At 43.2% G+C, this 288,358-nt stretch overlaps 4 protein-coding genes, 3 long non-coding RNA genes and 1 pseudogene across 11 annotated transcripts; 5 read left to right on the top strand and 3 right to left on the bottom strand.

Annotated features, from left to right (window-relative positions):
• The first annotated feature begins 48,663 nt into the window (after nt 1-48,663).
• On the top strand, nt 48,664-58,252 carry LOC106561571 (tripartite motif-containing protein 16-like; annotated as a pseudogene).
• Nucleotides 58,253-70,471: 12,219 nt separating this feature from the next.
• Nucleotides 70,472-98,391, top strand: LOC106561578 (E3 ubiquitin/ISG15 ligase TRIM25). 3 transcript variants are annotated; one of them, XR_006763180.1, is made up of 4 exons: nt 70,476-73,431; nt 75,469-75,564; nt 96,826-96,968; nt 98,150-98,391. XR_006763180.1 is itself a non-coding variant. In XM_045711718.1 (3 exons), exons 1-3 carry the CDS (start codon nt 72,850-72,852, stop codon nt 96,847-96,849), a joined length of 702 nt encoding a protein of 233 aa, XP_045567674.1. In that variant the 5' UTR covers nt 70,476-72,849; the 3' UTR covers nt 96,850-97,053. The 3 variants fall into 3 exon arrangements, 2 of the variants coding, with proteins under 2 accessions (XP_045567673.1, XP_045567674.1); XM_045711718.1 differs by lacking the exon at nt 98,150-98,391 and having other exon boundaries at nt 96,826-97,053; XM_045711717.1 differs by lacking the exons at nt 96,826-96,968; nt 98,150-98,391 and having other exon boundaries at nt 70,472-73,431; nt 75,469-76,017.
• Nucleotides 98,392-100,674: 2,283 nt separating this feature from the next.
• Nucleotides 100,675-114,572, bottom strand: LOC123732509 (E3 ubiquitin/ISG15 ligase TRIM25-like; the record flags this gene model as incomplete). The annotated part of the gene is made up of 5 exons (XM_045711719.1): nt 113,916-114,572; nt 109,626-109,721; nt 102,061-102,294; nt 100,854-101,013; nt 100,675-100,727 (listed from the first exon to the last, which is right to left on the bottom strand). Coding segments are annotated over exons 1-5 (1,140 nt in total), but the record flags the coding sequence as incomplete, so codon positions are not given.
• Nucleotides 114,573-116,606: 2,034 nt separating this feature from the next.
• Nucleotides 116,607-117,483, bottom strand: LOC123732510 (uncharacterized). The gene is made up of 3 exons (XR_006763181.1): nt 117,356-117,483; nt 116,857-116,977; nt 116,607-116,746 (listed from the first exon to the last, which is right to left on the bottom strand). It is a non-coding gene; the product is annotated as an uncharacterized lncRNA (long non-coding RNA).
• A 29,337-nt stretch (nt 117,484-146,820) lies between these two features.
• Nucleotides 146,821-197,890, top strand: LOC106596868 (uncharacterized). 3 transcript variants are annotated; one of them, XR_006763183.1, is made up of 4 exons: nt 146,821-146,991; nt 147,267-149,161; nt 197,638-197,758; nt 197,869-197,890. It is a non-coding gene; the product is annotated as an uncharacterized lncRNA (long non-coding RNA). The 3 variants fall into 3 exon arrangements; XR_006763182.1 differs by lacking the exons at nt 197,638-197,758; nt 197,869-197,890 and adding exons at nt 149,540-149,661; nt 149,772-150,035; XR_006763184.1 differs by lacking the exons at nt 197,638-197,758; nt 197,869-197,890 and adding exons at nt 149,573-149,661; nt 149,772-150,035.
• On the bottom strand, nt 157,135-158,842 carry LOC123732511 (uncharacterized). Its single transcript, XR_006763185.1, has 3 exons — nt 158,744-158,842; nt 157,695-157,740; nt 157,135-157,253 (listed from the first exon to the last, which is right to left on the bottom strand). It is a non-coding gene; the product is annotated as an uncharacterized lncRNA (long non-coding RNA).
• A 2,146-nt stretch (nt 197,891-200,036) lies between the features above and the next one.
• On the top strand, nt 200,037-213,016 carry LOC106591184 (tripartite motif-containing protein 16). Its single transcript, XM_045711720.1, has 6 exons — nt 200,037-200,696; nt 203,268-203,363; nt 207,987-208,220; nt 211,863-212,022; nt 212,148-212,207; nt 212,439-213,016. Exons 1-6 carry the CDS (start codon nt 200,100-200,102, stop codon nt 212,948-212,950), a joined length of 1,659 nt encoding a protein of 552 aa, XP_045567676.1. The 5' UTR covers nt 200,037-200,099; the 3' UTR covers nt 212,951-213,016.
• A 14,501-nt stretch (nt 213,017-227,517) lies between these two features.
• LOC123732512 (tripartite motif-containing protein 16) lies at nt 227,518-240,883 on the top strand. The gene is made up of 6 exons (XM_045711721.1): nt 227,518-228,670; nt 230,353-230,448; nt 234,724-234,957; nt 239,708-239,867; nt 239,993-240,052; nt 240,289-240,883. Exons 1-6 carry the CDS (start codon nt 228,074-228,076, stop codon nt 240,795-240,797), a joined length of 1,656 nt encoding a protein of 551 aa, XP_045567677.1. The 5' UTR covers nt 227,518-228,073; the 3' UTR covers nt 240,798-240,883.
• Nucleotides 240,884-288,358: the final 47,475 nt, after the last annotated feature.

Here is a 288,358-nt window from a genome sequence, read left to right on the forward strand (position 1 = left end):
CCAGTATGATTTATGTGAGGGGTGTTGGTGCTGATTTCGATAATATTAGTGGTGTCTAATCTGCCTCCATTTATTACGACCGAACAGATCCGTAAAGAGTTGGTTCGTTTTGGTCAATGTACAAGTTGTTTTCGTTTCGTGGCTCTCGGCTGGGTGTCTCTTTTCGTAGACGAGTGTTTGTTTCTCAACTAAATTCAAGGTTAAACAGGGGAGGGGTGGTACACAGGGTTTGTTTAAGGCAGACAAGCGTGACCAGCCAGCAGCGGGGGCTAGGACTAGGCTGGACACTACATTTTTAACCACATTTACTGATAAAACTCGTTCATTGCATCCGCCAAGGAGCCCAGTTATATAATATTACCATATGTCCCAGCTGTTTGGCGTAGTTTTGAAGTAAACGCGAAAAAAGCGGGGCGTATTTTAGTTCATGTTTCACCCTCCAGCTCCTATTAGTTGTATTGAAAAAACAGGTCTTATTATAGGTCATGTTTCACCCTTCCAGTTCCTATTAGTTGTATTGAACACTGTCACAAGTACTGTACAGAAACTCTAACTGTACGTATAACCTATTTTAGCCTGAACCCTAATTCTAGGGTAGGGTGGCCTACAACTATTTTAGTAATAATATTATTTTAGTAAATACCATTTTAGTACTAAATAGCATTTATTATTTTTTAAATAAAACCTATGTAAGCATTTGCCTTTTATTAGTTATTTTATTATATTTATTATTGCAAGGCAGAACACTTGATAAACAAGACTCATTTGTTTTATATGTTAAATGTGGTTTGAACTGGGTGACATAGTAACCTCTATGTGAAAGTCCAGCAATTGGCGTGGGACAGGTGGGGCAGGTTTGAGACTGATCTCTCGAATTAAATACACTTTATTTCTCAGCTGCCTCACCAATGTCTTTACGTGAATTAATAACTTTTAATTGGTAAATATTTCCAATAGATGGCAGCATAAGACCACGAAGCATCAGCTATAGGCTACAAGCAGCAATAAGATTGACATAAAATAGCATGCAACCAAAGACTACAGTGAGGGAAAAAAGAATTTGATCCCCTGCTGATTTTGTACGTTTGCCCACTGACAAAGAAATGATCCATCTATAATTTTAATGGTAGGTTTATTTGAATAGTGAGAGACAGAATAACAACAAAACAATCCAGAAAAACTCATGTCAAAAATGTTATAAATTAATTAGAATTTTAATGAGTGAATAAGTATTTGACCCCCTCTCAATCAGAAAGATTTCTGGCTCCCAGGTGTCTTTTATACAGGTAAAGAGCTGAGATTAGGAGCACACTCTTAAAGGGAGTGCTCCTAACCGCAGCTTGTTACCTGTAAAAATGACACCTGTCCACAGAAGCAATCAATCAATCACATTCCAAACTCTCCACCATGGCCAAGACCAAAGAGCTCTCCAAGGATGTCAGGGACAAGATTGTAGACCTACACAAGGCTGGAATGGGCTACAAGACCATCGCCAAGCAGCTTGCTGAGAAGGTGACAACAGTTGGTGCGATTATTCGCAAATGGAAGAAACACAAAAGAACTGTCAATCTCCCTCGGCCTGGGGCTCCATGCAAGATCACACCTCGTGGAGTTGCAATGATCATGAGAATGGTGAGGAATCAGCCCAGAACTACACGGGAGGATCTTGTCAATGATCTCAAGGCAGCTGGGACCATAGTCACCAAGAAAACAATTGGTAACACACTACGCCGTGAAGGACTGAAATCCTGCAGCGCCCGCAAGGTCCCCCCTGCTCAATTTAGCACATATACATGCCGGTCTGAAGTTTGCCAATGAACATCTGAATGATTCAGAGGACAACTGGGTGAAAGTGTTGTGGTCAGATGAGACCAAAATTGAGCTCTTTGGCATCAACTCAACTCGCCGTGTTTGGAGGAGGAGGAATGCTGCCTATGACCCCAAGAACACCATCCCCACCATCAAACATGGAGGTGGAAACATTATGCTTTGGGGGTGTTTTTCTGCTAAGGGGACAGGACAACTTCACTGCATCAAAGGGACGATGGACGGTGCCATGTACCGTCAAATCTTGGGTGAGAACCTCCTTCCCTCAGCCAGGGCAATGAAAATGGGTCGTGGATGGGTATTCCTGCATGACAATGACCAAAAACATATGGCCAAGGCAACAAAGGAGTGGCTCAAGAAGAAGCACATTAAGGTCCTGGAGTGACCTAGCCAGTCTCCAGACCTTAATCCCATAGAAAATCAATGGAGGGAGCTGAAGGTTCGAGTTGCCAAACGTCAGCCTCGAAACCTTAATGACTTGGAGAAGATCTGCAAAGAGGAGTGGGACAAAATCCCTCCTGAGATGTGTGCAAACCTGGTGGCCAACTACAAGAAACATCTGACCTCTGTGATTGCCAACAAGGGTTTTGCCAACAAGTACTAAGTCATGTTTTGCAGAGGGGTCAAATACTTATTTCCCTCATTAAAATGCAAATCATTTTATAACATTTTTGACATGCGTTTTTCTGGATTTTTTTGTTGTTATTCTGTCTCTCACTGTTCAAATAAACCTACCATTACAATTATAGACTGATCATTTCTTTGTCAGTGGGCAAACGTACAAAATCAGCAGGGGATCAAATACTTTTTTCCCTCACTGTATATGTCCCATGATTTTCTAAAATGGTCAATCATTACTTTAGTTAGCTATATACAGTATCTCTTGTTAGTCCTGTGTTGCTTTTGGGAGATCAAAACAATATTAACTATAGCAGGTATTGAACCCTGGTCAAATAACCACTAGTCAGATGTGCTGACCTCAACCCTAGGAAACATGCATTATAACATCATGTTAATATGTCATGTTGGGAGTAAACAGCCTCGGAATAGAAAAGACGATGCATCTTCCAGCCCGACAATAAATTACATCATGCAGCCCTCACGGTTAGTAAATGTACCTCAACATGCCCCTCTCTTGTGGGAGAAGGCAGAGTGCTCGCTGCTCGCAGACGGAACAAGCTTTTGGAGGGGCTTGTTGAGTTGGATACTTGTACTTGACCTAAACTAATCTGAACTGTCTTATGCTGACATCTATTGGAATTATTCAGCATTATCAGCAGTACTGAATACAGTGGATATCCTTACTAAAGTAGTAATTACTCAGAATTGCAAAATATAAAGTGTTATAGTTCATTTTATCACTAACAACCATAAAATATCCATCTATAGCATAATAAAACTGACATAAACCAAAAACATCATACATTTAGTTAATTTATATATATATATATATATATATATATATATATTTAAATGGGTGACATTATCTGCCAAAGTAAAACCCCCTTAACATATAAACACAGACACTGGACACAGACACTGAAAATGAGCTTTTTTAATATAATCTGGTAGATCTCAAAAGAGCCTTTGCTTTGCTGAGCAGTTTTCAGGAGTGTGCTGCCTGCCTGCCTTCAGAGGAGTCTGTCTGTGAATAATGAAAAGTTAATGCCACGCTTTTTATTTTTATATTTTAAATGTAACCTTTATTTAACTAGGCAAGTCAGTTAAGAACAAATTCTTATTTACAATGATGGCCTACCAGGGAACAGTAGGTTAACTGCCTTGTTCAGGGGCAGAACGACATATTTTTACCTTGTCAGCTCGGGGATTCAATCCAGCAACCTTTCGGTAACTGGCCAAACACTCTAACCACTAGACTACCTGCTGCCCTTTCTAAAGCTCTTACCACTAGACTACCTGCTGCCCGGCCCAATGCTCTAACCACTAGGCTTCCTGCTGCCTGGCCAAACACTCTAACCACTAGGCTACATGTTGCCCTTTCACAGAGGTCTAGTTCACGTTTACATGTGAGTCATTTAGCAGACACTCTTATCCAGAGCCACTAGGGTTAAGAGCCCAAATCTGCCTAAAAAAAAGCGATTTACAGATTTTTCACCTAGTCTGCTCGGGGATTGGAACCAGCCACCTTTCAGTTACTGCCCAACGTTCTTAACCACTAGATTACAAACCACTAAATGTTAAACACAAAGTCAAATGGTCATAGATAAATGGTAAGCTGGTTAATTAAAAGACTGCTGTTATAACTTTCAGACTGCCATTGTTTTGGGGAAATAGGGACATGTCTATTTCTCCAATTATCTGTAATAGATGTATTTATTTTAATGGTTTGAAGTTCTAAACCATTTTAATCAGGATAACCTATTATTTCTAATGATGTAAGTTTGAGCAGCTTAGTTATGGTATGTCTGTTTATTTCACAAAAAATCTCACAATGTGTAAATTTAGATGTTTTCATGTCGGGCACCATTTTAATCAGGAGAATCTCCTCTTTCTAATGACATAAGGTTGGGCAGCGTCCTCTGCTGTCATCGATCACTAGACCAGAAATAGTCAGAAGTTGCCCGTTTTTTCCTACTTCCTGGTAATGCAGACATAAACACACTTGGCACCATCGAGGTGTGGATGTTTACTTTCTACACCAGTTGTTATTTTTCAGTTTGGTCCTAAGAACAGGTTTTAGTGGTCAAATAAAAAGGTAGACATTTTTTGTTGCCATTTAGGGGAAATTGAATTCTAAGGATCATTCCAGTCAGAAGAGGCTCTGTGAAGGTTAGTTTCAATTCATTTGCTATGGCCTCGCTAGTGTTCCAGCTCAGACAACGTTCTTTGGCCGTTTTGACTCGTTCTATTGTCCAGCCTACTAGGACTCAGGGGACAGAGGCTGGGTCTAGCTCTGCTACGGGGCAGGCTACTGGAGGGGGGACCAGGAGGGAGGAGAGTAGAGCAGGGCCAAGCGGTGTTCTGTACCTGCCTGTCCAGGAGGGGGGACAAGGCCTGGTGGACCTGGAGATCAGGGTGGCAGCATTCTGACTCAATGACGTGCAGAGGCTACTGTACCTACTGTCTCTCTCTCTCTGTCTCTGTCTCTCTCTGTCTCTCTCTTTATCTCTCTCTCTCTCTCTGGCTCTCTCTCTCTCTCTCTCTCTCTGTCTCTGTCTCTCTTTCTCTCTCTTAACAGCGCTCTGCACAGGCAGCAGTGGAGGACAGTGATCAGATCTTTACTGAGCTGATCCGCTCCATTGAGAGAAGGAGCTCTGAGGTGAAGGAGCTGATCAGAGCCCAAGAGAAGGCTCAAGTGAGTCAAGCTGAAGGACTCCTGGAGCAACTGAAGCAGGAGATAGCTGAGCTGAGGAAGAGAAGCACTGAGCTGGAGCAGCTCTCACACACAGAGGATCACATCCATTTCCTCCAGGTAACTAAACTGTCTTGTTACATGTGATATGAAATTAACTTAATGTGAAACTATTCATCTGAATCATTATGTTGTCCTGTCTGTCTCCCTTTGTCCCTCTCTCTCTCTGTCCCTCTCTCTCTCTGTCCCTCTCTCTCTCTGTCCCTCTTTGTCCCTCTCTCTCTCTGTCCCTCTTTGTCCCTCTCTCTCTGTCCATCTGTCCCTCTCTCTCTGTCCATCTGTCCCTCTCTCTCTCTGTCCCCCTCTCAATCTCTCTGTCCCCCTCTCAATCTCTCTGTCCCCCTCTCTCTCTGTCCCCCTCTCTCTCTGTCCCCATCTCTCTCTGTCCCCCTCTCTTTCTGTCCCCCTCTCTCTGTGTCCCGCTCTCTCTGTGTCCCTCTCTCTCTGTGTCCCTCTCTCTCTCTCTCTCTCTCTGTGTCCCTCTCTCTCTCTCTGTATCCCTCTCTCTCTCTCTGTGTCCCTCTCTCTCTCTGTGTCCCTCTCTCTCTCTCTGTGTCCCTCTCTCTATCTGTGTCCCTCTCTCTCCCTCTCTCTCTGTCTCTCTCTCTCTCTCTCTCTCTCTGTGTCCCTCTCTCTCTCTCTCTCTGTGTCCCTCTCTCTCTCTCTCTCTCTGTGTCCCTCTCTCTCTCTCTGTGTCCCTCTCTCTCTCTTTCTGTGTCCCTCTCTCTCTCTTTCTGTGTCCCCCTCTCTCTTTGTCCCTCTCTCTGTGTCCCTCTCTCTCTTTGTCCCTCTCTGTCTCTCTCTCTCTCTGTGTACCTCTCTGTGTCCCTCTGTGTCTCTCTCTCTCTCTTTCTCTGTCCCTCTTTGTCCCTCTCTCTCATTGTCCCTCTCTCTCGTTGTCCCTCTCTCTGTGTCCCTCTCTCTGTGTCCCTCTCTCTGTGTCCCTCTCTCTGTGTCCCTCTCTCTGTGTCCCTCTCTTTCTCTCTGTCCCTCTTTGTCCCTCCCTCTCTTTGTCTCTCTCTCTCTCTCTGTCCCTCTCTTTCTGTCTCTCTTTCTCTTTGTCCCTCTCTCTCTTTGTTCCTCTTTTTCCTCTCTCTCTGTCCCTCTCTTTCTGTCTCTCTTTCTCTTTGTCCCTCTCTCTCTTTGTCACTCTTTTTCCCTCTCTCTCTGTCCCTCTTTCTCTCTTTGTTCTTCTTTGTCCCTCTCTCTCTTTTTCTCTCTCTCTTTGTCCCTCTCTCTTTTGTCCCTCTCTCTCTTTGTCTCTCTCTCTTTGTCCCTCTCTCTCTTTGTCCCTCTCTCTCTGTGTCCCTCTCTCTCTGTGTCTCTCTCTGTGTCCCCGTCTCTCTCTGTGACGCCGTCTCTCTCTGTGTCCCCCTCTCTCTGTGTCCCTCTCTCTGTGTCCCTCTCTCTGTGTCCCTCTCTCTGTGTCCCTCTCTCTGTGTCCCTCTCTCTGTGTCCCTTTCTTTCTCTCTGTGTCTCTCTCTCTCTCTGTCCCTCTTTGTCCCTCCCTCTCTTTGTCTCTCTCTCTCTCTCTCTCTCTGTCCCTCTCTCTCTGTCCCTCTCTTTCTGTCTCTCTTTCTCTTTGTCCCTCTCTCTCTTTGTCACTCTTTTTCCCTCTCTCTCTGTCCCTCTCTCTCTCTCTGTGTCCCTCTCTCTATCTGTGTCCCTCTCTCTCCCTCTCTCTCTGTGTCCCTCTCTCTCTCTCTCTCTCTCTCTCTCTGTGTCCCTCTCTCTCTCTCTCTCTGTGTCCCTCTCTCTCTCTCTCTCTGTGTCCCTCTCTCTCTCTTTCTGTGTCTCTTTCTCTCTTTGTCCTTCTTTGTCCCTCTCTCTCTTTGTCCCTCTCTCTCTTTGTCCCTCTCTCTCTGTGTCCCCGTCTCTCTCTGTGTCCCCCTCTCTCTCTTTCCCTCTCTCTCTGTCCCTCTGTCTCTTTGTCCTTCTTTGTCCCTCTCTCTCTGTCCCTCTGTGTCCCTCTCTCTATGTGTCCCTCTCTCTCTGTGTCCCTCTCTCTCTGTGTCCCTCTCTCTCTGTGTCCCTCTCTCTCTGTGTCTCTCTCTCTCTGTCCCTCTTTGTCCCTCTCTCTTTGTCCCTTTCTCTCTGTGTGTCTCTCTCTCTGTCCCTCTTTGTCCTTCCCTCTCTCTCTCTCTCTCTCTCTCTGTGTCCCTCTCTCTCTCGGTGTCTCTCTCTCTCTGTCTCTCTCTCTCTCTCTCTCTCTCTCTCTCTCTCTCTCTGTGTCTCTCTCTCTCTCTCTGTGTCTCTCTCTCTCTCTGTGTCCCTCTCTCTCTCTCTCTCTGTGTCCCTCTCTCTCTCTCTCTCTCTCTCTCTGTGTCCCTCTCTCTCTCTGTGTCCCTCTCTCTCTCTTTCTGTGTCCCTCTCTCTCTCTCTCTCTCTCTGTGTCCCTCTCTCTCTCTGGGTCCCTCTCTCTCTCTGGGTCCCTCTCTCTCTGTGTGTGTCCTTCTCTCTCTCTCTGTCCCTCTTTGTCCCTCTCTCTTTGTCCCTCTCTCTTTGTCCCTCTCTCTCTGTGTGTCTCTCTCTCTCTGTCCCTCTTTGTCCTTCCCTCTCTCTTTCTCTTTTCCCTCTCTCTTTGTCCTTCTTTGTCCCTCTCTGTCTTTGTCCCTCTGTGTCCCTCTCTCTCTGTGTCCCTCTCTCTGTCTGTGTCCCTCTCTCTGTCTGTGTCCCTCTCTCTCTCTGTGTCTCCCTCTCTCTCTGTGTCTCCCTCTCTCTCTGTGTCCCCCTCTCTCTCTGTGTCCCCCTCTCTCTCTGTGTCCCCCTCTCTCTCTGTGTCCCCCCTCTCTCTCTGTGTCCCCCCTCTCTCTCTGTGTCCCCCCTCTCTCTCTGGGTCCCTCTCTCTCTGGGTCCCTCTCTCTCTTTGTCCCTCTCTCTGTTTCCCTCTCTCTCTGTGTGTGTCTCTCTCTCTCTCTCTGTCCCTCTCTCTTTGTGTGTCTCTCTCTCTCTCTCTCTGTCCCTCTTTGTCCCTCTCTTTGTGTGTCTCTCTCTCTCTGTCCCACTTTGTCCTTCCCTCTCTCTTTCTCTTTGTCCCTCTCTCTTTTTCCCTCTGTCTCTGTCCCACTCTGTCTCTGTCCCTCTGTCTCTTTGTCCTTCTTTGTCCCTCTCTCTCTTTGTCCCTCTGTGTCCCTCTCTCTCTGTGTCCCTCTCTCTCTCTTTGTGTCCCCCCCTCTCTCTCTGTGTCTCTCCCTCTCTGTCCCTCTCTCCCTCTCTGTCCCTCTCTCCCTCTCTGTCCCTCTCTCTGTCCCCATCTCTCTCTCTTTGTCACTCTCTCTCTTTGTCCCTCTGTGTCCCTCTCTCTCTGTGTCCCTCTCTGTCTCTCTCTCTGTCCCCCTCTCTCTCTCTCTGTCTCTCTGTCTCTCTCTCTCTCTCTCTCTCCAGGGTTATCAGTCTCTCTCCAGTATATCTTCAGACTTACCCAGCATCGTTGTCCGTCCTCTTCAGTACTTTGGAGATGTGAGTAAGACTGTGTCTGAACTGAGAGAGAAACTAGAAGACTTCCTTAAAGGAGAATGGACCAAGATCTCCACTACAGGTGTGTTGAAGACAATAAGAACATCAACTTTAGACCATTGAAAGTTCCCTACTAGTCATATACATGTGGAATATGGTATGATGATAACATTCCCTCTCTCTGTCAATGTGTTTGTGTGTCTGTAGTGAATATAGTGGATGTTTTACTGCCTCCAGAGCCCAAGACCAGAGAACTGTTGTTACAATGTGAGTCTCTTTATTGTGAAGTAACTAACAGTCTCTTTTTACTGACACTCCTAACAATCCCTCTAGAAATATATAGCAATAGTAGATCTAATCAAAGACTGGGTATCTATCTGACTCCTCATATTTCTCTGATTTGATCTCTGCTGTGCTCTAATCAAAGACAGGGTAGATACAGTATCTGACTTAACTTATTGTTCTGACTCCCTTCATTGGTCTCTGCTCTGCTCTTCTCCCAGATTCCTGTCAGCTCACACTGGACCCAAACACAGCAGACACACTCCTCTCTCTGTCTGAAGGGAACAGAAAGGTGACCAATACAGGCAAAGTCCAACCATATCCTGACCATCCAGACAGATTCACTAACCAGTGGCAGGTTCTGTGTAGAGAGGGTCTGTCTGGACGCTGTTACTGGGAGGTGGAGAGGAGTGGTAATGTTGATACAGCAGTCTCATACAAAGACATCAGCAGAACAGAGGGAGGTAATATATTTGGATACAATAACAAGTCCTGGAGTTTAGAGTACGATAGAGGTAGTTATTGTTTCAGACACAATAATGTTGTGACTGAAGTATCAGGCCCTCAGTCCTCCAGAGTAGGAGTGTACCTGGATCACAAGGCAGGTACTCTGTCCTTCTACAGCGTCTCTGACACAATGACCCTCCTCCACAGAGTCCAGACCACATTCACTCAGCCCCTCTATCCTGGGTTTAGTCTCTCTGGTACTGCTGAGCTGGTTAAACTGTAGTAGGGTCCACATAGATACTAGTCATGCTGGTGTAGTCTATAGCTGAGCTGGTTAAACTGTAGTAGGGTCCACATAGATACTAGTCATGCTGGTGTAGTCTATAGCTGAGCTGGTTAAACTGTAGTAGGGTCCACATAGATACTAGTCATGCTGGTGTAGTCTATAGCTGAGCTGGTTAAACTGTAGTAGGGTCCACATAGATACTAGTCATGCTGGTGTAGTCTATAGCTGAGCTGGTTAAACTGTAGTAGGGTCCACATAGATACTAGTCATGCTGGTGTAGTCTATAGCTGAGCTGGTTAAACTGTAGTAGGGTCCACATAGATACTAGTCATGCTGGTGTAGTCTATAGCTGAGCTGGTTAAACTGTAGTAGGGTCCACATAGATACTAGTCATGCTGGTGTAGTCTATAACTGAGCTGGTTAAACTGTAGTAGGGTCCACATAGATACTAGTCATGCTGGTGTAGTCTATAGCTGAGCTGGTTAAACTGTAGTAGGGTCCACATAGATACTAGTCATGCTGGTGTAGTCTATAGCTGAGCTGGTTAAACTGTAGTAGGGTCAACATAGATACTAGTCATGCTGGTGTAGTCTATAGCTGAGCTGGTTAAACTGTAGTAGGGTCCACATAGATACTAGTCATGCTGGTGTAGTCTATAACTGAGCTGGTTAAACTGTAGTAGGGTCCACATAGATACTAGTCATGCTGGTGTAGTCTATAGCTGAGCTGGTTAAACTGTAGTAGGGTCCACATAGATACTAGTCATGCTGGTGTAGTCTATAGCTGAGCTGGTTAAACTGTAGTAGGGTCCACATAGATACTAGTCATGCTGGTGTAGTCTATAGCTGATCTGGTTAAACTGTAGTAGGGTCCACATAGATACTAGTCATGCTGGTGTAGTCTATAGCTGAGCTGGTTAAACTGTAGTAGGGTCCACATAGATACTAGTCATGCTGGTGTAGTCTATAGCTGAGCTGGTTAAACTGTAGTAGGGTCCACATAGATACTAGTCATGCTGGTGTAGTCTATAGCTGAGCTGGTTAAACTGTAGTAGGGTCCACATAGATACTAGTCATGCTGGTGTAGTCTATAGCTGAGCTGGTTAAACTGTAGTAGGGTCCACATAGATACTAGTCATGCTGGTGTAGTCTATAGCTGAGCTGGTTAAACTGTAGTAGGGTCCACATAGATACTAGTCATGCTGGTGTAGTGTATAGCTGAGCTGGTTAAACTGTAGTAGGGTCCACATAGATACTAGTCATGCTGGTGTAGTCTATAGCTGAGCTGGTTAAACTGTAGTAGGGTCCACATAGATACTAGTCATGCTGGTGTAGTCTATAGCTGAGCTGGTTAAACTGTAGTAGGGTCCACATAGATACTAGTCATGCTGGTGTAGTCTATAGCTGAGCTGGTTAAACTGTAGTAGGGTCCACATAGATACTAGTCATGCTGGTGTAGTCTATAGCTGAGCTGGTTAAACTGTAGTAGGGTCCACATAGATACTAGTCATGCTGGTGTAGTCTATAGCTGAGCTGGTTAAACTGTAGTAGGGTCCACATAGATACTAGTCATGCTGGTGTAGTCTATAACTGAGCTGGTTAAACTGTAGTAGGGTCCACATAGATACTAGTCATGCTGGTGTAGTCTATAGCTGAGCTGGTTAAACTGTAGTAGGGTCCACATAGATACTAGTCATGCTGGTGTAGTCTATAGCTGAGCTGGTTAAACTGTAGTAGGGTCAACATAGATACTAGTCATGCTGGTGTAGTCTATAGCTGAGCTGGTTAAACTGTAGTAGGGTCCACATAGATACTAGTCATGCTGGTGTAGTCTATAACTGAGCTGGTTAAACTGTAGTAGGGTCCACATAGATACTAGTCATGCTGGTGTAGTCTATAGCTGAGCTGGTTAAACTGTAGTAGGGTCCACATAGATACTAGTCATGCTGGTGTAGTCTATAGCTGAGCTGGTTAAACTGTAGTAGGGTCCACATAGATACTAGTCATGCTGGTGTAGTCTATAGCTGATCTGGTTAAACTGTAGTAGGGTCCACATAGATACTAGTCATGCTGGTGTAGTCTATAGCTGAGCTGGTTAAACTGTAGTAGGGTCCACATAGATACTAGTCATGCTGGTGTAGTCTATAGCTGAGCTGGTTAAACTGTAGTAGGGTCCACATAGATACTAGTCATGCTGGTGTAGTCTATAGCTGAGCTGGTTAAACTGTAGTAGGGTCCACATAGATACTAGTCATGCTGGTGTAGTCTATAGCTGAGCTGGTTAAACTGTAGTAGGGTCCACATAGATACTAGTCATGCTGGTGTAGTCTATAGCTGAGCTGGTTAAACTGTAGTAGGGTCCACATAGATACTAGTCATGCTGGTGTAGTGTATAGCTGAGCTGGTTAAACTGTAGTAGGGTCCACATAGATACTAGTCATGCTGGTGTAGTCTATAGCTGAGCTGGTTAAACTGTAGTAGGGTCCACATAGATACTAGTCATGCTGGTGTAGTCTATAGCTGAGCTGGTTAAACTGTAGTAGGGTCCACATAGATACTAGTCATGCTGGTGTAGTCTATAGCTGAGCTGGTTAAACTGTAGTAGGGTCCACATAGATACTAGTCATGCTGGTGTAGTCTATAGCTGAGCTGGTTAAACTGTAGTAGGGTCCACATAGATACTAGTCATGCTGGTGTAGTCTATAGCTGAGCTGGTTAAACTGTAGTAGGGTCCACATAGATACTAGTCATGCTGGTGTAGTCTATAGCTGAGCTGGTTAAACTGTAGTAGGGTCCACATAGATACTAGTCATGCTGGTGTAGTCTATAGCTGAGCTGGTTAAACTGTAGTAGGGTCCACATAGATACTAGTCATGCTGGTGTAGTCTATAGCTGAGCTGGTTAAACTGTAGTAGGGTCCACATAGATACTAGTCATGCTGGTGTAGTCTATAGCTGAGCTGGTTAAACTGTAGTAGGGTCCACATAGATACTAGTCATGCTCGTGTAGTCTATAGCTGAGCTGGTTAAACTGTAGTAGGGTCCACATAGATACTAGTCATGCTGGTGTAGTCTATAGCTGAGCTGGTTAAACTGTAGTAGGGTCCACATAGATACTAGTCATGCTGGTGTAGTCTATAGCTGAGCTGGTTAAACTGTAGTAGGGTCCACATAGATACTAGTCATGCTGGTGTAGTCTATAGCTGAGCTGGTTAAACTGTAGTAGGGTCCACATAGATACTAGTCATGCTGGTGTAGTCTATAGCTGAGCTGGTTAAACTGTAGTAGGGTCCACATAGATACTAGTCATGCTGGTGTAGTCTATAGCTGAGCTGGTTAAACTGTAGTAGGGTCCACATAGATACTAGTCATGCTGGTGTAGTCTATAGCTGAGCTGGTTAAACTGTAGTAGGGTCCACATAGATACTAGTCATGCTGGTGTAGTCTATAGCTGAGCTGGTTAAACTGTAGTAGGGTCCACATAGATACTAGTCATGCTGGTGTAGTCTATAGCTGAGCTGGTTAAACTGTAGTAGGGTCCACATAGATACTAGTCATGCTGGTGTAGACTATAGCTGAGCTGGTTAAACTGTAGTAGGGTCCACATAGATACTAGTCATGCTGGTGTAGTCTATAGCTGAGCTGGTTAAACTGTAGTAGGGTCCACATAGATACTAGTCATGCTGGTGTAGTCTATAGCTGAGCTGGTTAAACTGTAGTAGGGTCCACATAGATACTAGTCATGCTGGTGTAGTCTATAGCTGAGCTGGTTAAACTGTAGTAGGGTCCACATAGATACTAGTCATGCTGGTGTAGTCTATAGCTGAGCTGGTTAAACTGTAGTAGGGTCCACATAGATACTAGTCATGCTGGTGTAGTCTATAGCTGAGCTGGTTAAACTGTAGTAGGGTCCACATAGATACTAGTCATGCTGGTGTAGTCTATAGCTGAGCTGGTTAAACTGTAGTAGGGTCCACATAGATACTAGTCATGCTGGTGTAGACTATAGCTGAGCTGGTTAAACTGTAGTAGGGTCCACATAGATACTAGTCATGCTGGTGTAGTCTATAGCTGAGCTGGTTAAACTGTAGTAGGGTCCACATAGATACTAGTCATGCTGGTGTAGTCTATAGCTGAGCTGGTTAAACTGTAGTAGGGTCCACATAGATACTAGTCATGCTGGTGTAGTCTATAGCTGAGCTGGTTAAACTGTAGTAGGGTCCACATAGATACTAGTCATGCTGGTGTAGTCTATAGCTGAGCTGGTTAAACTGTAGTAGGGTCCACATAGATACTAGTCATGCTGGTGTAGTCTATAGCTGAGCTAGTTAAACTGTAGTAGGGTCCACATAGATACTAGTCATGCTGGTGTAGTCTATAGCTGAGCTGGTTAAACTGTAGTAGGGTCCACATAGAGACTAGTCATGCTGGTGTAGTCTATAGCTGAGCTGGTTAAACTGCAGTAGGGTCCACATAGATACTAGTCATGCTGGTGTAGTCTATAGCTGAGCTGGTTAAACTGTAGTAGGGTCCACATAGATACTAGTCATGCTGGTGTAGTCTATAGCTGAGCTGGTTAAACTGTAGTAGGGTCCACATAGATACTAGTCATGCTGGTGTAGTCTATAGCTGAGCTGGTTAAACTGTAGTAGGGTCCACATAGATACTAGTCATGCTGGTGTAGTCTATAGCTGAGCTGGTTAAACTGTAGTAGGGTCCACATAGATACTAGTCATGCTGGTGTAGTCTATAGCTGAGCTGGTTAAACTGTAGTAGGGTCCACATAGATACTAGTCATGCTGGTGTAGTCTATAGCTGAGCTGGTTAAACTGTAGTAGGGTCCACATAGACACTTGTCATGCTGGTGGTGATGGTCCCCAGATAAAATGGTCTGTTTTTCTGTACAATAATTTGTCTGACTGTACAGTTGAATCAAAATGTAATATACTTATTTTTATCAAATACAATGTTTTAATCTTGTACATGTCCATGAATCATGATGTATGGTGTTGATGTATATTGGTTGTCATTCAGAACCATTGATATGTTTTCTCAGTTGGTTCTCTGTCTCTATGTAATTCTCCTCAGTGGCGTTGAACAGGTAGTATCACTTACTAACTAACTAACTAACTAAACTATATGGGACGGACACAGATTAATCCTAGTCCTGGACTAAAATGCATGTTAATTGGAGATGTCCAGGAAACCGTCCCTAAATGTGTCATTTTCATCCTCCCATATTGCTCAGTCCAGCAACATTAAACCTGTCCAGCAGGTGGTGCTATTGACCAAACAATAAAACCAGCAGATATCTTTACTTGCCACTCAGTATATCAGTAATGTTCAGAATATTACTTTAACCTGTTAGGGCTAGGGGGCAGTATTGACACAGCTGGATAAAAAACGTTCCCGATTCAATCTGGTTACTACTCCTGCCCAGTAACTAGAATATGCATATAATTATTGGCTTTGGATAGAAAACACCCTAAAGTTTCTAAAACTGTTTGAATGGTGTCTGTGAGTATAACAGAACTCATATGGCAGGCAAAAACCTGAGAAGATTTCATGCAGGAAGTGGCCTGTCTGACAAGGTGTTGTTCTTCTTGTCTCTGTTTATTGAAGAGTGTGGATCTTAGCTGTCCCATGACACTTCCTACGGCTGCCATAGGTTCTCAGAAGGCGGCAAAACGCTGAATCGTGGCTTTGCAGGCTCTGGCTGAAACAAAGTACCGCGTTTGGGTAGTGGCTGGTTACAGTACTGTGAGACTCGGCTCGTGCCCGTGTCAACCGAAAGCTTTGTTTTCTTTCCTCTGTTTAGCTAAATGGACATTCCCGGTCGGAATATTATCGCTTTTTTACGAGAAAAATGGCATAAAAATGGATTTTAAACAGCGGTTGACATGCTTCGAAGTACGGTAATGCAATATTTAGATTTTTTTTGTCACGAATTGCGCCATGCGCGCGACCCTGATTTACCATTTCGGATAGTGTCTGGATCGCACGAACAAAACGCCGCTATTCGGATATAACGATGGATTATTTTGGCCCAAACCAACATTTGTTATTGAAGTAGCAGTCCTGGGAGTGCATTCTGACGAAGACAACAAAAGGTAATCAAACTTTTATAATAGTAAATCTGATATTGGTGAGTGCTAAACTTGCCGGGTGTCTAAATAGCTAGCCCGTGATGGCTGGGCTATGTATTTAGAATATTGCAAAATGTGCTTTCACCAAAAAGCTATTTTAAAATCGGACATATCGAGTGCATAGAGGAGTTCTGTATCTATAATTCTTAAAATAATTGTTATGCTTTTTGTGAACGTTTATCGTGAGTAATTTAGTAAATTGTTAGTGAATTCGCCGGAAGTTTGCGGGGGGTATGCTAGTTCTGAACGTCACATGCTAATGTAAAAAGCTGTTTTTTGATATAAATATGAACTTGATTGAACAAAACATGCATGTATTGTATAACATAATGTCCTAGGGTTGTCATCTGATGAAGATCATCAAAGGTTAGTGCTGCATTTAGCTGTCTTCTGGGTTTTTGTGACATTATATGAAAGCTTGAAAAATGGGTGTCTGATTATTTCTGGCTTGGTACTCTGCTGACATAATCTAATGTTTTGCTTTCGTTGTAAAGCATTTTTGAAATCAGACAGTGTGGTTAGATTAACGAGAGTCTTGTCTTTAAATAGCTGTAAAATAGTCATATGTTTGAGAAATTGAAGTAATAGCATTTCAAAGGTTTTGAAAATCGCGCCACAGGATTCAACTGGCTGTTACGTAGGTGGGACGAATTCGTCCCGCCTGCCCCAGAGAGGTTAATATCATTGGAGATTGATGGTCTTTTTAATCCACTATCCAGAGTCAGGAACAGATGAAGTTAGGTCTGCTACTGTTCAGTGATTAACTTCTTTAGGTATAGGGGGCAGTATTTTCACTTTTGGATGAAAAGCGTGCCAAGAGTAAACTGCCTAATACTCGGGCCCAGAGTCAAATGTTTGCATATTATTAGTAGATTTGGATAGAAAACACTCTAAAGTTTCTAAAAGTGTATGAATGATGTCTGAGTATAACAGAACTCATATGGCAGGCAAAAACCTGAGAGGTGTCCAACCAGGAAGTGGGAACTCTGAGGGTGTCTGTGGGGTCATTTTGCACTTCCTAAGGCGTCCACTAGATGTCAACAGTCATTAGAACCTTTATTTGAGGCTTCTACTATGCAATTTGATTGAATAACACCCGGAACAGTAAGTGGTCTGGCTGGGGTCACTTACCTCATGCGCGGGGACGCATGGCTAGCCATTTTTCTTTTTCTTCTGTAATGAATCTGCTATTGTCCAGTTGGAATATTATCAGAGTTTTACGTTAAAAACACCCTAAAGATTGATTGTGAACATCGTTTGACGTGTTTCTACAAATGCTGAGGGAACTTTATAACTTTTCATCGACGGTGGACAGACGCGCTTCATGCATTTTGGAATGGTGATCTGGACGCGCCAACAAACTGATTTATTTTGACATAAATGATGGACTTTATCAAACAAATGAACATTTCTTGTGGGAGTCCTTCCGAGTGCATTCAGCCAAAGATCAGCAAAGGTACGAAAATATTTCTAACATATTTTAGAGTTTTGTCGATGCCGTGGCTGGACGGCTAACTGTATAGCTTGCATTGACGGTGGGGCTCAGTATACAGAATATTGAACAATGTGCTTTCTCCGTAAAGTTATTTTGAAATCTGACAAAGCGGTTGCATAAAGGAGTAGTTTATCTATAATTCTTTAATTGTTCTATATTTTGTCAATGTTTATGATGAGTGTTTCTGTAAATTGATGTGCCCATTCATCGGAAGTTTTGGGGTGACTACATTTTCTGAACATCATGTGCCAAAGTAAAAATGGGATTTTTGGATATAAATATGAACTTGATAGAACAAAAAATGCATGTATTGTCTAACATGATGTCCTAGGAGTGTCATCTGATGAAGATCGTCAAAGGTTAGTGCATAATTTTAGCTGGTTTTCTGCTTTTGTTGATGCCTGTCCTTGCATTGAAAATGGCTGTGTGTTTTTTTTTGTTGTTTAGGTGGTGTCCTAACATAATCTAATGTTTTGCTTTCGCTGTAAAGCCTTTTTGAAATCGGACAATGTGGTTCGATTAAGGAGAAGTGTATCTTTCAAATGATGTAAAATAGTCATATGTTTGAAAAATTTGAATTATGGTATTTTTGATGTTTTGTATTTCGCGCCATGCTATTTCACTGGCTGTTGGGAGTGTGTCCCGCAGGTTGGACGCTAGCGTTCCACATAGCCCATACTAGTTAAATATGATTTATGGTGATGGGAAGAAAAAAAAATCCAACACTAAACTTCATCTAGTAATAGTTTTCCTTTGTTATTTATTCCTTAATAACCTCTTACATCTAGACGTTCCACTAGCGGAACACCTGCTCCAATATCCAATGATAGGCGCGAAATACAAACTCCTCGAAAATCCGAAAACTTCAATTTTTCAAACATATGACTATTTTACAGCATTTTAAAGACAAGACTCTCCTTTATCTAACCACACTGTCCGATTTCAAAAAGGCTTTACAACGAAAACAAAACATTAGATTACGTCAGCAGAGTACCCAGCCAGAAATAATCAGACACCCATTTTTCAAGCCAGCATATAATGTCACAAAAACAAAACCACAGCTAAATGCAGCACTAACCTTTGATCTTCATCAGATGACACTCCTAGGACATTATGTTATACAATACATGCATGTTTTGTTCAATCAAGTTCATATTTATATCAAAAAACAGCTTTTTACATTAGCATGTGACGTTCAGAACTAGCATTCCCACCGAACACTTACGGTGAATTTACTAAATTACTCACGATTAACGTTCACAAAAAACATAACAATTATTTTAAGAATTATAGATACAGAACTCCTTTATGCAATCGCGGTGTCCGATTTTAAAATTGCTTTTCGGTGAAAGCACATTTTGCAATATTCTGAGTAGATAGCTCGCCATCACGGGCTAGCTATTTTGACACCCACCAAGTTTGGTACTCACCAAACTCAGATTTACTTTAAGAAAAATTGGATTACCTTTGCTGTTCTTCGTCAGAATGCACTCCCAGGACTTCTACTTCAACAACAAATGTTGGTTTGGTTCCAAATAATCCATCGTTATATCCAAATAGCGGGGTTTTGTTCGTGCGTTCAAGACACTATCCGAAGGTGACGCGCGGACGCGTATCGTGACAAAAAAATTCAAAATATTCCATTACCGTACTTCGAAGCATGTCAAACGCTGTTTAAAATACATTTTTACGCGATTTTTCTCGTAAAATAGCGATAATATTCCGACCGGGAGTCGTTGTTTTCGTTCAAAGACTGATAATCTAAAATGGCCTCTTCACGTGCATGCGCGCACCCGTCTCATTGTTCTCAGATCGACCACTTACCAAATGCGCTACTGTTTTTCAGCCATGGGCTGCAAAGTCATCATTCAATGTTCTGGCGCCTTCTGAGAGCCTATGGGAGCCTTAGAAAATGTCACGTTACAGCAGAGATCCTTTGTTTTTGATAGAGATGACAAAGAAGGCCAAGAAATGGTCAGACAGGGTAATTCCTGTACAGAATCTTCTCAGGTTTTGGCCTGCCATTTGAGTTCTGTTATACTCACAGACACCATTCAAACAGTTTTAGAAACTTTAAAGTGTTTTCTATCCAAAGCTACTAATTATATGCAGATTCTAGATTCTGGGCAGGATTAATAACCAGATGAAATCGGGTACGTTTTTTATCCGGCAGTGAAAATACTGCCCCCTATCCATAACAAGTTAACTTCTAAATGGATTGTGTGGAGGTGAGCTAGTGGCGTGGGTGAATATTCCAGTTGTGTTTAGGCATCTTCATGTCTGACATCCCCCAGTTCTGTTCAAACCCATTGATCTGAGGTTCTGCTCGCGGTCGGTGAACAGGTAGGAGCTTAATTTATACATTCTTCTTCTAGAATGACCAAAGCTGTGGTTGTGTTCATGAAAAGAGCAAATTTGGTTGGTAGGCTAATTGCTAGTGGAATATTTGTAAGGGATGTGTTGGTGGCAGTTTCACCTCTCTCTACCCCTTCAACAAGACTGGTTGTTGCAAATTTGCCTCCGTTTATTACGGATGATCAAATCGGGAAAGAGCTGAGTCATTTTGGTAAGTTTGCTAGCGGTTTTCGTGTACTGTTGGCAGGTTTTCAGGCAGATGCCGTTAACCTGTTAGGGCTAGGGGGCAGTATTTGCACGGCTGGATAAAAAAAATTTACCCGATTTAATCTGGTTACTAATCCTACCCAGTAACTAGAATATGCATATACTTATTATATATGGATAGAAAACACTCTAAAGTTTCTACAACTGTTTGAATGGTGTCTGTGAGTATAACAGAACTCATTTGGCAGGAAAAACCCTGAGACATTTTCTGACAGGAAGTGGATACCTGATGTGTTTTATTACCTTTAAACCTATCCCATTGAAAAACACAGGGGCTGAGGAATATTTTGGCACTTCCTATTGCTTCCACTAGATGTCACCAGCCTTTACAAAGTGTTTTGAGTCTTCTGGAGGGAGATCTGACCGAACAAGAGCCATGGAACGATGATGGCCCATTAGACACCTGGCGCGCGAGTTCATGTTGGGTACCCTCGTTCCAATACGTTATAAAAGAGTATGCATTCGTCCACCTTGAATATTATTCATTTTCTGGTTAAAAAGGCCCTAATGATTTATGCTATACAACGTTTGACATGTTTGAACGAACGTAAATATATTTTTTCCCCTCGTTCATGACGAGAAGTCCGGCTGGCTTAGATCATGTGCTAACAAGACGGAGATTTTTGGACATAAATGATGAGCTTTTTTGAACAAAACTACATTCGTTATGGACCTGTGATACCTGGAAGTGACATCTGATGAAGAGAATCAAAGGTAATGGATTATTTACATAGTATTTTCGATTTTAGATCTCCCCAACATGACGTCTAGTCTGTATCGCAACGCGTATTTTTCTGGGCGCAGTGCTCAGATTATTGCAAAGTGTGATTTCCCAGTAAGGTTATTTTTAAATCTGGCAAGTTGATTGCGTTCAAGAGATGTAAATCTATAATTCTTTAAATGACAATATAATATTTTACCAATGTTTTCTAATTTTAATTATTTAATTTGTGGTGTTGACTTGACTGCCGGTTATTGGAGGGAAACGATTTCCTCAACATCAATGCCATAGTAAAACGCTGTTTTTGGATATAAATATGAACTTGATAGAACTAAAAATGCATGCATTGTCTAACATAATGTCCTAGGAGTGTCATCTGATGGAGATTGTAAAAGGTTAGTGCATCATTTTAGCTGGTTTTATGGTTTTGGTGACCCTGTCTTTGAATTGACAAAACATTACACACAACTCTTGTAAATGTACTGTCCTAACATACTCTAAATTTATGCTTTCGCCGTAAAACCTTTTTGAAATCGTAAAACGTGGTTAGATTAAGGAGATGTTTATCTTTCAAAGGGTGTAAAATAGTTGTATGTTTGAAAAATTTGAATTTTGACATTTATTTGGATTCAAATTTGCCGCTCTTGAAATGCACCTGCTGTTGATGGAGTGCACCACGGGGGGGACGCTAGCGTCCCACCTAGCCCATAGAGGTTAAGCACGTTGTTTTGTTCCAGAGGCAAGTGTTTATGTTCCTGAACAACAATGAGCAACAGCTAAATGTGCATTTTAAAGTGAGGCATGGGGAGGGGCTCTATGCAAGGTTTGCCAGCACAGATAGTCTACGGTGTTTTGAGTGTGGGATTTGGGGCATAAGAGCTTTGCGTGCCCTCATAAAGGCCGTAGACAAGGTGAGGGTACAAGCGCCAGTGGGGGAAATCGAGGTCAAAGTGCAGGGGGTAATGAGATGCAGACAGCAGAGGCTGGGCCTAGTCATGCCAGAGATGGTGGTGTAGATGAGGCTGGGCCTAGTCAGGCTAGAGATGGTGGGGTAGCGGAGGCTGGGTCTAGTCAGGCTAGAGATGGTTGGGTAGCTGAGGCTGGGCCTAGTTATGCTAAGGACGGTGGTGTAGATGAGGCTGGGTCTAGTCAGGTTATGCTAGTGGATGAGGAGAGTACAGTGGGGAAGTGTAAGAGACTAGGGGGGAGGAGGAGGGTGGTGTAGATGAGGCTGGGTCTAGTCAGGCTATGGAGGGTGGTGTAGATGAGGCTGGGTCTAGTCAGGTTATGCTAGTGGATGAGGAGAGTATAGTGGGGAAGTGTAAGAGACTAGGGGGGAGGAGGAGGGTGGTGTAGATGATGCTGGGTCTAGTCAGGTTATGGTGGGGGGTGTAGATGATGCTGGGTCTAGTCAGGTTATGCTAGTGGATGAGGAGAGTATAGTGGGGAAGTGTAAGAGACTAGGGGGGAGGAGGAGGGTGTCAAGCGGAAAAGGAAAAAGGGTGTGGTCAAAGGCACCATGGAAACTTTGCTTGTTGCTGTGGGGGGACGCCCTGACCAGAGAAGAAGGGCAGGTGGTCAGGGTGGGAGATAGAGATGAGGAGGAAAGTGAGTCTGAGGAAGAGGAGTTATTTTTTCAGACTCCTCTTCAATGGGCCCGGAGCTGACAGCCAGTCAAGCAGAGGGGTCTAAGTACACATTGAGAGAACTGATAAGGTTCCTGAATGAGACCAAGGAGTAAAAAGTTTATCTTGAGGCTTTTTTTCTGATCCAAGAAAGTTTGTAAGATCAGTACAACATGCTATGAAAAATGAGGGGCATGGTGTCCTCTCACCCAGGAAACGGTTTAGGTTGAGGAAGTGGGTCACAACAGTGCGTAAAGGTTTACCTTCAGACACTGTTTAGATGTATATTTTATTTCTGACACTGGGGCTTTTTGAGCTTTGCTATTCGTCTATTACTCTGCTGGCTTTTCTCCAACTTCTTATGGAGACTCTACGGGTAGGCTCGCTCAATATAAATGGCACCAGAGATGCGGGAAAGAGGAGTGTGTTGGGTGAATATGTAAAACAAAAAAAGTACAGGTGTTGTTTCTGCAGGAGACACATAGCGATGTGTTAAATGAAGTCGATTGGGGGCTCTGGTGGAAAGGGGCAAGTGTGTTGAGCCATGGGACAAATGTTAGTGCAGGGGTGGCAGACCTTTTTGCACCGGGTCTGTCTGTAAAAATGTGCTCCTCAAAGGAGGTGTGTAGGGGTAGGCTGCTTGTTGTTCAAGCAGAAATTAACAACATGGGTTTTGTCTTTAAAAATGTGTATGCGCCTAATACAGGGAGAGAGAGAGAGGGGTTCTATTTGGGATTCTGAGACAGGAGCTCTCACAGGTAACGCCTGAGGAGACGCTGGTGGTCGGAGGGGACTGGAACTGTACAATGGATTTTACAAAAGACAGAAATGGGGAAGAGCCTCATTCAGTGTCAGTGGGAGTATTAACCAGAACATGAATAATATTCAAGGTGGACGAATGCATTCTCTTTTATAACGTATTGGAACGAGGGTACCCAACATGAACTCGCGCGCCAGAGTCTAATCGGTCATCACCGTTCCATGGCTCTTGTTCGGTCAGATCTCACAGTAAAAGACTCAAAACACTTTGTAAAGGCTGGTGACATCTAGTGGAAGCAATAGGAAGTGCCAAAATATTCCTCAGCCCCTGTGTTTTTCAATGGCATAGGTTTAAAGGTAATACAACACATCAGATATCCACTTCCTGTCAGAATCTGTCTCAGGGTTTTGCCTGCCAAATGAGTTCTGTTATACTCACAGACACCATTCAAACAGTTTTAGAAACTTTAGGGTGTTTTCTATCCATATATAATAAGTATATGCATATTCTAGTTACTGGGTAGGATTAGTAACCAGATTAAATCGGGTACGTTTTTTTATCCAGCCGTGAAAATACTGCCCCCTAGCCCCAACAGGTTAACTTCTCAGGGCTACGTGGGACGCTACCGTCCCCCCCACGGTTCACAGTATTCAACAGCCAGTGAAAAATCAGAGCGCCAAATTCAAAAACAACAAAATGGCATAATTCAAAGTTCTCAAACATACGACTATTTTACACCATTTGAAAGATAAACATCTCCTTAATCCAACCACATTGTCCGATTTCAAAAAGGCTTTACGGCGAAAGCATACAGTTAGATTATGTTAGAACAGTACATAGACAAAAAATTACACACAGCCATTTTCAATGCAAGGACAGGCGTCACCAAAAACTGAAAACCAGCTAAAATTATACACTAACCTTTGACAATCTTCATCAGATGACACTCCTAGGACATTATGTTAGACAATACATGCATTTTTTGTTCTATCAAGTTCATATTTATATCCAAAAACCCAATTTTACATTGGCGCATGACGTTCAGAAAATGTATTTCCCCAAAACTCCCGGTGAAAGGGCACATCAATTTACAAAAATACTCATTATAAACGTTGATAAAATATTAAACTGTTATTCAAAGAATTATAGATTAACTGCTTTGACAGATTTCAAAATAACTTTACGGGGAAAGCACACTTTGCAATAATCTGAGTACTGCGCTCAGAAAAAAACATCAGGCAATACAGATACCCGCCATTTTGGAGTCATCTGAAATCATAAATAGCATTAGAAATATTCACTTAGCTTTAATAATCTTCATCAGTAGGCACTTCCAGGAATCCCAGGTCCACAATAAATGTTGTTTTATTCGATAAAGTCCATAATTTGTCGAAATACCCTCTTGTTGTTTGCGCGTTCAGTAAACTACTCCAAGTGTAAGAAGCGCGCGGAAAATGTCACAACGAAAAGTCAAAAAAAGTTATATTTACGTTCGTTCAAACATGTCAAACGTTGTATAGCATCAATCTTTAGATTATTTTTTATCTTAGAACTTCAATAATATTCCAACCAGAAGATTGCAATGTCTTGAAAAACGTTTTGGAACACAGCTACCTCCTCACGTGAACGAGAGTCAGAAACCCATGTCATTTTCTGAGTCACCTACTTCCATGTCCTCTTGTTCGCTCTGTGTTTACCGCAAAAGCCTCAAACAACTTTCTAAAGACTGTTGACATCTAGTGGAAGCCTTAGGAAGTTTAAAATGAACCCTAAGTCACTGTGTGTTAGAAAGGCAAATACTTGAAAAGACTACAGGCATCAGATTTCCATTTCCTGGTTGTATTTTTCTCAGGTTTTTGCCTGCCATATGAGTTCTGTTGTACTCACAGACATCATTCAAACAGTTTTGGAAACTTTAGAGTGTTTTCTATCCAAATGTACTAATAATTTGCAAATATTTGACTCTGGGCCCGAGTATTAGGCCATTTACTCTGGGCACGCTTTTCATCCAAAAGTGAAAATACTGCCCCCTAGCCCAAACAGGACATCATTAATCAGTTCAACCTAGTGGATGTTTGGAGAACTAAACATCCAAACACAAGACAGTATACATGGGTGAAGGTTTTTGGGGCTAGGGTGAGTGCAGTCCGACTTGATCGATTTTACATGTCTAGGAGTCGGAGCAATAGGCTGTTGGGCGCTACCATTCTCCCGGTGGGGTTTTCGGATCATCACATAACCATGGCTCAGCTGTCTATTTCACCAGGGCCCCGGCAGGCATCCTATTTGAAGTTCAATGTAAAGCTCTTACAAGATGCCACTTTTTGCTCAGGTTTCCAGACCTTTGGGAAAGGTGGGGGCAGCGAAGAGAGGATTATGAGTCTCTGAGTAAATGGTGGGATGTGGGGAAAGTCCAAATTTGTCTTTTCTGTCAACAGTACACAGCTCTCTCATCCTCAGAGGCTAGGAGAGTAGTGGGGGAACTAGAGCGATGTATTAGTGAGATGGAGGTAGAGATGGTGGGGCAAGGCAATGTAGGCCTCCAGGCTAATTTAGCTGAATTACGTAGGGACCTGAGCAGTTTTTCCATGTTAAAGCAAAAGGAGCACTTGTAAGAGCTAGGTTCTCCATGCTCAAGAAGATGGATGCTCCCTGCTCCTTCTTCTTTGGTTTGGAAAGACAGAGCAGTGAAGCCAAGGGTATGCATTGTCTACGGCTGTCTGATGGGCGGGTGACCTCTGTGGTGGGTGAGATGCGGGAGCGGACTGTGGAGTTTTATACTGAATTGTATAGGGCAGAAGTGTGTGATCCTGTGTGTGCTCAGGTCTTGTTCGCAGGACTCCCTAAGCTCTCTCTGGCACAGAGGGATGAAATGGACATTCCTCTGTTGTCCCATGAACTGGCAGAGGCTGTAACCCAGATGTCCCCGAGTCGTGCACCATTGGTCGATGGACTCCCAATGGAGTTTTATAAAAGATTCTGGGGAATAATTGGACAGGACTTCTTTTGTGTGTTGCATGAATGCATCGGGGTAGGAGAGTTGCCGATGAGCTGCCGTCGAGCGGCTCTGACTCTCCTGCCCAACAAAGGGGACTTGTGTGAACTTAAGAACTGGAGGCCTGTGGCATTACTCTGTGCGCACTACAAGATATTTGCCAAGGTCATCTCTAACAGACTGAAGTCCCATTTGGTCTCGATAGTACATCAGGACCAAACATATTGTGTACCAGGATGCTCAATCACGGACAACTTGTTCTTAATCAGGGACATGTTGGACTTGTCGAGAGGTTCTAATGTGAACTTTGGACTGGTCTCTTTAGATCAAGAGAAGGCTTTTGATAGAGTGGACCATGAGTATCTGTTTAATGTGATGTCTGTGTTTGGGTTTGGGAAGAGTTTTTTGACCTGTGTGAAGCTGTTGTATGCTGGGGAGTCATGTATGGTTAAGGTGGGAGGGGGGCTCAGTAGGCCAGTCTGGGTGAGACGGGGCATTAGACAAGGATGCCCTCTATCTGGACAGTTATATACACTGGCCATTGAGCCTTTTCTGGGCCTGCTACGCAGGAGACTGCAGGGAGTGTGCTGGGCAGGCATGGGTGTGGTGACAGGCATAGGAGTGTCAGCATATGCAGATGACATTTCTGTGATGGTTAGGGGCGGTCAGGATATGCAGGCACTAGAGACTAGTCTGGAGGCGTACGAGGAAGCTTCGTCAGCTAAGGTTAACTGGGGCAAGAGCAAAGCTCCGTTATGTGGGGCATGGGGGGATAGGGCTCCTCCTCTGCTTTCAGGGGGTTTGCAGTGGAGTTGGGAAGTGCTTAAAGTGTTGGGGGTGTACCTGGGCTCAGGAGGGGTGGGTCAAGAAGAACTGGAAAGGGCTGTCACAGGCAGTGGTGTCAAGACTGGCCAGGTGGAGGTGGCTCCTGTCCCAAGTGTCATATGGAGGGAGGGTGCTGATAATAAACAACCTGGTGGCATCTTCCCTGTGGTGGATTTTTTCTGGTCGGGCCATCACTGGCTGATGGCGGCAGTGTTGTACATGACCGTCCACGAAGGAGGACAGGGTCTGATGGAACTGGAGAGCAGGATGGCTGCCTTACGAATAAAGGCGGTGCAGAGACTGCTGTACCATACTGATGTTTGCTGGAGGGAACCAGCACGCACACTGCTGAGGAGAGCTGGCGGATTAGGGTTGGACTGGCAGCTGTTCCTCATGAAGCTGGAGAGGCTGAGTACAGCAGGTCTCTCAGATTTTTACTCTGCAGTGCTGAGGGCCTGGCAGCTGCTAAGGCCCACACAAAAAGGGGGTGTGGAGCCTGGGCTGTGGGTGTGGAAGGAGCCTATCTTCCACAACCCAGCCATCCCTTTGAGATTGGTTCAGTCAGCCACCCTGCAGAGGCAACTGATGACAGCGGGTTTACAAAGGCTGGGTGACCTGCGACTGCTGGGAGAGGAGGGGTGGAAAACCCCGGTAGTCCTGGCACAACAAACAGGAATAACGTCTCTTAGGCTGCTGGAGAGATTCCTGGAGGAGGTCCAGGAGGCACTGTCTGTGCAGGTAAGGGGGGGTGTTTGAGTGGCCAAAGGGGCAGCGGCCACCAATGTTTCCAGCATTGCAGGTGGCGGCAGAGACTGGAGACTGGCAAGGGGGTCTGGAGGACTTTCTAGATTTTAACCTCTTGCATCTACACGTTCCGCTAGGGACACCTAGCCAAACCAATGGGATCGCATGGCGCGAAATACAAAAACTACTAAAATACCACAATTCAATTTTCTCAAACAATCAGAAATTTTACACCATTTTAAAGATAAGACTCTCGTTAATCTAACCACATTGTCCGATTTCAAAAAGGCTTTACAGAGAAAGCAAAACATTAGATTATGTTAGGAGAGTACATAGACACAAATAATCACACAGCCATTTTCCAAGCAGGGAAATATGTCACAGAAACCGAAAACACAGCTAAATTATGCACTGACCTTTGACAATCTTCACCAGATGACACTCCTAGGACATTATGTTACACTATACATGTATGTTTTGTTTGATAAAGTTCATATTTATATCCAAAAACAGCATTTTACATTGGCGCTTGATGTTCAGAAAATGTATTTCCCACCAAAAACTTCCGGTGAATTTACAAAACTACTCATCATAAACGTTGACAAAATACATAACAATTATTTTAAGAATTATAGATAGACTACTCCTTTATGCAACCGCTGTGTCAGTATTTAACCTCTATGGGCTAGGTGGGACGCAAGCGTCCCACCCGTGGTGCACTCCATCAACAGCAGGTGCATTTCAAGAGCGGCAAATTTGAATCCAAATAAATGTCAAAATTCTAATTTTTCAAACATACAACTATTTTACACCCTTTGAAAGATAAACATCTCCTTAACCTGTTAGGGCTAGGGGGCAGCATTGACACGGCTGGATAAAAAACATACCCGATTTAATCTGGTTACCACTCCTACTCAGTAACTAGAATATGCATATACTTATTACATATGGATAGAAAACACCCTACATTTTCTAAAACTGTTTGAATGGTGTCTGTGAGTATAACAGAACTCAAATGGCAGGTCAAAACCTGAGAGATTCCTTTACAGGAAGTGGCCTGTCTGACCATTTCTGGAACTTCTTTGCCATCTCTATCATTTACTAAGGATCTCTGCTCTAACGTGACACTTCCCACGTCGTCCATAGGCTCTCAGAGCCCGGGAAAAAAGAGAATGTCGTCATTCCAGCCCCAGGCTGAAACACATTATCGCCTTTCTCAAGTGGCCCATCAAGAGACACTAGCTTATGCGCGTGACCCCGACCGCCCCGCCTTTGGGATTTTTTCCTCTGTTTGCCGAAAAGGAGATTCCCTGTCGGAATTTTATCGCTTTTCACGAGAAAAATGACGTAAAAATTGATTTTAAACAGCGGTTGACATGCTTCGACGCACGGCAATGGAATACTTTGAATTTTATTGTCAGGAATTGCGCCAAGCGCGCGACACTTCTTTACTATTTCGGATAGTGTCTGGAACGCACGAACAAAACGCCGCTATTCGGATATAACGATGGATTATTTTGGACCAAACCAACATTTGTTATTGAAGTAGACGTCCTGGGTGTGCATTCTGACGAAGACAACAAAAGGTAATGACATTTTTATAATAGTAAATATGATTATGGTGAGTGCTAAACTTGCCGGGTGTCTAAATACCGAGCCCGTGATGCCTGGGCTATGTACTTAGAATATTGCAAAATGTGCTTTCACCAAAAAGCTATTTTAAAATCGGACATATCGAGTGCATAGAGGAGGTCTGTATCTATAATTCTTAACCTGTTGGGTCTAGGGGGCAGCATTTGCACGTCTGGATAAAAAAAATGTACCCGATTTAATCTGGTTACTAATCCTACCCAGTAACTAGAATATGCATATACTTATTATATATGGATAGAAAACACTCTAAAGTTTCCAAAACTGTTTGAATGGTGTCTGTGAGTATAACAGAACTCATTTGGCAGGCAAAACCCTGAGACATTTTCTGACAGGAAGTGGATACCTGATGTGTTGTATTGACTTTAAAGCTATCCCATTGAAAGACACAGGGGTTTAGGAATATTTTGGCACTTCCTATTGCTTCCACTAGATGTCACCAGCCTTTACAAAGTGTTTTGAGTCTTCTGGAGGGAGATCTGACCGAACAAGAGCCATGGAACGGTGATGTCCCATTAGACACCTGGCGCGCTACTTCATGTTGGGTACCCTCGTTCCAATACGTTATAAAAGGCTATGCATTCGTCCACCTTGAATATTATTCATGTTCTGGTTAAAAAGGCCCTAATGATTTATGCTATACAACGTTTGACATGTTTGAACGAACGGAAATATATTTTTTCCCCTCGTTCATGACGGAAGTCCGGCTGGCTTACATCATGTGCTAACGAGACGGAGATTTTTGGACATAAATGATGAGCTTTTTTGAACAAAACTACATTCGTTATGGACCTGTGATACCTGGAAGTGACATCTGATGAAGAGAATCAAAGGTAATGGATTATTTACATAGTATTTTCGATTTTAGATCTCCCCAACATGACGTCTAGTCTGTATCGCAACGCCGTATTTTTCTGGGCACAGTGCTCAGATTATTGCAAAGTGTGATTTCCCAGTAAGGTTATTTTTAAATCTGGCAAGTTGATTGCGTTCAAAAGATGTAAATCTATAATTCTTTAAATGACAATATAATATTTTAACAATGTTTTCTAATTTTAATTATTTAATTTCTGACGCTGACTTGACTGCCGGTTATTGGAGGGAAACGATTTCCTCAACATCAATGCCATAGTAAAACGCTGTTTTTGTATATAAATATGAACTTGATAGAACTAAAAATGCATGCATTGTCTAACATAATGTCCTAGGAGTGTCATCTGATGGAGATTGTAAAAGGTTAGTGTATCATTTTAGCTGGTTTTATGGTTTTGGTGACCCTGTCTTTGACTTGACAAAACATTACACACAACTCTTGTAAATGTACTGTCCTAACATACTCTAAATTTATGCTTTCGCCGTAAAACCTTTTTGAAATCGTAAAACGTGGTTAGATTAAGGAGATGTTTATCTTTCAAATGGTGTAACATAGTTGTATTTTTGAAAAATTTGAATTTTGACATTTATTTGGATTCAAATTTGCCGCTCTTGAAATGCACCTGCTGTTGATGGAGTGCACCACAGGTGGCACGCTAGCGTCCCACCTAGCCCCAAGAGGTTAAAATAATTGTTATGCTTTTTGTGAACGTTTATCGTGAGTAATTTAGTAAAATGTTAGCGAATTCCCCGTAAGTTTGCGGGGGGTATGCTAGTTCTGAACGTCACATGCTAATGTAAAAAGCTGGTTTTTGATATAAATATGAACTTGATTGAACAAAACATGCATGTATTGTATAACATAATGTCCTAGGGTTGTCATCTGATGAAGATCATCAAAGGTGAGTGCTGCATTTAGCTGTCTTCTGGGTTTTGGTGACATTATATGCTGGCTTGAAAAATGGGTGTCTGATTATTTCTGGCTTGGTACTCTGCTGACATAATCTAATGTTTTGCTTTCGTTGTAAAGCCTTTTTGAAATCGGACAGTGTGGTTAGATTAACGAGAGTCTTATCTTTAAATGGCTGTAAAATAGTCATGTTTGAGAAATTGAAGTAATATGATTTTGAAGATTTTGAAAATCGCGCCACAGGATGGCAGTGGCTGTTACGTAGGTGGGACGAATTCGTCCCGCCGGTCCCATAGAGGTTAATCTAACCACGTTTTACGATTTCAAAAAGGTTTTACGGCGAAAGCATAAATTTAGAGTATGTTAGGACAGTACATTTACAAGAGTTGTGTGTAATGTTTTGTCAATTCAAAGACAGGGTCACCAAAACCATAAAACCAGCTAAAATGATGCACTAACCTTTTACAATCTCCATCAGATGATACTCCTAGGACATTATGTTAGACAATGCATGCATTTTTAGTTCTATCAAGTTCATATTTATATCCAAAAACAGCGTTTTACTATGGCATTGATGTTGAGGAAATCGTTTCCCTCCAATAACCGGCAGTCAAGTCAGCACCACAAATTAAATAATTAAAATTAGAAAACATTGGTAAAATATTATATTGTCATTTAAAGAATTATAGATTTACATCTCTTGAACGCAATCAACTTGCCAGATTTAAAAATAACCTTACTGTGAAATCACACTTTGCAATAATCTGAGCACTGCGCCCAGAAAAATACGCGTTGCGATACAGACTAGCCGCCATGTTGGGGAGATCTAAAATCGAAAATACTATGTAAATAATCCATTACCTTTGATTCTCTTCATCAGATGTCACTTCCAGGTATCACAGGTCCATAACGAATGTAGTTTTGTTCAAAAAAGCTCATCATTTATGTCCAAAAATCTCCGTCTTGTTAGCACATGATCTAAGCCCGCCGGACTTCACTTCATGAACGAGGGGAAAAAATATATTTACGTTTGTTCAAACATGTCAAACGTTGTATAGCATAAATCATTAGGGCCTTTTTAACCAGAACATGAATAATATTCAAGGTGGACGAATGCATTCTCTTTTATAACGTATTGGAACGAGGGTACCCAACATGAACTCGCGCGCCAGGTGTCTAATGGGCCATCATCGTTCCATGGCTCTTGTTCGGTCAGATCTCCCCTCCAGAAGACTCAAAACACTTTGTAAAGGCTGGTGACATCTAGTGGAAGCAATAGGAAGTGCCAAAATATTCCTCAGCCCCTGTGTTTTTCAATGGCATAGGTTTAAAGGTAATACAACACATCAGGTATCCACTTCCTGTCAGAAAATGTCTCAGGGTTTTGCCTGCCAAATGAGTTCTGTTATACTCACAGACACCATTCAAACAGTTTTAGAAACTTTAGGCTGTTTTCTATCCATATATAATAAGTATATGCATATTCTAGTTACTGGGTAGGATTAGTAACCAGATTAAATCGGGTACATTTTTTTATCCAGCCGTGCAAATACTGCCCCCTAGCCCTAACAGGTTAAAATAGCTTTACGGAGAAAGCACATTTTTCAATATTCTGAGTACATAGCTCAGCCATCACGGCGAGCTATTCAGACACCTGCCAACTTCGGGGTCACCTAAACTCAGAATTAGTATTAGAAATATTGTATTACCTTTGCTGATCTTCATCAGAATGCACTCCCAGGACTTCTACTTCACACGAAATGTTGTTTTTATTCGAAATAATCCATAGTTATGTCCAAATACCTCCGTTTTGTTCATGAGCTCAGGTCACTATCCAAAGGGTAACGCGCGAGCGCAATTCGAGACACAAAAAGTCAAAATGTTCCATTACCGTACTTAGAAGCATGTCAAACGCTGTTTAAAATCAATTTTTATGGTATTTTTTACGTAACATTGCGATAATATTCCAACCGGACAATAGCGTATTCATTCAAGGAGGAAAATAAAAAACAGCGTGCTCGCGGGAACGCGCATATCCAATCTCTTTGTCCTCAGGCAGACCACTCAGTAACTGAGCTCCTATACTCTGCCCAGAGACAGGAGACTGCTCAATCCACTTTCTGAAGGCTTTAGACAGCCAATGGAAGCCTTAGAAAGTGCAACGTAACAGCACAGATACTGTAGTTTCGAAAGGGACTAGAAAGAAGAACTACATTTCTCGAACCCTTCACTTCCTGGTTGACTTTTTTTTCAGGTTTTTGCCTGCCAGACGAGTGATGTTATACTCACAGACACCATGTTTTGGATATACGGTTGTAGGATGTTTTGGATATACGGTTGTAGGAGTGGGTATTGTGATGTTGGTTTGTATCATGTGGTCGATGGAAAGGTGAGTATGGTACATGTATGTAGCACAGGATATATTTGGGGTTTTATTTTTTAGGGGGTGAGTTTTAAATGATATGAGAATGTTTCAGTAAAGAAAGACATAAAGTCTCTCTCTCGCTCTCTCTCTCTCTCTCAGATAGCAGACAACCTCAATATGGTTTAATTCCTGTAGTTATCAGTACACATGGGGTGTGTCCCAATTATCTCCTTTCTCTCTAAGTGTGAACTTGTCCACTTCCCTTCATGTATTTAAAAGGAAACGACTGGTATATGTAAACTCCCTCTACTCCATGTCAACACCAATCCAATGCTTTTTCATTTGTGAGGAGTAGTGAAGGAAAGCTACACTTCAGGAGGAAGGAGACATTATTGGGACGCCCCCATGGAGAGATGATAGAGGGATGTGAAAGAGGAGAGAGGTAATGGTTGTACTCCCCCATGGAGAGATCATAGAGGGATGTGAAATAGGAGAGACGTAATGGTTGTACTCCCCCATGGAGAGATGATAGAGGGATGTGAAAGAGGAGAGAGGTAATGGTTGTACTCTCCCATGGAGAGATGATAGAGGGATGTGAAAGAGGAGAGACGTAATGGTTGTACTCCCCCATGGAGAGATGATAGAGGGATGTGAAAGAGGAGAGAGGTAATGGTTGTACTCCCCCATGGAGAGATGATAGAGGGATGTGAAAGAGGAGAGAGGTAATGGTTGTTCTCCTCCATGGAGAGATGATAGAGGGATGTGAAAGAGGAGAGAGGTAATGGTTGTTCTCCCCCATGGAGAGATGATAGAGGGATGTGAAAGAGGAGAGAGGTAATGGTTGTACTCCCCCATGGAGAGATGATAGAGGGATGTGAAAGAGGAGAGAGGTAATGGTTGTTCTCCCCATGGAAAGATGATAGAGGGATGTGAAAGAGGAGAGAGGTAATGGTTGTGCTCCCCCATGGAGAGATGATAGAGGGATGTGAAAGAGGAGAGAGGTAATGGTTGTGCTCCCCCATGGAGAGATGATAGAGGGATGTGAAAGAGGAGAGAGGTAATGGTTGTACTCCCCCATGGAGAGATGATAGAGGGATGTGAAAGAGGAGAGAGGTAATGGTTGTACTCCCCCATGGAGAGAACATAGAGGGATGTGAAAAGAAGAGAGGTAATTGTTGGACTGGACTTATTTATTCTCTTATTTCTGACTTATTCTGTTTCAATAACATAATTACAATACACAAACTAATTACATTCAAGGAATTATTGTATTAAAGTAAATCTGTATTAAAATTCACCATAAAATGTACAGTTCATTCCATAGCTTAACATTGGAAATGCTCCCTCCCTCCTATAAAAGTCATTGACGTGTTGGATGAGATAGGACCCTGCCTTCACCTGGGGATATTTGTTGGACCCATCACAACAGGTGATGAGGACCTCATCCTTCAGCTGCACAAAGCCAGGGACTGCAGTGTGCTCCAGTCTCCAGCAGGGGGCAGTAAAACCCTATGGACCTGAAAGGGAAAGTGAGGAGTAAAAATCAAAGGTGAATTTACATTGATGTTTCCACAGAGACCTGAGTCATATTCACTAGGCACCAAACTGAAGAAAATTTACTGAAATTAGGAGGTGACTAATGAACGTAAGAAAATGAACTAAATATTTTGCTACAGTGTTCCCTATCTAATACGACCCTGGATTCAAATACCATTTGAAATCATGCAAATATATATATGTATGCAGGGGCTGAGTTATTTGAATTAACAAATGACAATGGGGTTTCCGTTCTTGTATTGAAGTGATTGGATTACGAGATGAAAGGGCGGGTAAAGTTCAATGATGTTTTGGTGAGATGGGCTGAAGACACTGTAGAGAGAAGGTCGACTGGAATGTGTTCAGGAGAACATTAAATAAATCTGTTACGTTTATTATAAGCACAGAAGGATAATGACCATTAAAAACAACACAAATACAGAGATGAAAACAAGCAGACCATTTTTAAAAAGCCAGAGTACATACACTGTATAAACTCTATCCCACTCCCACAATAATATGACCCAGGAATACACTGTCTAAGCTCTGTCCCACTACCACAATAATATGACCCAGGAATACTGTCTAAACTCTGTCCCACTACCACAATAATATGACCCAGGAATACACTGTCTAAACTCTGTCCCACTACCACAATAATATGACCCAGGAATACACTGTCTAAACTCTGTCCCACTCCCACAATAATATGACCCAGGAATACACTGTCTAAACTCTGTCCCACTACCACAATAATATGACCCAGGAATACACTGTCTAAACTCTGTCCCACTACCACAATAATATGACCCAGGAATACACTGTCTAAGCTCTGTCCCACTACCACAATAATATGACCCAGGAATACACTGTCTAAGCTCTGTCCCACTACCACAATAATATGACCCAGGAATACTGTCTAAACTCTGTCCCACTCCCTCAATAATATGACCCAGTCTCTTCTACAGGGCTGGGCAGGGTGGTCTGGCTGGGAGCCTCTTCTACAGGGCTGGGCAGGGTGGTCTGGCTGGGAGCCCCTCTTCTACAGGGCTGGGCAGGGTGGTCTGGCTGTGAGCCTCTTCTACAGGGCTGGGCAGGGTGGTCTGGCTGGGAGTCTCTTCTACAGGGGCTGGGCAGGGTGGTCTGGCTGGGAGCCTCTTCTACAGGGGCTGGGCAGGGTGGTCTGGCTGGGAGCCTCTTCTACAGGGGCTGGGCAGGGTGGTCTGGCTGGGAGCCTCTTCTACAGGGGCTGGGCAGGGTGGTCTGGCTGGGAGTCTCTTCTACAGGGGCAGGGTGGTCTGGCTGGGAGCCTCTTCTACAGGGCTGGGCAGGGTGGTCTGGCTGGGAGCCTCTTCTACAGGGGCTGGGCAGGGTGGTCTGGCTGGGAGCCTCTTCTACAGGGCTGGGCAGGGTGGTCTGGCTGGGAGTCTCTTCTACAGGGGCAGGGTGGTCTGGCTGGGAGCCTCTTCTACAGGGGCTGGGCAGGGTGGTCTGGCTGGGAGTCTCTTCTACAGGGCTGGGCAGGGTGGTCTGGCTGTGGAGCCTCTTCTACAGGGCTGGGCATTAAACAGGGCCTCTTGCTGCAGGACCAAAACACATTTCCATCAGAGACTTACGCATTTATAAATGATTCATTCACCATTAATAAACTAATTATAAACCTTTTATAACCCACTTGTAAAGAGACCCTTGTTGTAAAATGCCATTTTGCACCATAAAGCTGCCAAAATGTTCCATGAAGGTATAACAGTTGATAGCAGGAGAGGACAGTAAGAGTTGCCCACCCTCCGTTTGCTCTTGGTGAAGTTCTTGTTGATCTGGGCGCTGACAGACTCATGGATGTTCTGATCCAGGGCTGTGTCTCCATCAATCCTGAGGGAGTGAGAGAGACATGAGGGCCAGGCTGGAGGACAACAATATGTACCAGAAGGTGTGTGTGTTCACTCTACCAGGGCTGCTGAAGAGCCTGGTCACATGTGTAGCGTAACCTTGGGTCATTCTCTACCAGGTGGACTAGAAAGTCTTTATCTAAAAAACACCACAGGGACACACAACCATTTCTGTCTCTCTCATCTGAGAGACAAGATGTAAAAGACTGAAGACTGGACATACTTGATGTCTATGTGGGAACAGTAGCACTTACAGGACCAGAGGAGGACTGGACTGCTACCTACAAGACTAATGTAACTTACATTGTGTTTAAACGTGACCCTGGATCACAGGTCAACATCATTCCAGAGACTGAATTGTTACAGTTTCAGGTAAAACCAGTGGGAAACACAAAACAAAGGAGAAGATTGAAAGATTACAGTGGTGAAGCAATTGTCACTTCAGGGACATGAACATTGGTGCTGGAGGGAGATGATACATCTCACAAGGTTCAGTTTGTCATAGTAACATGAGAAAAAACAGCCATCATTGGGTTAAAGTCATGTAACTTACTGGGTCTAGTGAAACGAGTTCATATGGTAAATGACTCATGTTGAGGATGCAGATGCTGATGTTTTTCAGGGAAGATGGGAAGCTGCAGCACAACATGGAGTTAGAACAGCCAGATAGACCAGTGATCCATGTACCTACAAAGTTCTCATTATCACTAAGAGACCAGCTAAAAGCAGAGATACTGTAGACCAGTGATCCATGTACCTAGAAAGATCCCATTATCACTAAGAGACCAGCTAAAAGCAGAGATACTGTAGACCAGTGATCCTTGTACCTAGAAAGGTCTCATTATCACTAAGAGACCAGCTAAAAGCAGAGTTACTGAGGCTAGAGGCCTTAGATATCCTAGACAAAGTAGAAGAGCCTTCTGAATGGGTCCACTCACCGGTAATAGTGGAGAAGAAAGACGGCTCTCTCAGACTGTGTATGGATCCAACAGAGATAAACAAGTATGTAAAAAGGGAACACTTTCAGCTGCCTTCCAGAGGGGAGATATTCAGGGACATAACAGGGGATAAACACTACTCAAAGCTAGACGCCTCATCAGGGTTTTGGTAGATCAGTCTAGACAAGGAGAGTACAAGGCTTTCTACTTTCAATACTCCTTCTGGTAGGTTCTCATTTAAAAGGCTCCCGTTTGGTCTCACTTCAGCACCAGAAGTCTTTCATAGGACAGTCCAACAGATATTTGAGAGTGTGCCAGGCACCACAGTGTCCATTGATGATGTGTTAATATGGAGTCAGACTTTTGAAGAACACAACGCCAGGTTGAAAGCAGCACTTGATCTAACCAGAGATAACGGACTAAACATAAACACAGACAAATGGCAATTCAAAAAGACACAAATAACCTTCTTGGGTGAAAAACTAACATGTGAAGGTGTTCAGATAGACCAGAGCAAAGTGACGGCCATCAAGAACATGCCACCCCCTACCGATCAAGAGGGTGTACAAAGGGAGAAGTGTACTGTGTAAAACTACAGAGTGGTGTTGGAACAGTAATCAGCAGAAAGAGTTGGAGCAGCTCAAGGCATTGATCATGCATGCTCCAGTACTGAGGTTCTGTGATGAAAAGCTCAACACCAACATCTCAGCAGATGCCTTTAAAGCAGGTTTAGGTGCAGTGTTGTTACAGCAGTATGCCACTAGATGGCGCCCAGTCACATATGACTCCAGGGCTCTGACAACTTCTGAGTGGAACTATGATCAGATTGACAAAGAGGCATTGGCACTGTCATATGCATGTGATAAATTCCATGTGTTTATCTATGGTAAAACAGTGTGGACAGAAACAGATCAGAAACCTTTGGTTACTATTGTAAAGAAGGGTCTAACATACACACCACCAAGGCTACAGAGACTGTTTCTAAAACTCCACAAATATGACTTGCAACTGGAGTACAGACCAGGGAAAGAATTGTTAGTGGCAGACACATTGTCCAGAGCTTTTGACAGCTCACAACCAAACCAGATATACGAGCAGGACGACACCATACATGTAAACCTTATCAGAAAGAGTTGCCCTGTCTCAGATGAAATGTGGACCGTTATTTCACATGCTGCTGCAGAAGATGAGTGTTTGTTAAAGGTGATTGAAGCCATAACATGCAGGTGGTCTGTACAAGCTCTATCCTTATGGTCAATACAGGGATGAGATATCTGTACTGGAGGGAGTTGACCTATACCCTACCATTATAGTCAATACAGGGATGAGATATCTGTACTGGAGGGAGTTGACCTATACCCTACCCTTATGGTCAATACAGGGATGAGATATCTGTACTGGAGGGAGTTGACCTATAGCCTACCATTATGGTCAATACAGGGATGAGATATCTGTACTGGAGGGAGTTGACCTATACCCTACCATTATGGTCAATACAGGGATGAGATATCTGTACTGGAGGGAATTGACCTATACCCTACCATTATGGTCAATACAGGGATGAGATATCTGTACTGGATGGAGTTGACCTATACCCTACCATTAAGGTCAATACAGGGATGAGATATCTGTACTGGAGGGAGTTGACCTATACCCTACCATTATGGTCAATACAGGGATGAGATATCTGTACTGGAGGGAGTTGACCTATACCCTACCATTATGGTCAATACAGGGATGAGATATCTGTACTGGATGGAATTCTGTTTAAGGGTTCATGAATTACAGAAAAACATGCTGATCAAAATACACCAGGACCATCCAGGGATGGAAAAGTCAAAACGACGTACAGAAGCACTGTTATTCTGACCCAAGATGAATGCTGATAAAGTCAGAGCCTGTGGAACATGCAAGAAATGCAGGTCAAAACAGAGCAAAGAGCCAATGAGGGTTGAGGAAGAAGAGGTACAGAGGATCTCTGTTCTCTGGAGGGAGAGAACGATGTTCTACTGATGGACTATTACTCTCATTACTCAGAGAGCTTTGCTGCAGGACACCACTGCTAGTCAGCTGGTAACTCACATTGAGTCATTCTTTGCTCGTCATGGGGTCTCAGAGGTAGTCTGTATGGACAACACCTCACAGTTCAGCTGTTCATCTTTCAGTGATTTTGATCAGCTGTAGGGTTTCAAGCATGTCCCCTCCAGCCCACTGTACCCACAATTTAAGTGGGTTAGTGGAGAACGGTGTCAGACTGTACCCACAATCTAAATGGGTCTAATTGAAGCTTATCCTCAATACTGACAAAACTATACTAATGGTGTTTTCTAAAGCAGGAAATTGACGTCTGAACCTTTCACCTATTACTACCTGTCAGGGCAATGAGATTGAGACTGTAACCTCATATAAATATCTTGTAATTGTAATTGATGATGGCCTCTCTTTTAAATTGCATATTCAACAACTTACAAAAAAATGTAAGCTGAAGTTGGGATTTTATTTTAGGAATAAGGCCTGTTTTTATTTTTTTTTATTTCACCTTTATTTAACCAGGTAGGCCAGTTGGGAACTAGGAGGAGGCTAGAAGGAGGGTAGTATCAGATACATTTATGCCTTTACTAGACTATGGGGATATTTTATATATGAATGCTTCTGCTCAGTGTTTGAGATCAATTGACACCGTTTACCATGGAGCATTGAGATTTATTTTAAACTGCAAAACCCTTACGCACCACTGCACTTTATATACCAGGGTTAGCTGGCCTTCTCTAGTCACTCGTAGGCTCAGTCACTGGTATACTTTTATTTACAAAGCCATTTTGGGTTTACTACTATTTTATTTGGGCCTTTTTATTGTTCAGAAATGTGGTCGGTACTCTCTTCATTCGCAGGACTTTATCCTGCTAACTGTTCCAAATGTCCAAACTGAATTTGGTAAAAGGGCTTTAATGTACTCTGCACCATCGGTTTGGAACGCCTTACAAAATACTTTTAAACTGGAAGAACTTGTCCCGATTGGTGTTTTTAAATCACTGATGAAGGATTTTGAAGCTGATTCCCTGACCTGTTTTTAATTAGCTGTTTTATGATTTTATAATACTCTTTTGAATGCTATGTTTTTTACTAGATTACTTGTAGTGTTTAATGTTGTCTGTGTGTAATTGTGTAATGACTTGGTGCTGCCTATCTTGGCCAGGTCACTCATGAAAAAGAGATTTCAAATCTCAATTAGCCCTTCCTGGTTAAATAAATGTTCAATTAAAATAAAAATAAAAAATGCACAAAGAAATATGTGTTATAGATCTGTCATTCTCATTGAAAGCAAGTCTAAGAAGCGGTAGACCTGTACTATGTGCCTATTTCTATGCTTCCCGTTCTTAAGTTTAGTTTTTGCATCTTTTACTTTCGGTTTGGTACATCAGCTTCAAACAGCTGAAAAACCTATATTTTGATTATGAAAAATATATTTCACAGCAGTTTAGATTATACAATGATGGGAGGCATTGAAACCATCATGCAATCAGAGTTATACGTTCAGAAAAGCGAAATGGTGGCAAAATCTCAACTTTGAATCCTCGTCTGGGTCACTCTGGGGACTCTATGGCTTCAGAATCTCTTAGATGGTGAGTTATCAGACTAATTTATAGTTAGTGTTATTGTCTTTAGATATTTTAAATATTCTGTGTCTTGAATGCCATGCCTTGAGTAGTTTGAAAAGGGTGAATATCCAGATGTACAGTACGTAATTAGTACGTGATAGAATGCAGTTGAGGCTCCTCAGAGGATCGGGGAGGACCATCCTACCTGAATTTCAGATATTATTTTAGAGTGAAATATTTTTTCAAGTTAAACTTTTTAGAAAAAAACTATACAAAAATATTAACGTCACCAAATAACTGATTTAAACATACTGGTTTGCAGTGAAGGTCTACAGTAGCCTCAACAGCACTCTGTCGGGTAGCATCATGGTCTAACCGGAGGACAGCTAGCTTCCGTCCTCCTCTGGGTATATTGACTTCAATTACAAACCTAGGAGACTCCTTCCATAGACTTACACAGTAATTATGACAACTTCCGGACGGATCGTCCTTCAACATATCAGAGCTATTGCAGCACGAACTGACATGTTGTCCACCCAATCAAAGGATCAGAGAATGAATCTATTCCTGAAAGCATAAGCTACAGCTAGCTAGCACTGCAGTGTATAAAATGTGGTGATAGTTGATTCAAAGAGAGAGAAAGGCAATTGTTGAATAGATTTTAACAAATTAATTGAAATTAATGTTCATTTACATGCACTGTAATATAACTTTAGTTAACTGAAGAGGAAACGTTTATATTAACTTGAATTATTATTCTAATAGTCTGTTGATCAAAACATCATGAACATCCTCTGTTGTCTGTCTAGAAATGGTGCTGTTAAAGATACTGCTTTGTGTTTTGTCATCAGAGAAAAGTTCAAACCAGGTTCATTCAGCCCACTGGATGCTGCATCTGCATAGCTTGTAAATAACCAATAAGCATTTATACAGTACCAGTCAAACGCTTGGACACAAGGAAATTCTAATCAAGTAAGGGAGAAGAGACTTTCAATTTCCTCAAACAATCAACCTTTAATATTGATTCATTATTGCAATAATGGAGCTGGTCAACGACCTCCCGTAGGTGATCATTGAGAGCCCAATAATACAGAAAATACAAAACAGCTTAGTCGTTGTTGGTTCCACCCTCCCCGGCAGATCGGAGCATCATGAGCTACCTTGTTTTCTTCTTGTGGTTATGTGTATCAGGTCTGTGAGGTCATAGTGCAAAAACAAGTGATAATGTCAGATCCGTTAGTTCTTTCTCTACCAAGCTAGCCTCTGTTCTCTTCATATCTCCACACAGATGTGCCACCTGTAAAATACGATAATAACAGGATGGGCTGAAGAACTGTGGTCACTCTCAGAGGCTCTTTGTCTTATGCAGTGTGACCAAGTTACTCAGAAGCAAACATGATTGAAAACAATACAGGTCTATTCTGTTCCTCAAGTTTATCTCTATTCGATGTACTTGACCACACGCCTAGACCAGCTCCGGGGAGTGAACGTGGAAGAGAGGAACCAACCCCAGTCGGGGGAAGTGGTTAAACTATAGTTTCACTCCTCCATATGTGCACAGCAATATGCCTTATTTATTCCTATAAGCAGAGATTTCTTTACCATCTCTAAGCCCCTATACTAAAGTCCTATTATCAAACTACACATAGTCTATAGCATCTAATAGATCAAGGCGTAGGGTGGCTACTTTGAAGAATCTAAAAGAAAGTTTGATTTGTTTAACACTTTTTTGGTTACTACATGATTCCATATGTGTTATTTCATTGTTTTGATGTCTTCACTATTATTCTACAATGTGGAAAACAGTTTTTTTTAAACTTGAATGAGTATGTGTTCAAACTTTTCACGGGTAGTGTACACTACTATCGTACACTACACTACCGTTCAAACGTTTGGGGTCACGTAGAAATGTCAAATTGGCCTTCTAGGCAGAGTTGCAAAGAAAAAGCCATATCTCAGACTGGCCAATAAAAAGAAAAGATTAAGATATGCAAAATAACACAGACACTGGACAGAGGAACTCTGTACCTTGACTAATCAAATTATTCCATGTATATAATTGTCTTTTTTTCCCCTTCTGTGTAGCCAGATGAAACTTCCTGCTGACCAACCAATCACATCAAAGCACTCCCTGCTGCCTGGTGTGCTCTCTCGGGAGACCATCCCTACGAGCAAAAGACGTTGAAAAAACACATCTTTGTTTACTTTGCTCAATGGGATCCTTCCAAATGTCCTTTTGTTGATCTTGAGTGAAGCCTGGGTGTCCAAGGCTACCGATGTGGAGCCTGGGTTGGTGGTGATCACAGGTCAAATCAAATCAAATCAAATCAAATGTATTTATATAGCCCTTCGTACATCAGCTGATATCTCAAAGTGCTGTACGGAAACCCAGCCTAAAACCCCAAACAGCAAGCAATGCATGTGAAAGAAGCACGGTGGCTAGGAAAAACTCCCTAGGAAAAACTCCCTAGAAAGGCAAAAACCTAAGAAGAAACCTAGAGAGGAACCAGGCTATGAGGGGTGGCCAGTCCTCTTCTGGCTGTGCCGGGTGGCTATTATAACAGAACATGGTCAAGATGTTAAAATGTTCATAAATGACCAGCATGGTCAAATAATAATAATCATAGTAGTTGTCGAGGGTGCAACAAGCACGTCCGGTGAACAGGTCAGGGTTCCATAGCCGAGGGCAGAACAGTTGAAACTGGAGCAGCAGCACGGCCAGGTGGACTGGGGACAGCAAGGAGTCATCATGCCAGGTAGTCCTGAGGCATGGTCCTAGGGCTCAGGTCCTCCGAGAGAAAGACAGAAAGAGAGAATCAGAGAGAGCATATTTAAATTCACACAGGACACCGGATAAGACAAGAGAAATACTCCAGATGTAACAGACTGACCCTAGCCCCCGACACATAAACTACTGCAGCATAAATACTGGAGGCTGAGACAGGAGAGATCAGAAGACACTGTGGCCGCATCCGATGATACCCCGGACAGGGCCAAACAGGCAGGATATAACCCCACCCACTTTGCCAAAGCACAGCCCCCACACCACTAGAGGGATGTCTACAACCACCAACTTACCGTCCTAGGACAAGGCCGAGTATAGCCCACAAAGATCTCCGCCATGGCACAACCCAAGGGGGGGCGCCAACCCAGACAGGAAGACCACGTCAGTGACTCAACCCACTCAAGTGACACACCCCTCCCATGGACGGCATGGAAGAACACCAGTAAGCCAGGTGAGTGCTGTTTCACAATGTTTCACAATGAGGTTGCAACAGGAAGCTGGATGGTACATCCTGAATAAAAGAGCTGCAGTTAGTTTCAGAGCGGGTGGCAAGGAATAAGTTAGTCCAAAATATTTCTAAAACTTAAAGCATTGTATTTGGGACAAATCATTCACTAAACCCTAAACCTCAACTAAATCTTGTAATAGATAATGTGGATATTGAACAAGTTGATCAACAAAGCAGGTCCTACAGGCTCTAGTTTTGTTGCACCTGGACTACTGTTCAGTCGTGTGGTCTGGTGCTACAAAGAGGGACTTAGGAAAATTACAATTGGCTCAGAACAGGGCAGCACGGCTGGCCCTTGGATGTACACAGAGACATAACATTAACTATATGCATGTCAATCTCTCTTGGCTCAAAGTGAAGGAGAGATTCACTTCATCACTACTTGTATTTATGAGAGGTATTGACATGTTGAATGCACCAAGCTGTCTGTATACCCCACAAGACATGTCACCAGTGGTCTCTTCACAGTCCCCAAGTCCATAACAGACTATGGGAAGCAACACAAACACATACACATGGATTTTGTGTTATAGATATATGGTAGTAGAGTAGAGGCCTGAGGGCACACACTTAATATGTTGTGAAATCTGTTGTGAATGTATTGCAATGTTTTTAAAATGTGTAACTGCCTTAATTTTGCTGGACCCCAGGAAGAGTGGCTGCTGCCTCGGCAGGAACTAATGGGGATCCATAATAATCCCCAGGAAGAGTAGCTGTTGCCTTGGCAGGAACTAATGGGGATCCATAATAAACCCCAGGAAGAGTAGCTGCTGCCTTGGCAGGAACTAATGGGGATCCTTAAAAAACCCCAGGAAGAGTAGCTGCTGCCTTGGCAGGAACTAATGGGGATCCATAATAAACCCCAGGAAGAGAAGCTGTTGTTCAGGGAATTACTGTCTCTGTTCCAAATGCTTCCCTATTCCCTACGTAGTACACTATGGTGCTTCTGACCAGGTCTAAAGTAGTGTTCTACATAGGGAATAGAGTGTAGATGTATTACAATATCATGCTTTAGTGTTTGGCACAACAATACATTTGCTCTCCACCCTTCCACTTCATGTCTGTCATCCCCCAGTTCTGTTAAGACTTCCTCTCATTGAACTGGGCCTCAATCTAAATGGTCACTTTGTATTGATAGTCCATAATGGGCTTTACTATGGTTCTACATACAGTATCTGTATAGATAGTCCATACTGGGCTTTACTATGGTTCTACGTACAGTATCTGTATTGATAGTCCATACTGGGCTTTACTATGGTTCTACATACAGTATCTGTATTGATAGTCCATACTGGGCTTTACTATGGTTCTACATACAGTATCTGTATTGATAGTCCATACTGGGCTTTACTATGGTTCTACATACAGTATCTGTATTGATAGTCAATACTGGTCTTTACTATGGTTCTACATACAGTATCTGTATTGATAGTCCATACTGGTCTTTACTATGGTTCTACATACAGTATCTGTATTGATAGTCAATACTGGGCTTTACTATGGTTCTACGTACAGTATCTGTATTGATAGTCCATACTTGTCTTTACTATGGTTCTACATACAGTATCTGTGTTGATAGTCCATACTGGGCTTTACTATGGTTCCTACATACAGTATCTGTATTGATAGTCCATACTGGACTTTACTATGGTTCTACATACAGTATCTGTATTGATAGTCCATACTGGGCTTTACTATGGTTCTACATACAGTATCTGTATTGATAGTCCATACTGGGCTTTACTATGGTTCTACATACAGTATCTGTATTGATAGTCAATACTGGTCTTTACTATGGTTCTACATACAGTATCTGTATTGATAGTCCATACTTGTCTTTACTATGGTTCTTCATACAGTATCTGTGTTGATAGTCCATACTGGTCTTTACTATGGTTCTACATACAGTATCTGTATTGGTAGTCCATACTGGACTTTACTATGGTTCTACATACAGTATCTGTATTGATAGTCCATACTGGGCTTTATTATGGTTCTACATACAGTATCTGTATTGATAGTCCATACTGGGCTTTAAGGTTCTACATACAGTATCTGTATTGATAGTCCATACTGGGCTGTACTATGGTTCTACATACAGTATCTGTACCTGGAGGGTTTCTGCTCACATATTCCTTTATCTCCACAACTTTATCTGATTCTCTCTCTCCCACTTCCCTTCATGTATTTTAAAGGAAATGACTGGTTTAAGTAAACTCCCTCTACCCCATGTCAACACCAATCCAATGCTTTTACATTTGTGAGGAGTAGAGAAGGAAAGCTACACTTCAGGAGGAAGGAGAGATTATTGGGACGTCCCATGGAGAGATGATAGAGGGATGTGAAAGAGGAGAGAGGTAATGGTTGTACCCCATGGAGAGATGATAGATGGATGTGAAAGAGGAGAGAGGTAATGGTTGTACTCCCCATGGAGAGATGATAGAGGGATGTGAAAGAGGAGAGAGGTAATGGTTGTACTCCCCCATGGAGAGATGATAGAGGGATGTGAAAGAGGAGAGAGGTAATGGTTGTACTCCCCATGGAGAGATGATAGAGGGAGTGAAGGAGAGAGGTAATGGTACTCCATGGAGAGATGATAGAGGGATGTGAAAGAGGAGAGAGGTAATGGTTGTACTCCCATGGAGAGATGATAGAGGGATGTGAAAGAGGAGAGAGGTAATGGTTGTACTCCCCATGGAGAGATGATAGAGGGATGTGAAAGAGGAGAGAGGTAATGGTTGTCTCACAGAGTCTATTCACTCCTTCCCATGATGGCCATTTCTATAGACCAGGAAGAGTTGTGTTAAGACAGTGAAATCAGAGCTACAAACAATATGGGATATAAACTATGAAGTGATTTGTAAACTTTCAATGTATTCCTCTGGGTGGCCTGTTGAGTTCTGTTGCTAGATGGAGTTCTATCAGCCTGGTGAGTTCTGTTCCTAGATGGAGTTCTATCAGCCTGTTGAGTTCTGTTGCTAGATGGAGTTCTATCAGCCTGGTGAGTTCTGTTCCTAGATGGAGTTCTATCAGCCTGTTGAGTTCTGTTGCTAGATGGAGTTCTATCAGCCTGGTGAGTTCTGTTCCTAGATGGAGTTCTATCAGCCTGGTGAGTTCTGTGCTAGATGGAGTTCTATCAGCCTGGTGAGTTCTGTCCTAGATGGAGTCTATAGCCGTGAGTTCTGTTCCTAGATGGAGTTCTATCAGCCTGTTGAGTTCTGTTCCTAGATGGAGTTCTATCAGCCTGGTGAGTTCTGTTCCTAGATGGAGTTCTATCAGCCTGGTGAGTTCTGTTCCTAGATGGAGTTCTATCAGCCTGGTGAGTTCTGTTCCTAGATGGAGTTCTATCAGCTAGGGAGTTCTATCAGCCTGGTGAGTTCTGTTCCTAGATGGAGTTCTATCAGCCTGGTGAGTTCTGTTCCTAGATGGAGTTCTATCAGCCTGGTGAGTTCTGTTGCTAGATGGAGTTCTATCAGCCTGGTGAGTTCTGTTCCTAGATGGAGTTCTATCAGCCTGGTGAGTTCTGTTCCTAGATGGAGTTCTATCAGAGTGGATGAACTCTGTATATGGGTCACAGTGAGGTCAATCACTTTGTACCTGAACACTTATAGCAACAACAACCACAGCAGAGAATTTGGCTGAGTCTACAGCTGTTGCAATAGGCAGGCAGGCAGGCAGGCAGATGTTGTTTACTATGACAGTAATAACCACACTGTAATGTAAAGTATTACCTCATTCTCAATGATCAGTCAATACATACAGTATTCATTTCAACTACAGAACATTGTATCACTATCAAATCAATAATTATAATATGTACTTCATAGAAACTGTTAACCTTTATATATTCTAACAACTCACATTTGTTAGATTTATTCCATATTAAGGGCCCTAACCTAGGAACTAAAATATTAGTCTCCTTCTCGATGTTGCATGCAGTTGTCTCTCTCTCTCCCTCCCTCCTCTAACCCCTCCCTCTCTCACTCCCTTCCTCTAACCCCACCCCTCTGGCAGAACCAGGAAGTCCCTCCCCTTCGCAAACTATTTTCTGAGGAAACGAAACTGATCTGAGTCTCTGTGTTGTCTGTCTGTGTGAGAGTGAACAACTGTCCAAATGGCTCAGCAGGGAGTTCTGCAGGACCAGGACCAGTTCTGTTGTTCTGTCTGTCTGGATCTACTGAAGGAGCCGGTCACTACTGCCTGTGGACACAATTACTGTAGAATCTGTATTGAGGGCTGCTGGGATCAGGATGTTCTGAAAGGGGTCTATAGCTGTCCTCAGTGCAGAGAGACCTTCACTCAAGGCCTAATCTGAGGAAAAATAACATGTTGGCTGATATGGTGGAGAAACTGAAGAAGACAGGACTCCAGGCTGCTCCCCCTCCTGCTCTATGCTATGCTGGACCTGGAGATGTGGCGTGTGATGTCTGTACTGGGACCAGAAAGCAGAAAGCCCTCATGTCCTGTCTGGCGTGTCTGGCCTCTTACTGTGAGACTCACCTCCAACCTCACTACGAATCTCCTGCTTTCAAGAAGCACAAGCTGGTCAAAGCCACCGCACAACTACAGGAGAAGATCTGCTCTCATCATGACAAACTGCTGGAGGTTTACTGTCGTACCGATCAGCAGTGTATCTGTTATCTGTGTACAATGGATGAACATAAAGGCCATGATACAGTATCAGCTGCAGCAGAGAGGACTGAGAAACAGGTAAGACCAGAACAACTTGTTGGTGACTGTCTGACAAAGAATTAAAGATACAGTAGGAACTAAGGCTGTTTGAATATGAGATCATTCAAATGAAATGGATCCACAAATATGAACACAAACCTTGAGTATATAGATATGTTAACCCAGATTCTCCAAATGTATCACCATTTTCTAAGGTCAAACACTATTATCATTCTGAATCCTCTTTTATGAGTCCAAAGTTCAGTCTCAACCCCTTGATACATGTAGGCCTACCATAAAAATTATAATAATTCACATAGCAACATAATATAATATTGTAAAAGGACTTCCTCAGGATTGTAGACCTTCCTCTCTATGGGTCCTATATCACATTACTATACATTGATCTGCTGGACAAATAAAGCTTGATAGGTCATTGACGAGTGATTCTCCACAGAGGCAGCTGGGGATGAGTCAGCAGAAGGTCCAGCAGAGATTCCAGGAGAGAGAGAAGGAGCTGAAGGAGCTCCAACAGGCTGTGGAGTCTTTCAAGGTGAGTATTGTTGACCAGAGGAGACATACCATTTCACTTCTCTCCTCCAGTCAGAGAGAGGTAGAGGGGCCCCTCTCCAATCCCACTGACCCCACCGTTGAGAACAGGCTGTCTTGACCCCTTTAAGAGAATAGACTGCTTAATGTAACTGATGGGATATGAACCCAGGTCTACCGTGGGATAAACCAACATCCTGACCATTACACCAAGAGGACATTCCCTATTGGGCCGACACTGATTTAGAAGTCGCAGGCGGGGCTACCTCATCACATAACCATGACTAACCATGACTGACTCATGTCCCCTATACATTAACATGGATCTCTCTCTCTCTCTCAATACAATTCAAAGGGCTTTATTGGCATGGGAAACATATGTTTACATATGAACAGAAATGAACAGTGAACATTACACTCACAAAAGTTTCAAAGGAAGAGACATTTCAAATGTTATAATTCAATTGGAAAACAGAGTTTTTTTGTGGTTTCATGTGGGTGGGACTATCGATATTTGTTTGTGTTTCTTCTGACCAGAGAGAGTGGGCGCTCCGTGTCACGCAACCTTGGGTCAAGATCTGTTTCTTGTTTTGCTCTTAGGAACAGGACACCATTGAAAGGAGTGATTTCTTGGGTAGCGTTAGTGTGGAGGTGGAGCAATTGAAGTTGAAGGCTCTTGGTGTTTGTGATGCCCACCGTTTGGTGTGAAGCAGACCCGGTGGTGAGTGTGGTGAAACAGAGGAGTCACTGTCAGCGTTTGAGTCTTTACTCGACAAAGTCATGTTGGGATATATCAGTTATCCTGTTAGAGTCTTTGTGTTGAATCCACTGAGCTGTTTCAGGTGCAACGTTTATGGTCATGTTGCAGCACTTTGTAGGAGGGAGATTCCAGGATGTGGGAAGTGTGCAGGAGGTCATGGGATAGAGGACTGTGTAGTTTCGGTGGATAAAGTTGTGTCAACTGTAGGGGTGCACATGTTGCTGGGGATCAGAGGTGTCTGGTGAGAGAGAGGCAGGTGTAGGTGGCTAGAGTCAGAGTGGGGGGAGTGAAGAAAGGAGAGGAGGATGGGTCAAGGGTGATGATCCTGAGAGGATCCCTGTGAGTAGTAGATCTGTTCCAGCACAGAGGAATTGGCCAACGAGTGATATATGCTTCAGTAAGGTTGGCTTCTTAGAGTTCAAAGCAATGGTTATCAACTGTACCTCAGAAATGGAACGTAAATCACAGACAACAGATGTTGTGGTGGCAGCTGCAGAGAAGTATTTGGTCATATGAGATTTGACTTCAGAAGAGTTCCAGGGTGTGTTGAGTGGTGGTGTTCCGTCCTCCCAGGTAATTGGCATGGTGCAGGAGCAGATAGGGTTAAAGTAGTGGAATGGGGTAGTGGGTTTGTAATGACTGTAGGGTTAGTTGGCATGGTGCAGGAGCAGATAGGGTCAAAGTAGTGGAATGGGGTAGTGGGTTTTTAATGAGTGTAGGGTTAGTTGGCATGGTGCAGGAGCAGATAGGGTCAAAGTAGTGGAATGGGGTAGTGGGTTTTAATGAGTGTAGGGTTAGTTGGCATGGTGTTAGTAAGTATTATCATAATTTCCCCTTTTCCCATTTTGTATCACAAAGTAAAATAGATTTATATTATAGTCCAGTTGGGGGCGATAATACAACATATTGGATGCCAACCGCCGTTAAACTCCAAAGAAGAAGAAACGTTATATTATGTCTATGTACAGTGTTGTAACGATGTCTCTCTCTCTCATTCCATCACTTTCGTGGTAGTTGGTTTTGTGGGTCTCTGGTTATGAATGGGGTGCTGACAGACAATCGTTGATGGATATTTATTGAGCTCTGATCAGGACGACAATTGATTACGGGTGTATAGTTTATGGAACAGCAGCAAAGACTTAAGCTGGACAGAATCCAGTATATAGCTTTAAGGATATGTATTGGTGCATTTAAATCAACATCTGTATGTGTCTTACTAGTGGAGGCAGGTGAGATGCCTTTGGGTATACGGTGTAATAAATTGTCATTATCTTATTGGGTTGCAAGGCTGTGAGGTTGAGCATCCCACTGCTACTGTTCTAGATGACTGTTGGGAATATACTAGTAGACAAGGCAGTGGTTTTGGTTGGACAGTTGAGGTATCAATGTTATATGGGAAAGGCCATTTGGAATTTTAACCTTTGATAAAAGCTTTAAAAAATATCATAGAGGTGAGGCAAAAGAGATTTAGAAGAAGGTGTTGTGTAGGGAGGGTTAGTAATGGAAAGAGAGTGTTAATTGTGGTTCCTAGGAGGGCTACTATTCTTTTTGCATATTTTCCAAATGTATTTTGTAGTTGTTAAGGGTTTATATATTAGTTTCCACTGTTTATCGGTTAGAGTTGAGGGGGGAGTAGGGTAGTTTGTTTGGGAGGTGTGATGTCTTCAACCGAGTGGAGAAGAAACGCTGTCTCTTCAGGTGCGTTCTGGAGAATGGTGTGGAGGAATTATTGATCATGGTCGGTGAACAGGTGGGAGAGGAACATATACACTCTGTATCCAGAATGAACAAGGCGGTGGTTGTGGTAATGTAAAAGGTGAGTCTTGTTGCCCGGCTAGTTACCAGTATGATTTATGTGAGGGGGTGTTGGTGCTGATTTCAACAAGAGTAGTGGTGTCTAATCTGCCTCCGTTTATTACGGACGAACAGATCCGTAAAGAGTTGGTTCGTTTTGGTCCATTTCCAAGTGGTTTTCTGAACTAAATTCAAGGTTAAACAGGGGAGGGGTGGTACACAGGGTTTGTTAGCACAGATAGTGTGGACATTTTTTACAAATATTTTCTGATGAAACTATCCGCCAAGGAGCCCAGTGATATAATATTAGCATATGTCCCAGCTGTTTGCTGTGGTTTTGAAGTAATTCTCTTCCAGCCCACGTTAACCTTGTAGGTTTACCTCAGGTAACTTATTGTTAACTAGGTTACAGCTACTTGGTGAGGAAGCTCACTGTTCACCTGGTTACATGTTGTAGTGACCTACAGTGTTAGTGAGTAGAACAGATGGTTGGTGCAAAGACATCAAACGTTAAACATGTTTAAACATATTTTATTTCAGAAAAAGGTTTAAAACCTAAACAAAACGTATGTCCCTGTCCTCTTTTCAAGATGTGCCCGATTTAAACAGATTTGTTGTTTCTAAATGGCTGCTGGGTAATATGATAATCGTTGAAATCTGTTGGTTCGTAGGCATCAAATAGAGAGATTGCTGCGCAGGTTCACTGAGTTGTAAACCAAATGGATAGGTGGAGCTCATTGATTTGTAGCTCTGACTCAGTTGCTACCTCAGATTATGAGTCTATCAAGTGTGGTGAATGAGGTATGTAGTACCCACAGAAGACCACAGGGAGGAGCAAGAGAGATATAAACCCATACAGTTTTTCTCTTTAAATACCCTGAACCTAACAATCAATCAAATGTATTTATGAAGCCCTTTTTACATCAGCAGATGTCACAAAGTGCTGTACAGAATCTCTAACCCTACGTATAACCTATTTTAGCCTGAACCCTAATTCTAGGGTAGGGTAGCCTACAACTATTTTAGTAATAATATTATGTTAGTAAATACCGTTTTAGTACTAAATAACATTTGTTATTTTTTTAATAAAACCTATGTAAGCATTTGCTTTTTTATTAGTTATTTTATTATATTTATTATTGCAAGGCAGAACACTTGATAAACAAGACTCATTTGTTTTATATGTTAAATGTGGTTTGAACTGGGTGACATAGTAACCTCTATGTGAAAGTCCAGCAATTGGCGTGGGACAGGTGGGGCAGGTTTGAGACTGATCTCTCGAATTAAATACACTTTATTTCTCAGCTGCCTCACCAATGTCTTTACGTGAATTAATAACTTTTAATTGGTAAATATTTCCAATAGATGGCAGCATAAGACCACGTAGCATCAGTAATAGGCTACAAGGAGCAATATGATTGACATAAAATAGCATGCAACCAAAGACAATGTCCCATGATTTTCTAAAATGGTAACTACCTACTGTCTCTGTCTCTCTGTTTCTCTCTCTCTCTCTCTCTCTCTCTCTCAACAGCGCTCTGCACAGGCAGCAGTGGAGGACAGTGATCAGATCTTTACTGAGCTGATCCGCTCCATTGAGAGAAGGAGCTCTGAGGTGAAGGAGCTGATCAGAGCCCAAGAGAAGGCTCAAGTGAGTCAAGCTGAAGGACTCCTGGAGCAACTGAAGCAGGAGATAGCTGAGCTGAGGAAGAGAAGCACTGAGCTGGAGCAGCTCTCACACACAGAGGATCACATCCATTTCCTCCAGGTAACTAAACTGTCTTGTTACATGTGATATGAAATTAACTTAATGTGAAACTATTCATCTCAATCATTATGTTGTCCTGTCTGTCTCTCTGTCCCTCTCTCTCTCTGTTCCTCTTTGTCCCTCTGTCCCCCTCTCTCTCCGTGTCCCCTCTCTGTCTGTGTCCCCCTCTCTGTCTGTGTCCCTCTCTCTCTCTGTGTCCCTCTCTTTCTGTCTGTGTCCCTCCTCTTTCGCTCGTGTTCCCTCTCTCGCTCTGTGTCCCTCTGTCTGAGTCCCCTCTCTCGTCTGTGTCCCTCTCGCTCTGCCTTCCCTCGCTGTGTCTCTGTCCCTCTTTCTCTCTTTCTCTCTGTCCCTCTCTCTCTCTCTCTCCTGTCCCCCCTCTCTCTGTGTCCCCCTCTCTCTCTCTGCCCCCTCTCTCTCTGTCCCTCTCCCTCTCTCTGTGTCCCCCTCTCTCTGTGTCCCCCCTCTCTCTGTGTCCCCCTCTCTCTGTGTCCCCCTCTCTCTCCGTGTCCCCCTCTCTCTCCGTGTCCCCCTCTCTCTGTGTCCCCCTCTCTCTCCGTGTCCCCCCTCTCTCTGTGTCCCCCTCTCTCTCCGTGTCCCCCCTCTCTCTGTGTCCCCCCTCTCTCTGTGTCCCCCCTCTCTCCTGTCCCCCCTCTCTCTCTGTCCCCCTCTCTCTCTCTGTCCCTCTCCCTCTCTGTCCCTATTTGTCCCTCTCTTTGTCCCTCTTTGTCCCTCTCTCTGTGTCTCCCTGTGTCCCTCTCTGTCCCTCTCTCTCTGTCTCTCTCTCTCTCTTGTCCTTCCCTCTCTCTCTTTGTCCTTTTTTCTCTGTCCTCTCCTTTGTCCCTCTTTGTCCTCTCTCTCTCCCCCTCTCTCTCTTTGTCCCTCTTTGTCCCTCTCTCTCTTTGTCCCTCTTTGTCCCTCTCATTCTTTGTCTCTCTTTGTCCCTCTTTGTCCCTCTCTCTCTTTGTCCATCTTTGTCCCTCTCTTTGTTTGTCCGTCTTTGTCCCTCTCTCTGTCCCTCTCTCTCTGTGTACCTGTCTCTGTCACCTCTCTTTGTGTCCTTGTCTCTGTGTCCCCCTGTCTCTCTGTGTCCCCCTCTCTCTCTGTGCCCCCTCTCTCTCTCTCCCTCTCTCTGTCCCCATCTCTCTCCCTCTCTCTGTCCCCATCTCTCTCCCTCTCTCTGTCCCCATCTCTCTCCCTATCTCTGTCCCCATCTCTCTCCCTCTCTCTGTCCCTCTCCCTCTTTGTCCCTCTCTCATTGTCCCTCTTTGTCCCTCTTTGTCCCTCTCTCATTGTCCCTCTTTGTCCCTCTCTCTCTTTGTCCCTCTCTCATTGTCCCTCTTTGTCCCTCTCTCTCTTTGTCCCTCTCTCATTGTCCTCTTTGTCCCTCTCTCTCTGTGTCCGTTGTGTCCCTCTTCTTGTGTCCTCTCTCTGTGTCCCTCTTCTCTCTGTGTCCCTCTCTCTCTCTGTGTCCCTCTCTCTTCCCTCTCTCTCTGTGTCCCTCTCTGTCTCTGTGTCCCCTCTCTGTCTCTGTGTCCCCCTCTGTCTCTGTGTCCCCCTCTGTCTCTGTGTCCCCCTCTGTCTCTGTGTCCCCCTCTGTCTCTGTGTCCCCCTCTGTCTCTGTGTCCCCCTCTGTCTCTGTGTCCCCCTCTGTCTCTGTGTCCCCCTCTGTCTCTGTGTCCCTCTCTGTCTCTGTGTCCCCCTCTCTCTGTGTCCCCTCTCTCTCTGTGTCCCCCTCTCTCTCTGTGTCCCCCTCTCTCTCTGTGTCCCCCTCTCTCTCTGTGTCCCCCTCTCTCTCCGTGTCCCCCTCTCTCTCTGTGTCCCCTCTCTCTCTGTGTCCCCCTCTCTCTCGTGTCCCCCTCTCTCTCCGTGTCCCCCTCTCTCTCCGTGTCCCCTCTCTCTCTGTGTCCCCCTCTCTCTCGTGTCCCCTCTCTCTCTCTCTTGTGTCCCCCTCTCTCTCGTGTCCCCCTCTCTCTCCGTGTCCCCCTCTGTCTCTGTGTCCCCCTCTGTCTCTGTGTCCCCTCTCTCTCTGTGTCCCCCTCTCTCTCTGTGTCCCCCTCTCTGTGTCCCCCCTCTCTCTCTGTGTCCCCCTCTCTCTCTGTGTCCCCCTCTCTCTGTGTCCCCCCTCTCTCTCATGTCCCCCTCTCTCTTGTCCCCCTCTCTCTGTTCCCCCTCTCTCTCCGTGTCCCCCTCTCTCTCCGTGTCCCCCTCTCTCTGTGTCCCCCTCTCTCTCCGTGTCCCCTCTCTCTCCGTGTCCCCCTCTCTCTCCGTGTCCCCCTCTCTCTCCGTGTCCCCCTCTCTCTCCGTGTCCCCCTCTCTCTCCGTGTCCCCTCTCTCTCTGTGTCCCCCTCTCTCTCTGTGTCCCCCTCTCTCTCTGTGTCCCCCTCTCTCTCTGTGTCCCCCTCTCTCTCTGTGTCCCCCTCTCTCTCCGTGTCCCCCTCTCTCTCTGTGTCCCCCTCTCTCTCTTTGTGTCTCTCTCTCTCTCTGTCCCTCTCTCTTTGTGTCTCTCTCTCTCTCTCTCTCTGTCCCTCTTTGTCCCTCTCTTTGTGTGTCTCTCTCTCTCTGTCCCACTTTGTCCTTCCCTCTCTCTTTCTCTTTGTCCCTCTCTCTTTGTCCCTCTGTGTCCCTCTCTCTCTGTGTCCCCCTCTCTCTCTTTGTGTCCCCCCTCTCTCTCTGTGTCTCTCCCTCTCTGTCCCTCTCTCCCTCTCTGTCCCTCTCTCCCTCTCTGTCCCTCTCTCTCTGTCCCCCTCTCTCTCTCTCTGTCCGTCCGTCCGTCCGTCTCTCTCTCTCTCTCTCTCTCTCTCTCTCTCTCTCTCTCTCTCTCTCTCTCTGTCTCTCTCTCTCCAGAGTTATCAGTCTCTCTCCAGTATCAGTGTATCTTCAGACTTACCCAGAATTGTTGTCCGTCCTCTTCAGTACTTTGGAGATGTGAGTAAGACTGTGTGTGAACTGAGAGAGAAACTAGAAGACTTCCTTAAAGGAGAATGGACCAAGATCTCCACTACAGGTGTGTTGAAAACAATAAGAACATCAACTTTAGACCATTGAAAGTTCCCTACTAGTCATATACATGTGGAATATGGTATGATGATAACATTCCCTCTCTCTGTCAATGTGTTTGTGTGTCTGTAGTGAATATAGTGGATGTTGTACTGCCTCCAGAGCCCAAGACCAGAGAACAGTTGTTACAATGTGAGTCTCTTTATTGTGAAGTAACTAACAGTCTATTTTTACTGACACTCCTAACAATCCCTCTAGAAATATATAGCAATAGTAGATCTAATCAAAGACTGGGTATCTATCTGACTCCTCATATTTCTCTGATTTGATCTCTGCTGTGCTCTAATCAAAGACAGGGTAGATACAGTATCTGACTTAACTTATTGTTCTGACTCCCCTCATTGGTCTCTGCTCTGCTCCTCTCCCAGATTCCTGTCAGCTCACACTGGACCCAAACACAGCAGACACACTCCTCTCTCTGTCTAAAGGGAACAGAAAGGTGACCTATACAGACCAAGTCCAACCATATCCTGACCATCCAGACAGATTCACCAACTGGTACCAGGTTCTGTGTAGAGAGGGTCTGTCTGGACGCTGTTACTGGGAAGTGGAGTGGAGTGGTTATGTTTATACAGCAGTCTCATATAAAGACATCAGCAGAACAGGGTCAGATGGTGGATTTGGACACAATAACAAGTCCTGGAGTTTACAGTGCTATAGTGATGGTTATTGGTTCAGACACAATAATGTTGAGACTAAAGTATCAGGCCCTCAGTCCTCCAGAGTAGGAGTGTACCTGGATCACAAGGCAGGTACTCTGTCCTTCTACAGTGTCTCTGACACAATGACCCTCCTCCACAGAGTCCAGACCACATTCACTCAGACCCTCTATCCTGGGTTTAGTCTTACTGGTACTGCTAAGCTGGTAAAACTGTAGTAGGGTCCACATAGATACTAGTCATGCTGGTGTAGTCTATAGCTGAGCTGGTTAAACTGTAGTAGGGTCCACATAGATACTAGTCATGCTGGTGTAGTCTATAGCTGAGCTGGTTAAACTGTAGTAGGGTCCACATAGACACTAGTCATGCTGGTGTAGTCTATAGCTGAGCTGGTTAAACTGTAGTAGGGTCCACATAGATACTAGTCATGCTGGTGTAGTCTATAGCTGAGCTGGTTAAACTGTAGTAGGGTCCACATAGATACTAGTCATGCTGGTGTAGTCTATAGCTGAGCTGGTTAAACTGTAGTAGGGTCCACATAGATACTAGTCATGCTGCTGTAGTCTATAGCTGAGCTGGTTAAACTGTAGTAGGGTCCACATAGATACTAGTCATGCTGGTGTAATCTATAGCTGAGCTGGTTAAACTGTAGTAGGGTCCACATAGATACTAGTCATGCTGGTGTAGTCTATAGCTGAGCTGGTTAAACTGTAGTAGGGTCCACATAGATACTAGTCATGCTGGTGTAGTCTATAGCTAAGCTGGTAAAACTGTAGTAGGGTCCACATAGACACTAGTCATGCTGGTGTAGTCTATAGCTGAGCTGGTTAAACTGTAGTAGGGTCCACATAGACACTAGTCATGCTGGTGTAGTCTATAGCTGAGCTGGTTAAACTGTAGTAGGGTCCACATAGATACTAGTCATGCTGGTGTAGTCTATAGCTGAGCTGGTTAAACTGTAGTAGGGTCCACATAGATACTAGTCATGCTGGTGTAGTCTATAGCTGAGCTGGTTAAACTGTAGTAGGGTCCACATAGATACTAGTCATGCTGGTGTAGTCTATAGCTGAGCTGGTTAAACTGTAGTAGGGTCTACACAGATACTAGTCATGCTGGTGTAGTCTATAGCTGAGCTGGTTAAACTGTAGTAGGGTCCACATAGATACTAGTCATGCTGGTGTAGTCTATAGCTGAGCTGGTTAAACTGTAGTAGGGTCCACATGGATACTAGTCATGCTGGTGTAGTCTATAGCTGAGCTGGTTAAACTGTAGTAGGGTCCACATAGATACTAGTCATGCTGCTGTAGTCTATAGCTGAGCTGGTTAAACTGTAGTAGGGTCCACATAGATACTAGTCATGCTGGTGTAGTCTATAGCTGAGCTGGTTAAACTGTAGTAGGGTCCACATAGATACTAGTTATGCTGGTATAGTCTATAGCTGAGCTGGTTAAACTGTAGTAGGGTCCACATAGATACTAGTCATGCTGGTGTAGTCTATAGCTGAGCTGGTTAAACTGTAGTAGGGTCCACATAGATACTAGTCATGCTGGTGTAGTCTATAGCTGAGCTGGTTAAACTGTAGTAGGGTCCACATAGATACTAGTCATGCTGGTGTAGTCTATAGCTGAGCTGGTTAAACTGTAGTAGGGTCCACATAGATACTAGTCATGCTGGTGTAGTCTATAGCTGAGCTGGTTAAACTGTAGTAGGGTCCACATAGATAATAGTCATGCTGGTGTAGTCTATAGCTGAGCTGGTTAAACTGTAGTAGGGTCCACATAGATACTAGTCATGCTGGTGTAGTCTATAGCTGAGCTGGTTAAACTGTAGTAGGGTCCACATAGATACTAGTCATGCTGGTGTAGTCTATAGCTGAGCTGGTTAAACTGTAGTAGGGTCCACATAGATACTAGTCATGCTGGTGTAGTCTATAGCTGAGCTGGTTAAACTGTAGTAGGGTCCACATAGATACTAGTCATGCTGGTGTAGTCTATAGCTGAGCTGGTTAAACTGTAGTTGGGTCCACATAGATACTAGTCATGCTGGTGTATTCTATAGCTGAGCTGGTTAAACTGTAGTAGGGTCCACATAGATACTAGTCATGCTGGTGTAGTCTATAGCTGAGCTGGTTAAACTGTAGTAGGGTCCACATAGATACTAGTCATGCTGGTGTAGTCTATAGCTGAGCTGGTTAAACTGTAGTAGGGTCCACATAGATACTAGTCATGCTGGTGTAGTCTATAGCTGAGCTGGTTAAACTGTAGTAGGGTCCACATAGATACTAGTCATGCTGGTGTAGTCTATAGCTGAGCTGGTTAAACTGTAGTAGGGTCCACATAGATACTAGTCATGCTGGTGTAGTCTATAGCTGAGCTGGTTAAACTGTAGTAGGGTCCACATAGATACTAGTCATGCTGGTGTAGACTATAGCTGAGCTGGTTAAACTGTAGTAGGGTCCACATAGATACTAGTCATGCTGGTGTAGTCTATAGCTGAGCTGGTTAAACTGTAGTAGGGTCCACATAGATACTAGTTATGCTGGTATAGTCTATAGCTGAGCTGGTTAAACTGTAGTAGGGTCCACATAGATACTAGTCATGCTGGTGTAGTCTATAGCTGAGCTGGTTAAACTGTAGTAGGGTCCACATAGATACTAGTCATGCTGGTGTAGTCTATAGCTGAGCTGGTTAAACTGTAGTAGGGTCCACATAGATACTAGTCATGCTGGTGTAGTCTATAGCTGAGCTGGTTAAACTGTAGTAGGGTCCACATAGATACTAGTCATGCTGGTGTAGTCTATAGCTGAGCTGGTTAAACTGTAGTAGGGTCCACATAGATAATAGTCATGCTGGTGTAGTCTATAGCTGAGCTGGTTAAACTGTAGTAGGGTCCACATAGATACTAGTCATGCTGGTGTAGTCTATAGCTGAGCTGGTTAAACTGTAGTAGGGTCCACATAGATACTAGTCATGCTGGTGTAGTCTATAGCTGAGCTGGTTAAACTGTAGTAGGGTCCACATAGATACTAGTCATGCTGGTGTAGTCTATAGCTGAGCTGGTTAAACTGTAGTAGGGTCCACATAGATACTAGTCATGCTGGTGTAGTCTATAGCTGAGCTGGTTAAACTGTAGTTGGGTCCACATAGATACTAGTCATGCTGGTGTATTCTATAGCTGAGCTGGTTAAACTGTAGTAGGGTCCACATAGATACTAGTCATGCTGGTGTAGTCTATAGCTGAGCTGGTTAAACTGTAGTAGGGTCCACATAGATACTAGTCATGCTGGTGTAGTCTATAGCTGAGCTGGTTAAACTGTAGTAGGGTCCACATAGATACTAGTCATGCTGCTGTAGTCTATAGCTGAGCTGGTTAAACTGTAGTAGGGTCCACATAGATACTAGTCATGCTGGTGTAGTCTATAGCTGAGCTGGTTAAACTGTAGTAGGGTCCACATAGATACTAGTCATGCTGGTGTAGTCTATAGCTGAGCTGGTTAAACTGTAGTAGGGTCCACATAGATACTAGTCATGCTGGTGTAGACTATAGCTGAGCTGGTTAAACTGTAGTAGGGTCCACATAGATACTAGTCATGCTGGTGTAGTCTATAGCTGAGCTGGTTAAACTGTAGTAGGGTCCACATAGATACTAGTCATGCTGGTGTAGTCTATAGCTGAGCTGGTTAAACTGTAGTAGGGTCCACATAGATACTAGTCATGCTGGTGTAGTCTATAGCTGAGCTGGTTAAACTGTAGTAGGGTCCACATAGATACTAGTCATGCTGGTGTAGTCTATAGCTGAGCTGGTTAAACTGTAGTAGGGTCCACATAGATACTAGTCATGCTGGTGTAGTCTATAGCTGAGCTGGTTAAACTGTAGTAGGGTCCACATAGATACTAGTCATGCTGGTGTAGTCTATAGCTGAGCTGGTTAAACTGTAGTAGGGTCCACATAGATACTAGTCATGCTGGTGTAGTCTATAGCTGAGCTGGTTAAACTGTAGTAGGGTCCACATAGATACTAGTCATGCTGGTGTAGTCTATAGCTGAGCTGGTTAAACTGTAGTTGGGTCCACATAGATACTAGTCATGCTGGTGTATTCTATAGCTGAGCTGGTTAAACTGTAGTAGGGTCCACATAGATACTAGTCATGCTGGTGTAGTCTATAGCTGAGCTGGTTAAACTGTAGTAGGGTCCACATAGATACTAGTCATGCTGGTGTAGTCTATAGCTGAGCTGGTTAAACTGTAGTAGGGTCCACATAGATACTAGTCATGCTGGTGTAGTCTATAGCTGAGCTGGTTAAACTGTAGTAGGGTCCACATAGATACTAGTCATGCTGGTGTAGTCTATAGCTGAGCTGGTTAAACTGTAGTAGGGTCCACATAGATACTAGTCATGCTGGTGTAGTCTATAGCTGAGCTGGTTAAACTGTAGTAGGGTCCACATAGATACTAGTCATGCTGGTGTAGACTATAGCTGAGCTGGTTAAACTGTAGTAGGGTCCACATAGATACTAGTCATGCTGGTGTAGTCTATAGCTGAGCTGGTTAAACTGTAGTAGGGTCCACATAGATACTAGTTATGCTGGTATAGTCTATAGCTGAGCTGGTTAAACTGTAGTAGGGTCCACATAGATACTAGTCATGCTGGTGTAGTCTATAGCTGAGCTGGTTAAACTGTAGTAGGGTCCACATAGATACTAGTCATGCTGGTGTAGTCTATAGCTGAGCTGGTTAAACTGTAGTAGGGTCCACATAGATACTAGTCATGCTGGTGTAGTCTATAGCTGAGCTGGTTAAACTGTAGTAGGGTCCACATAGATACTAGTCATGCTGGTGTAGTCTATAGCTGAGCTGGTTAAACTGTAGTAGGGTCCACATAGATAATAGTCATGCTGGTGTAGTCTATAGCTGAGCTGGTTAAACTGTAGTAGGGTCCACATAGATACTAGTCATGCTGGTGTAGTCTATAGCTGAGCTGGTTAAACTGTAGTAGGGTCCACATAGATACTAGTCATGCTGGTGTAGTCTATAGCTGAGCTGGTTAAACTGTAGTAGGGTCCACATAGATACTAGTCATGCTGGTGTAGTCTATAGCTGAGCTGGTTAAACTGTAGTAGGGTCCACATAGATACTAGTCATGCTGGTGTAGTCTATAGCTGAGCTGGTTAAACTGTAGTTGGGTCCACATAGATACTAGTCATGCTGGTGTATTCTATAGCTGAGCTGGTTAAACTGTAGTAGGGTCCACATAGATACTAGTCATGCTGGTGTAGTCTATAGCTGAGCTGGTTAAACTGTAGTAGGGTCCACATAGATACTAGTCATGCTGGTGTAGTCTATAGCTGAGCTGGTTAAACTGTAGTAGGGTCCACATAGATACTAGTCATGCTGGTGTAGTCTATAGCTGAGCTGGTTAAACTGTAGTAGGGTCCACATAGATACTAGTCATGCTGGTGTAGTCTATAGCTGAGCTGGTTAAACTGTAGTAGGGTCCACATAGATACTAGTCATGCTGGTGTAGTCTATAGCTGAGCTGGTTAAACTGTAGTAGGGTCCACATAGATACTAGTCATGCTGGTGTAGACTATAGCTGAGCTGGTTAAACTGTAGTAGGGTCCACATAGATACTAGTCATGCTGGTGTAGTCTATAGCTGAGCTGGTTAAACTGTAGTAGGGTCCACATAGATACTAGTCATGCTGGTGTAGTCTATAGCTGAGCTGGTTAAACTGTAGTAGGGTCCACATAGATACTAGTCATGCTGGTGTAGTCTATAGCTGAGCTGGTTAAACTGTAGTAGGGTCCACATAGATACTAGTCATGCTGGTGTAGTCTATAGCTGAGCTGGTTAAACTGTAGTAGGGTCCACATAGATACTAGTCATGCTGGTGTAGTCTATAGCTGAGCTGGTTAAACTGTAGTAGGGTCCACATAGATACTAGTCATGCTGGTGTAGTCTATAGCTGAGCTGGTTAAACTGTAGTAGGGTCCACATAGATACTAGTCATGCTGGTGTAGTCTATAGCTGAGCTGGTTAAACTGTAGTAGGGTCCACATAGATATTAGTCATGCTGGTGTAGTCTATAGCTGAGCTGGTTAAACTGTAGTAGGGTCCACATAGATACTAGTCATGCTGGTGTAGTCTATAGCTGAGCTGGTTAAACTGTAGTAGGGTCCACATAGATACTAGTCATGCTGGTGGTGTAGTCTATAGCTGAGCTGGTTAAACTGTAGTAGGGTCCACATAGATACTAGTCATGCTGGTGGTGATGGTCCCCAGATGTGATGATTCATTCTACTCTGTTTTATCTACAATGATTTAACTGATTTGATCTTCAGATGTTCTGAATTAAAATAAACATTCAATGTATTCATATTTTTGTAATTGCAATGTTTTAATCTTGTACATTTCCATGAATCATGATGTATGGTGTTGATGTATATTGGTTGTCATTCAGAACCATTGATATGTTTTCTCAGTTGGTTCTCTGTCTCTATGTAATTCTCCTCAGTATCATTGATCAGCTTGTAGGCTCGGCCCTAATTGATGTGTTCTCTGTCACCTGGAGCTGCATGGAAAATGGTCCAGGAACAAAAGGACAATTCAGGACTAGTCAGCCCACTACAAGCTGGAATCACTTACTTTCTACTAAAGTATATGGTCTGGTTTCCCAGACACAGATTAATCCTAGTCCTGGACTAAAAAGCATGTTCAATGTAGATGTCCAGGAAACCGGCCCTAAATGTGTCATCTTTCATCCTCCCATACTGCTCAGTCCAGCAACATTAAACCTGTCCAGCAGATGGTGCTATTGAACAAACAATAAAACCAGCAGATATCTTGACTTGCCACTCAGTATATCAGTAATGTTCAGAATAGTACTTTAATATCATTGGAGATTGATGGTCTTTTTAATCCACTATCCAGAGTCAGGAACAGATTCAACCTCCTGTTGCGTTGGATTCATGTTAATTCATTCTGTGTTCCCGGTCCAAAATGACCGCCCCATTATAGCTGATTATAAATCCATAATAATACATATATTATCACCTAATGTTGTGTTAGATCTTTTTATCAACTGAAGTTCTTGTGAACATTACAAGTTCTGATCTTCTATTTACTATTTGTGGCCTGTAGGCCTCATTGACCTGAGTTCATACAACACGTTCTGAGTAAATAAATCATAATGTATGGATTATTCTGACTATAACAAATACTCAGATGAAACATATTGTGCTATTTATCACAGACTACTTTGTGTCAAAGTTTAACAAGGACATTTGTTTTGAAACCATTTGAAATGTTTAAATAGTGGCACAAAATAACATCTGTTGTGTTCCTGGTCCAAACTGACCGGTATGATTTGATTAGTAAAGAAAGGACATCGGCCCAAAACTACACATGAAAACTTTACAATATTACAAAATGAATGTCTGAACACATTAAAGAACAACAGTAACAATAACAGTATTACTAACAATTACAAAAACATTCAAATGTTCACAATCTGTCAATCAATGGTGGCTACATTTTGTGTGTTCTCATGCACATGTTGGACAATACGTGGTGTTGTTGCATGTGCCTTGCAAATATATGCACTGCATTTATGGAACGTGATGCTGGTTTTGACATCTCTTGGGGCACACAGATTGCCCCTCTTCCTCCTGTCTCTTCTGTCTCTGCCAGCCGTAGATCTTGCTTCTGGCCCTTGTATATCCATCACCAATCCATCAGAGGATGGTGTTGGAGGATGGTGTTGGAGGATGGGTGTTGGAGAAAGGTGTTGGAGAAGGTGTTGGAGGAAAGTGTTGGCGCCTTTGAATGAGTGGTGCCACCATGGCTTTCCTCAAAGCTTTGTTTTAATTTATCGCATCTAGAACATATTTACGTATTCAAATGAATTGAATTGACTCCATATTGTTCACAAATTCAATGAGCATTTCACCAAACAACAACATGTCTTATTTTTGTGGTGCAGATAAAACAATCTGGTAATAGCAAAAAAAGTACATGAGACTTGAAAGATAAAAAGTAACATACTTTATCAAGGTTGTCAGCTCCTCTTAGTTACTGTTGTAATCCAGGACAGTGTTGGGCTTCCTGTCCTCCCTGGTACTCCCTCTTTGTTCCTGTTGTAATCCAGGACAGCGCTGGGCTTCTTGTCCTCCCTGGTACTCCCTCTTTGTTCCTGTTGTAATCCAGGACAGCGTTGGGCTTCTTGTCCTCCCTGGTACTCCCTCTTTGTTCCTGTTGTAATCCAGGACAGCGTTGGGCTTCTTGTCCTCCCTGGTACTCCCTCTTTATTCCTGTTGTAATCCAGGACAGCGTTGGGCTTCTTGTCCTCCCTGGTACTCCCTCTTTGTTCCTGTTGTAATCCAGGACAGCGTTGGGCTTCTTGTCCTCCCTGGTACTCCCTCTTTATTCCTGTTGTAATCCAGGACAGCGTTGGGCTTCTTGTCCTCCCTGGTACTCCCTCTTTATTCCTGTTGTAATCCAGGACAGCGCTGGGCATCTTGTCCTCCCTGGTACTCCCTCTTTCTTCCTGTTGTAATCCAGGACAGCGTTGGGCTTCTTGTCCTGCCTGGTACTCACAGTGGCATCCCTGTGCAGAGTTGTCATCAGGAGCGCATTCTTCTTTTTCTTCGGGCAGTAGGACACAAGAGGGTGTATCAGTGAAGGCAAATTTAGAGGAAAAACGATCCCTGTCCTTGGTGGTGAGTTCGGCAGGAGGCGACTCAGGCTTGTTCCTTCTGACCCACCATGGTCATCAGCATATGAGGTGAAGAAATGGTCACATGTTATGTTGTTCCTCTGGAGACCTGCAGTCATTTCCAGGACCACCCACTTCCCCTGGTTCCTTTATGGGAACACCGTCAGCAGGTTCCCCTGGTTCCTTTACGGGAACACCGTCAGCAGGTTCCCCTGGTTCCTTTACAGGAACACCGTCAGCAGGTTCCCCTGGTTCCTTTACGGGAACACCGTCAGCAGGTTCCCCTGGTTCCTTTACGGGAACACCGTCAGCAGGTTCCCCTGGTTCCTTTACGGGAACACCGTCAGCAGGTTCCCCTGGTTCCTTTACGGGAACACCGTCAGCAGGTTCCCCTGGTTCCTTTACGGGAACACCGTCAGCAGGTTCCCCTGGTTCCTTTACGGGAACACCGTCAGCAGGTTCCCCTGGTTCCTTTACGGGAACACCGTCAGCAGGTTCCCCTGGTTCCTTTACGGGAACACCGTCAGCAGGTTCCCCTGGTTCCTTTACGGGAACACCGTCAGCAGGTTCCCCTGGTTCCTTTACGGGAACACCGTCAGCAGGTTCCCCTGGTTCCTTTACGGGAACACCGTCAGCAGGTTCCCCTGGTTCCTTTACGGGAACACCGTCAGCAGGTTCCCCTGGTTCCTTTACGGGAACACCGTCAGCAGGTTCCCCTGGTTCCTTTACGGGAACACCGTCAGCAGGTTCCCCTGGTTCCTTTACGGGAACACCGTCAGCCGGTTCCCCTGGTTCCTTTCAGGAACACCGTCAGCAGGTTCCCCTGGTTCCTTTCAGGAACACCGTCAGCAGGTTCCCCTGGTTCCTTTACGGGAACACCGTCAGCAGGTTCCCCTGGTTCCTTTACGGGAACACCGTCAGCCGGTTCCCCTGGTTCCTTTCAGGAACACCGTCAGCAGGTTCCCCTGGTTCCTTTACGGGAACACCGTCAGCCGGTTCCCCTGGTTCCTTTCAGGAACACCGTCAGCAGGTTCCCCTGGTTCCTTTCAGGAACACCGTCAGCAGGTTCCCCTGGTTCCTTTCAGGAACACCGTCAGCAGGTTCCCCTGGTTCCTTTCAGGAACACCGTCAGCAGGTTCCCCTGGTTCCTTTCAGGAACACCGTCAGCAGGTTCCCCTGGTTCCTTTCAGGAACACCGTCAGCAGGTTCCCCTGGTTCCTTTCAGGAACACTGTCAGCACGTTTCCCAGTGTAAACCTGCATGTTCCAGGCATAACTTGTCCTGGCATCACATGCTGCCCATATCTTTATTCCATATTTAGAAAGTTTGCTTGGCATGTACTGTTTGAATGGGCAGCGTCCCCTAAAAGCGACCAGACGCTCATCCACTGTGATGTCTGGACTTGGGTTATAGATGAGTGGCAGGCGCTCCGCCCACTTGTGCCAAACCTCTCTGATCGCTGCCAGCTTGTCTTGTTGACAGCGGCCTGGTCTTTTGACATAGTGGCAGGAGAAATCCCCCGACCAGACTCTGCATCCCATAAACAGGTGGTAGATTAGTTTCTGGATCTGTTCACACCTGCCAAAATCCAGAGACCCACGTCTGCGTGAACGTGTGTCCGGTCCACCTCCTTCCTGTTGTCTTTGTAAACGCGTCTCCCCTCCAAGTTGGTCATGTTTATCACTATAGTCTCCATTGACTGTCAGGAACAGTTTGAAACAGGATGTTATGTCATCAACCCGGGATATGGCGAATGAGAATATGAGAATTCCAACAGGTGTGGTTCCTGTGGGGGTTGCAATGGAAGCCAAGAAGGGGAGTGTGTGTGTGTGTGTGTGTGTTTGTGTTTGTGTTTGTGTGTGCTCAAACACACATGCATGTGGGTGTCTGGGAGAGGAAGTGTGTCCATCTGATGCTTGGTTATGTGCCTGAACTCAATTTTATACACTAATTGTAGTCTCACCCATTAATTTCTAATGAACGGTCATTTTTGACCGGGAACACCACAGGTGTACAAAAGTTAAATAAAACACCCAAAATGTCATTGTGTGTTCAGATGCCCTGTGTGGACAAAGTCATGGAACCTTATGACAAGAGAGAGAACTTGCAAATCATAGTCAACCAGAACACAGCAGGAGGGTTAAATATTTATTTCAAATACATATAACAGAAATACTACCTATCTCTGTCTCCACATTATCTTCTGTAACGTGTTGAAGGGAATGCCTGCTGTTGGAAGTGTACTCCACCCTAAAGCCACTCTCCAACTAGGACCACATCCTAGTTAAGCAGTACACCTTGCTGCAGTCAGCTCTCTATGCCCGTTTGGTGAGCCACCATGCAGCTGGTGGGTCTCCAACCCAGCCACTATCAAGACTATGGACCTCTTGAAGAACTCTTTTGATGTAGTTTAAATTGGTATGGTGGCCAAAGACAATTCAGTTATAGTTTTGATTGGTATGGTGGCCAAAGACATTTCAGTTATAGTTTTAATTGGTATGGTGGCCAAAAACATTTCAGTTATAGTTTTAATTGGTATGGTGGCCAAAGACAATTCAGTTATAGTTTTAATTGGTATGGTGGCCAAAGACATTTCAGTTATAGTTTTAATTGATATGGTGGCCAAAGACATTTCAGTTATAGTTTTGATTGGTATGGTGGCCAAAGACATTTCAGTTATAGTTTTGATTGATATGGTGGCCAAAGACATTTCAGTTATAGTTTTGATTGGTATGGTGGCCAAAGACATTTCAGTTATAGTTTTAATTGGTATGGTGGCCAAAAACATTTCAGTTATAGTTTTAATTGGTATGGTGGCCAAAGACAATTCAGTTATAGTTTTAATTGGTATGGTGGCCAAAGACATTTCAGTTATAGTTTTGATTGGTATGGTGGCCAAAGACATTTCAGTTATAGTTTTAATTGGTATGGTGGCCAAAGACAATTCAGTTATAGTTTTAATTGATATGGTGGCCAAAGACATTTCAGTTATAGTTTTAATTGGTATGGTGGCCAAAAACATTTCAGTTATAGTTTTAATTGGTATGGTGGCCAAAGACATTTCAGTTATAGTTTTAATTGGTATGGTGGCCAAAGACATTTCAGTTATAGTTTTAATTGGTATGGTGGCCAAAGACATTTCAGTTATAGTTTTAATTGGTATGGTGGCCAAAGACATTTCAGTTATAGTTTTAATTGGTATGGTGGCCAAAAACATTTCAGTTATAGTTTTAATTGGTATGGTGGCCAAAAACATTTCAGTTATAGTTTTAATTGGTATGGTGGCCAAAGACATTTCAGTTATAGTTTTAATTGGTATGGTGGCCAAAGACATTTCAGTTATAGTTTTAATTGGTATGGTGGCCAAAAACATTTCAGTTATAGTTTTAATTGGTATGGTGGCCAAAGACATTTCAGTTATAGTTTTAATTGGTATGGTGGCCAAAGACATTTCAGTTATAGTTTTGATTGATATGGTGGCCAAAGACATTTCAGTTATAGTTTTGACTTAAAGAGAAACTTCAGAATTTTGGCAATGAAGCCAATTATCTACTGACCCAGAGTCAGATGAAGCTCTTTATCTACTGACCCAGAGTCAGATGAAGCCCTTTATCTACTGACCCAGAGTCAGATGAAGCCCTTTATCTACTGACCCAGAGTCAGATGAAGCTCTTTATCTACTGACCCAGAGTCAGATGAAGCCCTTTATCTACTGACCCAGAGTCAGATGAAGCCCTTTATCTACTGACCCAGAGTCAGATGAAGCCCTTTATCTACTGACCCAGAGTCAGATGAAGCCCTTTATCTACTGACCCAGAGTCAGATGAAGCCCTTTATCTACTGACCCAGAGTCAGATGAAGCCCTTTATCTACTGACCCAGAGTCAGATGAAGCCCTTTATCTACTGACCCAGAGTCAGATGAAGCCCTTCATCTACTGACCCAGAGTCAGATGAAGCTCTTTATCTACTGACCCAGAGTCAGATGAAGCCCTTTATCTACTGACCCAGAGTCAGATGAAGCCCTTCATCTACTGGCCCAGTCAGATGAACTTGTGGGAAACATTTGTGGTGACAGAAATTAACTGAGGTTCAAGGTAATTAAGTAAGATGACGTATAGTTAGTCTTCAAGGTACTAAACTGAGTGATTGTGTGAAGAAGATACAATGAAGAAAACATTGTGCCAGTAAATCTGAATTAGAACAGCGTGTCGTACAAGTTCCTCTTTCTGGTCCTCTGTCTAAACCAAATGTTGAAGGCAGAGTGCCAAAAGAGCTTCTGGGTAGGGGCAGAATCCTGTTGTTGAGATAGAAGTCACGACAACAGCTCAGCATTAGGGTTGACAACTGAGATGTGTCAGTTCTCAGAAACATCTTCCGAGAACTGAAACCACATCCTGACCACACCGAGAGTTTCACCTGACAGCTGAGCAGCATGTTTTAGTTTAAACCCTGATATGTGCCTTTTGCAAACTGCTTGTGTAAGATGGTGACACTTGAATCTCATGTAAAAGAGTGTCTATATAAGAGAGCTGTTGTTCCTGAATCATTGGTCTCTCTACCATGCACCCTGAGTGATGGTTGACCTCATGTCTCCACATATTAATACAGCTGTTGTTACTGAATCATTGGTCTCTCTACCATGCACCCTGAGTGATGGTTAACCTCATGTCTCCACATATTAATACAGCTGTTGTTCCTGAATCATTGGTCTCTCTACCATGCACCCTGAGTGATGGTTGACCTCATGTCTCCACATATTAATACAGCTGTTGTTGAAAGATTCTTCAGTCTCTCCCCTTTCTGGGTAGAATTTCCACGACAGTTTTATGTCTCTGCGTGCAGTTTTTAAGAGATTGCCCAGTGATTATACTCTGAGGAGAGCTAGGCATTTTTTTTAGCATTTTGAATTCCTTTCAAAAGTGATTTGTGAAACATTTATTTTTAACAAAACCCATGACATTGTCACGGGTGTCGTTGGGTAGAGATGACCAATACGCAGCAGGAATGTGGATGCTCATCTTGAATATTTATTAAACAAAGAGAGCACGGAAAAAATAACAAAAACGACAGAAGACGGTTTAACAGGCTATACTAACAACAGCAGTGCTAAAGACAACTGCTGAATGAATGATGAACAGCTGTTCCTGATCGAGAGCCACACAGACTACAAAGAAATATACAAACTAGAACACCATAGAAAACTAACACTAGAACAATTACTCAAAAACCCCGGACTACCTAAACCAAACACCCCTACAATATTCACACTCAATCTAAACCACACAAAACAAATATCCTTCTGCCACGTCCTGACCAAATATTAATACAATTACTCCCTCTGCTGGTTAGGACGTGACAGACATTTTCTTATTAAACCAGTTCTTTGCCTCCAGTGTCCTGGTGAGGGCCTGAAAATTTGGGCAGAAATTACTACATACAAATACAAAATACCATAAAGATCAATGTTTCAAAATAAACTACTAAATACTTGTATTTTGTAATGTATATAATTACATGTAATGTATTTAATTTTATGTACAAAATACATTTGGAAGTGTCCGGCCCGAACAGCAACAACATTCTCAGTAACGGATACAAAACCTATTTTCTTGCTTGTTGACAGTGATACTGTATGTTGTTATATACCTTAGTTGAGCAAGTCACTCTGAAGAAGATAAATGACTAAAATGGAAATGTATATGTGAAAATTAACATACCAAATGAACTGTAAAGCACACTGGATATTATTATTGGTCTTGTTTCGGGACAGAGCTCATTAGAATAATACTCAGCATGCTTTGCATATTATTAATTTTACATTTACAAGTAAATAATTTAGCAGACACTCTTATCCAGAGAGTCTTTCAATTAGTGCAGTCATCTTAAGACAGCCAGGTGACAAAACTATATATTACAATCGTATCAAGTACATTTCCCCTAAACGAAGTATTTCTAATTTATGTCAAGTAGGAAGACACTTCCTGTAGATACAGAGTACACAGTCAAGTAGGAAGCCACTCCCTTTCCTCTGGTGTAGAGTTCAATGAAACAGAAAGTCATCATTCACACTGAACAGAAAGTCATCTTTCACACTGAACAGAAAGTCATCTTTCACACTGAACAGAAAGTCATCTTTCACACTGAACAGAAAGTCATCTTTCACACTGAACAGAAAGTCATCTTTCACACTGCCATTGCTTAACCTACGGGAGAGAGAACCAAAATGGCAGAGAATCAGGAACTGTTCTTTTGCTCCATCTGTCTGGATCTACTGAAGGATCCGGTGACTACTGCCTGTGGACACAGTTACTGTATGGACTGTATTAAAGAAAGCTGGGATCAGGATCGCCTGAAAGGCTTTTACAGCTGTCCACAGTGCAGACAGACCTTTATCCCAAGGCCTGTTCTGAACAGGAGCACTGTGCTGGCTGAGGTGGTGGAGAAACTGAAGAAGACAAGACTCCAGGCTGCTCCCCCTCCTGCTCTGTGCTATGCTGGACCTGGAGATGTGGCATGTGATTCCTGCACTGGGACCAGAAAGCAGAAAGCCCTCATGTCCTGTCTGGCGTGTCTGGCCTCTTACTGTGAGACTCACCTCCAACCTCACTACGAATCTCCTGCTTTCAAGAAGCACAAGCTGGTCAAAGCCACCGCACAACTACAGGAGAAGATCTGCTCTCATCATGACAAACTGCTGGAGGTTTACTGTCGTACCGATCAGCAGTGTATCTGTCTGCTGTGTACAATGGATGAACATAAAGGCCATGATACAGTGTCAGCTGCAGCAGAGAGGACTGAGAAACAGGTAAGACCAGAACAACTTGTTGGTGACTGTCTGATAAACAAAGAATTAAAGATACAGTAGGAACTAAGGCTGTTTGAATATGAGATCATTCAAATGAAATGGATCCTCAGCAGAACAAATATGAACACAACCTTGATCATCTCATACAGTTGAAGTTGGAAGTTTACATACACTTAGGTTGGAGACATTAAAACTTGTTTTTCAACCACTCCACACATTTCTTGTTAACAAACTATAGTTTTGGCAAGTCGGTGAGGACATCTACTTTGTGCATGACATAAGTCATTTTTCCAACTATTGTTTACAGACAGATTATTTCACTTATAAGTCACTGTATCACAATTCCATTGGGTCAGAAGTTTACATACACTAAGTTGATTGTGCCTTTAAACAGCTTGGAAAGTTCCAGAAAATGATGTCATGGCTGTAGAAGCTTCTGATAGGCTAATTGACATCATTTGAGTCAGTTGGAGGTGTACCTGTGGATGTATTTCAAGGCCTACCTTCAAACTCAGTGCCTCTTTGCTTGACATCATGGGAAAATCAAAATAAATCAGCCAAGACATCAGAAAAAAATATTGTTGACCTCCAAAAGTCTGGTTTATCCTTGGGAGCAATTTCCAAACGCCTGAAGGTACCACGTTCATCTGTACAAACGATAATACGCAAATATAAACACCACGGGAATACGCAGCCGTCATACCGCTCAGCAAGGAGACGCTTTCTGTCTCCTAGAGATGAACGTACTTTGGTGCGAAAAGTGCAAATCAATCCCAGAACAACAGCAAAGGACCTTGTGAAGATGCTGGAGGAAACATGTACAAAAGTATCTATATCCACAGTAAAATGAGTCGACATAACCTGAAAGGCCGCTCAGCAAGGAAGAAGCCAATGCTCCAAAACCGCCATAAAAAAGCCAGACTACGGTTTGCAACTGCACATGGGGACAAAGATTTTACTTTTTGGAGAAATGTTCTCTGGTCTGATGAAACGAAAGTAGAACTGTTTGGCCATAATGACCATCGTTATGTTTGGAGGAAAAAGGGGGACGCTTGCAAGACGAAGAACACCATCCTAACCGTGAAGCACGGGGGGTGGCAGCATCATGTTGTGGGGGTGCTTTGCTGCAGGAGGGACTGGTGCACTTCACAAAATAGATGGCATCACAAGGAAGGAGAATTATGGATATATTGAAGCAACATCTCAAGACATCAGTCAAGAAGTTAAAGCTTGATTGCAAATGTCTCTTGCAAATGGACAATGACCCCAAGCATACTTCCAAAGTTGTGGCAAAATCGCTTAAGGACAACAAAGTCAAGGTATTGGCGTGGCAATCACAAAGCCCTGACCTCAATCCTATAGAAAATTTGTGGGCCGAACTGGAAAAGCGTGTGCGAGCAAGGAGGCCTACAAACCTGACTCAGTTACACCAGCTCTGTCAGGAGGAATGGGCCAAAATTCACCCAACTTATTGTGGGAAGGTTGTGGAAGGCTACCGAAACGTTTGACCCAAGTTAAACAATTTAGAGGCAATGCTACCAAGTACTAATTTAGTGTACGTAAACTTCTGACCCACTGGGAATGTGATGAAAGAAATACAAGCTGAAATAAATAATTCTCTCTACTATTATTCTGACATTTCACAATCTTAAAATAAAGTGGTGATTCTAACTGACCTAAGACAGGGACTTTTTACTAGAACTAAATGTCAGGAATTGTGAAAATCTGAATTTAAATGTAAATGTGTATGTAAACTTCAGACTTCAACTGTAGATATCTTAACCCAGATTCTCCAAATGTATCACAATTTTCTAAAGTCAAACACCATTATCATTCGTTATCAAACACCCAATCAGCTCTCCTGATTTATGTTCTGTTAAAACTATAATCATTCACATAACAACATAATAATATATTTTCACACACTTCCTCAACATTTGAATCCCTATTTTCTATGGGCCCTATGTCACATTACTATACTATTGATCTACTGGACTAATAAAGCTTGATAGCTCATTGAAGAGTGATTCTCCACAGAGGCAGCTGGGGATGAATCAGCAGAAGGTCCAGCAGAGATTCCAGGAGAGAGAGAAGGAGCTGAAGGAGCTCCAACAGGCTATGGAGTCTTTCAAGGTTATTATTGTTGACCAGAGGAGACACACCATTTCACTTTTCTCCTCCAGTCAGAGAGAGAGAGAGAGAGAGGGAGAGTGGCCCCTCTCCAATCCCACTGACCCCACTGTTGAACAGGCTGTCTGGACCCCTTTCAGAGAATAGACTACTTAATGTAACTGACGGGATATGAACCCAGGTTTACCGCGGGAGAAACCAACATCTTGACCATTACATCAAGAGAACATTCCCTATTGGGCCGACACTGATTTAGAAGTCACAGGCGGGGCTACCTCATCACACAACCATTGGTAACCATGTCCCCTATACATTAACATGGAGCTCTCAATTCGATTCAAAGGGCTTTATTGGCATGGGAAAAATATGTTTACATTGCCAAAGCAAGTGAAATAGACCATAAACAAATGTGAAATAAAATAAATTAGAAGTGAATAGTAAACATTACACTCAACAAAAGTTTCAAAGGAATAGAGACATTTCAAATGTTATAATTCAAGTGTACTGTATGTAGAACCATAGTAAAGACCAGTATGGACTATCAATACAGATACTGTATGTAGAACCATAGTAAAGTCCAGTATGGACTATCAATACAGATACTGTATGTAGAACCATAGTAAAGCCCAGTATGGACTATCAATACAGATACTGTATGTAGAACCATAGTAAAGTCCAGTATGGACTATCATTTTTTTTTTTTTTACATTTTAGTCATTTAGCAGACGCTCTTATCCAGAGCGACTTACAGTAGTGAATGCATACATTTCATACAATTTCATACATTTTTTTTTGCTGGCCCCCCGTGGGAATCGAACCCACAACCCTGGCGTTGCAAACACCATGCTCTACCAACTGAGCTACAGGGAACTACTATCAATACAGATACTGTATGTAGAACCATAGTAAAGCCCAGTATGGACTATCAATACAGATACTGTATGTAGAACCATAGTAAAGCCCAGTATGGGACTATCAATACAGATACTGTATGTAAAACCATAGTAAAGTCCAGTATGGACTATCAATACAGATACTGTATGTAGAACCATAGTAAAGCCCAGTATGGACTATCAATACAGGTACTGTATGTGGGAAAGGTGGGATACCTAGTCAGTTGTACAACTGAATTGTGTCTTCTGCATTTAACCCTCTGAATCAGAGAGGTGTGGAGCTGTCTCGCTCAGGGGCAGAACAACAGGATTCAATTTGACCTTGTCAGCTCGGGGCTTCAATCCAGCAACCTTTCGGTTACTGGCCCAATGCTCTAACCTCTAGGGTACCTGCCACCCCAGGTGATCAGAATTCAGAGTGGTCAGAAGTCAGTGATAAAGGGAAACTGGATGACAATTACATTAGTAGAAGTTGTTATGCTTTTTTACCTCTTTTCACAGATGGATCCAAGGACCCAGATAGTGGGCGGACAGGAGCAGGTGTTTACGTTCCTGAATTTGATGTGCAGATATGTAGAAGACTAAAAGATGAACTCAGTTGAACTGTTGGTGATAATAGTTGCCCTCCAGTAGGTGGAGGATGTACAACCTGTTAGAATTATAGTATGCTCAGATCCTCTGTCTGTATTGAATAGTTTATCATCTGGTAAATCTAATAGGAGTGACCAACTATTGGAGGTATTAATGTTACTATGGAGAAATGAGAGAATGGGGGTAGTAGTGAGATTCTGCTGGGTCCCAGCACATTCAGGTGTGGAAGGGAATGAAATTGAAGACCAGTTCGCTAAAAGAGCTTTGAAACAAGATATAATCTATATTAATGTTCCACTGGGTAGAGGTGAGGCCACATGTTAGATCAGAAACATTTGATAGATGTGTGGCAGAAGAGATGGGACCCTGAGCACAAGGGACAGCATTTATATGCCCTTCAAAGAAAGGTCGGTGGACCAAGTTTCAAAGGTCAGATTAGGTAGGAATAGGTGTTGTGTCCTCAATTGTGCTTAGGACATTGTACATTGTGCTCTTGACACCATATGTGAACTGATTGCCCCCCATCTATCTTCAGAGCTCGTGCTGCTAGGTGACTGGGACATGCTTAACACCCCAGCCATCCTACAATCTAAGCTTGATGCCCTCAATCTCACACAAATTATCAATGAACCTACCAGGTACTACCCCAAAGCCGTAAACACGGGCACCCTCATAGATAACATCCTAACCAACTTGCCCTCTAAATACACCTCTGCTGTTTTCAACCAAGATCTCAGCGATCACTGCCTCATTGCCTGCATCCGTAATGGGTCAGCGGTCAAACGACCTCCACTCATCACTGTCAAACGCTCCCTGAAACACTTCAGCGAGCAGGCCTTTCTAATCGACTTGGCCTGGGTATCCTGGAAGGATATTGACCTCATCCCGTCAGTAGAGGATGATGCCTGGTTATTTTTTTTAAATGCCTTCCTTACATCTTAAATAAGCATGCCCAATTCAAGAAATTTAGAACCAGAAAAAGATACAGCCCTTGGTTCTCTCCAGACCTGACTTCCCTTAACCAACACAAAAACATCCTGTGGCGTTCTGCATTAGCATCGAACAGCCCCCGTGATATGCAACTTTTCAGGGAAGTTAGAAACTAATATACACAGCCAGTTAGAAAAGCCAAGGCTAGCTTTTTCAAGCAGATATTTGCTTCCTGCAACACAAACTCAAAAAAGTTCTGGGACACTGTAAAGTCCATGGAGAATAAGAGCACCTCCTCCCAGCTGCCCACTGCACTGAGGATAGGAAACTCTGTCACCACCGATAAATCCACTATAATTGAGAATTTCAATAAACATTTTTCTACGGCTGGCCATGCTTTCCACCTGGCTACCCCTACCCCGGTCAACAGCACTGCACCCCCATAGTAACTCGCCCAATCCTTCTCCATTTCTCCTTCTCCCAAATCCAGTCAGCTGATGTTCTGAAAGCGCTGTAAAATCTAGACCCCTACAAATCAGCCGGGCTAGACAATCTGGACCCTTTCTTTCTAAAATTATCTGCGAAATTGGTGCAACCCCTATTACTAGCCTGTTCAACCTCTCTTTCGTGTCGTCTCAGATTCCAAAACATTTAGGGAAAAATGAATTATAAGGATCATTCCAGTCAGAAGAGGCTCTGTGAAGGTTCATTTCAATTCGTTTGCTATGGCCTCGCTAGTGTTCCAGCTCAGACAACCTTCTTTGGACATTTTGACTCGTTCTATTGTCCAGCCTACTAGAACTCAGGGGGCAGAGGCTGGATCTAGCTCTGCTATGGGGCAGGCTACTGGAGGGGGTACCAGGAGGGAGGACAGTAGAGCAGGGCCAAGCAATGTTCTGTACCTGCCTGTCCAGGAGGTGGGACAAGGCTTGGTGGACCTGGAGAACAGGGTGGCAGCGTTCTGACTCAATGACATGCAGAGGCTACTGTACCTACTCTCTGTATCTCTCTCTCTCTCAACAGCGCTCTGCACAGGTAGCAGTGGAGGACAGTGATCAGATCTTTACTGAGCTGATCCGCTCCATTGAGAGAAGGAGCTCTGAGGTGAAGGAGCTGATCAGAGCCCAAGAGAAGGCTCAAGTGAGTCAGGCTGAAGGACTCCTGGAGCAACTGAAGCAGGAGATAGCTGAGCTGAGGAAGAGAAGCACTGAGCTGGAGCAGCTCTCACACATAGAGGATCACATCCATTTCCTCCAGGTAACTAAACTGTCTTGTTACATGTGATATGAAATTAACTTAATGTGAAACTATTCATCTAAATCATTATGTTGCCCTGTCTGTCTCTCTGTCCCCCTCTCTCTCTCTCTCTCTCTCTCTCTCTCTGTCCCTCTCTCTCTCTCTCTGTCCCTCTCTCTGTCCTTCCCTCTCTGTCCCTCTCTCTGTCCTTCCCTCTCTCTCTGTCCCCCTCTCTCTCTGTCCCCCTCTGTCCCTCTCTCACTCTCTCTGTCTCTCTCTGTGTCTCTCTTTCTCTCTCCCTCTCCAGAGTTATCAGTCTCTCTCCAGTATCAGTGTATCTTCAGACTTTCCCAGCATCGTTGTCCGTCCTCTTCAGTACTTTGGAGATGTGTGTAAGACTGTGTCTGAACTGAGAGAGAAACTAGAATACTTCCTTAAAGGAGAATGGACCAAGATCTCCGCTACAGGTGTGTTGAAAACAATAAGAACATCAACTTTAGACCATTGAAAGTTCCCTACTAGTCATATACAGGTGGAATATGGTATATGGTATGGTAAGATGATAACATTCCCTCTCTCTGTCAATGTGTTTGTGTGTCTGTAGTGAATATAGTGGATGTTGTACTGCCTCCAGAGCCCAAGACCAGAGAACAGTTGTTACAATGTGAGTCTCTTTATTGTGAAGTAACTAACAGTCTCTTTTTACTGACACTCCTAACAATCCCTCTAGAAATATATAGCAATAGTAGATCTAATCAAAGACTGGGTATCTATCTGACTCCTCATATTTCTCTGATTTGATCTCTGCTGTGCTCTAATCAAAGACAGGGTAGATACAGTATCTGACTTAACTTATTGTTCTGACTCCCCTCATTGGTCTCTGCTCTGCTCTTCTCCCAGATTCCTGTCAGCTCACACTGGACCCAAACACAGCACGCACACACCTCTCTCTGTCTAAAGGGAACAGAAAGGTGACCTATACAGACCAAGTCCAACCATATCCTGACCATCCAGACAGGTTCACCAACTGGTACCAGGTTCTGTGTAGAGAGGGTCTGTCTGGACGCTGTTACTGGGAAGTGGAGTGGAGTGGTTATGTTTATACAGCAGTCTCATATAAAGACATCAGCAGAACAGGGTCAGATGGTGGATTTGGAAACAATAACAAGTCCTGGAGTTTACTGTGCTATAGTGATGGTTATTGGTTCAGACACACTAATGTTGTGACTAAAGTATCAGGCCCTCAGTCCTCCAGAGTAGGAGTGTACCTGGATCACAAGGCAGGTACTCTGTCCTTCTACAGTGTCTCTGACACAATGACCCTCCTCCACAGAGTCCAGACCACATTCACTCAGCCTCTCTATCCTGGGTTTATGCTCACTGGTACTGCTGAGCTGGTTAAACTGTAATGGGTCCACATAGATACTAGTCATGCTGGTGTAGTCTATAGCTGAGCTGGTTAAACTGTAGTAGGGTCCACATATATACTAGTCATGCTGGTGTATTCTATAGCTGAGCTGGTTAAACTGTAGTAGGGTCCACATAGATACTAGTCATGCTGGTGTAGTCTATAGCTGAGCTGGTTAAACTGTAGTAGGGTCCACATAGATACTAGTCATGCTGGTGTAGTGTATAGCTGAGCTGGTTAAAGTGTAGTATGGTCCACATAGATACTAGTCATGCTGGTGTAGTCTATAGCTGAGCTGGTTAAACTGTAGTAGGGTCCACATAGATACTAGTCATGCTGGTGTAGTCTATAGCTGAGCTGGTTAAACTGTAGTAGGGTCCACATAGATACTAGTCATGCTGGTGTATTCTATAGCTGAGCTGGTTAAACTGTAGTAGGGTCCACATAGATACTAGTCATGCTAGTGTAGTCTATAGCTGAGCTGGTTAAACTGTAGTAGGGTCCACATAGATACTAGTCATGCTGGTGTAGTCTATAGCTGAGTTGGTTAAACTGTAGTAGGGTCCACATAGATACTAGTCATGCTGATGTAGTCTATAGCTGAGCTGGTTAAACTGTAGTAGGGTCCACATCGATACCAGTCATGCTGGTGTAGTCTATAGCTGAGCTGGTTAAACTGTAGTAGGTTCAAAATAGATACTAGTCATGCTGGTGTAGTCTATAGCTGAGCTGGTTAAACTGTAGTAGGGTCCACATAAATACTAGTCATGCTGGTGTAGTCTATAGCTGAGCTGGTTAAACTGTAGTAGGGTCCACATAGATACTAGTCATGCAGGTGTAGTCTATAGCTGAGCTGGTTAATCTGTAGTAGGGTCCACATAGACACTAGTCATGCTGGTGTAGTCTATAGCTGAGCTGGTTAAACTGTAGTAGGGTCCACATAGATACTAGTCATGCTGGTGTAGTCTATAGCTGAGCTGGTTAAACTGTAGTAGGGTCCACATAGATACTAGTCATGCTGGTGTAGTCTATAGCTGAGCTGGTTAAACTGTAGTAGGGTCCACATAGATACTAGTCATGCTGGTGTAATCTATAGCTGAGCTGGTTAAACTGTAGTAGGGTCCACATAGATACTAGTCATGCTGGTGTAGTCTATAGCTGAGCTGGTTAAACTGTAGTAGTGTCCACATAGATACTAGTCATGCTGGTGTAGTCTATAGATGAGCTGGTTAAACTGTAGTAGGGTCCACATAGATACTATTCATGCTGGTGTAGTCTATAGCTGAGCTGGTTAAACTGTAGTAGGGTCCACATAGATACTAGTCATGCTGGTGTAGTCTATAGCTGAGCTGGTTAAACTATAGTAGGGTCCACATAGATACTAGTCATGCTGGTGTAGTCTATAGCTGAGCTGGTTAAACTGTAGTAGGGTCCACATAGATACTAGTCATGCTGGTGTAGTCTATAGCTGAGCTGGTTAAACTGTAGTAGGGTCCACATAGATACTAGTCATGCTGGTGTAGTCTATAGCTGAGCTGGTTAAACTGTAGTAGGGTCCACATAAATACTAGTCATGCTGGTGTAGTCTATAGCTGAGCTGGTTAAACTGTAGTAGGGTCCACATAAATACTAGTCATGCTGGTGTAGTCTATAGCTGAGCTGGTTAAACTGTAGTAGGGTCCACATAGATACTAGTCATGCAGGTGTAGTCTATAGCTGAGCTGGTTAAACTGTAGTAGGGTCCACATAGACACTAGTCATGCTGGTGTAGTCTATAGCTGAGCTGGTTAAACTGTAGTAGGGTCCACATAGATACTAGTCATGCTGGTGTAGTCTATAGCTGAGCTGGTTAAACTGTAGTAGGGTCCACATAGATACTAGTCATGCTGGTATAGTCTATAGATGAGCTGGTTAAACTCTAGTAGGGTCCACATAGACACTAGCCATGCTGGTGTAGTCTATAGCTGAGCTGGTTAAACTGTAGTAGGGTCCACATAGATACTAGTCATGCTGGTGTAGTCTATAGCTGAGCTGGTTAAACTGTAGTAGTGTCCACATAGATACTAGTCATGCGGGTGTAGTCTATAGCTGAGCTGGTTAAACTGTAGTAGGGTCCACATAGATAGTAGTCATGCTGGTGTAGTCTATAGCTGAGCTGGTTAAACTGTAGTAGGGTCCACATAGATACTAGTCATGCTGGTGTAGTCTATAGCTGAGCTGGTTAAACTATAGTAGGGTCCACATAGATACTAGTCATGCTGGTGTAGTCTATAGCTGAGCTGGTTAAACTGTAGTAGGGTCCACATAGATACTAGTCATGCTGGTGTAGTCTATAGCTGAGCTGGTTAAACTGTAGTAGGGTCCACATAGATACTAGTCATGCTGGTGTAGTCTATAGCTGAGCTGGTTAAACTATAGTAGGGTCCACATAGATACTAGTCATGCTGGTGTAGTCTATAGCTGAGCTGGTTAAACTGTAGTAGGGTCCACATAGATACTAGTCATGCTGGTGTAGTCTATAGCTGAGCTGGTTAAACTGTAGTAGGGTCCACATAGATACTAGTCATGCTGGTGTAGTCTATAGCTGAGCTGGTTAAACTGTAGTAGGGTCCACATAAATACTAGTCATGCTGGTGTAGTCTATAGCTGAGCTGGTTAAACTGTAGTAGGGTCCACATAGATACTAGTCATGCAGGTGTAGTCTATAGCTGAGCTGGTTAAACTGTAGTAGGGTCCACATAGATACTAGTCATGCTGGTGTAGTCTATAGCTGAGCTGGTTAAACTGTAGTAGGGTCCACATAGACACTAGTCATGCTGGTGTAGTCTATAGCTGAGCTGGTTAAACTGTAGTAGGGTCCACATAGATACTAGTCATGCTGGTGTAGTCTATAGCTGAGCTGGTTAAACTGTAGTAGGGTCCACATAGATACTAGTCATGCTGGTGTAGTCTATAGATGAGCTGGTTAAACTGTAGTAGGGTCCACATAGATACTAGTCATGCTGGTGTAGTCTATAGCTGAGCTGGTTAAACTGTAGTAGGGTCCACATAGATACTAGTCATGCTGGTGTAGTCTATAGCTGAGCTGGTTAAACTATAGTAGGGTCCACATAGATACTAGTCATGCTGGTGTAGTCTATAGCTGAGCTGGTTAAACTGTAGTAGGGTCCACATAGATACTAGTCATGCTGGTGTAGTCTATAGCTGAGCTGGTTAAACTGTAGTAGGGTCCACATAGATACTAGTCATGCTGGTGTAGTCTATAGCTGAGCTGGTTAAAATGTAGTAGGGTCCACATAAATACTAGTCATGCTGGTGTAGTCTATAGCTGAGCTGGTTAAACTGTAGTAGGGTCCACATAGATACTAGTCATGCAGGTGTAGTCTATAGCTGAGCTGGTTAAACTGTAGTAGGGTCCACATAGATACTAGTCATGCTGGTGTAGTCTATAGCTGAGCTGGTTAAACTGTAGTAGGGTCCACATAGACACTAGTCATGCTGGTGTAGTCTATAGCTGAGCTGGTTAAACTGTAGTAGGGTCCACATAGATACTAGTCATGCTGGTGTAGTCTATAGCTGAGCTGGTTAAACTGTAGTAGGGTCCACATAGATACTAGTCATGCTGGTGTAGTCTATAGATGAGCTGGTTAAACTCTAGTAGGGTCCACATAGACACTAGTCATGCTGGTGTAGTCTATAGCTGAGCTGGTTAAACTGTAGTAGGGTCCACATAGATACTAGTCATGCTGGTGTAGTCTATAGCTGAGCTGGTTAAACTGTAGTAGTGTCCACATAGATACTAGTCATGCGGGTGTAGTCTATAGCTGAGCTGGTTAAACTGTAGTAGGGTCCACATAGATACTAGTCATGCTGGTGTAGTCTATAGCTGAGCTGGTTAAACTGTAGTAGGGTCCACATAGATACTAGTCATGCTGGTGTAGTCTATAGCTGAGCTGGTTAAACTATAGTAGGGTCCACATAGATACTAGTCATGCTGGTGTAGTCTATAGCTGAGCTGGTTAAACTGTAGTAGGGTCCACATAGATACTAGTCATGCTGGTGTAGTCTATAGCTGAGCTGGTTAAACTGTAGTAGGGTCCACATAGATACTAGTCATGCTGGTGTAGTCTATAGCTGAGCTGGTTAAACTATAGTAGGGTCCACATAGATACTAGTCATGCTGGTGTAGTCTATAGCTGAGCTGGTTAAACTGTAGTAGGGTCCACATAGATACTAGTCATGCTGGTGTAGTCTATAGCTGAGCTGGTTAAACTGTAGTAGGGTCCACATAGATACTAGTCATGCTGGTGTAGTCTATAGCTGAGCTGGTTAAACTGTAGCAGGGTCCACATAGATACTAGTCATGCTGGTGTAGTCTATAGCTGAGCTGGTTAAACTGTAGTAGGGTCCACATAGATACTAGTCATGCTGGTGTAGTCTATAGCTGAGCTGGTTAAACTGTAGTAGGGTCCACATAGATACTAGTCATGCTGGTGTAGTCTATAGCTGAGCTGGTTAAACTGTAGTAGGGTCCACATAGATACTAGTCATGCTGGTGTAGTCTATAGCAGAGCTGGTTAAACTGTAGTAGGGTCCACATAGATACTAGTCATGCTGGTGTAGTCTATAGCTGAGCTGGTTAAACTGTAGTAGGGTCCACATAGATACTAGTCATGCTGGTGTAGACTATAGCTGAGCTGGTTAAACTGTAGTAGGGTCCACATAGATACTAGTCATGCTGGTGTAGTCTATAGCTGAGCTGGTTAAACTGTAGTAGGGTCCACATAGATACTAGTCATGCTGGTGTAGTCTATAGCTGAGCTGGTTAAACTGTAGTAGGGTCCACATAGATACTAGTCATGCTGGTGTAGTCTATAGCTGAGCTGGTTAAACTGTAGTAGGGTCCACATAGATACTAGTCATGCTGGTGTAGTCTATAGCTGAGCTGGTTAAACTGTAGTAGGGTCCACATAGATACTAGTCATGCTGGTGGTGATGGTCCCCAGATGTGATGATTCATTCTGCTCTGTTTTTCTTTCCAATTGATTTTTTTCTGACTGATTTGATCTTCATAGATTTCATCCATTAAAATGCTTTGTATTAATATTGTTTAATCTATACATTTCCATGAAATATGATATATGGTGTTGATGTATATTGGTTGTCATTCAGAACCATTGATATATTTTCTCAACTGGACAAGTTTTCCGTAGTGGCATTGAACAGATAGTAACTAAACTATATGGACTGGTTTCCTGGACATGGAACAGATAGTAACTAAACTATATGGACTGGTTTCCTGGACATGGAACAGATAGTAACTAAACTATATGGACTGGTTTCCTGGACATGGAACAGATTAAGTGTGAAAAAACAATGTTCAATGCAGATGTCCAGGAAACCAGCCCTAAATGTGTCATCTTTCATCCTCCCATACTGCTCAGTCCAGCAACATTAAACCTGTCCAGCAGGTGGTGGTATTGACCAAACAATAAAACCAGCAGATATCTTGACTTGCCACTCAGTATATCAGTAATGTTCAGAATAGTACTTTAATAATATCATTGGAGATTGATGGTCTTTTTAATCCACTATCCAGAGTCAGGAACAGATGATGTTAGGTCTGCTACTGTTCAGTGATTAAATATGATTTATGGTGATGGGAAATAAAAAATACAACACTAAACTTCATCTAGTAATAGTTTTCCTTTGTTATTTATTCCAAGGTGTGTCTTTAACTTGTACATGGATTGTGTGGAGGTGAGCTAGTGGTGTGGCTGAATATTCCAGTTGTGTTTAGGCATCTTCATGTCTGACATCCCCCAGTTCTGTTCAGACCCATTGAACTGGGTCACATTCTAAATGGTGACTTGTATTGATAGTCCATACTGGACCGAACTGTGGTTAACCAGACTGGAGGGGTTCTGATCACATATTCCCTCATCTCCACAACTTTACCTGATGTTCTCTCTCTCTCTCTCTCTCTCTCTCAGATAGCAGACAACCTCAATATGGTTTCATTCCTGTAGTTATCAGAACACATGGGATGTGTCCCAATTATCTCCTTTCTCTCTAAGTGTGAACTTGTCCACTTCCCTATCATGGATTTAAAAGGAAATGACTGGTATATGTAAACTCCCTCTACCCCATGTCAACACCAATCCAATGCTTTTACATTTGTGAGAAGTAGAGAAGGAAAGCTACACTTCAGGAGGAAGGAGAGATTATTGGGACGCCCCCATGGAGAGATGATAGAGGGATGTGAAAGAGGAGAGAGGTAATGGTTGTACTCCCCCATGGAGAGATGATAGAGGGATGTGAAAGAGGAGAGAGGTAATGGTTGTACTCCCCCATGGAGAGATGATAGAGGGATGTGAAAGAGGAGAGAGGTAATGGTTGTACTCCCCCATGGAGAGATGATAGAGGGATGTGAAAGAGGAGAGAGGTAATGGTTGTACTCCCCCATGGAGAGATGATAGAGGGATGTGAAAGAGGAGAGGGGTAATGGTTGGACTGGACTTTTTTATTCTCTCTTTACTGACTTATTCTGTTTCAATAACATAATTACAATACACAAACTAATTACATTCAAGGAATTATTGTATTAAAGTAAATCTCCCTCCCTCCTATAAAAGTCATTGATGTATTGGATGAGATAGGACCCTGCCTTCACCTGGGGATATTTGTTGGACCCATCACAACAGGTGATGAGGACCTCATCCTTCAGCTGCACAAAGAAAGCCAGGGACTGCAGTGTGCTCCAGTCTCCAGCAGGGGGCAGTAAAACCCTATGGACCTGAAAGGGAAAGTGAGGAGTAAAAATCAAAGGTGAATTTACATTGATGTTTCCACAGAGACCTGAGTCATATTCACTAGGCACCAAACTGAAGAAAATCAACTGAAACAGGGAGGGACTAACTGAGCAAGAAATGTTTTCGATGTTTGTACTTTTAGGACTTTTCTATTGATTCCATTTCAACAATCTCAATCAACCACTGCTTATTAAGTATTCAACATTATTTTAAATAGTAATTGAAAGCAGGTCTGTTTCCACATGCAATAAGCCTGTAACGTCTTGTACGATCTCAGGTAAAGGTGTTTCAAATGGAAGGGCAAGTCTCACCACTGAGAGGAAAACATCACTGGTCCACCTCTGCATCAGGTCAGCTATGTTGATCAGTACTGTCCCAGGGATCCTGGGAGCAGAGATGAACTCCCCTGACCTGGTACCATCTATGGAGTTGTCATTTTAATATCAGTTTAACCCCATTACTGCTATAACACACATCAACCATGTTAATAGAATGAAATGGATCCAGGTTCCATTTATTCTACAATAGATTTCATCACAGGTCACTTGGTAAGTTTGTTAATATCATCATCATCATCAAATGTATTTATAAAGCCCTTTTTACATCAGCCGATGTCACCAAGTGCTGTACAGAAACAGTCTATGTTATGGAAAGAGCAGGTGTCCTTAATGTTTTGTACACTCAGTATATGTACTGCCTGTGGAACACTTCTCCAAAGTGGTCTGAAATCAAGATGACTGCAGGTCAATCTCCTGGCCCTGATGAACTAGACCCCCGCTTCCTACATCTAGCTGCTGACATCATTGCTCCCCCCTATATTTTTAACCTCACGCTTGACGTTAAGGAAATCCCCAAGTTGAAACCTGTTTGGGAAAGGCGTTCCGCTAGCGGCACACCTGGCCAACATCCGATGAAATTGCAGCGCGCCAAATTCAAAAACAGAAATACTCATAATAAAAATTCATAAAACATACAAGTGTTATACATCAGCTTCAAGATTAACTTCTTGTTTATCCAGCCGCTGTGTCAGATTTCAAAAAGGCTTTACGGCAAAAGCATACCATGCGATTATCTGAGGACAGCGCCCAGCACACAAAAACATACATACATTTTCCAGCCAAGTAGAAGTAGTCACAAAAGTCAGAAATAGCGATAAAATTAATCACTTACCTTTGACGATCTTCATATGTTTGCACTCACAAGTCTCCCAGTTACACAATAAATGTTTGTTTTGTTCAATAAAGTCCCTCTTTATTGTTCAGTAATCCATTGGCTCAAAGGCGGTCACAACAGGCAGACGAAAAATCCAAGTAGTACCAATAAAGTTTGTCGAAACCTGTCAAATGATGTTTATAATTAATCCTCAGGTTGTCTTTTGTCCAAATAATCTATAATATTTCAACCGGACAATAGCGTCCACTGTCCACTCATTCAATGTGGTCATTCTTCCTCATTCTTCAGAATACAAGCCTGAAACAATTTCTAAAGACTGTTGACATCTAGTGGAAGCCATAGCAAGTGTAGTCTGAGTCCTAAGCCATTGGATACTGTGTAGACATTCATTTGAAAACTACAAACATAAAAAAATCCCACTTCCTGGATGGATTTTTCTCAGGTTTTCGCCTGCCATATCAGTTAAATGCTCATTGCTATTTTAACAACAGATCCTAAAATAGATCATGATAGGTTTCTCACAGCCTTTTACAGGGCTCTAAAATCCAGAGAGGTTCAGCTACACAAACGTATGGTTGCTTTACTAAAGCGTCAATACAGTCAAGATCTATCCTTCTGGCATAGAACAATGCCCCGCTTGTTAAAAACAAGCGCTAAAAAACTATCTAACATGGATCCTTCCAGAATACCACAAGAACACATATCCTTAATTAATCAAATGAATGAGACAGGGGCAACATCTCCGCCAATAATTCAGACGCTTGAAAATCTGTTATCACAGATACCTGCAGAACTCATATCCTTAATTAACCAAATGAATGAGACAGGGCAACATCTCCATCAATAATTCAGACAGATGAAAACCTGTTATTGCAGATACCTGCAGAACTCATATCCTTAATTAACCAAATGAATGAGACAGGGGCAACATCTCCATCAATAATTCAGACAGATGAAAACCTGTTATTGCAGATACCTGCAGAACTCATATCCTTAATTAACCAAATGAATGAGAACACAACATCTTCAACACCCTCCCACACCCACACACCTCCTTTAACTCCCATGTCCGAGGAGTCTGAGCAACCAAACAATGTTTTTGAGGAATTGGAAAATTGTGTAATAAATCAGAGTGGCGATGGTATTGATAGAATTGTTTGTGTTGTGTGCTGAAATAAATACAGCAATACAGAGATTCAGCAGTTTTTTAATTTCACAGGGATGAATCAGAACCTTGATTCAGCAGTTTTTTATGTTGTGATATTGGATACTCTGAGAGAACTTTTAGAAAGGACTACAGATTTTGCCGAACCTCGTGATGTCTGACAACTTGAAATGTGTGGAGATAGTATGCAAAACACCGTATCTCTTGTTTTACCCAATGGCCAAGCAGATCTTGAACAATTTATAGCCCTGCTCAACCCCTAGGTGGAGGGGGTCAGAGAAGGAAACTTGATAGTCTCATGCAATCAGAAATCATAGACAATAAAATGGCATATCTTATAAATTTTCACAATCCTGGTAATCAGTTATGCTTTGCAATAGGCCTATCACATTTACTCAACCCTGGATGTACTGATCTAGAGGCTTTACAAAAAGCTCGGGAGCTCCAAAATGCAGTCGGTCTAGGTATACAGGAGGCTGTGGCTTTCTCTGACATAGTCAAATTTGAAAACTTTCTGAACATCAAGATTGTGGTTTTGTACCACAGTAGAGCTAATTCAGCTCTCTTGAAATTCCAGAACAGCCCACAACCTCATCCTCAGATTCTGTACTTTTATGTGCAAAACAACCATTATTATGCTATTACCAACATCACAGTGTTTTTAGGAGCGCCATGTGTGTGTCCATCATGTCATACAGGCTACACCCGAAAGGGGGGGCACTCTTGTCATTATAACTGTTTAGTATGTCAGGATGAAACATGTCCGATGCAACCCTTAAACCTGACACCCTGTGCGGATTGTCAACGCACATGTCGTTCGGCCTACTTCTACGAAACTGCTAAAAAATGTCCAAAATGCCATTGCAATTACAACCTTAAAATAGACAGCCCTAAATCTCACATGTGTGGGATCATACATTGCCCAATCTGTAAAGGGCCTTTGAGCAGAGACGCTGAAGTGGTTCAAGAAGTGCCACACGAGTGTTATATTCAGCCCTTGGCTGAAGATGAACATTCAGAGAAATATGTGTTTTATGATTTTGAGACTAATCAGCAATCAGGGGTTTATTTGCCTGTTTTTGTATCTACCATGACTTTCAAGGGTGAAAAGTGTTCGGCACAGGGACCCAATTGTGCACTACTCTTTCTAAAACACTTTAGAAAACCCCAGTACAGAAACTTCACGTTTATAGCTCACAATTCTAGAGCCTATGATTCCTATCTTCTTTTGAACCCCTTGATACAACAAGGCGTTGCACCCAGTGTCATAGCTCAAGGTAGTAAAATCTTGTGTTTTGTAAACCCCGCCTTCAACCAGAGATACATTGACAGTTTAAGTTTCTTACCCATGAGATTGGATCAAATGCCTGAGGCCTTGGGCTTTGAAAACTCTGTGAAAGGTTGGTTTCCTCATTTCTTCACTTCTGAGGAGAATCTACATCATATTGGATCTTATCCCAGCCCCGAAATGTGATCAGATGTCTCCCAAAGAGCGAGAGGGATTCATGACATAGTATGAGACAGTACATCATAGCACTTTTGATTTCCATAAAGAGATGGAGTCATACTGTGACAATAATGTGGTTATACTTCGTGACGGATGCCTCAGATTCAGAGAAGAGGTAAACAAAGATGACGGTATTGACCCCTGGAGTTGTAAAACTATTGCATCGGCATGCATGAAAACCTATTGTACACACTTTTTACCTCCAGCATCTATAGCTATTCCATCGCCTGAAAACTACCGACGACAATTCAATTCATATTCTAGCGGGTCCATTCAATGGTTGGAGTACTTGGCCCAGGATAAAACATTTTTATTCAACATGCTTTGAATAGTGGTGAGAAGGCTGTTGAGCCGTATCACGTAGATGGATACACACAGATTGACGGTGTTGAGGCAGTGTTTGAGTACAACGGTTGTTTCTTCCATGGTTGTAAATCATGCTTTGTGCCCCAGGCCATGTGTGTCCTAACCCAAAAGACTTTTGGGGAAATGTACCAGGAGTTCCAAGACAAATTGGAATCTTTACAGGCTACTTATGGGTTGAAAGTGAATGTGATGTGGGAGCATGGGTGGACCAAACTCAAACAGTCTGATCCTCATGTTCGAGCTTTCCTTTCCAGCTTTGACACACCAGAACCCTTTGAACCCTGACAGGCGTTGTATGGAGGTCGTACCAATGCTTTGACGTTACGGTATGTAGTGCAACCTGACGAGACAATAGGATATGTAGATTTTACATCCCTTTATCCTCATGTAATAAGTTCCTCTTGCTGTCCTATGGGTCATCCTGAAATTATTTACCGTGACTTTGACTTACCACAAAACTATTTTGGTCGGATTAAAGCAACTGTTTACCCTCCCGGGGTTTGTTTCTGCCAGTGTTGCCTTACAAGGAACCTCAAGGAAAATCTTTCTTTCCCTTTTGTCGCACCTGCAGTGAAAACAACAACCAGGAAAAGCCTTGTGATCATTCAGATCAAGAAAGAGCCCTGACAGGTGTATGGGTCACAGTTGAATTCTCTAAGGCTCTAGAGAAGGGATATCGTGTGGCCAAAATCTTTGAATTGTGGAACTTTTCCAGGAAATCAGACAGTCTTTTTAAAGAGTACATCAAGACCTTTTTGAGATGCAAGCAAATGGCTTCAGGCTATCCTGCATCGGCCACAGATCAGGAGAGCAAAGACAAATACATTCAGGACTATCACGACAGAGAAGGTATGCGTCTTGACCCTGACAGAATAGAGGTCAACAAAACCAAAAGAAATCTGTCGAAATTGTATTTAAACTCACTTTGTGGCAAACTTTCCCAGAGAAGCAATATGCTAACAACATCGGTCATTAACCTCTATGGGCTAGGCGGGACGAATTCGTCCCACCTACGTAACAGCCACTTGAAGCCTGTGGCGCGATTTTCAAAACCTTAAAAATCCTATTACTTCAATTTCTCAAACATATGACTATTTTACAGCTATTTAAAGACAAGACTCTCGTTAATCTAACCACACTGTCCGATTTCAAAAAGGCTTTACAACGAAAGCAAAACATTAGATTATGTCAGCAGAGTACCAAGCCAGAAATAATCAGACACCCATTTTTCAAGCTAGCATATAATGTCACAAAAACCCAGAAGACAGCTAAATGCAGCACTAACCTTTGATGATCTTCATCAGATGACAACCCTAGGACATTATGTTATACAATACATGCATGTTTTGTTCAATCAAGTTCATATTTATATCAAAAACCAGCTTTTTACATTAGCATGTGACGTTCAGAACTAGCATATCCCCCGCAAACTTCCGGGGAATTCGCTAACATTTTACTAAATTACTCACGATAAACGTTCACAAAAAGCATAACAATTATTTTAAGAATTATAGATACAGAACCCCTCTATGCACTCGATATGTCCGATTTTAAAATAGCTTTTTGGTGAAAGCACATTTTGCAATATTCTAAGTACATAGCCCAGGCATCACGGGCTAGCTATTTAGACACCCGGCAAGTTTAGCACTCACCAATATCAGCTTTACTATTATAAAAGTTTGCGATCTTTAAAGACAAGACTCTCGTTTATTTAACCACAGTGTCTGATTTCAAAAAGGCTTTACAACGAAAGCAAAACATTAGATTATGTCAGCAGAGTACCCAGCCAGAAATAATCAGACACCCATTTTTCAAGCTAGCATATAATGTCACAAAAACCCAGAAGACAGCTAAATGCAGCACTAACCTTTGATGATCTTCATCAGATGACAACCCTAGGACATTATGTTATACAATACATGCATGTTTTGTTCAATCAAGTTCATATTTATATCAAAAAACAGCTTTTTACATTAGCATGTGACGTTCAGAACTAGCATACCCCCCGCAAACTTCCGGGGAATTTACTAACAATTTACTAAATTACTCACGAAAAACGTTCACAAAAAGCATAACAATTATTTTAAGAATTATAGATACAGAACTCCTCTATGCACTTCGATATGTCCGATTTTAAAATAGCTTTTGGTGAAAGCACATTTTGCAATATTCTAAGTACATAGCCCAGCCATCACGGCTAGCTATTTAGACACCCGGCAAGTTTAGCCTTCACCAAAATCAGATTTACTATAACAAAAATGTTATTACCTTTGTTGTCTTCGTCAGAATGCACTCCCAGGACTTCTACTTCAATAACAAATGTTGGTTTGTTCCCAAATAATCCATCGTTATATCCAAATAGCGGCGTTTTGTTCGTGCGTTCCAGACACTTTCCGAAATGGTAAATCAGGGTCGTGCGCATGGCGCATTTCGTGACAAAAGATGTCTAAATATTCCATTACCGTACTTCGAAGCATGTCAACCGCTGTTTAAAATCAATTTTTATGCAATTTATCTCGTAAAAAAGTGATAATATTCCGACCGGGAATCTCCTTTTCGGTAAACAGAGGAAAAAACAGAAAGACGGGGGCGGCCAGTGCACGCGCCTAAGCCCACTGTCCCTTGATCGGCCACTTGAGAAAGGCGATAATGTGTTTCAGCCTGGGGCTGGAATGACGACATTCAGGTTTTTCCCGGGCTCTGAGAGCCTGTTGGAGCCGTGGGAAGTGTCACGTTACCGCAGAGATCCTAAGTTTTGGAATGAGATGTCAAAGAAAGACAATAAATGGTCAGACAGGCCACTTCCTGTAAAGGAATCTCTCAGGTTTTGACCTGCCATTTGAGTTCTGTTATACTCACAGACACCATTCAAACAGTTTTAGAAACTTTGGAGTGTTTTCTATCCAAAGCCAATAATTATATGCATATTCTAGTTACTGGGCAGGAGTAGTAACCAGATTAAATCGGGTACGTTTTTTATCCAGCCGTGTCAATACTGCCCCCTATCCCTAACAGGTTAACGAGAGTCCTATCTTTAAAATGGTGTAAAATAGTTGATTGTTTGAGAAATTGAAATTATTAGATTTTAGCTGTTTTGAATTTCGCGCCATGCTATCTTGTCAAGCAATCCCGGTAACGGGATGAGAACGGGAAGGGGTCCCATAGAGGCTAATTCATTCAGCTGCAACTAGGCCAGCCTTCTCTGAATGTCTTTTCCTTGTTCAATCTGTCTCTGTTCGTCCTTATGTTTTTCCACAGCATGAATCACATAGTCACAGAACTCTTTGTAAGGTTTTGAAGTAAGTCCCACCACATCCTCCATTCGACTCCTTACCGGCTGGGGCATGGCTTCCATCACAGAAGTTCGGAACATTGCTGTCATTAGTTCATTTCCTTCTGGATCTTGTTCTGTTTCCATTCTCCATCTTTTCAATTGTCCATGTAAGTATGTGGCCGGGTCTTCTGTAGCTCCAATAGCTTCACCTCTCAGAGCTTTGGGGTCAACCATTGTTGGGTATGTTGCCCATAACCTGTTAGGGCTAGGGGGCAGTATTTACACGGCCGGATAAAAAACGTACCCGAATTAATCTGGTTACTGCTCCTGCCCAGTAACTAGAATATGCATATAATTATTGGCTTTGGATAGAAAACACCCTAAAGTTTCTAAAACTGTTTGAATGGTGTCTGTGAGTATAACAGAACTCATATGGCAGGCAAAAACCTGAGAAGATTCTGACCAGGAAGTGGCCTGTCTGACAAGTTGTTGTTCATCTTGGCTCTTTTTATTGAAGACTGAGGATTTTTGCTGTAACGTGACACTTCCTACGGCTCCCATAGGCTCTCAGAACCTGGCAAAAAGCTGAATGACGTAATTCAAGGCCCAGGCTGAAACACACTAGCACGTTTGGCAAGTGCTCTATCAGAGGAGGGCCTTTAGACTGAGGCTCGTGCATGAGGGATAGCATGCTTTTACTTTCTCTCTCGTTGAATGTAAACAGGCTTTGCCGGTCGGAATATTATCGCTTTTTTTCGAGAAAAGTGGCATAAAAATTAATTTTAAACAGCGGTTGACATGCTTCGAAGTACGATAATGCAATATTTAGATTTTTTTTGTCACAAAATGCGCCATGCTCGTAACCCTTATTTACCCTTCGGATAGTGTCTTGAACGCACGAACAAAACGCCGCTGTTTGAACATAACTATGGATTATTTGGGACCAAACCAACATTTGTTATTGAAGTAGAAGTCCTGGGAGTGCATTCTGACGAAGACAGCAAAGGTAATAACATTTTTCTTATAGTAAATCTGACTTTGGTGAAAGCTAAAACTTGCTGGGTGTCTAAATAGCTAGCACAGTGATGCCGGGCTATCTACTTAGAATATTGCAAAATGTGCTTTCACCGAAAAGCTATTTTAAAATCGGACATATCGAGTGCATAGAGGAGTTCTGTATCTATAATTCTTAAAATAATTGTTATGTTTTTGTGAACGTTTATCGTGAGTAATTTAGTAAAAAGCTGTTTTTTGATATAAATATGAACTTGATTGAACAAAACATGCATGTATTGTATAACATAATGTCCTAGGTGTGTCATCTGATGAATATCAAAGGTTAGGGCTGCATTTAGCTGTCTTCTGGGTTTTTGTGACATTATAAGCTAGCTTGAAAAATGGGTGTCTGATTATTTCTGGCTGGGTACTCTGCTGACATAATCTAATGTTTTGCTTTCGCTGTAAAGCCTTTTTGAAAATCGGACTGTGTGGTTAGATTAATGAGAGTCTTGTCTTTAAAATGCTGTAAAATAGTCATATGTTTGAAAAATTGAAGTTTTCGGATTTTAGAGGAATTTGTATTTCGCGCCACGCCCATCATTGGATATTGGAGCAGGTGTTCCGCTAGCGGAACATCTAGATGTAAGAGGTTAATCCTCTACTCACAACTCTGTCTGAAAACACCCTAAGAGATCCAGATCAGTGATTCTGCACCTTGCCTTGCTCAATCTGACCACTTAAACAAACTGATGTCTGTTTCTCACTATAGAGCAAAGTCAAGCCAAGCAGGGCCAAACTGGCCTGGTTACACATCCACCATAGTTGCTGGAACTGAAATATAAAATATCAGAGCCAGTACAGTTGGGGCCCTATTGTGTGAATCAGGCTTGATTGTTGTTGTCCCCTGCAGGTGATGAGAACAGCAGAACCCTGAGGTCTCTGTATTACCCCCGGTGAGGAGTGACAGGGTGAAGGAGGGCCAGCTGTGCTGTGGAGAACACTGACTACGGCAGCATCACCCTGGTCTTCTAGAACCAAGAGGGTGGCCTGCAGGTAAACAAGACACCACTGAATCCTCTGGTCTTCTAGAACCAAGAGGGTGTCCTGCAGGTAAACAAGACACCACTGAATCCTCTGGTCTTCTAGAACCAAGATGGTTGCCTGCAGGTAAACAAGACACCACTGAATCCTCTGGTCTTCTAGAACCAAGAGGGTGACCTGCAGGTAAACAAGACACCACTGAATCCTCTGGTCTTCTAGAACCAAGAGGGTGGCCTGCAGGTAAACAAGACACCACTGAATCCTCTGGTCTTCTAGAACCAAGAGGGTGTCCTGCAGGTAAACAAGACACCACTGAATCCTCTGGTCTTCTAGAACCAAGATGGTTGCCTGCAGGTAAACAAGACACCACTGAATCCTCTGGTCTTCTAGAACCAAGAGGGTGTCCTGCAGGTAAACAAGACACCACTGAATCCTCTGGTCTTCTAGAACCAAGATGGTTGCCTGCAGGTAAACAAGACACCACTGAATCCTCTGGTCTTCTAGAACCAAGAGGGTGGCCTGCAGGTAAACAAGACACCACTGAATCCTCTGGTCTTCTAGAACCAAGATGGTTGCCTGCAGGTAAACAAGACACCACTGAATCCTCTGGTCTTCTAGAACCAAGAGGGTGGCCTGCAGGTAAACAAGACACCACTGAATCCTCTGGTCTTCTAGAACCAAGAGGGTGTCCTGCAGGTAAACAAGACACCACTGAATCCTCTGGTCTTCTAGAACCAAGAGGGTGGCCTGCAGGTAAACAAGACACCACTGAATCCTCTGGTCTTCTATTAGGGGCAGGAGTTTTCCTGGCTACGTCTCCTGGCAGTAAAAACTTTGTCTCTAGTTATATTATTGCTCACAGAGTGAGTCCATGTAACTTATTATGTGACTTGTTAAGTACATTTTTACTGGACTATGTATGTTAATGGAATGTGTTCACCCCAAAGTGAAAAAGCAAAGTTTGTCAACAAAAAAAAGTCCATACCTCTAGATACCATCTTAGTTTGGGATTCAGACCTGCAGTCATCTTGATTTCAGACCACTTTGGAGATATTAACAAACTTACCAAGTGACCTGTGATGAAATCTATTGTAGAATAAATGGAACCTGGATCCATTTCATTCCATTAACATGGTTTATGTGTGTTATAGCAGTAATGGGGTTAAATTGATATTAAAATGACAACTCCATAGGTGGTACCAGGTCAGGGGAGTTCATCTCTGCTCCCAGCATCCCTGGGACAGTACTGATCAACATAGCTGACCTGATGCAGAGGTGGACCACTGATGTTTTCCTCTCAGTGGTGAGACTTGCCCTTCCATTTGAAACACCTTTACCTGAGATCGTACAAGACGTTACAGGCTTATTGCATGTGGAAACAGACCTGCGTTCAATAACTATTTAAAATAATGTTGAATACTTAATAAGCAGTGGTTGATTGAGATTGTTGTAATGGAACCAATAGAAAAGTCCTACAAGTACAAACAAACCCCGCCCACCTGGAAGACAACAAGTCACCATTTAGAATGTGACCCAGTTCAATGGGTCTGAACAGAACTGGGGGATGTCAGACATGAAGATACCTAAACACAACTGGAATATTCACCCACACCACTAGCTCACCTCCACACAATCCATTTACAAGTTAAAGACACACCTTGGAATAAATAACAAAGGAAAACTATTACTAGATGAAGTTTAGTGTTGTATTTTTTATTTCTCATCACCATAAATCATATTTAATCACTGAACAGTAGCAGACCTAACTTCATCTGTTCCTGACTCTGGATAGTGGATTAAAAAGACCATCAATCTCCAATGATATTAAAGTACTATTCTGAACATGACTGATATACTGAGTGGCAAGTCAAGATATCTGCTGGTTTTATTGTTTGGTCAATACACCACCTGCTGGACAGGTTTAATGTTGATGGACTGAGCAGTATGGGAGGATGAAAGATGACACATTTAGGGCCGGTTTCCTGGACATCTACATTGAACATTGTTTTTTCACACTCAATCTGTTCCATGTCCAGGAAACCAGTCCATATAGTTTAGTTACTATCTGTTCCATGTCCAGGAAACCAGTCCATATAGTTTAGTTACTATCTGTTCCATGTCCAGGAAACCAGTCCATATAGTTTAGTTACTATCTGTTCCATGTCCAGGAAACCAGTCCATATAGTTTAGTTACTATCTGTTCAACGCCACTACGGAAAACTTGACCAATTGAGAAAACATATCAATGGTTCTGAATGACAACCAATATACATCAACACAATACATCATGATTCATGGAAATGTACAAGATTAAATCATTGTAGATAAAACAGAGCAGAATGAATCATCACATCTGGGGACCATCACCACCAGCATGACTAGTATCTATGTGGACCCTACTACAGTTTAACCAGCTCAGCTATAGACTACACCAGCATGACTAGTATCTATGTGGACCCTACTACAGTTTAACCAGCTCAGCTATAGTCTACACCAGCATGACTAGTATCTATGTGGACCCTACTACAGTTTAACCAGCTCAGCTATAGACTACACCAGCATGACTAGTATCTATGTGGACCCTACTACAGTTTAACCAGCTCAGCTATAGACTACACCAGCATGACTAGTATCTATGTGGACCCTACTACAGTTTAACCAGCTCAGCTATAGACTACACCAGCATGACTAGTATCTATGTGGACCCTACTACAGTTTAACCAGCTCAGATATAGACTACACCAGCATGACTAGTATCTATGTGGACCCTACTACAGTTTAACCAGCTCAGGTATAGACTACACCAGCATGACTAGTATCTATGTGGACCCTACTACAGTTTAACCAGCTCAGCTATAGACTACACCAGCATGACTAGTATCTATGTGGACCCTACTACAGTTTAACCAGCTCAGCTATAGACTACACCAGAATGACTAGTATCTATGTGGACCCTACTACAGTTTAACCAGCTCAGCAGTATCATTATAACTATAGAGACAAACCCCAGGATAGAGGGGCTGAGTGAATGTGGTCTGGACTCTGTGGAGGAGGGTCATGTTGTCAGAGACACTGTAGAAGGACAGAGTACCTGCCTTGTGATCCAGGTACACTCCTACTCTGGAGGACTGAGGGCCTGATACTTTAGTCTTAATATTATTGTGTCTGAACCAATAACCACCTCTAGAGCAATGTAAACTCCATGACTTGTTATTGTCTCCAAATCCACCACCTCTCTCTGTTCTGCTGATGTCTTCATATGAGACTGCTGTATCAACATCACCAGTCCACTCCACCTCCCAGTAACAGCGTCCAGACAGACCCTCTCTACACAGAACCTGACAGTAGTTGGTGAATCTGTCTCCATGGTCAGGATATGGTTGGACTTGGTCTGTATTGGTCACCTTTCTGTTCCCTTTAGACAGAGAGAGGAGGGTGCCTGCTGTGTTTGGGTCCAGTGTGAGCTGACAGGAATCTGGGAGAGGAGCAGAGCAGAGACCAATGAGGGGAGTCAGAACAATAAGTTAAGCCAGATACTGTATCTACCCTGTCTTTGATTAGAGCACAGCAGAGATCAAATCAGAGAAATATGAGGAGTCAGATAGATACCCAGTCTTTGATTAGATCTACTATTGCTATATATTTCTAGCGGGATTGTTAGGAGTGTCAGTAAAAAGAGACTGTTAGTTACTTCACAATAAAGAGACTCACATTGTAACAACTGTTCTCTGGTCTTGGGCTCTGGAGGCAGTCCAACATCCACTATATTCACTACAGACACACAAACACATTGACAGAGAGAGGGGAATGTTATCATCATACCATATTCCACATGTATATGACTAGTAGGGAACTTTCAATGGTCTAAAGTTGATGTTCTTATTGTTTTCAACACACCTGTAGTGGAGATCTTGGTCCATTCTCCTTTAAGGAAGTCTTCTACTTTCTCTCTCAGTTCAGACACAGTCTTACTCACATCTCCAAAGTACTGAAGAGGACGGACAACGATGCTGGGTAAGTTTGAAGATACACTGATACTGGAGAGAGACTGATAACTCTGGAGAGAGAGAGAGAGAGAGATAGACAGAGAGAGGGAGAGAGAGAGACAGAGGGAGAGGGAGAGGAGGGAGAGAGAGAGGGACAGAGAGAGAGAGGTACAGAGAGAGGGGGACACAGAGAGAGGGGAGGGACACAGAGAGAGGGACACAGGGACACAGAGAGAGGGACACAGAGAGAGGGACAGAGGGACACAGAGAGCGGGACACCGAGAGAGGGACAGAGAGAAACACAGAGGGACACAGAGAGACACAGAGGGACAGAGAGAGAAACACAGAGGGACAGAGAGAGAGAGGGAGAGAGAGAGAGAGAGAGGGACAGAGAGATAGAGGGATAGAGAGAGAGAGAGGGACAGAGGGACAAAGAGAGAGAGGGACAGAGGTACACAGAGAGGGACAGAGGGACAGAGAGAGAGACAGAGGGACAGAGAGAGAGACAGAGGGAAAGAGAGAGAGAGAGACACCGAGAGAAAGGGACAGAGAGAGGGGGACAAAGAGAGAGGGGGACAAAGAGAGAGGGACAGAGGGACACCGAGAGAGAAGGACAGAGGGACCCAGAGAGAGGGGGACCCAGAGAGAGGGACAGAGGGACACAGAGAGAGGGACAGAGAGAGAGACAGAGGGACAGAGAGAGAGGGGGGGACACAGAGAGAGGGCAGAGAGACACAGAAAGAGGGACACAGACAGAGGGACAGAGAGGGACAGAGAGAGAGGGACAGAGAGAGAGAGAGAGAGACAGAGAGAGAGAGAGGGACAGAGAGAAAGCGAGGGACAGAGAGAAAGATAGGGACAGAGAGAAAGAGAGGGACAGAGAGAAAGAGAGGGACAGAGAGAAAGAGGGGGACAGAGAGAGAGAGGGACACAGAGAGAGAGGGACACAGAGAGAGAGGGACAAAGAGAGGGACAGAGAGAGGGACAGAGAGAGGGAGACAGCAAGAGAGAGAGAGAGGGACAGGGACAGAGAGACATACAGGACAACATAATGATTGAGGTGAATAGTTTCACATTAAGTTAATTTCATATCACATGTAACAAGGCAGTTTAGTTACCTGGAGGAAATGGATGTGATCCTCTGTGTGTGAGAGCTGCTCCAGCTCAGTGCTTCTCTTCCTCAGCTCAGCTATCTCCTGCTTCAGTTGCTCCAGGAGTCCTTCAGCTTGACTCACTTGAGCCTTCTCTTGGGCTCTGATCAGCTCCTTCACCTCAGAGCTCCTTCTCTCAATGGAGCAGATCAGCTCAGTAAAGATCTGATCACTGTCCTCCACTGCTGACTGTGCAGAACGCTGTTAAGAGACAGAGAGAGAGAGAGAGAGAGAGAGAGAGAGAGACAGAGAGAGAGAGAGACAGAGAGAGAGACAGAGAGAGAGAGACAGAGAGAGAGAGACAGAGAGAGAGAGACAGAGAGAGAGAGAGACAGAGAGAGAGAGAGACGAGAGAGAGAGAGAGAGAGAGAGAGACAGAGAGAGAGAGACAGAGAGAGAGAGAGAGACAGAGAGAGAGAGAGAGAGAGAGAGAGACAGAGAGAGAGAGAGAGACAGAGAGAGAGAGAGAGAGACAGAGAGAGACAGAGAGAGAGAGAGACAGAGACAGAGAGAGACAGAGACAGAGAGAGACAGAGAGAGAGAGAGAGAGAGAGAGAGAGAGAGAGAGAGAGAGAGAGAGAGAGAGAGAGAGAGAGAGAGAGACACAGAGAGAGAGAGAGACAGAGAGAGAGAGACAGAGAGAGAGAGACAGAGAGAGAGAGACAGAGAGAGAGAGACAGAGAGAGAGAGAGACAGAGAGAGAGAGAGACAGAGAGAGAGAGAGACAGAGAGAGAGAGACAGAGAGAGAGAGAGAGAGACAGAGAGAGAGAGAGAGACAGAGAGAGAGAGAGAGACAGAGAGAGACAGAGAGAGAGAGACAGAGACAGAGAGAGAGAGAGAGAGAGAGAGAGAGAGAGAGTAGGTACAGTAGCTTCTGCACCTCATTGAGTCAGAACGCTGCCACCCTGCTCTCCAGGTCCACCAGGCCTTGTCCCCCCTCCTGGACAGGCAGGTACAGAACACCGCTTGGCCCTGCTCTACTCTCCTCCCTCCTGGTCCCCCCTCCAGTAGCCTGCCCCGTAGCAGAGCTAGACCCAGCCTCTGTCCCCTGAGTCCTAGTAGGCTGGACAATAGAACGAGTCAAAACGGCCAAAGAACGTTGTCTGAGCTGGAACACTAGCGAGGCCATAGCAAATGAATTGAAACGAACCTTCACAGAGCCTCTTCTGACTGGAATGATCCTTAGATTCCATTTCCCCTAAATGGCACCAAAAAATGTGTACCTTTTTATTTGACCACTAAAACCTGTTCTTAGGACCAAACTGAAAAATAACAACTGGTGTAGAAAGTAAACATCCGCACCTCGATGGTGCCAAGTGTGTCTATGTCTGCGTTACCAGGAAGTAGGAAAAAACGGGCAACTTCTGACTATTTCTGGTCTAGTGATCAATGACAGCAGAGGACGCTGCCCAACCTTATGTCATTAGAAAGAGGAGATTCTCCTGATTAAAATGGTGTCTGACATGAAAACATCTAAATTTACACATTGTGAGATATTTAGTGAAATAAACAGACATACCATAACTAAGCTGCTCAAACTTCCATCATTAGAAATAATAGGTTATCCTGATTAAAATGGTGTAGAACTTCAAACCATTAAAATAAATACATCTATTACAGATAATTGTAGAAATAGACATGTCCCTATTTCCCCAAAACAATGGCAGTCTGAAAGTTATAACAGCAGTCTTATTTAACCAGCTTACCATTTATCTACTACCATTTGACTTTGTGTTTAACATTTAGTGGTTTGTAATCTAGTGGTTAAGAACGTTGGGCAGTAACTGAAAGGTGGCTGGTTCGAATCCCCAAGCAGACTAGGTGAAAAATCTGTAAATCGCTTTTTTTTAGGCAGATTTAGTCACTTAACCCTAGTGGCTCTGGATAAGAGTGTCTGCTAAATGACTCACATGTAAACGTAAACTAGTCCTCTGTGAAAGGGCAGCAGGTAGCCTAGTGGTTAGAGCGTTTGGCTGGGCAGCAGGCAGTCTAGTGGTTGGAGTGTTGGGCCAGAAACTGAAAGGTTGCTGGATCGAATCCCCGAGCTGACAAGGTAAAAATCTGTCGTTCTGCCCGTGAACAAGGCAGGTAACCTACTGTTCCCTGGTAGGCCATCATTGAAAATAAGAATTTGTTCTTAGCTGACTTGCCTAGTTAAATAAAGGTTACTTTTAAAATATAAAAATAAAAAGCGTGGCAGTAACTTATTAACTTTGCATTATTCACAGACAGACTCCTCTGAAGGCAGGCAGGCAGCACACTCCTGAAAACTGCTCAGCAAAGCAAAGGCTCTTTTGAGAGCTACCAGATTTATATTAAAAAGCTCATTTTCAGTGTCTGTGTCCAGTGTCTGTGTTTATATGTTAAGGGGGTTTTACTTTGGCAGATAATGTCACCCATTTAAATATATACATTTTTATATAATTAACTAAATGTATGATGTTTTTGGTTTATGTCAGTTTCATTATGCTATAGATGGATATTTTATGGTTGTTAGTGATAAAATGAACTATAACACTTAATATTTTGTAATTCTGAGTAATTCCTACTTTAGTAAGGATATCCACTGTATTCAGTACTGCTGATAATGCTAAATCATTCCAATAGATGGCAGCAAAAAGACAGTTAAGAATAGTTTAGGTCAAGTACAAGTATCCAACTCAACAAGCCCCTCCAAAAGCTTGTTCCGTCTGCGAGCAGCGAGCACTCTGCCTTCTCCCACAAGAGAGGGGCATGTTGAGGTACATTTACTAACCGTGAGGGCTGCATGATGTCATTTATTGTCGGGCTGGAAGATGCATCGTCTTTTCTATTCCGAGGCTGTTTCCTCCCAATATGACATATTAACATGACGTTATAATGCATGTTTACTAGGGTTGCAGCACATCTGACTAGTGGTTATTTGACCAGGGTTCAATACCTGCTATAGTTAATATTGTTTTGATCACCCAAAAGCAACACAGGACTAACAAGAGATATATAGCTAACTGTAAAGTAATGAGTGACCATTTCAGAAAATCATGGGACATATAGTCTTTGGTTGCATGCTATTTTATGTCAATCTTATTGCTGCTTGTAGCCTATAACTGATGCTTCGTGGTCTTATGCTGCCATCTATTGGAAATATTTACCAATTAAAAGTTATTAATTCACGTAAAGACATTGGTGAGGCAGCTGAGAAATAAAGTGTATTTAATTCCAGAGATCAGTCTCAAACCTGCCCCACCTATCCCACGCCAATTGTTGGACTTTCACATAGTTACTATGTCACCCAGTTCAAACCACATTTAACATATAAAACAAATGAGTCTTGTTAATCAAGTGTTCTGCCTTGCAATAATAAATATAATAAAATAACTAATAAAAAACAAATGCTTACATAGGTTTTATTTAAAAAATAACAAATGTTATTTAGTACTAAAACGGTATTTACTAACATAATATTATTACTAAAATAGTTGTAGGCTACCCTACCCTAGAATTAGGGTTCAGGCTAAAATAGGTTATACGTAGGGTTAGAGTTTCTGCACAGCACTTTGTGACATCTGCTGATGTAAAAAGGGCTTCATAAATACATTTGATTGATTGTTAGGTTCAGGGTATTTAAAGAGAAAAACTGTATGGGTTTATATCTCTCTTGCTCCTCCCTGTGGTCTTCTGTGGGTACTACATACCTCATTCACCACACTTGATAGGCTCATAATCTGAGGTAGCAACTGTCAGAGCTACAAATCAATGAGCTCCACCTATCCATTTGGTTTACAACTCAGTGAACCTGGGCAGCAATCTCTCTATTTGATGTCTACGAACCAACAGATTTCAACGATTATCATATTACCCAGCAGCCATTTAGAAACAACAAATCTGTTTAAATCGGACACATCTTGAAAAAGAGGACAGGGACATACGTTTTGTTTAGGTTTTAAACCTTTTTCTGAAATAAAATATGTTTAAACATGTTTAACGTTTGATGTCTTTGCACCAACCATCTGTTCTACTCACTAACACTGTAGGTCACTACAACATGTAACCAGGTGAACAGTGAGCTTCCTCACCAAGTAGCTGTAACCTAGTTAACAATACGTTACCTGAGGTAAACCTACAAGGTTAACGTGGGCTGGAAGAGAATTACTTCAAAACCACAGCAAACAGCTGGGACATATGCTAATATTATATCACTGGGCTCCTTGGCGGATAGTTTCATCAGAAAATATTTGTAAAAAATGTCCACACTATCTGTGCTAACAAACCCTGTGTACCACCCCTCCCCTGTTTAACCTTGAATTTAGTTCAGAAAACCACTTGGAAATTGACCAAAACGTACCAACTCTTTACGGATCTGTTCGTCCGTAATAAACGGAGGCAGATTAGACACCACTACTCTTGTTGAAATCAGCACCAACACACCCCTCACATAAATCATACTGGTAACTAGCCGGGCAACAAGACTCACCTTTTACATTACCACAACCACCACCTTGTTCATTCTGGATACAGAGTGTATATGTTCCTCTCCCACCTGTTCACCGACCATGATCAATAATTCCTCCACACCATTCTCCAGAACGCACCTGAAGAGACAGCGTTTCTTCTCCACTCGGTTGAGGACATCACACCTCCCAAACAAACTACCCTACTCCCCCTCAACTCTAACCGATAAACAGTGGAAACTAATAAATAAACCCTTAACAACTACAAAATACATTTGGAAAATACGCAAAAAGAATAGTAGCCCTCCTCAGGAACCACAAAACCCTCACACAACACCTTCTTCTTCTATGATATAATGGCGGTCTGAAAACCAACGTTAAAGGTGCATGGCGCCACCTACTGTGCTGGAATGTGTTCAATCACGGTTTACACCATTTCTAAATCCTCCTACCTAACTCAGTACTTCTGAGAAAATAAAAAGAGTCCTACTAACTTCTAATAGACCCTCCCCATCCCCCCAAATCCCTTCCAAACCCCCAACCCCATCCAACCTCAATGACCCTACACTTCAATCTTTCCCTCTCTTCAACATCCTTACAACAATATAACAACACATGTTCCACCGTTTCATTGACAATACCCTCCAGACACAAACCATTCGCATGCTGCCAACCAGATGTAAGGACCAGGTCAATGTACAATGTCCTAAACACAATCGAGTAAACACCACTTCTTCCTTCCTAATCTGACCTTTGAACCTTGGTCCACCGACCTTTAGAGGACATATAAATGCCGTCCCTTGTGCTCAGAGTCCCATCTCTTCTGCCACACATCTATCAAAATGTCTCTGATTTTACATTTGTCCTCACCTCTACCCAGTGGAACATGAATATATATTATATCTGGTTTTAAAGCTCTTTTAGATAACTGGTCTACAATTTCATTCCCTTCCACACCTGAATGTGCTGGGACCCAGCAGAATCTCACTACTACACCCATTCTCTCATTTCTCCATAATAACATTGATACCTACAACTGTCCAACCAAAACCACTGCCTTGTCTACTAGTATATTCCCAACAGTCATCTAGAACAGTAGCAGTGGGATGCTCAACCTCACAGCCTTGCAACCCAATAAGATAATGACAATTTATTACGCCGTATACCCAAAGGCATCTCACCTGCCTCCACTAGTAAGACACATACAGATGTTGATTTAAATGCACCAATACATATCCTTAAAGCTATATACTGGATTCTGTCCAGCTTAAGTCTTTGCTGCTGTTCCATAAACTATACACCTGTAATAAATTGTCGTATTGATCAGAGCTCTATAAATATCCATCAACGATTGTCTGTCAGCATCCCATTCACAGCCAGAGACCCACACAACCAACTACCACGAAAGTGATGGAATGAGAGAGAGACATTATTACAACACTGTACATAGACATAATATAACGTTTGTTCTTCTTTGGAGTTTAACGACGGTTGGCATCCAATATGTTGTATTACCACCCCCAACTGGACAATAATATAAATCTATTTTACTTTGTGATATAAATAATAAAACACCCTTCCAACTAATCCTATACTCATTAAAACCCACTACCCCATTCCACTACTTTGACCCTATCTGCTCCTGCACCATGCCAACGACCTGGGAGGACGGGACACCACCACTCAACACACCCTGGAACTCTTCTGAAGTCAAATCTCGTATGACCAAATACTTCTCTGCAGCTGCCACCACAACATCTATTGTCTTTGATTTACATTCCATTTCTGTGGTACAGTTGATAACCATTGCTTTGAACTCTAAGAAGCCAACCTTACTGAAGCATATTTCATTCGTTGGCCTATCCCTCTGTGCTGGCACAGATCTACTACTCACAGGGATCCTCTCAGGATCCCTCAGCCTTGACCCATCCTCCTCTACTTTCTTCACTGCCTCAGCATACGACACCTTCTGCACTACTCTGACTCTAGCCACCTTAACCTGCCTCTCTCTCACCAGACACCTCTTATCCCCAGCAACATGGACACCCCTACAGTTGACACAACTTTATCCACTGAAACTACATAATCCTCTATCCCATGACCTCCTGCACACTTCCCACATCTTGTAATATCCCTCCTCCAAACTGCTGCAACATGACCATAAACGTTGCACCTGAAACAGCTCAGTGGATTCAACACAAAGACTCTAACAGGATAACTGATATATCCCAACATGACTTTGTAGGGTAAAGACTCAAACGCTGACAGTGACTCCTCTGTTTCACCACGCTCACCACCTGGTCTGCTTCACACCAAACGGCGGGCATCACAAACACCAAGAGCCTTCAACTTCAATTGCTCCACCTCCACACTAACGCTACCCCAGAAATCACTCCTTTCAATGGTGCCCTGTTCCTAAGAGCAAAACAAGAATCAGATCTTGACCCAAGTTGCGTGACACGGAGCGCCCACTCTCTCTGGTCAGAAGAACCACAAACAAATATCACAAGTCCACTACAGGTTACCTTCACTGATTCAACTGCACCCAACTCCTTTCCCACCCACCCTGAAACCACAAATAATCTCTGTTTTCCAATTGAATTATAACATTTGAAATGTCTATTCCTTTGAAACTTTTGTGAGTGTAATGTTTACTGTTAATTTCTGATTGTTTAATTCACTTTTGTTTATTATCTATTTCACTTTCTTTGGCAATGTAAACATATGTTTCCCATGCCAATAAAGCCCTTTGAATTGAATTGAATTGAGAGAGAGAGCTCCATGTTAATGTATAGGGGACATGAGTCAGTCATGGTTACTCATGGTTATGTGATGAGGTATCCCCGCCTGCGACTTCTAAATCAGCATCGTCCCAATCGGGAATGTTCTCTTGATGTAGTGGTCAAGATGTTGGTTTATCCCACGGTAGACCTGGGTTCATATCCCGTTGGTTACATTAAGCAGTCAATTCTCTGAAAGGGGTCCAGACAGCCTGTTCTCAACAGTGGGGTCAGTGGGATTGGAGAGGAGCCTGTCTCTCCCTCTCTCTGACTGGAGGACAGAAGTGAAATGATGTGTCTCCTCTGGTCAACAATACTCACCTTGAGAGACTCCACAGCCTGTTGGAGCTTCTTCAGCTCCTTCTCTCTCTCCTGGAATCTCTGCTGGACCTTCTGCTGACTCATCCCCAGCTGCCTCTGTGGAGAATCACTCTTCAATGAGCTATCAAGCTTTATTTGTCCAGTAGATCAATAGTATAGTAATGTGACATAGGGCCCATAGAATATAAGGATACAAATATTGAGGAAGTGTCTGTGTGAAAATATATTATTATGTTGTCATGTGAATGATTATAGTTTTAACAGAACACAAATCAGGGCGCTGATTGGGTGTTTGATAACAAATGATAATGGTGTTTAAAAATGAATTATAATGAAGTTTGATAACAAATGATAATGAAGCTTGATAACAAATGATAAGCGTGTTTGACTTGTTGGATTCCAGCTAGAAATATACTTGTTCATGTTACCGTACTATAACGTATTGATGACTTTACATGTATAAGGAATGTATATGTTGGGGTCAATGAACGGTGGATAGGAACTTGGTGTATGGAAAGTTACTGAGAGATACAAGGGGAAGTGCTGAAATATTCTGTTCAAACATGTTATTGTTGAATATAAATGTTCCTAAAGAGGGAGACAAAGGGCAACTAGTTTCAGTTTCTGATAAGGCAGGCCAGCTGCAGAACTAGAGAGGAGCCAGGAATTCAACAGTCTAGTTAGTCTCTGATAAGGCAGGCCAGCTGCAGAACTAGAGAGGAGCCAAGAATTCAACAGTCTAGTTAGTCTCTGATAAGGTAGGCCAGCTGCAGAACTAGGGAGGAGCCAGGAATTCAACAGTCTAGTTAGTCTCTGATAAGGCAGGCCAGCTGCAGAACTAGGGAGGAGCCAGGAATTCAACAGTCTAGTTAGTCTCTGATAAGGCAGGCCAGCTGCAGAACTAGGGAGGAGCCAGGATATCAACAGTCTAGTTAGTCTCTGATAAGGCAGGCCAGCTGTAGAACTTGGGAGGAGACAGGAATTCGTCTCAAGTTCAAGTCAATAGATGAAGTGAGAAGAAACCTCTGGGAGGGGGGCCAGAGAGGCCCACCCCAACGACCCTCCTACTACAGTCTTATCTCACACACACTTCCACACCCACCAAGGTTTTAGCATCAGGCAGGGCCATGACTACACCAGTGAGAGGAACCAGTTCAGTTCCTGTCTAGCAACACAGATGTATTGGCCGTCTAGATGTGTAAGGAGTTGATCTCGTCTTGTATGAGGTTATAAATATATGTTTTTGTCTTTGCAGCTGTATGACCCAGTGGGTGAATAAACTTGGTTTGTGTAACGGTTGTCGTCGGGAATAGAGGACCAAAACGCAGCAGGAATGTGGATGCTCATCTTGTTATTTATTTTAACTAAAGCGAACACCAAAATAACAAAAACGAAGAACTCACGAACAACAAAACAGTCTTGTCAGGATCACACACGCAAAACAAGAAACAATCTCCCACAAACACTACACCAAACAATTACCCATATATAGGACTCTCAATGAGAGGCAACGAGAAACACCTGCCTCCAATTGAGAGTCCAGCACCCAAACCTAAACATAGAAAACCTAAACTAGACAGAATGCAGAAATACAACCTAGAACATACTAACCTAGAACATACACCCAAAACCCAGGAACACATAAATCAAACACCCCTCTACAACACACACAAAACCCCCACCATACAAAACAAACATCCCTCTGCCACGTCCTGACCAAAATACTAAACAACTACTCCCTCTGCTGGTCAGGACGTGACAGTTTGAGTCTTTAAAAAATGGTGATAAATATATTTTTTTGATATTTAACTAGGCAAGTCAGTTAAGAACAAATTCTTATTTTATTTTTTACCCCCTTTTTCTTCCCAATTTTATAGTATCCAATTAGTAGTAGTTACAGTCTTGTCGCTGCAACTCCCGTACGGACTCAGGAGAGGCGAAGGTCAAGAGCCATGCGTCCTCTGAAACACAACCAAGTCACACTGCTTCTTGACACAACGCACATCCAACCCGGAAGCCAGCTTCACCAATGTGGAAGCCAGGAATCACCGTGCAACATGGTCAGCATGTACTGCACCCAGCGCGCCACAGGAGTAGCTAGTGCACAGTGAGACAAGGATATCCCTGCCGGCCAAACTTTCCCTAACCCGAACGACGCTTGGGCAAATTGTGGGATTAGCTAATTTAGCCAGCTAAACTAAAGACCCTCAAGCCAACAACAGGTGCCTTTGTTCATGTCACGGATCGTTGGAAAGCTCTCTATCAACCAAATATGTGGATAAACGTTGGTCATTTGATTCGATGTAATGTTTACATGGGTAACGTTATATAGTAGTCGTTGGCTGAATATCAACGACATTTAATTTCACCTGTAAGGTAAACTAACAGTCAACTAGGGGTCTGTTCCTCGAAACATCACAGGAGTCGGAGGTTCACAACTTTTATGGGGGGGCGATGACATGGTTAACTTGGCTATCTGAAGAAAAAAAAACATTATGGCGATGAACTAGCTTCACAGATGCAACAGAGCCTGGGTTCAAACCCAGAGTCTCTGGTGGCACAGCTAGCACTGCATTAGACCCCCTGTGCCACCAGGGAAGCAAGTCAGTTAACCTGTTGGGTCTAGGGGGCAGCATTTGCACGTCTGGATAAAAAAAATGTACCCGATTTAATCTGGTTACTAATCCTACCCAGTAACTAGAATATGCATATACTTATTATATATGGATAGAAAACACTCTAAAGTTTCCAAAACTGTTTGAATGGTGTCTGTGAGTATAACAGAACTCATTTGGCAGGCAAAACCCTGAGACATTTTCTGACAGGAAGTGGATACCTGATGTGTTGTATTGACTTTAAACCTATCCCATTGAAAAACACAGGGGTTTAGGAATATTTTGGCACTTCCTATTGCTTCCACTAGATGTCACCAGCCTTTACAAAGTGTTTTGAGTCTTCTGGAGGGAGATCTGACCGAACAAGAGCCATGGAACGGTGATGTCCCATTAGACACCTGGCGCGCTACTTCATGTTGGGTACCCTCGTTCCAATACGTTATAAAAGACTATGCATTCGTCCACCTTGAATATTATTCATGTTCTGGTTAAAAAAGGCCCTAATGATTTATGCTATACAACGTTTGACATGTTTGAACGAACGGAAATATATTTTTTCCCCTCGTTCATGACGAAGTCCGGCTGGCTTACATCATGTGCTAACGAGACGGAGATTTTTGGACATAAATGATGAGCTTTTTTGAACAAAACTACATTCGTTATGGACCTGTGATACCTGGAAGTGACATCTGATGAAGAGAATCAAAGGTAATGGATTATTTACATAGTATTTTCGATTTTAGATCTCCCCAACATGACGTCTAGTCTGTATCGCAACGCGTATTTTTCTGGGCACAGTGCTCAGATTATTGCAAAGTGTGATTTCCCAGTAAGGTTATTTTTAAATCTGGCAAGTTGATTGCGTTCAAAAGATGTAAATCTATAATTCTTTAAATGACAATATAATATTTTACCAATGTTTTCTAATTTTAATTATTTAATTTGTGACGATGACTTGACTGCCGGTTATTGGAGGGAAACGATTTCCTCAACATCAATGCCATAGTAAAACGCTGTTTTTGGATATAAATATCAACTTGATAGAACTAAAAATGCATGCATTGTCTAACATAATGTCCTAGGAGTGTCATCTGATGGAGATTGTAAAAGGTTAGTGTATCATTTTAGCTGGTTTTATGGTTTTGGTGACCCTGTCTTTGACTTGACAAAACATTACACACAACTCTTGTAAATGTACTGTCCTAACATACTCTAAATTTATGCTTTCGCCGTAAAACCTTTTTGAAATCGTAAAACGTGGTTAGATTAAGGAGATGTTTATCTTTCAAATGGTGTAACATAGTTGTATTTTTGAAAAATTTGAATTTTGACATTTATTTGGATTCAAATTTGCCGCTCTTGAAATGCACCTGCTGTTGATGGAGTGCACCACGGGTGGCACGCTAGCGTCCCACCTAGCCCCAAGAGGTTAAGAACAAATTCTTATTTTCAATGAAAGTCTTGGTCAGGGGCAGAACGACAGATTTGTACCTTGTCAGATCTTGCAACCTTTCGGTTACTAGTCCAACGCTGCCGCCCTGGAGTTTGTGTTCATATTTGTTCTGCCCTGGATCGATTTCACTTGAATGATCTCATATTCAAACAGCCTTAGTTCCTACTGCTTCTTTAATTCTTTGTTTATCAGACAGTCACCAACACGTTGTTCTGGTCTTACCTGTTTATCATTCCTCTCTGCTGCAGCTGACACTGTATCATGGCCTTTATGTTCATCCATCACACACAGCAGACAGATACACTGCTGATCGGTACGACAGTAAACCTCCAGCAGTTTGTCATGATGAGAGCAGATCTTCTCTTGTAGTTGTGCGGTGGCTTTGACCAGCTTGTGCTTCTTCAATGCAGGAAATTCATAGTGAGGTTGGAGGTGAGTCTCACAGTAAGAGGCCAGACACACCAAACAGGACATGAGGGCTTTCTGCTTTCTGGTCCCAGTGCAGAAATCACACACCACATCTCCAGGTCCAGCATAGCACAGAGCAGGAGGGGGAGCAGCCTGGAGTCTTGTCTTCTTCAGGTCCTCCACCATATCAGCCAACATGTTATTTTTCCTCAGATTAGGCCTTGGAATGAAGGTCTCTCTGCACTGAGGACAGCTATAGACCCCTTTCAGAACATCCTGATCCCAGCAGCCCTCAATACAGATTCTACAGTAATTGTGTCCACAGGCAGTAGTGACTGGTTCCTTCAGTAGATCCAGACAGACAGAACAACAGAACTGGCCCTGGTCCAGCAGAACTCCCTTCTGAGCCATTTTGATGGTTGTTCACTCTCACAAAGACAGACGACACAGAGACTCAGATACGTTTTGTTTCCACAGAAGTTAGTTTTTGGGAGGTATGGACTTTCTGGTTCTGCCAGATAGGTGAGTTTAGAGGGAGGGAAGGAGGGAGGGGTTAGAGGAAGAGAGAGAGAGAACTGCATGCAACGTCGAGAAGGAGACAAATATTTTAGTTCCTAGGTTAGGACCCTTAATATTAAATAGAGTGGTTAGAATATATAAAGGGTAACAGTTTCTATGAAGTACATATTCTAACTATTTTAATGACCTTTAAAATGTCTTATAATACACTTATGTGTTATAACACTGATTTTAAATGTCAATAATAATTCATAAGTGGTTGTAATGAGGAGGGGACTTGATATTGATCCAATGTTCTGTAGTTGAAATTAATACTGTATGTATTGACTGATCATTGAGAATGGGGTAATACTTTACATTACAGTGTGTTTAGGGTTAGAGGTACTACATTCAGCAGTAACCCTAACCCTAGACATATCTAAGACTAAAAAGAGAAGACGTTTTACAATCAGAGTTCTTTGTATCTCTTCTTAGTCATACAGATCCCCCCCACATCTTATAGGTGGACGGGGTTATGAACATATCCAATACATTATTTCTGAAACCAGATGAAATGAAACTGTCTTTCAGCAGGAAAAGCTTCTCTAATAATCCTAACCATGGCTGGGTGTCTTCAGATGCTGAGAGGTATAGAGACACACTGACAAGGTGGCAGGTAGCCTTGTGGTTTAGAGACTGAGAAGTGTAGAGACACACTGTCAAGGTGACAACTATCCTAGTGGTTTAGAGACTGAGAGGTATAGAGACACACTGTCAAGGTGGCAGGTAGCCAAGTGATTTATAGCGTAGGGACAGTAACTGAAAGGTCGCTGGTTTGAATCTCTGAGCTGTCTATGTACCCTTGAGCAAGGCACTTAACCATAATGCTCCTCTAAGTTGCTCTGGATAAGAGCTTCTGCTAAAGGACTAAAACATCTGGCTGGGCTTTCATGTCAAAACTGTTATTCTATTCTAGTCATTATATTGTATTATATGATAATATTATCAGGTATGAAGGTAAGACCCAGATGCAGACAACGTCGAATTAACAATGTTTTAACCTGTTATGGCTAGGTGGCAGTATTTTCACGGCCGGATAAAAAACGTACCCGATTTAATCTGGTTATTACTCCTGAGCCTATGGGAGCATCAGAAAGTGTCACGTTACCGAAGAGATCCTTTGTTGTGGAAAGAGATGGCAAAGAAGGCCAAGAAATGGTCAGACAGGGCACTTCCTGTATGGAATCTTCTCAGGTTTTGGCCTGCCATATGAGTTCTGTTATACTCACAGACACCATTCAAAAAGTTTTAGAAACTTTTGAGTGTTTTCTATCCAAATCTACTAATTATATGCATATTCTTGTTTCTGGGCAGGAGTAGTAACCAGATTAAATCGGGCACGTTTTTATCCGGTCGTGAAAATACTGCCCCCTATACCACAACAGGTTAAGTTATTACATTATAATGAGTTATTACACTAATTTTTGTTTATTACATTATAATTTGCAGTATGCCTGTCGGGCCCTTCACTCCAGCTGCCACTGACAAGGGGCCAATGTGTCACCAGAGGAAGGACTGATAAAAAACTAATGACTGTTTCATGTTGAAAGTCCAAGTCAGCATCATGCATTTGCTGCTCAAGTTATTCCATATACTTTGACTAGTCTAGTCATTCCATAAATGTTTTTGTTTATTGTACCTTGACTAATCAAATTCTTCCATGTATTAAAACAACAGTTTGGTGTGTTATTAATTGATCAATCAAGTCATTCTGTACATTTCACCTTTTTTTATTTACAGTTTTAACCTGACATCATTCCATAAAAAACGTTCTCTGTCAAATCCACCATCCCTTCTGTTTAGCCAGATAATACTTCCTGCTGACCAGCCAATCACATCAAAGTGCTGTTTGCTGCCTGGTGTGCTCTCTGGGGAGGCCATCCCTATGATCAAAAGACGTTGAAAATACATATATACAACAACAAAAAATGTCAATTTTGCTCACTTGGATCCTTCCAAATCTCCTTTAGTTGATCTTGAGCGAAGCCTGGGCATCGAAGATTACCACTGTGGAGCCCTGGTTGGTGGTGATCACGGGTCAATGCTGTTTCACATTGACGTTGCCACAGGATCCTGGATGGTAATTCCTGAATGAGAAGAATCAGAGGGGGTTGATTAGGTTGGAAATGTCATTACATGTTATCAGCTGTAACATTGTCTCAACAGTGATGAATACCAAGTGCTGTACAGGACTTACAACACATTGAGACAGTACTGAAGCTTTGTGATGGGAAGATATGGCTGTTACTGCAGTGGTGTGGAGGCTGCATTGTGGGGCCTGCTGGACTGACAGAGTTGGTGGGATGAGATGAGGGAATCTGGAGGTCAAAACATGATGAACAAACAAAACAAGAAAACATCAGAAAAACTGATTTAATACCAACTGTTAAAGTCTCAAATATAAGTCAGGAAACTTTAGACACAGTTTGTAATGATAAAAAAAGATTTACAACAGGTAAAACTGGGATCAGCTGGATTAGACTGAAGAACAGTATGGTTGACACCAATGCAATTTGTTAAGCAGTTGTGTTCCTTGTTGGCAGTGGAAGATGGAACACACATCACCCCAATCATAACACCTACAGAACATTCTGCTACTTGTAAATCAAGTTCCTCTAGATCTAGGATATGTGTTCAGTGTAGCAGAGGTAGTATCACGTTGGCATTGGCGTCACTGGAGAAGATTCTGTACTTACCTGCTCTGTGGTCCCGCCTGGTTCCTCCCAGAAGTGGAGGTGGAACAACGTGGGGGATAATGGGAGAAGGGTGATACCAGCCGCTCAACAACAGCCCAACAGGCAGTTCTGGGAAACAGATGAACATTTCTGAGTCACACCCTTAACTTGACATACTGTCTTTATGATTGATTGGTTATGTACAAGCTATGCTATGCAGATGCAGCATTCAGTGGGCTGAATAAATTTGGTTTGAGCTTTTCTCTGCATCCGTTTCAGTTCATACTCTGTTCACAACCTAACACCTTGCTTCAATGTATTTACTCTAATGCCTAAATGTTCTTATTCATCTTCAGAATTAGAATTACATGAACCTTGTTTTCACATTAAACTAACATAAAGAAAAGGGTGGTGACATGCTCTAATCTTCCCATGCAGTCACATGATGACAAACACAAGCAGTATCTGTAACAGCACCGTTTCTAGACAGACAACAGAGGATGTTCATGATGTTTTGATAAACAGACTATTAGAATTAGAATATATATTATAACAGAGCCTTTCATTAAAAAAAATCTAAATGAGTTAGAAAGTAATCTTATCCCTATTTTATGCTCCACCTCCACAATTAAAAACACTTGATAAAATGTCAATGTGAACAGATTCAATTTGTGAAATGCACTCATTTGGGATCTGGTGTTACACTAAAAGGGCATTATCCTCTACGGGATCAGTATCCCCCCGTCAGACGGTTGAGCTAACGTAGGCTAATGTGATTAGCATGAAGTCTTATGACAATCAGAAATCAGACATTGCCAAATGGGAACTTTCCTACATCTGAATGCATTCTGGAGAGAGACGGACCATAACTTCACCCACTTCCCCTTCTTCTTGATTCAAAATGTTACATTATTCTCATGACACATTATCTTCACGCATCCTAACAGTGCACTGTGAATGCGCTATCTTTCCTTTCCATTTCGCAAGAAGCTGAAACCAGAGATCCGTATATAATGATGAGATGCTCATGTCTCCGCCCTAACAATGGGGGTCTTAGACTCTACACTGGTTATAAAGCGGATTCATGTGCTTCATTTGAAGGAGTCATTTGGCCACTTTAGTACAGGCCTTATCAAAACATATATGACTATGGGCTAGGCTACATGAGGTGTGATACTAACCTTATAAAAACATATAGGACTATAGGCTACTAACCTTATTAAAACATATAGGACTATGGGCTAGGCTACATGAGGTGTGATACTAACCTTATTAAAACATATAGGACTATGGGCTAGGCTACATGAGGTGTGATACTAACCTTATTAAAACATATAGGACTATGGGCTAGGCTACATGAGGTGTGATACTAACCTTATTAAAACATATAGGACTATGGGCTAGGCTACATGAGGTGTGCAACTGTGAATTGAAAAAGTCGCCAAAAAAAGGCATGCAGTGTTTCTTGCCTTACTGCACACAAGCTGGGCATCATTCACAAGTGGTATTCTAATATTGTCACCCATCAGACTAATCCAGTGGCTGAGGAGAGGAGTGAGGGGCAAATTAATCACTACACACGCACATCCTGTTTGATCACATGTGTCACGCCCTAACCATAGAGAGCCCTCTGGGTTCTCTATGGTGTATAGGTCAGAGCGTGACCAGGGGGTTTCTAGCTTTTGTATTTCTATGTTGGTGGTTTGTATGGTTCAAAATTAGAGGCAGCTGGTAATCGTTGCCTCTAATTGGGGATCATATTTAGGTAGCCCTTTTTCCCACCTGTGTTTGTGGGATATTGTTTTGTGTGAGTGCATTCAGCACCACGTAGTTCACGTTCGTTGTATGTTTATTGTTTTTTGTTTAAGTTTTCACTGCAAATAAAGATGTGGAACTCAACACACGCTGCACCTTGGTTCGTCCATTATCACGACCGTGGCAACATGATTCATCTAATAAAGTCCCAACATCAGTTTAAAGTACATTTCACAATTTTTTGTCTGTTTATATTGACATCTTATAGAGCACAAAATGAGGGTATGATTATTTAAAACTCATTTCCAGCATTATTTTAGGAAAGTTAACTGAAGAGGCAATGTTTGTAAACCTATATTCTAATTATAATAGTCTGTTTATCAAAACATCATGAACATCCTCTGTTGTCTGTCTAGAAATGATGCAGTTTAAAATACTGCAAGAGAAAACATGGTATGTGTATTTAGACAATTGTATTCAAGACAGCTTCAGTTTCCACCGGAGTATACAGGTTCCAGTACTCTACTAACACTTCACACAACTAATTGTTGTCTAAATTAAAGACCATGATAATATGAATAAGATTTTGATGCTAGGCAGTAATATAACCTGTTAGGGCTAGGGGCAGTATTGACACGGCTGGATAAAAACATACCCGATTTAATCTGGTTACCACTCCTACCCAGTAACTAGAATATGCATATACTTATTACATATGGATAGAAAACACCCTAAAGTTTCTAAAACTGTTTGAATGGTGTCTGTGAGTATAACAGAACTCAAATGGCAGGTCAAAACCTGAGAGATTCCTTTACAGGAAGTGGCCTGTCTGACCATTTCTTGAACTTCTTTTCCATCTCTATCTTTTACTAAGGATCTCTGCTCTAATGTGACACTTCCCACGTCGTCCATAGGCGCTCAGAGCCCGGGAAAAAACAGAATGTCGTCATTCCAGCCCCAGGCTGAAACACATTATCGCCTTTCTCAAGTGGCCGATCAAGGGACTCTGGGCTTATGCGCGTGACCCGACCGCCCCGCCTTTGTGATTTTTTTCCTCTGTTTGCCGAAAAGGAGATTCCCTGTCGGAATATTATCGCTTTTCTACGAGAAAAATGTTGTAAAAATTGATTTTAAACAGCGGTTGACATGCTTCGAAGTACGGTAATGGAATATTTAGAATCTTATTGTCACGAATTGCGCCATGCGCGCGACACCTCTTTACCATTTCGGATAGTGTCTGGAACGCATCGAACAAAACGCCGCTATTCGGATATAACGATGGATTATTTTGGACCAAACCAACATTTGTTATTGAAGTAGCAGTCCTGGGTGTGCATTCTGACGAAGACAACAAAAGGTAATCAAACTTTTATAATAGTAAATATGATTATGGTGAGTGCTAAACTTGCCGGGTGTCTAAATAGCGAGCCCGTGATGCCTGGGCTATGTACTTAGAATATTGCAAAATGTGCTTTCACCAAAAGCTATTTTAAAATCGGACATATCGAGTGCATAGAGGAGGTCTGTATCTATAATTCTTAAAATAATTGTTAAGCTTTTTGTGAACGTTTATCGTGAGTAATTTAGTAAAATGTTAGCGAATTCCCCGTAAGTTTGCGGGGGTATGCTAGTTCTGAACGTCACATGCTAATGTAAAAAGCTGGTTTTTGATATAAATATGAACTTGATTGAACAAAACATGCATGTATTGTATAACATAATGTCCTAGGGTTGTCATCTGATGAAGATCATCAAAGGTGAGTGCTGCATTTAGCTGTCTTCTGGGTTTTGGTGACATTATATGCTGGCTTGAAAAATGGGTGTCTGATTATTTCTGGCTTGGTACTCTGCTGACATAATCTAATGTTTTGCTTTCGTTGTAAAGCCTTTTTGAAATCGGACAGTGTGGTTAGATTAACGAGAGTCTTGTCTTTAAATAGCTGTAAAATAGTCATATGTTTGAAAAATTGAAGTAATAGGATTTTTAAGGTTTTGAAAATCGCGCCACAGGCTGCAAGTGGCTGTTACGTAGGTGGGACGAATTCGTCCCGCCTAGCCCAGAGAGGATAAACATGCACACAGTCCAGTAAGTTTCCCAAAATCCCCAGTGTTCAAAAATCCTGGATGGAGGATTCCAGATTTCCTGCTTATTCCTTCCTGATACCGTGAATCAGATTTTTGCATCTACCTGGGACAGAACTCACCCATGTCTGTATTATAGAATGAGCTCCCTAAGTAACAATGAGATGACAACTGGGACCAACCGGCTCTATTCGACATAGCAAAATTAGAAATGGTGTATTTTACATTGAATAAAAGCAGAGACTCAGAGATAGAAAATGGTGTATCATACACTACAGTTGAGGAACAATGGGAAAGTAATTCTGCTCTGAAAGTTGATCAACTTGTAAACCCACTTTTATATAAATGGTCCTTGAATGTTTTGGTACACCTACACCTCATCTTTGTCTACCCACATTCACACTCTTAAGCCTTAGACCCACCCATCTCTTTAAGGATTCACATGTGAGGCCATGTGCTAAACAGAGTGAGTACGGTAGTGTAGTAAACAGAGTGAGTACGGTAGTGTAGCAAACAGAGTGAGTACGGTAGTGTAGTAAACAGAGTGAGTACGGTAGTGTAGCAAACAGAGTGAGTACGGTAGTGTAGTAAACAGAGTGAGTACGGTAGTGTAGTAAACAGAGTGAGTACAGTAGTGTAGTAAACAGAGTGAGTACGGTAGTGTAGTAAACAGAGTGAGTACGGTAGTGTAGCAAACAGAGTGAGTACGGTAGTGTAGTAAACAGAGTGAGTACGGTAGTGTAGCAAACAGAGTGAGTACGGTAGTGTAGTAAACAGAGTGAGTATGGTAGTGTAGCAAACAGAGTGAGTACAGTAGTATAGTAAACAGAGTGAGTACGGTAGTGTAGCAAACAGAGTGAGTACGGTAGTGTAGTAAACAGAGTGAGTACGGTAGTGTAGTAAACAGAGTGAGTACGGTAGTGTAGTAAACAGAGTGAGTACGGTAGTGTAGCAAACAGAGTGAGTACGGTAGTGTAGTAAACAGAGTGAGTACGGTAGTGTAGTAGACAGTGAGTAAACAATCAAAGATGACAAGACTACGTTTATCGACATGTCTGTAGACAGTCACATCATGAACATTCTATAGTAGTCTGACATTATGAACATTCTATTGTAGTCTGACATCATGAACATTCTATTGTAGTCTGACATTATGAACATTCTATTGTAGTCTGACATTATGAACATTCTATTGTTGTCTGACATCATGAACATTCTATTGTAGTCTGACATTATGAACATTCTATTGTAGTCTGACATTATGAACATTCTATTGTAGTCTGACACCATGAACATTCTATTGTAGTCTGACATTATGAACATTCTATTGTAGTCTGACATTATGAACATTCTATTGTTGTCTGACATCATGAACATTCTATTGTAGTCTGACATCAAATTTGTAGTTGTCATTATGAAAAAGTATAAAAACATAAACGACATACTGCATGACATCAGCAGCCTGGTGGGCCAAATTAGCATAACTGGTGTATATTTATATTTCCACACTAAAAAGTTGGAATAATACTGAGAAAATTTGAAAATGTTGATACCCTCTTAAGGATCGGACCCTTTTATTCAATGTTCGCCTAAAATGACATACCCAAATTTAACTGCCTGTAGCTCAGGACCTGAAGTAGAGATATGCATTTTCAAATCATTAGATATGGTAAGATGGCAGCAGTGTATGTGCAAAGTTTTAGACTGATTCAATGAACCATTCTGTTCAAAATGTTGTATCAGGTCTACCCAAATGTACCTAATTCGTTTATTAATACATTTTCAAGTTCATAATTGTGCACTCTGCTCAAACAATAGCATGGTATTATTTCACTGTAATAGCTACTGTAAATCAGACAGTACAGTTAGGTTAACAAGAATTTAAGCTTTCTGCCCATATCAGATATGTCTATGTCCTGGGAAATGTTTTTGTTACTTACAACCTCATGCTAATCACATTAGCCAATTTTATTTCAATCATAGTTAGTATAACGCAATCATTGTTAGTGTAGCTCAATCATCTTAGTGTAACACCAGATCGCAAATGAGTGCATTTCACAAATTGAATCTGTTCACAATGACAGCTTCTCAAGTGTTTTTAATACTTCATTTGTGGAGGTGAAGATTCTTTCAAAACCCATTTTGAGCATTTATTATGAAAGTTAACTGAAGAGGTAAAGTTTATGTTAACCTATATTCTAATTCTAATAGTCTGTTTATCAAAACATCATGAACATCCTCTGTTGTCTGTCTAGAAACGGTGCTGTTACAGATACTGCTTGTGTTGGTCATCATGTGACTGCATGGGAAGATTAGAACATGTCACCACCCTTTTCTTTATGTTAGTTTAATGTGAAAACAAGGTTAATGTAATTCTAATTCTGAAGATGAATAAGAACATTTAGGCATTAGAGTAAATACATTGAAGCAAGGTGTTAGGTTGTGAACAGAGTATGAACTCAAACAGATGCAGAGAAAAGATAAAACCAAGTTTATTCAGCCCACTGAATGCTGCATCTGCATAGCATAGCTTGTACATAACCAATCAATCATAAAGACAGTATGTCAAGTTAAGGGTGTGACTTCTCAGAAATGTTCATCTGTTTCCTAGAACTGCCTGTTGGGCTGTTGTTGAGCGGCTGGTATCACATTCCCCCCCCATTATCCCCCACGTTGTTCCACCTCCACTTCTGGGAGGAACCAGGCGGGACCACAGAGCAGGTAAGTACAGATTCTTCTCCAGTGACACCAATGCCAACGTGATACTACCTCTGTTACACTGAACACATATCCTAGATCTAGAGGAACTTGATTTACAAGTAGCAGAATGTTCTGTAGGTGTTATGATTGGGGTGATGTGTGTTCCAACTTCCACTGCCAACAAGGAACACAACTGCTTAACAAATTACATTGGTGTCAACCATACTGTTCTTCAGTCTAATCCAGCTGATCCCAGTTTTACCTGTTGTAAATCTTTTTTTATCGTAACAAACTGTTTAAAGATTCCTGACATATATTTGAGACTTTAACAGTTGGTATTAAATCAGTTTTTCTGATGTTTTTTTGTTTTGTTTGTTCATCATGTTTTGACCTCCAGACTCCCCCATCTCATCCCACCAACTCTGTCAGTCCAGCAGGCCCCACAATGCAGCCTCCACACCACTGCAGTAACAGCCACATCTTCCCATCACAATGCTTCAGTACTATCTCATTGTGTTGTAAGTCCTGTACAGCACTTGGTACTCATCACTGTTGAGACAATGTTCCAGCTGATAACATGTAATGACATTTCCAACCTAATCAACCCCCTCTGATTCTTCTCATTCAGGAATTACCATCCAGGATCCTGTGGCAACGTCAATGTGAAACAGCATTGACCCGTGATCACCACCAACCAGGGCTCCACAGCGGTATCCTTCGATGCCCAGGCTTCGCTCAAGATCAACTAAAGGAGATTTGGAAGGATCCCAGTGAGCAAAATTTAAAAAAAATGTTGTTGTTCATATGTATTTTCAACGTCTTTTGATCATAGGGATGGCCTCCCCAGAGAGCACACCAGGCAGCAAACAGCACTTTGATGTGATTGGCTGGTCAGCAGGAAGTATTATCTGGCTAAACAGAAGGGATGATGGATCTGACAGAGAACGTTTTTTATGGAATGATGTCAGGTTAATATTGTCAATAAAACAGGTGAAATGTACAGAACGACTTGATTGATCAATTAATAACACACCAAACTGTTGTTTTAATACATGGAAGAATTTGATTAGTCAAGGTACAATACACAAAAACATTTATGGAATGACTAGACTAGTCAAAGTATATGGAATAACTTGAGCAGTAAATGCATGATACTGACTTGGACATTCAACATGAGACAGTCATTCGTTTTTTATCAGATTTTCCTCTAGTGACATATTGGCCCCTTGTCAGTGGCACTAGGAGTGAAGGGCCCGACAGGCATACTGCAAATTATAATGTAATAACCAAACATTTCTGTAATAACTCATTATAATGTAATAACTTAAGGTATAATGTAATTTCCCCCCATTTTAATTAAGTATTCGTTATTTCAAATGTATTAAGCATTTGCCCCAATTTCAAGTGCAGAATGTTTTAAGGCCCAAGTAAATGTGATATTCCTGTGTTTTTATATATATTTTCACATTATGATGTAATATTACTGTGAAATTGCGAAAATGATAATGCCCTTTTAGTGTAACAGCTGTTTGAAAACACCACTTGACTTTTCAGCCTGTTTTGGTGGGATGGAGTTTTGGCCTGCAAAATGTGTTAATATACCAGTATCCCAGCTGAACACCAGATCCTGAATGGGTGCATTTAACAAATTTAATCTGTTCACTTTGATATGTTATCAAGTCTGTTAAATACTTCAAATTGTGAAGGTGGAGCACAAAAAGGGGGTAAGATTCTTTTAAAACTCACTGTGAGCATTTTTGATGAAAGTTAACTAAAGAGGTGAAGTTTATGTTAACCTATATTCTATTTACAAAATTCTGTTTATCAAACAATCATGAACATCATCTGTTGTCTGCCTTGAAACGGTGCTGTTAAAGATACTGCTTGTGTTTATCATATAAATGCACGAGAAGATTAAAACCTGTTAGGGCTAGGGGGCAGCATTTGCACGTCTGGATAAAAAAAATGTACCCGATTTAATCTGGTTACTAATCCTACCCAGTAACTAGAATATGCATATACTTATTATATATGGATAGAAAACACTCTAAAGTTTCTAAAACTGTTTGAATGGTGTCTGTGAGTATAACAGAACTCATTTGGCAGGCAAAACCCTGAGACATTTTCTGACAGGAAGTGGATACCTGATGTGTTGTATTACCTTTAAACCTATCCCATTGAAAAACACAGGGGCTGAGGAATATTTTGGCACTTCCTATTGCTTCCACTAGATGTCACCAGCCTTTACAAAGTGTTTTGAGTCTTCTGGAGGGAGATCTGACCGAACAAGAGCCATGGAACGATGATGTCCCATTAGACACCTGGCGCGCGAGTTCATGTTGGGTACCCTCGTTCCAATACGTTATAAAAGAGTATGCATTCGTCCACCTTGAATATTATTCATGTTCTGGTTAAAAAAGGCCCTAATGATTTATGCTATACAACGTTTGACATGTTTGAATGAACGGAAATATATTTTTTCCCCTCGTTCATGACGAGAAGTCCGGCTGGCTTAGATCATGTGCTAACAAGACGGAGATTTTTGGACATAAATGATGAGCTTTTTTGAACAAAACTACATTCGTTATGGACCTGTGATACCTGGAAGTGACATCTGATGAAGAGAATCAAAGGTAATGGATTATTTACATAGTATTTTCGATTTTAGATCTCCCCAACATGACGTCTAGTCTGTATCGCAACGCGTATTTTTCTGGGCGCAGTGCTCAGATTATTGCAAAGTGTGATTTCCCAGTAAGGTTATTTTTAAATCTGGCAAGTTGATTGCGTTCAAGAGATGTAAATCTATAATTCTTTAAATGACAATATAATATTTTACCAATGTTTTCTAATTTTAATTATTTAATTTGTGACGCTGTCTTGACTGCCGGTTATTGGAGGGAAACGATTTCCTCAACATCAATGCCATAGTAAAACGCTGTTTTTGGATATAAATATGAACTTGATAGAACTAAAAATGCATGCATTGTCTAACATAATGTCCTAGGAGTGTCATCTGATGGAGATTGTAAAAGGTTAGTGCATCATTTTAGCTGGTTTTATGGTTTTGGTGACCCGGTCTTTGAATTGACAAAACATTACACACAACTCTTGTAAATGTACTGTCCTAACATACTCTAAATTTATGCTTTCGCCGTAAAACCTTTTTGAAATCGTAAAACGTGGTTAGATTAAGGAGATGTTTATCTTTCAAAGGGTGTAAAATAGTTGTATGTTTGAAAATTTTTTATTTTGACATTTATTTGGATTCAAATTTGCCGCTCTTGAAATGCACCTGCTGTTGATGGAGTGCACCACGGGTGGCACGCTAGCGTCCCACCTAGCCCATAGAGGTTAAAAACATGTCTCCGAGGCAGGGTGACAACAGTAGATAGCTAGCCGTAAACCGGTAGACAGTGTCCTTCGTCCCGCCGGTCGGCCACTCTTTTTCTGTAGGTCTATTACAGAAGGCGAGTGCAGATGTTTGGCAGGCAGGAGCGAAGGACACTCTCTGCTGGCTAGCTAACTAGCATGATATCTAGCTAGCACATGGTGTCCCTAACTAGCAAGCTAGCAAGTTAGCTAACACACAGTGTACCTCCAGCCTCCCAACTGCTCTGCTAGCGGGTGGCGGGGGTGACCGGTAGACAGTGTCCTTCGTCCCCGCATGTTGGGCACGGTTTTCTCCAGTACACAGCAGTAGGGAAGCAGGGGTGACACCATGTGCTTGCTATCTAGCAAGCTAGCACAAAGTTTAGCTAACTAGCAAGCTAGCACAAAGTTTAGCTAACTAGCAAGCTAACTGGTTAGCTAGAACATGATGTTGCCCAGCCTCCCACCTGCTGTGCCATCGGGAAGCGGGAGCGACCAGTAGACAGTGTCCTCTGCCCCCGCCTGTCAGGCACTGTTTTCCCACAGTCCTGTTAATGACAGTGAGGGCAGGTATTCGGCAGATGGTCGCAAAGGAAACTGTACAAAAATAAAAATAACTCCGATAATACTTTTATTACCCTTTTGACCGACATTATTATGTGAGAAGTCTGTCAATGTGCCCTTGCCCTTGTCTGCTAAATGATGTAAATAGTGCTGTAACAATAGCAACACCATATTGCTATCTAACAGCTGTTGTGTGTATGGAAATGTTTTGTAACCTTTGTTTTCAACAGAAGTAAATGAACTTGGCTGGCTTTCCGCAGTTGGTGTACTGTCAGAGCCAGAGCTATCCAAAAAAGTTGGCTAAAGCTGATATTTTTGCCTCAATCACACTAGATCTGAATCGGGCCCGTCGCCATGAGGGCGATTAACCTCTATGGGCTAGGTGGGACGCAAGCGTCCCACCCGTGGTGCACTCCATCAACAGCAGGTGCATTTCAAGAGCGGCAAATTTGAATCCAAATAAATGTCAAAATTCAAATTTTTCAAACATACAACTATTTTACACCCTTTGAAAGATAAACATCTCCTTAATCTAACCACGTTTTACCATTTCAAAAAGGTTTTACGGCGAAAGCATAAATTTAGAGTATGTTAGGACAGTACATTTACAAGAGTTGTGTGTAATGTTGTGCCAATTCAAAGACAGGCGTCACCAAAACAATAAATCAGCTAAAATGATGCACTAACCTTTTACAATCTCCAACAGATGACACTCCTAGGACATTGTGTTAGACAATGCATGCATTTTTAGTTCTATCAAGTTCATATTTATATCCAAAAACAGCGTTTTACTGTGGCGTTGATGTTCAGGAAATCGTTTCCCTTCAATAACCGGCAGTCAAGTCAGCACCACAAATTAAATAATTAAAATTAGAAAACATTGGCTAAAATATTATATTGTCATTTAAAGAATTATAGATTTACATCTCTTGAACGCAACCAGATTTAAAAATAACCTTACTGGGAAATCACACTTTGCAATAATCTGAGCACTGCGCCCAGAAAAATACGCGTTGCGATACAGACTAGCCGCCATGTTGGGGAGATCTAAAATCGAAAATACTATGTAAATAATCCATTACCTTTGATTCTCTTCATCAGATGTCACTTCCAGGTATCACAGGTCCATAACGAATGTAGTTTTGTTCAAAAAAGCTCATCATTTATGTCCAAAAATCTCCGTCTTGTTAGCACATGATCTAAGCCCGCCGGACTTCACTTCATGAACGAGGGGAAAAAATATATTTACGTTCGTTCAAACATGTCAAACGTTGTATAGCATAAATCATTAGGGCCTTTTTAACCAGAACATGAATAATATTCAAGGTGGACGAATGCATTCTCTTTTATAACGTATTGGAACGAGGGTACCCAACATGAACTCGCGCGCCAGGTGTCTAATGGGCCATCATCGTTCCATGGCTCTTGTTCGGTCAGATCTCCCTCCAGAAGACTCAAAACACTTTGTAAAGGCTGGTGACATCTAGTGGAAGCAATAGGAAGTGCCAAAATATTCCTCAGCCCCTGTGTTTTTCAATGGCATAGGTTTAAAGGTAATACAACACATCAGGTATCCACTTCCTGTCAGAAAATGTCTCAGGGTTTTGCCTGCCAAATGAGTTCTGTTATACTCACAGACACCATTCAAACAGTTTTAGAAACTTTAGGGTGTTTTCTATCCATATATAATAAGTATATGCATATTCTAGTTACTGGATAGGATTAGTAACCAGATTAAATCGGGTACATTTTTTTATCCAGCCGTGCAAATACTGCCCCCTAGCCCCAACAGGTTAACCCGCTCATTTCAAATTTCATTTTTGTTTTATGTCCCTGGTATAAAAATATCAAAAAAGTTCCAATGATTGAGTGACAGGTTGGCACCAAAAAAATGATCTTATTCCTCGAGATTCCGTAAATCTTCCAACCGGGTTTTCAAAGAATGTTGGGGAAGTTACCAGATTTTTGCATCTACCCGGGACAGAACTCACCCACTGTCTATATAATAGATCGAGCTCCCTAAGTAACAATGAGATGACAACTGTGACCTATCGGCTCTATTCGGTCTTATGTATCAATATTTGAAATTGTGTTTTTGACATTGAATAAAAGTGGAGACTCAGAGATAGAAAATAGTATATCATACACTACAGTTGAGGAACAATGGGAAAGTAATTCTGCTTTGAATGTTGATAAACTTGTAACCCCACATTTGAGGAAATGGCCCTTGCATGTTTGGGAAACCTACTGGAGAGCTGTTCTTTGTCTACCCTCATTCAGTATGACCCCACCCATCTCTTTAAGGATTCACATGTGAGGCCATGTGCTAAACAGAGTGAGAACAGTAGTGTACTAAACAACCAAAGATTTCAAGACTAAAGACTGGTTTATACTACATCTATTGACATGTCTGTAGACAGTTGTCGCATTGACATCATGAACATTATATTGTAGTCTGACATCAAACCTGTAGTTGTCGTTATGAAAAAGTATAAACACAAAAACGTCAGACAGCATGACATCAGCAGCCTGGTGATCCAAATGAGCATAACTGGTATATATATATTTCCACGCTATGAGGTTGGAATAATACTGGAATAATAATACTGGAATAATAATACTGAGAAGTTGTGGAAATGATGATCATGCCCTTTGAGGGTAACACCACATCCCAAATGACTGCATTTCACACATCTGTTCACATTGACATCTTATCTAGTGTTTTTAATACTTATAATTGTGGAGGTGGAGCACAAAATAGGGGTAAGATACTTTTAAAACTCATTTTGAGCATTTTTTATGAAAGTTAACTGAAGAGGTCTGTGTTAAGAAACGCGGTTTGGCGGGTCATGTTAGCGCTTCAATTTCTCAAACATATGACTATTTTACACCATTTTAAAGACAAGACTCTCGTTAATCTAACCACACTGTCCGATTTCAAAAAGGCTTTACAACGAAAGCAAAATATTAGATTATGTCAGCAGAGTACCCAGCCAGAAATAATCAGACACCCATTTTTCAAGCTAGCATATAATGTCACATAAACCCAAACCACAGCTAAATGCAGCACTAACCTTTGATGATCTTCATCAGATGACACTCCTAGGACATTATGTTATACAATACATGCATGTTTTGTTCAATCAAGTTCATATTTATATCAAAAACCAGCTTTCAACGTTTTGCCACCTTCTGAGAGCCTATGGGAGCCGTAGGAAGTGTCACGTTACAGCAGAGATCCTCAGTTTTCAATAAAGAGAGTGTAGAAGGCCAAGAATTGGTCAGAGAGAAACTTCCTGTAAGGAATCTTCTCAGGTTTTTGCCTGCCATATGAGTTCTGTTATACTCACAGACACCATTCAAACAGTTTTAGAAACTTTAGGGTGTTTTCTATCCAAAGCTAATAATTATATGCATATTCTAGTTTCTGAGCAGTAGTAATAACCAGATTAAATCGGGTACGTTTTTATCCGGCCATGCAAATACTGCCCCCTACCCTAGAGAGGTTAACGGTTGTGGTTGTCACATCCTGACCCTTGTAAGGGGTCATTTTCTATAGTAGAGTGGTCAGGGCGTGACAGGGGTGTTTTTCTATCTTTTATATTTCTAGGTTTTAGTTCTAGGTTTTCTATTTCTATTTTGGGTTTTGGGTTGATCTCCAATTGGAGGCAGCTGGTCCTCGTTGCCTCTGATTGGAGATCATATTTAAGTTGGGGTTTTCCTGTTGTGTTTTGTGGGTTGTTAATTTTTGAGTAGTGTTTGCCTGCGTTACGGCTTTGTTATTTTAAGTGGTTGGTGTATTGCATATAGTTTCACAATAAATAAAAAGATGTGGAACTACGAACACGCTGCGTTTTGGTCCGATCCTTCAGAACGCCGTGACAAAACAACCCACCAAAAAAGGATCAAGCAGCGTGGGAGGAAGTATCTGGAGTCATGGACTTGGGAGGAAATCCTGAATGGGAAAGGACCCTGGAGCCAGGCTGGGGAGTATCGTCACCCAAGGGAGGAAATAGAAGAAGCAAAGAGGGAGTGACGATACTATGAGGCGCTATATCCTCCAAGAGGCAAGGTGGAGAGGCAGTTGCAGAGGGAGGTGTTTAGTCCCAGGGTCATTAGCTTAGTGATGAGCTTTGAGGGCACTATGGTGTTGAACGCTGAGCTGTAGTCAATGAATAGCATTCTCACATAGGTGTTCCTTTAGTCCAGGTGGGAAAGGGCAGTGTGGAGTGCAATAGAGATTGCATCATCTGTCGACCTGTTGGGGCTGTATAAAAATTGGAGTGGGTCTAGGGTTTCTGGGATGATGGTGTTGATATGAGCCATGACCAGCCTTTCAAAGCACTTCATGGCTACAGACATGAGTGCTACGGGTCGGTAGTCATTTAGACAGGTTACCTTAGTGTTCTTGGGCACAGGGACTATGGTGGTCTGCTTAAAACATGTTGGTATTACAGACTCGGACAGGGAGAGGTTGAAAACGCCATTGAAGACATTTGCCAGTTGGTCATGCTCGCAGTACACGTCCTGGTAATCCATCTGGCCCGGCGGCCTTGTGAATGTTGACCTGTTTAATATTCTTACTATCATCGACTGCGGAGAGCGTGATCACACACTCTTCTGGAACAGCTGGTGCTCTCATGCATGTTTCATTGTTATTTGCATCAAAGCGAGCTTAGAATTAGTTTAGCTCGTCTGGTAGGCTTGTGTCACTGGGCAGCTCTCGGCTGTGATTCCCCTTGTATTCTGTAATGGTTTGCAAGCCCTTCCACATCCGACAAGCTTCAGAGCCGGTGTAGTAAGATTCGATCCTAGTCCTGTATTGATGCTTTGCCTGTTTGATGGTTTGTTGGAGGGCATAGCAGGGATTTCTTATAAGATTCCGGGTTAGAGTCCCGCTCCTTGAAAGCAGCAGCTCTAGCCTTTAGCTCAGTGCGGATGCTACCTGTAATCCATGGCTTCTGGTTGGGATATGTACGCACGGTCACTGTTGGGACAGACATCATCGATGCACTTATTGAAGCCAATGACTGATGTGGTGTTCTCCTCAATGTCATCGGAGGAATCCCGGAACATATTCCAGTCAGTGCTAGCAAAACTGTCCTGTAGCTTAGAATCTGCTTCATCTGAACACATTTTTATTGATCTAGTCACTGGTGCTTCCTGCTTTAATTTTTGCTTCTAAGCAGGAATCAGGAGGATAGAATAATGGTCAGATTTGCCAAATGGAGGGTGAGGGAGGGAGAGTTTGTACATGTCCCCGGCTACTAGGAGCGCCGCCTCTGGGTGAGCGTTTTCTTATGGAGGAATACAGCTCATTCAATGCTGTGTTAGTGCCAGGCTCTGACTATGGTGGTATGTAAACAACTTCAAAGAATACAGATGAAAACTCTCTAGGTAGATAGTTTGGTCTACAGCTTATCATGAGAAACTCTACCTCAGCGAGCAATAGCGCGAGACTTCCTTAGATATCAGGCACCAGCTGTTTACAAAAAAGCATAGACCGCCGCCCCTTGTCTTACCAGACACCGCTATTGTATCCTGCCGGTACAGCGTGTAACCAGCCAGTTGTATGTTGATGTTGTCGTTGTTCAGCCACGATTCCGTGAAGCATAAGATATTGCAGTCGTGAAAGTCGTGAAAGGAAAAAGAGGATTCTGCTAGTCCGTGGTTAGAAATCGCAGTCCTGATGTCTAGAACTTATTTTTGGTCATGAGAGACGGTAGCGGCAACATCATGTACAAAATAAGTAAAATAATAAGTTACAAACAACGCAAGTAAGCAAACAAAAAAACACAATTAGCCCGCTCATTTCAAACTTCAGTTTTATTTCCCTGTATAAAAATAGCAGAAAAGTTTCAATGATTGAGTGACAGGTTGGCACCAAAAATATATATCTCTTCTGCACTGTGTCATTGTGAATAGACAGTCTGGTCTCATAGACTAGATGTACTGCGTCATGTAGACAGCCTGGTCTCATGGACTAGGGGAGACACTGAAGTTTTTTAGTACTATATCTCTTGACACGATGAAAATAATCATCAAATCAAATTTATTTTTATATAGCCCTTCATACATCAGCTGATATCTCAAAGGGCTGTACAGAAACCCAGCCTAAAACCCCAAACAGCAAGCAAAGCATGTGAAAGAAGCACGGTGGCTAGGAAAAACTCCCTAGGAAAAACTCCCTAGAAAAGGCCAAAAACCTAGGAAGAAACCTAGAGAGGAACCAGGCTATGAGGGGTGGCCAGTCCTCTTCTGGCTGTGCAGGGTGGATATTATAACAGAACATGGTCAAAATGTTAAAATGTTAAAATGTTCATAAATGACCAGCATGGTCAAATAATAATAATCATAGTAGTTGTCGAGGGTGCAACAAGCACGTCCGGTGAACAGGTCAGGGTTCCATAGCCGCAGGCAGAACAGTTGAAACTGGAGCAGCAGCACGGCCAGGTGGACTGGGGACAGCAAGGAGTCATCATACCAGGTAGTCCTGAGGCATGGTCCTAGGGCTCAGGTCCTCCGAGAGAAAGACAGAAAGAGAGAATTAGAGAGAGCATATTTAAATTCACACAGGACACCGGATAAGACAAGAGAAATACTCCAGATGTAACAGACTGACCCTAGCCCCCGACACATAAACTACTGCAGCATAAATACTGGAGGCTGAGACAGGAGGGATCAGAAGACACTGTGGCCCCATCCGATGATACCCCGGACAGGGCCAAACAGGCAGGATATAACCCCACCCACTTTGCCAAAGCACAGCCCCCACACCACTAGAGGGATGTCTCCAACCACCAACTTACCGTCCTAAGACAAGGCCGAGTATAGCCCACAACGATCTCCGCCATGGCACAACCCAAGGGGGGGTGCCAACCCAGACAGGAAGACCACGTCAGTGACTCCACCCACTCAAGTGACGCACCACTCCCATGGACGGCATGGAAGAACACCAGTAAGCCAGTGACTCAGCCCCTGTAAAAGGGTTAGAGGCAGAGAATCCCAGTGGAAAGAGGGGAACCGGCAAGGCAGAGACAGCAAGGGCGGTTCGTTGCTCCAGCCTTTCCGTTCACCTTCACACTCCTGGGCCAGACTATACTTAATCATAGGACCTACTGAAGAGATAAGTCTTCAGTAAAGACTTAAAGGTTGAGACTGAGTCTGCGTCTCTCACATTGGTAGGCAGACCATTCCATAAAAATGGAGCTCTATAGGAGAAAGCCCTACCTCCAGCCGTTTGCTTAGAAATTCTAGGGACAATTAGGAGGCCTGCGTCTTGTGACCGTAGCGTACGTGTAGGTATGTACGGCAGGACCAAATCGGAAAGATAGGTAGGAGCAAGCCCATGTAATGCTTTGTAGGTTAGCAGTAAAACCTTGAAATCAGCCCTTGCCTTAACAGGAAGCCAGTGTAGGGAGGCTAGCACTGAAGTAATATGATCAAATTTTTTGGTTCTAGTCAGGATTCTAGCAGCCGTATTTAGCACTAACTGAAGTTTATTTAGTGCTTTATCCGGGTAGCCGGAAAGTAGAGCATTGCAGTAGTCCAGCCTAGAAGTAACAAAAGCCTGGATTAATTTTTCTGCTGCATTTTTGGACAGAAAATTTCTGATTTTTGCAATGTTACATAGATGGAAAAAAGCTGTCCTTGAAACAGTCTTGATATGTTCTTCAAAAGAGAGATCAGGGTCCAGAGTAACGCTCGAGGTCCTTCACAGTTTTATTTGAGACGACTGTACAACCATCCAGATTAATTGTCAGATTCAACAGAAGATCTGTTTCTTGGGACCTAGAACAAGCATCTCTGTTTTGTCCGAGTTTAAAAGTAGAAAGTTTGCAGCCATCCACTTCTTTATGTCTGAAACACAGGCTTCTAGCGAGGGCAATTTTGGGGCTTCACCATGTTTCATTGAAATGTACAGCTGTGTGTCGTCCGCATAGCAGTGAAATTTAACATTATGTTTTCGAATGACATCCCCAAGAGGTAAAATATATAGTGAAAACAATAGTGGTCCTAAAACGGAACCTTGAGGAACACCGAAATTTACAATTGATTTGTCAGAGGACAAACCATTCACAGAGACAAACTGATATCTTTCCGACAGATAAGATCTAAACCAGGCCAGAACTTGTCCATGTAGACCAATTTGGGTTTCCAATCTCTCCAAAAGAATGTGGTGATCGATGGTATCAAAAGCGGCACTAAGATCTAGGAGCACGAGGACAGATGCAGAGCCTCGGTCTGACGTCATTAAAAGGTCATTTACCACCTTCACAAGTGCAGTCTCAGTGCTATGAAGGGGTCTAAAACCAGACTGAAGCGTTTCGTATACATTGTTTGTCTTCAGGAAGGCAGTGAGTTGCTGTGCAACAGCTTTTTCAAAAATTTTTGAGAGGAATGGAAGATTCGATATAGGCCGAAAGTTTTTATAATTTCTGGATCAAGATTCGGCTTTTTCAAGAGAGGCTTTATTACTGCCACTTTTAGTGAGCTTGGTACACATCCGGTGGATAGAGAGCCGTTTATTATGTTCAACATAGGAGGGCCAAGCACAGGAAGCAGCTCTTTCAGTAGTTTAGTTGGAATAGGGTCCAGTATGCAGCTTGAGGGTTTGGAGGCCATGATTATTTTCATCATTGTGTCAAGAGATATAGTACTAAAACACTTTAGTATCTCCCTTGATCCTAGGTCCTGGCAGAGTTGTGTAGACTCAGGACAATGGAGCTTTGGAGGAATACCCAGATTTAAAGAGGAGTCTGTAATTTGCTTTCTAATGATCATGATCTTTTCCTCAAAGAAGTTCATACATTTATTACTGCTGAAGTAAAAGCCATCCTCCATTTGCGAAGGCTGCTTTTTAGTTAGCTTTGCGACAGTATCAAAAAGAAATTTCGGATTGTTCTTATTTTCCTCAATTAAGTTGGAAAAATAGGATGATCGAGCAGCAGTGAGGGCTCTTCGATACTGCACGGTACTGTCTTTCCAAGCTAGTCGGAAGACTTCCAGTTTGGTGTGGCGCCATTTCCGTTGCAATTTTCTGGAAGCTTGCTTCAGAGCTCGTGTATTTTCTGTATACCAGGGAGCTAGTTTCTTATGACAGATGTTTTTAATTTTTAGGGGTGCAACTGCATCTAGGGTATTGCGCAAGGTTAAATTGAGTTCCTCGGTTAGGTGGTTAACTGATTTTTGTCCTCTGATGTTCTTGGGTAGGGAGAGGCAGTCTGGAAGGGCAGCAAGGAATCTTTGGGTTGTCTGAGAATTTATAGCACGACTTTTAATGCTCCTTGGTTGGGGTCTGAGCAGATTATTTGTTGCAATTGCAAACGTAATAAAATGGTGGTCCGATAGTCCAGGATTATGAGGAAAAACATTAAGATCCACAACATTTATTCCATGGGACAAAACTAGGTCCAGAGTATGACTGTGGCAGTGAGTAGGTCCAGAGACATGTTGGACAAAACCCACTGAGTCGATGGCTCCGAAAGCCTTTTGGAGTGGGTCTGTGGACTTTTCCATGTGAATGTTAAAGTCACCAAAAATTAGAATATTATCTGCTATGACTACAAGATCCGATAGGAATTCAGGGAACTCAGTAAGGAACACTGCATATGGCCCAGGAGGCCTGTAGACAGTAGCTATAAAAAGTGAGTGAGTGAGTAGGCTGCATAGATTTCATGACTAGAAGCTCAAAAGACGAAAACGTCATTGTTTTTTTTTTGTAAATTGAAATTTGCTATCGTAAATGTTAGCAACACCTCCGCCTTTGCCGGATGCACGGGGGGTATGGTCACTAGTGTAACCAGGGGGTGAGGCCTCATTTAACACAGTAAACTCATCAGGCTTAAGCCATGTTTCAGTCAGGCCAATCACATCAAGATTATTATCAGTGATTAGTTCATTGACTATAACTGCCTTGGAAGTGAGGGATCTAACATTAAGTAACCCAATTTTGAGATGTGAGGTATCACAATCTCTTTCAATAATGGCAGGAATGGAGGAGGTCTTTATACTAGTGAGATTGCTAAAGCGAACACCGCCATTTTTAATTTTGCCCAACCTAGATCGAGGCACAGACACGGTCTCAATGGGGAAAGCTGAGCTGACTACGCTGACTGTGCGAGTGGCAGACTCCACTAAGCTGGCAGGCTGGCTAACAGCCTGCTGCCTGGCCTGCACCCTATTTCTTTGTGGAGCTAGAGGAGTTAGAGCCCTGTAAATGTTCGTAGATAAGATGAGAGCACCCCTCCAGCTAGGATGGAGTCCGTCACTCCTCAACAGGCCAGGCTTGGTCCTGTTTGTGGGTGAGTCCCAGAAAGAGGGCCAATTATCTACAAATTCTATCTTTTGGGAGGGGCAGAAAACAGTTTTCAACCAGCGATTGAGTTGTGAGACTCTGCTGTAGAGCTCATCACTCCCCCCTAACTGGGAGGGGGCCAGAGACAATTAATCGATGCCGACACATCTTTCTAGCTGATTTACACGCTGAAGCTATGTTGCGCTTGGTGACCTCTGACTGTTTCATCCTAACATCGTTGGTGCCGACGTGGATAACAATATCTCTATACTCTCTACACTCGCCAGTTTTAGCTTTAGCCAGAACCGTCTTTAGATTGGCCTTAACGTCGGTAGCCCTGCCCCCTGGTAAACAGTGTATGATCGCTGGATGATTAGTTTTAAGTCTAATACTGCGGGTAATGGAGTCGCCAATGACTAGGGTTTTCAATTTGTCAGAGCTAATGGTGGGAGCCGTCGGCGTCTCAGACCCCACAACGGGAGGAGTAGAGACCAGAGAAGTCTCGGCCTCCGACTCCGACTCGCTTAATGGGGAGAACCGGTTGAAAGTTTCTGTCGGCTGAATAAGCGACACCGGTTGAGCATTCCTACAGCGTTTCCCTCCAGAAGCCATGAGAAAGATGTCCAGCTGCGGGGACCGTGCGAGGGGGTTTATACTAACGTTACTATCTGTACTTACTGGTGGCACAGACGCTGTTTCATCCTTTCCTACACTGAAATTACCCTTGCCTAACGATCGCGTCTGAAGCTGGGCTTGCAGCACAGCTATCCTTGCCGTAAGGCGATCGTTCTCCTGTATATTATAAGTACAACGACTGCAATTAGAAGGCATCATGTTAATGTTACTTAGCTTCGGCTGTTTGAAGTCCTGACGAACCATGTCCAGATAAAACCTCCGGGGTGAAAAAGTTGAATGAAAAAAGTTGAGTGAGGGAAAAAGTAAAAATATACGGTAATGAAAAAGTAAAAAACCGTCAGGTAGCAAAGTAAGATCGGCAACAAAACGCACAGCAGCGTAAACAAGTCTGCAAGTTGTGACCGGAAAACATGGCCTCTAAACCTTCAAGCTGCATATTGGACCCTATTCCAACTAAACTACTGAAAGACCTGCTTCCTGTGCTAGGCCCTCCTACGTTGAACATAATCAAATGAAATGTATTTATAATGCCCTTCTTACATCTGCTGATATCTCAAAGTGCTGTACAGAAACCCAGCCTAAAACCCCAAACAGCAAGCAATGCAGGTGTAGAAGCAGGGCACGGCTCTCTATCCACCAGATGTGTACCAGATTCACTAAAAGTGGCCGTAATAAAGCCTCTCTTGAAAAAGCCAACCCTTGACCAAGAAAATATAGAAAACTATCGGCCTATATCGCATCTCAAATTCCTCTCAAAAAAGTTAGAAAAAGCTGTTGCGCAGCAACTCACTGCCTTCCTGAAGACAAACAATGTATACGAAACGCTTCAGTCTGGTTTAGACCCGATCATAGCACTGAGACTGCACTTGTGAAGGTGGTAAATAACCTTTTAACCTGTTAGGGCTAGGGGGCAGCATTGACACGGCTGGATAAAAAACATACCCGATTTAATCTGGTTACCACTCCTACTCAGTAACTAGAATATGCATATACTTATTACATATGGATAGAAAACACCCTAAATTTTCTAAAACTGTTTGAATGGTGTCTGTGAGTATAACAGAACTCAAATGGCAGGTCAAAACCTGAGAGATTCCTTTACAGGAAGTGGCCTGTCTGACCATTTCTGGAACTTCTTTGCCATCTCTATCATTTACTAAGGATCTCTGCTCTAACGTGACACTTCCCACGTCGTCCATAGGCTCTCATAGCCCGGGAAAAAAGAGAATGTCGTCATTCCAGCCCCAGGCTGAAACACATTATCGCCTTTCTCAAGTGGCCCATCAAGAGACACTAGCTTATGCGCGTGACCCCGACCGCCCCCGCCTTTGGGATTTTTTTCCTCTGTTTGCCGAAAAGGAGATTCCCTGTCGGAATATTATCGCTTTTCTACGAGAAAAATGACGTAAAAATTGATTTTAAACAGCGGTTGACATGCTTCGACGTACGGCAATGGAATACTTTGAATTTTATTGTCAGGAATTGCGCCAAGCGCGACACTTCTTTACTATTTCGGATAGTGTCTGGAACGCATACGAACAAAACGCCGCTATTCGGATATAAGGATGGATTATTTTGGACCAAACCAACATTTGTTATTGAAGTAGACGTCCTGGGTGTGCATTCTGACGAAGACAACAAAAGGTAATGACATTTTTATAATAGTAAATATGATTATGGTGAGTGCTAAACTTGCCGGGTGTCTAAATAAGCGAGCCCGTGATGCCTGGGCTATGTACTTAGAATATTGCAAAATGTGCTTTCACCAAAAAGCTATTTTAAAATCGGACATATCGAGTGCATAGAGGAGGTCTGTATCTATAATTCTTAAAATAATTGTTATGCTTTTTGTGAACGTTTATCGTGAGTAATTTAGTAAAATGTTAGCGAATTCCCCGGAAGTTTGCGGGGGGTATGCTAGTTCTGAACGTCACATGCTAATGTAAAAAGCTGGTTTTTGATATAAATATGAACTTGATTGAACAAAACATGCATGTATTGTATAACATAATGTCCTAGGGTTGTCATCTGATGAAGATCATCAAAGGTGAGTGCTGCATTTAGCTGTCTTCTGGGTTTTGGTGACATTATATGCTAGCTTGAAAAATGGGTGTCACAAAAACCAAAACCAAAGCTAAATGCAGCACTAAGCTTTGATGATCTTTATCAGATGACACTCCTAGGACATTATGTAATACAATACATGCATGTTTTGTTCAATCAAGTTCATATTTATATCAAAAACCAGCTTTTTACATTAGCATGTGACGTTCAGAACTAGCATTCCCACCGAACACTTCCGTGAATTTACTAAATTACTCACGATAAACGTTCACAAAAAACATAACAATTATTTTAAGAATTATAGCTACAGAACTCCTTTATGCAATCGCGGTGTCCGATTTTAAAATAGCTTTTCGGTGAAAGCACATTTTGCAATATTCTGAGTAGTTAGCCCGGCTATCACAGGCTAGCTATTTTGACACCCACCAAGTTTGGTACTCACCAAACTCAGATTTACTATAAGAAAAATTGGATTACCTTTGCTGTTCTTCGTCAGAATGCACTCCCAGGACTTCTACTTCAACAACAAATGTTGGTTTGGTTCCAAATAATCCATAGTTATATCCAAATAGCGGTGTTTTGTTCGTGCGTTCAAGACACTATCCGCTTATCGTGACAAAAAAAATCTAAATATTCCATTACCGTACTTCGAAGCATGTCAAACGCTGTTTAAAATAAATTTTTATTAGATTTTTCTCGTAAAAAAGCGATAATATTCCGACCGGGAGACGTCCTTTCCGTTCAAAGACTCAAAATCTAAAATGGACTCTTCACGTGCACCCGCACGCCAGTCTCATTGTTCTCAGATCGACCACTTACCAAATGCGCTACTGTTTTTCAGCCAGTAACTGCAGAGTCATCATTCAATGTTCTGGCGCCTTCTGAGAGCCTAGGGGAGCCTTAGAAAGTGTCACGTTACAGCAGAGATCCTTTGTTTTGGATAGAGATGACAAAGAAGGCCAAGAAATGGTCAGACAGGGTACTTCCTGTACAGAATCTTCTCAGGTTTTGGCCTGCCATTTGAGTTCTGTTATACTCACAGACACCATTCAAACAGTTTTAGAAACTTTGGAGTGTTTTCTATCCAAAGCTACTAATTATATGCATATTCTAGTTTCTGGGCAGGAGTAATAACCAGATTAAATCGGGTATGTTTTTTTATCCGGCCTTGAAAATACTGCCCCCTATCCATAACAGGTTTTAAGGCAAAGGCTGATTTCAAGGTTTTACTGCTAACCTACAAAGCATTACATGGGCTTGCTCCTACCTATCTTTCCGATTTGGTCCTGCCGTACTGTTACGCACGCTTCTTGGAAGAGGGAACGCAACACCCTGCTACAACTCAACTCCCCGTTGAGGGAAAGAGATATGGGATTGTAGGTACAGGTAAGGATGACAGAGGCAGAGATTAGTGCCGTTTACAGGGGATTTATTTCGTTCACACGGTAATTTGGGGAAAAGGGGCTGGACGGAACCAAAGCAAAGAAAGTAAAAAAATAAAGAGCCCCTTCTCCTACCTTACCTACCTACCCACTACTTACGTAACTCGGACCACCTGGCACACTAACCAAAATAGAGGGGATGGTCTGCCCAGGTCTTACCTAGTATGCATAGACATAGTACATACTACAGGTATATGTATGCCCGCAGGCCTCTTGCCTAAGCAATCCCAAGGTGCCTTTCCCTTCCCCCCTGGGAACAAATGAAACAGAATAATACAAACATAAAGTGAACAATTTCACTGTTTTTGATTACAGTATCAAACGTCAGCAGGACCGGCTACAAAATACTTTACAAAAATTTATAAAGACCATCAATGAAACACAGGACATACCAAGAAGCTCTCTCCTAACAAAGGAACACTGTCATTTAAAGCTGCCTAAGGAGTCGGTAATTGCAGACAACTGTATCTCCTAACGAGAGGGCGGGGTCAGAGCTCCAATCTGCAATGGGGCCGACCAATCAGCTGCTTAGAATTTCAGAAAGCCATCCTGAAACACACACATACAAAGAACCTGGGGAACGTAACACGTACATACCTACACGTACGCTACGGTCACAAGACGCAGGCCTCCTTACTGTCCCTAGAATTTCTAAGCAAACAGCTGGAGGCAGGGCTTTCTCCTGTAGAGCTCAATTTTTATGGAATGGTCTGCCTATCCATGTGAGAGACGTAGACTCGGTCTTGACCTTTAAGTCTTTATTAAAGACTCATTAATTCAGTAGGTCCTTTGATTGTACTCTGGCCCAGGAGTGTGAAGATGAACGGAAAGGCACTGGAGCAACAAACTGCCCTTGCTGTCTCTGCCTGGCCGGCTCCCCTCTCTCCACTGGGATTCTCTGCCTCTAACCCTATTACAGGGGCTGAGTCACTGGCTTACTGGTGCTCTTCCATGCCGTCCCTAGGAGGGTTGCGTCACTTGAGTGGGTTGAGTCACTGACGTGATCTTCCTGTCCGGGTTGGCAACCCCCTTGGGTTGTACCGTGGTGGAGATCTTTGTGGGCTATACTCGGCCTTGTCTAAGGATGGTAAGTTGGTGGTTGAAGCTATCCCTCTAGGGGTGTGGGGGCTGTGCTTTGACAAAGTGGGTGGGATTATATCCTGCCAGTTTGGCACTGTCCGGGGCCCTGTCCGGGGCCACAGTGTCTCCCGACCCCTCCTGTCTCAGCCTCCAGTATTTATGCAGTAGTTTATGTGTCGGGGGGCTTGGGTCAGTCTGTTATATCTGGAGTATTTCTCCTGTCTTATCCGGTGCCCTGTATGAATTTATGTATGCTCTCTCTAATTCTCTAATTCTGTCTCTCTTTCTCTCTCTTTCTTTCTCTCTTTCTTTCTCTCTCTCAGAGGACCTGAGCCCTAGGACCATGCCTGAGGACTACCTGGACTGATGACTCCTTGCTGTCTCCAGTCCACCTGGCCATGCTGCTGCTTCAGTTTCAACTGTTCTGCCTGCGGCTATGGAACCCTGACCTGTTCACCGGATGTGCTAGCTGTCCCAGACCTGCTGTTTTCAACTCTCTAGAGACCGCAGGTGCGGTAGAGATACTCTGAATGATCGCCTATGAAATGCCAACTGAAATTTACTCCTGAGGTACTGACCTGTTGCTGGTCATCTTTGAACAATTGAACATCTGGGCCATGTTCTGTTATAATCTCCAACCGGCACAGCCAGAAGAGGGCTGGCCCCTCATAGCCTGGTTCCTCACTAGGTTTCTTCCTAGGTTCTGGCCTTTCTAGGGAGTTTTTCCTAGCCACCGTGCTTCTGCACCTGCATTGCTTGATGTTTGGGGTTTTAGGCTGGGTTTCTGTACAGCACTTTGTGACATCAGCTGATGTAAGAATGGCTTTATAAATACATTTGATTTGATTTGATTTAGATGTACTGTGTATAGACAGCCTGGTCTCATAGACTAGACGCACTGTGTCACTGTGTGTAGACAGCCTGGTCTCATAGACTAGATGCACTGTGTCACTGTGTGTAGACAGCCTGGTCTCATAGACTAGATGTACTGTGTCACTGTGTATAGACAGCCTGGTCTCATAGACTAGATGCACTGTGTCACTGTGTATAGACAGCCTGGTCTCATAGACTAGATGCACTGTGTCACTGTGTGTAGACAGCCTGGTCTCACAGACTAGATGCACTGTGTCACTGTGTGTAGACAGCCTGGTCTCATAGACTAGATGCACTGTGTCACTGTGTATAGACAGCCTGGTCTCATAGACTAGATGCACTGTGTCACTGTGTGTAGACAGCCTGGTCTCATAGTAAATGTAAATCCAGGACACTCAGATAGATTAGTATGATATGTTATGTTTGTATGGTTACATAAGACAGAAGGTTACTTAAAGGTGCAATATGCAGAAATTGCTCTGCCATTTACTGGTTGCTAAAATTCTAATGGTAGGCCTAATTTCAGTTTGTGACAACACAAGCAGTAATTGTGTAGAGAATCATTATACCATATGAACCGCTGTGAAATATATTTTCCATAACCAAAAATATTGTATTTTCATATGTTCGAAGCTGGTGTACAAAACTGACAGTAAGATGCAGAAACGAAACTTAAGAACAGGAAACATAGAAATAGTGCATATAGAACACATCTACAGCTGATTAGACTTGCTTTAAATTAGAAATGAAAGATCTATAACTCAATGTTTCTATGTGAATTTGTTCTGGTCGCCCAAAAAGTTACATATTGCTGGTTGGTAAGGCAACAACATATTGTATGTTTCTAGGCTAAAAGATATGAGGTGCTCCGTGTTCCTGCTGGTAGCAGGCCTCAACCTGGATGTGGGGAAATGTCCTGCCTTGGAGTATGGTTGTATCTATCTTGGAAGTCAGATGACAAACCTGCATGGATTAGCAAGAGAAAACATTGTACGTGTATTTAGACAATTGTAGTCAAGACAGCTTCAGTTTACACCGGAGCATACAGGTTCCAGTACTCTACTAACACTTCACACAACTAATTGTTTTCTAAATTAAAGACCACGATCAGATGAAATAGATTTTGGTGCTAGGCAGTAATATAAACATGCACACAGTCCAGTAAGTTTCCCAAAATCCCCAGTTTTCAAAAAATGTCCTGCTTATTCCTTCCCGATACTGTGAATCTCCCAACTGGGTTTTCAAAGAATGTTGGGGAAAGTTACCAGATTTTTGCATCTACCTGGGACAGAACTCACCTACTGTCTGTATAATAGACCGAGCTCCCTAAGTAACAATGAGATGACAACTGGGACCGACCAGGCTCGATTCGACGTAGCAAAATTTGAAATTGTGTTTTTTACATTGAATAAAAGTAGAGACACAGAGATAGAAAATGGTGTATCATACATTACAGTTGAGGAACAATGGGAAAGTAATTCTGGCGGGCAGGCAGCTCTGGGGAAAGTAATTCTGGCGGGCAGGCAGCTCTGGGGAAAGTAATTCTGGCGGGCAGGCAGCTCTGGGGAAAGTAATTCTGGCGGGCAGGCAGCTCTGGCGAGTCATTTTGTTTTTCCCTGTGGATGCTTTTCATTTTCCAATTAAAAGAATGAGTATCCACATACCCGCTGCGCCTTGGTCCTTCTCTATCCAGTATGACATTTTCAGCGACGAGTACGACATAATCTGTGACAATGTCACCACCCTTTTCTTTATGTTAGTTTAATGTGAAAACAAGGTTAATGTAATTTTAATTCTGAAGATGAATAAGAACATTTAGGCATTAAAGTAAATACATTGAAGCAAGGTGTTAGGTTGTGAACAGAGTATGAACTCAAACAGATGCAGAGAAAAGCTCAAACCAAGTTTATTCAGACCACTGAATGCTGCATCTGCATAGCACAGCTTGTACATAACCAATCAATCATTTATTACAGTATGTCAAGTAAAGGGTGTGACTTCTCAGAAATGTTCATCTGTTTCCCAGAACTGCCTGTTGCGCGGTCGTCAAGCGGCTGGTACCACAATGACAATGGATTCCTGACATAGTTGGAGAGACTTCAACCAGCACCTGCCACCTCTATCTGGGGAACCTGGGAAATAAACCCGAGTACTTTCCCAAATGTACAAAACAACTCATGCTTTTTTTTCAATAACATTTTCCACAACATTGTTCTGAAATAAATTCTCAGTGAAATGTGAACATTTGATTGATTAATTTAATTTATTGAAAAAGTTTCAAATTCAGTCTGTAAGACAACAAAATGTGTAAAAATTCAAGGTGTGTGAATACTTTCTGAAGGCATTGTATATGAAATGGGAAGGCCATTGTGCAAACATTGTGCAAACACCTGTAATCTCAGAAATAGCCGTCTGTCTGTCGTGGGTTATCAAACAGTATTCCTGTTTGAAGACAGGAAAGTGATCCTGAAGATTAAAATAGTGTTCTTCAATTATTTTAATGCCTAATCTTTTACGTGAAGTGTGTAGTGATTTTACAAATACATTTAGCTCTGTCAGGAAACTGAACAGACAGGCAAGATGGAACACGCATCCACACCCGACACACCCACATCCTGTTTGATCACCTGATTAAGCTGATAAATACCCAACAGTACTCCCAAGTGAACAACACTTTATGGAAATTTTTGACATAAACTGGTGTTCAAAGATTATCCTTTTCAGTAGAGTCACATCTAGAACTTATCCGGGCGTTTTAATACAAACATTTGCGGAGTTGGAGCGTGATGAGGGTAAGATTATTTTAAAACTAATTTGGAGAATTTCTTATGAAAGTTAATAACTGAAGAGGTAATGTTTATGTTAACCTATATTCTAATTCTAATAGTCTGTTTATCAAAACATCATGAACATCCTCTGTTGTCTGTCTAGAAACGGTGCTGTTACAGATACTGCTTGTGTTTGTCGTCGTATGATTGAAAATCATTTCACTCACTTCCTCTTTGTGTTTAATGTAAAAACAAGGTTAAACAAATTCTGTTCTGGTTTTTTTATTCATTTTTTTCAGGATAATGAAGATGAAAACCAACATTTTGGCATTAAAGTAAAAGTTGAGGAAAATGTCAAAGAAAAATGTGTCATTATAACAATGAAGTACGGAAAAAAAACAAAAGAAATTCATATTTCTACACTTAGCCTAAAGGAGAAATTCTCGAAAGAGAAGAGAGCCTTATTAGACTTTATAGGTCCTTTTAATGAAAATACTGTATTTAAAAAAATTACTTTCCAAAAACCAAATAACACATTTGAAAGTAACTATGTGATTTACATCACTAGTTTCTATGATTATGTCAACGTAATTGAGTATTTCTGGAAAAATAAGGAAAAAATACAAAATATAACGGACCCAATTTATATAATATCAGGGTGTTATATTTCTTTAATAGATAGGAATGATTTCTACATTAAAACTGAGCTCAGAATTAATGATAACGATATTGAACTTGCAATTCAGGAAGGAAAACTTAATGTATCTGATATTGTAATTAAAGGAAAACATTTAAATCATGTCCCATATAGTACATTAGATAATAAGGTATCGATGAACCTAGATTTCTGTCTTGCTCTCACTGATATAATCTTTGGAAATCAAGAAAAACTTCTTTGTATAAATAATCATTTTAACATCACTGCTTTAGTTGCGGTATTATTTTCAGAGGTAATCAGAAATCCAGAGATGATATTTATTAACCTAATTGCAATGACAATGGATTCCTTAAATACTTGGAAAGACTTCCGCCAGATTATGCCACCTTTAGCTGGGGGAACCTGGGAAAATAAACAGGAGTGCTGTCCCAAATTTATGAAACGACTAAACCTATTTTTTTCAAAAACATTTTCTGAAACATTTACTGAAATAACTTCTCATTAATTTTCTTTCATTAATTTAATTAACAATGAAACATGTATCATTATGATAATGCAGTACGGTAGACAAAATAAACAAATTACTATGAATATTACTAAACCAAACTTTAACCTGGATTTCTCGAAAGACAGTTGTAAACTCAAATTAGACTTCATAGGTCCTTTTAATGAAAATACTGTATTTAAAAAAATAATAATCCTAAAACAAAATAACATCTTTCAAGAAAGTAACTATGTGATTTACATTAATAGTTTGTATGATTATGTCAACGTAATTGTGTATTTCTGGAAAAATAAGGAAAAAATACAAAATATAACGGACCCGATTTATATAATATCAGGGAGTCATATTTCTTTAATAGATAGGTATGACTTCTATATTAAAACTGAGCTCAGAATTAATGAACACACTATCCCGTATGCTATTCAGGGAGGCAAACTTAATGTATCTGATATTGTAATTAAAGGAAAACATTTAAATCATGTCCCATATAGTACATTAGATAATAAGGTATCGATGAACCTAGATTTCTGTCTTGCTCTCACTGATATAATCTTTGGAAATCAAGAAAAACTTCTTTGTATAAATAATAGTTTTGACATCACTGCTTTAGTTGCGGTATTATTTTCAGAGGTAATCAGAAATCCAGGGATGATATTTATTAACCTAATTGCAATGACAATGGATTCCTTAAATACTTGGAAAGACTTCCGCCAGATTATGCCACCTTTAGTTGGGGGAACCTGGGAAAATAAACAGGAGTACTGTTCCAAATTTATGAAACGACTAAACCTATTTTTTTCAAAAACATTTTCTGAAACATTTTCTGAAATTATTTGAACATGGAAATTCTTTGATTAATTGAATTTATTTTAAAAAGTTGTCCTTCATGGAAGGGGCGGGTGGTGGAGGGTCCAAATAAAACAAAATAAAACATCCCAAAATGTTATAAAATATCAACAAATTCATCTTCATTATCCCCCACGTTGTTCCACCTCCGCTTCTGGGAGGAGCCAGGCGGGGCCACAGAGCGGGTAAGTACAGATTATTCTCCAGTGACACCAATGCCAACGTGATACTACCTCTGCTACACTGAACACATATCCTAGATCTAGAGGAACTTGATTTACAAAAAAGCAGAATGTTCTGTAGGTGTTATGATTGGGGTGATGTGTGTTCCAGCTTCCACTGCCAACAAGGAACACAACTGCTTAACAAATTGCTTTGGTGTCAACCATACTTTCCTTCAGTCTAATCCAAATGAACCCAGTTTACCTGTTGTAAATATTTTTTTTATCATAACAAACTGTGTCAAAAGTTTCCTGACATATATTTGAGACTTTAACAGTTGGTATTAAATCAGTTTTTCTGATGTTTTTTGTTTTGTTTGTTCATCATGTTTTGACCTCCAGACTCCCCCCATCTCATCCCACCAACTCTGTCAGTCCACCAGGCCCCACAATGCAGCCTCCACACCACTGCAGTAACAGCCATATCTTCCCATCACAAAGCTTCAGTACTGTCTCAATGTGTTGTAAGTCCTGTACAGCACTTGGTATTCATCACTGTTGAGACAATGTTACAGCTGATAACATGTAATGACATTTCCAACCTAATCAACCCCCTCTGATTCTTCTCATTCAGGAAGTACCATCCAGGATCCTGTGGCAACGTCAATGTGAAACAGCATTGACCCGTGATCACCACCAACCAGGGCTCCACAGCGGTATCCTTGGACACCCAGTGAATCCAGAGAGAGCACACCAGGCAGCATTGAGCACTTTGATGAGATTGGCTGTTCAGCAGGAAGATTCATCTGGCTACACAGAAGGGATGATGGCTCTGACCAATACAATTATATTTTTGAAACTATATAACTGAATAAACTATGATTTAACTAAAAACATATTTCTGTTTTGGTTAGTAATTATTGCCTTATTTCACTGTAGAGCCTCTAGCCCTGCTCAATACGCCTTATTTATCCATCCTACAAGTGTTTAGCAGATGTTATTGCGGGTGTAGCAAAATGCTTGTGTTTCTAGCTCCATCAGTGCAGTAATATCTAACAATACACACAAATCTAAGTATAGGAATGGAATTAAGAATATATAAATAAATGGGCGAACAATGTCAGAACGGCATAGACTAAGACACAGTAGTATAGTATAGAATACAGTATATACATATGAGATGAGTAATACATAGACTAAGACACAGTAGTATAGTATAGAATACAGTATATACATATGAGATGAGTAATACATAGACTAAGACACAGTAGTATAGTATAGAATACAGTATATACATATGATATGAGTAATACATAGACTAAGACACAGTAGTATAGTATAGAATACAGTATATACATATGATATGAGTAATACATAGACTAAGATACAGTAGTATAGTATAGAATACAGTATATACATATGAGATGAGTAATACATAGACTAAGACACAGTAGTATAGTATAGAATACAGTATATACATATGAGATGAGTAATACATAGACTAAGACACAGTAGTATAGTATAGAATACAGTATATACATATGAGATGAGTAATACATAGACTAAGACACAGTAGTATAGTATAGAATACAGTATATACATATGAGATGAGTAATACATAGACTAAGACACAGTAGTATAGTATAGAATACAGTATATACATATGAGATGAGTAATACATAGACTAAGATACAGTAGTATAGTATAGAATACAGTATATACATATGAGATGAGTGTGTATATACTGTAGTGCAAATCAATCCCAGAACAACAGCAAAGGACCTTGTGAAGATGATGGAGGAAACAGGTACAAAAGTATCTATATCCACAGTAAAACGAGTCCTATTTCGACATAACCTGAAAGGCCGCTCAGCAAGGAAAAAGCCACTGCTCCAAAACCGCCATAAAAAAGCCAGACTACGGTTTGCAACTGCACATGGGGATTGAGATTGTACTTTTGGAGAAATGTCCTCTGGTCTGATGAAACAAAAATAGAACCGTTTGGCCATAATGACCATCATTATGTTTGGAGGAAAAAGGGGGAGGCTTGCAAGCCGAAGAACACCATCCCAACCAAGAAGCACGGGGGTGGCAGCATCATGTTGTGGGGTGCTTTGCTGTAGGAGGGACTGGTGCACTTCACAAAATAGATGGCATCATGAGAAAGGAAAATTAGGTGGATATATTGAAGCAACATCTCAAGACATCAGTCAGGAAGTTAAAGCTTGGTTGCAAATGGACAATGACTCCAAGCATACTTCCAAAGTTGTGGCAAAATAGCTTAATAAGGACAACAAAAGTCAAGGTATTGGAGTGGCCATCACAAAGCCCTGACCTCAATCCCATAGAAAATTTGTGGGCAGAACCGAAAAAGCGTGTGTGAGCAAGGAGGCCTACAAACCTGACTCAGTTACACCAGCTCTGTCAGGAGGAATGGGCCAAAATTCACCCAACTTATTGTGGGAAGCTTGTGGAAGGCTACCCGAAACATTTGACCCAAGTTAAACAATTTAAAGGCAATGCTACCAAATACTAATTGAGCATATGTCAACTTCTGACCCACTGGGAATGTGATGAAAGAAATACAAGCTGAAATAAATCATTCTCTCTAATATTATTCGGACATTTCAAATGAATTAAAATAAAGTGATGATCCTAACTGACCTAAAACAGGACATTTTTACTTGGATTAAATGTCAGGAATTGTGAAAAACTGAGTTTAAATGTATTTGGCTAAGGTGTATGTAAACTTCCGACTTCAACTGTATATAGGCAGCAGCCTCTATGTGCTAGTGATGGCTATTTAACAGTCTGATGGCCTTGAGATAGAAGCTGTTTTTCAGTCTCTCGGTCCCGGCTTTGATGCACCTATACTGACCTCACCATCTGGATGATAGCGGGGTGAACAGGCAGTGGCTCGGGTGGTTGTTGTCCTTGATGATATTTTTTGGCCTTCCTGTGACATCAGGTGCTGTAGGTGTCCAGGAGGGCAGGTAGTTTATCCCCGGTGATGCGTTGGGCAGACCGCACCACCCTCTGGAATCTCCTGCGGTTGCGGGCGGTGCAGTTGCCATACCAGGCGGTGATACAGCCAGACAGGATGCTCTAAATTGTGCATCTGATAAAGTTTGTGAGGGTTTTAGGTGCCACGCAAATTTCTTCAGCCTCCTGAGGTTGAAGAGGCACTGTTGCACCTTCTTCACCACACTGTCTGTGTGAGAGTACCATTTCAGTTTGTCAGTGATGTGTACACCGAGTAACTTGAAGCTTTCCACATTCTCCACTGTGGTCCCGTCGATGTGGATAGGAGCTGCTCCCTCTGTTGTTTTCTGAAGTCCACGATCATCTCCTTTGTTTTGTTGACATTGAGTGAGAGGTTGTTTTCCTGACAACACACTCTGAGAGTCCTCACCTCCTCCCTGTAGCCTGTCTCGTCATTGTTGGTAATCAAGCCTACTACTGTTGTGTCGTCTGCAGACCTGATGATTGAGTTGGAGGCGTGCATGGCCACGCAGTCATGGGTGAACAGGGAATACAGGAGGGAGCTGAGTACGCACCCTTGTGGGTCCCCAGTGTTGAGGATCAGCGTGGCGGAGGTGTTGTTTAGGATCCAGTTGCACAGGGCGGGGTTCAGACCCAGGGCCTCCAGCTTAATGATGAGCTTGGAGGGTACTATGGTGTTGAATGCTGATCTAGTGCGTGTGAGCCCTCGTCAACGTCAGCCATCTTCAAAGACAAGCTTTTGTATACTCTGTTCTGCCCCTGTTTCTACACATCTGCCAACTGTCATATTGATAAAAGGAGAGGTAGAACTCTGACCGTTGGTCCTTAACAACTCAGCAGGTTAATTGCTCCATCTTATAATTCAATTGTTGTTTGAAAGATTCTGCAGTCTCCCTTTCTGGTTAGAATTTCTATGACACCGCCCCCTGGTGGTAAGAGTAGGTAACAACACATCTGCCACACTGATCCTCAATACGGGGACCCCTCAGGGGTGAGTGCTTAGGCCCCTCCTGTACTCCCTGTTCACCCATGACTGCGTGGCCGGGCACGACTCCAACACCATCATTAAGTTTGCTGACAACACAACTGTGGTAGGTCCCGTGTGGCTCAGTTGGTAGAGCATGGTGTTTGCAACGCCAGGGTTGTGTGTTCAATTCCCACGGGGGACCAGTACAGAGAAAAAAATGTATGAAATGTATGCATTCACTACTATAAGAGTGTCTGCTAAATGACTTAATTGTAAATGTCAATGGTAGGCCTAATCACTGACAATGATGAGACAGCCTATAAGGAGGAGGTCAGAGAACTGGCAGTGTGGTGCCAGGACCACAACCTCTCCCTCAATGTGAGAAAGACAAAGGAGATGATCGTGGACTATAGGAAAAGGAGGGCCGAACACGCCCGCATTCACATCGACGGGGATGTAGTGGAGCGGGTCGAGAGTTTCAATTTTCTTGGTGTCCACATCAACAACAAACTATCCTGGTCCAAACACAGTTGTGAAAAGGGCACAACAAAACCTATTCCCCTCAGGAGACTGAAAAGATATGGCATGGGTCCCCAGATCCTCAAAAAGTTCTACAGCTGCACCATCGAGAGCATCCTGACTGGTTGCATCCCCGCCTGGTATGGCAACTGCTCGGTATCCGACCGTGAGAAACTACAGAGGGTAGCGCGTACGGCATAGTACAAGCGGTACCGGAGCACCAAGTATAGGTCCAAAAGGCTCAGATTCTACCCCCAAGCCATAAGACTGCTGAACAATTAATCAAATGGCTACCCGGTCTATTTACATTGACACATACCCCCCTTTGTTTTTACGCTTCTGCTACTCAATGTTTATTATCTATGCATATTCACTTCACCCCTACCTACATGTATAAATTACCTTGACTAACTCGCACCCGCATCGGTACCCCCTGTATATAGCCTCGTTATTGTTCTTTTATTGTGTTACTTTTTTTATTTTTTTTTACATTCGTTTATTTTGTAACTTTATTTTCTTAAAACTGCATTGTTTGTTAAGGGTTTGTAAAGTAAGCATTTCACGGTAAGGTCTACACCCGTTGTATTCGGCGCATTTGACAAATACAATTTTATTTGATTAGATTTGATGCAGGCAAGAGTGTGCAAGGTCGGTTTTTAATGTGTCACTGGCGTAATCAAGGTGATAAGACAATTTGTCTCTCGACCTGCGTGCACCTACATTGTAATCTTTGATTCATCGCCTAGGTTGTAGCAACCTCATGATGGGTACAGGGAAAATTTGAGTGTCATGTAGTAGCCTAAACCTATCGATGTTAACATTGAACTGGGTCAATGGAATATGAACGATAATATGCTGTATAGAAACAAGCCCATGCTCATAAAAAACAAAACTATTATCCCTTCCAATCGTAAACAGGAGAAATGCGTTGAGGTGCTGACACGTTTAGCTAATGTTACAGTCAACGAGCGGCGTAGACCGGACGCCATCACGACATTTACTGAGATTAGAAAACGGACCGTTCATTAACCTGGTCCCAGATCTGTTAGTGATGTATTGCAAAATTCCAGTTGGTAAGACATGAGTTGACAAGGCAGCACAAACTGACCTGGACCAGGTTAACTATTCATCGGTTTAATGGACCAGGTTAACTATTCATCAGTTTAAGGGACCAGGTTAACTATTCATCGGTTTAAGGGACCAGGTTAATTAACTATTCATCAGTTTAAGGGACCAGGTTAACTATTCATCAGTTTAAGGGACCAGGCTAACTATTCATCAGTTTAAGGGACCAGGTTACCTATTCATCAGTTTAAGGGACCAGGTTAACTATTCATCAGTTTAAGGGACCAGGTTAACTATTCATCGGTTTAAGGGACCAGGTTAACTATTCATCGGTTTAAGGGACCAGGTTAACTATTCATCAGTTTAAGGGACAAGGTTAACTACTCATCAGTTTAAGGTGAATAATAAATACACAATCAAGTTCAAGCTCAAAATGACATTTTTTAATAAAGTATAAAAAGTTTATAAAAAAGTAACAATTTATCACCTGAAACAGAGGTATTTAAAACATCTGAAACACAAGATATATCTTGGAAACACTGTAGAACAGTGATCAATGTTGAGAGACATACTTGAAACATCTGTGGATTTTATGTTGTGTGGAGTCAAAGTGGGGCGGCAGGGTAGCCTAGTGGTTAGAGTGTAGAGGTGGCAGGTAGCCTAGTGGTTAGAGTGTAGAGGTGACAGGTAGTCTAGTGGTTAGAGTGTAGAGGTGGCAGGTAGCCTAGTGGTTAGAGTGTAGAGGTGGTAGGTAGCCTAGTGGTTAGAGTGTAGAGGAGGCAGGTAGCCTAGTGGTTAGAGTGTAGAGGTGACAGGTAGTCTAGTGGTTAGAGTGTAGAGGTGGCAGGTAGCCTAGTGGTTAGAGTGTAGAGGTGGCAGGTAGTCTAGTGGTTAGAGTGTAGAGGTGACAGGTAGCCTAGTGGTTAGAGTGTAGAGGTGGCAGGTACCCTAGTGGTTAGAGTGTAGAGGTGACAGGTAGTCTAGTGGTTAGAGTGTAGAGGCGGCAGGTAGCCTAGTGGTTAGAGTGTAGAGGTGGCAGGTAGCCTAGTGGTTAGAGTGTAGAGGTGGCAGGGTAGCCTAGTGGTTAGAGTGTAGAGGTGACAGGTAGTCTAGTGGTTAGAGTGTAGAGATGACAGGTAGCCTAGTGGTTAGAGTGTATAGGTGGTAGGTAGCCTAGTGGTTAGAGTGGAGGGGTGGCAGGGTAGCCTAGTGGTTAGAGTGGAGGGGCGGCAGGGTAGCCTAGTGGTTAGAGTGGAGGGGCGGCAGGGTAGCCTAGCGGTTAGAGCGTTGGACTAGTAACCAAAATGTTGCTGGATCAAATCCCCGAGCTGACAAGGTACAAATCTGTCGTTCTGCCCCTGAACTAGGCTGTCATTGAAAATAAGAATTTGTTCTTAACTGACTTGCCTTGTTAAATATAGGTAAAAAGTCACGATTGTCTCCTGTTTATAACAAATGTGAATGGAACATTTCAATAAAACACATAATTTGAACAAGAAAAAGGTAACAGATTGCAAACAGGTAACTGACAAAATAAACACTTGAGTAAATGAGGGATACAACATTTATTGAAAGTAGGTGCTTCCACATAGGTGTGGTTCCTGAGTTAATTAAGAAATTAACATCCCATCATTCTTAGGGTCACGTATAAAAATTCCCAGTTGCCCATTATGGCTAGAAGAAGAGATCTCAGTGACTGAAAGAGGGCTCTCAAAGGAACATAGAGGGTGTGTCTCAGTGACTGAAAGAGGGCTCTCAAAGGAACATAGAGGGTGTGTCTCAGTCACCAGATCTCAACCCAGTTCAATACTTGGTCCCGTGTAGCTCAGTTGGTAGAGCATGGTGTTTGCAACGCCTGGGTTGTGGGTTCGATTCCCACGGGGGACCAGTACGGAGAAGAAAAAAAAAAAAAAATATGAAATGTATGCATTCACTACTGTAAGTCGCTCTGGATAAGAGTGTCTGCTAAATGACTAAAAATGTAAATGTACTTATGGGGAGATTCTGGAGTGGCGCCTGAGACAGTGTTTTCCATCAACAAAAACACCAATTGATGTAATTTCTCGTGGAAGAATGGTGTCGCATCCCTCCAATAGAGTTCCAGACACTTGTAGAATCTATGCCAAGGTGCATTGAATCTGTTCTGGCGGTTGGTGGTGGCCAAACGCAATATTAAGACACTTTATGTTGGTGTTTCCTTTATTTTGGTAGTTACCTGTATACGACAATGTCACAGAAATAACTACGTAACTCTTTCAAACATCACAAACAACCTCTCTCCTTCTCCCTGATTATTTATCTGGACCCTTCCGTGTCTGGCTGTTGTGCTGTTTGTCCCTGGATGTTCTGGTTCTGGTCGTCGAGGAGGAAGACAGCTTCTTCTTCAGCTTCCCAATGTCGTCCTCATCCTCCCCCCGTCCCTCCCCCTCCTCCGAGCCTCCCCTCTTCTCCTCCGCTGGCCTCTACCTCTGCCAACCTGGACTCCTGCTTCCTGTTGTAGCTCTCCTCTCTGCTGCTTACCAGCAAATGTCTCACTTCTGTTCCACACTAGGATGTTCACTCCTGTGGTGGAACACAAAAGCCTTATTGTCCCAAATGGCACATTATTCCCTATATCGTGCACTACTTTAGACCAGAGCCCTATTCCCTATGTAGTACACTACTTTTGACCAGGGCAGGCACCCTATTCCCTATGTATTGCACTACCTTTGACCAGGGCTGCTACCCTATTCCCTATATAGTGCACTACTTTTGACCAGGGCTGGCACCCTATTCCCTATATAGTGCACTACTTTTGACCAGGGCAGGCACCCTATTCCCTATATAGTGCACTACTTTTGACCAGGGCTGGCACCCTATTCCCAAGTTGAACACTGATTTTTTAGCAAAAGAATCAAACGCTTTAGAATATTTCCAGCTACAAACATAGTTAGTCTCTTAGCTGATTTGATCCTGGGTGCTGAGACTACAAATATAGTCCAGTATTTAAAAACACAGACTCACCCATTCCAGATCCTAAAACATCTCCCATCGGATTGAACTTGTTGACCTGGAAAGGAAGGTGTGCAGAGATTTAAAAATTGGCATTATTTTTGACCCAATGATGGCTTGAACAATAGTGCAGCACAAATACATCATTGAAGACTTGTAACAAACAGCTTCATCACTTTCCATATCAAAGTCCAAGGGCTACAGGCTAACATTGACATTAAACTAAGGCTACAGGCTAACACTGACATTAAACTAAGGCTACAGGCTAACATTGACATTAAACTAAGGCTACAGGCTAACACTGACATTAAACTAAGGCTACAGGCTAACACTGGCATTAAACTAAGGCTACAGGCTAACACTGACATTAAACTAAGGCTACAGGCTAACATTGACATTAAACTAAGGCTACAGGCTAACACTGACATTAAACTAAGGCTACAAGCTAACATTGACATTAAACTAAGGCTACAGGCTAACACTGACATTAAACTAAGGCTACAAGCTAACACTGACATTAAACTAAGGCTACAGGCTAACACTGACATTAAACTAAGGCTACAGGCTAACACTGACATTAAACTAAGGCTACAAGCTAACACTGACATTAAACTAAGGCTACAGGCTAACACTGACATTAAACTAAGGCTACAGGCTAACACTGACATTAAACTAAGGCTACAGGCTAACACTGACATTAAACTAAGGCTACAGGCTAACACTGACATTAAACTAAGGCTACAGGCTAACAATGACATTAAACTAAGGCTACAGGCTAACAATGACATTAATCTAAGGCTACAGGCTAACACTGACATTAAACTAAGGCTACAGGCTAACAATGACATTAAACTAAGGCTACAGGCTAACAATGACATTAAACTAAGGCTACAGGCTAACACTGACATTAAACTAAGGCTACAGGCTAACACTAGCATTAAACTAAGGCTACAGGCTAACACTAGCATTAAACTAAGGCTACAGGCTAACAATGACATTAAACTAAGGCTACAGGCTAACAATGACATTAAACTAAGGCTACATTTCTAATGTGTACTCACAGATATGATGCCAGGGGCGTTGGGGTCCAGTAGTTGGCATGCCAGCTCTCCTGTGTTGGCATCGTAGATATCGATGGTCCTCAGGGCACCTGGAGACACAAACAAAGATTGAAGATGAAGCTTTTGAGTCAACGAGAGAGAGAGAGACACACACATAAACCCACCCACCCACAATGCCTCACCTTGATAGGTGTGAGGCGCTGGATAATCTGCTGAGGAGTTGACCAATCAGAGTACACCCTGATCTGGTCATACTGGTCCGTGGTCAGGAGCTTGGAGCAGTCCACTGGATTAAAGTAGGCTGGGGGAGGGAATAACAGCATGGGGGGAGAGACAGAGAGGGAGAGGTGGTCAGGAGCTTGGAGCAGTCCACTGGATTAAAGTAGGCTGAGCGGAGGGAGGGAGAGGTGGTCAGGAGCTTGGAGCAGTCCACTGGATTAAAGTAGGCTGGGGGAGGGAATAACAGCATGGGGGGGAGAGAGACAGAGAGAGGAGAGGTGGTCAGGAGCTTGGAGCAGTCCACTGGATTAAAGTAGAATGGGGGAGGGAGAGGAGAGGTGGTCAGGAGCTTGGAGCAGTCAGCTGGATTAAAGTAGGCTGGGGGGAGGGAATAACAGCATGGGGGGGGAGACAGAGAGGGAGAGGTGGTCAGGAGCTTGGAGCAGTCCACTGGATTAAAGTAGGCTGAGCGGAGGGAGGGAGAGGTGGTCAGGAGCTTGGAGCAGTCCACTGGATTAAAGTAGGCTGGGGGAGGGAATAACAGCATGGGGGGGGAGAGAGAGAGAGAGAGAGAGAGAGAGAGAGAGAGAGAGAGAGGGAGGTGGTCAGGAGCTTGGAGCAGTCTACTGGATTAAAGTAGGCTGGGGGAGGGAATAACAGCATGGGGGGAGAGGAGAGAAGAGGAGAGGACCAGAGAGAAGGAGGGAGAGAGAGAGAGAGGAGAGGGCGAGAAAGAGAGGAGAGGGGTGAGAGAGAGGGAGAGGGAGAAAGGGAGAGAGGGAGGAGAGAGGAGAGGAAAGGAGAGAAGAGAGAGTGAGAGGGAGAAAGGGAGAGAGAGGGGAAGAGAGAGGAGAGGAAAGAGAGAGAGAGGCAGAGGCAGAGGGAGAGAGAATCTAGAGGTCAAATGTTCTTAAAAAGCATTTATCCCTACTGATGAACGCGGTGTATGTTATCAAGCAAAAAAAAATATTAACAAATTTGCACCTGTCTTGTCCTACTAGTACTGATAACTTACTACGACTGTGACGTGTGGTTGTCTCACCTAGCTATCTGAAGACACTATGACTGTGGTTGTCTCACCTAGCTATCTGAAGATACTATGACTGTGGTTGTCTCACCTAGCTATCTGAAGATACTATGACTGTGGTTGTCTCACCTAGCTATCTGAAGATACTATGACTGTGGTTGTCTCACCTAGCTATCTGAAGATACTATGACTGTGGTATGTGGTTGTCTCACCTAGCTATCTGAAGACACTATGACTGTGACATGTGGTTGTCTCACCTAGCTATCTGAAGATAATATGACTGTGGTTTTCTCACCTAGCTATCTGAAGACACTACAACTTTGACATGTGGTTGTCTCACCTAGCTATCTGAAGACACTATGACTGTGGTTGTCTCACCTAGCTATATGAAGACACTATGACTGTGGTATGTGGTTGTCTCACCTAGCTATCTGAAGACACTATGACTGTGGTTGTCTCACCTAGCTATCTGAAGACACTACAACTGTGACATGTGGTTGTCTCACCTAGCTATCTGAAGACACTATGACTGTGGTTGTCTCACCTAGCTATCTGAAGATACTATGACTGTGGTATGTGGTTGTCTCACCTAGCTATCTGAAGATACTATGACTGTGGTATGTGGTTGTCTCACCTAGCTATCTGAAGACACTATGACTGTGGTTGTCTCACCTAGCTATCTGAAGACACTATGACTGTGACATGTGGTTGTCTCACCTAGCTATCTGAAGATACTATGACTGTGGTTGTCTCACCTAGCTATCTGAATGTTCTTAAAAGCATTTATCCCTTCTGATGAACGCGGTGTATGTCATCAAGCAAAAAAAAAATATTAACAAATTTGCACCTGTCTTGTCCTACTAGTACTGATAACTTACTACGACTGTGACGTGTGGTTGTCTCACCTAGCTATCTGAAGACACTATGACTGTGGTTGTCTCACCTAGCTATCTGAAGATACTATGACTGTGGTTGTCTCACCTAGCTATCTGAAGATACTATGACAGTGGTTGTCTCACCTAGCTATCTGAAGATACTATGACTGTGGTATGTGGTTGTCTCACCTAGCTATCTGAAGACACTATGACTGTGGTTGTCTCACCTAGCTATCTGAAGACACTATGACTGTGGTTGTCTCACCTAGCTATCTGAAGACACTATGACTGTGGTTGTCTCACCTAGCTATCTGAAGATACTATGACTGTGGTATGTGGTTGTCTCACCTAGCTATCTGAAGATACTATGACTGTGGTATGTGGTTGTCTCACCTAGCTATCTGAAGACACTATGACTGTGACGTGGTTGTCTCACCTAGCTATCTGAAGACACTATGACTGTGGTTGTCTCACCTAGCTATCTGAAGACACTATGACTGTGGTTGTCTCACCTAGCTATCTGAAGATACTATGACTGTGGTTTTCTCACCTAGCTATCTGAAGACACTACAACTGTGACATGTGGTTGTCTCACCTAGCTATCTGAAGACACTATGACTGTGGTTGTCTCACCTAGCTATCTGAAGATACTAGGACTGTGGTTGTCTCACCTAGCTATCTGAAGACACTATGACTGTGACATGTGGTTGTCTCACCTAGCTATCTGAAGATACTATGACTGTGGTTGTCTCACCTAGCTATCTGAAGATACTATGACTGTGGTTGTCTCACCTAGCTATCTGAAGACACTATGACTGTGGTTGTCTCACCTAGCTATCTGAAGATACTATGACTGTGACATGTGGTTGTCTCACCTAGCTATCTGAAGATACTATGACTGTGACATGTGGTTGTCTCACCTAGCTATCTGAAGGTACTATGACTGTGGTCGTCTCACCTAGCTATCTGAAGACACTATGACTGTGGTTGTCTCACCTAGCTATCTGAAGATACTATGACTGTGGTTGTCTCACCTAGCTATCTGAAGATACTATGACTGTGGTTGTCTCACCTAGCTATCTGAAGATACTATGACTGTCGTTGTCTCACCTAGCTATCTGAAGACACTATGACTGTGGTTGTCTCACCTAGCTATCTGAAGACACTATGACTGTGACATGTGGTTGTCTCACCTAGCTATCTGAAGACACTACAACTGTGACATGTGGTTGTCTCACCTAGCTATCTGAAGATACTATGACTGTGGTTGTCTCACCTAGCTATCTGAAGATACTATGACTGTGGTTGTCTCACCTAGCTATCTGAAGATACTATGACTATGACTGTGGTTGTCTCACCTAGCTATCTGAAGACACTATGACTGTGACATGTGGTTGTCTCACCTAGCTATCTGAAGACACTATGACTGTGACATGTGGTTGTCTCACCTAGCTATCTGAAGACACTATGACTGTGACATGTGGTTGTCTCACTTATGGCCCCAGGACCGGCTGATAACCCAACACACATTGGAATGGTGACATGTTGGTGGAGGAGTGGCGCAAAGAGTTCTGAGCCATTTCGGCCCATGGCACGAACCTTGCCCACTCCCCTGGCCGGTCCTGGCAGTAGGACCGCAGGAACCTGCCCACCTCCTGGTTTACCCTTTCCACCTGCCCATTACTTTCGGGGTGAAACCCCGAGGTCAGACTGACCGAAACCCCCAGTCGCTCCATAAACGCCCGCCACACTCGGGACGTGAACTGGGGGCCTCGATCTGAGACGATATCCTCGGGCACCCGTAGTGCCGGAAGACGTGGGTGAATAAGGCTTCCGCGGTCTGCAGGGCCGTAGGAAGACCGGGTAACGGAAGCAGACGGCAGGACTTAGAAAACCAGTCCACAACGACCAGGATCGTAGTGTTGCCCTGAGACGGCGGGAGATCAGTCAAGAAATCCACCGCCAGGTGGGACCATGGTCGTTGTGGAACCGGGAGGGATGTAATTTCCCTCTAGGCAGGTGCCTGGGAGCCTTACTCTGAGCGCACACCGAACAGGATGAGACATAGTGCCTCACGTCCCTCACCAAGGTGGGGGACGTGCAGTTTTCCACTCGTCCCCTTCTCGGATACGCACCAGATTATATGCGCTCCTGAGATCCAATTTCGTGAAGTAGCGCGCCCGTGAAATGACTCCATCGCCGAGGCGATGAGAGGTAGTGGGTAACTGCATTTAGTACCACATCTGGCCATTATGAGTACCTCGTCATGCCGTATGGGTTAACCTGTTTGGGCTAGGGGGCAGTATTGAGAATTTTGGAAAAAATATGTGCCCATTTTTAACTGCCTCCTACACCAACTCAGAAGCTAGAATATGCATATTATTGTTCAGGTTTGGATAGAAAACACCCTAAAGTTTCTAAAACTGTTTGAATGGTGTCTGTGAGTATAACAGAACTCCTATGGCAGGCAAAAACCTGACAAGGTTTCATGCAGGAAGTGGCCTGTCTGACAAGGAGTCGTGCGTCTTGCATCTGTTTATTGAAGAGTAAGGATCTTAGCTGTAACGTGACAATTCCCAGGGCTCCAATAGGCTCTCAGAAGCCGGGAAAATCCTGAAGGATGACGAGGCAGCCTCAGGCTGAAACAGATTATCACCTTATCCAAGTGGCCGATCAGAGGACCATTGAATGAGGCGCGTGCGCGATTAGCCCCGTGGAGTATATTCATTAGGCTGTTTAGCTTATTGCAGATTCCCGGTCGGAATATTATCGCTTTTCTACGAGATAAATTGCATAAAAATTGATTTTAAACAGCGGTTGACATGCTTCGAAGTACGGTAATGGAATATTTAGACATTTTTTGTCACGTTCTGCGCCATGCGCGCGACCCTGGATTACCATTCTGATAGTGTCTAGAACGCATCGAACAAAACGACGCTATTTGGATATAAAGATGGATTATTTGGGACCAAACCTACATTTGTTATTGAAGTAGAAGTCCTGGGAGTGCATTCTGACGAAGACAACAAAAGGTAATCAAACTTTTATAATAGTAAATCTGATATTGGTGAAGGCTAAACGTGCTGGGTGTCTAAATAGCTAGCCCTTGATGCCTGGGCTATGTACTTAGAATATTGCAAAATGTGCTTCATCCGAAAAGCTATTTTAAAATCGGACATATCGAGTGCATAGAGGAGTAATGTATCTATAATTCTTAAAATAATTGTTATGCTTTTTGTGAACGTTTATCGTGAGTAATTTGGTAAAATTGTTAGTAAATTCACCGGAAGTTTGCGGGGGGTATGCTAGTTCTGAACGTCACATGCTAATGTAAAAAGCTGTTTTTTGATATAAATATGAACTTGATTGAACAGACATGCATGTATTGTATAACATAATGTCCTAGGTGTGTCATCTGATGAAGATCATAAAAGGTTAGTGCTGCATTTAGCTGTGGCTTTGGGTTTATGTGACATTGTATGCTAGCTTGAAAAATGGGTGTCTGATTATTTCTGCCTTGCTACTCTGCTGACATAATCTAATGTTTTGCTTTCGTTGTAAAGCCTTTTTGAAATCGGACAGTGTGGTTAGATTAACGAGAGTCTTGTCTTTAAATGGCTGTAAAATAGTCATATGTTTGAGAAATTGAAGTAATAGGATTTTTAAGGTTTTGAAAATCGCGCCACAGGATAGCAGTGGCTGTTACGTAGGTGGGACGAATTCGTCCCGCCTAGCCTAGAGAGGCTAACCTACAAAGCATTAGATGGACTTGCTCCTACCTATCTTTCCGATTTGGTCCTGCCGTACTGTTACGCACGCTTCTTGGAAGAAGGAACGCTACACCCTGCTACAACTCAACTCCCCGTGGAGGGAAAGCGGTATCGGATTGTAGGTGCAGTTCGGGATGACAGAGGCAGAGATTAGTACCGTTTACAGGGGATTTATTTCCTTCACACGGTAATTTGGGGAAAAGGGGCTGGACAGAACCAAAGCAAAGAAAGTAAAAATAAAGAGCCCCTTCTCCTACCGTACCACTACTTATGTAACTAGCACCACCTGGCGCACTAACCAAAATACAGGGGATGGTCTGCCCAGGTCTTACCTAGTATGCATAGACATTGTAAATACTACGGGTATATGTATGCCCGCAGGCCTCTTGCCTAAGCAATCCCAAGGTGCCTTTCCCTTCCCCCCTGGGAACAAATTAAACAGAATAATACAAACCTAAAGTGAACAATTTCACTGTTTTTGATTACAGTAACAAACGTCAGCAGGACCGGCTACAAAATACTATACAAAAATTCATACAGACCAACAACGAAACACAGGACATACCAAGAAGCTCTCTCCTAACAAAGGAACACTTGCTTTTAAAGCTGCCTAAGGAGTCGGTAATTGCAGACAGCTGTATGTCCTGACGAGAGGGCGGGGTCAGAGCTCCAATCGGCAATGGGGCCGACCAATCAGCTCCTTAGAATCTCAGGAAGCCATCCTGAAACACACACATACAAAGAACCTGGTGAACGTAACACCTACATACCTACATGTATGCTACGGTCACAAGACGGAGGCCTCCTTACTGTCCCTAGAATTTCTAAGCAAACAGCTGGAGGCAGGTCTTTCTCCTGTAGAGCTCCATTTTTATGGAATGGTCTGCCTGTCCGTGTGAGAGACGCAGACTCAGTCTCGACCTTTAAGTCTTTATTGAAGACTTATCTCTTCAGTAGGTCCTATGATTGATTGTAGTCTGGCCCAGGAGTGTGAAGGTGAACGGAAAGGCACTTGAGCAACGAACCACCCTTGCTGTCTCTGCCTGGCCGGTTTCCCTCTCTCCACTGGGATTCTCTGCCTCTAACCCTATTACAGGGGCTGAGTCACTGGCTTACTGGTGCTCTTCCATGCCGTCCCTAGGAGGGTTGCGTCACTTGAGTGGGTTGAGTCACTGACGTGATCTTCCTGTCCGGGTTGGCAACCCCTCTTGGGTTGTACCGTGGCGGAGATCTTTGTGGGCTATACTCGACCTTGTCTCAGGATGGTAAGTTGGTGGTTGAAGATATCCCTCTAGGGGTGTGGGGGCTGTGCTTTGACAAAGTGGGTGGGATTATATCTTGCCTGTTTGGCCCTGTCCGGGGCCCTGTCCGGGGCCACAGTGTCTCCCGACCCCTCCTGTCTCAGCCTCCAGTATTTATGCAATAGTTTATATGTCGGGGGCTTGGGTCAGTCTGTTATATCTGGAGTATTTCTCCTGTCTTATCCGGTGCCCTGTTTGAATTTATGTATGCTCTCTCTAATTGTCTAATTCTCACTTTCTCTCTTTCTTTCTCTCTCTCAGAGGACCTGAGCCCCTAGGACCATGCCTCAGGACTACCTGGACTGATGACTCCTTGCTGTCCGCAGTCCACCTGGCCGTGCTGCTGCTTCAGTTTCAACTGTTCTGCCTGCGGCTATGGAACCCTGACCTGTTCACCGGATGTGCTAGCTGTCCCAGACCTGCTGTTTTCAACTCTCTAGAGACCGCAGGAGCGGTAGAGATACTCTGAATGATCGCCTATGAAAAGCCAACTGACATTTACTCCTGAGGTACTGACCTGTTGCTGGTCATCTATGAACATTTGAACATCTTGGCCATGTTCTGTTATAATCTCCAACCGGCACAGCCAGAAGAGGACTGGCCACCCCCATAGCCTGGTTCCTCTCTAGGTTTCCTCCTAGGTTCTGGCCTTTCTAGGGAGTTTTTCCTAGCCACCGTGCTTCTACCCCTGCATTGCTTGCTGTTTGGGGTTTTAGGCTGGGTTTCTGTACAGCACTTTGTGACATCAGCTGATGTAAGAAGGGCTTTATAAATACATTTGATTTGATTTAGATGCACTGTGTCACTGTGTATAGACAGCCTGGTCTCATAGACTAGATGCACTGTGTCACTGTGTGTAGACAGCCTGGTCTCATAGACTAGATGTACTGTGTCACTGTGTGTAGACAGCCTGGTCTCATAGACTAGATGTACTGTGTGTAGACAGCCTGGTCTCATAGACTAGATGTACTGTGTCACTGTGAATAGACAGCCTGGTCTCATAGACTAGATGTACTATGTCACTGTGTGTAGACAGCCTGGTCTCATAGACTAGATGTACTGTGTCACTGTGTGTAGACAGCCTGGTCTCATAGACTAGATGTACTGTGTGTTGACAGCCTGGTCTCATAGACTAGATGTACTGTGGCACTGTGTATAGACGGCCTGGTCTCATAGTAAATGTAAATCCAGGACACTCAGATAGATTAGTATGATATGTTAGTATGGTTAGATAAGACAGAAGGTTACTTAAATGTGCAATATGCAGAAATTGCTCCGCCATTTGCTGGTTGCTAAAATTCTAATGGTAGGCCTAATTTCAGGTTGTTACAAAACAAGCAGTAATTGTTTAGAGAATCATTATACCACATGAACCCGCTGTGAAATATATTTTCCATAACCAAAAATATTGTATTTTCAACTGTTCGAAGCTGGTGTACAAAATGACAGTAAAAGATGCAGAAACGAAACTTAAGAACGGGAAACTGTCACAAATTATGTCATGGTGTTGTAGAGAGGACCAAAAAGCAGCAGAGTTGTGGATACTCATTTTCTTTTAATTCAAAAAGAAGAGGAGTAAAGCATCCACAGGAAACAAAAACACGACAGCAACAGTTTGCAGGCTTGAAAACGCAGTGCAAAACAACCACCCACAAACCCCAGTGACAAACATACTCCATATATATATGACTCCCAATCAGGAACAACGATCCCCAGCTGTTCCTGATCAGGAGTCACAAGACACACAGAACAATCAAACACACACACACAAGACTGCCACGTCCTGACCCCCAAACTACTACAACAGCTCCATCTGCTGGTCAGGACGTGACAGTACCCCCCTCAAGGTGCAGACCCCGGAATGCACCTAACAAAAAAAAAACACCAACAAACAAAATCCCCAACAAAACCCATAAACACTAACCCCTTAAACAATAAGGGAGGGAAGGGAGGGTGGCTGCCGTCACCAACGGCACTGTGCTACACCCCCCCTCCCCCACCCACCTATCTCTGGAGGTGGCTCCGGTTCTGGCCGTTCCAGGTTGTCGGGGCAGTCTGGCAGCTCGGGGCAGTCTGGGCAGTCTGGCAGCTCGGGACAGTCTGGGCAGTCTGGCAGCTCGGGACAGTCTGGGCAGTCTGGCAGCTCGGGACAGTCTGGGCAGTCTGGCAGCTCGGGACAGTCTGGCAGCTCGGGACAGTCTGGGCAGTCTGGCAGCTCGGGACAGTCTGGGCAGTCTGGCAGCTCGGGACAGTCTGGGCAGTCTGGCAGCTCGGGACAGTCTGGGCAGTCTGGCAGCTCGGGACAGTCTGGGCAGTCTGACAGCTCGGGACAGTCGGGACAGTCTGGCAGCTCGGGACAGTCTGGCCGCTCGGGACAGTCTGGCCGCTCCGAAAGTTCGGTGCAGTCTGGCCGCTCCGGCAGTTCGGGGCAGTCTGGCCACTCCGGCAGTTCGGGGCAGTCTGGCCACTCCGGCAGTTCGGGGCAGTCTGGCCACTCCGGCAGTTCGGGGCAGTCTGGCCACTCCGGCAGTTCGGGGCAGTCTGGCCACTCCGGCAGTTCGGGGCAGTCTGGCCACTCCGGCAGTTCGGGGCAGTCTGGCCACTCCGGCAGTTCGGGGCAGTCTGGCCACTCCGGCAGTTCGGGGCAGTCTGGCCACTCCGGCAGTTCGGGGCAGTCTGGCCACTCCGGCAGTTCAGGGCAGTCTGGCCACTCCGGCAGTTCAGGGCAGTCTGGCCACTCCGGCAGTTCTGACGACTGTTGACTGGCGGGCAGCTCTGACGACTGTTGACTGGTGGGCAGCTCTGACGACTGTTGACTGGCGGGCAGCTCTGACGACTGTTGACTGGCGGGCAGCTCTGGTGACTGTTGACTGGCGAGGCTGGGTTCACTCACTTGAAGCCTGGTGCGTGGTGCTGGTACTGGGCGTACCAGATTGTGAACACGCACCTCCAGGCTAGTGCGGGGAGCTGGCCTGGGGCTCCATTCTTGCCCCGCAAAACTCCCCTTGTGCCCCCCCAAAAACAATTCTTTGGGCGGCCTCTCGAGTTCCCTAAACTCCTCGTTCCTCTGCTGCTTGGTCCTGGTGAGGTGGGTGGTTCTATCACAAATTATGTCATGGTGTTGTAGAGAGGACCAAAAAGCAGCAGAGTTGTGGATACTCATTTTCTTTTAATTCAAAAAGAAGAGGAGTAAAGCATCCACAGGATACAAAAACACGACAGCAACAGTTTGCAGGCTTGAAAACGCAGTGCAAAACAACCACCCACAAACCCCAGTGACAAACATACTCCTATATATATATGACTCCCAATCAGGAACAATGATCCCCAGTTGTTCCTGATCAGGAGTCACAAGACACACAGAACAATCAAACACACACACACAAGACTGCCACATCCAGACCCCCAAACTACTACAACAGCTCCATCTGCTGGTCAGGATGTGACAGAAACATAGAAAAAGTGTATATAGAACACATCTACAGCTGATTAGATTTGCTTTAAATTAGAAATTAAAGATCTATAACTCAATGTTACTATGTGGATTTGGTCAGGTTGCCCAATTTTTTTTGGACATATTGCAGAGGTAAGGCAAAAACATATTGTATGTTTCTAGGCTAAAAGATATGAGGTGCTCCGTGTTCCTGCTGGTAGCAGGCCTTAACCTGGATGTGGGGAAATGTCCTGCCTTGGAGTATGGTTGTAGCTATCTCCACCAGACTCCTTGGAAATCAGATGACAGACCTGCATGGATTAGCAAGAGAAAACATGGTACGTGTATTTAGACAATTGTAGTCAAGACAGCTACAGTTTACAACGGAGTATACAGGTTCCAGTACTCTACTAACACTTCACACAACTAATTGTTGTCTAAATTAAAGACCACAATTATTTGAAAAAGATTTTGGTGCTAGGCAGTAATATAAACACGCATACAGTCCAGTAAGTTTACCAAAATCCCCAGTTTTCAAAAATCCTGGATGGAGGATTCCAGATTTCCTGCTTCTTCCTTCCTGATACCGTGAATCTCCCAACTGGGTTTTCAAAGAATGTTGGGAAAGTTACCCGATTTTTGCATCTACCTGGGACAGAACTCACCCACTGTCTGTATAATATAGCGAGCTCCCTAAGTAACAATGAGATGACAACTGGGACCGACCGGCTCTATACGGTCATATGTAGCAACATTTTTAATTGTGTTTTTTACATTGAATAAAAGTAGAGACTCAGAGATAGAAAAGAGTATATCATACACTACAGTTGAAGAAGAATGGGAAAGTAATTCTGCTTTGAATGTTGATAAACTTGTAACTCCACTTTTGAGGTAATGGGCCGTGAATGTTTTGGTACACCTACTGGAGAGCTCTTCTTTGTCTGCACCCATTCAGTATCGACCCCACCCATCTCTTTAAGGATTCACATGTGAGGACAGGTGTTAACCTCTCTAGGCTAGGCGGGACGAATTCGTCCCACCTACGTAACAGCCACTGCTATCCTGTGGCGCGATTTTCAAAACCTTAAAAATCCTATTACTTCAATTTCTCAAACATATGACTATTTTACAGCCATTTAAAGACAAGACTCTCGTTAATCTAACCACACTGTCCGATTTCAAAAAGGCTTTACAACGAAAGCAAAACATTAGATTATGTCAGCAGAGTACCAAGCCAGAAATAATCAGACACCCATTTTTCAAGCCAGCATATAATGTCACCAAAACCCAGAAGACAGCTAAATGCAGCACTCACCTTTGATGATCTTCATCAGATGACAACCCTAGGACATTATGTTATACAATACATGCATGTTTTGTTCAATCAAGTTCATATTTATATAAAAAACAGCTTTTTACATTAGCATGTGACGTTCAGAACTAGCATACCCCCGCAAACTTCCGGGGAATTCGCTAATATTTTACTAAATTACTCACGATAAACGTTCACAAAAAGCATAACAATTATTTTAAGAATTATAGATACAGACCTCCTCTATGCACTCGATATGTCCGATTTTAAAATAGCTTTTTGGTGAAAGCACATTTTGCAATATTCTAAGTACATAGCCCAGGCATCACGGGCTCGCTATTTAGACACCCGGCAAGTTTAGCACTCACCATAATCATATTTACTATTATAAAAGTTTCATTACCTTTTGTTGTCTTCGTCAGAATACACACCCAGGACTGCTACTTCAATAACAAATGTTGGTTTGGTCCAAAATAATCCATCGTTATATCCGAATAGCGGCGTTTTGTTCGTATGCGTTCCAGACACTATCCAAAATAGTAAAGAAGTGTCACGCGCATGGCGCAATTCGTGACAATAAAATTCTAAGTATTCCATTACCGTACTTCGAAGCATGTCAACCGCTGTTTAAAATCAATTTTTACGACATTTTTCTCGTAGAAAAGCGATAATATTCCGACAGGGAATCTCCTTTTCGGCAAACAGAGGAAAAAATCCCAAAGGCGGGGGCGGTCGGGGTCACGCGCATAAGCTAGTGTCTCTTGATCGGCCACTTGAGAAAGGCGATAATGTGTTTCAGCCTGGGGCTGGAATGACGACATTCTGTTTTTTCCCGGGCTCTGAGCGCCTATGGACGACATGGGAAGTGTCACGTTAGAGCAGAGATCCTTAGTAAATGATAGAGATGGAAAAGAAGTTCAACAAATGGTCAGACAGGCCACTTCCTGTAAAGGAATCTCTCAGGTTTTGACCTGCCATTTGAGTTCTGTTATACTCACAGACACCATTCAAACAGTTTTAGAAAATGTAGGGTGTTTTCTATCCATATGTAATAAGTATATGCATATTGGTGATCCAAATTAGCATAACTGGTGTATATATGTTTCAACACTAGGAGGTTGGAATAATACTGGAATAATAATACTGGAATAATAATACTGAGAAATTGTGTAAATGATGATAATGCCCTTTGAGGGTAACACCAGATCCCAAATGACTGCATTTCACACATCTGTTCACATTGACATCTTATCTAGTGTTTTTAATACTTATAATTGTGGAGGTGGAGCACAAAATAGGGGTAACATACTTTTAAAGCTCATTTTTAGCATTTTTATGAAAGTTAACTGAAGAGGTGAAGTTTGTGTTAAGAAACGTGGTTTGGCGGGTCAAGTTTCAGAGGACTAATGACTCGACCTTTGCCTCCCGAACCCGTTGGGGAGTTGGAGCGATGAGACAAGATTGTAATTGGGGAGAAAATTTTAAAAAAGACCTCTGGAAATTTCTGCCTGTTTTGGGGTTGAATTTTGAGATGGAGTTTTGGCCTCCAAAATGAATTAATAGACCAATAAGAAAGAGGTTCCCAAGTGAACACCAGATCCCAAATGAGTGCATTTCACAAATTTTATCTGTTCACATTGACATTTTATCAAGTGTTTTTAATTTTGGTGGAGCATAAAATGGGGGTAAGATTATTTTCTAACTAATTTGACAATTTTTTATGAAAGGTAAATGAAAAGGTAAAGTTTCTGTTATAATTCATAATCTAATTCTAATAGTCTGTTTATCAAAACATCATGAACATCCTCTGTTGTCTGTCTAGAAACGGTGCTGTTAAAGATACTGCTTGTGTTTGTCATCATATGTGACTCACCACCTGGATTCGTTCTTACGTAGCAAAATTTGAAATTGTGCTTTTTATATTGCATAAAAGCAGAGACTCAGAGCTACAAAATGGTATATCATGCACTGCATTTGAGCAACAATGGGAAAGTAATTCTGCTTTGAAAGTAGATCAACTTGTAAACTCACTTTTGAGAAAATGGCCTTTGAATGTTTTGGTATCTAGTGAAGAGCTCTTTTTGGTCTACACCCATTCAGCATCGTTCAAACCCTCTTACGCTTTAGCCTTACCCATCTCGTTTCATTCTCGGAGCGCACAATTGACGCTCTGGCCGATGATTTATTTACCTATGGATAACATCTGATGGCAACAATTTCATTACGCTTTTTTGCAGACGTTTACTAGCCCCGACCATATTTAACGGTCGTGGTACACATGTCACGTAACGTTAGCTAATGAGCCATCCAGCTAACATTAGCTAGTTAAACAACAATGAACAGTGCCAACAATGCCACAGTGCTGGGAGCTAACCAACCAGGTTCAATGTTAGGCTCTAACTAGAAAAGCAAATGACTCTGGAATACAAATAACGACGTCAGATAGGGATCCAGCCAGCTAACATTAGCTAGCTAGCTAACAGTAGACTTTAGCTTGAGACATATAGCTTGCTAGCTAGGTAAACAATGAACCTAGCTCAGTAAACAAAGTGTAAGTTCACACACGTCACGTAATTTTGGCTTACTAGCCAGCGAAGGTAACGTTAGCTAGTTTAACAACAATTAACAGTGCCAACAATGCCACAGAGCCGGAAGCTAACCAACCAGGTTCAATGTTAGCTTGCAAACATTAGGCTGTAACTAGAAAAGCAAATGGCTCTGGAATACGAATAATGACGTCAGCTAACATTAACTAGCTAGCTAACAGTAGACTTTAGATTAAGACATATAGCTAGCTAGCTAGGTAAACAATGAACCTAGCTCAGTATACAAAGAGTAAGTTCACACACGTCATGTAATGTTAGCTAATGAGCCAGCCAGGTAAAACAATTATTTTATCAATCGGCTCTCCTGTGAAGTCGTGACTTGCGACATATGCCTAGTTTCCTGAATCGGGTCACATATGACTGCATGGGAAGTTTAACCTCTATGGGCTAGGTGGGACGCTAGCGTGCCACCCGTGGTGCACTCCATCAACAGCAGGTGCATTTCAAGAGCGGCAAATTTGAATCCAAATAAATGTCAAAATTCAAATTTTTCAAACATACAACTATTTTACACCCTTTGAAAGATAAACATCTCCTTAATCTAACCACGTTTTACGATTTCAAAAAGGTTTTACGGCGAAAGCATAAATTTAGAGTATGTTAGGACAGTACATTTACAAGAGTTGTGTGTAATGTTTTGTCAAGTCAAAGACAGGGTCACCAAAACCATAAAACCAGCTAAAATGATGCACTAACCTTTTACAATCTCCATCAGATGACACTCCTAGGACATTATGTTAGACAATGCATGCATTTTTAGTTCTATCAAGTTCATATTTATATCCAAAAACAGCGTTTTACTATGGCATTGATGTTGAGGAAATCGTTTCCCTCCAATAACCGGCAGTCAAGTCAGCGTCACAAATTAAATAATTAAAATTAGAAAACATTGGTAAAATATTATATTGTCATTTAAAGAATTATAGATTTACATCTCTTGAACGCAATCAACTTGCCAGATTTAAAAATAACCTTACTGGGAAATCACACTTTGCAATAATCTGAGCACTGCGCCCAGAAAAATACGCGTTGCGATACAGACTAGACGTCATGTTGGGGAGATCTAAAATCGAAAATACTATGTAAATAATCCATTACCTTTGATTCTCTTCATCAGATGTCACTTCCAGGTATCACAGGTCCATAACGAATGTAGTTTTGTTCAAAAAAGCTCATCATTTATGTCCAAAATCTCCGTCTTGTTAGCACATGATCTAAGCCAGCCGGACTTCTCGTCATGAACGAGGGGAAAAAATATATTTACGTCCGTTCAAACATGTCAAACGTTGTATAGCATAAATCATTAGGGCGTTTTTTAACCAGAACATGAATAATATTCAAGGTGGACGAATGCATACTCTTTTATAACGTATTGGAACGAGGGTACCCAACATGAACTCGCGCGCCAGGTGTCTAATGGGACATCATCGTTCCATGGCTCTTGTTCGGTCAGATCTTCCTCCAGAAGACTCAAAACACTTTGTAAAGGCTGGTGACATCTAGTGGAAGCAATAGGAAGTGCCAAAATATTCCTCAGCCCCTGTGTTTTTCAATGGGATAGGTTTAAAGTCAATACAACACATCAGGTATCCACTTCCTGTCAGAAAATGTCTCAGGGTTTTGCCTGCCAAATGAGTTCTGTTATACTCACAGACACCATTCAAACAGTTTTAGAAACTTTAGAGTGTTTTCTATCCATATATAATAAGTATATGCATATTCTAGTTACTGGGTAGGATTAGTAACCAGATTAAATCGGGTACATTTTTTTTATCTAGACGTGCAAATGCTGCCCCCTAGCCCTAACAGGTTAAAGACATGTCGCTGATAAACCCCACAGAAGAAGAGACGGGGCAACAACGGTAGCTTGCTAGTTGTACACCGGTAGACAGTGTCCTTCTCCCCGCCTATCGGGCACTGTTTTCCCTCAGTTCTGTTAGAGTGCAGGTGTTTGGCAGGCTGGAGAGAAGGACACTCTATGCTAGCCAGCTAACTAGCATGCTAGCTAGCACACGGTGTCCCTAACTAGCAAGCTAGGTAGTTAGCTAACACACATTGCTGTTCCAGCCTCCCACTCTGCTGTGCTAGCAGGAGGCGGGGGTGATTGGTAGACAGTGTCCTTTGCCCCCGCCTTTTGGGCACATTCTTTTCCCGGGAAACAGCATTAGGGAGGCAGGGCGACACCATGTGCTTGCTAACTAGCGAGCTAGCACAAGGTTTAACTAGTTAGCAAGCTAGTTAGTTAGATAGCACATGGTGTGAATCCCGGAACATATTCCAGTCAGTGCTAACAAAACTGTCCTGTAGCTTAGAATCTGCTTCATCTGAACACATTTTTATTGATCTAGTCACTGGTGCTTCCTGCTTTAACTTTTGCTTGTAAGCAGGAATCAGGAGGATAGAATAATGGTCAGATTTCCCAAATGCAGGGCAAGGGAGAGCCTTGTATGCGTCTCTGTGTGTGGAGTATAGGTGGTCAAGAGTTATTTTTCTCTGGTTGCACATTTAACATGCTGATAGAAATTTGGTAAAACGGATTTAACCTCTATGGGCTAGGTGGGACGCTAGCGTGCCACCCGTGGTGCACTCCATCAACAGCAGGTGCATTTCAAGAGCGGCAAATTTGAATCCAAATAAATGTCAAAATTCAAATTTTTCAAAAATACAACTATTTTACACCATTTGAAAGATAAACATCTCCTTAATCTAACCACGTTAGATTAACACTTTGTAAAGGCTGGCAGGACTGCTACTTCAATAACAAATGTTGGTTTGGTCCAAAATAATCCATCGTTATATCCGAATAGCGGCGTTTTGTTCGTGCATTCCAGACACTATCCGAAATAGTAAAGAAGTGTCGCGCGCATGGCGCAATTCGTGACAATAAAATTCTAAGTATTCCATTACCGTACTTCGAAGCATGTCAACCGCTGTTTAAAATCAATTTTTACGACATTTTTCTCGTAGAAAAGCGATAATATTCCGACAGGGAATCTCCTTTTCGGCAAACAGAGGAAAAAATCCCAAAGGCGGGGGCGGTCGGGGTCACGCGCATAAGCTAGTGTCCCTTGATCGGCCACTTGAGAAAGGCGATAATGTGTCAGCCTGGGGCTGGAATGATGACATTCTGTTTTTTCCCGGGCTCTGAGCGCCTATGGACGACGTGGGAAGTGTCACGTTAGAGCAGAGATCCTTAGTAAATGATAGAGATGGAAAAGAAGTTCAAGAAATGGTCAGACAGGCCACTTCCTGTAAAGGAATCTCTCAGGTTTTGACCTGCCATTTGAGTTCTGTTATACTCACAGACACCATTCAAACAGTTTTAGAAAATGTAGGGTGTTTTCTATCCATATGTAATAAGTATATGCATATTCTAGTTACTGGGTAGGAGTGGTAACCAGATTAAATCGGGTATGTTTTTTATCCAGCCGTGTCAATGCTGCCCCCTAGTCCTAACAGGTTAACAATCAAACCTTGAAATCAGCCCTTGCCTTAACAGGAAGCCAGTGTAGAGGCGCTAGCACAGGAGAAATATGATCACATTTTTTGGTTCTAGTCAAGATTCTAGCAGCCGTGTTTAGCACTAACTGAAGTTTATTTAGTGCTTTATCCGTGTAGCCGGAAAGTAGAGCATTGCAATAGTCTAACCTAGAAGTGACAATAGCATGGATAAATCTTTCTGTTTCATTTTTGGACAGAAAGTTTCTGATTTTTGCAATGTTACGTAGATGGGGAAAAAAGCTGTCCTTGAAACAGTCTTGATATGTTCGTCAAGAGAGATCAAAGTCCAGAGTAACGCCGAGGTCCTTCAGTTTTTTATTTGAGACGACTGTACAACCATCAAGATTAATTGTCAGATTCAACAGAAGATCTCTTTGTTTCTTGGGACCTAGAACAAGCATCTGTTTTGTCCGAGTTTGAAAGTAGAACATTTGCCGCCATCCACTTCCTTATGTCGGAAACACAGGCTTCGAGGGAGGGCAATTTCGGGGCTTCACCATGTTTCATCGAAATGTACAGCTGAGTGCCTCCCGGGTAGTGTAGTGGTCTAAGGCACTATATCGCAGTGCTAGCTGTGCCACCAGAGACTCTGGGTTCGAGCTGGCTGTGACCGGGATGCCCATGGGGCGGCTCACAATTGGCCCAGCGTCGTCCGGGTTAGGGAGGGTTTGGCCGGCAGGGATATACTTGTCTCATTGCGCACTAGCGACTCCTGTGGCGGGCTGGGCGCAGTGCACGCTGAGCAGGTTGCTTGGTGTACGGTGTTTCCTCTGACACATTGGTGTGGCTGTTTTCTGAGTTGGATGTGCGTTGTGTCAAGAAGCAGTGCAGCTTGGTTGGGTTGTGTTTCGGAGGACGCATGGCTCTTGACCTTCGCCTCTCCTGAGTCCGTACGGGAGTTGCAGCGATGAGACAAGACAGTAACTACTAACAATTGGATACCGAGAAAAAGGGGGTAAAATTATTATTATTTTTTAAATAAAGAAATGTACAGCTGGGTGTCATCGCATAGCAGTGAAAGTTAACATTGTTTCTGAATGACATCACCAAGAGGTAAAAAATATAGTGAAAACAATAGTGGTCCTAAAACGGAGCCTTGAGGAACACCGAAATTTACAGTTGATTTGTCAGAGGACAAAACATCCACAGAGACAAACTGATATATTTCCGACAGATAAGATCGAAACCAGGCCAGAACTTGTCCGTGTAGACCAATTTGGGTTTCCAATCTCTCCAAAAGAATGTGGTGATCGATGGTAGCAAAAGCAGCACGGAGCATGAGGACAGATGCAGAGCCTCGGTCTGACGCCATTAAAAGGTCATTTACCACCTTCACAAGTGCAGTCTCAGTGCTATGATGGGGTCTAAACCAGACTGAAGCGTTTCGTATACATTATTTGTCTTCAGTACATCTAGTCTATGAGACCAGACTGTCTATACACAAGGACACAGTGCAGAAGAGATACATATTTTTTGCCGCCAACCTGTCACTCAAACATTGAAACTTTTCTGCTATTTTTATACAGGGACATAAAACCTATGTTTGAAATGAGCGGGCTAATTGTGTTTTTTTGTTCGCTTACTTGCGTTGTTTGTAACTTATTATTTTACTTATTTTGTACATGATGTTGCCGCTACCGTCTCTCATGACCAAAAATAACTTCTAGACATCAGGACTGCGATTTCTCACCACGGACTAGCAGAATCCTCTTTTTCCTTTCACGACTTTCACGACTGCAATATCTTATGCTTCACAGAATCGTGGCTGAACGATGACAACATCAACATACAGCTGGCTGGTTACACGCTGTACTGGCAGTATACAATAGCGGTGTCTGGTAAGACAAAGGGAGGCGGCCTATGTATTTTTGTAAACAACAGCTGGTGCATGATATCTAAGGAAGCTATTGCTTGCCTGAGGTAGTTTCTCATGATAAGCTGTAGACCAAACTATCTACCTAGAGAGTTTTCATCTGTATTCTTTGAAGTTGTCTACATACCACCACAGTCAGAGGCTGGCACTAACACAACATTGAATGAGCTGTATTCCTCCATAAGCAAACAAGAAAATGCTCACCCAGAGGCGGCGCTCCTAGTAGCTGGGGACATGTACAAACTCTCCCTCACCCTCCATTTGGCAAATCTGACCATTATTCTATCCTCCTGATTCCTGCTTACAAGCAAAAATGAAAGCAGCAAACACCAGTGACTAGATCAATAAAAAATGTGTTCAGATGAAGCAGATTCTAAGCTACAGGACAGTTTTGCTAGCACTGACTGGAATATGTTCCGGGATTCACACCATGTGCTATCTAACTATCTAGCTTGCTAGTTAGTTAAACCTTGTGCTTTGTAGTGAGCAAGCACATAGTGTCGCCCTGCCTCCCTAATGCTGTTTCCCGTGGAAAAAACGTGCCCAACAGGCGGGGGCAAAGGGCACTGTCTACCAATCGCCCCCACCTCCCGCTAGCACAGCAGAGTGGGAGGCTGGAACGACACTGTATGTTAGCTAACTAGCTAGCTAGCTTGCTAGTTAGGGACACCGTGTGCTAGCTAGCATAGAGTGTCCTTCTCTCCAGCCTGCTAAATACCTGCACTCCCCGTCGTTATTAATAGACCAATAAGAAAGAGGTTCACAAGTGAACACCAGATCCCAAATGAGTGCACTTCACAAATTTGATCTGTTCACATTGACATTTTATCAAGTGTTTTTATTTGTGGTGGAGCATAAAATTGGGGTAAGTTTATTTTCTAACTCATTTTGACAATTTTCTATGAAAGTTAACTGAAAAGGTAAAGTTTCTGTTATAATATATAATCTAATTCTAATAGTCTGTTTATCAAAACATCATGAACATCCTCTGTTGTCTGTCTAGAAACGGTGCTCTCTGTTGGGGCTACAGGTTGCAATGAACCCCGAGCCGGGATTGCTAACAAGGCTGGAAATTCAAAACATCAAAAATCTAATAATTTCAATTTCTCAAACAATCAACTATTTTACACAATTTAAATGATAAACATCTCCTTAATCTAACCACATTGTTCGATTTTCAAAGAGGCTTTACGGCAAAAGCATAAAGTTAGATTATGTTAGGACAGTACATAGCCACAAAAGTACAAACATCCATTTTCAATTCAAGGTCAGGCGTCACCAAAAGCAGAAACCAGCTTGAATTATGCACTAACTTTTGTCAATCTCCATCAGATGACACTCCTAGGACATTATGTTATACAATACATGCATTTTTTGTTGCATCAAGTTCATATTTATATCCAAAAACAGCATTTTACAGTAGCGTGAAATTCAGATTTTTTTCTTCTCTGAAGTGCTTCCGGTGAACATAACAAAATTACTATTCGAAAACATTGGTAAATTATAATATTGTCATTCAAAGAATAATATATTATCATCTCGTAATTGCTACCGAATGGCCAGATCTCAAAATAACTTTACTGGGAAATCACATTTTGCAATAAACGAGGTGCTATGCTAAGAACAACAGGCTATGCTATACAGTTAGCATCATCTAAAATCGATAATAACATTGTAAATATCCCCTTACTGTCACGACAGTGACGGATGGTGGCGCCCCTCCTCGGCCGGGCGGAGCTCGGCGGTCGTCGTCGCCGGCCTACTAGCTACCATCGATCCCTTTTTGTTTCACTTTCGTTTGGTTAGGTCTAGGTAGGCACACACCTGTTTTGGGTTAGTCATTAGTAAGGGGGGGTTATTTAGGTTAGCGTAGGATGTATGTGGTTGTACGTGATTGTGTTGCTTGTCCGGGTTTTGTGTGTTCGTAAGAACGTGTATTTAGTTTTTCCTTCTGCCAGTGGTTTCTTTTATTTTGTGTACACCACCGCAGAATCGTTCAGGGCTGCGCCCCTATACCTTGTCGACCACGTACAGTGCTTCAAATAAAGAAGGGTGGTCACGAACTCTCTCTGTCTCCTGCGCCTGACTCTACCTCTCCTGTTGTTCCTCGAGCCAGCCCGTGACAGAAATCACGTACCGTAACTAAATGGAGTCAGCAGGAGCTTCAGCGCCAGCCATGTCCATGGAGGAAACCGTCGACCAACACTCCACCCTGCTCCACCGGCTGGGGAACGCCATGGATCAGGTGTTGGCGCGCCTGGAGAGCTGGGACCGACGCGCTCTCGGCCCCCTGAACGCGGCAGGCCAACAGCCTGCGCCCCACCAGCACCCACAGCACCCAGTACCAGTGGGGTGAAACTCGCTCCCCCAGGGGAGTACGATGGAACGGCCGCTGGGTGTAAGGGCTTCTTGCTCCAGTTGGAGTTATACCTGGCGACCGTTCGTCCCTCTCCCTCGGGGGAGGAGAGCGTCAGCGTCCTCGTCTCCTGCCTCACGGGTAAGGCCCTGGAATGGGCAAACGCCGTGTGGGACAGTCCGGACTCAGCCAGGGACAACTACCCAGAGTTCACCCGCCGCTTTCGGGCAGTATTCGATCATCCCCCGGAGGGGAGAGCGGCGGGTGAGCGGCTGTTTCACCTGAGGCAGGAGACGAGGAGCGCGCAGGACTTCGCTCTCGAGTTCCGGACCCTGGCCGCGGGAGCAGGGTGGAATGAGAGGGCCCTTATAGATCACTACCGTTGTAGTTTGAGGGAGGACGTCCGCCGGGAATTAGCCTGTCGGGACACGACCCACACACTGGACCAACTGGTGGATCTGTCCATCCGACTGGACAATCTGCTGGCCGCCCGCGGACGTCCGACCCGGGCCCTGCTCATTCCACCCTCCAGTCCTCCTGCTCCCACGCCTATGGAGATAGGGGGGCAGCAGCCAGGAAGACTGGAGGGGGAGGTCGCTCCTGCACCTCATGTGGTCGCAGAGGGCACACTGTGGACCGGTGCTGGGGAGACTCCCCTAGGAGTCCAGAGGGCAGGCAGAGCGCTCCTTTGACACCTCAGGTGAGTCAGCACCAGCCTCACCCAGAGCCCCCTGTCCGTCACATGTATGTGTCAGTGTCCTTTCCTTGTTTCTCCCCTCACTCCCGGTTTAAGGCGCTAGTCGATTCAGGCGCAGCAGGGAGTTTTATGGACCGTGGGGTCGCGGCTAAGTTAGGGATTCCCCTGGTCCAGTTGGACCAACCCCTTCCCCGTGCACGCCCTAGACAGTCGACCACTAGGGTCAGGGCTGGTCAGGGAGGTCACTGTGCCTCTGGTCATGGTAATGCGGGGGGTCATGAGGAATGGATTAGTCTTTTCCTCATCGATTCCCCAGCATTTCCAGTGGTTCTAGGGATTCCCTGGCTAGCCACTCACAACCCTAAGATTTCGTGGGGACAGAGGGCTCTTAAGGGGTGGTCAAATGAGTGCTCGGGCAGGTGCATAGGAGTTTCCATCGGTGCGACTACGGTGGAGAGTCCAGACCAAGTATCCACCGTGCACATTCCCTCAGAGTATGCCGATTTGGCTATCGCCTTCAGTAAAACGAAGGCGACCCAATTACCACCTCATCGACGAGGAGACTGTGCGATAAACCTCCAGGTGGGCGCTGCCCTTCCTCGTAGTCACGTTTATCCCCTGTCTCAGGAGGAAACAGCGGCTATGGAGACATACGTCACTGAGTCCTTGAGGCAGGGATACATTCGGCCATCTCACTCACCCGTCTCCTCGAGCTTCTTTTTCGTGAAGAAGAAGGAGGGAGGTCTGCGCCCGTGCATTGACTATAGAGGTCTAAATGCCATCACAGTGGGTTTCAGTTACCCACTACCTCTCATCGCCTCAGCGATGGAGTCATTTCACGGGCGCGCTTCTTCACGAAATTGGATCTCAGGAGCGCATATAATCTGGTGCGTATCCGAGGAGGGGACGAGTGGAAAACGGCATTTAGTACCACATCTGGCCATTATGAGTACCTCGTCATGCCGTATGGGTTAAAGAATGCTCCCGCAGTCTTTCAATCCTTTGTGGATGAGATTCTACGGGACCTGCTCGGTCAGGGTGTAGTGGTGTACATCGATGACATTCTGGTCTACTCCACTACACGCGCCGAGCATGTGTCTCTGGTGCGTAAAGTGCTTGGGCGACTGGTGGAGCATGACCTATACGTCAAGGCTGAGAAATGTGAGTTTTCCAAACCAGCCGTCTCTTTCTTGGGGTATCGCATTTCCTCATCAGGGGTAGTGATGGAATGTGACCGCGTTTCAGCCGTGCGTAATTGGCCGACTCCCACCACGGTGAAGGAGGTGCAGCGGTTTTGGGATTTGCCAATTACTACCGGAGGTTTATCCGGGGCTTTGGTCAGGTGGCGGCTCCCATTACCTCACTGTTGAAGGGGGCCCGGTGCGGTTGCAGTGGTCCGCGGAGGCGGACAGGGCCTTTAGTCGTCTGAAGGTTTTGTTCACCGACGCTCCGGTGCTGGCGCACCCGGACCCCTCTTTGCCCTTCATAGTGGAGGTGGACGCGTCCGAGGCTGGGGTAGGAGCCGTGCTGTCCCAGCGCTCGGGCGCCCCCAAAGCTCCGCCCCTGCGCCTTCTTCTCTAGGAAGTTGAGTCCGGCGGAGCGTAACTATGATGTGGGGGACAGGGAGCTGTTGGCTGTGGTCAGAGCCCTGAAGGTGTGGAGACATTGGCTTGAGGGGGCACGTCACCCTTTTCTCATCTGGACTGACCACCGCAATCTGGAGTACATCCGGGCGGCGAGGAGACTGAACCCGCGTCAAGCCAGGTGGGCGATGTTCTTTACGAGATTTCGGTTTAACATCTCGTATATCCCAGGTTCCCCGGAACACTAAGGCCGACGCACTGTCTCGTCTCCATGACGCCGAGGAACGGTCCACCGATCCCACTCCCATACTTCCAGCCTCCTGCCTGGTGGCACCGGTGGTCTGGGAGGTGGACACGGACATCGAGCGGGCGTTACGGACGGAGCCTACTCCTCCGCAGTGTCCAGTGGGTCGTAAGTACGTTCCGCTCGATGTTCGCGATCGGCTGATTCGGTGGGCTCACACGCTTCCCTCCTCGGGTCACCCAGGGGTTGAGCGGACAGTGCGTGGTCTTAGTGGGAGATACTGGTGGCCCACCTTGGTGAGGGACGTGAGGCACTATGTCTCCTCCTGTTCGGTGTGCGCTCAGAGTAAGGCTCCCAGGCACCTGCCTAGAGGGAAATTACAACCCCTCCCGGTTCCACAACGACCATGGTCCCACCTGGCGGTGGATTTCTTGACCGATCTCCCGCCGTCTCAGGGCAACACTACGATCCTGGTCGTTGTGGACCGGTTTTCTAAGTCCTGCCGTCTGCTTCCGTTACCCGGTCTTCCTACGGCCCTGCAGACCGCAGAAGCCTTATTCACCCACGTCTTCCGGCACTACGGGGTGCCCGAGGATATCGTCTCAGATCGAGGCCCCCAGTTCACGTCCAGAGTGTGGCGGGCGTTTATGGAGCGACTGGGGGTTTCGGTCAGTCTGACCTCGGGGTTTCACCCCGAAAGTAATGGGCAGGTGGAAAGGGTAAACCAGGAGGTGGGCAGGTTCCTGCGGTCCTACTGCCAGGACCGGCCAGGGGAGTGGGCAAGGTTCGTGCCATGGGCCGAAATGGCTCAGAACTCTTTGCGCCACTCCTCCACCAACATATCACCATTCCAATGTGTGTTGGGTTATCAGCCGGTCCTGGGGCCATGGCATCAGAGCCAGACGGAGGCCCCTGCGGTGGAGGAATGGGTTCAGCGCTCAAGGGAGACCTGGAACGCTGTGCAGGAATCCCTGGAACGAACCAGGGTACGACAAAAAGCGGCGCTGACCGGCACCGCAGCGAGGCCCCGGTGTTCACCCCAGGGGAGAGAGTCTGGCTCTCGACCCGGAACCTGCCCCTCCGCCTGCCCTGCCGGAAGCTGGGTCCGCGGTTTGTGGGGCCATTTAAAGTCCTGAGGAGAATAAACGAGGTGTGTTACAGATTACAACTTCCTTCTTATTATCGCATTAACCCCTCGTTTCATGTGTCTCTCCTCAGGCCGGTGGTAGCTGGTCCGCTGCAGGAAAATGAGGTACGGAGGTCCCTCCACCCCCCTGGACATCGGGGGCCCCCGGCGTACACAGTCCGGTCCATCTTGGACTCCAGACGCCGGGCGAGGGGCCTGCAGTACCTCGTGGACTGGGAGGGGTACGGCCCGGAGGAGAGGTGCTGGGTACCGGTGGAGGACATACTGGACCCAGCGCTTATCCGGGAGTTCCACAGCCTCCATCCGGATCGCCCTGCGCCTCGCCCTCCGGGCGTCCTCGAGGCCGGCGTCGGCGCTGCGGGAGCCGCGCGTCAGGGGGGAGTACTGTCACGACAGTGACGGATGGTGGCGCCCCTCCTCGGCCGGGCGGAGCTCGGCGGTCGTCGTCGCCCGGCCTACTAGCTACCATCGATCCCTTTTTGTTTCACTTTCGTTTGGTTAGGTCTAGGTAGGCACACACCTGTTTTGGGTTAGTCATTAGTAAGGGGGGTTATTTAGGTTAGCGTAGGATGTATGTGGTTGTACGTGATTGTGTTGCTTGTCCGGGTTTTGTGTGTTCGTAAGAACGTGTATTTAGTTTTTCCTTCTGCCAGTGGTTTCTTTTATTTTGTGTACACCACCGCAGAATCGTTCAGGGCTGCGCCCCTATACCTTGTCGACCACGTACAGTGCTTCAAATAAAGAAGGGTGGTCACGAACTCTCTCTGTCTCCTGCGCCTGACTCTACCTCTCCTGTTGTTCCTCGAGCCAGCCCGTGACACTTACCTTTGATTATCTCCATCAGAAGACTGGCATCCCAGGTCCGGAAGGCATCACAGGTCCGGAACAAATGTGGTTTCTTTTGACAAAGTTCATAATTTATGTCCAAATAACACCAAGTACTTAGCGTTCATTATGCTCCCACAAAACGTGGTGGGGGACTGTAAAATCACGCCGAAAAGCTAAAAAAACCTAGTAAATAATCTATTTATGTTCGTTCAAACATGTCAAATGTTGTTTAGCATTAATCTTTTGGTCCATTTTTAACATTAAACATCAGTAATATTTTCACACAACCTATCCTATGTCGAGATAAACAATGAAGACAAAACTCACGTTTCTCAGATTTATGCGCAGGCGCAAAAAAATGAAGTGATGACATGTCAACTTCCTTGGATTCTAATTTGCTCTCTGTTTATCATAGACGCTTCAAACAACTTTATAAAGATCGTTGACATCTAGTGGAAGCCGTAGGTGTTGCGAAATGAATCCTTTCTCACTATGGTATCTATAAAACAATGACACTAAATAGTACAGTCACAAAATTCACATTTTTTTAAATCTATTTTTCACAGGTTTTTGCCTGCAATATGAGTTTTGTTATACTTACAGACACCATTCAAACTGTTTTAGAAAATTCAGAGTGTTTTCTATCCGAATGTGTTAATAATATGCATATCCTAGCTTCTGAGTTGGTGTAGGAGGCAGTTAAAAATGGGCACATATTTTTTTCAAAATGTCTCAATACTGCCCCCGAGCCCCAACAGGTTAAAGATACTGCTTGTGTTTGTTATCATATGTGACTCACCACCTGGATTCGGTCTTATGTAGCAAAATTTAAAATTGTGTTTTTTATATTGCATAAAAGCAGAGACTCAGACCTACAAAATGGTATATCATGCACTGCATTTGAGCAACAATGGGAAAGTAATTCTGCTTTGAAAGTAGATCAACTTGTAAACTCACTTTTGAGAAAATGGCCTTTGAATGTTTTGGTATCTAGTGAAGAGCTCTTTTTGGTCAACACCCATTCAGCATCGTTCACGCCCTCTTACGCTTTAGCCTTACCCATCTCGTTTCATTCTCGGAGCGCACAATTGACGCTCTGGCCGATGATTTATTTACCTATGGATAACATCTGCTGGCAACAATTTCGTTATGCTTTTTTGCAGACGTTTACTGGCCCCGACCATATTTAACGGTTGTGGTACACATGTCACGTAAGATTAGCTAATGAGCCAGCCAGCTAACGTTAGCTAGTTAAACAACAATGAACAGTGCCATCAATGCCACAGTGCTGGGAACTAACGAACCAGGTTCAATGTTAGGCTCTATCTAGAAAAGCAAATGACTCTGGAATACAAATAATGACATCAGCTAGGGATCCAGCCAGCTAACATTAGCTAGCTAGCTAACAGTAGACTTTAGCTTGAGACATATAGCTTGCTAGCTAGGTAAACAATGAACAATGAACAGTGCCAACAATGCCACAGAGCCGGGAGCTAACCAACCAGCTGCAATGTTAGCTTGCTAACATTAGGCTCTAACTAGAAAAGCAAATGGCTCTGGAATACGAATAATGATGTCAGCTAGGGAGCCAGCCAGCTAACATTAGCTAGCTAGCTAACAGTAGACTTTAGCTAACCTATTACATCTAGACGTTCCGCTAGCGGAACACCTACTCCAATATACAATGATAGGCGTGGCGCGAATTACAAATTCCTCAAAAATCCAAAAACTGAAGTTTTTCAAAAATATGACTATTTTACACCATTTTAAAGACAAGACTCTCCTTTATCTAACCACACTGTCCGATTTCAAAAAGGCTTTACAGCGAAAGCAAAACATTAGATTATGTCAGCAGAGTACCCAGCCAGAAATAATCAGACACCCATTTTTCAAGCTAGCATATAATGTCACAAAAAACAAAACCACAGCTAAATGCAGCACTAACCTTTTATGATCTTCATCAGATGACACGCCTAGGACATTATGTTATACAATACATGCATGTTTTGTTCAATCAAGTTCATATTTATATCAAAAACCAGCTTTTTACATTAGCATGTGACGTTCAGAACTAGCATTTCCACCGAACACTTCCAGTGAATTTACTAAATTACTCACGATAAACGTTCACAAAAAACATAACAATTATTTTAAGAATTATAGATACAGAACTCCTTTATGCAATCGAGGTGTCCGATTTTAAAATAGCTTTTCGGTGAAAGCACATTTTGCAATATTCTGAGTAGTTAGCCCGGCTATCACAGGCTAGCTATTTTGACACCCACCAAGTTTGGTACTCACCAAACTCAGATTTACTATAAGAAAAATTGGATTACCTTTGCTGTTCTTCGTCAGAATGCACTCCCAGGACTTCTACTTCAACAACAAATGTTGGTTTGGTTCAAAATAATCCATAGTTATATCCAAATAGCGGCGTTTTGTTTGTGCGTTCAAGACACTATCCAAGGGTGACGAAGGGTTACACGCCCGACGCATATCGTGACAAAAAAATTCTAAATATTCCATTACCGTACTTTGAAGCATGTCAACCGCTGTTTAAATTCAATTTTTATGCTATTTTTCTCGTAAAAAAGCGATAATATTCCGACAGGGAGTGTTTGTTTTCATTCAAAGACTGAAAGAAGTAAAATGGACTCTTCACGGGCACGCGCACACAAGTCTCATTGCTCTCAGATGGCCACTTACAAAATGCGCTCCTGTTTTTCAGCCAGAGACAGCAGTCATAATTCAAAGTTCTGCCGCCTTCTGAGAGCCTATGGGAGCATCAGAAAGTGTCACGTTACCGCAGAGATCCTTTGTTGTGGAAAGAGATGGCAAAGTAGCCCAAGAAATGGTCAGACAGGCTACTTCCTGTACAGAATCTTCTCAGGTTTTGGCCTGCCATTTGAGTTCTGTTATACTCACAGACACCATTCAAACAGTTTTAGAAACTTTGAAGTGTTCGGTGGCGGAGATCTTTGTGGGCTATACTCGGCCTTGTCTTGGGACGGTAAGTTGGTGGTTGGAGACATCCCTCTAGTGGTGTGGGGGCTGTGCTTTGGCAAAGTGGGTGGGGTTATATCCTGCCTGTTTGGCCCTGTCCGGGGGTATCATCGGATGGGGCCACAGTGTCTTCTGATACCTCCTGTCTCAGCCTCCAGTATTTATGTTGCAGTAGTCTATGTGTCGGGGGGCTAGGGTCAGTCTGTTACATCTGGAGTATTTCTCTTGTCTTATCCGGTGTCCTGTGTGAATTTAAATATGTTCTCTCTAATTCTCTCTTTCTCTCTTTCTTTCTTTCGCTCGGAGGACCTGAGCCCTAGGACCATGCCTCAGGACTACCTGGCATGATGACTCCTTGCTGTCCCCAGTCCACCTGGCCGTGCTGCTGCTCCAGTTTCAACTGTTCTGCCTGCGGCTATGGAACCCTGACCTGTTCACCGGAGGTGCTTGTTGCACCCTCGACAACTACTATGATTATTATTATTTGACCATGCTGGTCATTTATGAACATTTTAACATCTTGACCATGTTCTGTTATAATATCCACCCGGCACAGCCAGAAGAAGACAGGCCACCCCTCATAGCCTGGTTCCTCTCTAGGTTTCTTCCTAGGTTTTTGCCTTTCTAGGGAGTTTTTCCTAGGGAGTTTTTCCTAGCCACCGTGCTTCTTTCACATGCATTGCTTGCTGTTTGGGGTTTTAGGCTGGGTTTCTGTACAGCACTTTGAGATATCAGCTGATGTACGAAGGGCTATATAAATAAATTCTTCCGATGTATTAAAGCAACAGTTTGGTGTGTTATTAATTGATCAATCAAGTCATTCTGTACATTTCACCTTTTTTTATTTACAGTTTTAACCTGACATCATTCCATAAAAAACGTTCTCTGTCAGATCCACCATCCCTTCTGTTTAGCCAGATAATACTTCCTGCTGACCAGCCAATCACATCAAAGTGCTGTTTGCTGCCTGGTGTGCTCTCTCGGGAGGCCATCCCTATGATTAAAAGACGTTGAAAATACATATGTACAACAACAAAAAATGTCAATTTTGCTCACTGGGATCCTTCCAAATCTCCTTCAGTTGATCTTGAGCGAAGCCTGGACATCGAAGGATACCACTGTGGAGCCCTGGTTGGTGGTGATCACGGGTCAATGCTGTTTCACATTGACGTTGCCACAGGATCCTGGATGGTAATTCCTGAATGAGAAGAATCAGAGGGGGTTGGTTAGGTTGGAAATGTCATTACATGATATCAGCTGTGACATTGTCTCAACAGTGATGAATACCAAGTGCTGTACAGGACTTACAACACATTGCGATAGTACTGAAGCTTTGTGATGGAAGATGTGGCTGTTACTGCAGTGGTGTGGAGGCTGCATTGTGGGGCCTGCTGGACTGACAGAGTTGGTGGGATGAGATGGGGGAGTCTGGAGGTCAAAACATGATGAACAAACAAAACAAGAAAGCTTCAGAAATACTGATTTAATACCAACTGTTAAAGTCTAACAAATATATGTCAGGAATCTTTAAACAGTTTGTTACGATAAAAAAAGATTTACAACAGGTAAAACTGGGATCAGCTGGATTAGACTGAAGAAAAGTATGGTTGACTCAAATGTAATTTGTTAAGCAGTTGTGTTCCTTGTTGGCAGTGGAAGTTGGAACACACATCACCTCAATCATAACACCTACAGAACATTCTGCTACTTGTAAATCAAGTTCCTCTAGATCTAGGATATGTGTTCAGTGTAACAGAGGTAGTATCACGTTGGCATTGGTGTCACTGGAGAAGAATCTGTACTTACCTGCTCTGTGGCCCCGCCTGGTTCCTCCCAGAAGTGGAGGTGGAACAACGTGGGGGATAATGGGGGGGATGGTGATACCAGCCGCTCAACAACAGCCCAGCAGGCAGTTCTGGGAAACAGATGAACATTTCTGAGAAGTCACACCCTTAACTTGACATACTGTCTTTATGATTGATTGGTTATGTACAAGCTATGCTATGCAGATGCAGCATTCAGTGGGCTGAATAAACTTGGTTTTAGCTTTTCTCTGCATCCGTTTGAGTTCATACTCTGTTCACAACCTAACACCTTGCTTCAATGTAATTACTTTAAGGCCTAAATGTTCTTATTCATCTTCAGAATTAGAATTACATTAACCTTGTTTTCACATTAAACTAACATAAAGAAAAGGGTGGTGACATGTTCTAATCTTCCCATGCAGTCACATGATGACCAACACAAGCAGTATCTGTAACAGCACCGTTTCTAGACAGACAACAGAGGATGTTCATGATGTTTTGATAAACAGACTATTAGAATTAGAATATAGATTAACATAAACTTTACCTCTTCAGTTAACTTTCATAATAAATGCTCAAAATGGGTTTTGAAAGAATCTTCACCTCCACAAATGAAGTATTAAAAACACTTGAGAAGCTGTCATTGTGAACAGATTAAATTTGTGAAATGCACTCATTTGCGATCTGGTGTTACACTAAGATGATTGAGCTACACTAACAATGATTGCGTTATACTAACTATGATTGAAATAAAATTGGCTAATGTGATTAGCATGAGGTTGTAAGTAACAAAAACATTTCCCAGGACATAGACATATCTGATATGGGCAGAAAGCTTAAATTCTTGTTAACCTAACTGTACTGTCTGATTTACAGTAGCTATTACAGTGAAATAATACCATGCTATTGTTTGAGCAGAGTGCACAATTATGAACTTGAAAATGTATAATTAAACGAATTAGGTACATTTGGGTAGACCTGATACAACATTTTGAACAGAATGGTTCATTGAATCAGTCTAAAACTTTGCACATACACTGCTGCCATCTTACCATATCTAATGATTTGAAAATGCATATCTCTACTTCAGGTCCTGAGCTACAGGCAGTTAAATTTGGGTATGTCATTTTAGGCGAACATTGAATAAAAGGGTCCGATCCTTAAGAGGGTATCAACATTTTCAAATTTTCTCAGTATTATTCCAACTTTTTAGTGTGGAAATATAAATATACACCAGTTATGCTAATTTGGACCACCAGGCTGCTGATGTCATGCAGTATGTCGTTTATGTTTTTATACTTTTTCATAATGACAACTACAAATTTGATGTCAGACTACAATAGAATGTTCATGATGTCAGACAACAATAGAATGTTCATAATGTCAGACTACAATAGAATGTTCATAATGTCAGACTACAATAGAATGTTCATGGTGTCAGACTACAATAGAATGTTCATAATGTCAGACTACAATAGAATGTTCATAATGTCAGACTACAATAGAATGTTCATGATGTCAGACAACAATAGAATGTTCATAATGTCAGACTACAATAGAATGTTCATAATGTCAGACTACAATAGAATGTTCATGATGTCAGACTACAATAGAATGTTCATAATGTCAGACTACAATAGAATGTTCATGATGTCAGACTACAATAGAATGTTCATGATGTCAGACTACAATAGAATGTTCATAATGTCAGACTACAATAGAATGTTCATGATGTCAGACTACAATAGAATGTTCATAATGTCAGACTACAATAGAATGTTCATGATGTGACTGTCTACAGACATGTCGATAAACGTAGTCTTGTCATCTTTGATTGTTTACTCACTGTCTACTACACTACCGTACTCACTCTGTTTACTACACTACCGTACTCACTCTGTTTGCTACACTACCGTACTCACTCTGTTTACTACACTACCGTACTCACTCTGTTTACTACACTACCGTACTCACTCTGTTTACTACACTACCGTACTCACTCTGTTTACTACACTACCGTACTCACTCTGTTTGCTACACTACCGTACTCACTCTGTTTACTATACTACTGTACTCACTCTGTTTGCTACACTACCATACTCACTCTGTTTACTACACTACCGTACTCACTCTGTTTGCTACACTACCGTACTCACTCTGTTTACTATACTACTGTACTCACTCTGTTTGCTACACTACCATACTCACTCTGTTTACTACACTACCGTACTCACTCTGTTTGCTACACTACCGTACTCACTCTGTTTACTACACTACCGTACTCACTCTGTTTACTACACTACTGTACTCACTCTGTTTGCTACACTACCGTACTCACTCTGTTTACTACACTACCGTACTCACTCTGTTTGCTACACTACCGTACTCACTCTGTTTACTACACTACCGTACTCACTCTGTTTACTACACTACTGTACTCACTCTGTTTACTACACTACCGTACTCACTCTGTTTACTACACTACCGTACTCACTCTGTTTGCTACACTACCGTACTCACTCTGTTTACTACACTACCGTACTCACTCTGTTTGCTACACTACCGTACTCACTCTGTTTACTACACTACTGTACTCACTCTGTTTAGCACATGGCCTCACATGTGAATCCTTAAAGAGATGGGTGGGTCTAAGGCTTAAGAGTGTGAATGAGAGTAGACAAAGATGAGGTGTAGGTGTACCAAAACATTCAAGGACCATTTATATAAAAGTGGGTTTACAAGTTGATCAACTTTCAGAGCAGAATTACTTTCCCATTGTTCCTCAACTGTAGTGTATGATACACCATTTTCTATCTCTGAGTCTCTGCTTTTATTCAATGTAAAATACACCATTTCTAATTTTGCTATGTCGAATAGAGCCGGTTGGTCCCAGTTGTCATCTCATTGTTACTTAGGGAGCTCATTCTATAATACAGACATGGGTGAGTTCTGTCCCAGGTAGATGCAAAAATCTGATTCACGGTATCAGGAAGGAATAAGCAGGAAATCTGGAATCCTCCATCCAGGATTTTTGAACACTGGGGATTTTGGGAAACTTACTGGACTGTGTGCATGTTTATCCTCTCTGGGCTAGGCGGGACGAATTCGTCCCACCTACGTAACAGCCACTTGCAGCCTGTGGCGCGATTTTCAAAACCTTAAAAATCCTATTACTTCAATTTCTCAAACATATGACTATTTTACAGCTATTTAAAGACAAGACTCTCGTTAATCTAACCACACTGTCCGATTTCAAAAAGGCTTTACAACGAAAGCAAAACATTAGATTATGTCAGCAGAGTACCAAGCCAGAAATAATCAGACACCCATTTTTCAAGCCAGCATATAATGTCACCAAAACCCAGAAGACAGCTAAATGCAGCACTCACCTTTGATGATCTTCATCAGATGACAACCCTAGGACATTATGTTATACAATACATGCATGTTTTGTTCAATCAAGTTCATATTTATATCAAAAAACAGCTTTTACATTAGCATGTGACGTTCAGAACTAGCATACCCCCGCAAACTTCCGGGAATTCGCTAACATTTTACTAAATTACTCACGATAAACGTTCACAAAAAGCATAACAATTATTTTAAGAATTATAGATACAGACCTCCTCTATGCACTCGATATGTCCGATTTTAAAATAGCTTTTTGGTGAAAGCACATTTTGCAATATTCTAAGTACATAGCCCAGGCATCACGGGCTCGCTATTTAGACACCCGGCAAGTTTAGCACTCACCATAATCATATTCACTATTATAAAAGTTTCATTACCTTTTGTTGTCTTCGTCAGAATGCACACCCAGGACTGCTACTTCAATAACAAATGTTGGTTTGGTCCAAAATAATCCATCGTTATATCCGAATAGCGGCGTTTTGTTCGTATGCGTTCCAGACACTATCCGAAATGGTAAAGAAGTGTCGCGCGCATGGCGCAATTCGTGACAATAAGATTCTAAATATTCCATTACCGTACTTCGAAGCATGTCAACCGCTGTTTAAAATCAATTTTTACGACATTTTTCTCGTAGAAAAGCGATAATATTCCGACAGGGAATCTCCTTTTCGGCAAACAGAGGAAAAAAATCACAAAGGCGGGGGCGGTCGGGTCACGCGCATAAGCCCAGAGTCCCTTGATCGGCCACTTGAGAAAGGCGATAATGTGTTTCAGCCTGGGGCTGGAATGACGACATTCTGTTTTTTCCCGGGCTCTGAGTGCCTATGGACGACGTGGGAAGTGTCACATTAGAGCAGAGATCCTTAGTAAAAGATAGAGATGGAAAAGAAGTTCAAGAAATGGTCAGACAGGCCACTTCCTGTAAAGGAATCTCTCAGGTTTTGACCTGCCATTTGAGTTCTGTTATACTCACAGACACCATTCAAACAGTTTTAGAAACTTTAGGGTGTTTTCTATCCATATGTAATAAGTATATGCATATTCTAGTTACTGGGTAGGAGTGGTAACCAGATTAAATCGGGTATGTTTTTTATCCAGCCGTGTCAATACTGCCCCCTAGCCCTAACAGGTTATATTACTGCCTAGCATCAAAATCTTATTCATATTATCATGGTCTTTAATTTAGACAACAATTAGTTGTGTGAAGTGTTAGTAGAGTACTGGAACCTGTATACTCCGGTGGAAACTGAAGCTGTCTTGAATACAATTGTCTAAATACACATACCATGTTTTCTCTTGCAGTATTTTAAACTGCATCATTTCTAGACAGACAACAGAGGATGTTCATGATGTTTTGATAAACAGACTATTATAATTAGAATATAGGTTTACAAACATTGCCTCTTCAGTTAACTTTCCTAAAATAATGCTGGAAATGAGTTTTAAATAATCATACCCTCATTTTGTGCTCTATAAGATGTCAATATAAACAGACAAAAAATTGTGAAATGTACTTTAAACTGATGTTGGGACTTTATTAGATGAATCATGTTGCCACGGTCGTGATAATGGACGAACCAAGGTGCAGCGTGTGTTGAGTTCCACATCTTTATTTGCAGTGAAAACTTAAACAAAAAACAATAAACATACAACGAACGTGAACTACGTGGTGCTGAATGCACCCACACAAAACAATATCCCACAAACACAGGTGGGAAAAAGGGCTACCTAAATATGATCCCCAATTAGAGGCAACGATTACCAGCTGCCTCTAATTTTGAACCATACAAACCACCAACATAGAAATACAAAAGCTAGAAACCCCCTAGTCACGCTCTGACCTATACACCATAGAGAACCCAGAGGGCTCTCTATGGTTAGGGCGTGACACATGTGATCAAACAGGATGTGCGTGTGTAGTGATTAATTTGCCCCTCACTCCTCTCCTCAGCCACTGGATTAGTCTGATGGGTGACAATATTAGAATACCACTTGTGAATGATGCCCAGCTTGTGTGCAGTAAGGCAAGAAACACTGCATGCCTTTTTTTGGCGACTTTTTCAATTCACAGTTGCACACCTCATGTAGCCTAGTCCATAGTCCTATATGTTTTAATAAGGTTAGTATCACACCTCATGTAGCCTAGCCCATAGTCCTATATGTTTTAATAAGGTTAGTATCACACCTCATGTAGCCTAGCCCATAGTCCTATATGTTTTAATAAGGTTAGTATCACACCTCATGTAGCCTAGCCCATAGTCCTATATGTTTTAATAAGGTTAGTATCACACCTCATGTAGCCTAGCCCATAGTCCTATATGTTTTAATAAGGTTAGTAGCCTATAGTCCTATATGTTTTTATAAGGTTAGTATCACACCTCATGTAGCCTAGCCCATAGTCATATATGTTTTGATAAGGCCTGTACTAAAGTGGCCAAATGACTCCTTCAAATGAAGCACATGAATCCGCTTTATAACCAGTGTAGAGTCTAAGACAACCATTGTTAGGGCGGAGACATGAGCATCTCATCATTATATACGGATCTCTGGTTTCAGCTTCTTGCGAAATGGAAAGGAAAGATAGCGCGTTCACAGTGCACAGTTAGGATGCGTGAAGATAATGTGTCATGAGAATAATGTAACATTTTGAATCAAGAAGAAGGGGAAGTGGGTGAAGTTATGGTCCGTCTCTCTCCAGAATGCATTCAGATGTAGGAAAGTTCCCATTTGGCAATGTCTGATTTCTGATTGTCATAAGACTTCATGCTAATCACATTAGCCTACGTTAGCTCAACCGTCTGACGGGGGGATACTGATCCCGTAGAGGATAATGCCCTTTTAGTGTAACACCAGATCCCAAATGAGTGCATTTCACAAATTGAATCTGTTCACATTGACATTTTATCAAGTGTTTTTAATTGTGGAGGTGGAGCATAAAATAGGGATAAGATTACTTTCTAACTCATTTAGATTTTTTTAATGAAAGGCTCTGTTATAATATATATTCTAATTCTAATAGTCTGTTTATCAAAACATCATGAACATCCTCTGTTGTCTGTCTAGAAACGGTGCTGTTACAGATACTGCTTGTGTTGGTCATCATGTGACTGCATGGGAAGATTAGAACATGTCACCACCCTTTTCTTTATGTTAGTTTAATGTGAAAACAAGGTTCATGTAATTCTAATTCTGAAGATGAATAAGAACATTTAGGCATTAGAGTAAATACATTGAAGCAAGGTGTTAGGTTGTGAACAGAGTATGAACTCAAACGGATGCAGAGAAAAGCTCAAACCAAATTTATTCAGCCCACTGAATGCTGCATCTGCATAGCATAGCTTGTACATAACCAATCAATCATAAAGACAGTATGTCAAGTTAAGGGTGTGACTCAGAAATGTTCATCTGTTTCCCAGAACTGCCTGTTGGGCTGTTGTTGAGCGGCTGGTATCACCATCCCCCCCATTATCCCCCACGTTGTTCCACCTCCACTTCTGGGAGGAACCAGGCGGGGCCACAGAGCAGGTAAGTACAGATTCTTCTCCAGTGACACCAATGCCAACGTGATACTACCTCTGCTACACTGAACACATATCCTAGATCTAGAGGAACTTGATTTACAAGTAGCAGAATGTTCTGTAGGTGTTATGATTGGGGTGATGTGTGTTCCAGCTTCCACTTCCAACAAGGAATACAACTGTTTAACAAATTGCATTGGTGTCAACCATACTGTTCTTCAGTCTAATCCAGCTGATCCCAGTTTTACCTGTTGTAAATCTTTTTTTATCATTACAAACTGTGTCTAAAGTTTCCTGACATATATTTGAGACTTTAACAGTTGGTATTAAATCAGTTTTTCTGATGTTTTCTTGTTTTGTTTGTTCATCATGTTTTGACCTCCAGACTCCCCCATCTCATCCCACCAACTCTGTCAGTCCAGCAGGCCCCACAATGCAGCCTCCACACCACTGCAGTAACAGCCACATCTTCCCATCACAATGCTTCAGTACTATCTCAATGTGTTGTAAGTCCTGTACAGCACTTGGTATTCATCACTGTTGAGACAATGTTACAGCTGATAACATGTAATGACATTTCCAACGTAACCAACCCCCTCTGATTCTTCTCATTCAGGAATTACCATCCAGGATCCTGTGTTAACGTCAATGTGAAACAGCATTGACCCGTGATCACCACCAACCAGGGCTCCACAGTGGTATCCTTCGATGCCCAGGCTTCGCTCAAGATCAACTAAAGGAGATTTGGAAGGATCCCAGTGAGCAAAATTGACATTTTTTGTTGTTGTATATATGTATTTTCAACGTCTTTTGATCATAGGGATGGCCTCCCCAGAGAGCACACCAGGCAGCAAACAGCACTTTGATGTGATTGGCTGGTCAGCAGGAAGTATTATCTGGCTAAACAGAAGGGATGGTGGATTTGACAGAGAACGTTTTTTATGGAATGATGTCAGGTTAAAACTGTAAATAAAAAAAGGTGAAATGTACAGAATGACTTGATTGATCAATTAATAACACACCAAACTGTTGTTTTAATACATGGAAGAATTTGATTAGTCAAGGTACAATAAAAAAAACATTTATGGAATGACTAGACTAGTCAAAGTATATGGAATAACTTGAGCAGCAAATGCATGATGCTGACTTGGACTTTCAACATGAAACAGTCATTCGTTTTTTATCAGTCCTTCCTCTGGTGACACATTGGCCCCTTGTCAGTGGCAGCTGGAGTGAAGGGCCCGACAGGCATACTGCAAATTATAATGTAATAAACAAAAATTAGTGTAATAACTCATTATAATGTAATAACTTAACCTGTTGTGGTATAGGGGCAGTATTTTCACGACCGGATAAAAAACGTGCCCGATTTAATCTGGTTACTACTCCTGCCCAGAAACAAGAATATGCATATAATTAGTAGATTTGGATAGAAAACACTCAAAAGTTTCTAAAACTTGTTGAATGGTGTCTGTGAGTATAACAGAACTCATATGGCAGGCCAAAACCTGAGAAGATTCCATACAGGAAGTGCCCTGTCTGACCATTTCTTGGCCTTCTTTGCCATCTCTTTCCACAACAAAGGATCTCTTCGGTAACGTGACACTTTCTGATGCTCCCATAGGCTCAGGAGTAATAACCAGATTAAATCGGGTACGTTTTTATCCGGCCGTGAAAATACTGCCACCTAGCCATAACAGGTTAAAACATTGTTAATTCGACGTTGTCTGCATCTGGGTCTTACCTTCATACCTGATAATATTATCATATAATACAATATAATGACTAGAATAGAATAACAGTTTTGACATGAAAGCCCAGCCAGATGTTTTAGTCCTTTAGCAGAAGCTCTTATCCAGAGCAACTTAGAGGAGCATTATGGTTAAGTGCCTTGCTCAAGGGTACATAGACAGCTCAGAGATTCAAACCAGCGACCTTTCAGTTACTGTCCCTACGCTATAAACCACTTGGCTACCTGCCACCTTGACAGTGTGTCTCTATACCTCTCAGTCTCTAAACCACTAGGATAGTTGCCACCTTGACAGTGTGTCTCTACACTTCTCAGTCTCTAAACCACAAGGCTACCTGCCACCTTGACAGTGTGTCTCTATACCTCTCAGCATCTGAAGACACCCAGCCATGGTTAGGATTATTAGAGAAGCTTTTCCTGCTGAAAGACAGTTTCATTTCATCTGGTTTCAGAAATAATGTATTGGATATGTTCATAACCCCGTCCACCTATAAGATGTGGGGGGATCTGTATGACTAAGAAGAGATACAAAGAACTCTGATTGTAAAACGTCTTCTCTTTTTAGTCTTAGATATGTCTAGGGTTAGGGTTACTGCTGAATGTAGTACCTCTAACCCTAAACACACTGTAATGTAAAGTATTACCCCATTCTCAATGATCAGTCAATACATACAGTATTAATTTCAACTACAGAACATTGGATCAATATCAAGTCCCCTCCTCATTACAACCACTTAAGAATTATTATAGACACTTAAAATCAGTGTTATAACACATAAGTGTATTATAAGGCATTTTAAAGGTCATTAAAATAGTTAGAATATGTACTTCATAGAAACTGTTACCCTTTATATATTCTAACCACTCTATTTAATATTAAGGGTCCTAACCTAGGAACTAAAATATTTGTCTCCTTCTCGACGTTGCATGCAGTTCTCTCTCTCTCTTCCTCTAACCCCTCCCTCCTTCCCTCCCTCTAAACTCACCTATCTGGCAGAACCAGAAAGTCCATACCTCCCAAAAAATACCTTCTGTGGAAACAAAACGTATCTGAGTCTCTGTGTCGTCTGTCTTTGTGAGAGTGAACAACCATCAAAATGGCTCAGAAGGGAGTTCTGCTGGACCAGGGCTTGTTCTGTTGTTCTGTCTGTCTGGATCTACTGAAAGAGCCAGTCACTACTGCCTGTGGACACAATTACTGTAGAATCTGTATTGAGCGCTGCTGGGATCAGGATGTTCTGAAAGGGGTCTATAGCTGTCCTCAGTGCAGAGAGACCTTCATTCCAAGGCCTAATCTGAGGAAAAATAACATGTTGGCTGATATGGTGGAGGACCTGAAGAAGACAAGACTCCAGGCTGCTCCCCCTCCTGCTCTGTGCTATGCTGGACCTGGAGATGTGGTGTGTGATTTCTGCACTGGGACCAGAAAGCAGAAAGCCCTCATGTCCTGTTTGGTGTGTCTGGCCTCTTACTGTGAGACTCACCTCCAACCTCACTATGAATTTCCTGCATTGAAGAAGCACAAGCTGGTCAAAGCCACCGCACAACTACAAGAGAAGATCTGCTCTCATCATGACAAACTGCTGGATGTTTACTGTCGTACCGATCAGCAGTGTATCTGTCTGCTGTGTGTGATGGATGAACATAAAGGCCATGATACAGTGTCAGCTGCAGCAGAGAGGAATGATAAACAGGTAAGACCAGAACAACGTGTTGGTGACTGTCTGATAAACAAAGAATTAAAGAAGCAGTAGGAACTAAGGCTGTTTGAATATGAGATCATTCAAGTGAAATCGATCCAGGGCAGAACAAATATGATCACAAACTCCAGGGCGGCAGCGTTGGACTAGTAACCGAAAGGTTGCAAGATCTGACAAGGTACAAATCTGTCGTTCTGCCCCTGACCAAGACTTTCATTGAAAATAAGAATTTGTTCTTAACTGACTTGCTTCCCTGGTGGCACAGGGGGTCTAATGCAGTGCTAGCTGTGCCACCAGAGACTCTGGGTTTGAACCCAGGCTCTGTTGCATCTGTGAAGCTAGTTCATCGCCATAATGTTTTTTTTTCTTCAGATAGCCAAGTTAACCATGTCATCGCCCCCCCCATAAAAGTTGTGAACCTCCGACTCCTGTGATGTTTCGAGGAACAGACCCCTAGTTGACTGTTAGTTTACCTTACAGGTGAAATTAAATGTCGTTGATATTCAGCCAACGACTACTATATAACGTTACCCATGTAAACATTACATCGAATCAAATGACCAACGTTTATCCACATATTTGGTTGATAGAGAGCTTTCCAACGATCCGTGACATGAACAAAGGCACCTGTTGTTGGCTTGAGGGTCTTTAGTTTAGCTGGCTAAATTAGCTAATCCCACAATTTGCCCAAGCGTCGTTCGGGTTAGGGAAAGTTTGGCCGGCAGGGATATCCTTGTCTCACTGTGCACTAGCTACTCCTGTGGCGCGCTGGGTGCAGTACATGCTGACCATGTTGCACGGTGATTCCTGGCTTCCACATTGGTGAAGCTGGCTTCCGGGTTGGATGTGCGTTGTGTCAAGAAGCAGTGTGACTTGGTTGTGTTTCAGAGGACGCATGGCTCTTGACCTTCGCCTCTCCTGAGTCCGTACGGGAGTTGCAGCGACAAGACTGTAACTACTACTAATTGGATACTATAAAATTGGGAAGAAAAAGGGGGTAAAAAATAAAATAAGAATTTGTTCTTAACTGACTTGCCTAGTTAAATATCAAAAAAATATATTTATCACCATTTTTTTAAAGACTCAAACTGTCACGTCCTGACCAGCAGAGGGAGTAGTTGTTTAGTATTTTGGTCAGGACGTGGCAGAGGGATGTTTGTTTTGTATGGTGGGGGTTTTGTGTGTGTTGTAGAGGGGTGTTTGATTTATGTGTTCCTGGGTTTTGGGTGTATGTTCTAGGTTAGTATGTTCTAGGTTGTATTTCTGCATTCTGTCTAGTTTAGGTTTTCTATGTTTAGGTTTGGGTGCTGGACTCTCAATTGGAGGCAGGTGTTTCTCGTTGCCTCTCATTGAGAGTCCTATATATGGGTAATTGTTTGGTGTAGTGTTTGTGGGAGATTGTTTCTTGTTTTGCGTGTGTGATCCTGACAAGACTGTTTTGTTGTTCGTGAGTTCTTCGTTTTTGTTATTTTGGTGTTCGCTTTAGTTAAAATAAATAACAAGATGAGCATCCACATTCCTGCTGCGTTTTGGTCCTCTATTCCCGACGACAACCGTTACACAAACCAAGTTTATTCACCCACTGGGTCATACAGCTGCAAAGACAAAAACATATATTTATAACCTCATACAAGACGAGATCAACTCCTTACACATCTAGACGGCCAATACATCTGTGTTGCTAGACAGGAACTGAACTGGTTCCTCTCACTGGTGTAGTCATGGCCCTGCCTGATGCTAAAACCTTGGTGGGTGTGGAAGTGTGTGTAAGATAAGACTGTAGTAGGAGGGTCGTTGGGGTGGGCCTCTCTGGCCCCCCTCCCAGAGGTTTCTTCTCACTTCATCTATTGACTTGAACTTGAGACGAATTCCTGTCTCCTCCCAAGTTCTACAGCTGGCCTGCCTTATCAGAGACTAACTAGACTGTTGAATTCCTGGCTCCTCCCTAGTTCTGCAGCTGGCCTGCCTTATCAGAGACTAACTAGACTGTTGAATTCCTGGCTCCTCTCTAGTTCTGCAGCTGGCCTGCCTTATCAGAAACTGAAACTAGTTGCCCTTTGTCTCCCTCTTTAGGAACATTTATATTCAACAATAACATGTTTGAACAGAATATTTCAGCACTTCCCCTTGTATCTCTCAGTAACTTTCCATACACCAAGTTCCTATCCACCGTTCATTGACCCCAACATATACATTCCTTATACATGTAAAGTCATCAATACGTTATAGTACGGTAACATGAATAAGTATATTTCTAGCTGGAATCCAACAAGTCAAACACGCTTATCATTTGTTATCAAGCTTCATTATCATTTGTTATCAAACTTCATTATAATTCATTTTCAAACACCATTATCATTTGTTATCAAACACCCAATCAGCGCCCTGATTTGTGTTCTGTTAAAACTATAATCATTCACATGACAACATAATAATATATTTTCACACAGACACTTCCTCAATATTTGTATCCTTATATTCTATGGGCCCTATGTCACATTACTATACTATTGATCTACTGGACAAATAAAGCTTGATAGCTCATTGAAGAGTGATTCTCCACAGAGGCAGCTGGGGATGAGTCAGCAGAAGGTCCAGCAGAGATTCCAGGAGAGAGAGAAGGAGCTGAAGAAGCTCCAACAGGCTGTGGAGTCTCTCAAGGTGAGTATTGTTGACCAGAGGAGACACATCATTTCACTTCTGTCCTCCAGTCAGAGAGAGGGAGAGACAGGCTCCTCTCCAATCCCACTGACCCCACTGTTGAGAACAGGCAGTCTGGACCCCTTTCAGAGAATTGACTGCTTAATGTAACCAACGGGATATGAACCCAGGTCTACCGTGGGATAAACCAACATCTTGACCACTACATCAAGAGAACATTCCCTATTGGGCCGATGCTGATTTAGAAGTCGCAGGCGGGGATACCTCATCACATAACCATGAGTAACCATGACTGACTCATGTCCCCTATACATTAACATGGAGCTCTCTCTCTCAATTCAATTCAATTCAAAGGGCTTTATTGGCATGGGAAACATATGTTTACATTGCCAAAGAAAGTGAAATAGATAATAAACAAAAGTGAATTAAACAATCAGAAATTAACAGTAAACATTACACTCACAAAAGTTTCAAAGGAATAGACATTTCAAATGTTATAATTCAATTGGAAAACAGAGATTATTTGTGGTTTCAGGGTGGGTGGGAAAGGAGTTGGGTGCAGTTGAATCAGTGAAGGTAACCTGTAGTGGACTTGTGATATTTGTTTGTGGTTCTTCTGACCAGAGAGAGTGGGCGCTCCGTGTCACGCAACTTGGGTCAAGATCTGATTCTTGTTTTGCTCTTAGGAACAGGGCACCATTGAAAGGAGTGATTTCTGGGGTAGCGTTAGTGTGGAGGTGGAGCAATTGAAGTTGAAGGCTCTTGGTGTTTGTGATGCCCGCCGTTTGGTGTGAAGCAGACCAGGTGGTGAGCGTGGTGAAACAGAGGAGTCACTGTCAGCGTTTGAGTCTTTACCCAACAAAGTCATGTTGGGATATATCAGTTATCCTGTTAGAGTCTTTGTGTTGAATCCACTGAGCTGTTTCAGGTGCAACGTTTATGGTCATGTTGCAGCAGTTTGGAGGAGGGATATTACAAGATGTGGGAAGTGTGCAGGAGGTCATGGGATAGAGGATTATGTAGTTTCAGTGGATAAAGTTGTGTCAACTGTAGGGGTGTCCATGTTGCTGGGGATAAGAGGTGTCTGGTGAGAGAGAGGCAGGTTAAGGTGGCTAGAGTCAGAGTAGTGCAGAAGGTGTCGTATGCTGAGGCAGTGAAGAAAGTAGAGGAGGATGGGTCAAGGCTGAGGGATCCTGAGAGGATCCCTGTGAGTAGTAGATCTGTGCCAGCACAGAGGGATAGGCCAACGAATGAAATATGCTTCAGTAAGGTTGGCTTCTTAGAGTTCAAAGCAATGGTTATCAACTGTACCACAGAAATGGAATGTAAATCAAAGACAATAGATGTTGTGGTGGCAGCTGCAGAGAAGTATTTGGTCATACGATATTTGACTTCAGAAGAGTTCCAGGGTGTGTTGAGTGGTGGTGTCCCGTCCTCCCAGGTCGTTGGCATGGTGCAGGAGCAGATAGGGTCAAAGTAGTGGAATGGGGTAGTGGGTTTTTAATGAGTATAGGATTAGTTGGAAGGGTGTTTTATTATTTATATCACAAAGTAAAATAGATTTATATTATTGTCCAGTTGGGGGTGGTAATACAACATATTGGATGCCAACCGTCGTTAAACTCCAAAGAAGAACAAACGTTATATTATGTCTATGTACAGTGTTGTAATAATGTCTCTCTCTCATTCCATCACTTTCGTGGTAGTTGGTTGTGTGGGTCTCTGGCTGTGAATGGGATGCTGACAGACAATCGTTGATGGATATTTATAGAGCTCTGATCAATACGACAATTTATTACAGGTGTATAGTTTATGGAACAGCAGCAAAGACTTAAGCTGGACAGAATCCAGTATATAGCTTTAAGGATATGTATTGGTGCATTTAAATCAACATCTGTATGTGTCTTACTAGTGGAGGCAGGTGAGATGCCTTTGGGTATACGGCGTAATAAATTGTCATTATCTTATTGGGTTGCAAGGCTGTGAGGTTGAGCATCCCACTGCTACTGTTCTAGATGACTGTTGGGAATATACTAGTAGACAAGGCAGTGGTTTTGGTTGGACAGTTGTAGGTATCAATGTTATTATGGAGAAATGAGAGAATGGGTGTAGTAGTGAGATTCTGCTGGGTCCCAGCACATTCAGGTGTGGAAGGGAATGAAATTGTAGACCAGTTATCTAAAAGAGCTTTAAAACCAGATATAATATATATTCATGTTCCACTGGGTAGAGGTGAGGACAAATGTAAAATCAGAGACATTTTGATAGATGTGTGGCAGAAGAGATGGGACTCTGAGCACAAGGGACGGCATTTATATGTCCTCTAAAGGTCGGTGGACCAAGGTTCAAAGGTCAGATTAGGAAGGAAGAAGTGGTGTTTACTCAATTGTGTTTAGGACATTGTATATTGAACTGGTCCTTACATCTGGTTGGCAGCATGTGAATGGTTTGTGTCTGGAGGGTATTGTCAATGAAACGGTGGAACATGTGTTGTTATATTGTTGTAAGGATGTTGAAGAGAGGGAAAGATTGAAGTGTAGGGTCATTGAGGTTGGATGGGGTTGGGGGGTTTGGAAGGGTTTTGGGGGATGGGGGAGGGTCTATTAGAAGTTAGTAGGGCTCTTTTTTATTTTCTCAGAAGTACTGAGTTAGGTAGGAGGATTTAGAAATGGTGTAAACCGTGATTGAACACACTCCAGCACAGTAGGTGGCGCCATGCACCTTTAACGTTGATTTGCGGACCGCCATTATATCATAGAAGAAGAAGGTGTTGTGGTTCCTGAGGAGGGCTACTATTCTTTTGCGTATTTTCCAAATGTATTTTGTAGTTGTTAAGGGTTTATTTATTAGTTTCCACTGTTTATCGGTTAGAGTTGAGGGGGAGTAGGGTAGTTTGTTTGGGAGGTGTGATGTCCTCAACCGAGTGGAGAAGAAACGCTGTCTCTTCAGGTGCGTTCTGGAGAATGGTGTGGAGGAATTATTGATCATGGTCGGTGAACAGGTGGGAGAGGAACATATACACTCTGTATCCAGAATGAACAAGGCGGTGGTTGTGGTAATGTAAAAGGTGAGTCTTGTTGCCCGGCTAGTTACCAGTATGATTTATGTGAGGGGGGTGTTGGTGCTGATTTCGACAAGAGTAGTGGTGTCTAATCTGCCTCCGTTTATTACGGACGAACAGATCCGTAAAGAGTTGGTTCGTTTTGGTCCATTTCCAAGTGGTTTTCTGAACTAAATTCAAGGTTAAACAGGGGAGGGGTGGTACACAGGGTTTGTTAGCACAGATAGTGTGGACATTTTTTACAAATATTTTCTGATGAAACTATCCGCCAAGGAGCCCAGTGATATAATATTAGCATATGTCCCAGCTGTTTGCTGTGGTTTTGAAGTAAATCTCTTCCAGCCCACGTTAACCTTGTAGGTTTACCTCAGGTAACTTATTGTTAACTAGGTTACAGCTACTTGGTGAGGAAGCTCACTGTTCACCTGGTTACATGTTGTAGTGACCTACAGTGTTAGTGAGTAGAACAGATGGTTGGTGCAAAGACATCAAACGTTAAACATGTTTAAACATATTTTATTTCAGAAAAAGGTTTAAAACCTAAACAAAACGTATGTCCCTGTCCTCTTTTTCAAGATGTGTCCGATTTAAACAGATTTGTTGTTTCTAAATGGCTGCTGGGTAATATGATAATCGTTGAAATCTGTTGGTTTGTAGACATCAAATAGAGAGAATGCTGCGCAGGTTCACTGAGTTGTAAACCAAATGGATAGGTGGAGCTCATTGATTTGTAGCTCTGACTCAGTTGCTACCTCAGATTATGAGTCTATCAAGTGTGGTGAATGAGGTATGTAGTACCCACAGAAGACCACAGGGAGGAGCAAGAGAGATATAAACCCATACAGTTTTTCTCTTTAAATACCCTGAACCTAACAATCAATCAAATGTATTTATGAAGCCCTTTTAACATCAGCAGATGTCACAAAGTGCTGTACAGAAACTCGAACCCTACGTATAACCTATTTTAGCCTGAACCCTAATTCTAGGGTAGGGTAGCCTACAACTATTTTAGTAATAATATTATGTTAGTAAATACAATTTTAGTACTAAATAACATTTGTTATTTTTTAAATAAAACCTATGTAAGCATTTGCTTTTTATTAGTTATTTTATTATATTTATTATTGCAAGGCAGAACACTTGATAAACAAGACTCATTTGTTTTATATGTTAAATGTGGTTTGAACTGGGTGACATAGTAACCTCTATGTGAAAGTCCAGCGATTGGCGTGGGACAGGTGGGGCAGGTTTGAGACTGATCTCTCTAATTAAATACACTTTATTTCTCAGCTGCCTCACCAATGTCTTTACGTGAATTAATAACTTTTAATTGGTAAATATTTCCAATAGATGGCAGCATAAGACCACGTAGCATCAGTAATAGGCTACAAGCAGCAATATGATTGACATAAAATAGCATGCAACCAAAGACAATGTCCCATGATTTTCTAAAATGGTAACTACCTACTGTCTCTGTCTCTCTGTTTCTCTCTCTCTGTCTCTGTCTCTCCTCTCTCTCTCTCTCTCTCTGTCTCTCTGTCTCTCTGTCTCTCTCTTAACAGCGCTCTGCACAGGCAGCAGTGGAGGACAGTGATCAGATCTTTACTGAGCTGATCCGCTCCATTGAGAGAAGGAGCTCTGAGGTGAAGGAGCTGATCAGAGCCCAAGAGAAGGATCAAGTGAGTCAAGCTGAAGGACTCCTGGAGCAACTGAAGCAGGAGATAGCTGAGCTGAGGAAGAGAAGCACTGAGCTGGAGCAGCTCTCACACACAGAGGATCACATCCATTTCCTCCAGGTAACTAAACTGTCTTGTTACATGTGATATGAAATTAACTTCATGTGAAACTATTCATCTCAATCATTATGTTGTCCTGTCTGTCTCTCTGTCCCTCTCTCTCTCTCTCCCTGTCCCTCTCTCTTTCTGTCCCTCTTTGTCCCTCTGTCCCTCTCTCTCTCTGTCCCTCTCTCTCTCTGTCCCTCTCTCTCTCTGTCCCTCTCTCTGTCTGTGTCCCTCTCTCTGTCTGTGTCCCTCTCTCTGTCTGTGTCCCTCTCTCTGTCTGTGTCCCTCTCTCTGTCTGTGTCCCTCTCTCTGTCTGTGTCCCTCTCTCTGTCTGTGTCCCTCTCTCTGTCTGTGTCCCTCTCTCTGTCTGTGTCCCTCGCTCTGTCTGTGTCCCTCGCTCTGTCTGTGTCCCTCGCTCTGTCTTTGTCCCTCTTTGTCCGTCTCTCTCTCTGTCCCTCTCTCTCTGTCCCCTCTCTCTCTGTCCCCCTCTCTCTCTCTGTGTCCCCCTCTCTCTCTCTGTGTCCCCCTCTCTCTCTCTGTGTCCCCCTCGCTCTCTCTCTGTCCCTCTTTGTCCCTCTCTCTGTGTCCCTCTCTCTGTGTCCCCCTTCTCTCTGTGTCCCCCCTCTCTCTGTGTCCCCCCTCTCTCTGTGTCCCCCCTCTCTCTGTGTCCCCCTCTCTCTGTGTCCCCCCCTCTCTCTGTGTCCCCCCCTCTCTCTGTGTCCCCCCCTCTCTCTGTGTCCCCCCTCTCTCTGTGTCCCCCCTCTCTCTGTGTCCCCCCCTCTCTCTGTGTCCCCCCCTCTCTCTGTCCCCCTCTCCCTCTCTGTCCCTCTCTCTCTTTGTCCCTCATTGTCCCTCCCTCTCTTTGTCCCTCTTTGTCCCTCTCTCTTTGTCCCTCTTTGTCCCTCTCATTCTTTGTCTCTCTTTGTCCCTCTTTGTCCCTCTCTCTCTTTGTCCATCTTTGTCCCTCTCTTTGTTTGTCCGTCTTTGTCCCTCTCTCTGTCCTCTCTCTCTGTGTACCTGTCTCTGTCACCTCTCTTTGTGTCCTTGTCTCTGTGTCCCCCTGTCTCTCTGTGTCCCCCTCTCTCTCTGTGCCCCCTCTCTCTCTCTCCCTATCTCTGTCCCCATCCCTCTCCCTCTCTGTCTCTGTCCCTCTCTGTCCCTCTCTCTCTGTCCCCCTCTCTCTTTGTCCCCCTCTCTCTTTGTCCCTCTCTCTCTCTGTCCCTCTCTCTCTGTCCCCCTCTCTCTCTGTCCCTCTCTCTCTCTCTCTCTGTGTCCCCCTCTCTCTCTCTGTGTCCCCCCTCTCTCTGTGTCCCCCCTCTCTCTGTGTCCCCCCTCTCTCTGTGTCCCCCCTCTCTCTGTGTCCCCCCTCTCTCTGTGTCCCCCCCTCTCTCTGTGTCCCCCCTCTCTCTCTGTCCCCCTCTCTCTCTCTGTCCCCCTCTCTCTCTCTGTCCCTCTCTCTCTTTGTCCCTTTTTGTCCCCCCTCTCTCTCTCTGTCCCTCTCTCTCTTTGTCCCTCTTTTTCCCTCTGTCTCTGTCCCTCTCTCTCTCTCTCTGTGTCCCTCTCTCTCTTTGTCCGTCTGTGTCCCTCTCTCTCTGTGTCTCTTTGTGTCCCTCTCTTTCTGTGTCCCTCTCTCTCTCTGTGTCCCTCTCTCTCTCTGTGTCCCTCTGTCTCTGTGTCCCCCTCTGTCTCTGTGTCCCCCTCTGTCTCTGTGTCCCCCTCTGTCTCTGTGTCCCCCCTCTCTCTGTGTCCCCCTCTCTCTGTGTCCCCCCTCTCTCTGTGTCCCCCCCTCTCTCTGTGTCCCCCTCTCTCTGTGTCCCCCCTCTCTCTGTGTCCCCCCTCTCTCTGTGTCCCCCTCTCTCTGTGTCCCCCCTCTCTCTGTGTCCCCCCTCTCTCTCTGTCCCCCTCTCTCTCTCTGTCCCTCTATATCTCTGTCCCTCTCTGTCTGTCCCTCTCTCTCTCTTTGTCCTTTTTGTCCCTATCTCTCTTTGTCCCTCTCTCTCTTTGTCCCTCTTTGTCCCTCTCTCTCTTTGTCCCTCTTTGTCCCTCTCTCTCTTTGTCCATCTTTGTCCCTCTCTTTGTTTGTCCGTCTTTGTCCCTCTCTCTGTCCCTCTCTCTCTGTGTACCTGTCTCTGTGTCCCCCTGTCTCTCTGTGTCCCCCTCTCTCTCTGTGCCCCCCCTCTCTCTCTGTGTCCCCCTCTCTCTCCCTCTCTCTGTCCCCATCTCTCTCCCTCTCTCTGTCCCCATCTCTCTCTCTCTCTCTGTCCCCATCTCTCCCTCTCTGTCCCTCTCCCTCTTTGTCCCTCTTTGTCCCTCCCTCTTTGTCCCTCTCTGTCCCTCTCCCTCTCTGTCCCTCTCTCTTTGTCCCTCTCTCTCTTTGTCCCTCTCTCATTGTCCCTCTTTGTCCCTCTCTCTCTGTGTCCCTCTCTCATTGTCTCTCTTTGTCCCTCTCTCTCTTTGTCCCTCTCTCTCTGTGTCCCCCTCTCTCTCTGTGTCCCTCTCTGTCCCCCTCTCTCTCTCTCTGTGTCCCCCTCTCTCTCTGTGTCCCTCTCTGTCCCCCTCTCTCTCTGTGTCCCTCTCTGTCTCTCTCTGTGTCCCTCTCTCTCTTTGTCCCTCTTTGTCCCTCTCTCTCTTTGTCCGTCTGTGTCCCTCTCTCTCTTTGTCCGTCTGTGTCCCTCTCTCTCTGTGTCCGTCTGTGTCCCTCTCTTTCTGTGTCCCTCTCTCTCTCTGTGTCCCTCTCTCTCTCTGTGTCCCTCTCTTTCTGTGTCCCGCTCTCTCTCCGTGTCCCCCTCTCTCTCCGTGTCCCCCTCTCTCTCTGTGTCCCCCTCTCTTTCTGTGTCCCCCTCTCTTTCTGTGTCCCTCTCTCTCTCTGTGTCCCTCTCTCTCTGTGTCCCTCTGTCTCTGTGTCCCCCTCTGTCTCTGTGTCCCCCTCTGTCTCTGTGTCCCCCTCTGTCTCTGTGTCCCCCTCTGTCTCTGTGTCCCCCTCTGTCTCTGTGTCCCCCTCTGTCTCTGTGTCCCCCTCTGTCTCTGTGTCCCCCTCTGTCTCTGTGTCCCCCTCTGTCTCTGTGTCCCCCTCTCTCTCCGTGTCCCCCTCTCTCTCTGTGTCCCCCTCTCTCTCTGTGTCCCCCTCTCTCTCTGTGTCCCCCTCTCTCTCTGTGTCCCCCTCTCTCTCTGTGTCCCCCCTCTCTCTCTGTGTCCCCCTCTGTCTCTGTGTCCCCCTCTGTCTCTGTGTCCCTCTCTCTCTCTGTGTCCCTCTCTCTCTCTGTGTCCCTCTGTCTCTGTGTGTCCCTCTGTCTCTGTGTGTCCCTCTGTCTCTGTGTCCCCCTCTGTCTCTGTGTCCCCCTCTGTCTCCGTGTCCCCCTCTGTCTCGTGTCCCCCCTCTCTCTGTTTCCTCTCTCTCTCTCTGTGTCTCTCCCTCTCTGTCCCTCTCTCCCTCTCTGTCCCTCTCTCTGTCCCCATCTCTCTCTCTTTGTCCCTCTGTGTCCCTCTCTGTCTCTCTCTCGGTCCCCTCTCTCTCTCTCTGTCCGTCCCTCTCTCTCTCTCTCTCTCTCTCTGTCTCTCTCTCTCTCTCTCTCTCTCTCTCTCTCTCTCTCTCTCTCTCTCTCTCTCTCTCTCTCTCTCTCTCTCTCTCTCTCTCTCTCTCTCTCTCTCTCTCTCCAGAGTTATCAGTCTCTCTCCAGTATCAGTGTATCTTCAGACTTACCCAGCATCGTTGTCCGTCCTCTTCAGTACTTTGGAGATGTGAGTAAGACTGTGTCTGAACTGAGAGAGAAACTAGAAGACTTCCTTAAAGGAGAATGGACCAAGATCTCCACTACAGGTGTGTTGAAAACAATAAGAACATCAACTTTAGACCATTGAAAGTTCCCTACTAGTCATATACATGTGGAATATGGTATGATGATAACATTCCCTCTCTCTGTCAATGTGTTTGTGTGTCTGTAGTGAATTTAGTGGAGGTTGTACTGCCTCCAGAGCCCAAGACCAGAGAACGGTTGTTACAATGTGAGTCTCTTTATTGTGAAGTAACTAACAGTCTATTTTTACTGACACTCCTAACAATCCCTCTAGAAATATATAGCAATAGTAGATCTAATCAAAGACTGGGTATCTATCTGACTCCTCATATTTCTCTGATTTGATCTCTGCTGTGCTCTAATCAAAGACAGGGTAGATACAGTATCTGACTTAACTTATTGTTCTGACTCCCCTCATTGGTCTCTGCTCTTCTGCCAGATTCCTGTCAGCTCACACTGGACCCAAACACAGCACACACACACCTCTCTCTGTCTGAAGGGAACAGAAAGGTGACCTGTACAGACCAAGACCAACCATATCCTGACCATCCAGACAGATTCACTAACCATTACCAGGTTCTGTGTAGAGAGGGTCTGTCTGGACGCTGTTACTGGGAGGTGGAGTGGAGTGGGGAGTGGGTTGATACAGCATTCTCATATAAAGACATCAGCAGAACAGGGTCAGATGGTGGATTTGGAGACAATAACAAGTCCTGGAGTTTATATTACGATAGAGGTGGTTATTGGTTCAGACACAATAATGTTGGGACTAAAGTATCAGGCCCTCAGTCCTCCAGAGTAGGAGTGTACCTGGATCACAAGGCAGGTACTCTGTCCTTCTACAGTGTCTCTGACACAATGACCCTCCTCCACAGAGTCCAGACCACATTCACTCAGCCCCTCTATCCTGGGTTTTATGTCGATGGTACTGCTGAGCTGGTTAAACTGTAGTAGGGTCCACATAGATACTAGTCATGCTGGTGTAGTCTATAGCTGAGCTGGTTAAACTGTAGTAGTGTCCACATAGATACTAGTCATGCTGGTGTAGTCTATAGCTGAGCTGGTTAAACTGTAGTAGGTTCCACATAGATACTAGTCATGCTGGTGTAGTCTATAGCTGAGCTGGTTAAACTGTAGTAGGGTCCACATAGATACTAGTCATGCTGGTGTAGTCTATAGCTAAGCTGGTTAAACTGTAGTAGGGTCCACATAGATACTAGTCATGCTGGTGTAGTCTATAGCTGAGCTGGTTAAACTGTAGTAGGGTCCACATAGATACTAGTCATGCTGGTGTAGTCTATAGCTGAGCTGGTTAAACTGTAGTAGGGTCCACATAGATACTAGTCATGCTGGTGTAGTCTATAACTGAGATGGTTAAACTGTAGTAGGGTCCACATAGATACTAGTCATGCTGGTGTAGTCTATAGCTGAGCTGGTTAAACTGTAGTAGGGTCCACATAGATACTAGTCATGCTGGTGTATTCTATAGCTGAGCTGGTTAAACTGTAGTAGGGTCCACATAGATACTAGTCATGCTGGTGTAGTCTATAGCTGAGCTGGTTAAACTGTAGTAGGGTCCACATAGATACTAGTCATGCTGGTGTAGTCTATAGCTGAGCTGGTTAAACTGTAGTAGGGTCCACATAGATACTAGTCATGCTGGTGTATTCTATAGCTGAGCTGGTTAAACTGTAGTAGGGTCCACATAGATACTAGTCATGCTGGTGTAGTCTATAGCTGAGCTGGTTAAACTGTAGTAGGGTCCACATAGATACTAGTCATGCTGGTGTAGTCTATAGCTGAGCTGGTTAAACTGTAGTAGGGTCCACATAGATACTAGTCATGCTGGTGTAGTCTATAACTGATTTGATCTTCAGATGTTCTGAATTAAAATTCAATACTTTCATTTCGAATTGTACATATATATTTTCACTTTGATTTTTCTGACTGATTTGAATTTTAAGGTGTTCATATATGATACAATGTTTTAATCTTGTACATGTCCATGTATCATGATGTATGGTGTTGATGTATATTGGTTGTCATTCAGAACCATTGATATGTTTTCTCAGTTGGTTCTCTGTCTCTATGTAATTCTCCTCAGTATCATTGATCAGCTTGTAGGCTCGGCCCTAATTGATGTGTTCTCTGTCACCTGGAGCTGCATGGAAAATGGTCCAGGAACAAAAGGACAATTCAGGACTAGTCAGCCCACTACAAGCTGGAATCTCTTACTTTCTACTAAAGTATATGGTCTGGTTTCCCAGACACAGATTAATCCTAGTCCTGCACTAAAAAGCATGTTCAATGTAGATGTCCAGGAAACCGTCCCTAAATGTGACATCTTTCATCCTCCCATACTGCTCAGTCCAGCAACATTAAACCTGTCCAGGAGGTGGTGCTATTGACCAAACAATAAAACCAGCAGATATCTTGACTTGCCACTCAGTATATCAGTAATGTTCAGAATAGTACTTTAATATCATTGGAGATTGATGGTCTTTTTAATCCACTATCCAGAGTCAGGAACAGATGATGTTAGGTCTGCTACTGTTCAGTGATTAAATATGATTTATGGTGATGGGAAATAAAAAATACAACACTAAACTTCATCTAGTAATAGTTTTCCTTTGTTATTTATTCCAAGGTGTGTCTTTAACTTGTAAATGGATTGTGTGGAGGTGAGCTAGTGGTGTGGCTGATAGCATAGAATGAAAAGGGAGGATAGGAGGGGAAATGGGCAGATATATCAGACAGATTAGGGAGAGAAAGATTTTCATACAGGAGTTAGTGTCTCTGTTGCAAATGGTTCCTGTTACGAATCCCTTTGGCCCTGCAGTATCCAAACCAACCCCAAAGCTAGTCTAGCCTGCTGTAAAAACAGCTAGCTAACCAAAAACATACAGTGGGTGGTCCAGTTCTAACTAGTGTATTTATTTAGTTTTCCCGGGTAATGTAGGACCATGGGCGACTTGTCTATTATCCCCTTTTCCCACAAACAAACAAACATTCAGGCACAACAACAATACTCAGGTGGGGACAAAGTGACATGTAGGCCCTAAAACCAAAAGAGAGATCAATGCATACGGAAAGAAAGAGCGAGAGAAAGCTTGAGTTCAGAGAGCTTGAGCCTCCAGAGAGAGATTGAATTGTTGAGAAAACAACTGGCTGGGTTTTTAAACCAAGGGAAAGGTGCTGTGATAGGGTAAGTCAAAAGGAGCAGGTGTCTTCTGATTGGTGACTGATTGGAATGATTATTGTGAGGGGAGAAGGAGAGAAAAGAAATACACACACAGGATGCCTGTATCCGTAACAGTTCCCTATTCCCTACGTAGTGCACTACGGTGCTTCTGACCAGGTCTAAAGTAGTGTTCTACATAGGGAAGAGGGTGTAGATTTATTACAATAACATGCTTTAGTGTTTGGCACAAAAAAATATTAGATCTCTACCCTCCCACTTCATGTCTGTCATCCCCCAGTTCTGTTAAGACTTCCTCTCATTGAACTGGGCCTCGTTCTAAATGGTCACTTTGTATTGATAGTCCATACTGGGCTTTACTATGGTTCTACATACAGTATCTGTATTGATAGTCCATACTGGGCTTTACTATGGTTCTACATACAGTACCTGTATTGATAGTCCATACTGGGCTTTTCTATGGTTCTACATACAGTATCTGTATTGATAGTCCATACTGGGCTTTACTATGGTTCTACATACAGTATCTGTATTGATAGTCCATACTGGGCTTTACTATGGTTCTACATACAGTACCTGTATTGATAGTCCATACTGGGCTTTTCTATGGTTCTACATACAGTATCTGTATTGATAGTCCATACTGGACTTTACTATGGTTCTACATACAGTATCTGTATTGATAGTCCATACTGGGCTTTACTATGGTTCTACATACAGTATCTGTATTGATAGTCCATACTGGGCTTTACTATGGTTCTACATACAGTACCTGTATTGATAGTCCATACTGGGCTTTACTATGGTTCTACATACAGTATCTGTACCTGGAGGGTTTCTGCTCACATATTCCTTTATCTCCACAACTTTATCTGATTCTCTCTCTCTCCCACTTCCCTTCATGGATTTAAAGGAAATGACTGGTATATGTAAACTCCCTCTACCCCATGTCAACACCAATCCAATGCTTTTACATTTGTGAGGAGTAGAGAAGGAAAGCTACACTTCAGGAGGAAGGAGAGATTATTGGGACGCCCCCATGGAGAGATGATAGAGGGATGTGAAAGAGGAGAGAGGTAATGGTTGGACTCCCCCATGGAGAGATGATAGAGGGATGTGAAAGAGGAGAGAGGTAATGGTTGGACTCCCCATGGAGAGATGATAGAGGGATGTGAAAGAGGAGAGATGTAATGGTTGTACTCCCCATGGAGAGATGATAGAGGGATGTGAAAGAGGAGAGAGGTAATGGTTGTCCTCCCCATGGAGAGATGATAGAGGGATGTGAAAGAGGAGAGAGGTAATGGTTGTACTCCCCCATGGAGAGATGATAGAGGGATGTGAAAGAGGAGAGAGGTAATGGTTGTACTCCCCATGGAGAGATGATAGAGGGATGTGAAAGAGGAGAGAGGTAATGGTTGTACTCCCCCATGGAGAGATGATAGAGGGATGTGAAAGAGGAGAGAGGTAATGGTTGTACTCCCCATGGAGAGATGATAGAGGGATGTGAAAGAGGAGAGAGGTAATGGTTGTACTCCCCCATGGAGAGATGATAGAGGGATGTGAAAGAGGAGAGAGGTAATGGTTGTACTCCCCCATGGAGAGATGATAGAGGGATGTGAAAGAGGAGAGAGGTAATGGTTGTACTCCCCCATGGAGAGATGATAGAGGGATGTGAAAGAGGAGAGAGGTAATGGTTGTACTCCCCATGGAGAGATGATAGAGGGATGTGAAAGAGGAGAGAGGTAATGGTTGTACTCCCCATGGAGAGATGATAGAGGGATGTGAAAGAGGAGAGAGGTAATGGTTGTACTCCCCCATGGAGAGATGATAGAGGGATGTGAAAGAGGAGAGAGGTAATGGTTGTACTCCCCATGGAGAGATGATAGAGGGATGTGAAAGAGGAGAGAGGTAATGGTTGTACTCCCCCATGGAGAGATGATAGAGGGATGTGAAAGAGGAGAGAGGTAATGGTTGGACTGGACTTATTTATTCTCTCATTAATGACTTCTTCTATCTAAATAACATAATTGCAGTTTACAAGATAAGTTCATTCAAGGAAGTATCCATGTTTTACAGTTTTCACAGTGTAACAGAAATGTTGTTGTCTGAATATATAGCCATTAATTGTACAACTTGTCTCACACAATCATTGGTTCCTGTAGGTGCAGGGTAAAGATATGACGGGGAGACGGTCATGACCTCCTCCTCAGACCTTTTGGCAGAACGCCCAGAATATCTTCAATTAAGATAGGAGACGGTGTCAGACAGAAACCAACCCTGTGAAGCATGTTCTATAAGATAGGAGACGGTGCCAGACAGGAACCAACCCTGTGAAGCATGTTCTATAAGATAGGAGACGGTGCCAGACAGGAACCAACCCTGTGAAGCATGTTCTATAAGATAGGAGACGGTGTCAGACAGGAACCAACCCTGTGAAGCATGTTCTATAAGATAGGAGACGGTGCCAGACAGGAACCAACCCTGTGAAGCATGTTCTATAAGATAGGAGACGGTGCCAGACAGGAACCAACCCTGTGAAGCATGTTCTATAAGATAGGAGACGGTGCCAGACAGGAACCAACCCTGTGAAGCATGTTCTATAAGATAGGAGACGGTGCCAGACAGGAACCAACCCTGTGAAGCATGTTCTATAAGATAGGAGACGGTGTCAGACAGGAACCAACCCTGTGAAGCATGTTCTATAAGATAGGAGACGGTGTCAGACAGGAACCAACCCTGTGAAGCATGTTCTATAAGATAGGAGACGGTGCCAGACAGGAACCAACCCTGTGAAGCATGTTCTATAAGATAGGAGACGGTGCCAGACAGGAACCAACCCTGTGAAGCATGTTCTATAAGAGAGGAGACGGTGCCAGACAGGAACCAACCCTGTGAAGCATGTTCTATAAGATAGGAGACGGTGCCAGACAGGAACCAACCCTGTGAAGCATGTTCTATAAGATAGGAGACGGTGTCAGACAGAAACCAACCCTGTGAAGCATGTTCTATAAGATAGGAGACGGTGCCAGACAGGAACCAACCCTGTGAAGCATGTTCTATAAGATAGGAGACGGTGCCAGACAGGAACCAACCCTGTGAAGCATGTTCTATAAGATAGGAGACGGTGCCAGACAGGAACCAAAACAATGAAGCATGTTCTATAAGATAGGAGACGGTGCCAGACAGGAACCAAAACAATGAAGCATGTCTATGTAGCTTTCTTGCTGTATACTGTCATGAAGTTGCCCTGTTGGGGGCGGTTTATGACCCCCCCATAAATACCTTTCCCCCTTTTCTCTCCACTCTACAGAGTGGACTCTTGGAAAGCCCTTTGTTAACGTAGAGAGAGTATGGTAACATCAAAAGGTTTTACTTATTTATTCTCTCATTACTGACATTCTTTATCACTGAAGTAATTACACAACATAATTCATGTTAGATAGATAAGGCTCTCTTCCTCCTGTAAGAGTCATTGAAGTGTTGGATGAGATAGGACCCTGCCTTCACCGGGGAATATTTGTTGGACCCGTCACAACAGGTGCACTAGCGGTCCTGGGGGGGGGGGCTCTAACAGTACAACTGGCCCCAGCTGAAATGGTCTAGAACTGCCACTGAAATGGTGATGAAGGCCTCCTCGTCCAGCTGCACAAAGCCAGGGACTGCAGTGTGCTCCAGTCTCCAGCAGGGGGCAGTAAAACCCTATGGACCTGAAAGGGAAAGTGAGGAGTAAAAATCAAAGGTGAATTTATATTGATGTTTCCACAGAGACCTGAGTCATATTCACTAGGCACCAAACTGAACTCAAACAGGGAGGGACTAACTGAACTTAAGAAAATAAATGTTTTCATTTTCTGTTGCTAAATGTTTTGCTACAGTGTGCCCTAACGAATACAATTTGAATTCTTACAAATACTTTGAGCATTTCCTTTAGTCCTCCAGGTGGGAGGGGTTTGTTTGTACTTTTAAGATGTTTCTATTGGTTCCATTACAACAAACTCAATCAACCACTGCTTATTAAGTATTCAACATTATTTTAAATAGTAATTGAACGCAGGTCTGTTTCCACACGCAATAAGCCTGTAACGTCTTGTACGATCTCAGGTAAAGGTGTTTCAAATGGAAGGGCAAGTCTCACCACTGAGAGGAAAACATCACTGGTCCACCTTTGCATCAGGTCAGCTACGTTGATCAGTACTGTCCCAGGGATGCTGGGAGCAGAGATGATCTCCCCTGACCTGGTACCACCTATGGAGTTGTCATTTTAATATCAGTTTAACCCCATTACTGCTATAACACACATCAACCATGTTAGTAGAATGAAATGGATCCAGGTTCCATTTATTTTACAATAGATTTCATCACAGGTCACTTGGTAAGTTTGCTAATATCATCATCATCAAATGTATTTCTAAAGCCCGTTTTACATCAGCCGATGTCACAAAGTGCTGTACAGAAACAGTCTATGTTATGGAAAGAGCAGGTGTCCTTAATGTTTTGTACACTCAGTATATGTTGTGTCTACAAGCTCATTCCCACAGAAAACTGCAGAGGGAAGCAGTACCACCCAGTCAACCATCAGACTCCATTGTGAGACGCCTCACAGAGGATATTCAACCATCATTGCAAATCCAAGATGTCAATATCAACAAGGTGCTGATCAGTAAAGAGAAGAGAGACTAACATTCTAGAATGCTCCCTTTTTTCTGCACGGTTCTCACAGTGAAAACAACAGGATTACAAGAGTGTTCTACGCTTTCTTCATCTGATCCAATTCAAAGTTGACAATTATTTTATGGGATGAGAATTAAGTGGAGTGACTAATCTTAGCTGGTCTGAGAAAACTGATGAGACTTCTCTCCTTTATGTATACATTGGGCCATTTAAAAAGACACCAATCTGTAGAATCTCTTCTCACAGTCAGCGCAGTGATGAGGCTTCTCTCAAGTGCGTATCCGTTGGTGTGTTTTTACATTGCCCAATCGGGAGAAACTCTTGCCACATTAACATTTACATTTTACATTTTAGTCATTTAGCAGACGCTCTTATCCAGAGCGACTTACAGTAGTGAATGCATACATTTCATACAATTTCATACATTTTTTTGCAGGCCCCCTGTGGGAAGATTAAGAGAAGAAGTAAGGCTTCTCTCCTCTGTGTGTTCTCTGATGACCCTTTTAGCTCAGCTGTTGATAAAAACAAAATCTACAGTCAGATCAGTGATAAGGCGTGTCCCCAGTCCGGCCCTTGGTGTCTCTTGAACTGGGCCAGTCGAGAGAAACTCTTTCCACAGTCAGAGCAGGAGTAAGGCTTCTCTCCCGTGTGTGTCCTCTGATGAACTTTTAGGTCAGTTGATGTTGTGAAGCATTTTACACAATCAGAGCAGGAGTAAGGCTTCTCTCCATTCTGATTACCTTAGTGTCTTTTTTTGGGGGAATATTTGTCAAATTATTTGTCAAAACATTTTGTCACCTGGTGATTTAGGATGGGTCTTGGTTTGTTCTAACATGTTACTGTGTCACCTGGATCTGATTACTGTGGGGTTAACGGGATCTGATTACTGTGGGGTCACCATGATCTGATTACTGTGGGGTCACCATGATCTGATTACTGTGGGGTCACCATGATCTGATTACTGTGGGGTCACCATGATCTGATTACTGTGGGGTCACCAGGATCTGATTACTGTGGGGTCACCATGATCTGATTACTGTGGGGTCACCATGATCTGATTACTGTGGGGTCACCATGATCTGATTACTGTGGGGTCACCATGATCTGATTACTGTGGGGTCACCATGATCTGATTACTGTGGGGTCACCGTGATCTGATTACTGTGGGGTCACCGTGATCTGATTACTGTGGGGTCACCATGATCTGATTACTGTGGTGTGTGCCGATACGTTAACTGCTCAAAACACAAGAGGCAACACCCCACAAACAGCGTGGGGGAAAAAGGAACTTAAATGTGATCCCAATCAGAGAAAACTAGCGACAGCTGTCTCTGATTGGGAATCGACAGAACCCAACATAGAAATAAACCACATAGAGCTAACACCAGGCTATAACGCAAACATAGAAAACAAACCAAGGAAAAATACCCAACATGACACACCCTGACCCGAGTTCACCTGGTCAGGGCGTGACAGTACCCCCCCCCAACGGTGCGTACTCCCGGCGCACCAAACTTTAGTCTATTGGGGGGGGACCCGGGTGGGCGCCTCACCCTCGTTGGAGGCTCTGGCCCCGGGCGTGTTCTTTCCCCCGCCTCCACCTTAGCCCTACCCCTCTGGCCCGGACTGGACCACTGTGGAGCGGCATGCTCAGGCTCTGGAGCGGAGCTGTCGACCGGAACAAGATTGGACACCGGTGGACCGGACACGGGCCGTGCCGGACTGGGAACACGCACCACTGGCTTGGTGCGGGGAGCAGGAACGGGCCGGGCCGGACTGGGAACACGCACCACTGGCTTGGTGCGGGCAGCAGGAACGGGCCGGGCCGGACTGGGAACACGCACCACTGGCTTGGTGCGGGGAGCAGGAACGGGCCGGGCCGGACTGGGGACACGCACCACTGACTTGGTGCGGGGAGCAGGGACGGGCCGGACAGGACTGTGGACACACACCGTGGGCTTGGTGCGGGGAACAGGAATGGGCCGGACAGGACTGTGGACATGCACCGTGGGCTTGGTGCGGGGAACAGGAACGGGCCGGACAGGACTATGGACACGTACCGTGGGCTTGGTGCGGGGAACAGGGATGGGCCGGACAGGACTGGGGACACGCACCACTGACCTGGTGCGGGGAGCAGGGACGGGCCGGGCCGGACTGGGAACACGCACCACTGGCTTGGTGCGAGGAGCAGGAACTGGCCAGGCCGGACTGGGGACACGCACCGCTGACTTTAGTGCGGGGAGCAGGGACGGGCCGGGCCGGACTGGGAACACGCACCACTGGCTTGGTGCGGGCAGCAGGAACGGGCCGGGCCGGACTGGGAACACGCACCACTGGCTTGGTGCGGGCAGCAGGAACGGGCCGGGCCGGACTGGGAACACGCACCACTGGCTTGGTGCGGGGGAGCAGGAACGGGCCGGGCCGGACTGGGGACACGCACCACTAACTTGGTGCGGGGAGCAGGGACGGGCCGGACAGGACTGTGGACACGCACCGTGGGCTTGGTGCGGGGAGCAGGGACGGGCCGGGCCGGACTGGGAACACGCACCACTGGCTTGGTGCGGGGAGCAGGAACGGGCCGGGCCGGACTGGGAACACGCACCACTGACTTGGTGCGGGGAGCAGGGACGGGCCGGGCCGGACTGGGAACACGCACCACTGACATGGTGCGGGGAGCAGGGACGGGCCAGGCCGGACTGGGAACACGCACCACTGGCTTGGTGCGGGGAGCAGGAACGGGCCGGGCCGGACTGGGGACATGCACCACTGACTTGGTGCGGGGAGCAGGGATGGGCCGGGCCGGACTGGGAACACGCACCACTGGTTTGGTGCGGGGAGCAGGAACGGGCCGGGCCGGACTGGGGACACGCACCACTGACTTGGTGCGGGGAGCAGGGACTGGCCGGACAGGACTGTGGACATGCACTGTGGACTTGGTGCGGGGAGCAGGGACGGGCCAGACAGGACTGTGAACACGCACTGCTGAACTGAAGCGTGAAGCCGGTTTAGCCACTCGTCCTGGCCAGTGGTGCGTGTTCCCAGTCCGGCCCATCCACAGACAGTCCAGACAACATGGTCACATGTAATGGTTTTGACATCACATACACAACATATATATATTGAATACTCAGATACTGCTCAACAGAGACAATAAGAGCACAACCCTTATATATGGTGACTGTATATTGATATTGTAGTTTGTCCTTTAGGGCACCTGTAACACCCCCCCTGCCTATGTACATTGGAATCCTTGGAATGTTTTGTCCTGTGATGAAACAATGGCCACGTTAGTTTCTACTCCCGTCTCCTTGGTTACTGTCCTTCTATTAGTTGTAGAAGTAATACAGCGTGTTCTACAACACTGACCTGTTGTGGATCCACTATGTGGATCAATGATCAATAACCAGTATTCATTATGTATGTTACCATGTATCATACATGTCATCTACATGTTTCTACTTTAACCTGTTAGGGCTAGGGGGCAGTATTGACACGGCTGGATAAAAAACATACCCGATTTAATCTGGTTACCACTCCTACCCAGTAACTAGAATATGCATATACTTATTACATATGGATAGAAAACACCCTAAAGTTTCTAAAACTGTTTGAATGGTGTCTGTGAGTATAACAGAACTCAAATGGCAGGTCAAAACCTGAGAGATTCCTTTACAGGAAGTGGCCTGTCTGACCATTTCTTGAACTTCTTTTCCATCTCTATCTTTTACTAAGGATCTCTGCTCTAACGTGACACTTCCCACGTCGTCCATAGGCGCTCAGAGCCCGGGAAAAAACAGAATGTCGTCATTCCAGCCCCAGGCTGAAACACATTATCGCCTTTCTCAAGTGGCCGATCAAGGGACTCTGGGCTTATGCGCGTGACCCGACCGCCCCCGCCTTTGTGATTTTTTCCTCTGTTTGCCGAAAAGGAGATTCCCTGTCGGAATATTATCGCTTTTCCATGAGAAAAATGGCGTAAAAATTGATTTTAAACAGCAGTTGACATGCTTCGAAGTACGGTAATGGAATATTTAGAATTTTATTGTCATGAATTGCGCCATGCGCGCGACACTTCTTTACCATTTCGGATAGTGTCTGGAACGCACGAACAAAACGCCGCTATTCGGATATAACGATGGATTATTTTGGACCAAACCAGCAAGATGGAGGCGGCAGAGCAAGAGTTGTTGTCGACAAGGGACAGTATGCCTTCCGATATGGCTTCCGTGAGCCTTTTCCCAAGTGAGGCACTTAGGTTCCTGTAGACATCGCTGGGCTGTAGGGATATGTCCTTGGTGATTACATTGCTGCATACCTCGAGTTTCTCACCGGGCAGATGCGCCACCGTTTCCCTGTTTATCCTTAGGTGCTCCAACTCACTAGTACCGCAGACGGGTATCATGTGTTCGGGACAGTTGTTCATTACCGAGTTGAAAGCCATGGTTGCCCTCTTCAACCTCTGTCTGACTGAGGTGATTGAGGTGAGCAAGTGCTCTTTGCAATCGTCCAGGCTGTGGGAGCCAAGGGCAGAACTGTACATGTAGCGGGGTAAGCAGTAGTCTATAATGCAGTGAGCTAAAAGCTTTCCAGATCGGTTTCCAGATGATTACGGGGCCACCTCGCTGTTTGCGAACAGGGCACTTGGTTGGAATGTGGCGCGTGTGAGTTCTGGGGCAGGACGTTCCAGTGGTATCCACCTGGTGGTAATGTGGTATAACAAATAAATGTATTAAACATTTTCAGTATTTCATTTTCTCTTTCTCATTTATTTTTCCTTTTTTGTTTCTTGTCCTTGGGTTTACAGTTCTTTATCAGAGTTTCCATTTCCTCACACACAGAGACATCCAATGTTCCCACTGCAGGCCATTTGGTGTTTAATTTTCTTGTGTGTTTTTCCCATTTCATAGAGATTTTATTATCTCCTCTTTACTTAGGGGTGTCTAGTCCCTAATATCTCTACTGGTGTTGTATTCATTTTATCGATTGTCTACAGCTTAGCTATAATTGATTAAATCCTCCTTGCTATCTTCTTTTCCTTTTGATTTAATTCTTTGTGATGTCTATCCTTCTTATGTTTATTTATTTACTCACTATATCCTATCTTCTGGTTAATGATTGTTTTGGTCCTATTTTACTCTATCCTCAGCACTAGTTCCTATTTCACGGCTGGGTAGCCTGAGGCTGTTTTTCTCTACACAGCTTGTGCTTTATCCGTATGTTTTATCTTCTCACTTCACTCACCGTATATACTATATGTGTTTTGTTTAATACTTTTTATTATGTTCTGTGTATTTCACAGTGGTTACTTTAACACACTATTATGTCAATGTTTTATCTTTCCATAGCTTCTTTTGTCTGTTATCTATTGATTTTGTTCCCTCTTCCTTGTCAGTATAACCTCTCTGTCAACAATAACATATCTCTGACCTTACTGTTGACAAATGGAACCGGTCTCTAGTTGGGGGAAAGTGCTTGTCAGTATAACCTCTCTGTCTACAATAACATAACTCTGATCTTACTGTTGACAAATGGAACATTCCACCCTAACATGTAGCTGGGAATACGTTATAAACTTCAGAATGTCAGTGTGTATGCTGAACCTACTTCCTCAGTAAATGGAACTATGTATGTATGGAAGGGAAAGCCTGCTATTATCTGTCTATACTATGTATGTATGGAGGGGGAAGCCTGCTATTATCTGTCTATACTATGTATGTATGGAGGGGGAAGCCTGCTATTATCTGTCTACACTATGTATGTATGGAGGGGGAAGCCTGCTATTATCTGTCTATACTATGTATGTATGGAGGGGGAAGCCTGCTATTATCTGTCTATAGTATGTATGTATGGAGGGGGAAGCCTGCTATTATCTGTCTATACTATGTATGTATGGAGGGGGAAGCCTGCTATTATCTGTCTACACTATGTATGTATGGAGGGGGAAGCCTGCTATTATCTGTCTATACTATGTATGTATGGAGGGGGAAGCCTGCTATTATCTGTCTATACTATGTATGTATGGAGGGGGAAGCCTGCTATTATCTGTCTACACTATGTATGTATGGAGGGGAAGCCTGCTATTATCTGTCTACACTATGTATGTATGGAGGGGGAAGCCTGCTATTATCTGTCTACACTATGTATGTATGGAGGGGGAAGCCTGCTATTATCTGTCTATACTATGTATGTATGGAGGGGGAAGCCTGCTATTATCTGTCTATACTATGTATGTATGGAGGGGGAAGCCTGCTATTATCTGTCTACACTATGTATGTATGGAGGGGGAAGCCTGCTATTATCTGTCTACACTATGTATGTATGGAGGGGGAAGCCTGCTATTATCTGTCTACACTATGTATGTATGGAGGGGGGAAGCCTGCTATTATCTGTCTACACTATGTATGTATGGAGGGGGAAGCCTGCTATTATCTGTCTACACTATGTATGTATGGAGGGGGAAGCCTGCTATTATCTGTCTATACTATGTATGTATGGAGGGGGAAGCCTGCTATTATCTGTCTATACTATGTATGTATGGAGGGGGAAGCCTGCTATTATCTGTCTACACTATGTATGTATGGAGGGGGAAGCCTGCTATTATCTGTCTACACTATGTATGTATGGAGGGGGAAGCCTGCTATTATCTGTCTACACTATGTATGTATGGAGGGGGAAGCCTGCTATTATCTGTCTACACTATGTATGTATGGAGGGGGAAGCCTGCTATTATCTGTCTATACTATGTATGTATGGAGGGGGAAGCCTGCTATTATCTGTCTACACTATGTATGTATGGAGGGGGAAGCCTGCTATTATCTGTCTACACTATGTATGTGATGTACAACAAGCAGTGCAGCAGTAATGAATGAGGAGGAAAGTGTTTCCATAGGTTTGTGTTGTTATTATTATTAGCGGCTTGGGTCTTTTTTAATATCAAGGAATATTTCACTTCCTCTGTTCATAGGAGTAACAACATGAATTTGTCCATGAGGCAGAAGTAATGTGGTGCGACTCGAGTTTCGCCATCAGCTGGAAGACTGTGTCCCTTTTTGGTCAGTGTCAGTGGAGGAAAGAGAGAGTGGAGGGATGTTGAGAGACGGACCCTCAGTCTGCTGCTCTCTCCCTCTGCTGAGACTGACCCTCAGTCTGCTGCTCTCTCCCTCTGCTGAGACTGACCCTCAGTCTGCTGCTCTATCCCTCTGCTGAGACGGACCCTCAGTCTGCTACTCTCTCCCTCTGCTGAGACGGACCCTCAGTCTGCTGCTCTCTCCCTCTGCTGAGACTGACCCTCAGTCTGCTGCTCTCTCCCTCTGCTGAGACTGACCCTCAGTCTGCTGCTCTATCACTCTGCGAGACTGACCCTCAGGCTGCTGCTCTCTCCCTCTGCTGAGACGGACCCTCAGTCTGCTGCTCTAGAGACTGAGAGGTATAGAGACATACTGTCAAGGTGACAGGTATCCTAGTGGTTTAGAGACTGAGAGGTATAGAGACACACTGTCAAGGTGACAGGTATCCTAGTGGTTTAGAGACTGAGAGGTATAGAGACACACTGTCAAGGTGACAGGTATCCTAGTGGTTTAGAGACTGAGAGGTAAGACAGTTTCATTTCATCGGGTTTCAGAAATAATGTATAGGATATGTTCATAACCCCGTCCACCTATAAGATGTGGGGGGGGATCTGTATGACTAAGAAGAGATACAAAGAACTCTGATTGTAAAACATCTTCTCTTTTTAGTCCTAGATATGTCTATGGTTACTGCTGAATGTAGTACCTCTAACCCTGATCCTAGGCCTAACAGTAATAACCACACTGTAATGTTAGAACACATAAGTGTATTATAAGGCATTATAAAGGTCATTAAAATATTTATAATATGTACTTCATAGAAACTGTTAACCTTTATATATGCTAACAACTCACATTTTGTTAGATGTATTCCATATTAAGGGTCCTAAACTAGGAACTAAAATATTTGTCTCCCTCTAGACGTTGTATGCAGATCTCTCTCTCCCTCCCTGCACCCCTCCTTCCCTTGTTCCCTCCCTCTAACCCCTCCTTCCCTCTAACCCCTCCCTCCCTCTAACCCCAGCCATCTGGCAGAACAAGGAAATCCCTCCCCCTCCCACAGACTCTCTTCTGTGGAAACTAAACTGATCTGAGTCTCTGTGTCGTCTGTCTGTGTGAGAGTGAACAACCATCCAAATGGCTCAGCAGGGAGTTCTGCTGGACCAGGACCAGTTCTGTTGTTCTGTCTGTCTGGATCTACTGAAGGAACCGGTCACCATCCCCTGTGGACACAGTTACTGTAGGAGCTGTATTGAGGACTGCTGGGATAAGGATGTTCTGAAAGGGGTCTATAGCTGTCCTCAGTGCAGAGAGACCTTCACTCCAAGGCCTAATCTGAGGAAAAATAACATGTTGGCTGACATGGTGGAGAAACTGAGGAAGACAGGACTCCAGGCTGCTCCCCTTCCTGCTCTGTGCTGTGCTGGACCTGGAGATGTGGCGTGTGATGTCTGCACTGGGACCAGAAAGCGGAAAGCCCTCATGTCCTGTCTGCCATGTCTGGCCTCTTACTGTGAGACTCACCTCCTATCTCACTATGAATCTCCTGCTTTGAAGAAGCACAAGCTGGTCAAAGCCACCGCACAACTACAGGAGAAGATCTGCTCTCATCATGACAAACTGCTGGAGGTTTACTGTCGTACCGATCAGCAGTGTATCTGTTATCAGTGTGTGATGGATGAACATAAAGGCCATGATACAGTGTCAGCTGCAGCAGAGAGGACTGAGAAACAGGTAAGACCAGAACAACTTGTTGGTGACTGTCTGATAAACAAAGAGTTAAAGATACAGTATCAACTGAGGCTGTTTGAATATGAGACCATTCAAATGAAATGGATCCACAAATATGAACACAAACCTTGAGTATATAGATATGTTAACCCAGATTCTCCAAATGTATCACCATTTTCAAAATTCTGTTAGGTTCTGAACAGACAGAGTTAAAACTCAAACCAAGTTTATTCACCCACTGGGTCATACAGCTGCAAAGACAATGTATGATTACACAAGAACATATATTTATAACCTCATACTAGGCGGTGTCAACTGTTACACATCTAGACAGCCAATACATCTCTGTTGCTAGGCAGGAACTGAATTGGTTCCTTTCACTGGTGTAGTCATGGCCCTGCCTGATGCTAGAACCTTGGTGGGTGTGGAATTGTATGTGTGTGAGATAGGACTGTAGTAGGAGGGTCGTTGGGGTGGGCCTCTCTGGCCCCCCCTCCCAGAGATTTCTTCTCACTTCATCTGTTGAATTGAACTTGAGCTGAATTCCTGGCTCCTCCCTAGTTCTGCAGCTGGCCTGCCTTATCAGAGACTAACTAGACTGTGGAATTCCTAGCTCCTCTCTAGTTCTGCAGCTGGCCTGCCTTATCAGAGACTAACTAGACTGTTGAATTCCTGGCTCCTCTCTAGTTCTGCAGCTGTCCTGCCTTATCAGAGACTAACTAGACTGTTGAATTCCTAGCTCCTCTCTAGTTTTGCAGCTGGCCTGCCTTATCAGAGTCTAACTAGACTGTTGAATTCCTGGCTCCTCCCTAGTTCTGCAGCTGGCCTACCTTATCAGAGACTAGTTGCCCTTTGTCTCCCTCTTTAGGAACATTGATATTCAACAATAACATGTTTGAACAGAATATTTCAGCACTTCCCCTTGTCTCTCTCAGTAACTTTCCATACACCAAGTTCCTATCCACCCTTCATTGACCCCAACATATACATTCCTTATACATGTGTAAGGGCTGTCGTCGGAAGAAGACCAAGGTGCAGCAGAGGATGTGTTCATCATTAGAATTTTAATAGAACAACGTGAACACTATACAAAAAACAAGAAAAATGACAGCCAAAACAGTCCTGTCAGGTGCAAACACTAACAGAAACAATTACCCACCAAAACCCAAAGGAAAAACATGCTCCTTATGTGTGACTCCCAATCAGCAACAACGAGCTTCAGCTGTGCCTGATTGGGAGCCACACATGGCCTAAAACAAAGAAATACAAAAACATAGAAAAAGGAACATAGAACGCCCACCCAATGTAACGCCCTGGCCTAACCAAAATAAAAAACAAAAACCCCTCTCTATGGCCAGGGCGTTACAACATGTAAAGTCATCAATACGTTATAGTTTGGTAACATGAATAAGTATATTTCTAGCTAGAATTCAATCAAGTCAAACACCATTATCGTTAGTTATCAAACATCATTATCATTCGTTATCAAACACCAAATCAACTCCCTGATTTGTGTTCTGCTAAAACTATAATCATTCACATGACAACATAATGATATAATTTCAGACAGACACTTCCTCAATATTTTGATCCCTATCTTCTATGGGCCCTATGTCACATTACTATACTATTGATCTACTGGACTAATAAAGCTTGATATCTCATTGAAGAGTGATTCTCCACAGAGGCAGCTGGAGATGAGTCAGCAGAAGGTCCAGCAGAGATTCCAGGAGAGAGAGAAGGAGCTGAAGGAGCTCCAACAGGCTGTGAAGTCTCTCAAGGTGAGTATTGTTGACCAGAGGAGACACACCATTTCACTTCTCTCCTCCATTCAGAGAGAGGGAGAGAGGGGCCCCTATCCAATCCCACTGACCTCACTGTTGGGAACAGGCTGTCTGGACTCCTTTCAGAGAATTGACTGCTTAATGTAACCAACGGGATATGAACCCAGGTCTACTGTGGGATAAACCAACATCTTGACCATTACACCAAGAGAACATTCCTTATTGGGCCGACACTGATTTAGAAGTCGCAGGCTGGGCTACCTCATCACATAACCATGAGTAACCATGACTGACTCATGTCCCCTATACATTAACATGGAGCCTCTCTCTCTAAATTCAATTCAAAGATCTTTATTGGCATGGGAAACATATCTTTACTATGCCAAAGCAAGTGAAGTAGATAATAACCTGTTGGGGATAGGGGGCAGTATTTGCACGGCCGGATGAAAAACTTACCCGATTTAATCTGGTTACTACTCCTGCCCAGTAACTAGAATATACATATACTTAGAATTATAGATAATATTCCAACCGGGCGACGTTGTATTCGTTCAAAGAGAGAAAGAAAAACATGGAGTCCTCTCGTGCACGTGCGCTCCAGTGTCATTGTTCCCTGCCTGACCGCTCACAAAAACTCCTGCTGTTTATTCGCCCAGAGACTGCAGAGCTCTCATTCCACTTTCTGGCGCCTTCTGAGAGCCATTGGAAGCCTTAGAAAATATCACGTTAGAGCAGAGATGCTGTATTTTTGATAGAGATGCCCTAGAACGACAACAAATTGTCAGACAGGGTTTTGGCCTGCCATATAAGTTCTGTTATACTCACAGACACCATTCAAACAGTTTTAGAAACTTTAGAGTGTTTTCTATCCAAATCTACTAATTATATGCATATTCTCGTTTCTGGGTAAGAGTAGTAACCAGTTTAAATCACATACTTTTTTTATCCGGACGTGAAAATACTGCCCCCTAGCCCCAACAGGTTTTAATGTTCCACTGGGTAGAGGTGAGGACAAATGTAAGATCAGAGACATTTTGATAGATGTGTGGCAGAAGAGATGGGACTCTGAGCACAAGGGGCGGCATTTATATGTCCTCTAAAGGTCGGTGGACCAAGGTTCAAAGGTCAAATTAGGAAGGAACAGGTGGTGTTTACTTGATTGTGTTTAGGACATTGTATATTGAACTGGTCCTTACATCTGGTTGGCAGCATGTGAATGGTTTGTGTCTGGAGGGTATTGTCAATGAAACGGTGGAGCATGTGTTGTTATATTGTTGTAAGGAGGTTGAAGAGAGGGAAAGATTGAAGTGTAGGGTCATTGAGGTTGGACAGGGTTGGGGGGGTTGTGGCTCTCGGCTGGGTGTCTCTTTGCGTAGTGTTTGTTTCTTAACTAAATTAAACAGGGGAGGGTGGTATACAGGGTTTGTTTAACCTCTTGGGGCTAGGTGGGACGCTAGCGTGCCACCTGTGGTGCACTCCATCAACAGCAGGTGCATTTCAAGAGCGGCAAATTTGAATCCAAATAAATGTCAAAATTCAAATTTTTCAAAAATACAACTATGTTACACCATTTGAAAGATAAACATCTCCTTAATCTAACCACGTTTTACGATTTCAAAAAGGTTTTACGGCGAAAGCATAAATTTAGAGTATGTTAGGACAGTACATTTACAAGAGTTGTGTGTAATGTTTTGTCAAGTCAAAGACAGGGTCACCAAAACCATAAAACCAGCTAAAATGATACACTAACCTTTTACAATCTCCATCAGATGACACTCCTAGGACATTATGTTAGACAATGCATGCATTTTTAGTTCTATCAAGTTCATATTTATATACAAAAACAGCGTTTTACTATGGCATTGATGTTGAGGAAATCGTTTCCCTCCAATAACCGGCAGTCAAGTCAGCGTCACAAATTAAATAATTAAAATTAGAAAACATTGGTAAAATATTATATTGTCATTTAAAGAATTATAGATTTACATCTTTTGAACGCAATCAACTTGCCAGATTTAAAAATAACCTTACTGGGAAATCACACTTTGCAATAATCTGAGCACTGTGCCCAGAAAAATACGCGTTGCGATACAGACTAGACGTCATGTTGGGGAGATCTAAAATCGAAAATACTATGTAAATAATCCATTACCTTTGATTCTCTTCATCAGATGTCACTTCCAGGTATCACAGGTCCATAACGAATGTAGTTTTGTTCAAAAAAGCTCATCATTTATGTCCAAAAATCTCCGTCTCGTTAGCACATGATGTAAGCCAGCCGGACTTCTCGTCATGAACGAGGGGAAAAAATATATTTCCGTTCGTTCAAACATGTCAAACGTTGTATAGCATAAATCATTAGGGCCTTTTTAACCAGAACATGAATAATATTCAAGGTGGACGAATGCATAGCCTTTTATAACGTATTGGAACGAGGGTACCCAACATGAAGTAGCGCGCCAGGTGTCTAATGGGACATCACCGTTCCATGGCTCTTGTTCGGTCAGATCTCCCTCCAGAAGACTCAAAACACTTTGTAAAGGCTGGTGACATCTAGTGGAAGCAATAGGAAGTGCCAAAATATTCCTAAACCCCTGTGTTTTTCAATGGGATAGGTTTAAAGTCAATACAACACATCAGGTATCCACTTCCTGTCAGAAAATGTCTCAGGGTTTTGCCTGCCAAATGAGTTCTGTTATACTCACAGACACCATTCAAACAGTTTTGGAAACTTTAGAGTGTTTTCTATCCATATATAATAAGTATATGCATATTCTAGTTACTGGGTAGGATTAGTAACCAGATTAAATCGGGTACATTTTTTTTATCCAGACGTGCAAATGCTGCCCCCTAGACCCAACAGGTTAAGGCAGATAAGCGCGACCAGCCAGCAGCGGGTGCTAGGACTAGGCTGGACACTACATTTTTAATCACATTTACTGATAAAACTAGTTCATTGCATCCGCCAAGGAGCCCAGTTATATAATATTACCATATGTCCCAGCTGTTTGCCGTAGTTTTGAAGTAAACGTGAAAAAGTGGGGCTTATTTTAGGTCATGTTTCACCCTGCCAGCTCCTATTAGTTGTATTGTAAAACAGGTCTTATTATAGGTCATGTTTCACCCTGCCAGCTCCTATTAGTTGTATTGAAAAAACAGGTCTTATTTTAGGTCATGTTTCACCCTGCCAACTCCTATTAGTTGCATTGAAAAAACAGGTCTTATTTTAGGTCATGTTTCACTGAGTTGTAAACCAAATGGATAGGTGGAGCTCATTGATTTGTAGCTCTAATGCAGTTGCTACCTCAGATTATGAGCCTATCAAGTGTGGTGAATGAGGTATGTAGTACCCACAGAAGACCACAGGGAGGAGCAAGAGAGATATAAACCCATACAGTTTTTCTCTTTAAATACCCTGAACCTAACAATCAATCAAATGTATTTATGAAGCCCTTTTTACATCAGCAGATGTCACAAAGTGCTGTACAGAAACTCTAACCCTACGTATAACCTATTTTAGCCTGAACCCTAATTCTAGGGTAGGGTAGCCTACAACTATTTTAGTAATAATATTATGTTAGTAAATACCATTTTACTACTAAATAACATTTGTTATTTTTTAAATAAAACCTATGTAAGCATTTGCTTTTTATTAGTTATTTTATTATATTTATTATTGCAAGGCAGAACACTTGATAAACAAGACTCATTTGTTTTATATGTTAAATGTGGTTTGAACTGGGTGACATAGTAACCTCCATGTGAAAGTCCAGCAATTGGCGTGGGATAGGTGGGGCAGGTTTGAGACTGATCTCTCTAATTAAATACACTTTATTTCTCAGCTGCCTCACCAATGTCTTTAAGTGAATTAATAACTTTTAATTGGTAAATATTTCCAATAGATGGCAGCATAAGACCACGAAGCATCAGTTATAGGCTACAAGCAGCAATATGATTAACATAAAATAGCATGCAACCAAAGACTATATGTCCCATGATTTTCTAAAATGGTCACTACCTACTGTCTCTCTGTCTCTCTCTGTCTCTCTCTCTGTCTCTCTCTCTGTTGTTTGCTTCTCTGTCTCTCTCTCTGTCTCTCTCTCTGTCTCTCTCTCTGTCTCTCTGTCTCTCTCTCTGTCTCTCTGTCTCTCTCTGTCTCTGTCTCTGTTTCTCTCTCTGTCTCTCTCTCTGTCTCTCTCTCTGTCTCTCTCTCTGTCTCTCTGTCTCTCTCTTTGTCTCTCTCTCTCTCTCTCTCTCTCTCTCTCTTAACAGCGCTCTGCACTGGCAGCAGTGAAGGACAGTGATAAGATCTTTACTGAGCTGATCCGCTCCATTGAGAGAAGGCGCTCTGAGGTGAAGGAGCTGATTTTAGCCCAAGAGAAGGCTCAAGTGAGTCAAGCTGAAGGACTCCTGGAGCAACTGAAGCAGGAGATAGCTGAGCTGAGGAAGAGAAGCACTGAGCTGGAGCAGCTCTCACACACAGAGGATCACATCCATTTCCTCCAGGTAACTACACTGCCTTGTTACATGTGTTATGAAATTAACTTAACCTGTCTGGGCTAGGGGGCAGTATTTTCACGGCCGGATAAAAAACGTACCCGATTTAATATGGTTACTGCTCCTGCCCAGAAAAGCAGAAAGCCCTCATGTCCTGTCTGGCATGTCTGGCCTCTTACTGTGAGACTCACCTACCATCTCACTATGAATCTCTTGCTTTGAAGAAGCACAAGCTGGTCAAAGCCACCGCACAACTACAGGAGAAGATCTGCTCTCATCATAACAAACTGCTGGAGGTTTACTGTCGTACCGATCAGCAGTGTATCTGTATGCTGTGTACAATGGATGAACATAAAGGCCATGATACAGTGTCAGCTGCAGCAGAGAGGAATGAGAAACAGGTAAGACCAGAACAAGGTGTTGGTGACTGTCTGATAAACTAAGAATTATCCTGTCTGGGATAGGGGGCAGTATTTTCACGGCCGGATAAAAAACGTACCCGATATAATCTGGTTACTACTCCTGCCCAGAAACTAGAATATGCATATAATTAGTAGATTTGGACAGAAAACACTCTAAAGTTTCTAAAACTGTTTGAATGGTGTCTGTGAGTAAAACAGAACTCATATGGCAGGCCAAAACCTGAGAAGATTCCATACAGGAAGTGCCCTGTCTGACAATTTGTTGTCGTTCTGTTGCATCTCTATCGAAAATACAGCATCTGTGCTGTAACGTGACATTTTCTAAGGCTTCCATTGGCTCTCTAAAGCCGCCAGAAAGTGGAATGGGGTGTCTGCTGTCTCTGGGCAAAGAACAGCAGCAGAGTTTGTGAGTGGTCAGCCTGGGGACAGTGAGACTGGAGATGCGCGTTCACGAGACTACTACTGCCAATGTAAAAAGCTTGTTTTTGATAAAAATATGAACTTGATTGAACAAAACATACATGTATGGTATAACATAATGTCCTAGGGTTCATTATGGTTGGTGCTGCAAAGGTAGGTGCTGCATTTAGCTGTGTTTTTTTTTGTTGTGACATATATGGTTGCTTTGAAAATGGCTGTGTGATTATTTCTGGCTGCGTACTCTCCTGACATAATCTAATGTTTTGCTTTCGCTGTAAAGCCTTTTTGAAATCGGACAATGTGGTTAGATTAACGAGTGTCTTGTCTTTCAAATGGTGTAAAATAGTCATATGTTTGAGAAATTGAAATTATTGATTTTTTGAGGTATTTGTATTTCGTGACACACGCTACGACTGGCTGTTGAATAGAGTTCGACGATGACGTCCGACTAGCCCAGACAGGTTAATGTGAAACTATTCATCTCAATCATAAAGTTGTCCTGTCTGTCTCTCTGTCCGTCCCTCTCTACGTCTCTGTCCATCCCTCTCCCTCTCTCTGTCCGTCCCTCTCCCTCTCCCTGTCCGTCCATCTCTCTCTCTCTCTATCTGTCTGTCCGTCCCTCTCTCTCTCTCTCTCTCTCTCTCTCTCTCTCTCTTTCTGTCGTCCGTCCCTCTCTCTCTCTGTCCGTCCTTCTCTCTCTCTCTGTCCATCCCTCTCTCTCTCTTTGTCCGTCCCTCTCTCTCTCTCTGTCCGTCCCTCTCTCTCTCTCTCTCTGTCCGTCCGTCCCTCCCTCTCTCTCTGTCCGTCCCTCTCCCTCTCTCTGTCCGTCCCTCTCCCTCTCTCTGTCCGTCCCTCTCCCTCTCTCTGTCCGTCCTTCTCTCTCTCTCTCTCTGTCCGTCTCTCTCTCTGTCTGTCTCTCTCCCTGTCCGTCCCTCTCTCTCTCTGTCCGTCCCTCTCTCTCTCTGTCCGTCCCTCTCTCTCTCTGTCTGTCCCTGTCTCTCTCTGTCTGTCCCTGTCTCTCTCTGTCCGTCCCTGTCTCTTTCTGTCCGTCCCTCTCTCTCTGTCCGTCCCTCTCTCTCGCTCTCTCTCTGTCCGTCCCTCTCTCTCTCTTTGTCCGTCCCTCTCTCTCTCTCTGTCCGTCCCTCTCTCTCTCTCTGTCCGTCCGTCCCTCCCTCTCTGTCTGTCCGTCCCTCCCTCTCTCTCTGTCCGTCCCTCTCCCTCTCTCTGTCCGTCCCTCTCCCTCTCTCTGTCCGTCCCTCTCCCTCTCTCTGTCCGTCCCTCTCCCTCTCTCTGTCCGTCCCTCTCTCTCTCTGTCCATCTCTCTCTCTGTCCATCTCTCTCTCTGTCCGTCTCTCTCTCTGTTCATCCCTCTCTCTGTCCGTCCCTCTCTCTCTCTGTCCGTCCCTCTCTCTCTCTGTCTGTCCCTGTCTCTCTCTGTCCGTCCCTGTCTCTCTCTGTCCATCCCTGTCTCTCTCTGTCCGTCCCTCTCTCTCTGTCCGTCCCTCTCTCTCGCTCTCTCTCTGTCCGACCCTCTCTCTCTCTGTCCGCTCTCTCTCTCTCTCTCTCTCTCTCTCTCTCTCTCTGTCCATCCCTCTCTCTCTCTCTGTCTCTCTGTCCGTCCCTCTCTCTCTCTCTCTGTCCGTCCCTCTCCCTCTCTCTGTCCGTCCCTCTCCCTCTCTCTGTCCGTCCCTCTCCCTCTCTCTGTCCGTCCCTCTCCCTCTCTCTGTCCGTCCCTCTCCCTCTCTCTGTCCGTCCCTCTCACTCTCTAAGTCCGTCCCTCTCCCTCTCTCTGTCCGTCCTTCTCTCTCTCTCTCTCTCTGTCCGTCCCGCTCTCTCTCTGTCCGTCCCTCTCTCTCTCTATCCGTCCAACTCTCTCTCTGTCCGTCCCTTTCTCTCTGTCCGCCCCCCCTCTCTCTCTCTCTCTCTCTCTCTCTCTCTCTCTCTCTCTCTCTCTCTCTCTGTCCGTCCCTCTCTCTCTCTGTCCGTCACCCTCTCTCTCTGTCCGTCCTTCTCTCTCTCTCTGTCCGTCCCTCTCTCTCTCCCTCTCTCTCTGTCCGTCCCTCTCCCTCTCTCTGTCCGTCCCTCTCCCTCTCTCTGTCCGTCCCTCTCCCTCTCTCTGTCCGTCCGTCTCTCTCTCTCTCTCTGTCCGTCTCTCTCTCTGTCTGTCTCTCTCCCTGTCCGTCCCTCTCTCTCTCTGTCCGTCCCTCTCTCTCTCTGTCCGTCCCTCTCTCTCTCTGTCCGTCCCTCTCTCTCTCTGTCTGTCCCTGTCTCTCTCTGTCTGTCCCTGTCTCTCTCTGTCCGTCCCTGTCTCTTTCTGTCCGTCCCTCTCTCTCTGTCCGTCCCTCTCTCTCGCTCTCTCTCTGTCCGTCCCTCTCTCTCTCTTTGTCCGTCCCTCTCTCTCTCTCTGTCCGTCCCTCTCTCTCTCTCTGTCCGTCCGTCCCTCCCTCTCTCTCTGTCCGTCCCTCCCTCTCTCTCTGTCCGTCCCTCTCCCTCTCTCTGTCCGTCCCTCTCCCTCTCTCTGTCCGTCCCTCTCCCTCTCTCTGTCCGTCCCTCTCCCTCTCTCTGTCCGTCCCTCTCCCTCTCTCTGTCCGTCCCTCTCTCTCTCTGTCCATCTCTCTCTCTGTCCATCTCTCTCTCTGTCCGTCTCTCTCTCTGTTCATCCCTCTCTCTGTCCGTCCCTCTCTCTCTCTGTCCGTCCCTCTCTCTCTCTGTCTGTCCCTGTCTCTCTCTGTCCGTCCCTGTCTCTCTCTGTCCATCCCTGTCTCTCTCTGTCCGTCCCTCTCTCTCTGTCCGTCCCTCTCTCTCGCTCTCTCTCTGTCCGACCCTCTCTCTCTCTGTCCGTCTCTCTCTCTCTCTCTCTCTCTCTCTCTCTCTCTGTCCATCCCTCTCTCTCTCTCTGTCTCTCTGTCCGTCCCTCTCTCTCTCTCTCTGTCCGTCCCTCTCCCTCTCTCTGTCCGTCCCTCTCCCTCTCTCTGTCCGTCCCTCTCCCTCTCTCTGTCCGTCCCTCTCCCTCTCTCTGTCCGTCCCTCTCCCTCTCTCTGTCCGTCCCTCTCCCTCTCTAAGTCCGTCCCTCTCCCTCTCTCTGTCCGTCCTTCTCTCTCTCTCTCTCTCTGTCCGTCCCGCTCTCTCTCTGTCCGTCCCTCTCTCTCTCTATCCGGTCCAACTCTCTCTCTGTCCGTCCCTTTCTCTCTGTCCGCCCCCCCTTCTCTCTCTCTCTCTCTCTCTCTCTCTCTCTCTCTCTCTCTCTCTCTCTCTCTCTCTCTCTCTCTCTCTCTCTCTCTGTCCGTCCCTCTCTCTCTCTGTCCGTCCCCCTCTCTCTCTGTCCGTCCTTCTCTCTCTCTCTGTCCGTCCCTCTCTCTCTCTCTCTCTCTCTGTCCCTCTCTCTCTCTCTCTCTCTCTCTCTCTCTCTCTGTCCCTCTCTCTCTCTCTCTCTATCTCTCTCTCTCTCTCTCTCTCTCTCTCTCTCTGTCCGTCCCTCTCTCTCTCTCTCTCTCTATCTCTCTCTCTCTCTCTCTCTCTCTGTCCGTCCTTCTCTCTCTATGTCCGTCCCTCACTCTCTCTCTCTCTCTCTGTCTGTTTTTATCTCTGTCCCTCTCTCCCCCTCTCTCTCTGTCCCCCTCTCTCTCTTTCTGTCACTGCCTCGCTCTCGCTCGCTCTATCCCTCACTCTCTCTCTCTCTGTACCTCTCGCTCTCTGTCCCTCGCTCTCTGTCCCTCACTCTCTGTCCCTTGTTCTCTGTCCCTCGTTCTCTGTCCCTCGCTCTCTGTGTCCCTCTTTGTCTCTCTTTGTCCCTCTCTCTATTTGTCCCTCTTTGTGCCTTTCTCTCTTTGTCCCTCTCTCTATTTGTCCCTCTCTCTATTTGTCCCTCTCTCTGTATCTCTGTCCCTCTCTCTCTCTCTCTCTCTCTCTCTCTCCAGAGTTATCAGTCACTCTCCAGTATCAGTGTATCTTCAGACTTACCCAGCATCGTTGTCCGTCCTCTTCAGTACTTTGGAGATGTGAGTAAGACTGTGTCTGAACTGAAAGAGAAACTAGAAGACTTCCTTAAAGGAGAATGGACCAAGATCTCCAGTACAGGTGTGTTGAAAACAATAAGAACATCAACTTTAGACCATTGAAAGTTCCCTACTAGTCATATACATGTGGAATATGGTATGATGATAACATTCCCACTCTCTGTCAATGTGTTTGTGTGTCTGTAGTGAATATAGTGGATGTCGTACTGCCTCCAGAGCCCAAGACCAGAGAACAGTTTTTACAATGTGAGTCTCTTTATTGTGAAGTAACTAACAGTCTATTTTTACTGACACTCCTAACAATCCCTCTAGAAATATATAGCAATAGTAGATCTAATCAAAGACCGGGTATCTCTCTGACTCCTCATATTTCTCTGATTTGATCTCTGCTGTGCTCTAATCAAAGACAGGGTAGATACAGTATCTGACTTAACTTATTGTTCTGACTCCCCTCATTGGTCTCTGCTCTTCTCTTCTCCCAGATTCCTGTCAGCTCACACTGGACCCAAACACAGCACACACACGCCTCTCTCTGTCTAAAAGGAACAGAAAGGTGACCACTACACGCAAAGCCCAACCATATCCTGACCATCCAGACAGATTTACCAACTACTGTCAGGTTCTGTGTAGAGAGGGTCTGTCTGGATGCTGTTACTGGGAGGTGGAGTTGAGAGGTGATGTTGATACAGCAGTCTCATATAAAGACATCAGCAGAACAGGGTCAGATGGTGGATTTGGACACAATAACAAGTCCTGGAGTTTACTATGCTGTAGTGGTGGTTATTGGTTCAGACACAATAATGTTGAGACTAAAGTATCAGGCCCTCAGTCCTCCAGAGTAGGAGTGTACCTGGATCACAAGGCAGGTACTCTGTCCTTCTACAGTGTCTCTGACACAATGACCCTCCTCCACAGAGTCCAGACCACATTCACTCAGCCCCTCTATCCTGGGTTTAGTCTTACTGGTACTGCTAAGCTGGTAAAACTGTAGTAGGGTCCACATAGATACTAGTCATGCTGGTGTAGTCTATAGCTGAGCTGGTTAAACTGTAGTAGGGTCCACATAGATACTAGTCATGCTGGTGAAGTGTATAGCTGAGCTGGTTAAACTGTAGTTGGGTCCACATAGATACTAGTCATGCTGGTGTAGTCTATAGCTGAGCTGGTTAAACTGTAGTAGGGTCCACATAGATACTAGTCATGCTGGTGTAGTCTATAGCTGAGCTGGTTAAACTGTAGTAGGGTACACATAGATACTAGTCATGCTGGTGTAGTCTATAGCTGAGCTGGTTAAACTGTAGTAGGGTCCACATAGATACTAGTCATGCTGGTGTAGTCTATAGCTGAGCTGGTTAAACTGTAGTAGGGTCCACATAGATACTAGTCATGCTGGTGTAGTCTATAGCTGAGCTGGTTAAACTGTAGTAGGGTCCACATAGATACTAGTCATGCTGGTGTAGTCTATAGCTGAGCTGGTTAAACTGTAGTAGGGTCCACATAGATAATAGTCATGCTGGTGTAGTCTATAGCTGAGCTGGTTAAACTGTAGTAGGGTCCACATAGATACTAGTCATGCTGGTGTAGTCTATAGCTGAGCTGGTTAAACTGTAGTAGGGTCCACATAGATACTAGTCATGCTGGTGTAGTCTATAGCTGAGCTGGTTAAACTGTAGTAGGGTCCACATAGATACTAGTCATGCTGGTGTAGTCCATAGCTGAGCTGGTTAAACTGTAGTAGGGTCCACATAGATACTAGTCATGCTGGTGGTGATGGTCCCCAGATGTGATGATTCATTCTTCTCTGTTTTATATACAATGATTTAACTGATTCGATCTTCAGATGTTCTGAATTAAAATAAACATTCAATATATTAATACTTATTTAAGTGCAATGTTTTAATCTTGTACATTTCCATGTATCATGATGTATGGTGTTGATGTGTATTGGTTGTCATTCAGAACCATTGATATGTTTTCTCAGTTGGTTCTCTGTCTCTATGTAATTCTCCTCAGTATCATTGATCAGCTTGTAGGCTCGGCCCTAATTGATGTGTTCTCTGTCACCTGGAGCTGCATGGAAAATGGTCCAGGAACAAAAGGACAATTCAGGACTAGTCAGCCCACTACAAGCTGGAATCACTTACTTTCTACTAAAGTATATGGTCTGGTTTCCCAGACACAGATGAATCCTAGTCCTGGACTAAAAAGCATGTTCAATGTAGATGTCCAGGAAAGCGGCCCTAAATGTGTCATCTTTCATCCTCCCATACTGCTCAGTCCAGCAACATTAAACCTGTCCAGCAGGTGGTGCTATTGACCAAACAATAAAACCAGCAGATATCTTGACTTGCCACTCAGTATATCAGTAATGTTCAGAATAGTACTTTAATATCATTGGAGATTGATGGTCTTTTTAATCCACTATCCAGAGTCAGGAACAGATGAAGTTAGGTCTGCTACTGTTCAGTGATTAAATATGATTTATGGTGATGGGAAATAAAAATACAACACTAAACTTCATCTAGTAATAGTTTTCCTTTGTTATTTATTCCAAGGTGTGTCTTTAACTTGTAAATGGATTGTGTGGAGGTGAGCTAGTGGTGTGGGTGAATATTCCAGTTGTGTTTAGGCATCTTCATGTCTGACATCCCCCAGTTCTGTTCAGACCCATTGAACTGGGTCACATTCTAAATGGTGACTTGTATTGATAGTCCATACTGGACCTAACTGTGGTTAACCAGACTGGAGGGGTTCTGATCAAATATTCCCTCATCTCCACAACTTTACCTGATGTTCTCTCTCTGTGTGTGTGTGTGTGTGTGTGTGTGTGTGTGTGTGTGTGTGTGTGTGTGTGTGTGTGTGTGTGTGTGTGTGTGTGTGTGTGTGTGTGTGTGTGTGTGTGTGTGTGTGTGTGTGTGTAGAAAGCAGACAAACTCAATATGGTTTCATTCCTGTAGTTATCAGCACACATGGGGTGTGTCCCAATTATCTCCTTTCTAAGTGTGAACTTGTCCACTTCCCTTCATGGATTTAAAGGAAATGACTGGTATATGTAAACTCCCTCTACCCCATGTCAACACCAATCCAATGCTTTTACATTTGTGAGGAGTAGAGAAGGAAAGCTACACTTCAGGAGGAAGGAGAGATTATTGGGACGTCCCCATGGAGAGATGATAGAGGGATGTGAAAGAGGAGAGAGGTAATGGTTGTACTCCCCATGGAGAGATGATAGAGGGATGTGAAAGAGGAGAGAGGTAATGGTTGTACTCCCCCATGGAGAGATGATAGAGGGATGTGAAAGAGGAGAGGTAATGGTTGTACTCCCCCATGGAGAGATGATAGAGGGATGTGAAAGAGGAGAGAGGTAATGGTTGTACTCCCCCATGGAGAGATGATAGAGGGATGTGAAAGAGGAGAGAGGTAATGGTTGTACTCCCCCATGGAGAGATGATAGAGGATGTGAGAGGAGAGGTAATGGTTGGACTGGACTTATTTATTCTCTCATTAATGACTTATTCTGTTTCAATAACATAATTACAATAACAAACTATTACATTCAAGGAATGATGGATGAGATAGGACCCTGCCTTCACCTGGGGATATTTGTTGGACCCATCACAACAGGTGATGAGGGCCTCATCGTTCATCTGCACAAAGAAAGCCAGGGACTGCAGTGTGCTCCAGTCTCCAGCAGGGGGCAGTAAAACCCTATGGACCTGAAAGGGAAAGTGAGGAGTAAAAATCAAAGGTGAATTTACATTGATGTTTCCACAGAGATCTGAGTCATATTCACTAGGCACCAAACTGAAGAAAATCAACTGAAACAGGGAGGTACTAACTGAACTTAAGAAAATAAATGTTTTCGTTTTCTGTTGCTAAATATTTTTCTCTAACGAATCCTTTAGTCCTCCAGGTGGGAGGGGTTTGTTTGTACTTTTAAGATGTTTCTATTGGTTCCATTCCAACCAACTCAATCAACCACTGCTTATTAAGTATTCAACATTATTTTAAATAGTAATTGAACGCAGGTCTGTTTCCACATGCAATAAGCCTGTAACGTCTTGTACCATCTCAGGTAAAGGTGTTTCAAATGGAAGGGCAAGTCTCACCACTGAGAGGAAAACATCACTGGTCCACCTCTGCATCAGGTCAGCTATGTTGATCAGTACTGTCCCAGGGATGCTGGGAGCAGAGATGAACTCCCCTGACCTGGTACCACCTATGGAGTTGTCATTTTAATATCAGTTTAACCCCATTACTGCTATAACACACATCAACCATGATAATAGAATGAAATGGATCCAGGTTCCATTTATTCTACAATAGATTTCATCACAGGTCACTTGCTAAGTTTGTTAATATCTCCAAAGTGGTCTGAAATCAAGATGACTGCAGGTCTGAATCCCAAACTAATGGGGGAAGTGGCTCCATCTAATAAGATGGTATTTAGAGGTATGAACCTTTGCTATTGGGGTGGACAATCTTTAACATAAAGTACTAGTCAAAAGTTTGGAAAACCTTTGAATGAGTAGGTGTTTTCGGAGAAACCACACGCTTGCTCTGTGAATGAGGAAATATATTACTATTTCTCCATCGAGTTTTGGGAGAAACCACACGCTTGCTCCGTAAATGCACGTGAGATCTATGCACATTTCTCTCAAACAATTTGAGAGAAATGGCACTCTTGCTCTTACATGTCAGGACTGTTTTCTTGGTACATATCCATGTCTCTGGACTTTACACATCTCCTGTAATATGTAGTGTTAAAGACTCTGGTGACTATGGATTGTCCTTCAAGTGCTGTCTGCAAATCCACATGTTGTAACCCCGATCTAGACTGGCCATTATCTTGCTGCTTCTTTTGTCTGCAATCTGACCCAGGTCCTGACATTCTTCCCCCTGCCCAATTAAGTAGGCAAAGTGGCCTGAAGTTTCTGCATATGGATGTAAGAAGTCTTCTGCCGAAGCTTGATTTTGTGGATATATGGATAAAAACTGCAGACCCTGATGTATTTATGCTTTCTGAAACCTGGCTCAAAAAATCTATTACAGACAAAAATATTGGCATAAGTGGTTAGAATGTTTTTATTGCAGATGGTAAATCCAAGGGTGGTGGTGTTGCTGTATACGTAAAACACAAATTCTCAGCGGTCATTCTGACTTCTACTAAACCTCAGCAATTTGAATATCTGTGTTTGAACCTAAACCTTGGCTCCTGTTTAAATATTGTTGTATCTTGTTGTTATAGACCATCTGCTACTGTTGGCTCTCTGGATTGTATTTTCAGATTGTTATCACAGCATGTCACCTCTGAGTTTGTCCTGATGGGTGATCTGAATCAGGATTGGTTAACATCTAACTCGGATCAACTCTAAATTCTATGCAATAACTATAATCTCACTCAGATTGTCAACAGTGTAACGGGGTTGAATATAAAGGATCCTCTGAAATCCTCTTTGATTGATTTGATCTTAACCAATACTCCTCATCGTTTTAATGCTTCTGGTGTTTTTGCAAATGACATAAGTGGTCACTGTACTATTGCCTGTGTGAGAGATGGTCAAATTCCTTAGCATTCTCCACGTGTCATTACGAAACGAAACCAGAAGCTGTTTGATATTCCAGGTTTTTTACATGATGTATCTAGCATTGAATGGAATAGAATGGAATGAATTACTGATGTTGAATTAGCCTTTTCTTACTTCCACAGTGCATTCCAGGATGTATGCAATAGGCCCCTTTAAATAAATTCAGGATTAAGGGCAGAGAGAACCCTTGGTTTACTGAGGAACGTACTAAAATCATAAGGGAACTAAATGCTATGTGGGCTAAAGCAAGAGGGTTCTGGTTCGGCGGATGATTGGATGGCTTTTAAATGTCTTCGAAATATGGGTGTGGCTATGATCCGAAAAGTGAAAGCAGACCACTACCTGAAATCTACTTCAGATCTTTTAAATAATTCCTCCACATTTTGACAAGTAGTGAAAGGTTTGGAGTGAAAAGAAGAATCACAGCTTCCCAAACTATTGTTTTTCGACACACAGGTAGTAATTGAGAGAACCTCCATTCTGAAAGCCTTGAATCAGAATTTTAGACGCAGGCAGTTTATGTGAAAAGGTCAAAAGGTCTAAATTATCCCCCCTATGAATTTACCTGACACCCCTGTGCACTCCTTCACCAGGTTCTCCTTCTCATCCCTGACACCCCTGTGTACTCCTTCACCAGGTTCTCCTTCTCATCCCTGACACCCCTGTGCACTCCTTCACCAGGTTCTCCTTCTCATCCCTGACACCCCTGTGCACCTCTTCACCAGGTTCTCCTTCTCATCCTTCTCTGTTTCAGAAGTGTGTAAAGCCCTGAAAGAAATTGATAGAAAAAAATCCCCTGGCCCTGATGAACTAGACCCCTGCTTCCTACACCTAGCTGCTGACATCATTGCTCCCCCCTATATTTGTAACCTCACGCTTGTCGTTAAGGAAATCCCCAAGTTAAAACCTGTTTGGGAAAGGCGTTCCGCTAGAGGCACACCTGGCCAACATCCGGTGAAATTGCAGAGCGCCAAATTCAAAAACAGAAATACTCATAATAAAAATTCATAAAACATACAAGTGTTATACAGTGAGCAAAAAAGTATTTGATCCCCTGCTGATTTTGTACGTTTGCCCACTGACAAAGAAATGATCAGTCTATAATTTTAATGGTAGGTTTATTTGAACAGTGAGAGACAGAATAACCAGAAAAAAATCCAGAAAAACGCATGTCAAAAATGTTATAAATTGATTTGCATTTTAATGAGCGAAAAAAGTATTGGACCCCCTATTTAATCAGAAAGATTTCTGGCTCCCAGGTGTCTTTTATACAGGTAACGAGATGAGATTAGGAGCACACTCTTAAAGGGAGTGCTCCTAATCTCAATTTGTTACCTGTAAAAAAGACACCTGTCCACAGAAGCAATCAATCAATCAGATTCCAAACTCTCCACCATGGCCAAGATCAAAGAGCTCTCCAAGGATGTCAGGGACAAGATTGTAGACCTACACAAGGCTGGAATGGGCTACAAGACCATCGCCAAGCAGCTTGGTGAGAAGGTGACAACAGTTGTTGAGATTACTCGCAAATGGAAGAAACACAAAAGAACTGTCAATCTCCCTCGGCCTGGGGCTCCATGCAAGATCTCACCTCGTGGAGTTGCAATGATCATGAGAACGGTGAGGAATCAGCCCAGAACTACACAGGAGGATCTTGTCAATGATCTCAAGGCAGCTGGGACCATAGTCACCAAGAAAACAATTGGTAACACACTACGCCGTGAAGGACTGAAATCCTGCAGTGCCCGCAAGGTCCCCCTGCTCAAGAAAGCACATATTCATGCCCGTCTGAAGTTTGCCAATGAACATCTGAATGATTCAGAGCACAACTGGGTGAAAGTGTTGTGGTCAGATGAGACCAAAATGGAGTTCTTTGGTATCAACTCAACTCGCCCTGTTTGGAGGAGGAGGAATGCTGCCTATGACCCCAAGAACACCATCTCCACCGTCAAACATGGAGGTGGAAACATTATGCTTTGGGGGTGTTTTTCTGCTAAGGGGACAGGACAACTTCATTGCACCAAAGGGACGATGCATGCCATGTACCGTCAAATATTGGGTGAGAACCTCCTTCCCTCAGCCAGGGCATTGAAAATGGGTCGTGGATGGGTATTCCAGCATGACAATGACCCAAAACACACGGCCAAGGCAACAAAGGAGTAGCTCAAGAAGAAGCACATTAACTTATTTCATGTAGGGGGCAGTATTTTCACTTCCGTATGAAATATGTGCCCATATTAAACTGCCTCCTACTCAACCCTAGAAGCTAGGATATGCATATTATTAGTAGGTTTGGATAGAAAACACTCTGAAGTTTCTAAAACTGTTTGAATGATGTCTGTGAGTATAACAGAACTCATATGGCAGGCACAAACCTGAGAAAAATCCAACCAGGCAGTGGAAATCTGATGCGTGGAATCTTTCCAAGTCATTGCCTATCTAACACACAGTGACTTAGGTTTCATTTAGCACTTCCTAAGGCTTCCACTAGATGTCAACAGTCTTTAGAACCTTGTTTCAGGCTTTTGCAGTGAACAGAGAGCGAACAAGAAGGTGGGGAAGTTGGTGACCCAGAAAATGACATGAGTTCATTGGCGCGCATTCACATGAGGAGGTAGCTGTGTTCCAAAATGTTTTTCAAAAAAGTTGTACGTTAAAAAGGCCCTAAAGATTGATGCTTTACAACGTTTGACATGTTTGAACGAACGTAAATAAAACTTTTTTTAACTTTTTTCGTGAAATTTTCCACGTGCTTCCCACATTTGGAGTAGCTTACTGAACGCGCAAACAACAAGGAGGTATTTGGACATAAATGATGGACTTTATCGAACAAAAAAACATTTATTGTGGACCTGGGATTCCTGGAAGTGCCTTCTGATGAATATCATCAAAGGTAAGTGAATATTTCTAATGCTATTTATGATTTTAGATGACTCCAAAATGGCGGGTAACTGTATTGCCTAGTGTATTTTTCTGAGCGCCGTACTCAGATTATTGCAAAGTGTGCTTTCCCCCGTGAAGCTTTTTTGAAATCTGTCACAGCAGTTGCATAAAGGAGATGTTTACTCTATAATTCTTTGAATAACAGTTTAATATTTTATCAACGTTTATGATGAGTATTTTTGTAAATTGTTGTGCTGGTTCACCAACAGTATTGGAGGGAAAATATTATCTGAACATCATGCGCCTATGTAAAAGGCTGTTTTTGGATATAAATATCAACTTGATCGAACAAAAAATGCATGTATTGTGTAACATGATGTCCTAGGAGTGTCATCTGATGAAGATCGTCAAAGTTTAGTGCATAGTTTTAGCTAGTTTTCTGTTTTTTGTGACACATCTCCTTGCTTGGAAAATGGCTGTGGTTATTTTTGTATATGTACTGTCCTAACATAGTCTAATGTTTTGCTTTCGCTGTAAAGCCTTTTTTTTAAATCAAGGCTGTAAAGCCTTGATTTTTACTGGCTATTGTCAAAGTCAATCCGTCGTAAGAAGTTTTTAAGGTCCTGGAGTGGCCTAGCCAGTCTCCAGACCTTAATCCCATAGAGAATCTGTGGAGGGAGCTGAAGGTTCGAGTTGCCAAATGTCAGCCTCGAAACCTTAACCTCTCTAGGGTAGAGGGCAGTATTTTCACGGCCGGATAAAAACGTACTCGATTTAAACTGGTTACTACTCTTTTCCAGAAACGAGAATATGCATTTGATAGAAAACAATCTAAAGTTTATAAAACTGTTTGAATGGTGTCTGTGAGTATAACAGAACTCATATGGCAGGCCAAAACCTGAGAAGATTCCATACAGGAAGTGCCCTCTCTGAACATTGCTTGTGCTTCTGTGGCATCTCTGTCGAAAATACAGGATCTCTGCTGTAACGTGACAATTTCTAAGGCTCCCATGGGCTCTCTGAAGGCGACAGAAAGTGGAATGAGATCTCTGCTGTTTCTGGGCTAGGTACAGGAGCGCTGTTTGTGAGTGGTCAGGCTGGTGGCTCAGAGACAGGAGATGCGCGGCCCCGAGAAGTGGCCATGTTTCTCTTTCAGCCTTTGAACGAAAATAACGTTGCCCGTTTGGAATATTATCGCTATTTTACGAGAAAAATAGCATAAAAATTGATTTTAAACAGCGTTTGACATGCTTCTAAGTACGGTAATGGAATATTTTGAATTTGTTTGTCACGACATGTGTCCGCGCATCACCCTTCGGATAGGGACCTGAACGCACGAACAAAACGGAGGATATTTGAACATAACTTTGGATTATTTTGAACCAAAACAACATTTGTGGTTGAAGTAGAAGTCCTGGGAGTGCATTCTGATGAAGAACAGCAAAGGCAATCCAATTTTTCTACTAGTAATTCTGAGTTTACTGAGTCTCGACGTTGGCGAGTGTCTGTTTAGCTAGCCTTGATGGCCGAGCTATCTACTCAGAATATTGCAAAATGTGCTTTTGCCGAAAAGCTATTTTAAAATCTGACACACGATTGCATAAAGGAGATCTATATCTATAATTCTTTAAATAATTGTTGTGTATTTTGTAAACGATTATCAAGAGTTTTCGGTGTGTTTGCTAGTTCTGAACGTCACATGCTAATGTAAAAAGCTGTTTTTTGATATAAATATGAACTTGATTGAACAAAACATGCATGTATTGTATAACATAATGTCCTAGGAGTGTCATCTGATGAAGATCATCAAAGGTTAGTGCTGCATTTAGCTGTGGTTTTGGTTTTTGTGACATATATTTTAGCTTGAAAAATGACTGTGTGATTATTTCTGGCTGGGTACTCTCCTGACATAATCTAATGTTTTGCTTTCGCTGTAAAGCCTTTTTGAAATCGGACAATGTGGTTAGATTGACGAGAGTCTTGTCTTTAAAATGGTGTAAAATAGTCATATGTTTGAGAAATTGAAGTTATAGCATTTTTAAGGTTTTTGTATTTCGCGCCACTCGATTCCACTGGCTGTTGACTAGGTGGGACAATCCCACATACCCGAGAGAGGTTAACCTGTTAGGGCTAGGGGGCAGCATTTGCACGTCTGGATAATTTTTTTTTACCCGATTTAATCTGGTTACTAATCCTACCCAGTAACTAGAATATGCATATACTTATTATATATGGATAGAAAACACTCTAAAGTTTCTAAAACTGTTTGAATGGTGTCTGTGAGTATAACAGAACTCATTTGGCAGGCAAAACCCTGAGACATTTTCTGACAGGAAGTGGATACCTGATGTGTTGTATTACCTTTAAACCTATCCCATTGAAAAACACAGGGGCTGAGGAATATTTTGGCACTTCCTATTGCTTCCACTAGATGTCACCAGCCTTTACAAAGTGTTTTGAGTCTTCTGGAGGGAGATCTGACCGAACAAGAGCCATGGAACGATGATGTCCCATTAGACACCTGGCGCGCGAGTTCATGTTGGGTACCCTCGTTCCAATACGTTATAAAAGAGTATGCATTCGTCCACCTTGAATATTATTCATGTTCTGGTTAAAAAAGGCCCTAATGATTTATGCTATACAACGTTTGACATGTTTGAACGAACGGAAATATATTTTTTCCCCTCGTTCATGACGAGAAGTCCGGCTGGCTTAGATCATGTGCTAACAAGACGGAGATTTTTGGACATAAATGATGAGCTTTTTTGAACAAAACTACATTCGTTATGGACCTGTGATACCTGGAAGTGACATCTGATGAAGAGAATCAAAGGTAATGGATTATTTACATAGTATTTTCGATTTTAGATCTCCCCAACATGACGTCTAGTCTGTATCGCAACGCGTATTTTTCTGGGCGCAGTGCTCAGATTATTGCAAAGTGTGATTTCCCAGTAAGGTTATTTTTAAATCTGGCAAGTTGATTGCGTTCAAGAGATGTAAATCTATAATTCTTTAAATGACAATATAATATTTTACCAATGTTTTCTAATTTTAATTATTTAATTTGTGACGCTGACTTGACTGCCGGTTATTGGAGGGAAACGATTTCCTCAACATCAATGCCATAGTAAAACGCTGTTTTTGGATATAAATATGAACTTGATAGAACAAAAAATGCATGCATTGTCTAACATAATGTCCTAGGAGTGTCATCTGATGGAGATTGTAAAAGGTTAGTGCATCATTTTAGCTGGTTTTATGGTTTTGGTGACCCTGTCTTTGACTTGACAAAACATTACACACAACTCTTGTAAATGTACTGTCCTAACATACTCTAAATTTATGCTTTCGCCGTAAAACCTTTTTGAAATCGTAAAACGTGGTTAGATTAAGGAGATGTTTATCTTTCAAAGGGTGTAAAATAGTTGTATGTTTGAAAAATTTGAATTTTGACATTTATTTGGATTCAAATTTGCCGCTCTTGAAATGCACCTGCTGTTGATGGAGTGCACCACGGGTGGCACGCTAGCGTCCCACCTAGCCCATAGAGGTTAATGACTTGGAGAAGATCTGCATAGAGGAGTGGGACAAATCCCTCCTGAGATGTGTGCAAACCTGGTGGCCAACTACAAGAAATGTCTGACCTCTGTGATTGCCAACAAGGGTTTTGCCAAGTATTAAGTCATGTTTTGCAGAGGGGTCAAATACTTATTTCCCTCATTAAAATGCAAATCAATTCATAACATTTTTTACATGCGTTTTTCAGGATTTTTTTGTTGTTATTCTGTCTCTCACTGTTCAAATAAACCTACCATTAAAATTATAGACCGATAAATTCTTTGTCAGTGGGCAAACGTACAAAATCAGCAGGGGATCAAATACTTTTTTCCCTCAATGTATTGTATCTATGTATGTATTCTATGTATTTTAGAAGTTTAAAATTATGATGTGCCAAATGTTCATAATATCTGAAAGTTATAGAATGAGTTGTTTTCTATCTGTCAGGTATCAGCCACAGATGTGGATCAATTCCCCTGAGGGGTGGCAGGTAGCCTAGTGGTTAGAGTGTAGATGTGGCAGGTAGCCTAGTGGTTAGAGTGTAGATGTGGCAGGTGGCCTAGTGGTTAGAGCCTTGGGTCAGTAACCTAAAAGGTTGCTCGATCGAATCCCCGAGCTGACAAGATGAAAATCTGTCGTTCTGCTCCTGAACAACCCACTGTTCCTAGACTGTCGTTGTAAATAAGAATTTGTTCTTAACTGACTTGCCTAGTTAAATAAGAATAAAATAAATGAATGTCTGTACTCTGCTCAGGAAGATAATCGACTTAGAACAGCTATAGTCTAGTTCCTCCTGGACAGATGTTTATTTTAGTCAGATGTGACCTGATCGAGTAAGTTCGGTTTGTCACTGGGGTTGACTCCTCTGGTCTTCTAGAACCAGGTGGGTGGCCTGCAGGTAAATAAAACACCACTGAATCCTCTGGTCTTCTAGAACCAAGAGGGTGACCTGCAGGTAAATAAAACACCACTGAATCCTCTGGTCTTCTAGAACCAAGAGGGTGACCTGCAGGTAAATAAAACACCACTGAATCCTCTGGTCTTCTAGAACCAAGAGGGTGACCTGCAGGAAAACAAGACACCACTGAATCATCTGGTCTTCTAGAACCAAGAGGGTGGCCTGCAGGTAAACAAGACACCACTGAATCCTCTGGTCTTCTAGAACCAAGAGGGTGACCTGCAGGTAAATAAAACACCACTGAATCCTCTGGTCTTCTAGAACCAAGAGGGTGACCTGCAGGTAAATAAAACACCACTGAATCCTCTGGTCTTCTAGAACCAAGAGGGTGACCTGCAGGAAAACAAGACACCACTGAATCATCTGGTCTTCTAGAACCAAGAGGGTGGCCTGCAGGTAAACAAGACACCACTGAATCCTCTGGTCTTCTAGAACCAAGAGGGTGTCCTGCAGGTAAACAAGACACCACTGAATCCTCTGGTCTTCTAGAACCAAGAGGGTGGCCTGCAGTTAAACAAGACACCACTGAATCCTCTGGTCTTCTAGAACCAAGAGGGTGACCTGCAGGTAAACAAGACACCACTGAATCCTCTGGTCTTCTAGAACCAAGAGGGTGACCTGCAGGAAAACAAGACACCACTGAATCCTTCGGTCCTGCAGAACCAAGTGGGTGTCCTGCAGGTAAACAATTCAATTTGTTTTTGAGACCTGCAGTCATCTTGATTTCAGACCACTTTGGAGATATTAACAAACTTACCAAATGACCTGTGATGAAATCTATTGTAGAATTAATGGAACCTGGATCCATTTCATTCTATAACATGGTTGATATGTGTTATAGCAGTAATGGGGTTAAACTGATATTAAAATGACAACTCCATAGGTGGTACCAGGTCAGGGGAGTTCATCTCTGCACCCAGCATCCCTGGGACAGTACTGATCAACGTAGCTGACCTGATGCAGAGGTGGACCAGTGATGTTTTCCTCTCAGTGGTGAGACTTGCCCTTCCATTTGAAACACCTTTACCTGAGATGGTACAAGACGTTACAGGCTTATTGCATGTGGAAACAGACCTGCGTTCAATTACTATTTAAAATAATTTGGAATACTTAATAAGCAGTAGTTGATTGAGATTGTTGAAATGGAATCAATAGAAAAGTCCTAAAAGTACAAACATCAAAATAATTTCTTGCTCAGTTAGTACCTCCCTGTTTCAGTTGATTTTCTTCAGTTTGGTGCCTAGTGAATATGACTCAGGTCTCTGTGGAAACATCAATGTAAATTCACCTTTGATTTTTACTCCTCACTTTCCCTTTCAGGTCCATAGGGTTTTACTGCCCCCTGCTGGAGACTGGAGCACACTGCAGTCCCTGGCTTTCTTTGTGCAGATGGACGTTGAGGCCCTCATCACCTGTTGTGATGGGTCCAACAAATATCCCCAGGTGAAGGCAGGGTCCTATCTCATCCAACACGTCAATGACTTTTATAGGAGTGAGGGAGATTTACTTTAATACAATAATAATTCCTTGAATGTAACTATCATCTCTCCATGGGGGAGTACAACCATTACCTCTCTCCTCTTTCACATCCCTCTATCATCTCTCCAAGGGGGAGTACAACCATTACCTCTCTCCTCTTTCACATCCCTCTATCATCTCTCCATTGGAGAGTACAACCATTACCTCTCTCCTCTTTCACATCCCTCTATCATCTCTCCATGGGAGAGTACAACAATTACCTCTCTCATCTTTCACATCCCTCTATCATCTCTCCATGGGGGAGTACAACCATTACCTCTCTCCTCTTTCACATCCCTCTATCATCTCTCCATGGGGGCATCCCAATAATCTCTCCTTCCTCCTGAAGTGTAGCTTTCCTTCTCTACTCCTCACAAATGTAAAAGCATTGGATTGGTGTTGACATGGGGTAGAGGGAGTTTACATATACCAGTCATTTCCTTTGAATACTTGAAGGGAAGTGGACAAGTTAGAGAGAAAGGAGATAATTTTTACACACCCCATGTGTTCTGATAACTACAGGAATTAAACTATATTGAGGTTGTCTGCTTTCAATGCAGACAGACAGACAGACAGACAGACAGACAGACAGACAGACAGACAGACAGACAGACAGACAGACAGACAGACAGACAGACAGACAGACAGACAGACAGACAGACAGACAGACAGACAGACAGACAGACAGACAGACAGACAGACAGACAGACAGACAGACAGACAGAGAACATCAGGTAAAGTTGTGGAGATGAGGGAATATGTGATCAGAACCCCTCCAGTCTGGTTAACCACAGTTAGGTCCAGTATGGACTATCAATACAAGTCACCATTTAGAATGTGACCCAGTTCAATGGGTCTGAACAGAACTGGGGGATGTCAGACATGAAGATGCCTAAACACAACTGGAATATTCACCCACACCACTAGCTCACCTCCACACAATCCATTTACAAGTTAAAGACACACCTTGGAATAAATACAAAGGAAAACTATTACTAGATGAAGTTTAGTGTTGTATTTTTTATTTCCCATCACCATAAATCATATTTAATCACTGAACAGTAGCAGACCTAACTTCATCTGTTCCTGACTCTGGATAGTGGATTAAAAAGACCATCAATCTCCAATGATATTAAAGTACTATTCTGAACATTACTGATATACTGAGTGGCAAGTCAAGATATCTGCTGGTTTTATTGTTTGGTCAATTTCACCACCTGCTGGACAGGTTTAATATTGCTGGACTGAGCAGTATGGGAGGATGAAAGATGACACATTTAGGGACGGTTTCCTGGACATCTACATTGAACATTGTTTTTTCACACTTAATCTGTTCCATGTCCAGGAAACCAGTCCATATAGTTTAGTTACTATCTGTTCCATGTCCAGGAAACCAGTCCATATAGTTTAGTTACTATCTGTTCCATGTCCAGGAAACCAGTCCATATAGTTTAGTTACTATCTGTTCAACGCCACTATGGAAAACTTGACCAATTGAGAAAACATATCAATGGTTCTGAATGACAACCAATATACATCAACACCATACATCATGATTCATGGAAATGTACAAGATTAAAACATTGTAGATAAAACAGAGCAGAATGAATCATCACATCTGGGGACCATCACCACCAGCATGACTAGTATCTATGTGGACCCTACTACAGTTTAACCAGCTCAGCTATAGACTACACCAGCATGACTAGTATCTATGTGGACCCTACTACAGTTTAACCAGCTCAGCTATAGACTACACCAGCATGACTAGTATCTATGTGGACCCTACTACAGTTTAACCAGCTCAGCTATAGACTACACCAGCATGACTAGTATCTATGTGGACCCTACTACAGTTTAACCAGCTCAGCTATAGACTACACCAGCATGACTAGTATCTATGTGGACCCTACTACAGTTTAACCAGCTCAGCTATAGAATACACCAGCATGACTAGTATCTATGTGGACCCTACTACAGTTTAACCAGCTCAGCTATAGACTACACCAGCATGACTAGTATCTATGTGGACCCTACTACAGTTTAACCAGCTCAGTTATAGACTACACCAGCATGACTAGTATCTATGTGGACCCAACTACAGTTTAACCAGCTCAGCTATAGACTACACCAGCATGACTAGTATCTATGTGGACCCTACTACAGTTTAACCAGCTCAGCTATAGACTACACCAGCATGACTAGTATCTATGTGGACCCTACTACAGTTTAACCAGCTCAGTTATAGACTACACCAGCATGACTAGTATCTATGTGGACCCAACTACAGTTTAACCAGCTCAGCTATAGACTACACCAGCATGACTAGTATCTATGTGGACCCTACTACAGTTTAACCAGCTCAGCTATAGACTACACCAGCATGACTAGTATCTATGTGAACCCTACTACAGTTTAACCAGCTCAGCTATAGACTACACCAGCATGACTAGTATCTATGTGGACCCTACTACAGTTTAACCAGCTCAGCTATAGACTACACCAGCATGACTAGTATCTATGTGGACCCTACTACAGTTTAACCAGCTCAGCTATAGACTACACCAGCATGACTAGTATCTATGTGGACCCAACTACAGTTTAACCAGCTCAGCTATAGACTACACCAGCATGACTAGTATCTATGTGGACCCTACTACAGTTTAATCAGCTCAGCTATAGACTACACCAGCATGACTAGTATCTATGTGGACCCTACTACAGTTTAACCAGCTCAGCTATAGGCTACACCAGCATGACTAGTATCTATGTGGACCCTACTAGTTTAACCAGCTCAGCAGTACCATCGACATAAAACCCAGGATAGAGGGGCTGAGTGAATGTGGTCTGGACTCTGTGGAGGAGGGTCATTGTGTCAGAGACACTGTAGAAGGACAGAGTACCTGCCTTGTGATCCAGGTACACTCCTACTCTGGAGGACTGAGGGCCTGATACTTTAGTCTCAACATTATTGTGTCTGAAACAATAACTACCACTATAGCAATGTAAACTCCAGGACTTGTTATTGTGTCCAAATCCATTATCTGACCCTGTTCTGCTGATGTCTTTATATGAGACTGCTGTATAAACATTACCAGTCCACTCCACCTCCCAGTAACAGCGTCCAGACAGACCCTCTCTACACAGAACCTGACACCAGTTGGTGAATCTGTCTGGATGGTCAGGATATGGTTGGACTTGGCATTTATTGGTCACCTTTCTGTTCCCTTCAGACAGAGAGAGGCGTGTGTGTGCTGTGTTTGGGTCCAGTGTGAGCTGACAGGAATCTGGGAGAAGAGCAGAGCAGAGACCAATGAGGGGAGTCAGAACAATAAGTAAAGTCAGATACTGTATCTACCCTGTCTTTGATTAGAGCACAGCAGAGATCAAATCAGGGAAATATGAGGAGTCAGATAGATACCCAGTCTTTGATTAGATCTACTATTGCTATATATTTCTAGAGGGATTGTTAGGAGTGTCAGTAAAAAGAGACTGTTAGTTACTTCACAATAAAGAGACTCACATTGTAACAACTGTTCTCTGGTCTTGGGCTCTGGAGGCAGTACAACATCCACTATATTCACTACAGACACACAAACACATTGACAGAGAGAGGGAATGTTATCATCATACCATATTCCACATGTATATGACTAGTAGGGAACTTTCAATGGTCTAAAGTTGATGTTCTTATTGTTTTTAACACACCTGTAGTGGAGATCTTGGTCCATTCTCCTTTAAGGAAGTCTTCTAGTTTCTCTCTCAGTTCAGACACAGTCTTACTCACATCTCCAAAGTACTGAAGAGGACAGACAACGATGCTGGGTAAGTCTGAAGATACACTGATACTGGAGAGAGACTGATATCTCTGGAGAGAGAAAGAGAGAGAGAGAGAGAGACAGGGGGACAGAGAGAGCGAGGGAGAGAGGGTCAGAGAGAGCGAAACAGAGAGGGAGAGGGACAGAGAGAGAGAGAGAGAGAGAGAGAAAGAAAGGGGCAGAGAGAGAGGGACAGAGAGAAAGAGAGGGACAGAGCAAGAGAGAGAGACAGAGAGAGAGAGAGAGGGACAGAGAGAGAGAGAGAGAGAGAGAGAGAGACACAGAGAGAGACACAGAGAGAGACACAGAGAGAGAGAGGGACGGACAGAGAGAGAGTGGGACGGACAGAGAGAGAGTGGGACGGACAGAGAGAGAGAGAGTGGGACGGACAGAGAGAGAGAGGGACGGACAATATAATGATTGAGATGAATAGTTTCACATTAAGTTAATTTCATATCACATGTAACAAGACAGTTTAGTTACCTGGAGGAAATGGATGTGATCCTCTGTGTGTGAGAGCTGCTCCAGCTCAGTGCTTCTCTTCCTCAGCTCAGCTATCTCCTGCTTCAGTTGCTCCAGGAGTCCTTCAGCTTGGCTCACTTGAGCCTTCTCTTGGGCTCTGATCAGCTCCTTCACCTCAGAGCTCCTTCTCTCAATGGAGCGGATCAGCTCAGTAAAGATCTGATCACTGTCCTCCACTGCTGCCTGTGCAGAGCGCTGTTAAGAGAGAGAGACACAGAGAGAGAGAGAGAGAGAGACAGAGACACAGAGAGAGAGAGAGACAGAGACACAGAGAGAGAGAGAGAGAGAGACAGACAGACAGACAGACAGACAGACAGACAGACAGACAGACAGACAGAGAGAGAGAGACTCATTGAGTCAGAACGCTGCCAACCTGCTCTTCAGGTCCACCAGGCCTTGTCCCCCCTCCTGGACAGGCAGGTACAGAACATCGCTTGGCCCTGCTCTACTCTCCTCCCTCCTGGTCCCCCCTCCAGTAGCCTGCCCCGTAGCAGAGCTAGACCCAGCCTCTGTCCCCTGAGTCCTAGTAGGCTGGACAATAGAACCAGTCAAAACGGCCAAAGAACGTTGTCTGAGCTGGAACACTAGCGAGGCCGTAGTAAATGAATTGAAACGAACCTTCACAGAGCCTCTTCTGACTGGAATGATCCTTAGAATTCCATTTCCCCTAAATGGCACCAAAAAATGTCTACCTTCTTATTTGACCACTAAAACCTGTTCTTAGGACCAAACTGAAAAATAACAACTGGTGTAGAAAGTAAACATCCGCACCTCGATGGTGCCAAGTGTGATTATGTCTGCATTACCAGGAAGTAGGAAAAAACGGGCAACTTCTGACTATTTCTGGTCTAGTGATCAATGACAGCAGAGGACGCTGCCCAACCTTATGTCATTAGAAAGAGGAGATTCTCCTGATTAAAATGGTGTCTGACATGAAAACATCTAAATTTACACATTGTGAGATATTTAGTGAAATAAACAGACATACCATAACTAAGCTGCTCAAACTTACATCATTAGAAATAATAGGTTATCCTGATTAAAATGGTGTAGAACTTCAAACCATTAAAATAAATACATCTATTACAGATAATTGGAGAAATAGACATGTCCCTCTTTCCCCAAAACAATGGCAGTCTGAAAGTTATAACATCAGTCTTATTTAACCAGCTTACCATTTATCTACTACCATTTGACTTTGTGTTTAACATTTAGTGGTTTGTAATCTAGTGGTTAAGAACGTTGGGCAGTAACTGAAAGGTGGCTGGTTCGAATCCCCGAGCAGACTAGGTGAAAAATCTGTAAATCGCCTTTTTTTAGGCAGATTTAGTCACTTAACCCTAGTGGCTCTGGATAAGAGTGTCTGCTAAATGACTCACATGTAAACGTGAACTAGACCTCTGTGAAAGGGCAACAGGTAGCCTAGTGGTTAGAGTGTTTGGCCAGGCAGCAGGAAGCCTAGTGGTTAGAGTGTTTGGCCAGGCAGCAGGTAGTCTAGTGGTTAGAGCGTTTGGCCGTGCAGCAGGTATCCTAGTGGTTAGAGTGTAGAGGTGACAGGTAGCCTAGTGGTTAGAGCGTTTGGACGGGCAGAACCAGGAAGTCCATCCCCTCCACAAACTCTCTTCTGAGGAAACGAAACTGATCTGACTCTCTGTGTCGTCTGTCTGTGTGAGAGTGAACAACCGTCCCAATGGCTCAGCAGGGAGTTCTGCAGGACCAGGACCAGTTCTGTTGTTCTGTCTGTCTGGATCTACTGAAGGAGCCAGTCACTACTGCCTGTGGACACAATTACTGTAGAATCTGTATTGAGGGCTGCTGGGATCAGGATGTTCTGAAAGGGGTCTATAGCTGTCCTCAGTGCAGAGAGACCTTCACTCCAAGGCCTAATCTGAGGAAAAATAAAAAATAACATGTTGGCTGAGCTGGTGGAGAAACTGAAGACAGGACTCCAGGCTGCTCCCCCTCCTGCTCTGTGCTGTGCTGGACCTGGAGATGTGGCATGTAATGTCTGCACTGGGACCAGAAAGCAGAAGGCCCTCATGTCCTGTCTGGTGTGTCTGGCCTCTTACTGTGAGACTCACCTCCAACCTCACTATGAATGTCCTGGTTTCAAGAAGCACAAGCTGGTCAAAGCCATCGCACAACTACAGGAGAAGATCTGCTCTCATCATGACAAACTGCTGGAGGTTTACTGTCGTACCGATCAGCAGTGTATCTGTTATCAGTGTGTGATGGATGAACATAAAGTCCCTCTGTCTGTGTCCCTCTTTCTGTGTCTCTCTGCCCTCTCTCTGTGTCCCCCCCTCTCTCTCTGTCCCTCTGTCTCTCTCTCTGTCCCTCTCTCTGGGTCCCTCTGTCCTTCTCTCTCGGTGTCCCTCTGTCCCTCTCTCTTTGTCCCCCTCTCTCTGTCCCTTTCTCTCGGTGTCTCTCTCTCTCTCTTTCCCTCTGTCTCTCTCTCTGTCCCTCTGTCTCTCTCTCTGTCCCTCTGTCCCTCTCTGTGTCCCTCTGTCCCTCTCTGTGTACCTCTGTCCCTCTCTCTCTTTGTCCCTCTGTCCCTCTCTCTCTCTCTATCCCTCTATCTCTCTGTCCCTCTCTCTCTCTCTCTCTCTCTCTCTCTCTGTCCCTCTGTGTTTCTCTCTCTGTCCCTCTGTGTCTCTCTGTGTCCCTCTGTGTTTCTCTCTGTCCCTCTCTCGGTGTCCCGCTCTCTGTGTCCCTCTGTCCCTCTCTCTGTGTCCCGCTCTCTGTGTCCCTGTGTCCCTCTCTCTGTGTCCCTCCCCTCTCTCTGTGTCCCCCTCTCTCTGTACCTCTCTCTCTCTGTCCCTCTCTCTCTCCCTCCTCTCCCTCTCCCTCTGTCTCTCTCTCTCCCTCTCTCTGTCTATCTCTCTCTCTCTCTCTCTCTCCAGAGTTATCAGTCTCTCTCCAGTATCAGTGTATCTTCAAACTTACCCAGCATCGTTGTCCGTCCTCTTCAGTACTTTGGAGATGTGAGTAAGACTGTGTCTGAACTGAGAGAGAAAGTAGAAGACTTCCTTAAAGGAGAATGGACCAAGAGCTCCACTACAGGTGTGTTGAAAACAATAAGAACATCAACTTTAGACCATTGAAAGTTCCCTACTAGTCATATACATGTGGAATATGGTATGATGATAACATTCCCTCTCTCTGTCAATGTGTTTGTGTGTCTGTAGTGAATATAGTGGATGTTGGACTGCCTCCAGAGCCCAAGACCAGAGAACAGTTGTTACAATGTGAGTCTCTTTATTGTGAAGTAACTAACAGTCTCTTTTTACTGACACTCCTAACAATCCCGCTAGAAATATATAGCAATAGTAGATCTAATCAAAGACTGGGTATCTATCTGACTCCTCATATTTCTCTGATTTGATCTCTGCTGTGCTCTAATCAAAGACAGGGTAGATACAGTATCTGACTTAACTTATTGTTCTGACTCCCCTCATTGGTCTCTGCTCTGCTCCTCTCCCAGATTCCTGTCAGCTCACACTGGACCCAAACACAGCAGGCACCCTCCTCTCTCTGTCTAAAGGGAACAGAAAGGTGACCAATACAGACCATATCCTGACCATGGAGACAGATTCACCAACTACTGTCAGGTTCTGTGTAGAGAGGGTCTGTCTGGACGCTGTTACTGGGAGGTGGAGTGGACTGGTGATGCTGATACAGCAGTCTCATATGAAGACATCAGCAGAACAGAGAGAGGTGGTGGATTTGGAGACAATAACAAGTCATGGAGTTTACATTGCTCTAGAGGTGGTTATTGGTTCAGACACAATAAAATTAAGACTAAAGTATCAGGCCCTCAGTCCTCCAGAGTAGGAGTGTACCTGGATCACAAGGCAGGTACTCTGTCCTTCTACAGTGTCTCTGACACAATGACCCTCCTCCACAGAGCCCAGACCACATTCACTCAGCCCCTCTATCCTGGGGTTTGGCTTACTGGTACTGCTAAGCTGGTAAAACTGTAGTAGGGTCCACATAGATACTAGTCATTCTGGTGTAGTCTATAGCTGAGCTGGTTAAACTGTAGTGGGGTCCACATAGATACTAGTCATGCTGGTGTAGTCTATAGCTGAGCTGGTTAAACTGTAGTAGGGTCCACATAGATACTAGTCATGCTGGTGTAGTCTATAGCTGAGCTGGTTAAACTGTAGTAGGGTCCACATAGATACTAGTCATGCTGGTGTAGTCTATACCTGAGCTGGTTAAACTGTAGTAGGGTCCACATAGATACTAGTCATGCTGGTGTAGTCTATATCTGAGCTGGTTAAACTGTAGTAGGGTCCACATAGATACTAGTCATGCTGGTGTATTCTATAGCTGAGCTGGTTAAACTGTATTAGGGTCCACATAGATACTAGTCATGCTGGTGGTGATGGTCCCCAGATGTGATGATTCATTCTGCTCTGTTTTATCTACAATGTTTTAATCTTGTACATTTCCATGAATCATGATGTATGGTGTTGATGTATATTGGTTGTCATTCAGAACCATTGATATGTTTTCTCAATTGGTCAAGTTTTCCGTAGTGGCGTTGAACAGATAGTAACTAAACTATATGGACTGGTTTCCTGGACACGGAACAGATAGTAACTAAACTATATGGACTGGTTTCCTGGACATGGAACAGATAGTAACTAAACTATATGGACTGGTTTCCTGGACATGGAACAGATAGTAACTTAACTATATGGACTGGTTTCCTGGACATGGAACAGATAGTAACTAAACTATATGGACTGGTTTCCTGGACATGGAACAGATTGAGTGTGAAAAAACAATGTTCAATGTAGATGTCCAGGAAACCGGCCCTAAATGTGTCATCTTTCATCCTCCCATACTGCTCAGTCCATCAACATTAAACCTGTCCAGCAGGTGGTGTATTGACCAAACAATAAAACCAGCAGATATCTTGACTTGCCACTCAGTATATCAGTCATGTTCAGAATAGTACTTTAATATCATTGGAGATTGATGGTCTTTTTAATCCACTATCCAGAGTCAGGAACAGATGAAGTTAGGTCTGCTACTGTTCAGTGATTAAATATGATTTATGGTGATGAGAAATAAAAAATACAACACTAAACTTCATCTAGTAATAGTTTTCCTTTGTTATTTATTCCAAGGTGTGTCTTTAACTTGTAAATGGATTGTGTGGAGGTGAGCTAGTGGTGTGGGTGAATATTCCAGTTGTGTTTAGGCAACTTCATGTCTGACATCCCCCAGTTCTGTTCAGACCCATTGAACTGGGTCACATTCTAAATGGTGACTTGTTGTCTTCCAGGTGGGCGGGGTTTGTTTGTACTTGTAGTACTTTTCTATTGGTTCCATTACAACAATCTCAATCAACCACTGCTTATTAAGTATTCAACATTATTTTAAATAGTTATTGAACGCAGGTCTGTTTCCACATGCAATAAGCCTGTAACGTCTTGTACGATCTCAGGTAAAGGTGTTTCAAATGGAAGGGCAAGTCTCACCACTGAGAGGAAAACATCACTGGTCCACCTCTGCATCAGGTCAGCTATGTTGATCAGTACTGTCCCAGGGATGCTGGGAGCAGAGATGAACTCCCCTGACCTGGTACCACCTATGGAGTTGTCATTTTAATATCAATTTAACCCCATTACTGCTATAACACACATAAACCATGTTAATGGAATGAAATGGATCCAGGTTCCATTTATTCTACAATAGATTTCATCACAGGTCACTTGGTAAGTTTGTTAATATCTCCAAAGTGGTCTGAAATCAAGATGACTGCAGGTCTGAATCCCAAACTAAGATGGTATCTAGAGGTATGGACTTTTTTTGTTGACAAACTTTGCTTTTTCACTTTGGGGTGAACACATTCCATTAACATACATAGTCCAGTAAAAATGTACTTAACAAGTCACATAATAAGTTACATGGACTCACTCTGTGAGCAATAATATAACTAGAGACAAAGTTTTTACTGCCAGGAGACGTAGCCAGGAAAACTCCTGCCCCTAATAGAAGACCAGAGGATTCAGTGGTGTCTTGTTTACCTGCAGGCCACCCTCTTGGTTCTAGAAGACCAGAGGATTCAGTGGTGTCTTGTTTACCTGCAGGACACCCTCTTGGTTCTAGAAGACCAGAGGATTCAGTGGTGTCTTGTTTACCTGCAGGCCACCCTCTTGGTTCTAGAAGACCAGAGGATTCAGTGGTGTCTTGTTTACCTGCAGGCAACCATCTTGGTTCTAGAAGACCAGAGGATTCAGTGGTGTCTTGTTTACCTGCAGGCCACCCTCTTGGTTCTAGAAGACCAGAGGATTCAGTGGTGTCTTGTTTACCTGCAGGCAACCATCTTGGTTCTAGAAGACCAGAGGATTCAGTGGTGTCTTGTTTACCTGCAGGACACCCTCTTGGTTCTAGAAGACCAGAGGATTCAGTGGTGTCTTGTTTACCTGCAGGCAACCATCTTGGTTCTAGAAGACCAGAGGATTCAGTGGTGTCTTGTTTACCTGCAGGACACCCTCTTGGTTCTAGAAGACCAGAGGATTCAGTGGTGTCTTGTTTACCTGCAGGCCACCCTCTTGGTTCTAGAAGACCAGAGGATTCAGTGGTGTCTTGTTTACCTGCAGGTCACCCTCTTGGTTCTAGAAGACCAGAGGATTCAGTGGTGTCTTGTTTACCTGCAGGCAACCATCTTGGTTCTAGAAGACCAGAGGATTCAGTGGTGTCTTGTTTACCTGCAGGACACCCTCTTGGTTCTAGAAGACCAGAGGATTCAGTGGTGTCTTGTTTACCTGCAGGCCACCCTCTTGGTTCTAGAAGACCAGGGTGATGCTGCCGTAGTCAGTGTTCTCCACAGCACAGCTGGCCCTCCTTCACCCTGTCACTCCTCACCGGGGGTAATACAGAGACCTCAGGGTTCTGCTGTTCTCATCACCTGCAGGGGACAACAACAATCGAGCCTGATTCACACAATAGGGCCCCAACTGTACTGGCTCTGATATTTTATATTTCAGTTCCAGCAACTATGGTGGATGTGTAACCAGGCCAGTTTGGCCCTGCTTGGCTTGACTTTGCTCTATAGTGAGAAACAGACATCAGTTTGTTTAAGTGGTCAGATTGAGCAAGGCAAGGTGCAGAATCACTGATCTGGATCTCTTAGGGTGTTTTCAGACAGAGTTGTGAGTAGAGGATTAACCTCTTACATCTAGATGTTCCGCTAGCGGAACACCTGCTCCAATATCCAATGATGGGAGTGGCGCGAAATACAAATTCCTCTAAAATCCGAAAACTTCAATTTTTCAAACATATGACTATTTTACAGCATTTTAAAGACAAGACTCTCATTAATCTAACCACACAGTCCGATTTTCAAAAAGGCTTTACAGCGAAAGCAAAACATTAGATTATGTCAGCAGAGTACCCAGCCAGAAATAATCAGACACCCATTTTTCAAGCTAGCTTATAATGTCACAAAAACCCAGAAGACAGCTAAATGCAGCCCTAACCTTTGATATTCATCAGATGACACACCTAGGACATTATGTTATACAATACATGCATGTTTTGTTCAATCAAGTTCATATTTATATCAAAAAACAGCTTTTTACTAAATTACTCACGATAAACGTTCACAAAAACATAACAATTATTTTAAGAATTATAGATACAGAACTCCTCTATGCACTCGATATGTCCGATTTTAAAATAGCTTTTCGGTGAAAGCACATTTTGCAATATTCTAAGTAGATAGCCCGGCATCACTGTGCTAGCTATTTAGACACCCAGCAAGTTTTAGCTTTCACCAAAGTCAGATTTACTATAAGAAAAATGTTATTACCTTTGCTGTCTTCGTCAGAATGCACTCCCAGGACTTCTACTTCAATAACAAATGTTGGTTTGGTCCCAAATAATCCATAGTTATGTTCAAACAGCGGCGTTTTGTTCGTGCGTTCAAGACACTATCCGAAGGGTAAATAAGGGTTACGAGCATGGCGCATTTTGTGACCAAAAAAATCTAAATATTGCATTATCGTACTTCGAAGCATGTCAACCGCTGTTTAAAATTAATTTTTATGCCACTTTTCTCGAAAAAAAGCGATAATATTCCGACCGGCAAAGCCTGTTTACATTCAACGGAGAGAAAGTAAAAGCATGCTATCCCTCATGCACGAGCCTCAGTCTAAAGGCCCTCCTCTGATAGAGCACTTGCCAAACGTGCTAGTGTGTTTCAGCCTGGGCCTTGAATTACGTCATTCAGCTTTTTGCCAGGTTCTGAGAGCCTATGGGAGCCGTAGGAAGTGTCACGTTACAGCAAAAATCCTCAGTCTTCAATAAAAAGAGCCAAGATGAACAACAACTTGTCAGACAGGCCACTTCCTGGTCAGAATCTTCTCAGGTTTTTGCCTGCCATATGAGTTCTGTTATACTCACAGACACCATTCAAACAGTTTTAGAAACTTTAGGGTGTTTTCTATCCAAAGCCAATAATTATATGCATATTCTAGTTACTGGGCAGGAGCAGTAACCAGATTAATTCGGGTACGTTTTTTATCCGGCCGTGTAAATACTGCCCCCTAGCCCTAACAGGTTATGGGCAACATACCCAACAATGGTTGACCCCAAAGCTCTGAGAGGTGAAGCTATTGGAGCTACAGAAGACCCGGCCACATACTTACATGGACAATTGAAAAGATGGAGAATGGAAACAGAACAAGATCCAGAAGGAAATGAACTAATGACAGCAATGTTCCGAACTTCTGTGATGGAAGCCATGCCCCAGCCGGTAAGGAGTCGAATGGAGGATGTGGTGGGACTTACTTCAAAACCTTACAAAGAGTTCTGTGACTATGTGATTCATGCTGTGGAAAAACATAAGGACGAACAGAGACAGATTGAACAAGGAAAAGACATTCAGAGAAGGCTGGCCTAGTTGCAGCTGAATGAATTAGCCTCTATGGGACCCCTTCCCGTTCTCATCCCGTTACCGGGATTGCTTGACAAGATAGCATGGCGCGAAATTCAAAACAGCTAAAATCTAATAATTTCAATTTCTCAAACAATCAACTATTTTACACCATTTTAAAGATAGGACTCTCGTTAACCTGTTAGGGATAGGGGGCAGTATTGACACGGCTGGATAAAAAACGTACCCGATTTAATCTGGTTACTACTCCTGCCCAGTAACTAGAATATGCATATAATTATTGGCTTTGGATAGAAAACACTCCAAAGTTTCTAAAACTGTTTGAATGGTGTCTGTGAGTATAACAGAACTCAAATGGCAGGTCAAAACCTGAGAGATTCCTTTACAGGAAGTGGCCTGTCTGACCATTTATTGTCTTTCTTTGACATCTCATTCCAAAACTTAGGATCTCTGCGGTAACGTGACACTTCCCACGGCTCCAACAGGCTCTCAGAGCCCGGGAAAAACCTGAATGTCGTCATTCCAGCCCCAGGCTGAAACACATTATCGCCTTTCTCAAGTGGCCGATCAAGGGACAGTGGGCTTAGGCGCGTGCACTGGCCGCCCCGTCTTTCTGTTTTTTCCTCTGTTTACCGAAAAGGAGATTCCCGGTCGGAATATTATCACTTTTTTACGAGATAAATTGCATAAAAATTGATTTTAAACAGCGGTTGACATGCTTCGAAGTACGGTAATGGAATATTTAGACATCTTTTGTCACGAAATGCGCCATGCGCACGACCCTGATTTACCATTTCGGAAAGTGTCTGGAACGCACGAACAAAACGCCGCTATTTGGATATAACGATGGATTATTTGGGAACAAACCAACATTTGTTATTGAAGTAGAAGTCCTGGGAGTGCATTCTGACGAAGACAACAAAGGTAATAACATTTTTGTTATAGTAAATCTGATTTTGGTGAAGGCTAAACTTGCCGGGTGTCTAAATAGCTAGCCGTGATGGCTGGGCTATGTACTTAGAATATTGCAAAATGTGCTTTCACCAAAAAGCTATTTTAAAATCGGACATATCGAGTGCATAGAGGAGTTCTGTATCTATAATTCTTAAAATAATTGTTATGCTTTTTGTGAACGTTTTTCGTGAGTAATTTAGTAAATTGTTAGTAAATTCCCCGGAAGTTTGCGGGGGTATGCTAGTTCTGAACGTCACATGCTAATGTAAAAAGCTGTTTTTTGATATAAATATGAACTTGATTGAACAAAACATGCATGTATTGTATAACATAATGTCCTAGGGTTGTCATCTGATGAAGATCATCAAAGGTTAGTGCTGCATTTAGCTGTCTTCTGGGTTTTTGTGACATTATATGCTAGCTTGAAAAATGGGTGTCTGATTATTTCTGGCTGGGTACTCTGCTGACATAATCTAATGTTTTGCTTTCGTTGTAAAGCCTTTTTGAAATCAGACACTGTGGTTAAATAAACGAGAGTCTTGTCTTTAAAGATCGCAAACTTTTATAATAGTAAAGCTGATATTGGTGAGTGCTAAACTTGCCGGGTGTCTAAATAGCTAGCCCGTGATGCCTGGGCTATGTACTTAGAATATTGCAAAATGTGCTTTCACCAAAAAGCTATTTTAAAATCGGACATATCGAGTGCATAGAGGGGTTCTGTATCTATAATTCTTAAAATAATTGTTATGCTTTTTGTGAACGTTTATCGTGAGTAATTTAGTAAAATGTTAGCGAATTCCCCGGAAGTTTGCGGGGGATATGCTAGTTCTGAACGTCACATGCTAATGTAAAAAGCTGTTTTTTGATATAAATATGAACTTGATTGAACAAAACATGCATGTATTGTATAACATAATGTCCTAGGGTTGTCATCTGATGAAGATCATCAAAGGTTAGTGCTGCATTTAGCTGTCTTCTGGGTTTTTGTGACATTATATGCTAGCTTGAAAAATGGGTGTCTGATTATTTCTGGCTTGGTACTCTGCTGACATAATCTAATGTTTTGCTTTCGTTGTAAAGCCTTTTTGAAATCGGACAGTGTGGTTAGATTAACGAGAGTCTTGTCTTTAAATAGCTGTAAAATAGTCATATGTTTGAGAAATTGAAGTAATAGGATTTTTAAGGTTTTGAAAATCGCGCCACAGGCTTCAAGTGGCTGTTACGTAGGTGGGACGAATTCGTCCCGCCTAGCCCATAGAGGTTAATGACCGATGTTGTTAGCATATTGCTTCTCTGGGAAAGTTTGCCACAAAGTGAGTTTAAATACAATTTCGACAGATTTCTTTTGGTTTTGTTGACCTCTATTCTGTCAGGGTCAAGACGCATACCTTCTCTGTCGTGATAGTCCTGAATGTATTTGTCTTTGCTCTCCTGATCTGTGGCCGATGCAGGATAGCCTGAAGCCATTTGCTTGCATCTCAAAAAGGTCTTGATGTACTCTTTAAAAAGACTGTCTGATTTCCTGGAAAAGTTCCACAATTCAAAGATTTTGGCCACACGATATCCCTTCTCTAGAGCCTTAGAGAATTCAACTGTGACCCATACACCTGTCAGGGCTCTTTCTTGATCTGAATGATCACAAGGCTTTTCCTGGTTGTTGTTTTCACTGCAGGTGCGACAAAAGGGAAAGAAAGATTTTCCTTGAGGTTCCTTGTAAGGCAACACTGGCAGAAACAAACCCCGGGAGGGTAAACAGTTGCTTTAATCCGACCAAAATAGTTTTGTGGTAAGTCAAAGTCACGGTAAATAATTTCAGGATGACCCATAGGACAGCAAGAGGAACTTATTACATGAGGATAAAGGGATGTAAAATCTACATATCCTATTGTCTCGTCAGGTTGCACTACATACCGTAACGTCAAAGCATTGGTACGACCTCCATACAACGCCTGTCAGGGTTCAAAGGGTTCTGGTGTGTCAAAGCTGGAAAGGAAAGCTCGAACATGAGGATCAGACTGTTTGAGTTTGGTCCACCCATGCTCCCACATCACATTCACTTTCAACCCATAAGTAGCCTGTAAAGATTCCAATTTGTCTTGGAACTCCTGGTACATTTCCCCAAAAGTCTTTTGGGTTAGGACACACATGGCCTGGGGCACAAAGCATGATTTACAACCATGGAAGAAACAACCGTTGTACTCAAACACTGCCTCAACACCGTCAATCTGTGTGTATCCATCTACGTGATACGGCTCAACAGCCTTCTCACCACTATTCAAAGCATGTTGAATAAAAATGTTTTATCCTGGGCCAAGTACTCCAACCATTGAATGGACCCGCTTAGAATATGAATTGAATTGTCGTCGGTAGTTTTCAGGCGATGGAATAGCTATAGATGCTGGAGGTAAAAAGTGTGTACAATAGGTTTTCATGCATGCCGATGCAATAGTTTTACAACTCCAGGGGTCAATACCGTCATCTTTGTTTACCTCTTCTCTGAATCTGAGGCATCCGTCACGAAGTATAACCACATTATTGTCACAGTATGACTCCATCTCTTTATGGAAATCAAAAGTGCTATGATGTACTGTCTCATACTATGTCATGAATCCCTCTCGCTCTTTGGGAGACATCTGATCACATTTCGGGGCTGGGATAAGATCCAATATGATGTAGATTCTCCTCAGAAGTGAAGAAATGAGGAAACCAACCTTTCACAGAGTTTTCAAAGCCCAAGGCCTCAGGCATTTGATCCAATCTCATGGGTAAGAAACTTAAACTGTCAATGTATCTCTGGTTGAAGGCGGGGTTTACAAAACACAAGATTTTACTACCTTGAGCTATGACACTGGGTGCAACGCCTTGTTGTATCAAGGGGTTCAAAAGAAGATAGGAATCATAGGCTCTAGAATTGTGAGCTATAAACGTGAAGTTTCTGTACTGGGGTTTTCTAAAGTGTTTTAGAAAGAGTAGTGCACAATTGGGTCCCTGTGCCGAACACTTTTCACCCTTGAAAGTCATGGTAGATACAAAAACAGGCAAATAAACCCCTGATTGCTGATTAGTCTCAAAATCATAAAACACATATTTCTCTGAATGTTCATCTTCAGCCAAGGGCTGAATATAACACTCGTGTGGCACTTCTTGAACCACTTCAGCGTCTCTGCTCAAAGGCCCTTTACAGATTGGGCAATGTGTGATCCCACACATGTGAGATTTAGGGCTGTCTATTTTAAGGTTGTAATTGCAATGGCATTTTGGACATTTTTTAGCAGTTTCGTAGAAGTAGGCCGAACGACATGTGCGTTGACAATCCGCACAGGGTGTCAGGTTTAAGGGTTGCATCGGACATGTTTCATCCTGACATACTAAACAGTTATAATGACAAGAGTGCCCCCCCTTTCGGGTGTAGCCTGTATGACATGATGGACACACACATGGCGCTCCTAAAAACACTGTGATGTTGGTAATAGCATAATAATGGTTGTTTTGCACATAAAAGTACAGAATCTGAGGATGAGGTTGTGGGCTGTTCTGGAATTTCAAGAGAGCTGAATTAGCTCTACTGTGGTACAAAACCACAATCTTGATGTTCAGAAAGTTTTCAAATTTGACTATGTCAGAGAAAGCCACAGCCTCCTGTATACCTAGACCGACTGCATTTTGGAGCTCCCGAGCTTTTTGTAAAGCCTCTAGATCAGTACATCCAGGGTTGAGTAAATGTGATAGGCCTATTGCAAAGCATAACTGATTACCAGGATTGTGAAAATTTATAAGATATGCCATTTTATTGTTTATGATTTCTGATTGCATGAGACTATCAAGTTTCCTTCTCTGACCCCCTCCACCTAGGGGTTGAGCAGGGCTATAAATTGTTCAAGATCTGCTTGGCCATTGGGTAAAACAGGAGATACGGTGTTTTGCATACTATCTCCACACATTTCAAGTTGTAAGACATCACGAGGTTCGGCAAAATCTGTAGCCCTTTCTAAAAGTTTGCTCAGAGTGTCCAATATCACAACATAAAAAACTGCATAATCAAGGTTCTGATTCATCCCTGTGAAATTAAAAAACTGCTGAATCTCTGTATTGCTGTATTTATTTCAGCACACAACACAAACAATTCTATCAATACCATCGCCACTCTGATTTATTACACAATTTTCCAATTCCTCAAAAACATTGTTTGGTTGCTCAGACTCCTCGGACATGGGAGTTAAAGGAGGTGTGTGGGTGTGGGAGGGTGTTGAAGATGTTGTGCTCTCATTCATTTGGTTAATTAAGGATATGAGTTCTGCAGGTATCTGCAATAACAGGTTTTCATCTGTCTGAATTATTGATGGAGATGTTGCCCCTGTCTCATTCATTTGGTTAATTAAGGATATGAGTTCTGCAGGTATCTGCAATAACAGGTTTTCATCTGTCTGAATTATTGATGGAGATGTTGCCCCTGTCTCATTCATTTGGTTAATTAAGGATATGAGTTCTGCAGGTATCTGTGATAACAGATTTTCAAGCGTCTGAATTATTGGCGGAGATGTCGGCCCTGTCTCATTCATTTGATTAATTAAGGATATGTGTTCTTGTGGTATTCTGGAAGGATCCATGTTAGATAGTTTTTTAGCGCTTGTTTTTAACAAGCGGGGCATTGTTCTATGCCAGAAGGATAGATCTTGACTGTATTGACGCTTTAGTAAAGCAACCATACGTTTGTGTAGCTGAACCTCTCTGGATTTTAGAGCCCTGTAAAAGGCTGTGAGAAACCTATCATGATCTATTGTAGGATCTGTTGTTAAAATAGCAATGAGCATTTAACTGATATGGCAGGCAAAAACCTGAGAAAAATCCATCCAGGAAGTGAGATTTTTTTATGTTTGTAGTTTTCAAATGAATGTCTACACAGTATCCAATGGCTTAGGACTCAGATTGCAATTCCTATGGCTTCCACTAGATGTCAACAGTCTTTAGAAATTGTTTCAGGCTTGTATTCTGAAGAATGAGGAAGAATGACCACATTGAATGAGTGGACAGTGGACGCTATTGTCCGGTTGAAATATTATAGATTATTTGGACAAAAGACAACCTGAGGATTAATTATAAACATCATTTGACAGGTTTCGACAAACTTTATTGGTACTACTTGGATTTTTCGTCTGCCTGTTGTGACCGCCTTTGAGCCAATGGATTACTGAACAATAAAGAGGGACTTTATTGAACAAAACAAACATTTATTGTGTAACTGGAAGACTTGTGAGTGCAAACATATGAAGATCGTCAAAGGTAAGTGATTAATTTTATCGCTATTTCTGACTTTTGTGACTACTTCTACTTGGCTGGAAAATGTATGTATGTTTTTGTGTGCTGGGCGCTGTCCTCAGATAATCGCATGGTATGCTTTTGCCGTAAAGCCTTTTTGAAATCTGACACAGCGGCTGGATTAACAAGAAGTTAATCTTGAAGCTGATGTATAACACTTGTATGTTTTATGAATTTTTATTATGAGTATTTCTGTTTTTGAATTTGGCGCGCTGCAATTTCATCGGATGTTGGCCAGGTGTGCCACTAGCGGAATGCCTTTCCCAAACAGGTTTCAACTTGGGGATTTCCTTAACGTCAAGCGTGAGGTTAAAAATATAGGGGGGAGCAATGATGTCAGCAGCTAGATGTAGGAAGCAGGGGTCTAGTTCATCAGGGCCAGGAGATTGACCTGCAGTCATCTTGATTTCAGACCACTTTGGAGAAGTGTTCCACAGGCAGTACATATACTGAGTGTACAAAACATTAAGGACACCTGCTCTTTCCATAACATAGACTGTTTCTGTACAGCACTTGGTGACATCGGCTGATGTAAAAAGGGCTTTATAAATACATTTGATGATGATGATGATATTAACAAACTTACCAAGTGACCTGTGATGAAATCTATTGTAGAATAAATGGAACCTGGATCCATTTCATTCTATTAACATGGTTGATGTGTGTTATAACAGTAATGGGGTTAAACTGATATTAAAATGACAACTCCATAGATGGTACCAGGTCAGGGGAGTTCATCTCTGCTCCCAGGATCCCTGGGACAGTACTGATCAACATAGCTGACCTGATGCAGAGGTGGACCAGTGATGTTTTCCTCTCAGTGGTGAGACTTGCCCTTCCATTTGAAACACCTTTACCTGAGATCGTACAAGACGTTACAGGCTTATTGCATGTGGAAACAGATGTGGTCAAATATTATTTAAAATAATGTTGAATACTTAATGAGCAGTGGTTGATTTAGTTTGTTGTAATGGAACCAATAGAAAAGTCCTAAAAGTACAAACAAACCCCGCCCACCTGGAAGACTAAAGGAAATGCTCAAAGTATTCAAGTCCAACCATTACCTCTCTCCTCTTTCACATCCCTCTATCATCTCTCCATGGGGGAGTACAACCATTACCTCTCTCCTCTTTCACATCCCTCTATCATCTCTCCATGGGGGAGTACAACCATTACCTCTCTCAAATTCAAATCAAATTTATTTTTATATAGCCCTTCGTACATCAGCTGATATTCTCAAAGTGCTGTACAGAAACCCAGCCTAAAACCCCAAACAGCAAGCAAAGCATGTGAAAGAAGCACGGTGGCTAGGAAAAACTCCCTAGGAAAAACTCCCTAGAAAGGCCAAAAACCTAGGAAGAAACCTAGAGAGGAACCAGGCTATGAGGGGTGGCCAGTCCTCTTCTGGCTGTGCAGGGTGGATATTAAAACAGAACATGGTCAAAATGTTAAAATGTTAAAATGTTCATAAATGACCAGCATGGTCAAATAATAATAATCATAGTAGTTGTCGAGGGTGCAACAAGCACGTCCGGTGAACAGGTCAGGGTTCCATAGCCGCAGGCAGAACAGTTGAAACTGGAGCAGCAGCACGGCCAGGTGGACTGGGGACAGCAAGGAGTCATCATACCAGGTAGTCCTGAGGCATGGTCCTAGGGCTCAGGTCCTCCGAGAGAAAGACAGAAAGAGAGAAAGAGAGAATTAGAGAGAGCATATTTAAATACACACAGGACACCGGATAAGACAAGAGAAATACTCCAGATGTAACAGACTGACCCTAGCCCCCGACACATAAACTACTGCAGCATAAATACTGGAGGCTGAGACAGGAGGGATCAGAAGACACTGTGGCCCCATCCGATGATACCCCGGACAGGGCCAAACAGGCAGGATATAACCCCACCCACTTTGCCAAAGCACAGCCCCCACACCACTAGAGGGGGGGCGCCAACCCAGACAGGAAGACCACGTCAGTGACTCAACCCACTCAAGTGACGCACCCCTCCCATGGACGGCATGGAAGAACACCAGTAGGCCAGTGACTCAGCCTCTGTAAAAGGGTTAGAGGCAGAGAATCCCAGTGGAAAGAGGGGAACCGGCAAGGCAGAGACAGCAAGGGCGGTTCGTTGCTCCAGCCTTTCCGTTCACCTTCACACTCCTGGGCCAGACTATACTTAATCATAGGACCTACTGAAGAGATAAGTCTTCAGTAAAGACTTAAAGGTTGAGACTGAGTCTGCGTCTCTCACATTGGTAGGCAGACCATTCCATAAAAATGGAGCTCTATAGGAGAAAGCCCTACCTCCAGCCGTTTGCTTAGAAATTCTAGGGACAATTAGGAGGCCTCGTCTTGTGACCGTAGCGTACGTGTAGGTATGTACGGCAGGACCAAATCGGAAAGATAGGTAGGAGCAAGCCCATGTAATGCTTTGTAGGTTAGCAGTAAAACCTTGAAATCAGCCCTTGCCTTAACAGGAAGCCAGTGTAGGGAGGCTAACACTGGAGTAATATGATCAAATTTTTTGGTTCTAGTCAGGATTCTAGCAGCCGTATTTAGCACTAACTGAAGTTTATTTAGTGCTTTATCCGGGTAGCCGGAAAGTAGAGCATTGCAGTAGTCCAGCCTAGGAGTAACAAAAGCATGGATTAATTTTTCTGCGTCATTTTTGGACAGAAAATTTCTGATTTTTGCAATGTTACGTAGATGGAAAAAAGCTGTCCTTGAAACATTCTTGATATGTTCTTCAAAAGAGAGATCAGGGTCCAGAGTAACGCCGAGGTCCTTCACAGTTTTATTTGAGACGACTGTACAACCATCCAGATTAATTGTCAGATTCAACAGAAGATCTCTTTGTTTCTTGGGACCTAGAACAAGCATCTCTGTTTTGTCCGAGTTTAAAAGTAGAAAGTTTGCAGCCATCCACTTCTTTATGTCTGAAACACAGGCTTCTAGCGAGGGCAATTTTGGGGCTTCACCATGTTTCATTGAAATGTACAGCTGTGTGTCGTCTGCATAGCAGTGAAATTTAACATTATGTTTTCGAATGACATCCCCAAGAGGTAAAATATATAGTGAAAACAATAGTGGTCCTAAAACGGAACCTTGAGGAACACCGAAATTTACAATTGATTTGTCAGAGGACAAACCATTCACAGAGACAAACTGATATCTTTCCGACAGATAAGATCTAAACCAGGCCAGAACTTGTCCATGTAGACCAATTTGGGTTTCCAATCTCTCCAAAAGAATGTGGTGATCGATGGTATCAAAAGCGGCACTAAGATCTAGGAGCACGAGGACAGATGCAGAGCCTCGGTCTGACGTCATTAAAAGGTCATTTACCACCTTCACAAGTGCAGTCTCAGTGCTATGATGGGGTCTAAAACCAGACTGAAGCGTTTCGTATACATTGTTTGTCTTCAGGAAGGCAGTCAGTTGCTGTGCAACAGCTTTTTCTAAAATTTTGGAGAGGAATGGAAGATTCGATATAGGCCGATAGTTTTTATAATTTCTGGATCAAGATTCGGCTTTTTCAAGAGAGGCTTTATTACTGCCACTTTTAGTGAGCTTGGTACACATCCGGTGGATAGAGAGCCGTTTATTATGTTCAACATAGGAGGGCCAAGCACAGGAAGCAGCTCTTTCAGTAGTTTAGTTGGAATAGGGTCCAGTATGCAGCTTGAGGGTTTGGAGGCCATGATTATTTTCATCATTGCGTCAAGAGATATAGTACTAAAACACTTTAGTATCTCCCTTGATCCTAGGTCCTGGCAGAGTTGTGCAGACTCAGGACAATGGAGCTTTGGAGGAATACCCAGATTTAAAGAGGAGTCTGTAATTTGCTTTCTAATGATCATGATCTTTTCCTCAAAGAAGTTCATAAATGTATTACTGCTGAAGTGAAAGCCATCCTCCATTTGCGAAGGCTGCTTTTTAGTTAGCTTTGCGACAGTATCAAAAAGAAATTTCGGATTGTTCTTATTTTCCTCAATTAAGTTGGAAAAATAGGATGATCGAGCAGCAGTAAGGGCTCTTCGATACTGCACGGTACTGTCTTTCCAAGCTAGTCGGAAGACTTCCAGTTTGGTGTGGCGCCATTTCCGTTCCAATTTTCTGGAAGCTTGCATCAGAGCTCGTGTATTTTCTGTATACCAGGGAGCTAGTTTCTTATGACAGATGTTTTTAGTTTTTAGGGGTGCAACTGCATCTAGGGTATTGCGCAAGGTTAAATTGAGTTCCTCGGTTAGGTGGTTAACTGATTTTTGTCCTCTGACGTCCTTGGGTAGGCAGAGGCAGTCTGGAAGGGCATCAAGGAATCTTTGGGTTGTCTGAGAATTTATAGCACGACTTTTAATGCTCCTTGGTTGGGGTCTGAGCAGATTATTTGTTGCAATTGCAAACGTAATAAAATGGTGGTCCGATAGTCCAGGATTATGAGGAAAAACATTTAGATCCACAACATTTATTCCATGGGACAAAACTAGGTCCAGAGTATGACTGTGGCAGTGAGTAGGTCCAGAGACATGTTGGACAAAACCCACTGAGTCGATGATGGCTCCGAAAGCCTTTTGGAGTGGGTCTGTGGACTTTTCCATGTGAATGTTAAAGTCACCAAAAATTAGAATATTATCTGCTATGACTACAAGATCCGATAGGAATTCAGGGAACTCAGTGAGGAACACTGCATATGGCCCAGGAGGCCTATAAACAGTAGCTATAAAAAGTGAGTGAGTAGGCTGCATAGATTTCATGACTAGAAGCTCAAAAGACGAAAACGTCATTGTTGTTTTTTTTTTGTAAATTGAAATTTGCTATCGTAAATGTTAGCAACACCTCCGCCTTTGCCGGATGCACGGGGGTATGGTCACTAATGTAACCTGGGGGTGAGGCCTCATTTAACACAGTAAATTCATCAGGCTTAAGCCATGTTTCAGTCAGGCCAATCACATCAAGATTATTATCAGTGATTAGTTCATTGACTATAACTGCCTTGGAAGTGAGGGATCTAACATTAAGTAACCCAATTTTGAGATGTGAGGTATCACAATCTCTTTCAATAATGGCAGGAATGGAGGAGGTCTTTATACTAGTGAGATTGCTAAAGCGAACACCGCCATTTTTAATTTTGCCCAACCTAGATCGAGGCACAGACACGGTCTCAATGGGGAAAGCTGAGCTGACTACACTGACTGTGCTAGTGGCAGACTCCACTAAGCTGGCAGGCTGGCTAACAGCCTGCTGCCTGGCCTGCACCCTATTTCATTGTGGAGCTAGAGGAGTTAGAGCCCTGTCTATGTTCGTAGATAAGATGAGAGCACCCCTCCAGCTAGGATGGAGTCCGTCACTCCTCAACAGGCCAGGCTTGGTCCTGTTTGTGGGTGAGTCCCAGAAAGAGGGCCAATTATCTACAAATTCTATCTTTTGGGAGGGGCAGAAAACAGTTTTCAACCAGCGATTGAGTTGTGAGACTCTGCTGTAGAGCTCATCACTCCCCCTAACTGGGAGGGGGCCAGAGACAATTAATCGATGCCGACACATCTTTCTAGCTGATTTACACGCTGAAGCTATGTTGCGCTTGGTGACCTCTGACTGTTTCATCCTAACATCGTTGGTGCCGACGTGGATAACAATATCTCTATACTCTCTACACTCGCCAGTTTTAGCTTTAGCCAGCACCGTCTTTAGATTAGCCTTAACGTCGGTAGCCCTGCCCCCTGGTAAACAGTGTATGATCGCTGGATGATTAGTTTTAAGTCTAATACTGCGGGTAATGGAGTCGCCAATGACTAGGGTTTTCAATTTGTCAGAGCTAATGGTGGGAGCCGTCGGCGTCTCAGACCCCACAACGGGAGGAGTAGAGACCAGAGAAGTCTCGGCCTCCGACTCCGACTCGCTTAATGGGGAGAACCGGTTGAAAGTTTCTGTCGGCTGAATAAGCGACACCGGTTGAGCATTCCTACAGCGTTTCCCTCTAGAAGCCATGAGAAAGATGTCCGGCTGCGGGGACCGTGCGAGGGGGTTTATACTAACGTTACTATCTGTACTTACTGGTGGCACAGACGCTGTTTCATCCTTTCCTACACTGAAATTACCCTCGCCTAACGATCGCGTCTGAAGCTGGGCTTGCAGCACAGCTATCCTTGCCGTAAGGCGATCGTTCTCCTGTATATTATAAGTACAACGACTGCAATTAGAAGGCATCATGTTAATGTTACTTAGCTTCGGCTGTTTGAAGTCCTGACGAACCATGTCCAGATAAAACCTCCGGGGTGAAAAAGTTGAATGAAAAAAGTTGAGTGAGGGAAAAAGTAAAAATATACGGTAATGAAAAAGTAAAAAACCGTCAGGTATCAAAGTAAGATCGGCAACAAAAACGCACAGCAGCGTAAACAAGTCTCTCCTCTTTCACATCCCTCTATCATCTCTCCATGGGGGAGTACAACCATTACCTCTCTCCTCTTTCACATCCCTCTATCATCTCTCCATGGGGGAGTACAACCATTACCCCTCTCCTCTTTCACATCCCTCTATCATCTCTCCATGGGGGAGTACAACCATATCCTCTCTCCTCTTTCACATCCCTCTATCATCTCTCCATGGGGGCGTCCCAATAATATCTCCTTCCTCCTGAAGTGTAGCTTTCCTTCTCTACTCCTCACAAGTGTAAAATCATTGGATTGGTGTTGGCATGGGGTAGAGGGAGTTTACATATACCAGTCATTTCCTTTTAAATCCATGAAGGGAAGTGGGAGAGAGAGAGAATCAGATAAAGTTGTGGAGATAAAGGAATATGTGAGCAGAAACCCTCCAGGTACAGATACTGTATGTAGAACCATAGTAAAGCCCAGTATGGACTATCAATACAGATACTGTATGTAGAACCATAGTAAAGCCCAGTATGGACTATCAATACAGATACTGTATGTAGAACCATAGTAAAGTCCAGTATGGACTATCAATACAGATACTGTATGTAGAACCATAGTAAAGCCCAGTATGGACTATCAATACAGGTACTGTATGTAGAACCATAGTAAAGCCCAGTATGGACTATCAATACAGATACTGTATGTAGAACCATAGTAAAGCCCAGTATGGACTATCAATACAGATACTGTATGTAGAACCATAGTAAAGTCCAGTATGGACTATCAATACAGATACTGTATGTAGAACCAAAGTAAAGCCCAGTATGGACTATAAATACAGTTACAGGACCACAGTAAAGCCCAGTATGGACTATCAATACAGATACTGTATGTAGAACCATAGTAAAGCCCAGTATGGACTATCAATACAGGTACTGTATGTAGAACCATAGTCAAGCCCAGTATGGACTATGAATACAAAGTGACCATTTAGAATGAGGCCCAGTTCAATGAGAGGAAGGCTTAGCAGAACTGGGGGATGACAGACACGAAGTGGGAGGGTGGAGATCTAATATTTTGTCACGTCCTGACCAGTAAAGGGGTTATTTGTTATTGTAGTTTGGTCAGGACGTGGCAGGGGGGTGTTTGTTTTATGTGGTTCGGAGTTTGTTGGGATGTGTGTTTATGTAGAGGGGTGTTTGTTTAGAGTATTCCGGGGTTTTTGGTTATGTTCTATGTATTTTAGTTCTATGCTCTGTCTATGTTTTCTATGTTGTGTATTTCCTTGTGTTGGCTGGTATGGCTCTCAATCAGGAACAGCTGTACTTAATTAACTCATCAATATATAAATATATTTTTAAAGGCAGCTTAACGTCTATACAGATACACCATACTAGGTATGTACACTTCAATCAGTAGAATCATTTTTGTGAACTCTAGAAAACAACAAATACTTTTTTATTCAATAATAATTTAAGGTCAATAAAGGTTTTCTGCAAATAACAAAAACATACTGTAGTTCAGATAGATCCTGATCAGCAGGGTAATGGAGTACACAACTGTACCGTCTGCATATCTGCAGGTATTTCTGACAAACAATATTATTCATGTTTACAATATTGCTGTGTATTAGACATTCTAACATATAACATAATATCCAGATACTAAAAAATGTATATGCAACATTTGAACAACTTCGACCCCCCCTTCGAGTTATGATGTATACAACATGACGATACATTGGCTATTTTAGTATTCCTTTTTAATTTACATGTTTATAATACAAAAGTATGTTTTTAGAGGGGAGGGATATATTGTTTATGTTAAACTGTAGAGAACAAGAACCTTTGGTGAATCAAGGAGTCACTGATTGTCACGACTTCCGCAGAAGTTGGTGCCTCTGTCACGTTCTGACCAGTAAAAGGGTTATTTGTTATTATAGCTTGGTCAGGACGTGGCAGGGGGTATTTGTTTTATGTGGTTCGGGCTATGTATTTAGGTAGAGGGGGGGTTTGGTTTATGTGGTCCGGGGTTTGTTAGTCTATGTTCTATGTTAGTGTATTTCTATGTTCTGTCTACTCTATTGTAGTTCTATGTTTAGTTAATTGGGGTTGGAACTTCAATTGGAGGCAGCTGGTTATCGTTGCCTCTGATTGAAGGTCCTATAATTAGGAGTTTGTTTGTTTTGGGGGATTGTGGGGAGATTGTTCTTAGCATAGCTGTGTGTTGCCTGCAAGACTGTTTATCGTCCGTCAGTTTATAGTTTTTTCGTGTTTGTTTTGGTGAATAAAATGAGCATTCACGTACCCGCTGCATTTTGGTCCAATTCATACGACGGACGTGACAGCCTCTTGTCGTGTCTTTGGCTATGCCGGATTAAGTGATATGACATGCTAACCTATAAAATGATTTCTCTGTAATTAATATTACCTGATTAAGCTAATCATGTAAATGTAATTAACCTGTTAGGGCTAGGGGGCAGTATTGACACGGCTGGATAAAAAAAACATACCCGATTTACATTTTACATTTTAGTCATTTAGCAGACGCTCTTATCCAGAGCGACTTACAGTAGTGAATGCATACATTTCATACAATTTCATACATTTTTTTGCTGATTTAATCTGGTTACCACTCCTACCCAGTAACTAGAATATGCATATACTTATTACATATGGATAGAAAACACCCAAAATTTTCTAATTTTCTAAAACTGTACCCTCGTTCCAATACGTTATAAAAGAGTATGCATTCGTCCACCTTGAATATTATTCATGTTCTGGTTAAAAAAGGCCCTAATGATTTATGCTATACAACGTTTGACATGTTTGAACGAACGTAAATATATTTTTTCCCCTCGTTCATGACGAGAAGTCCGGCTGGCTTAGATCATGTGCTAACAAGACGGAGATTTTTGGACATAAATGATGAGCTTTTTTGAACAAAACTACATTCGTTATGGACCTGTGATACCTGGAAGTGACATCTGATGAAGAGAATCAAAGGTAATGGATTATTTACATAGTATTTTCGATTTTAGATCTCCCCAACATGACGTCTAGTCTGTATCGCAATGCGTATTTTTCTGGGCGCAGTGCTCAGATTATTGCAAAGTGTGATTTCCCAGTAAGGTTATTTTTAAATCTGGCAAGTTGATTGCGTTCAAGAGATGTAAATCTATAATTCTTTAAATGACAATATAATATTTTACCAATGTTTTCTAATTTTAATTATTTAATTAGTGGTGCTGACTTGACTGCCGGTTATTGGAGGGAAACGATTTCCTCAACATCAATGCCATAGTAAAACGCTGTTTTTGGATATAAATATGAACTTGATAGAACTAAAAATGCATGCATTGTCTAACATAATGTCCTAGGAGTGTCATCTGATGGAGATTGTAAAAGGTTAGTGCATCATTTTAGCTGGTTTTATGGTTTTGGTGACCCTGTCTTTGAATTGACAAAACATTACACACAACTCTTGTAAATGTACTGTCCTAACATACTCTAAATTTATTCTTTCGCCGTAAAACCTTTTTGAAATCGTAAAACGTGGTTAGATTAAGGAGATGTTTATCTTTCAAAGGGTGTAAAATAGTTGTATGTTTGAAAAATTTGAATTTTGACATTTATTTGGATTCAAATTTGCCGCTCTTGAAATGCACCTGCTGTTGATGGAGTGCACCACGGGTGGCACGCTAGCGTCCCACCTAGCCCATAGAGGTTAACTAGAAAGTCGGGGCACCACGGAAGAACGTTTATAGAGCCGTTATCTTCCGAATAAACTCTTAAAATACTTTGTAATATTTTACATCGATAGCAGTCAATATTAACCCTTGTCTTATTTTCAGTCTCATAATGAAAGTTGTAAATTCTTGGTTATCTTCACGAACCCTGGCTAACAAGTTGAATCAGCAATACAAAATTGGGTTTAATTATTTATTTACTAAATACCTAAACTAATCACACAGAATTACAAATACACCGAATACAAATGATGTCATACAGAAAACGTCCTGGTGGGACGAAACCTGTATGAAAGCTGGTTACATAAAGGAAAGGGGTTGGGCTTGAATGAAAGAGCGGGAAGATTTAGGAACGAAGAAACAGCAGCTATGCTATCGTAAATACATTATCTTATGCATTCTAAATTACCGCCCATTTGGAAAAGGAAAATGCAATAAATATTGACTCTGAGCTGCGCTTCGGTAGATTGGTCGTAGATGCTGGCCGGGTTGGCCAACAGATCTTCCTGTACTTTGGAAGAATGTCTCTGGTGGTAAATTGGATACGTGGTGGTATCTTCGTCTGTCTGTTAGACTGGATCCGTCGTCCGTCCTTTCCTAGCCCACGTCTACAGCGGCCGCTGCTAACTCAACGGCTAGGAAGTATCACTTCTGTAGTGAATAAGCTCAAAGTTCATACCATAGCTCACGCCGAGGTTGGCTTAGTTCTGTCCTTGACATGTGTGTCCTTCTAACGTAGAGGCTGCAGACCTTACGTACTGGAACAACGTGGTTATCTTTTCGTCAAAGGCTTATATAGTGGAGAGGGGGAGGGATGTGTTTCATCGTTTATAACCCCTGTCTCTTCACAGGGGTGGGCCACTGATCAAGCAGGGCACTTTCCTTATGAATACCCAATTCTCTCATTTGGAAGCTAAAATTACATTTAATCTCCTAACAAACAATTCCAATATCAAACATTTCAATTGCATAACAATTCCATGTGACTCTGATAACTAGAGGGTGTATACTTTCTCAGGTACAGTTTATGTTGTCCTGTCATCAATCATAATGTCCCAGATAACAACGAACTGACATCCATACTCATTACGTTATCAAGCATATTTCCAACTGGTTTTATTACCAAAATATGGTTCCTTTCCCCATTTGTTTGATGTTCCCAGACTCTCTATATTTAACAGGACAGCAGTCCTTCAGTAGGGTCAGTAAGAGAGGGGAAGGGAGAAAGGTATTTATGGGGGGGGGTCATAAACCTTACCCACAGGCCAACGTCATGACACTCTGCTTGTTCGTTCGTCAGCGGTCGACGTCACCGGCTTTCTAGCTGCCAACCAATCTACTTTTCTTTGTCCATTTGTTTTGTCTTGATTGTACACACCTGGTTTCCAATACGTTATAATTTATTCCCTATTTAACCCTCTGGATCCCACATGGTTTTGTGCGTGTTTGTACTTTGTTAAGTGGTCGATCTTTTGTGTCGAGCTGGATTGTTTTCCCTGTATGGAATTAGTTTGTGATTTATTCAAGTAAAGTACATTTTTTACTCAGTTCTGTGTCCTGCGCCTGACTCTGTCCTACCCGCTGCACACTGACACTTGACAGAGAGAGAGAGATAAACAGATCGGAGAGACACACTCTTGGCATTCTCTCAACCAGCTTCACGAGGTAATCACCTGGAATGCATTTCAATTAACAGGTGTGCCTTGTTATAGGTCAATTTGTGGAATTTCTTTACTTCTTGATGAATTTGAGCTTGTGTTGTGACAAGGTATGGGTGGTATACAGAAGATAGCCCTATTTGGCAAAATACCAAGTCCATATTATGGCAAGAACAGCTCAAATAAGCAAAGAGAAACGACAGTCCATCATTATTTTAAGACATGAAGGTCAGTCAATCTGGAAAATTTCAAGAAGTTTGAAAGTTCCTTCAAGTGCAAAAACCATCAAGCGCTACGATGAAACTGGCTCTCACGAGGACTGCCACAGGAACTAAGGACCCAGAATTACCTCTGCTGCAGAGGATAAGTTCATTAGAGATAACTGCACCTCAGATTGTAGCCCAAATAAATGCTTCACAGAGTTCAAGTAACAGACACATCTCAACATCAACTGTTCAGAGGAGACTGCGTGAATCAGGCCTTCATGGTCAAATTTCTGCAAAGAAACCACTACTAAAGGACACCAATAAGAAGAAGAGACTTGCTTGGGTCAAGAAACATGAGGAATGGACATTAGAATAGTGAAAATCTGTCCTTTGGTCTGATGAGCCCAAATGTGAGATTTTTGGTTCCAACCGCAGTAGTAGACTACTATTAAGGACAGAAGGGACCATCTATGTAAATGTTCACAATGGTGGAAAAACTGCTGTACTTGTTTCATCATATCAAGGACCTTAAACCAATCTCACCACTTGAAGCTAAAGACAGGCACAAAATAGATGACCTCCGTGCAACCTTTTGAAACTACATACCAGCTAACAGATTTGGTGGCATTTGCACTATTGAATTCAGAACAACCTTAAATTGTCACTTTGCAGTCTGGACTATATGCACTGAAGAGATTCTTATAGGTTTCAAATCATCTTGCCCGCAGACTTCCTCTTCCAATGCGTATCCCGGCAGGGTTGTCCCACTCAGGGCCAGTTCGATCTGACATAGAGTAAGTCTTATCTTAAGCCATTCTCTCATACGCAACGCAGGAGAAAAACTCCAAGTTTTTGGCTGAAAAAGGGTGTTGAGGCAGCTGTTTGTGAAAATCTTCACTGTTGAATCGTCTGGTTGGAAATGTAACCCATAGGGCCTTCAGTCACATCAATCACACCATTAAAACAATCAGGTGCATCACAAAGAATGGGGTCGATGGTTTTGTCATTGTGGCCCAGACATGAAGTACACAATACACCTAGAATTGGTCTAAGATACATGTTTTCTGTAGTTTTCTGTGGTTTATCTCTCTTGAGGTTTCTTGTCACTCGTAGTGTTCACAGGTCTAACACTTACTTATACTCAGGCAGAACTACCCTGGAAATTACTTTTCATTCTACAAGGGGTCACAAGCTCACTACACAGCAGCTCCATAAATTAACCTCTTACATCTAGATGTTCCGCTAGCGGAACACCTGCTCCAATATCCAATGATGGGTGTGGCGCGAAATACAAATTCCTCTAAAATCCGAAAACTTCCATTTTTCAAACATATGACTATTTTACAGCATTTTAAAGACAAGACTCTCGTTAATCTAACCACACTGTCCGATTTCAAAAAGGCTTTACAGCGAAAGCAAAACATTAGATTATGTCAGCAGAGTACCCAGCCAGAAATAATCAGACTACCCATTTTTCAAGCTAGCATATAATGTCACAAAAACAAAACCACAGCTAAATGCAGCACTAACCTTTGATCTTCATCAGATGACAACCCTAGGACATTATGTTATACAATACATGCATGTTTTGTTCAATCAAGTTCATATTTATATCAAAAACCAGCTTTTTTACATTAGCATGTGATGTTCAGAACTAGCATACCCCCCGCAAACCTCCGGTGAATTTACTAAATTACTCACGATAAACGTTCACAAAAAACAGAACAATTATTTAAAGAATTATAGATACAGAACTCCTCTATGCACTCGATATGTCCGATTTTAAAATAGCATTTTCGGTGAAAGCACATTTTACAATATTCTCAGTAGTAGCCCGGCATCACAGGGGTAGCTATTTAGACACCCACCAAGTTTAGCACTCACCAATATCAGATTTACTATTAGAAAAGTTTGATTACCTTTCCTGTTCTTCGTCAGAATGCACTCCCAGGACTTCTACTTCAATAACAAATGTTGGTTTGGTCCAAAATAATCCATCGTTATATCCAAATAGCGGCGTTTTGTTTGTGCGTTCTAGACACTATCCGAATGGTAAATAAGGGTCGTGCGCATGGCGCATTTCGTGACAAAAGATTTCTAAATATTTCATTACCGTACTTTGAAGCATGTCCACCGCTGTTTAAAATCAATTTTTATGCCATTTTTCTCGTAAAAAAGCGATAATATTCCGACCGGGAATCTGTGTTTCGGCAAATAGAGGGGAAAAAACAAAGACGGGGGCGGCCAGTGCACGAGCCTAAGACCTTTGTCCTCTGATAGACCACTTAGCAAAAGCGCTCGTGTGTTTCAGCCAGGGCTTTGAATTACGTCATTCAGCTTTTTCCCGGGCTCTGAGCGCCCATGGAAGACGTAGGAAGTGTCACGTTAGAGCAGAGATCCTTTGTAATGGATAGAGATGGGAAAGAAGGCCAAGAAATGGTCAGACAGGGTACTTCCTGTACAGAATCTTCTCACGTTTTGGCCTGCCAAATGAGTTCTGTTGTACTCACAGACACCATTCAAACAGTTTTAGAAA

Source organism: Salmo salar, unplaced genomic scaffold, assembly GCF_905237065.1.
Source record: "Salmo salar unplaced genomic scaffold, Ssal_v3.1, whole genome shotgun sequence".
Lineage (NCBI taxonomy): Eukaryota > Metazoa > Chordata > Actinopteri > Salmoniformes > Salmonidae > Salmo > Salmo salar.

Bases quoted from the DNA above. Each gene is read 5' to 3' on its own strand.
- LOC106561578 (XM_045711717.1), top strand. From the start codon at position 72,850: ATGGCAGAGAATCAGGAACTGTTCTTTTGCTCCATCTGTCTGGATCTA. The intron at 73,432-75,468 runs GTAAGACCAGAA...GATTCTCCACAG, and splicing joins CAGAGAGGACTGAGAAACAG to AGGCAGCTGGGGATGAATCA.
- LOC123732512 (XM_045711721.1), top strand. From the start codon at position 228,074: ATGGCTCAGCAGGGAGTTCTGCTGGACCAGGACCAGTTCTGTTGTTCT. The intron at 230,449-234,723 runs GTGAGTATTGTT...CTCTCTTAACAG, and splicing joins AGGCTGTGAAGTCTCTCAAG to CGCTCTGCACTGGCAGCAGT. The intron at 234,958-239,707 runs GTAACTACACTG...CTCTCTCTCCAG, and splicing joins ATCACATCCATTTCCTCCAG to AGTTATCAGTCACTCTCCAG.
- LOC106591184 (XM_045711720.1), top strand. From the start codon at position 200,100: ATGGCTCAGAAGGGAGTTCTGCTGGACCAGGGCTTGTTCTGTTGTTCT. The intron at 203,364-207,986 runs GTGAGTATTGTT...CTCTCTTAACAG, and splicing joins AGGCTGTGGAGTCTCTCAAG to CGCTCTGCACAGGCAGCAGT. The intron at 212,208-212,438 runs GTGAGTCTCTTT...CTCTTCTGCCAG, and splicing joins CAGAGAACGGTTGTTACAAT to ATTCCTGTCAGCTCACACTG.